This window comes from Lepus europaeus, chromosome 3 (genome assembly GCF_033115175.1).
Source record: "Lepus europaeus isolate LE1 chromosome 3, mLepTim1.pri, whole genome shotgun sequence".
Taxonomy (NCBI): domain Eukaryota; kingdom Metazoa; phylum Chordata; class Mammalia; order Lagomorpha; family Leporidae; genus Lepus; species Lepus europaeus.
In genome coordinates, this window is record NC_084829.1 from 121552805 (window position 1) to 121805933 (window position 253129).

General features: G+C 39.0%; 1 protein-coding gene and 2 pseudogenes across 7 annotated transcripts; 2 read left to right on the forward strand and 1 right to left on the reverse strand.

Moving 5' to 3' along the window:
* Positions 1–42833: 42833 nt before the first annotated feature.
* LOC133757086 (microtubule-associated protein RP/EB family member 1-like) lies at positions 42834–89736 on the reverse strand (annotated as a pseudogene).
* A 421-nt stretch (positions 89737–90157) lies between these two features.
* Positions 90158–223958, forward strand: PKIB (cAMP-dependent protein kinase inhibitor beta). 7 transcript variants are annotated; one of them, XM_062187701.1, is made up of 7 exons: positions 90158–90257; positions 126729–126827; positions 169830–169956; positions 171508–171577; positions 189371–189535; positions 216098–216274; positions 223344–223958. In XM_062187701.1, the coding sequence occupies exons 5-7, from the start codon at positions 189391–189393 to the stop codon at positions 223409–223411; spliced, it is 390 nt and encodes a 129-aa protein (XP_062043685.1). In that variant the 5' UTR covers positions 90158–90257; positions 126729–126827; positions 169830–169956; positions 171508–171577; positions 189371–189390; the 3' UTR covers positions 223412–223958. The 7 variants fall into 7 exon arrangements, with proteins under 7 accessions (XP_062043685.1, XP_062043680.1, XP_062043683.1 ...); XM_062187700.1 differs by lacking the exon at positions 169830–169956 and adding an exon at positions 92354–92433 and having other exon boundaries at positions 90181–90257; XM_062187696.1 differs by lacking the exon at positions 189371–189535.
* LOC133757196 (small nucleolar RNA U3) lies at positions 154990–155084 on the forward strand (annotated as a pseudogene).
* Positions 223959–253129: the final 29171 nt, after the last annotated feature.

The following is a 253129-nucleotide window of genomic DNA, read 5'->3' on the forward strand; positions in this document are numbered from 1 at the left end:
ATTAGATCCTGGAGCACAAATGATATACTGATGGTTAGTGTTACTGCTATAGTAGAGTCTATGAATTACACAGTAGTATCATATTAATGTTGATTATCTTTCTTTTTTTAAAGAATTATTTATTCACTTATTTGAAAGGATGTGTGTATGTGTATGAGAGAGAGAGAGAGACAGAGACAGAGAGTGAGAGAGAGAGATTGATTTTTCATCTGCTGGTTTACTCCCCAAATGGCGACAACAGGCAGAGCTGGGCCACTCTAAAACCAGGAGCTAAGAAAACCATTTGGATCTCCCACATGGATGGCGGGAAGCAAAGCACTTTCTTGAGATAATCATCTGCTGCTTACCCAAGAGCACTTGTAGGAAGGATTGGAAGCAGAGCTGCTGAGGTTCAAACCAGCACTCTGATATGGGATACCAGCATCACAGGCTGCAGCTTAACCTGCTGTGCCACATCACTAGCTCTTCAATGTCGATTTTCTGATTTTGTAGAAAAGTGTTACTATGTTGGGAATTTAATCTTAAATAGTTTATAAAGCAGTTTGCATAAATGTATTCTGTATATGCACACACAAACACATTATATGAAGCAAACAAGATGAAATGTTTACATTTGGTGAATAAACACTAAAGATATATAGAAAGTATGGAATTTTCAATTTTCTGATTTTTGAAATTAGTTTTTAAAAAATTTTAAAAATTATTACTTCAGCTTCCTATTGTAACTACAGTTAACTGGATGACATAATGTGATAATGAAATGAATTTGTTTAAAATATTCTCAGTAGGCCGGCGCCGTGGCTTCACAGGCTAATCCTCCACCTTGCGGCACCAGCACACTGGGTTCTAGTCCTGGTTGGGGCACCGGATTCTATCCCGGTTGCCCCTCTTCCAGGCCAGCTCTCTGCTATGGCCCGGGAGTGCAGTGGAGGATGGCCCAAGTCCTTGGGCCCTGCACCCGCATGGGAGACCAGGAGAAGCACCTGGCTCCTGGCTTCAGATCAGCGCGATGCGCCGGCCGCAGCGGCCATTGGAGGGTGAACCAATGGCAAAAAGGAAGACCTTTCTCTCTGTCTCTCTCTCTCTCTATCCACTCTGCCTGTCAAAAAAAAAAATATTCTCAGTAAATCAGAATTTAGATACTTTTCTTTCTAAAATTGTTCACTGAAGTATTAAATTTTCAGTTAGTGAACTCTTTTTGGTGTATAATGTTCTCATTTTTAAATCTAAGCCAGACAGAAAAGTTTGAGTATATATAATTTTTTATTATCTAACTAATAAGTTATTATGATTATGCTCAGTTCTCAAATAGCAAATAATTTTAAGGATCATTTTAAAGAACACTTAAAGAATATTTGTTAGATGAAAAAAGTTTGAATAGCTGTAAATTTATTATTTATCAACTATTTAGTTGTGAGGATAAATAATCCTTAATAATTAACACACTGAAAATCCTCTGAACACATTAGAAGCAATTTGACTGAAAAGAAAAAAAATAATTTTTCTAACTATCTGCCAAATATCCTAATGCTTCAGGAGAATTTTGAATATGCTCTGTAGGGGAGGAAAATGTTTTTCTTTCTTCTCTTGTAGGTTCTCTGGCTGGGTAGGGCCCCCTAAATTGGAGTGACAAAAGACGAATTTTAACAAGAGATAAACAGAAAAGAGTTTATTAATGTGTACATGGCATGTAACACATGGAAGTACCCAGAGATGAGTAAATAAAAAGTTCTTATAATGGGCTTACTTAGTAACTTAGCAAAGGAACAATACATTGTAAGAGAAATGCTGTGGTTTGGATATGGTATCCCTGCAGAGGTTTGTGTAATGAAGGTTTGATCCACAGAGTGGCAGTATTGGGAGGTGGTAGAACCTTTACGAGGTGGATCTAGAGAAAGTATACTCTCCAAAATTAGTTCTCAGGAAACCCCACAGTTGGTCATTCTCATGAGAGGGAGCAAGATTGGCCCCACCCAGATCTTTTTGCTTCCTGTTTGTGATATGGCTGCTTGTTCTTACTCATGCTCTCACCATGATGCAACACCATCTATTGCCCTCACCAAAGATCCAAACCAATAGAACCCACCTGATCTTGGACTTTGAACCTTTATAGGGTGAACTAAATAAACCTTTTTATTTTATAAAGTTAGCCTGTGTCAGGTATTTTGTCATAGCAATGAAGAGCTAACACAATAAATGACAAGACAAAGGAAAAGAACACTGAGTCTCTCTCTGGATGGGGAGAGGGCAGCAAATTGTGGGAAGGCAGATACGTGAGAAACTCATGGTAACCAAAGGCTAATAATATTTGTTATGTGGAGTCTCCTGAAACTGTCTAGGCTGATAAGGGTCTAAGTTGTCTCTGGTAATTAATTTTTGTCCTTCATGGTAGAGAAGGGAGAGAGGACACTTTGTGTAAAATTCTGTCCTGCTTTTAGACAAGAGGGGAAGGTAGAGGGCTTTACTCGTAGACACTTCCGCTCAAAATAAACATTATGCCAAAGTGGCATATGTTGCGTGGCGTATTCTGCTACACTAAAGCATCCAGGATACAACATGTCTGTACATTAAGGTCTGTGAGTAGAAGGCCAGATTAATTCATACAGGTTTACTTACTATCATTATCTTGCCTAGCATCTGGGACTAAATTTATGCATTTGCTTGTGCCTTACATATTCTCCACATGATACTCTTGTAGCAGTAAATATATTTATATACATTTAAATAGTTTTCTAAGGACAAAAATGTTGTAAAATATCTAGAAGCTAATGTAGAGAAAACTGTCCTAACATAGACTAAATCAGGGGCAGGTGTTCAGCTCAGCAATTAAGATGGTGCTTGGGATGCCCACGTTTCATACTAGAGTACCTAGGTCCAAACCTGGATGCTCTGCTTCCTATCCAACTTCCCATTAACGTGCACCCCAGGAGGCAGCAAAAGGTGACCTGTGTACTTGAATCCAGGCCACCCATGTGGGAACCTTAGTTTGAATCCCTGGCTCCTGGCTTAGACCTAGCCCAGCCCTGGATGTTGGGGCATTTCAGGAGTGAAATGGTGGATCTCTCTTTCTCTGTCCCTGTCACTTCTCTATGTCTCTCTGCCTTTTAATTAAAATGTTTTAAAAGACAGACTAAATCATATAAAATTGATTTATATGTCAATAAGGAAGTGGAAGTTTGCCTTAGAAATCAGATCCCACTTTAAATCTTGAGAATCATTCTCATTAATTCTTCAGATATGTACAGTTGCAAAAAATAAATATATAAATTTTGGAAGATATATTATGTGAAGAACTGTTTCAGGAAGACAGATTATTTTCCTGTTAAAGAGGAAGAAACTTAAAAGGGGGCAGTCCCAAGTGTATCATTCCATGTAGGAATGATTGTTTTCCTATGTGAAATTCACAACACAGTTTTTTTTTTAAATTTTGATTTTTTAGAAAGTTTATTGGGACAGATATCCCTGCATAGCAGATTAAGGTGCCACCTGTGATGCCGGCATCCCATATCTGAGTGCTAGTGTGAGTTTGGCAGTTCTGCTTTACATCCAGCTTCCTGCTAATACATCCTGGGAGGCAGTGGATGATGGCTCAAGTGCTTAGGCTCCTGTCACCTATATGTGAGACTTAGATGTAGTTCTGGGCTGCTGACTTTGGCCTGGTCCAGCTCTGGCTGTTATGGACATTTGGGCAGTGACCCAGCAGATGAAAGATTCACTCTCTTCCTCTCTGTCACCTTGCCTATCAAGCAGATGAAAATAATAAATAAACATTTTAAAAAGTTACTCATTTGAAGGGCAGAAAGAGACAGAGATTTTCCATCCTGAGGTTCACTCCAGCTGCGGCTGGACCAGGCCAAAGCCAGGAACCCTGAGCTCCACCTGGTTCTCCCACATGAGTTGCATGGACTTAAGTACTTGAGCCATCATCTTCTACCTCCCAGGACATCCATTAGCAGGAAGCTGGATTGGAAGCAGAGGTGGAACTCTATCCCAGGCACTCTAATATAGGAAGTAGCCATCCCAAGCAGTGGCCTAACTCTCTGAGCCACAATGCCTGCCCACACACAAGGCTTTTTCAAGGCTTTGAGGAATTGTGGCACAATTAAACCTCTTGAACATTGTTTAATCCAGTGTTTCTAAAATTAATATGACATCAGGACTCTCTATTTCCTGAAATTAAACAATTACCATACATCACATCCCATGGGTCACAATTTTGGAAAACATGGTAAAAATGTACTTTTTTTTTCTTTCAGAATATGGTAGCCAGAAGTCTGTATTTCTATTGAGAATAACATTAGATAAAACAGGAAAACTGAGTTAATGTTATTATGTGGGCTCTAAATAAGATATCTAAGTAAGAATTTATTAACTAATAGTATTTCCCAAAGGAAAATTAGAATCTCACTTTAGAATAGTCATCTATAAAATATTTGTTTGGGGTGTTCAGGCTACAAAATAAAACAAACTAATGTGTCAAAATGGTAGTATTCTTTAGAGAAAAGGCAGATGTATTAGCAATAAAACAACATTAAATTCTCTGCAATAATTAGGCATCAAGATAAAATAAGAAGTATGTGACAGGAAAATAAAAATTAGGATGTAATATAAATTAATCTAGCAATGAGACAAATTAAGTAGCAAAGGAAAATGGTTAATGTACTTCAAAGTCAAAGCTAGAAGAACATAGAGTCTGATAAGGATGGATAGTTTAACAGCAGAAACATCAAAGGTAGAAGATTAAGTTCAAGTTTATGACCTGAAGGATTATGATGGAATCATAAGCATTGAAAAGTGCCTGAAGATGGGATGCTGCACCTGCTGTTACCTTTTTCATGAATTAACAATGAGCACATTGGAGTAGCACGGTTTGCATCACTGTAACTTTTGGATGAATGCCTGGTAGTAATTGTTGGTTAGCCAAAATTAAGTATCTCTTCTATTTTTTATTTCCCAAATTTCCAACAAAATACTCTCCCAGGAAGCAACTTCTGGTGCAAGTTTATTGTTTCGCTCTAGAGATAACAAATTCATAGACACACTTTACAATACAGCTGATAGAGACAAGTGTTTGGCATTGCAGTTGAGATACTGCATGAAACTCCCACGTTCCATATTAGAGTACCTGAGTTTGAGTCCCAGCTCAACTCTTAATTAATTACAGCTTCTTACTAATGTACACCCTGGAGGGCACCATGTGATTGCGCAGGTAGTTAGGTCCCTGCCACCCATATGAGAGACCTGGATGGAGTTCCTGGCTTCAGTATGACCCAACCCTGACTGTGTGTGCATTTGGGGAGTGAACCAGCAGATGCTTGATCTCTCTGTCTCCCTGCATTTCAATTGAAATAAATAAAAAATTTTAAAAATTAAAAAATTCAGGTGATAAATTGACAGCTAAACTCAAAAGCTAAAGAAAAACTGTATCTGTGTCTACCTCTTTCCTTATATGCCTGCTTTATTCAGGCATGTTCATAATGGCACTATATTGGGTTCTCTAGGAAGGAGACTCTGGGATGAAGTTTACATGAGGATGTTTATGAAGGAGTGACCTTGGGAAAGAAAGAAAGGAGTGGGCAGAGGGAGAAATACTGTGATTCAGACCCAACTGTAGCATCAACAAACTTCATGGGAAGCTTTGGAACTAGAATGACCCTTAAGAGTTGCTTGAGTAGGGCTAAGATGTCCAGATCTTCATTCCCTGACATTGATCAGTCATGTATGTAAACCTCCAGAAGGAGCATGGTGACTTTGTGCAGCTAAGACGTTCTGAAAGGGCTGGAGGATTTAAGACTGTCTTTATAGCACTTCCCACAGCCGGTTCAACAAATCCTTTAAAACTGGATCACAGGAGCACACCCCCGTGTCCTGGTAGATGCCTTCTGAATACACACTCTTCAGAGCTGTAGTTTTCATTTTATTTCAGAGCTGTTGATGACTCAAAAATGCCAGGAATCATGGAATTAAGGCTGGTGTTGTGGTGCAGTAGATTAAGCTGCCACTTGCCATGCCGGTATCCCATATCGGGTGCTGGTTTGAGTCCCAACTGCTCCATTATGATCCATATTCCTACTAATGTTCCTGGGATTATTTTGACGCCTGCTACCTGTGTGGTAGACACAGATGGAAGTTCTGGCTCCTGACTTTGACCTAGCCCTAACCTGATTTTTGTGGCCATTTGAGGAGCGAATCAGTGGATAGAAGATTCTCCCTCCCTCTCCCTTCTCCACTCGCCCTCCCCCTCCTCCTCCCTCTCCCTCTCACATTCTTTGGTTTCCTTTCTCTCTTTCTTTCTTTCCTTGTTTCTTTCTTTCTTTCTTTCTTAAAGAATTATTTTATTTATTTGAAAGAGTTACAGAGAGAGGTAGAGTCAGAGAGAGAGAGGTCTTCCATTCCTCTGGTTCATTCCCCAAATGACCGCAATGGCCAAAGCTGTGCCAATCTGAAGCCAGGAGCCAGGAGCCTCGTCCAGGTCTCCCACACAGGTGCAGGGGCCCAAGGACCTGGCATTGTTTACTGCTTTCCCAGGCCATTAGCAGAGAGCTGGATCGGAAGAGGAGCCACTGGGACACGAACCGGCACCCATATGGGATGCCGGCGCTGCAGGCTGGGGCTCTAACCCACTGCACCACAGCACCGGCCCCCATTTTTTGGTTTTCAAATAAATAAATCTTGAAAAACAAAATCACTCTATTAATGGAAAAATTCATTAAGTCAGTACCCTAACTGTTGTTATCTAGTAAGTTTTGAACTGAAGTGAATTGTTTAAAGTATTTGGTAAAAATAAATATGCTGTTTTTTTTACTGTTAGCAAATTTTCTTTATGTGTGGGGATTGTGAGTACTGAAAATCCTTGCTAATTCTATTACAGTACTAAAAGATAAGATCTTGAACCCTGTGTCTCAGTGCCTAAGAAAGTACTGCCTATAGCCAAGAGGGGGCAGCAGAGGGCCACCAGAGCAGTGCACCAGAGGTGTGAGAACATGTCAAAAGAATGTTTATTGCGGCTTGTGTTTGGAGACCCAGATAGATGTATTTATCTATGTACACGAAATGCAGAAAAGAAGCTTGGTCTAAGAATCAGTTATATGCATAGAATACAATGAATACTGGGGGAATCACTAGTTGTTCAAGGGTGGTATCCATAGGACAAAGCTTTGAATAGAAGACAAGCAAATCAAATCTGAATTGGAGGGAAGTCCTGAAATTGCCAGTATGTGAGCCTCTGGATCTATGAGCTATGGTTATTTCTGGACTCTGAATCTGTGTCACTATTGATACTCAGGGAACAGTTTGTTTATATGGTACCCAGTTTATGATATCTCGCTGTAACAGCTTGAACAGACTAGGACACACTAATGTTGATTATTTCTATGAATAGACTTTTTATACATATCAAGAAGCTGTGCTTTTCAGCACATAAACTTTCATTGTTCCATAACTTTGATATAGATAGTATATCATAAATAGGACCTTTTGTATGAGATTTTATTTGTTTTTCTCCCATGAGGTTGAGAACTTGAAGAAGTTTGATAAAAATGCTTCTCAGCTTCAGTAGCATGCAAAATTCACATGCCTATTCATTCTCTCACTCTTCAAGTTTATGTTTCCTTCCCCTTGTCCTTGGGTACCTTTGCCTAGGCCCTAAATGTCCATAATCATCTTAAATGATGGGCAGGCTAGCCAGTCCTGTGTTGCCAACCTGACTTGACCTTCCTCTCTAGATATATAGAATTTTTTTTGGTTCCACAGCCATAGAACAGGCTGTTCCCACTAACCCTGTTCTTAGAATTGTAGTGTGTCTCTGCTGGAAAGAAATAGCATGTTTTCCCACTCCCACTGCTTTACTTTCTTGCTTTCCTTAAATCTTTCACTGTTTTCTTAAGTTGACCAGAAGAGTAGTGAGATCTATGTTCATGATAATAGAGAATGGAACAAAAAACTCATTAGTAATTTAAGGCAATAACTTAATACAAGTTAATATTTGGCCAAGTTAATTCAATGCAGACCTTGAACTTTCTTGTTTGCAAATTGGGTTTATTAAATTCACATTAATTCCAAATACCAAAAAGTCAGAAAACTTGAAAGAAGTTCTGTAACATTAAAGGATTTATATATCTTTGGAATATTAATTAATAAAAGCTTCTCTCTGGGTTGGGCATTGTATTTTAGCAGGCAAAGCTGCCACCTGTAATGCTGGAATCCCATATAGGTGACATTTTGAGTCCCAGCTGCTCCACTTCCCATCCAGCTCCCTGTTAATGGACTTGGAAAAGCAGCAGACTATGGCCCAAGTGTCTGTATCCCTACCACCTCTGTGGGAGACTCAGATGAAGCTCCTGGATCCTGGCTTCAGCCTGGCCCAGTACTGGCTGTTGTGGCCATCTAGGGAGTGAACCAGAGGATGGAAGATCTCTCTCTCTCTCTCTCTCTCTCTCTCTCTCTCTCTCTCTCCCTGTAACTATGACTTTCAAGATAAATAAATCTTTTTTAAAAAATTAAAAGCCTGTTTGCTGGCTTGAGCCTTTCTACCTTTGTGATTGTAATCAAGCCATTTTGTTTCCCTGGTCAGTGGTACCAGATGGTATCTCCTCCCAGCAGATGTTTGGAAATTTGTAGGACAGTTTTTGTTGTTAGGATAACTAAAGAGTGCTCTGGGCCAAAGGCCAGAATATTAGTTATCCTTTAATAAGTGGGCTGAGAAAATTGTCTTAACAAAGTGCCAATGAGGCCCCGTTGGGAAACCTGGAAGATGATGGTTAAGATTCACTAAGCTTCTTTAAAATATTTTGGTTCTTATGGTTCCAGAACATGTGTTGAAAGGTAGTGGGAAAATCTAGGAAAATCTCAGTTCTGCTTTCATATGAAGAAATGTAATACATAGGACAATTGTATCTAGTTTCCAAAATTGCTTAAATACTTTCGTCAGGGTGATGGTGGTAGAGGGTAAGTGGGGTGAAATAATAGAACTAAGAGAATGGACTAAGTCTTTTGCCAGTTGAACTACACAAAGCCAATACTTTCAACTATGCTACTACAAATGTAACAATTTTATGATTTTTATTGAGATACTTCCCAGTTTAGCCCACTAGAGAAAGATCTTTCATAAAAACTTCCAGTATGGTAGGCACTGGCTATCAAATGAGATCAGAAATAATGGAAGAAGGGGCTGGCACTGTGGTATAGTAGGCTACGCCTCAGCTTCCAGTGCCGGCATCCCATATGGGCACCGGTTAGTGTCCCAAATGCTTCTTTTCTGATCCAGCTCTCTGATTATGGCCTGGAAATGTAGTGGAAGATGGCCCAAGTGCTTGGGCCTCTGCACCCATGTGGGAGACCTGGAAGAAGCTCCTGGCTCCTGGCTTCAGATTGACACAGCTCCGGCCATTGTAGCCATTTGGGGAGTGAATCGGTGGACAGAAGATCTTTCTCTCTGTCTCTCCCTCTCCTGTAACTCTACCTCTCAAATAAATAAATAAAATCTTTTTTTTAAAAAAAAGAAAGAAAGAATGGAAGATTTCTCAACAGATCTTAAATTCTTAAGTGGCATGCTATGTCATAGTCACATCATCCACGGTATACTAGGTGCTCAGTTAATATTGATAAAACTGAATTATAATATTCAGAAAAGTAAGAGAAAATTTCCTCTCTTCTAAAATTTCTCTGCAGATACATATTTATTTGCAGTACATTTACAAGTTAATTCAGGAAGTAATTTTAAATGTTTTTTTCTACATTATAGAAGTAACTAACTACTTTATTAATTGTAAACCTTAATGCTGAGGAGCTGGGAGGGTCACACAAAAAATAATGTCTATGATTTTTTCATAAATTTTGCCAGCTGATCCAGAAACTGAAGAATTACTCCTTGTCACATGCCTGGAATATTAGATTTGGGCAATTTTTATAAAATAGATAATGCATTTTCTTAGACTTAGGGAAATTCATTATGAGATATATGCCAAGCATGTTTTCATTATATGCTGAATATAATAGTTTTTGGATTTTTGGAGTTGAATTCTCAACTCATAAATTATATGCAAGGAGATACAGTTTCTGAACATGCTCAATTTTAAATATTTTTAAGTTGCAAATTATATATTTGCTTCAAAGTAATCAGGCAAGGGTGGTCTTAGCTCAGGCTGCTATAAATGCATACTGCAAATGGGATGGCTTAAACAGCAAACATTTATTTCTCACATTTATGAAGACTTAGGGAGTCTAGGATCCAGTAGATGCAGTATCTTGCAAGGGCCTGACTCCTGGTCTATAGACAGCAGACTTCTTGCTGAGTCTTCACTTGGTAGAAAAAGTAGGCAGTTACTCTCAAGATTCTTCCAGGAATACTAATCTCATTCATGAGGGATCCAACCTAATGACTTAATTAAGTCCCAATTAATTCCCCAAAAGATCCCACCTCCTAATATCATCACATTAAAGAGAATATAAGCATTCAGTCCATAATGGCTAGTGAGTCTCTGAGATTTTCATACAGCAACTCTTAGATATTTAAAAGCCACTGAGGAAGTAAAACTTTTGCCTTATAATGGGCTTATGAATTATTTATAAGTTTATCAAAATGCTACCGTTATTATGGATTATTGATGTTAATAATTTATATAAACACTCCCATTTCTAAAAGCCCAATTCAAATTGGCTTCAAGAAATGCAGGAATTCATTTTGTATTTCAGGATGACTGGATCTAAGAACTGAAATAAGATTTGTAGAATTTTTCCATCTTTTATCTCTTTTATGATAGTAATCTCACTCTCTTCATTTTAAGTCTTTCTTTATGGATGGCTTGTGTTATCCCAGTTAATATCCCAAAAGAAAGGAAAGATTTGTTTATTTTTGGATATTCCAAGTGGACTGCACACTTGAGCTTTGGTCCAGTCCACTGGTCAGGCCTTTGTCCTGTGTCCATCTCAGGGACTCTGTGAATTTTAGCACCTTAATCTCCAGGCTAGGATGGAAAACAAACACTTTTCCAGGGAAGGTTGAGACTCTGACATCAAACAAATATAAGTGAGGAAAAATGAAAGCTGAAGAGCAAAATAAAAGGAATTTTTAATTATTTAGCCCAACACGGTCAACTACATTATAGTTTCTGGGAAAAATAATGAGTTGATTCCAAAGCATGAGAGTTTTTCCAAATATTTTATAGGGACTAAAACAGATAACTACTCGTATTTTTGGAGATGGGTTATAATTGGATATATTCATAAACATTTTTCATTCCTTGTTCAGTACAGTGGGCCTACCATTTATTGCCTTTTATGCTGACTTTGCAATAATGAATAAAGAAGTTCTTTTCTGAGGATTTACTCCTGTATGCAAACTTTTTAATCTGGAAGATCATGGCTAAAATGATTTTTAGTAATCTGAATTAATTCCATAAACAAGCTTTTGCTCCATTCATTTTTATTCTTATTCTTTCTCTCCTCCCATTCTCTTATTTGATATTTCCTTCTTTTGGAATCTTTACCACCAATGAAGTGCATTTTCCTTTTGATAAAATAATTTATTTAACAAAAAATTTCACCCTGTATTGAGGAATCAGGGCCTTAACTACCTGGAGTAAATATTAAATTATTGAGGAATTGCTTTATTTACATGGTTGAAATAACATTTACACCATTAAGTGATGAGTTTGCAGAAGCTGAGTTTAGGTGCTCAAAACATATTACCTTTTTTCTAAGATTCCATGAAAGTTTCTATCAGTCTGTCTAAATGCATTTTCTGCCTAATTTTAGTGTGTTTTTAGAAATGATTGGATGCAGGCCGGCACCATGGCTTAACAGGCTAATCCTCTGCCTTGCGGCGCCGGCACACCGGGTTCTAGTCCCGGTCGGGGCACCGGATTCTATCCCGGTTGCCCCTCTTCCAGGCCAGCTCTCTGCTATGGCCCGGGAGTGCAGTGGAGGATGGCCCAAGTGCTTGGGCCCTGCACCCGCATGGGAGACCAGGAGAAGCACCTGGCTCCTGGCTTCCAATCAGTGCGATGCGCCGGCCACAGCGCGCTGACCACAGCGGCCATTGGGGAGTGAACCAATGGTAAAGGAAGACCTTTCTCTCTGTCTCTCTCTCTCACTATCCACTCTGCCTGTCCAAAAAAAAAAAAAAAAAAAAGAAAAGAAAAAAAGAAATGGTTGGATGCTCAGAAATAGTACTTCCAAAGCTTCTGAAATGATTCAGCAGAATTGTGTTGTACTTTTAGCTTCAAAATATTACTTTAAAAATAAAATTTTACCATGTTTTATAACAGTTTCTACATTTTTGTGTTTTGTTATAGATATTATTATTTATTTCATCCACTGAAGAGCAAACATTTTACATAACTTTAGTAAGCAAAATATACTGATTTAGAAATATCTAAATATTTGCAAAAATAGACACTTTTCAGATCATGTTATAACCTGTTTTTTTAAGAATTTTTATTTATTTGAGAGGTAGACTTACAGAGAGAGAGGGAGAGAAAGAGAGGAAGGTCTTCCATCTGCTGTTTCACTCCCCAAATGGCTGCAATGACCAGAGCTGAGCCAATCCAAAGCCAAGAACCAGGGTCTTCCACACGAGGGCAGGGGCCCAAGCACTTAGACCATATTAGACCATATTCTACTGTTTTCCCAGGCCTTAAGCAGAGAGCTGGATTGAAAGAGGAGCAGCCAGGACACAAACTAGAGCCCATATGGTATGCTGGTGCCACAGGCGGAGGCTTAGCCTACTATGCCACAGCACTGGCCTCCAACCTCTTTAAAATTATAGTGGTATCTTAACAGTACCCTGGAAGACTTTCTTTTTAAAATGTTTTAAATTTGTCTGTTTTATTTATATATTTGAGAGACAAATCGATAGAGAATGAAATGGAGATGGAGAAAGAGAAAGATATCCTAACTGCTAGTTCATTCCCCAAACATTGGGAGTTGGGAAATCAATCCAGACCTGTCACTTAGGTGGCAAAGACCCATCTACTTGAGCCATTACTGGCTGCTTCCCTGGGTGTACTTTAGCAGGAAGCTGAAGTTGGGACAGGACCTGGGATTGAACCCAGGCTTTCTGATATGAGATGTGAGGGTCCCAAATTACATCTTAACCACTAGGCCAAGCACACACCTCATTTACTTCTCTAATGCCTAAAATAAGCAGGGCTGGACAAAGCCAAAGCTGGGGTTCTGTTACTCAATCAAGGTCTCCCATATGATGGCAGGCACCTAAGTACTTGAGCCATTATTGGCTGTCTTCAGGGATGTACATTAGCAGAAAACTGGAATCAGACGCAGAAGAGCTAAGACTCAAACCAGGGATTCTGCCATGAGATGTGGGTGTTCTATGTGATGATAACCACTGTACAAAATGCCTGCCCCATGATTCTCTCTCTCTCTCTCTCTTTTTTTTTTTTTTTGGCAGGCAGAGTGGACAGAGAGAGGGACAGAGAGAAAGGTCTTCCTTTACCATTGGTTCACTCCCCAATGGCCGCTGTGGTCAGCGCGCTGTGGCCGGCGCACCGCACTGATTGGAAGCCAGGAACCAGGTGCTTCTGGTCTCCCATGCGGGGACTTGGGCCATCCTCCACTGCACTCCCGGGCCATAGCTGAGAGCTGGCCTGGAAGAGGGGCAACCGGAACAGAATCCGGTGCCCCGACTGGGACTAGAACCCGGTATGCCGGCGCCACAGGTGGAGAATTAGCCTATTGAGCCACAGTGCTGGCCATGATTCTCTTTTTAATTCAACAAATGCAACATGCATTTCATTTTGTACATGCCTGAAAACTAGGAAAGCATCAATGCTTTAAAATAACCAGCTCATATTCTTCTCAAGGTTTTCTTTCTTCCTGTGATCTCTGACTCCTGTCTTCTTATGCAAAGGGTCTTGAAAAAAGTTCAGGGAAAAATAGAATTAAAAATTTAAAATATGAAAAAAGAAAAACAAAAATATAAACTTTGTTTTTCAACATAGTCTCCAACAAGTTCAAAGTACTTTAGTATGCAGTGACATTAGCCATTTAGTCCCTAAATAAAGAACTGATGGTCCTGAGAGGTTAACCACATCAGTGTAGTCTTTTATACATTATTAATTCAAGAAAAACAGATGCCTGTTAAATATTTTTTAGGATTAGGAAACAAAAAGATGTCATAAGGAATAAAAGGTAGATATCTAGTAATTTCCCATCAGAATGTTGCACAATTGCCCTTGTTTGGTGAGAAGAAGGAGCAGAATTGTTGTGACAACGGACTCTCTGCTAAAGTTCTTTTGAGTGTTTTTCTGCTAAAGCTTTGAGTAACTTTCTCAAAACAATTTAAAATAACCAGATGTTATTTTTCTTTGGACTTCTGGAAGGTCAGCAAGAAAAAATATCTTAAGCATCCCCCCAAAACTGTTGCTATGACCTTGGTTCCTGACTGGTCCATTTTTAAAAAAAGATTTATTTATTTATTTATTTGAAGTCAGAGTTACACAGAGAGAGTAGGCGAGGCAAAGAGAGAGAGAGAGGTCTTCCATCCTCTGATTGACTCCCTAATTGGCCACAATGGCTGGAGCTGTGCCGATCCGAAGCCAGGAGCCAGGAGCTTCCTCTGGGTCTTCCCAAGGGGCCCAAGGACTTGGGCTATCTTCTACTGCTTTCCCAGGCCATAGTAGAAAGCTGAATTGGAAGTGAAGGAGCCAGGACTTAAACCAGCACACATATGGAATGCTGGCACTGCAGACAGCGGCTTTACCTGCTATGCCATAGCACCAGCCCCTTGTCCATTTTTTCTTTTATTGGACCACTTGTACCTCAAATGCTTTGATTGTGTTGTCTTCTTCAGGATCACACTGGTAAAGCCGTTTTTCACCTCTTGTTACAACTCTTCAAAGAAACATTTCAAAAGCTTTGTCCTACTTATTTAAAATTTCCTTTGAAAGTTCTGCTCTTGTATGTAGCTCATTTGTTTTGGCACCCATCAAACAAAATGTTTGCTCCACTTTCATTTTTCAGCTAGAATTGTCAAAATAAAACTGTGGGAATAGTAATAGTGATAGTATTGACTATCATCTCTGCTGTTAATCTTCATTCTTTTCCAAATAGGACATGAACAAGATGAATTTTTTTCTTATAAATTTATGTGGTTTATCTGCCACTGCAGGCTTCCTCTTAAACATTATCTCATCATTTCCTAAAATGAGTTATCTCTTTGTAAACTTCTGATTTATTTGGCTATTGTCTCTATAAACTTTCCAAAAGCACCACTGATTTCACCATCCTATCACACAATCTTCATCAGAAATTTGATGTTTATTCTTGTTTCAATTTTAGCAGAATTCATGTTGTTCTGATAAGGATTATATACAAACTGATGTCATATCCTTCTTTTTTTAAAAAAAATGTTTCTTTATTTGAAAGACAGAGTTACAGAGAGAGATAGAGACAGAGAGAGAGGACTTCCATCCGCTGGTTCACTCCCCAGATGGCCGCAACGGCCGGAGCTGTGCCCATCCGAAGCCAGGAGCCAGGAGCTTATTTTGGGTCTCCCATGTGGGTGCAGAGAGCTGGATTGGAAGAGGAGCAGCCAGGGCTAGAACCGGTTCCCATATGGGATGCTGGTGCTTCAGGCCAGGGCTTTTACCCGCTGCGCCACAGCGCCAGCCCTGTCATATCCTTCTTAGTGCCTCAAACTAAATCCTATTAATATATATTATAACAAGTTAATATTGGGGTTTTTTGGTGCACAAGATTGAAGTCCGTGCATTGTTTTTCCATAATATGTATATTCCATAAAATTTTTGAGGCTGCTTTCATAACCATTCTTCTTAGAGGATTTCTATGCTTACTATTAATTACATTAACATTTTCAAGTTTCTCCTTTTGTGTTCTGATGTATATTAAAGACTGGAAACTGGTGACTTGACAGAGCAAATCTGGTCTATACCTAGTTTATAATAATAATAATAGCAATAATAATTGTTGGTCATTGAATTATCTTGAAACTAATTGATTCAGTATTTAACAATGTAGACATTACACATGCTATCTTTTTTCAACTTTTTCTGAAAACTGGATCTTCTGGACAACCTAAGCTGGCATTTCCACCTGATAATAGTTATCTGGGGCTATTTATAAACTGATCCTTTGAACATGCCACGCTCTACGTCTTCCATCTACCACTCTAAAGTCTCTAAAGTATCTTTCACATAAATTCACACATTCTGTCTAATCCTCAATTATCACTTCTTTTTTTTTGTTTGTTTGTTTTTTGTTTTGTTTTGTTTTTTTTGACAGGCAGAGTGGATAGTGAGAGAGAGAGAGAGATAGAGAGAAAGGTCTTCCTTTTTGCCATTGGTTCACCCTCCAATGGCCACTGCGGCCAGCGCACCGCGCTGATTGGAAGCCAGGAGCCAGGTGCTTCTCCTGGTCTCCCATGTGGGTGCAGGGCCCAAGGACTTGGGCCATCCTCCACTGCACTCCTGGGCCATAGCAGAGAGCTGGCCTGGAAGAGGGGCAACCGGGATAGAATCTGGTGCCCCAACCGGGACTAGAACCCGGTGTGCCGGCGCCGCAAAGTGGAGGATTAGCCTGTTAAGCCATGGCGCCAGCCCTCAATTATCACTTCTAACTTGATCTGTTTCTTTTTAATTAGTAGAGAGACATTTCTTGATATTTATATCGGCATTAAATATTAGAAAATGAAAGACTTGAACAAATATGTATTTTCAGCAAAATTGGAATGGCAGGTCTATCCTCCTGTCCCTGAAAGATTTTATTTACTTCCAAAAAAATTTCAACTGCTATTTTAAAGTTAATATTTCCTATATATATGTATATATATATATTTCATATTTTTGTCCTGGGCTTTTGAGCTATGTTACTGAATAGTTTACTCAGCATTTGTGCTTGAATGACTTCCAGAAACTTCAAGCATAATATACTTCATATAAACACGTCATCTTACATCCTGTGATGGTTAATTTTAGGTGTCAAGTTGATTGAATTAATAAATAGCCAGAAATCTGGAAAAGCATTATTCTGGGTTTGTCTGTAAGGGTGTTTTCAACGGAGATTAAGTTGTGGATCTTAGTGGAATAAGTGGGAAATCTACATAGTCATTATGAGCAGTTATCACCAATGAGCTGGGGGCTCAGAATAAAGAAGGTAAATTGGTCTCTGAGACCTGGGACATACTTGTATCCTACCTTAGACATCAGAACTCCACACTTGATGATGCTTGGATTCCAGGACTTACATCAACAGTCAGTACTTAAGCTTCTGGCCTTGAACTGGTAGTTACATCATTGGCTTCTCTGACTCTCAGGCCTTCAGTATTAAAATGAGCCATGCCACTGGCATCCTAGGATCTCCAGCCCGCAGATGACCTGACATTGGATAATCATGTGCACAAATTTCCCCCAATTAATCCCCTTTCATATATTATATACATAGTCTGTTGATTCTCTCTACAGAACCCTAATACACTCCCCAGATTTATTCTTCCACCTATGATTTCTCTGTGGATGATTATATTATTCCCAATTATTATCATGTAAGATGATTAAATATCTCCACCTACTACCATTTAGATTAGGTTCAGTCATTTGACTTATCTTGGCCAATGATATATGATCAGAAGTGAATAGATACCAGCCTAAGCAGAAGCTTTTACATTTGCATTATTTCACCAGCTTTTTTACTCTTACTGTCTACATTAAGAATAACAAATCACAGAGGAATTGTTTTCCTCATATCTGCATCTTGAAATGAAACAATAAATTGCTGGATAAAGCATTTAAATCATGTATGTGTATATATATATATGTATATATATATATATATACACACACACACACACACACATATATGGCAAGAGAGAGATCATCTCAAAGACCAGAAACAAAAAGAATTTATGAATCTCTAAGTCAGCATTTGCACTCAGTGCATTGGGTGATTCTTGAAGGTTTAAAGTTTTTATTTTATTTTATTTTATATTTACTTTATGGTAAAAATATTAGCATCTGGAACACTTGGATTAATGTTCAAGATTGGAAAATGGAACAAGACAAATCCAGGAATCCTCAAGGGAATATAGTAAGGGGTGAAACATTTATTCAAGTGAGAGAATTAATAAGAATACTTGCCTTCTGTGACCCTGGTTATGGGGAGGAAACAAAAACATGTTCCCTTTAGAATTTGCAGCAAGCCTACTCTCCAGTTTGGGCCCATAATCCACATGCCACATATGCCTAGAAAAACCTACGCCATAAATTTATATGGAAGTGGTGTTGGTCTGTGGTATACAGAAGGTCCTGTCATTTTAGCAATTTCAAATCCTCCAACTTTCAAATAAATAACTAAAATGTTTTTTGACAGTCACACATGAAATTTATTGAAAATGAGAAGCAAATGAGAGAAAAATGAGAGGTAAGGTAACTTATTGGGACCAGCCACCAATCGGGACCAACACTCCTTACCAGAGTGTGGCCCCCAACAGCAAGTTACATAGCTTTTTATAGTATTCTGTCCACTAGGGCTCACAATTTCGAACCAGACCCTGGTATGCAGTGAACAATAAAGAAGAAAACCAGAATATGGTTGTAAGATAACAGTTAACAATAACAAACCCAGTAACAGATCCAAGATATGGTGGTAAGATCGCAGTGAAGGACACATTTCGGTCAACCTAGTTCCTGGGAATTTGGGCCCACACAGTCTCACAAGATACACCCTTAGACATTAGCAATCAAAGCTAATATGTACAGAAGCAAGAGGTCTGCAATTAGCTTTTAGCCACACTCCATTTTGATTCTGATTTTACGTTTCCCCCTGTTCTAGACACTAATCAAACCTTTGAATTATTGTCTTCAGCACTTTTTAAGTATTCATAATTTGCTTTCAGGACCATTAACTTCACTGTGCTAATTCTTTCTCTAACACATCTAGTAACACAGTTTATAATGAACAGTCCTATATGCAGGGCTAGGAAAATAAGAATTACAGGGCCAGGCAGTGCCAATGGTAGAGTAGGAAGACATGGAAAGCTGGCAAACCAACCCTGGAACCATCCATGTGTTTCTTGTCTAGTTACAGTTGCTTTTAATAATTATTTACCCTAAGAATATCTTTTTTTTAATTAAACTTTTATTTAATGAATATAAATTTCCAAAGTACAGCTTATGGGTTACAATGGCTTCCCCCTCCCAAAACTTCCCTCCCACCCACAACCCTCTCCTTTCCCGCTCCCTCTCCCCTTCCAATCACATCATGATTCATTTTCAATTCTCTTTATATACAGAAGATACAGAAGATCTTTATATACAGTTTAGTATATATTAACGATTTCAACAGTTTGCCCCCATATAGCAACACAAAGTGAAAAAAAATACTGTTGGAGTACTAGTTATATCATTAAATAAGAGTGTACAGCACATTAAAGACAGAGATCCTACATAATATTTTTTTTTAAAATTAATTAATTTTCTATGCCATTTCCAATTTAACACCAGGTTGTTTTTTTTTTTTCATTTCCAATTATCTTTATATACAGAAGATCAATTCTGCATAAACTTAGTAAAGATCACATCAGTTTGTACCCACGCAGAAACACAAAGTGTAAATATACTGTTTCAGTACTAGTTATAGCATCACTTCACATTAGACAACACATTAAGGACAGATCCCACATGGGATGTAAGCACACAGTGACTCCTGTTGCTGACTTAACAATTTGACACTCCAGTTCATGGCGTCAGTAATCTCCCTAGGCTCTAGTCATGAGTTGCCAGGGCTATGGAAGCCTTTAGAGTTCACCGACTTCGATCTTATTCCGATAGGGTCATAGTCAAAGTGGAAGTTCTCTCCTCCCTTCAGAGAAAGGTACCTCCTTCTTTGATGGCCCCGTTCTTTCCACTGGGATCTCACTCACAGAGATCTTTCATTTAGGTCTTCTTTTTTTTTTTTTTTCTTTTCCATGGTATCTTGGCTTTCCATGCCTACAATACTCTCATGGGCTCTTCAGCCAGGTCCGAATGCCTTAAGGGCTGATTCTGAGGCCAGAGTGTTGTTTAGGACATCTGCCATTCTATGAGTCTGCTGTGTATCCCACTTCCCATGTTGGATCTTTCTCCCCCTTTTTGATTCTATCAGTTAGTATTAGCAGACACTTGTCTTGTTTGTGTGATCCCTTTGATTCTTAGACCTATCAGAGCCATCGGTTGTGAACTGGAATTGATCACTTTGACTAGTGAGATGGCATTGGTACATGCCACCTTGATGGGATTATATTGGAATCCCCTGGCATATTTCTAACTCCATCATTTGGGGCAAGTCTGATTGAGCATGTCCCAAATTGTACATCTCCTCCCTCTCTTTTTCCACTCTTAAATTTAACAGGGATCAGGACAAGAGCTGATCAGTTCATTATTTCTTATAGTGTCCATTTCACTTAACAGGTTTCCCCTTTGGTGCTCAGTTGTTGCCGATCAGGGAAAACAAATGAAATTTGTCTCTTTGGGACTGGCTTAATTCACTCAGCATGACGTTTTCCAGATTCCTACATCTTGTTGCAAATGACTGGGTTTCATTGTTCCTTACTGCTGTATAATATTCTATGGAGTACATGTCCCATAATTTCTTTATCCAGTCTACTGTTGATGGGCATTTGGGTTGGTTCCAGGTCTTAGCTATTGTGAATTGAGCTGCAATAAACATTAAGGTGCAGATGGCTTTTTTATTTGCCAAATTAATATCCTTTGGGTAAATTCCAAGGAGTGGGATGGCTGGGTTGTATGGTAGGGTTATGTTCAGGTTTCTGAGGAATCTCCAGACAGACTTCCATAGTGGCTTAACCAGTTTGCATTCCCACCAACAGTGGGTTAGTGTCCCTTTTTCCCCACATCCTCTCCAGCATCTATTGTTGGTAGATTTCTAAATGTGAGCCATTCTCACCGGGGTGAGGTGAAACCTCATTGTGGTTTTGATTTGCATTTCTCTGATTGCTAGTGATCTTGAACATTTTTTCATGTGTCTGTTGGCCATTTGGATTTCCTCTTTTGAAAAATGTCTATTGAGGTCCTTGGCCCATCTCTTAAGTGGGTTGTTTGTTCTGTTGTTTTGGATTTTCTTGATTTCTTTGTAGATTCTGGTTATCAACCCTTTATCTGTAGTATAGTTTGCAAATATTTTTTCCCACTCTGTCGGTTGCCTCTTCACTTTCCTGACTGTTTCTTTTGAAGTATAGAAACTTCTCAATTTGATGCAATCCCAAATGTTAATTTTGGTTTTGACTGCCTGTGCTCCTGGGGTCTTTTCCAAGAAGTCTTTGCCTGTACCTATATCTTGCAGGGTTTCTCCAATGTTCTCTAATAATTTGATGGTTTTGGGTGGTAGATTTAAGTCTTTAATCCATGTTGAGTGAATTTTTGTGTAAGGTGAAAGGTATGGGTCTTGCTTCAGGCTTCCGCACATGGAAATCCAATTTTCCCAGCACCATTTATTGAATAGGCTGTCCTTATTCCAGGGATTAGTTTTGGATCCTTGATCAAATATAAGTTGGCTGTAGATGTTTGGATTGATTTCTGGTGTTTCTATTCTGTTCCATTGGTCTATCCATCTGTTTCTGTACCAGTACCATGCTGTTTTGATAACAACTGCCCTATAGTATGTCCTGAAATCTGGTATTGTGATGCCTCCAGCTTTGTTTTTGTTGTACAAGATTGCTTTGGGGGCCGGTGCCGTGGCTTAACAGGCTAATCCTCCGCCTTGCGGCGCCGGCACACCAGGTTCTAGTCCCTGTCGGGGCACCGATCCTGTCCCGGTTGCCCCTCTTCCAGGCCAGCTCTCTGCTGTGGCCAGGGAGTGCAGTGGAGGATGGCCCAAGTGCCTGGGCCCTGCACCCCATGGGAGACCAGGAGAAGCACCTGGATCCTGCCATTGGATCAGCGCGGTGCGCAGGCCGCAGCACGCTACCGTGGCGGCCATTGGAGGGTGAACCAATGGCAAAAAGGAAGACCTTTCTCTCTGTCTCTCTCTCACTGTCCACTCTGCCTGTCAAAAAAAAAAAAAAAAAAAAAAAAAAGATTGCTTTGGCTATTCGAGGTCTTCTGTGTCTCCATATGAATTTCAGCATCATTTTTTCCAGATCTGAGAAGAAGGTCTTTGGTATCTTGATTGGTATTGCATTGAATGTATAAATTGCTTTTGGGAGAATAGACATTTTGATGATATTGATTCTTCCAATCCATGAGCATGGAAGATTTCTCCATTTTTTGCTATCCTCTTCTATTTCCTTCTTTAAGGTTTTGTAGTTTTCATCGTACAGATCTTTAACGTCCTTGGTTAAGTTTATTCCAAGGTATTTGATTGTTTTTGTAGCTATTGTGAATGGGATTGTTCTTAGAAGTTCTTCCTCAGCCATGGCATTGCCTGTGTATACAAAGGCTGTTGATTTTTGTGCATTGATTTTATATCCTGCTACTTTGCCAAACTCTTCTATGAGTTGCAATAGTCTCTTAGTAGAGTTCTTTGGGTCCCCTAAATAAAGAATCATATCATCCGCAAAGAGGGATAGTTTGAGTTCTTCCTTCCCAAATTGTATCCCTTTAATTTCTTTTTCTTGCCTAATAGCTCTGGCTAAAACCTCCAGAACTATGTTGAATAGCAGTGGTGAGAGTGGGCATCCCTGTCTGGTAGCAGATCTCAGCGGAAATGCTTCCAACTTTTCCCCATTCAATAGGATGTTGGCCGTGGGTTTTTCATATATTGCTTTGATTGTATTGAGGAATGTTCCTTCCATACCCAGTTTGCTTAGAGTTTTCATCATGAAAGGGTGTTGTATTTTATCAAATGCTTTCTCTGCGTCTATTGAGAGAATCATATGGTTTTTCTTCTGCAGTCTGTTAATGTAGTGTATTACGTTGATTGTTTTGCGAACGTTGAACCATCCCTGCATACCAGGGATAAATCCCACTTGGTCTGGGTGGATGATCTTTCTGATGTGTTGTTGCATTCTATTGGCCAGAATTTTATTGAGTATTTTTGCATCTATGTTCATCAGGGATATTAGTCTGTAATTCTCTTTCAATGCTGCATCTTTTTCTGGCTTAGGAATTAAGGTGATGCTGGCTTCATAGAAAGAATTTGGGAGGATTCCCTCTTTTTCGATTGTTTTGAATAGTTTGTCTGGTAGAACTCAGCAGTGAATCCATCTGGCCCTGGGCTTTTCTTTGTTGGGAGGGCCTTTATTACCGTTTCAATTTCTGTGTCAGTTATGGGTCTGTTTAGGTTTTCTATGTCTTTCTGGCTCAATTTAGGTAGGTTGTGTGTGTCCAAGAATCTGTCCATTTCTGATAGATTTCCCTGTTTGCTGGCATACAAGTCCTTGTAGTAATTTCTGATGATTCTTTTTATTTCTGTGGTGTCTGTTGTTATGTTTCCTTTTTCATCTCTGATCCTATTGATTTGGGTCTTTTCTTTTTTTAGTTAGTTGGGCCAATGGGGTGTCAATTTTGCTTATTTTTTCAAAAAACCAGCTCCTTGTTTGGCTGATTTTTTGTAATTTTTTTTTTTTTTGGATTCAAGCCTGTTGATTTCTTCTTTGATTTTAATTATTTCTCTTCTCCTACTGGGTTTGGGTTTGGTTTGCTGCAGATTTTCTAGATCCTTGAGATGACTTGAAAGCTCATCTGTTTGGTGCCTTTCCAATTTCTTGATGTATGCACCTATTGATATAAACTTTCCTCTTAACACTGCTTTTGTTGTATCCCATAGGTTTTGGTATGTTGTGCTGTTATCCTCATTTACTTCCAGAAAATTTTTGATCTCTCTTTTAATTTCTTCTATGACCCATTGTTCATTCAGGAGCATGTTGTTCAATCTCCATGTGTTTGCACATGTTCTAGGGATTCCCGAGTTGCTAATTTCCAATTTCTTTCCTTTGTTATTTACCCTAAGAATATCTTAGACCAATAATGTCCTAGTCTACAGTCAGCCACTTAGGACTCCTTCTGAAACAAAAGTTCAGGCAGCTGCCAGACAGTTCCCAAAGATAACTATGGACACTAATCCAAGGACAAGAAGCCCACTGGAGTGGAGGTCAGAAGACCTGATTTTCCTATCTGGCTTGCTCATGATAAAACAAAAGAGGCCTCAGAGGGTCAGATACCTAATTTGTTTATCAGTAAACAAGGAGCTGTTCTTATGGTAAAATTGGAACTGGAGATAGAGGGGTAAATACCAGTTGGAGGACAAGAACTGGAAGGTGAAAGCCTGGAGATGGCCATTCCCAAACTTGAGAGAGGATTATTGATAAGACAGGGGGAGTAGAGCCATCAATGTAAGAGTAGAGCCTATGATTACAAAGGAATGAGGCCCCAAGTAGGCTAGACAGGGTCTAGAACAAAGGACAGAGTCATTATTAGAGGACCTAAGAAAGGTGCTGCGTAAGCCAAATAGAAACTGACAGAAGGGGCCTGATAATAATCTGGTGGGCCTTAAGACCAGTTATGAGGCTCAGACCTATCTGTCTCTTCACATGGGGTACATCTTCAGGGAGGTGTGAAACTCCTTGGGGAAGGCACCCTGTTGACTTCCATTATGTAGCTGGCCTGAGAGGAGAGCTGGCCAGGTAAAGGCAGATGGCATCTCTAACAGGACAGCCAAGTAGGGTCAGCAACATTGCAGGCAGAACTATAAATTTCCTGTTAGAGGTGCCACCTGTTAGAAATAACTGAAATATTAAAAATCTTCTATGGAGGTACATACTTTAAAGTTAGACTTCAAAGAAGTCACACTGATAAGGTCTCAAGGAACCTGAGTTCAGAAAAATCATTTAAAAAGCACTTTGGAAAACAAGCTACCTTTAACAAAATTCAGCAGGACAACAAAATGAAACACCAGATTTACAAGTGACCTATATTTGAATTTCTCAAGACAATATTAAACAAATCATTGATTGATTTACTGAAATAAAAGAAAGTAGTTCAGTGTCTTGACTAATCTGCTTTCAGTAGACACCAAGCTCAGAAACACTGCTTTAGAGAGTAGTCTCTAAATTCAGACTTTGTATCACACTTATTCTTCATTTCTGTAACTGAGGTCTCTGCAAGGGTGAATGGTACAGTTTTGACACAATTCTTTCTCTCATGGTATGTTTATATAGATGACAGTAAAATCATTTTAATATTGTAGTTAGTGTTAGCACAGTTTTTTATAAATTTAGTTTCTTGATGGAGGACAAGCAGAATATTGAAGTAGAGGTTAACAAGTTGATCAAAAATTTAACCCTTATCCACAATGTTAAATAGTGTTCAATTGTCAAAACTGTTATTTCATGACAGACCTCTGGTTTTGAAGCATTTGTTCCAGGAATAATGGCATTTTTATTCATGGGAGGTCAAGTTGGTCTAAATAAGATAAATTTGGAGTTAAATAATACTTGATAAAAAGGCAAGGTCTTTCAAATACAATACAAAAAATTGATGAGCAAAGTATTTCTTAATAGGTACTCTTGAGAAGTTGACTTAAGAACAAGTAAAATAGGTTACTAATTACCAGATATGAAAGAAAGCCTCAATAGTTTGTTTACTTAAATAAGTAAAAAATGCCCACTTGAGATCTTGTTTATTAATTAAAATTTCAGCAAACTCTTTTTGAATTTTTGTGATTCCTGGCTTATATTTGGTATCAGTGTTAGCTAAAGGAACTAAAATAACTCATGGACTCCCTGCAGAACCTAATAAGATATAATTAAATGTCCTACAATAGAAAAGATAAATCTCAAAAAGCACAAACATAACTTACAGCTGAGGAGCAAGCCTGATTTTGTTTTCCTGAAGGACTGTGGTATGCACATGGAGTTGTCCTTTCCCCTGGGCATTTGCTCCTCATACCCTCCAGGTGAGACCAAATATTCCCCACCTTCTGGTTTCAAACAAGCCTCTTTGGTGAATGATTTTATTTTAACAAAACATCATAGGAGATCTCAAGATGAACCTGTACATGTTTATCTTTTATAATTCTGATGACTAACGCTTAGTCGTGTGCCTGAGTTCTTGTCGTCAATTTCCTAGACTCTGCTGTGTTTTGAGATAGACTTCTTAGATTATGAAAATGTTGTTTTAGTTTTTAGTATTTATAAACATCACCTGAATTCTCAGTGCTGATTACTCTGCTGCAAAACTCCGGCCTGACCTGCTTCTGTGTTTGTACTCTACATCTAGTTTTCCTGCATTCCAGACTACTCCTTTGGCTAGAAGGCTCAAGGCCTGTCCAACTGCCAAGTGTCATTATATTATCCTCTCTCAGTCAGACCTAGCTTGCAACAGGACCCAAGTTGCCTGAAAACTGAGGTGATACTAACATTTTACAATCAAGTGGGACAGATGACTACCATAAGACAGAAGAGGTCACTGCTAAACAAGTAGTAAGAATGGCAACAGCCAAGGAACGAATTAGGAAGAAGACACAGTGAGTGTTGAAAGGGGAGAGAATCAAGTTAAATATTGGACAGGGGAGACTGTTGCCTGATCTGTCTTTTAGTTCTTCCAGAAAGATCTGAATCATGTGCCATGGAAAGACTGGAGTGGGTAGATACTTGGTTATAATTGTGTTGGTGAACTATTCCCTCTCAGGCTATGGATGGTTCATCTGAATGTATATTTAGTCAATTTTGTCTTAGAATCTCAGAATTTTTAGAGGTCAAAGGATCATTAGAAATATTTCTAATATTCAAGAAGTTTGTGGTTTTTTGGTTGAATTTTTATTGAATCATAACCTACATTCATAACATACATTCAGAAAAGCACCCAAATAAGCATAAAACTCTTGGGATTTTTACTGTGAACACATGAACTCATCTTAATCACCACCCAAGTCAAGTTATAGAATATTTCTAGTACCCCAAAAGATTCTCTTATACTAATTCACAGGTATTATTCAGCCCCCTAGAAAACTATTATTCTGACTTCTGTTAAAATGATTCTAAAAATATGTTTCTCTCTTAATTGTAACATTTCTACTAAATTTTAAATATTACACAGTTCTTCACTAAACACTTAATGTGCACTAAGTAATAGGGATTTTAAAAAGGATAGAATAGGGGCTGGCACCATGGCGCAGTAGGTTAATCCTCCACCTGTGGCACCGGTATCCCATATGGGCACTAGTTCTTGTCCCAGCTGTTCCTCTTCCAATCCATCTCTCTGCTATGACCTGGGAAAGCAGTAGAAGATGGCCCAAGACCTTGGACCCCTGCACCCACATGGGACACCTGGAAGAAGCACCTGGCTCCTGGTTTTGGATCGGCGCAGCTCCGACTGTTGTGGCCATTGGGGATTGAACCAACAGAAGAAAGACCTTTCTCTCTGTCTCTCCCTCTCACTTCCTGTGACTCTACCTCTCAAATAAATAAATAAAATCTTTAAAAAAAAAGAATAGAATATTTTCTTTGCTTTGTAAATGAGGAGTTTAAAAACTTTTTCTATAAAGGTCAGAAAATAAATGTTTTAGACTCTGGACACATAGTCTCTTTTGCAAATACTTGACTCTTGTCATTGTGCAAAAACAAAGAAAAGAATGTGACTGTGTCCCAGTAAAAGTCCACTTGTGGATACTGCTATTAGAATTGTATACAGTTCCCACATGCCATTAAGTATTTTTTGAGTTTATTTTCCCAAATATTAAAAATTATAAAAGCCAGAGAATGGACATTTGGTGAAGACTCTGCATGGGACACGTGCATCTCAAGTTGGATTCCACCATCCTGCTAATGCACCCTCTGGGAGGCAGCAGGTTATGGCTCAAGTACTTTGATCTCTATAACCCACTTGAGAGACCCAGACTGAGCTCTGAGCTACCAGCTTCAGCACAGCTGAGCCTGGTTCTTGTGGGCATTTGAGGAGTGAGCCACTGGTAGGAGATATCTCTCCCTCACTCTCTCCCTCTATGTCTCTATGCTTTTCAAATAAAAAAAAATTTAAAAATATATGAAAGCTATTCTTAGCTTGTTGACTGTACTAAAGCAAGCAGTGACCTAGATTTGACCTCCAGGCCAAAAGGCAATCCAAAAGAGTATGGAAGAAAATGAAAAGATGTTCTAGTTTTCATTTTTATGATTTATGTATTTTATTTGAAAGGCAGGGCTACAGAGAGAGGGGCGGAGAGAGAGATACCTTCCATCGCTGGTCTGTTCCTTATATGGTCACAATGGCAGGAAGTGGACCAGACCAAAGTCAAGTGCCAAGGAGCTTCATCCAGGTCTCCCACGTGGGTGGTGGGGGCACAAACCTCGGACTGTCTTCCACTGCTTTCCCAGGTGTATTAGCAGGGAGCTGGGCTGGAAGTAGAGCAGCCAGGACATGAACCAGCACCTAAATGGGATGCTGGCATGTTTCAGGTGGTAGTTCAATCCGCTATGCCAAAATACTGGCCTCTTGATATTTCCAGTTTTAATACAGTATTTTAAGCTTTTAGAGTTTGCCAGAGAGAGGGACTAATAGTGAAAGGGCAGATTTAATGGAATAAAACGAGACAACAGGTTGCTGCTTCAGCTGGGGACTCTCAGGACTCCTCTGAGAACTGAAGCTAGAGTGCAATGGGAGAACTGGATGTCAAAACAATGAAGCAGAGGGAAAAAGCACAAGAGAGGTGCTGGCAAGGTCTTTGTCACATCTGTAGAAAGGGAGGAGGGCTTAGTGGATATCGGACATCCATTAAATGCACCTATTGCATTTAATTACCATGATTTTTTCTTTTTTTAAGAACTGGAGCAGTGAAAAATTAAGTGTATGAGGCATAACTGTTAGCACATTAATTATATGAACAAATATAGTCTGTGTTAAAATATAATTTTTCTGTTTTTCTTTTAAGTTTTATTTTTATTTTATTCAAAAGGTAGAGTTAAAGAGAGAGAGGGAGAGACAAAAAGAGAAAGAGATCTTCCATCCTTTGATTTGCTACCAAAATGGCTGTAATGGCCAGGGCTGGGTCAGACTGAAGCCAGGAGCCAGGACTTCCTCTGGGTCTCCCTCATGAGTTGCAAAAGCCCAAACACCTGGACCATTCTACACTGCCTGTCCAGGGACATTAGCAGGGAGTTGGATTGGAAGTGGAGCAGCTGGTACTCGAACTGGTGCCCATATTGAAAGCTGACACTGCAGGCAACAGCTTTACCCACCATTCCACAGCACTGGTCCCCTATTTTTCTTATAGTATCTGCCAAATTGGGTATAAACTTTACTTTCTCCTCAAATAACCTTTGAAATGGAAATAATTTGTTTTTTTGTTCTTTTCAATGAACAGTTTTTGCTATATTTTGTATGTTTGTCTTTCTTAAAATATTTAGTTCATCATGACATGATTATTACTTTGAAAATTAAAAAACAGAAGCTACTGCTGTGGCATAGTGGGTAAAGCCATTGCCTACAGTCCCGGCATGAGTCCTGGCTGCTCCACTTCTGATCCAACTCCCTGCTGATGTGCCTAGGGAAGCAGTGTAAGATGGCCCAAGTGCTTGGGCCCCTGCACCCACATGGGAATTCCAGAAGAAGCTCCAGGCTCCTGGCTTCAGATCTTCCCAGCTCTGGCCATTGCAGCCATTTAGATAGTGAACCAGCAGATGGAAGACCTCTCTCTCTCTCTCTCTCTCTCTACCTCTCCCTCTCTCTCCCTGTAACTCTGCCTTTGTTCCCTGTTCCTCTGTGCCCCATCTGCCAATGTATATGAATTTCACCTGTGATCTAATTATTTCTTTTAAATGAATCAAATTTTTTTAACAACAAAAGCAAGTACAATAATATTCACTGATAATCTATGCTCAGGTTGTGGTGAAATTTACATACATGCAGACACTTCTTTAAGTTAAGTGGAAAATGGAAGCAAAAGTTAAATCTATTTTGGTGCAAAAATACATTAATATCCACACATATGAGGGGTTTTCAAAAAACTCATGAAAAATGTATGTTATAAGAAAAGTTTCACGTGGATTTCAAAATATATTTCACCAAAGTAAACTCATCTTTTAAGTTTATTTTCCACAATTTTTAAAAATACTGCTGCATGAACTCTTACTGCTAGTCCCTGCAGAAACCTCGCTTGAACACCAACAGAAATTCTCACTTTAAAATCAAGTAATTTGGAGGCTGGCTCAGTGGCTTAGTAGGTTAATCCTCCACCTGCAGCGCTGGCATCCCATGTGGGCACTAATTTAGTGTTCTGGTTGCTCCTCTTCCGATCCAGCTCTCTGTTATGGCCTGGGAAAGCAGTAAAGGATGGCCCTAGTGCTTGGGCCCCTGCACCCATATCGGAGACCCAAAAGAAGCTCCTGGCTTCAGATTGGTCCAGCTCCAGCCATCGTAGACATTTGGGGAGTGAACCAGGGGATAGAAGACCTTTCTGTCTCTCCCTCTCACTGTCTGTAACTCTACCTCTCAAATAAATAAATAAAATCCTTTTAAAAAATGAAGTAATTCAGAAAGTAGAACATATAATTTAAAAGACCAGCATTATTTTTACATATTTATGCTTTGTAGAAAAGAAGACCACAGAAAGGGTTCCAGTGAACATTCAGTCATATGTTTTCCAGATTAGTGATTGCCTCTTCCTTCAACACACATAATATTACTGCAGACATTTTATAATTGCTGTAATGCATTCATTTTTATTTTATTTTTTATTTTCATTTATTTTTAAAATAATTATTAATTTATTTGAAGGCAGAGTTACAGAGAGGCAGAGAGAGAGTTCTTCCATCCGCTAGTTCACTCCCCAGATGGCCCCAATGACCAGAGCTGTGCTGATCTGAAGCCAAGAGCCAGGAGCTTCCTCCTGGTCTTCCACACGGATGCAGGAGCTCAAGGACGTAGGCCATCTTGTACTGCTTTCCCAGGCCATACAGAGAGCTGGAATTGAAGTGGAGCAGTCGAGACTGGAACCAGTGCCCATATGGGATCCCGCACTGTAGGGTGGCAGCTTTAACCGCTATGCCACAGTGCCAGACTCCATAATGCATTCATAACAGTCAACTCAGCTCTTAGTGAAAGCAGATACATCTTTAATATCAGGGGGAACTTATGGACTATCCCCAACCAGTTCTCTTCTTTTCCCCACTAAATGTCAGAGCCTCAATCTCTTTATTTGATTTTTCACAATGAATAATTTAGTACTTTTTTGTTTGTTGTGGAGATTTATTTTATTCCATCTAATTATGTCTGCATGATAAGATTGGTCTTTGTAAAATGAATTGTTAGTTAAACACTGTCTGTCTTCAGAAAGTTTATAATCTGGGTCACTGGATCATTCATCAGAGTAAGTACTAACTCTGAGTTGAGTTGTTTTGAATATGGCTATACAATTTAAAATCCAATTTTTTTAAAACTGTAATTTAATAAATATAAATTTCCAAAGTACAGCTTTTGGATTACAGTGGCTCCCCCCCCGCCATAACTTCCCTCCCACCCTCAACCCTCCCATCTCCCACTCCTTCTCCCATCCCATTCACATCAAGATTCATTTTCAATTATCTTTATATGCAGAAGATCAATTTAATTTATATTAAGATTTCAACAGTTTGCACTCAGACAGAAACACAAAGTGTAAAGTACTGTTTGATTACTAGTTATACCATTGATTCACATAGTACAACACATTAAGGACAGAGATCCTACATGGGGAGAAAGTACACAGTGATTCCTGTAAAATCCAAATTTTTAAGCATTTTTTGTAAATCACTGGCTACTCCCTTTTGCTTTCTTCCCAACCAAGTGTTCAATTATGATTTATTTTATATAATCACTCTTCACTCAATAATTATTTTTGTTCTTTACTAGTTCTTTGTTTGGAAAATGTGATTTTTTTATTTTTTAAAGATTATTTATTTGAAATGAAATCCAGTCATTTGCAACAACATGGAGGAATCTGGAAAACATCATCCTGAGTGAAATAAGCCAGTCCCAAAGGGACAGATATCATATGTTATCCCTGATCTGTGACAACTGACTGAGCACCTAAAAGAAAACCTGCAGAAGTGAAACTGACACTATGAGAAACAATGACTTGATCAGCCCTTGTCCTGACTGTCGAGGAACAGCTTGCTATTTTATTCTTTTTAGTATTTTGTTGTTCTACTTAATACCATTGGCTGAACTCTTTAATTAACACACAATTATTCTTAGGTGTTTAAATTCAACTTAAAATTGATCCCTGTTAAAAATAAGAGTGGGAATAAGAGAAGGAGGAGATGTACAGTTTGGCACATGCTCACTTGGACTTACCCCAATGGCAAAGCTAGAAACATGCCATGGGACTCCAAATCCCATTAAGTTGGCAGGTACCAAAGCCATCTTACTAGTTAAAGTGGTCAGTTTAAGTTCATAATTGATCATAAAGATAGGATTAAGTATCAAAGGGATCACATAAATAAGACCAGTGTCTGCTAATAATAACCGATAGAATTAAAAAGGAGAGAACAATCCAACATGGGAAGCTGGATACACAGAAAACTGTAGAATGGCAAATGCCCTAAACAGCACTCTGGTCTCAGAATCAGCCCTTAAAGCATTCAGATCTGGCTGAAAGGCCCATGAGAGTTTCTCAGGCATGGAAAGCCAAGATACTGTGGCAAAAAAAAAAAACAAAAAAAAACAAAAAAAAACAAAAAAAAACAAACAAACCCTAAATGAAAGATCTCTGTGAGTGAACTCACAGTGGAACAGTAGAAAGAATGGGCCATCAAAAAAGGAGGTACCTTCCTCTGAAGGGAGGAGAGAACTTTCACTTTGACCATGGCCTTGTCTAAAAAAGGTCGGAGTTTGTGAAATCAAGAGGCTTCCATAGCCTTGGCTTCTCATGACAAGAGAGAGCCTCAGGTGATTACTGACCTCATAAATAGGTGTGTCAATTGTTAAATCAACAATTGGAGTTACTGTGCACTTAATCCCCATGTAGTCCTTAATGTGTTGTACTATGTGATTTAATGGTAAAACTAGTCTTCAAACAGTACTTTATACTTTGTGTGTTTGTGTGGGTGCAAGCTGTTGAAGTCTTTACTTAGTATACACTAAGTTGATATTCTGTAAATAAAAATAATTAAAAATTAATCTTAATGAAGAATGGGATGGGAGAGGGAGTAGGAGATGATATTGTTTGTGGGTGGGAGGGTGGTTATGGGGGAAAAACTGCTATAATCCAAAAGTTGTACTTTTAAAATTTATATTTATTAAATAAAAGTTTTCTAAAAAATTTAAAAAATAAAGATTATTTATTTGATAATCAGAGTTACACACAGAAGGAGAGGCAGAGAGAGAGAAGTCTCCCATCTGCTGGTTCACTCTCCAATTGACCACAATGGCCAGAGCTGTGCTAATCTGAAGCAGGAGCCAGGAGCTTCCTCTGGGTTTTTCCACATGGGTGAAGGGGCCCTAGAATTTGTACTCCTTCTTCTACTGCTTTCTCGGGCCATAGCAGAGAGCTGGATGAGAAGTGGAGCAGCCGGGACTGGAACCTGTGCTGGCACTGCAGGCAGCGGCTTTACCCACCATGCCCAGCACCACCCCAGTGATATGTTGTTTTGATCATTGTTGTTTTCATTACTAAAATGAGACCTATCAAATGTTGATAACATGATCTCATGTTATTTACTCCTGTTCATATATCTAATGATAGCAGAACCAGGATTTCAACCACAGGTAAAAAAAAAAAAATCAACAAATTTTCTATCATCATGCCTCCTTCCCCCTTTTTGACTCAGTTCTACTTGCATCTGTTGGTTCTTTTCAAGATAGCTATATTGGTTATGAGAGAAGCAAAAAGAAAGGTGAGATGTTAAGCACATAGGATTGAGAATTGGAATCTCTAAGTTTAACTCCTAGCCCTACCTCTCATTAGTGGTGCCACTTTCAGAAAGTTTTGTAACTAACCTGTCTTCTTTTCTTCTTCTTCAGTATATGTATTGTGAAATCAGTCGTGTTTTTAATCTGAGGACTAACAAACTAATATCTATAAAGCTCTAGTGTTATACCTGGCACTTTTAAAAAGTCAGTGGGTCTGTGAATAGGATGCCCTAATATTTTGAACTGCCATTTCCATATTTTGAGCTGCCATTTTTCTTTTTATCACCTTTAAATTTTCTTGTGGAAGAATTTATAATTAAGTAAAGCATTGCTTTACTAATAAAAAATATGTAAAATACTTCTACTTTAAATATCAGATACAATTGATAATCAGGTTAGGTATACATTCTATAAAATACTATCTTTAATACTAATTTTAAGAAAATCATCCTAACAATTTGTCTATAATCAGATTAGCTTAAATGAGAGAATGCTAAGAAATTTCAAGTGCAAAGAAACCTGCCTATTCTTTCAATAAATGTGAGAAACCTTAAAACTTTTAAACCACGTGGCAATGTTCTTTTGAATAAGTGAAATAATTCCTGAAAGATCCCTTATTTCTCTCGATTCTGAAAATACTTTGGGTATATGGTTCTGAAATTTCTCCTCAATGTAAGCATGAAAAACCCAAAGGTTGTCTACATTAAGCCAGCATTCTGGAAGCCATTAAAGAAAAACACAGGGCTCTCAACACTCAGTTATTGGCATTCAACATGTCTATGTTCACTTATTCACTCAGTTTTTATGCTGTGCCTGGCATTTTACAGTTCAAAACCTGTTTCCTCTTCAAAGGGTAAGACTCCACTATTTCTGTTGGCTTGAAGGAGAACAGTTCTCCAGCCATAGAGAGGGATGGAAAGAACCTTTAGATCTTACTGTCTTGAACTTCCCACCAGTCTTCTTGTTCTGCCTCTGCCTTCCCTGCCAATTCTAGAGGCAGAACCAGTTCCTAAGCCTTTTTTCTATTCTTGAAGGTTCTCTTGGTTCTCTCCTCACTCTACTGCTGCCGTTCAGCTCTAAATTCACCCTTTTTACCTACTCTGTGAAAACGGAGATGGACCAATTGGAGCTGGTCCAATGCTAGGTTTTGTCACTAGGGGGTGTTGGAGAGATGCTGCAAGAGGAAAAGCTTTGATTCTCAGTTACAGTGGCTCCTGCAGCAAGATGTGGCTTTGTTGTTCATGCCAGGGGCAAAACCCAGGAGGCAGCAACTTCTTTAGCATATTTCCCTTCTGGCAGTTTCATTAGTGTACCTTCAGTAAGCCATCTCCCTAGGAACAATTTACCCTGGCGTCCTAGAGGGCACCTCTCCAGTAAGTTCCACGGTGTAGCATTGGAGCACATTACTCACTTCCTGAATCCAGTGAGCCACTTCCATTGCATTTCCAACAAGATCTGTGTCTCAGCCTATGGAACAGGGCAACTGAAGAGTGAATGGAAGTAGTTTGATCCTTGGATTCTTTTTTCATTTGAAGGGACGTGGATACTACTTGTACCTGCCATAACCACATATTTTATTGTGTTTTGCTTCTCTCTAGCTAGGCCCAATCCCTTGCTACAGTTAGTATGTAATGCTTTCTATCCATCTCTTCTTATTCAGATTACTCTGATTTGTCTCTGACTGATTCTGTTATTTAAAATCCATGAGAGATTGCTGTCAGTCCAGGATGAGAGCCGTGTTCTTCTTATGTGCCCCTGACCATCTATCCACTTATCTTCCTTAAATAACATCTTTAGGGTACCCTAAATGCCCTGAACTCTGCTCTCCATCTCTCACCACTCATTTTAAAAACCATCCTTAGAGGGCTAAATTACTTGTGTTTAGAATCTAGAAAGAAAATTGATGTTCTGAGCCTTGTGTGTATGAATTTCCTAACTCTAGAAATGCCAAATTTCTGCTGGTCTCAGCTTGTCATAATGGAGTACCAACTGACCTCTGCTGGGTTGGTGGCTGGCTCCAGGAATGGAGTGGCTCTCTTCAGGGCTGGAGAGGCTCATAGTGCAGAGAGTTGATCCCCTATGACTGTGGGAATCCTGTGATTTTGCGATAGGGCATGGGGGTGTTGCTGTGTCTTTGGGCAATCATTGGGTCTGGCTCCAGAATCTCAGAATTCCCTGAGTGCTGTGGAAGATCACTGTGCAGGACTTTCCACTAACTAGTACTAAGTAGCAGAGAGACCTTTTGTGTGGTTCTGGTGCCTAGGTTGGCGGGGGGTGCTCATGCACTGTGTGCTCACTTTGGGCAGTTGGCTCACCTTGGCAGGGGGCTAGCACTGTGAACACATAAGCCAGCACAACCATACACTCCCTTATGCTGATGACAGAGGAGATATACCATGCCTATCTTTGGTGTCTCTGTGGACTCTTGTTCTACCCTCAAGCACTGGCCAGAGCTGTCTGGCCCTACCCAGCACAAACCACTGGATGTTTGCTGAAGGAGCAGGCATTCCACTAAGCCATAGAGGCATATTTCAAAGAACAAAGCCCTCAGTGGATAAAATCAAGTGTTTCCACAGATGTGGAGGGAAGTAAAAGTAGGAATACAAGAAATATGAACGGGGAAGATGATATGACTCCCCAAAAGGAACAGAACACTTAAATATTATAATATAAAGATGAAGAGACTGATGAAATGCCTGAAAAGGAATTAAAAAGAATGTTCATAAGATTATTCAAAAACACAAGGGAGAAAATACATGAGTTAAAGAAATCCATGCATGACATGGATAAGAAATTCTACCATGAGATAGAGATATTGAAGAAAAATCAAACTTAAATATTAGTAATGAAGAATTCAGTGTGTCCAGAAATATAGCGGAGAGCCTTAATGACAGACTCAGTGAGGCATAAGAGTGAATATTTGAGTTAGAAGACAAATCTCTGGAAATTTTGCAGTCAGACAAAAAAGAAAAAAGAGAAATAAGAAAAACCAAAAGCATTATTTGAGGTTTATGGGATACCATCAAAACAAGTATGTTTCTTAGGAGTTCTGGAGGTATAGAAGTATAAAATATCTTAGAAGACTTAGTTCAATAATAGCAGAAAATTTCTCTAATTTGGAAGAAAAATATGGGTATCTAAGTACAAGAAGTACATGGACTCCCTGATAGAAATGATCAGAAAAGATCTTCAATATGACACATTGTAGTCAAACTTTTAAAAGTAAAACGTAAGGAAAAGATCCCAAAATGTGCAAAAGAGAAATGCTGGATTACCTTCAAAGGATCTCTAATAAGATTGACAGCTAATTTCTCATCAGAAAACCTAACAGGCTAGGAGAGAATGGAGAGATATAGTCCAAGTCCTAAAAGGAAAAACAGCCAGAATACTGTACCAAGCAAGTGAATCTCTTATTTATAAATGAAGATTAAATAAAGACATTCCAGCAGGCCACACAGCAGACTCATAGAATGACAAATGCCCTAAATAGCACTCTGACCTCAGAATCAGCCCTTCAGGCATGTTTTTCAGTCTCCATGTGTTTGTATATGTTCTAGAGATTCTTGTGATGTTGACTTCCAGCTTCATTTCATTGTGATCTGAGAAGATGCATGTTATAATTATATATTTTTTTAACTTGATGAGACTTGCTTTATGGCCTAGCTTATGGTCTACCCTAGAGAAATTTTCATGCACTGGTGAGAAGAATGTGTATTCTGGAACTGTAAGATAAAAAGTTCAGTAGATATCCACTACATCCATTTGGTCTATAGTGTCGATTAGCTCTGTTATTTCTTTGCTGATTTTCTGTCTGGTTGGTTTGTACATTGCTGATAGTGGCATATTGAATATTCTCATTACTATTGTATTGCAATCTATCTATGTTTTCCTCTAGATACATTAACATTTCTTTTAAATAGTCATGTGCCCTGTAAATGGGTGCAAAACTTTATTTTAGTCACATCTTCCTGTTGAACTGATCTTTTAATCATTACATAGTGGCCTTCTTTGTCTCTTTCAACAGTTTTTGTGTTAAAATCTACTTGCTCTGATATTATCATGGCTATACCATCTCCTTTTTGGTTTCTGAAAGCATGGAATATATTTTTCCACTGTTTCACTTTCTGTCTGCATGTATCATTGTTGGTGAGGTATGTTTCTTGTAGGCAACAATTAGATGCGTCTTGTTTTTAATCCATTCAGCCAGTCTATATCTTTTAATTGGAGAGTTGAGGACATTTCCATTCAATGTGACTATAGATAAGTAACAACTTGGCCCTACAATTTTCCCATAAATATTTCTATTGTTTATTTCAGATTTATTTTGTGCCTTTACTGGGAGATTTTCTGCCTTCACATTCTTTCATAGTGATGACTATCTTTCTCTGTTGTTGTGTTTAGAACATCCTTAAGCATCTTTTGTAATGCTGGATGAGTGGTAATAAATTCTTTCAATTTCTGTTTGTTATAGAAGGTCTTTATTTCATCTTCATTTATAAATGAGAGCTTCCAAGGTACAGTATTCTGGATTCAGTTTTTTTCTCTTAAGACTTGTAATATATCTTACCATTCTAGCCTATAGGGTTTCTGATGAGAAGTCAGCTGTGAGTCTAATTTGCGATCCTCTGAAAGTAATCTAGTGTTTCTCTTGTGCACATTTTAGAATCTTTATGTTTCACTGTGGAATGTTTGACTACAATGTGTGGTGGTGAATATCTTTTCTTGTCATGTCTGTTAGGAGTTCTGTGTGCTTCCTGTACTTGGGTTTCCCTTTATTTCTTCAAATGGGAAAATTTTCTGTAATTATTTCACTAAAAGGACATCAATTCCATTCTCTCTTTCCACACCTTCAGGAACTCCTAAGACCCATATATTGGGTTGTTTAATAGTATCCCATAATTCGTCAACACTTTTTAATTTTTAAAGTTTTTCTTCTTTTTCTATTTTTTTCTTTTTGGTCTGACTGTAAAGTTTCCAGAGATTCATCTTCTAACTCTGCTATTCTTTCTTCTGCCTCACTGAGTCTGTTGTTAAGGCTTTCCACCACATTTTTTATTTGATCCATTGAATTCTTCATTTCTAGTATTTCATTTTGATTTCTTTTGAAAATCTCATTCATGTCATATATGGATTTCTTTAATCCATAAAATTGCTTCTGATTACTTCTAGGTATTCCTACAATCACTTCCTTAAATTCCATTTCTGACATTTCTTTAATCTCTTCATCTTCACATTTTAGTATTGAGGTATTGTTGTATTCCTTTGGGAGCACTGCGCTGTCTTCCTTATTCTTGTTATTTGAATTTCTGTGTTTATTTTTAGACATTTGTAGAGATTCTTGTTGGGATATTTTTTTTCCTTCTAATGGCTTTTATCTTTAGACTGTGCTTCTGTGGTTTAGTGAAGTTTTTTCTCTTTCAGTGAATACCCAGAGGCATGTTCTGCGTGTGGCCAGGGAGCTCAGTTTGGTGCTCCAATGTGAGGGGAGTGTCCAAGGTAACACCTAAATTGGGCATGGTAAGTCTCCCCCCCCCTTTTTTTTTTAGAGGGGAGGGTTTGTTCAGCTCTGTTGAAGTAGTCTCAAGTTCACCTCCTCTCCTCTAAGGTAACCAATGCCTCGGTGCTAGCCTCAGTGGTTGCAGTATTCATCTGTAGCCACACAAATGATCTGTGCAGTCCTCAGTGTGAGCACTGGTCCTGCAGCAATGATCCTCCCAGGCAATCAGTGAGCCCCAAGCATGTGGAGCTGCCCACAGTGACTGCCCAGAGAACCAACCACACCCTGCTCCCTCCCACACAGCCACATAGTTTTTACAGTCTATCCCAGCACACAAGGCTTCCAGTCACGAGCGTCCAGCCACCTGTCAATTCTCCCAGCCAGATTCAGGCATCTCCTCTCAGCTAGTTGCTGGCGCAGACCTGAGCTCTCTCCGCTAGATACAGGTCTTTGGTTCCGGTGGCTGGAATCTGTCCCCTTTTTCCCCCTCTAGGCTGGCAGGTACACTGTCCCCCACAGGCCTCCAAGCTAGACTTACACCAGGTTCTTCCTACAGCTTTATTGCCAGTAGTATGGGATGCTGCAGTCTGGTCTTACCTCACTCTCTAAAGCTGGTGCTAAGGCTCTTGGCTACTGGGGTCCTGTGTTGTGTTCATGTTCATGCTGTGCATCCACATACTCCACGTAGATCCACAGCATCCCTCTAACTTGAGTGGAGTTTCCACTGTAGTTTTCTCCCTGACTTTTCCTTTAGATTGCACTCTCTCTGAAATCTATATTAGTTAGATAAACAAATAAATTTGTTTTTAAAATTTGTTTTTTTTTTTTTTTTCTTTTTGACAGGTAGAGTTAGACAGTGAGAGAGAGACAGAGAGAAAGGTCTTCCATTTCCATTAGTTCACCCCCCAAATGGCCGCTACGGCTGGAGCACTGCACCAATTCAAAGCCAGGAGCCAGGTGCTTCCTCCTGGTCTCCCATGTGGGAGCAGGGCCAAAGCACTTGGGCCATCCTCCACTGCTTTCCCGAGCCACAGCAGAGAGCTGGACTGGAAGAGGAGCAACCGGGACAGAATCTGGCGCCCCGATCAGGACTAGAACCCGGGGTGCAAATGCCGCAGATGGAAGATTAGCCAAGTGAGCCGCAGTGCCGGCCAAAATTTGTTTTTAAAATTTGTTTTTAAAAATGTCTGATTTCATCAACTTGGTACACTCTTCTCCAATGATTGATCACATGCCACATTCTTTGAAAAGTCTTTGCTATCCTCTTTGTCTTGTGCAATTAGTTGGTTTTACTTTTTGCTTCAGTCTGCTATTCTGGTATAGTTTAAGTGTATTATCCATATGTTACAATTTAGTCCCCTTGTGGGGTATCATTAGGGTAGAAATTTAATTCAACTGTGATGTGTTGCAATGAGGTCTCTGGGAAATGGTCAGGATTAGACAAGATCATTATAGTAGAGTATGAATAAATCCTTGTGGCTTTATGAGAAGAGGGAGAGAGATCAGAAGAGACATGTAAACACACTTATACTCCCTGTCTCTAGTCATGTAATGACTTGTACCTCTTTGAGACTCTACCAGAAAAAACGACATCACCAGATGCAACTTTTTGATCTTGGACTTCCATAACTTTGATCCAAAATATACCTCTTTCCTTAGGACTTACTCAGCCTGTGATATTGTGTTATTAGCAACAGAAAACAGACAAAACAGTCCTTTAGGACACAAGATATAGTTGTGTTTTGTTGAGCATACAGTGAGTCTTTTATCCTGCTTTTATTACCAGTCTTCTCATTTTGCCTTTTTGTTCCATATTAAAAACTCAGTAAATCTTTGTGAAATGAAAGAACATGTCTGTTTTTCAGGAATCTAATTTATAGTTTCCTCCATAGAGAATTGAGTTATGAATATAAAAAACAAGACAAAGGTGAATATTCAGAGGAGGGAGAAGTGTGACATAGTGAGGTGATTCTTGCTTGATGTGTAGTCCTATTTCCACTGCTGTCATGATGATCACAGCTGCAGTAGCCTGCTCTTTCAAAGCAGCTGTCATGCATGCTTGAGCTTGGAGCAGTTCACAACTCACATGATGGGGAAAATGACACAGGTGCTTCTAATTTAGGGCAAATGTGCTATCAGTGTATCCAGTATTCTGGTTGATATTTATTTGTATTTATGTGTCAACAACAATAGCTTAGAATTTGTAGTTCTACAAAAAAAAAAAATTTAAAAAACCCCCAAAATTAGCATCTCCTAGATCCCTTAAATCTGCCAGTTATAAACTCTATCTTACAGGTTTGGAATTTATGTGGGGAGGAACTTGTCTGACACTATCACTGCGAGTTACTTGCTCCTGGCAAAAATATAAAATACAAGTCTTCAATAATTAGAAAAAATAATTAATTCTAACCATGAAGCAAAAACTTCCTGAACTTTCCAGTTGATATCTTAATGATCTTATATGAAATGTAGATACTTAAATATATGTTAATTAAGTTTCTGTTTTGTCCAAACATGTGCAGTTCAGTAGAGATATAATGTGAAATAAATCTTAGGACATAGAGATTATCCATGGAATGTTTCACTATATATACTGATATGTTTATTGGCAGATAATACTGTTAATACATGTATTTGCATAGCACTAATACTACAAAAATTGACATAGTAAACCTGCAAGATGGGCAGGAATTATTATTTTCATTTTACAACAGAAAGATGACTGAACAGAGATGGGGTTATATATCAAAGCACACATAGCTTACATGTTTAGAAACATGATTTTTTTTTTTTTTGACAGGCAGAGTGGATAGTGAGAGAGAGAGACAGAGAGAAAGGTCTTCCTTTTTGCCGTTGGTTCACCCTCCAATGGCCGCCGCGGTAGCGCGCTGCGGCCGGCGCACCGCGCTGTTCTGATGGCAGGAGCCAGGTGCTTCTCCTGGTCTCCCATGGGGTGCAGGGCCCAAGCACTGGGGCCATCCTCCACTGCACTCCCTGGCCACAGCAGAGAGCTGGCCTGGAAGAGGGGCAACCGGGACAGGATCGGTGCCCCGACCGGGACTAGAACCCGGGGTGCCGGCGCCGCAGGTGGAGGATGAGCCAAGTGAGCCGCGGCGCCGGCCATAGAAACATGATTTTAATAGAGGGCTCTATTTACTATTGTTGGATAAGTTCATGATTTTTTTTTTCACTCTTAAGGCATTTATTTATTAAAATGTTCTCTGCCAGGGCTGGCGCTGTGGCATAGTGGGTTAAAGCCATGTCCTGAAGCACCAGCATCCCATATGGGCGCCGGTTCTAGTCCCGGCTGCTCCACTTCCGACCCAGCCCTCTGCTATGGCCTGGGAAAGCAGTAGAAGATGGCCCAAGTCCTTGGGCTCCTGCACCTGCTTGAGAGACCTGGAATAAGTTCCTGGCTCCTGGCTTCAGATGGGCACAGCTCCGGCCATTGCGGCCATCTGGGGAGTGAACCATCAGATGGAAGACCTTTCTCTCTGTCTCTACCTCTCTGTAACTCTGTCTTTCAAGTAAATAAAATAAATCTTTTAAAAAAATGTTCTCTGCCAAGATTTCACATTAGCTTAAAATTCAATTCAGTCTTTACATTTCTTTACTGAGGTCCCCCGTTCACCATATTACATAAAAACACCTTCTCCAGCAATCAGTGTTTCCAGCATCCACATGGTGAGAGCCCCACGGTCAGCCTCTTTGTTCCCCAGCGAACCAACTAGATGTTAATACTGCTCTGTTATAAGGTAAAAGCCCCTAGCTAAAGCTTATTGGAAAAGGAGTGAAACTTCTGCAAAGTGCACTTTTAAGAAGAGGTATTTTTTGCTTATAAAAAGAAACCAGTGAGTCCTCTAAGGAAAATAAAGGGGAGTTATTTTACAGTTAAGCACATGATTTGCAGTGAAGAATTCGGATGTTGCTCTGCTGGCCACGCTATTAATACTCTTCTTCCTGGGGGCTCCCTTCATCAGGTATCACAAAACCTTCGTCTGTAGCATACAGAATGTCCGTAATCCTCTGCAAAACAGGGTCATTTTCCCTTCATTCTCTTGGCAAATCAATTTAATGTTCCTTAGCTTTCCAAAGTAGAAATTCTCTTTCTCCAAGTCTTCAACAGTAAGTTTCAATACGTTGACCTGCTGCCATCAATTCAGCTGCTTCGTCATCGCCATAGCCCACACCGGGATACTTTCGTACCACCCCTGGACCAGCCGTAGGAGTTGCAGTAGTTCTCTATGTTGAAATAGGTCTGCACCGCTAGAGAGAAGAGGTTTCTTGGGTTTATTCAGAGTTGGAGCAACTAGGGAGGGAGCCACAGCAGTTTCTTGACCTTGTCTGGCAGCTACAGCGTCATAGTCTTTTCCATCATAGTTCACATCAAAAAACTGCTTGAACCACTGAACAAATTCAAAATTGTCCTGAAACTTTCCTTTTACTAATTTATCCACAGGAATTATTTTGTCAACACCCATTCTCTTAAAACCTGCTGAAGTTCTGGATGTATTCGTGTTCTAGTTTAGCCTGGAATTTCACTTTCTTCAAGGCAATTGAGCCAAGGAACAACATGTCCATAAACTGACAATATGCAGCCCCTGAGCACAATTGCTCGATCTTCGTCAGATTCAACTGCAGAGACTCGTTGATGCAGGCCAGCATGTCATGTCGACTGAGGTTATCACTGGTGACTGATGTGGAGTATATGTTCACTGCCATCTTCGGCTCTCAGCAGAACCACGTCCATTGCCTGTGCCCAGGTCCAGTTCCATCTTCATCTTGTTCAAACCGCCCGACCTGGGTAAGTTCATGATTTAACAGAGTAAGTTATAAAAATAAGATCAATATTTTAATTAAATGGTCAATTCTTTCTTTTCCTGATATACAGATTCGTGTAAAGCTTGCCAACAAAATATCAACTCATTAAACACTAAATATCAGACTTCAAATGACCACTAAACAAATGAATCAAAGTAGCATTCTTGTTCACTGCTTTAGTAACTACTTACACAATTATTTGGGAAAAATAAATTTTATCCTAAAGAGTTTGACAAACTCAACAGCAAATTACAGGTGAATAGATAAGAAGCTACAGTGAAGGATCTAGGAAACCAGAATGTTTGTTATGCTTCGCCTTTGTTCTAGTCGGTGAAATAGGCATATAAAGCTAGAAAAACATATCTTGTGTTAACGTTGTTAGCAATCCAACTACCTATTTGGAGGAACCCCAAGATGGGTCTTATTCACTTGTTTCAGAGAATCAAGGAAGTTTGATAGGAAATACATTTGATTTGAGTCATGAGGATGAAATGAAAAATCCAAGAGAGGAAGAGAAGGTTAGTTCAAGCAGAGAAACCAGGATGTGCAAAAACTGGAAGTTGGATAAACACACAATATGCTCTGGAGAAATGAGGAATTCAGCATTACTTGAAAATGCTCCATATGAGGTGCAGTCTTAGAGCCAAGTCTGTAAGGGTAGGTGGAGATCGTATTGGAAGCAGCCTTTTGTTTATGAGGTTGCTTTTTATCTTGGAGAGAATGGGGAGGAATTGGAATTTGATATATTGTGTCGGGGACATTGGATAGAAATTAGTATTTAGATTGAAAGTAAAAGAGATACCAAGTGCTAAAAGCAGGAGCATAATATAAGGAAGATAAAGGTCCTAAGGAAATTATACTGAAAGTAGAATTCTCTCTTTGATGTGAGTAGATAATTTCATATCCTAATTGTGTGGTTTCCTACTTTCCAGATCTTCTTTTGCTTTCAAATTGCCATTAGTACTTTAGCTTTTGGTTCTATCTCTTATTTTAGTATCTGGTTTCTTGCAGAACATTACTTGATGGGTCATTTGAAGATCCTGTTCAGCATCATTTAGTTCTTTTTTATTAGTGTTGATATTTCTGAAGAGGCTTGTCTCATTATAACTTGTAAGAGAAAAACCCACCACTTGGAAATACAAGAAGGTGTATCATGCAGGATTATCAAATGGAAATTTTAGGTCTTATCACATTGTTGAAACTTCTCCAGTGGTCTGGGGAACATAATATTCCCTTGAACATAAGGGATAAGTTATGGCATCTAGCCTTTTCAGTGAGAAAGGAGTACAGAGCCTTGTTGTCCTTTTGGAGTTTTGGAGGCATTGTGTATCTCATTTGGACATACTATACTGACACATTTACTAAGTATCTCTAAAAAGTGCCACTTTAAAGTAGGAACACAGCAAGTGAAACTCTATATAAAGTCCAGACAGTCATACAAACTGCCCCACAACTTGGGCCATATGAATGAGCAGATCACATGGTACTTGAAGTGTCAAGGGTAGGTAGTGGTGATATATAGAACCTTTGGAAGGTCCCTACAAATGAGTGAGAGAATAGAGCTTGCACAATTTTGGAGCAAAATGAATCCTCCATAGAAAAGTTTACTTCTTATGAAAAATATTCTTCTTATTGGGAAAGACACGAGTAATTGAAAGCTTGACTATCTCACTAAGATACCAAGTTGCATAAGCTGCTTATCACCAGGTGTGTGGTGACAAATCAAAATATTTAGTATGTACACTAGCACTTCATCATCAAATTAGTGTATACAAGATCAGCCTCAAACAAATTTTGACAGCACATCTTAGTGCATAAGCAAGTGTCAGAGATGTTCATGGCCCAAATACCACCTTATTTTTCCCTATCTCAGCCTGTACCTACAATTTCAAGGGGAGCTCCCAATGACCAACCAAGAAAGAACAAAATTTGAGGTGTATTTTTAAAGATTTATTTATTTATTTGAGAGGTAAAGTTATAGATAGTGAGAGGGAGAGACAGAGAGAAAGGTCTTCCATCTGACAGTTCACTCCCCAAATGGGCACAATGGCTGGAGCTGAGCCAATCTGGGTCTATCACGTAAGTGCAGGGGCCCAAGTGCTTGGGCCATCTTCTGCTTTCCCAGGCCATAGCTGAGAGCTGGATTGGAAATGGAGCTGCCAGGACTAGAACTGGTGCCCATATAGGATGCCAGTGCCACAGGCGGAGGATTAACCTACTGGGCCACAGTGCCATCCCCCTAGGTGTATTTTTGAGTGGTTCTGTACAACATGGTGATGCCCATCTGAAATGGAAACCTGTATATAGGACTATACATCTACTCAGATATAACCCTATATGACAATGGTAATAGGAACCCTTAAAACAGAGTACACTGTTGTATACTGTTTTTCTCAGAAGAAAATAGGGCCAAAGACCTGAATCTATCCTGGTCCCTAAGAAATCATTAATGTTTTGGGGCCAGTGCTGTGGCACAGCGGTAGCAGCATCTGATATGGGTGCTGGTTCTAGTCCCAGATGCTCCACTTCTGGTCCAGCTCACTGATAATGTACCCAGGAAAGTAGCTGTGGATGGCTCAAGTCTTTAGGCTCTGTCAGCCATGTCAGAGACCCCAAAGAAGAACCTAGTTCCTGGTTTCAGCATGGCTAACCTCTGGTAGATGTGGCCATTTGGGAAGTGAATCAGCAGGTGGAAAATTCTCTCTCTCTCTCTCTCTCTCTCTCCTTTTCTTTCTTTGTAACTCTGCCTTTCAAATAAATAAAAATAAATATTTTAAAAAAATAAATAGTTAATGTTTGAGTGAATATTAGAAACTTGAAAAGAACATAATCAGAACATTGGTTATGATGTGGTTTGAATAAGAGACACATGAATAGATCTCTCTATGCAGAGAGTATAAGCATATTTGTGCCATGTGAGCACACACTGGAGTGATATCAACAAGGAAGGATTTTAATCTCCTTGTGAGAAGTTGCTAGTCTGTGTATGTCAGCCAGAATCTTTCACAGGGCACACTGTGCTAGTCAAATGAACACAGAAAATGTCAGTATAAGAAAGGGTGGAGGGTGTGCATGGGCTCAACAACACAAAACTGGCCTGTTCATAACTTCTGCTGAATGTCCGTCCAACCTGCCAGATTAGTATCTGAGACACTTATATGGTGCCATTTTTCTGGGAATATTGCCAGGTACCTGCTGGCAGGGTGATTATACTGTACCATTTTTATCATAGAAGAGTTGGTGCTTTATTTTTACTGGAATAGATACTTCTTTGAGTATGGATTTGTCCTTCCTACCTGTAGTGCTCCTGCCCAAACTGTCCTTCCTGGTTGATTTGGATCCAAGAAAACTGTACCAAATGTCTTACTCAATATTGTGAGAGTTTATACAACATTATTTCTGACCAATGAACTTATTTCATAATGAATACAGTGCAACAATGGTATCACTGGCATTAGTGTACTACTTATCATCCTGAACTATCCTGATAGAACGAGGAATGATCTTTTGAAATTTCTGTTGTGGTTCCAGCTGGATAGCAACAAATTTGGGAATTGAGTAATATCATCTAGGATTAGGCATACCTGTGTGATCTGGTTCTGAAAACAAAATGTGTGTACTGTTTCTCCCATATTTAAGACTAAGACTAAAAGGAAGACTCAAAGGAAGAATATATAGGAATATATATTTTTGCTTCTTATTCCTGCAGCCTTTAATTATGCTGCTTTAGAGATGTTCATCCCCAAGGGAGTTATATGTTCACCATGAGGCACAGTAATAGTTACATTAAACTGGTTGGTAAGACTGATTGTGGGCCACCATGGACTCCTTATGCCACCTAATTAATTGGCTAAAAAAAGGGAGTTATTATATGCCTATCAAGGGGAAACTTAGTTGTCACTCTACATTGGAGAAAGAGGAGCAAGTCTGAAATGGGGGACAAATTCACATGTCCTTTGACAAAATTTAGCAAACTGCAACTTACTAATAAAATTGGGATTGGTAAAAGTATAGACCTTAAAGAACTGAGGTTTTGATTATCCAACTAGGACAGACAGCACCACAACCTGAGGGACTATGGAATGGCTAGTAGAGGAAGGTGATAAATACCAGTATTATCATATTACCAGTTGCACAAATGAAGATTGCTATAGATATAAGTATTTTTTCCTTATGAAATATATTTGCTTGTGTCAATAGTAACTATTCATTTTTCTTTCTTCTTTCCTTCTCCCATTTCCCTACTTTCTAAATAAGATGTGTTTACAGTGGTTAAATTGATAGCTTAGTATTTAGTTACAGGATATCTAACGAAGAGTGTAACTCAGAATCAGAAATAACGCTATGGGGAGGTAGCTGGTATAGTCTCAGTTATACGAGAGTGTCCAATCATGTTAGGCAGAAACATGGATTTCCTTTTATCTTATATGAACTCAGATAAACTGCTGTATATTAATGCCAAGTTGACCAGGAGATGTTTCAAATTATTCTGTGTCAATTTAGCTAAATTCAGAGCAACTCCCAGAATCCTCTCCCCTGTAATATTGTAAGTTAAAGTTGACCAGAAGAGAACTTTGTGAGCTTTGGGAGAAACAAGTGGAAGCAACCTTTACTCTCCGGAAGTCTTTGTGGTCAAAGTGAAAGAAAAGTTCTTCTTCCCATTTGTTGGCCCAGGCAGTTAAGGGCTGTCCAGGATCATCAAAACATGCTTGGCAGTAAATGCACAGATCTCTTATGAATTCCCCCCTACACTATCAACCTGATGGCTAGATGTGCTCCTTTCCTGATATTTCTCTGTTATTATTATCTTTCTGATTTGTACCAACATTTCAGGAGGACTCTACTGCTTTTTTGATCCTCCTGTCTCTCTCTGAAATATCAGTTATGCAATTTCTCCCACAGTTGGGTAAGTTCTGCCTTTTAGAACATATCTGTTTTGCTGTATCACTCATAGTGACTTAACTTCTCTGATTGGATCAAACATGCCTTCCAAATTCTTGGTTTTCTTGGAAATTTTCATAATATTAAGACAACATGTGGATCACTAAGTACATTTTTAAGGAATTGGAAGTTTTCCTGTGCAAGCATTCTTTTTCTGAGAAATTTAATAAATTTGGTAACGGAAATTCTTGAAATTAAGTTTAAAATATTGTAACAGACAGTAAGACTGGAAGTATATTTCTATTTATTAGGACTCTAAGTTTCAGAAACACATCTTGAGCTTGCTGAAGGAGAAACATGAATTTATTTGTCCAAATAGCTGGTAAGTATAGGTTGCAATGATGGGCTTTGGGCATGGCTAGATTTAGCTGCTCACATGCTATCAGGAATTTCCCAGTGCCTCTCAGCTCTACTTTCTTGGCTGGCTTCATTCTCAGAAATTCTCACTGTGTTATCAAAGATGAGTTTTGGCAGTTCCAGGCTAATATGAGGATACATTAAAAAGTATAGGGCCAGAACTGTGGCATAGCAGGTAAACCCGCCTGCAGTGCTGGCATCCCATATGGGCTCTGTTTTGAGTCCTGGCTGCTCCACTTCTGATCCAGGTCTCTGCTATGGCCTTGGAAAGCAGTAGAAGATGGCTCAAGTTCTTGGGCCCCTGCACCCATGTGGGAGACCCGGAAGAAGCTCCTGGCTCCTGGCTTCAGACTGGCACAGCTCCGGCCATTGCAACCATCTGGGGAGTGAACCAGCAGATGGAAGATCTCTCTCTCTGCCTCTCCTTCTCTCTCTGTGTAACTCTGACTTTCAAATAAATAAATAAATAAATCTTTCAAAAAAAGTTTGGGGTTGGCCGGCGCCGTGGCTTAACAGGCTAATCCTCTGCCTTGCGGCGCCGGCACACCGGGTTCTAGTCCCGGTTGGGGCGCCGGATTCTGTCACGGTTGCCCCTCTTCCAGGCCAGCTCTCTGCTATGGCCCGGGAAGGCAGTGGAGGATGGCCCAAGTCCTTGGGCCCTGCACCCACATGGGAGACCAGGAGAAGCACCTGGCTCCTGGCTTCGGATCAGCGCGATGTGCCGGCCGCAGTGGCCATTGGAGGGTGAACCAACAGCAAAAAGGAAGACCTTTCTCTCTGTCTCTCTCTCTCTCTTACTATCCACTCTGCCTGTCAAAAAAAAAAAAATGTTTGTGGAAGGTAGAATTATAAGAGAAGGTTATTTTGATGCATTTAAAAATTCATTCATAACATTTTCAAAATACACATTTTTTTCTTGAACTTTTTGAAGTATCCTGGCAGTCTATCAGCTTAGTAATTCCAGTGGAATAACAGTGCTATACTTTTAGCAAAAGGCTCGCCAGTCAATTTGAATGATGTACCTTAGGTCATATGCCCACCTCTGAAGCGGCAATTATGAACTCTGCCTGTGAAGGGTAAGATCAGAGTAGATTCAAATAACTTGGGCTACTCACCCAAACCTTATATTCTTGGTAGACAAAATCCAATGTGTACAAAAAAACATCCTATTTTAATTCATATCTCTCCACATTTCTTTTTTTTTCCTTAAGATTTATTTTATTTATTTGAAAGGCAAAGTTAGAGAGAGAGAGAGAGAGAGAATTTTCCATCTGCTGGTTTACTCCCCAGATGGCTGCAACTGTCGGAGCTGCATGGATCCGAAGCCAGGAGCCAGGAGATCCCTCTGGGTCTCCCATGGGGGTGCATGGGCCCAAGGACTTGGGCCATTTTCTACTGCTTTCCAAGGCCATAGCAGAGAATGGGATCAGAAGTGGAGTAGCCGGGACTCAAACCAGCACCTATATGGGATGCCAACACTGCAGACTGGCGCTTCAACCCATTATGCCACAGTGCCAGCCCCTCCACATTTCTTTCAATACATCATTTCCCTTATGTAGTAGGATCATGTAACTATTTCATACACACAAAAATCCCATTCACTTCCTCTCTTAAAAGGTACAGGTGTGCTCTACAGTTGCTCTTTCTAACTCTAGATCAGGATCTTTGCATTGTGCTTTTCTGTTGGTGTCAGATGTAGCTTCTCATGGCCCATCTGCCAATAAGAAGTGGTATATTTACTTAATCACCTACAGCAAATATAATAGACAATGGTGGAGAAAATAAAATGTAAATCAATGAAATCTGCAAATACAAAGGAAAATAATATAACAGACCATAGTGAAGTAAATAAAATATAAATTTGATAAGATTTGGAAATGGGAAGAGAGGAAAATTAATAAACAGTTGTTCTACTTAACCAGAGATTGTAAGTTCTCCCTGTTCTGAAAAAAAAAAGTGATCTCCTTGGTTAGTCAATCTGCATTATGGAGAATTTTACTTGAGAATTACCTCCTTACAGCCATATTTGATATTGACATTGAGAATGACTCTCTTTTTGGTGGCTGCCGTATTTTAACAACCCATTTCCTGGTGGCGAAATTTCATTGGTGTATGGAATTCTTTGGGATTGTGTAATACTAAGCATTTACTTGCCAGGTTTGAGGTTTCTCTGAAAGTAAAATTTCATTAAAACCTTGGTAAGCATCCAGTTAATTTGCATTTGATTAATGCTATAGACTAGAAACTGGAACCTGAGAAGATGTTAAGTAATCAAGTCTTTAGCTTATGGTTATTTTATTTTATTATTTTATTTTATTGTATTTATTTTAGCTGGGCCTTAATGTTCTACCAATATTTCAACTGTTAGCTTAAAGGTTATTGTGGTGCAGAACAATTGGTTGGGACTGGGGGTGATAATTAATCCTCTCTGTGTCTTTAGCTTGAAAAGTCTTCCCATTGTCTTTTAATTAAAATTGGAGTTTCTCTCATTTGCACCTAAAACATCCTAGTAAATGGCTTCTTTAGGCGTGCAATAACACTCAAGTTTTTGGTAAGAATTGTATGGTAGCTTCTCCTAGAACATATTCTTACTTGTAATATGGTTAGCCTTGATGATCAACTTTCCTTGTACTCGCTTTTTTCTTTCAGCAGTGGATTTTCCTTTTTCGAGGTTTAAGGATCATGGCTATTTGTATCTCAACTGTCTTCAGTTATTAAATGCAGATATAAAGCAAGTTTATATTTTCTTCTTTCTTTGGCTTGAAAAGGCAAATGAGAGAATTGACCTTAGTCAATATTCCAGCATCCTTACATTTTTCTATGAAGTTTTCTGAAGTTCTAGCCTGAATATACACATGATCTGCATTTGAAAATGTCACCAGGGAACAGTTTAAATATCTGCTTTCTTATGTAAAGCACATATGAGCTAATTTCTGGCTAGCACAAAGGGGATAACCACCGTATGTGGCCCTCCTCAACTCAGCCAACTCAGTATTTTAAGACTTTCTAGTAACAACTGTCACATATATGTATATATATAAGTTTATTTATTTACTTGAAAGTCAGAATTTCACAGACAGAGAAGGAGAGGCAGAAAGAGAGAGGTCTTCCATCCGATTGGTTCACTCCCCAATTGGCTACAAAGGGTGGAGCTGTGTCAATTCAAAGCAAGGAGCCAGGAGCTTCTTCCGGGTCTCCCATGAGGGTACAGGGGCAAGAACTTGGGCCATCTTCTACTGCTTTCCTAGGCCATAGCAGAGAGCTGGATCTGAAGTAGAGCAGCTGGGACTCGAACCGGCACCAATATGGGATGCCAGCACTGCACGGCTTTACCAGCTACACCACAGCTCCAGCCACCTGTCTTTTATATTAACTTGGGTTTTTTAGTGAAAATAATGCAACAGCAATCTAGTTATCTATTTAAAAATGTTCTTTTTAATTTGTAAGGGAGGGTGGGAGAGAGAGAGCTTGATTTGAGGTCAAACCTCGGAACTAGGAATACAATCTAGGCCCAGTTATTTGAGCTATCACTATTGTCTTCCAGGGTCTGCCTTAGTAGGAAGCTGGAATCAGGAGCTAGAGCCAAAATTCAAATCCAGTTATTCTGATACAGGAGGCCAGAATTCTTAACTGCTAGGCTGAATGTGTGTTCCCAGAGCACTTATATCAATCAAAAGAAAGTGGTGTTAATTTGTTCACAAATCTTAAGAGGTTTTGCTTAAGGCATGACAAGATCAGAATATCTCAGTGTTTTAACATTGTCATAAATCTCTCTCTCCATTTTCACCCCTTTTCCTCTCATATCTTTTCTTTACTTCCAGGCAGGATCTTTCAGGAGCTCACAAGCATGCCCAGTGTTCCCACCTCCTAACAGTTTATTACCTTCAATGGAAGAAGCTGTATCTGCTATTATTTGCATATATTTAAGTGTCTCCCAAAGCTTCATTCCTTAATGCTGCAATGTTGATAAGCCGTGGAAGTTTTAAGAGATGGACCCTGCTAGGAGATTATTAGGTTACTGGAGGGATTATCCTCCAAGCAGATTAAAGTAGTTCTCATGGAATCCTGATAAGTTCCTGCAAGAATGGGCTGCTATAAAAAGAGCAAGCCTGACCCCTGAATCTCTGTGGCTTCTGTCTCACCATGTGATCTCTCCTTTGAATGCACTCCCACCCTGACGCCATCTGCCGTGTGGTGATGTAACTGTGAGGGTCTCACTAGAGCTGAGCAGATACTGGCACCATGCTGCTGCTGAATCTTCAGAACTTTAAACCAAATAAACCTCTCTGGCTTTTGAAGTACCAACATTCAGCTACTTTGTTATAGCAACAGAAAACAGACAAAGATCCCATCTCTTTTCCAAAATTCCCAGCAAAAGTCCTGGGTGGATGCTGATTGGCCAAACTTGGATGACATGACTGGCCCTGAACCAATCACTATGCATTTGACTCTTACTAGCTAGGCTTGAATCTATTACCTACCCTTGAAGATAAGGAGATGAGGATTTTCTTGTAAAAAAAAAAAGAAATCCAGACATTAAAGAAGTGGTACTGGACCAGCAAACATAATAGATGTTCACCACTGAGCCAGGAATCAGAAGAATTACAGTACAATCACTGTCCTGCTAGTTTCTAGCCATTTGGCCCCTTCTGAAGCTAGTTACCTTATCTGAAAATAAGGAGACTTATAAAAAATTCAGCTTTTTCACAAGATTTTTTGATGAATAGGTGAAATGTTATATACAATCTCAAAAGTTATTTTCAGATGTCAGAAATTATTACTAAACTATTTTTTTTCATTTATTAAACTTTTATTTAATGAATATAAATTTCCAAAGTACAGCTTTTGGGTTACAATGGCTTCCCCCCTCCCATAATTTCCCTCCCACCCGCAACCCTCCCCTTTCCCGCTCCCTCTCCCCTTCCATTCACATAGATTCATTTTCAATTCTCTTTATATACAGAAGATCAGTTTAGTATATATTAGGTAAAGATTTCAACAGTTTGCCCCATATAGCAACATAAAGTGAAAAAACTACCATTGGAGTACTAATTATAGCATTAAATAACAATGTACAGCACATTAAAGACAGAGATCCTACATAATATTTTTTTAAAATTAATTAATTTTCTATGCCATTTCCAATTTAACACCAGGTTGGTTTTTTTTCATTTCCAATTCTCTTTATATACAGAAGATCAATTCAGTATATAATTAGTAAAGACCTCATCAGTTTGTACCCACACAGAAACACAAAGTATAAAAATACTGTTTCAGTACTAGTTATAGCATCACTGCACATTAGACAACACATTAAGGACAGATCCCACATGGGGTGTAAGTACACAGTGACTCCTGTTGCTGACTTAACAATTTGACACTCCAGTTCATGGCGTCAGTAATCTCCCTAGGCTCTAGTCATGAGTTGCCAGGGCTATGGAAGCCTTTAGAGTTCGCTGACTTTGATCTTATTCCGATAGGGTCATAGTCAAAGTGGAAATTCTCTCTTCCCTTCAGAGAAAGGTACCTCCTTCTTTGATGGCCCCGTTCTTTCCACTGGGATCTCACTCACAGAGATCTTTCATTTAGGTCTTTTTTTTTTTTTCCATGATATCTTGGCTTTCCATGCCTACAATACTCTCATGGGCTCTTCAGCCAGATCCGAATGCCTTGAGGGCTGATTCTGAGGCCAGAGTGTTGTTTAGGACATCTGCCATTCTATGAGTCTGCTGTGTATCCCGCTTCCCATGTTGGATCCTTCTCTCCCTTTTTGATTCTATCAGTTAGTATTAGCAGACACTTGTCTTGTTTGTGTTATCCCTTTGACTCTTAGACCTATCAGAGCCATCAATTGTGAACTGAAATTGATCACTTGGACTAGTGAGATGGCATTGGTACATGCCACCTTGATGGGATTGTGTTGGAATCCCCTGGCACATTTCTAACTCCACCATTTGCGGCAAGTCTGATTGAGCATGTCCCAAATTGTACATCTCCTCCCTCTCTTTTTCCACTCTTAAATTTAACAGGGATCACTTTTCAGTTAAAATTTAAATACCTAAGAATAATTATGTGTTAATTACAGAGTTCAACCAATAGTACTAGAACAACAACAACAACAACAAATACTAAAAAGGATAAAGTATTACATTGTACATCTAAAGTCAGGACAAATATCATTTGTTTTCCCTGATCGGTGACAACTGAGCACCAAAGGGGAAACCTGTTAAGTGAAATGGACACTATAAGAAACAATGAACTGATCAGCTCTTGTCCTTACTAAACTATTTTTGGGTGACCTTTATACAAGCATGTCCATTACTTTAAAAAAGCATAATTTTCAAAATAAAAGTAACTCCGTGATCCCATTCCCAGCACAATCATGTTATTATGATTTTGAAATATATTCTTTCCTCCTTTCCTGCCTCTTTTCTTCTCCCTCTTCTTTTTGTACATTTTCTAATATAGTTATATAACATTCATAATTCTCAACTTTAATGGAAATATTTCATGCAGTTGACATTTATCATTTGTCTAACTAGTCTTACATTATTGGAATTTCAACACTTTTAACTTTTTTTCCTATTATTTACTTGACAGGTAGAGTTACAGACAGTGAGAGAGAGAGACAGAGAGAAAGGTCTTCCTTCTGTTGGTTTACTCCCCAAATGGCCGCTACAGGTGGCGCTGCACCGATCCGGAAACCAGGAGCCAGGTGCCTCTTCCTGTTCTCCCATGCAGGTGCAGGAGCTCAAGCACTTGGGCCATCCTCCACTGCCCTCCCAGGCCACAGCAGAGAGCTGGACTAGAAGAGGAGCAACCAGGACTAGAACCTGGCGCCCACAAGGGATGCCAGTGCCGCAGGCGGAGGATTAACCAAGTGAGCCACAGTGCCGGCCCCAACACTTTTAACTTTTTAACATTATAAATAACATTGTAATGAATATACATATGATGGTTTTCACAGAGTTGCCCAAAGTACAAATCTTTAAAAGCTTTTGATTTATAGTGCCATATAGCTATCCACTATAATTGTGACAACATACAGTGTCCTTAACAATGTAGAGAGGTACAAGTTTCACTATGCTCTCCAAGGCTGAAGCTGATGCTACCATTGTCTTGCCCATATTGCTCAGAGTATACCATTTTGCTGTATGCACGTGACTTCCAATGGCTGGTATCTGAATCTCTGTGGAGGGATTCACCTAGGATGCAGAAGGCACTTCTGTCTAAGTATGTCCTACTGATCAGAAATGCTACAGTTAACACATCTCAGGAGCAGTCCCAAAATAACAACTGATGGAAGTTGGTGAATAAATATCTGCTAAAGGGTGTGTTTTATACCAATCCACAGGATTATGCTCCTGTCACGCATTAGTGTAGCTGGCTTCATAGCTCTTTTAATTGGCTATTTTCCCTTCTATGTCTTCATTCCAATTCCTTTGCCAAGCTTCCTAATATTATGGAGCTAAACTTCTTTACTCTGTAAGTTTTATCTCAGGGTCTGCGTCTGGGGTAACCTAAGACAAGACAACAGAATTAGATGTCTTCACTTAAGTGAGCCATGGCGCCGGCCCCTAATAAAACTTATTAAAGAATAAAATGTATTCTTAGGACTGGTTAGGATACAGCCAGAAATTTTTAAATGCGCTTATAGCATTGTAGAAAATTAATCCCTTTGATTCAGTAATTTGTTTTTTTGAATTTCTTTGTAAAGATCCAATCAGAACAATAGTTTTCCTGGTCAGAGAGCAGATGGGGCATCAGGAGAGTCTTGGTCTAAATACCTCCTCTACTTGTTACTAGCTGTGTGACTCAGAATATGTTACTTTTTCTTTCTCATTGAACCTATTTTGTTATCTGTCAAAAATGGACAACTATGTAGCAAAAATCAAATAATGCAATTAATAACTTGGCGTAGGGTTAAACATTCAAAGTTATTTATCTCATAAACATTTTATTAGAGTTTTTTTTGTAACACTATATATAATCTTAAAAATTTAGACTTCTTCCAAACGCTCAATACATAGAGGGATAGGAAATATATATATGTATTTATATGTATAATGTTTTCAAAAGAAACAGTACACAACTGTGAAGATATTTTAAAACATTTTTAATCGTAAAGAACATATTCATAGTGTTAAGTGAAATAGTAAATTAAGAGCCAATGCCTGGGGCCAGTGCTGTGGCATAGCAGCTAAAGCCACCGCCTGCAGTGCCAGCATGATTACAATCTAACTTATATATGGGGTTACATAAAAATTGCTTTGTGTACATAAAAACTGGAGTGATCCATGGGTGACTGTGGCATTTAGCCAAAAAATAATATAATCAGGTAGCATATTCTGGAATTCTAGACAGTAAAATGAGACTAAATCCTGACCAGTGTTACTTTTAAATAAATAAAGCTATGACAGAATAGGTTTGTTTCTTGGATGAGGAGGGCCAAGGTGGAGAAACATCAAAAAACCAGTATGTGCCAGTACCCTCACTGCAGACACTGAATTTGAATTCATTCTATTTATATGAATTTTTTGTTTGTTTTTCCCCTAGGGATTCATAGAAATCAGTTATAGTGTTTTGTGACAAGGTTGGAGGGACTTAAGTAATAAAGATGTTCAGGTTTGTGAGGTCATCCAATCAAACCTAGATCAGTCTTGGAAAAGCAGCACCTATTTGCTCTCATACATCATGAAAAAAACAAATGCAGAAACCAGCACCAATGGAAAATGCAGTGGTTTCTACTCTTTTAAATGGGGAAGACATAAAATGATTTAAAACACATTAACTGGAGAGAAACAGAGAAGAACATTTAGGGGGAAAAAGAAAATTTCTTCATGAAATTTAAGATAAAAGGATAAAATTTATGATTGGATTGTGTTAAAAGAAGAAATCAGGTTGCTGAGAAATTAATACTGTTTGAGTTAGAAGGAAATGTGGATAGAAACAATATAAGCTAGAAATATGGATTCTACTTTAAATGAGAATGAAATGAGACTGGAATACAAGTCGGTATTCAACCAAGACATTTTCACAGGATTTGGCAAATGAGTTAACATCATGTATAGATTGATCAAGGCAGTGAGTTTACTCCTTGTATGGAAAAAAAGTGATAGAGTTTTATGAATTATCTTGGCTATCTTTCTAGCATTTTGAATTGTTCAAAATGGAGTTCATGAATTTCCCTTGATGTATCTATTGTGATGAATTTTAGCACAATTTTTTTCTAGTCACCTAGATCCAAATTGTTATTTTGTCTTCTTTGTTTCCTTCATTAAGTTATTGGTATGGTTGTCTAGATTTCCTTTGTCAAATCAGTCTTTTCCTTCTCATTTCTATGATCATTACTGTAATTTTGGTTTCTCTTGCTTATTGCATGGGATCACAGAACTGCCAACTTATATCTTACACTTACAAAGTTGATGATATTAATCTTCTGATGGCCAGATCTTATCATATCATTCCATCCATTCAAAACCTTTTCCATGACTACTCATTATTTGACAACAGAGTCAGAAGTTCCAGGCTCTGATAATATACCTACAGCCTACTTTCCCAGGTTTCTTTCCAATTACATTATTTTTAAAATATTCATCTATATGTTTATTTATTTTATTTTCACATATTTGGATGGGGGAGGGAGAGAGAGATAGAGAGAGAGAAAGAGAGAAAGAGAGAGAGAGAGAGAGAGAGAGAGAGAGAGAGAGAGATTGATTTTCTATTCAGTAGTTCACTCTCCAAATGCCTGCAACAGCCAGAACTGGGCCAGGCAAAAGCCAGAAGCCCATAACTCCATCAGAATCTCCTACATGGGTGGCAGGAGCACAAGCACCTGACCCATTACCTGCTGCCCCTTAGGATGTATAAGCAGGAAACTGGGTTGAAAAGTGGAATTAACTGGGACTACAATTGGCACTCTCATGTAGGATGCAGGTGTCCCATGCTGGGGTTACCCCTCCATTGTGCTGATACATGAGAATCAAATGCTTGATCCTTCAATTACTTTCTTAAGCTATTTTTATATTTTAATAAAATTGGACTTTTCTCTGATGCCTTGATATAACCTACACTTTCCCATCTTCATATTTCAGTGTTTGAGTTCTCTCTGCATGGAATATCTTCCCATTTTCCCTGTATCCACATGCCTATTCTTCAGGATATATATTTAAATCCTTCTGTGCAGAACTTTCCTGGTACATCAAATTCTTGGTGCATTTCCTTTATTTGAATTCTCACCATTTTTCTTTTTTTTATTTAAGATTTTATTTATTTACTTGACATATGAGTTACAGAGAGAGTGGGAGTGACAGAGAGAAAGGTCTTCCATCTACTGGTTCATTCCCCCAGATGGCTGCAATGGTCAGAGCTACACCAATCCAAAGCCAGGAGCCAGAAACCTCTTCTGGGTCTCCCATGCAGTGCAGGGGCCCAAGCACTTGCACCATCTTCTACTGCTTTCCCAGGCCATAGCAGAGAGCTGGATCAAAAGAGGAGCAGCCGGGACTTGAACCAGTGTCCATACGGGATGCAGGCGGTGGCTTAGTTTACTACTCCACAGCATCTGCCCCACCCTTTTTCTGTATTTCTATGCAGAGGGTAACTCTATTACAAGAGCACATGCAGTAATCTTATCCTCCCTATTGCACTGTGGTCTTTTTCAGAGCAGACATTTGTGTATTACTCACCTTTATGGATTTTCGTATCATATTGGGTACTCAGTAAATATTTGCTAAATTGAATGAGCATGGATCAATAATCAACAAAACAAAGTACTATTTACAGAAATATGATGTACTTGATCATTCATTTGAATTTCCAAATTTGAAATCTGTCAATTCCTAATGAAAACTACTATACAACAAAATAAAAATCACCCTCTAGTATCATCTCCAGGCTGCATGTATCAACACCACATAGTAGATGACAAATATAATTACAAATAATGAAGTGCCAACCTATTCATGATTCAGCTTGGGATATTATCCTCATGAAAGTAGCCACATCAAATAAATGACGTATGTTAAACACAACCAGCTGCTACTAATTTATAGAGATTAAGTACAGAGAAAAGAAGACATTATGTACTGACAGATAATGCAGTTAGCTTTGTTCTCAGATTTTTAAAATAGATTTTAAAGTACTTTCTTATCAGTAAAGTTAACATATCTTTTAATTTAAAAATAATTTTAGTGCATTTATAATGAAATTATTTATTTATTTATTCATTTATTTATATTTAACCTATTTTGCTAGTTCAATTATGCTAAAAATTTAAAAATTTGTCTTATAGTCCTCAAAAATTAAGATTTCAGTGAATGCAACTCAGTTCAAATACCAAAATCCTTCACTTGAAGAATTTTTGGTGGAAGTTGTTCAAATGGAATCTAAGCATGGAAATGTGTTCTCTTGCTATCTATATTACATTATTAATTGAAGAAAATCAGGCTCTAGAAATCAGCAATCGGTTGATTTTGATAGAAAATTCGGAGCTCTGGAAAATCATTTGGCCCTGTAGTGATGTTATTTGTTTTCATCTATTCTGTTAAAGGTAGTTGCTAAGCCTAATATGTTATTCAGTAATATAGCACATTTTTATCCCTTCTCATCCTCTTCTTTAACAATGCATTGGCTCTCTCTTTGCTTGACATCCAAGTGAATAGTTTGCCTGGGCAGGGATGGCCCAGTTTCATACTGACAGGCCTCCCTGACCACAGGCTAACAACACTGGGACTGGCATTTTTCTCTATTGTTATCCATGAGCGTACTTCAAAAACTCATAAAAATGTGTATTATGAAGGAACTATGCACAGATGCCATTTAGTTTTGCCACAAAATATGCATATTTAATTCCATTTTACAAAACTGTTATATACAATGAGCAGCAGAGATTATTTGGTTTTCTATCTTCTTTGTTCCTGGCACATGAAATTTATTGTGTGCCTTTTTAAAGCTTGTATCTGTTTTCATGGTTCTCTAAAATGAAAAGGTAATTGATGTGCTTGTTTATTTTTCCTCAGACATGCTGGTATCTTGTCTCACAGAACTTGGGGTGAATCTGCTGTCATATTTCCTCTAGAAAGCTTGAGAGTCACGGCTAAAGGAGAAACAATCATTATCCTCAGTTTTTGTCTGGGTTACCACTTGATGGAGTATACTGACTCTGTGTTACAGTTTGTAGCCTGCCAAATGCCCGATATCTTCCATAAATCATAGGCTCATATATACCTCAAGACCCACCAGAGCCAGGGACCTGGCATTATTGCACAACCAGGAGATCAACTCACTCGTAAAATAGCCATTGTAATTTTGTGGAAATAAAAGTTTAACTACTGCATCCCTCTGTGATTTGGAAGAGTTTAACCATTATAATCCTTTCATTGCTCTGCTACATAGAGACTTTTCAGGTTTGAAGCAGTTTCTTTGTATTGAAATTCAAGATCTCCTGGGAAATGCTGGTCTCTAGAGAGTTTCCTCCCCCTATACCAGTCATTTCAATTTTTGTTATGACCTTTCTTTTACTATGTAAGATTTTTCTTCCCTATTGACTAATGATTGCTAGCTATAATTAAAATTAGGCATTGTTAGACATGAAAAGTTAAAAGGAATTAACCTGAATTCTGTGGTCAGAAAGCCTCACAAAGGATTTAAGTCAATTCGGAATGGAAGATAACAATCACTGTGTTAAATTTAAATAATTTACCATGAAAATGTTGAAAGACAATTACCAAGTCTTTGAAATTTCAAGAATCAAGATTAAAGTTTAACATCAATTCATTTTCCCTCTAACACAAACATAATCCTCCTTTTGACATGCTTTGTTCTTTTAATTTCATAAATTGCCTATATGCATTTTTATTGAGTTCCTTTCCTGTTTTTCTTCCTTATTATATCTTAATCTGTTTTGTGGGCAGGTACCATCACATATCTTTAATTGTACAACGTGTCTCTGACTGCTGAGTAAATACTGGTTGAGCTATGGAAATATTGTCTTTGTGATTGCCATTTTTCTAAATTTTCTTCAGTAAGAAGTTTTTCTGTAACTTTCTGTTTTCAGGAGTAGGAGTGGTGTGAATGGAGGGTGAGCAGTGAGTATAAGAGTGGAATATAATATCATTCTGTGTTTTTAATGTTTATGCCATTATCTCTTCATTTATTTTAATTTTTATTAATTTTAAACCAATTCAATATGATTTGTAGATACAAAGCTAAGAACATAATATCAATCCCCTCTTCCCTCCCTCTCTCCCACTCTCCTTCCTTCTACCAGTCTTTCTTTTTTTAGTTTTTGAAATTGCATATTTTAAATTTACATTGCAGTAAAAAGGCCTAATACTTTACCGAATAAGAAGTTTAACAAGTAAAAAGCAAAAAGAGCCTAGTTTAGTAGGAATATACACAGTAGCTTTAAACAATAATTGAATGCATAAATGATTATTTCACCAATATACATTTTTTGTCTATTAGTTATTCATAATTTCTTTCAATGAAATACAACCAATGACAATGTAGCACCTAAATATTTCCTGTGTGGTTATGAGATAGTAATTAAGTTCATTTAGACTTTAAGCCATTCATCTCCACAGCTTATGTACAGGAATAATTTTATGCAAATTGCAATGAAAATAATTATAAATTACAGTTTTTGTTCTCTATACCACAGATTAGGGAAAACATATACTTCTCTTTTTGGTACTGGCTTATTTCACTAAGTATAATGGCTTCCAGTTGCATCTGTTTTGTTGCAAGAGACAAGATTTCATTTTTTATGGCTGAGTAACATTCCATAGTGTATACATATCAAATTTTCTTAATCCAGTCATTGGTTGATGAGCATCTGCATTGATTCCATGTCTTAGCTATTCTGAGTTGAGCTGCAATGATCAGGGTGGTACAGATAGCTTTTTCATATGTTAATTTCAAACCTTTTTGGTTAATTCCAAGGAGTGGAATGCCTGGGTCATATTTAAGTTCTATTTTCAAATTTCTGAAAACTTTCCATACTGTCTTCCACAATAGCTGTACTAGCTTGCATTCCCACCAGCAGTGAATTAGGGAACCTTTTCCCTTACAACCATGCCAGCATTTAATGTTTGTTGATTTCTGTATGATAGCCATTCTAATGGGTGTGGTGAAGCTTCATTGTGGTTTTGATTTTCGTTTCCCTGATGGCTAGTGATCCTGAGCATTTTTTCATCTGTCTGTTGGCCATTTAGATTTCCTATTTTAAAAATGTCTGTTCAAGTCCTTTGCCCATTTCTTAACTGAACTCTTTGTTTTGTTGTTGAGATTCTTGAACTGTTTATAGTTTCTACATATTAATTCTTTATCATTTGCATAGCTTGCAGATATTTTCTCCCATTCTATCAGTTGCTTCTTTTTTTTTTTTTTGACAGGCAGAGTGGACAGTGAGAGAGAGACAGAGAGAAAGGTCTTCCTTTTTGCCGTTGGTTCACCCTCCAATGGCCGCTGCGGTAGGCACGCTGCGGCCAGCGCACCGCACTGATCCGATGGCAGGAGCCAGGTGCTTCTCCTGGTCTCCCATGGGGTGCAGGGCCCAAGCACTTGGGCCATCCTCCACTGCACTCCCTGGCCACAGCAGAGAGCTGGCCTGGAAGAGGGGCAACCGGGACAGGATCGGTGCCCCGACCGGGACTAGAACCTGGTGTGCCGGCGCCGCAAGGCGGAGGATTAGCCTAGTGAGCCGCGGCACCGGCCAGTTGCTTCTTGACTTTGGTGTTTCCTTTGCAGTGCAGAAGCTTCTTAGCTTGATGTAATCCCATTTGTCTTTGTTTGCTTTGATTGCCTTGTCTTGCATACCCACACCACACATCTTTTGAGTGCAGAAATAACCTTTTACCACTATCAATATTGCAACAAGTGGCATATATAGTAGTTACTTGAAAAACGTTGATGCCTCTTGATGATAGATGACAGGATTCTAGTTTTCGTTTGTTTGTTCAATTGTTTTTGCCATCTTCATGGAACTAACATGGTAACAATTACATCCCAATTAGACAAAGTCCTAGAATCATCTCCTTGATCCTTGAGCAGCCTTTAACATGTCTTCCTAGGATTTGGTGGTTATTCATCATCAAGCAGAACACAGTCACATCACTAGGTTTCCCTTTATTTTTCCCACTTGCAACCAAGAAAAAGAAGTAGTAAGATACTTTGATAGATAGTGCAGAGGAATTTCATGTGGCTACTATTCAACAACCTACCCAGTTGTTGGCTTGTGGCTGTCATCCAGATGAGAATTATTGTGAATGGTTCCAAAGGGCAAATGATGTTTTCACACTAGAATATATTACTATTAAATAATTCTGAATATAAAGTCTGTGTTTTTGTCCTTCAAAAGACACTCATGCTAATGTTTGTATGAATGTCTTTCAAAGAGATTGAATAGGATATTTGACCAGTCATCTTTGCTATCTTATGTAGTGTGATGATAACTGCTTTCTATATGGCTATGGATGATATTTGTGGACAGTGCAATTTTCTTGTATTATCTATAATAAAGGAATTTTAGCCATATTAAAATATCAATATATAGAAACATCTTTTAAATAGAGATGGAAATAGAGGCTCCACAAATCCACTTATTTGAAAAATCTTCCATCCACTGGTTGTCTCCCAAATGCCTGTAATAGCCAAGGCTGGTCCAGACCAAAGCCAGGAGCCTGGAGCTCCATCTGGGTCTCCCCTGTAGGTGACAGGGACTCATGTACTTAAGCCATCATCTGCTACTGCTATTTCCTGGAGTGTGTATTAGTAAGAAGTTGGATTGGAGGCAGAGTTGGAACTTGAACCTGAACTCTCAGATATGGGATTCAGGAATCCCAAGTGTTGGCTTAACAAGCTGTGCCACAACATCCACTCCTAATTTTACTTTATAGGCTATGTTAACCCCACACAATTTCCCATCACTTACTCTAAGGGAATATACTCAAAGTTCGCACAAAAATTTGGATTTATAGTTTATCCTTATATATTTTCAGTTTTATTTTAGGCATAAATACCAATTATAATGTTTATCATTGATGATAATGATAATGAAATTAATAAAAATAACAATAACTCATTCTGCATTAGCTTTTTATTCTCATAGACTTAAATTACTATTTCTTAACTTTAGAAGTAAGTCATTCTTTAGGGATCTTTGTAGTAGGTTATAGCCCTTTTGGTAGTTTCACTTAGATGAACCTGGAGGGTTAATAATTAGTGTCTTTGCAGTATGAGAGATTTCAACTTGGGAATTCACAGAGTAATGAGGAGTGGTTGTACTTATTGATTTCTCTGATAGGTTTCTGATGGCTGAATACCTAAGTTTAACTATCAGAGATTATATGTCCCTAATGATTGTGCATGCTGCAAATGGCTATTCAAAGATTGATAGAAACTATAAAAGGTAAAATATGCACAGTCTAATCAGAAAGAAAATAGGAAGAAAATTGTAAGAATAGTTAAATTATTGAGAATACACAAAATTTTAGGGTAATATTCCTATTATATTGTTAAATATTTTTCCAAATAATAATTTTTTCTTATCTCATAGAAACATTAAATGAGTGAACTAAATTAAAATTTACATCTACAAACCAGAGGTTAAAGTTAAATGTCAATACAGACCTGGAATTATGGTATAGTGGGTTATGAGCATCCATATAAGTACCAGTTGCAGTCCAGTCTGTTCCACTTCCAATCCAGCTCCCTGCTAAGGTACCTGGGAAATCAGTGGAAGATGGAAGATGGTCCCTGCCATGCACTCGGAAGTCCCAGATAGAGTTCCAGGCTCTTGGCTTTGGCTTGGCCCAGCCCTTGCCATTGTGGCCATTTGGAGAGTGAATCCAGGCATGGATGCTCTCTCTCTTTTTTACTCTGTGTTTCAAATAAATAAATAAATCTTAAAAAAATGTTAGTGCAAAAGCAAAAATATAATTAGATATTATAATAAACCCTAGATTAATTCAATTACAAATAATATTCTAACAAGGTATTTTATTTTTGGACAAGTGAATTCATTAAATAAATTGCACATCAGCAAGTGGGGATTTTTTTGCTATATTCTGCATTTATAACAAAGTTAGAAAAATTAAGTTAAAAATAAATCTCAGATATTGTTAACTTTACCATCATAGAGACAAATAAAGTTGTTTTTTTTTTTTTTTGACAGGCAGAGTGGACAGTGAGAGAGAGAGACAGAGAGAAAGGTCTTCCTTTGCCCTTGGTTCACCCTCCAATGGCTGCCGCTGCCGGCGCGCTGCTTTCGGTGCACTGTGCTTATCCGAAGGCAGGAGCCAGGTGCTTCTCCTGGTCTCCCATGGGGTGCAGGGCCCAAGGACTTGGGCCATCCTCCACTGCACTCCTGGGCCACAGCAGAAAGCTGGCCTGGAAGAGGGGCAACCGGGACAGAATCTGGCGCCCCGACTGGGACTAGAACCCGCTGTGCTGGCGCCGCAGGCAGAGGATTAGCCTATTGAGCCACAGCGCCGGCCCTTTTTTTTTTTTTTTTTGACAGGCAGAGTTAGACAGTGAGAGAGAGAGAGAGAAAGGTCTTCCTTTTCTGTTGGTTCACCCCCCAGATGGCCACTACTGCTGGCACGCTGCGCTGATCTGAAGCCATGAGCCAGGTGCTTATCCTGGCAAATAAAGTTTTTAATAATGAACAGAATTTTTAAAATTATATTGTTTTTATTGTCTTATTATGGTCTCGAAAATGACCTCATTCTATTACAATTTAATTTTAAAATGGAAGATTGAAACTAAGGAAACCTTGTTCATTTATTTATTGCTACCTCCAAATATTAAATTTATTAAATACCCTATTCACTAAGTATTATGATCAATAGAAGAGTACTTATCCCATTCAGTGAGATAGGATATATGAAAAGCAGTAGATGTTCTACTGAATAACTGAACAGCTTTCAACTTCACTTGGCCTGTGTGAAATCGGACACGACCCCCTAAAATTTACCCACAGGTGTGGCCCCTTAAGTTTCCCAGAAGTGCTATCTGGGGTGCCACATGTTCTACTGGAATTTGGGGTGCCATACGATTTCACCACAAGCTTATTAATAAATCCCCATTATTAATAAGCCCGAGAGGGTTCTTGCCTAATATTTAGAGAAGAATTCTAAATACCGGTACAGATAAATGAGGCAGCATGGTACATTTTAAGCTTTTATTTAGTGTGAAAGGTATCTAGGAAAGTGAGGGTTTAGTTCAGGTTGCAGAGAGGGGAAAGTCTGGAAACTAGGGTAGCGTCCATACCACTCAGAGAGCAGGCCAAAACCCACGTGCAGCAAGCACCTCGAGCTGCTATCAACTTCTCATCACCAGCAGCAAAGCAGAGGCAGAGAGCCTTTTGTGACACTCCATGCCTTTTTATATATTTTCCACAGGGGAGTGGCTTGTGGCCAGGTGGGCACTCAGGTATGGTCAGGTAGAGCCTGATGTCACATGGGGGCGTAGCGGGGGTATCAGATAGGGTGTAAGGTCACACAGGGGCGTGGCAAAGGTATCAGGTAGGGCATGAAGTCACACTGGGGCATGGTGAAGGCGTGGTCTTCCAGCTCACAAATCTAATCAATTTAGCCTGTATGCCTGCCTACTTCATTTGTAGAACTCACTTATTTGGGCTAAGTTTGCTGATTACTTTTCTAGTAGTTGCCTCAGTTGTTGGACTAAAGTGAAAGGAGCCAAAGATTGCTTATTTCACAACTAGAGAATGTTAAGCCTATAAAATTGAAATTGAATTACCTAACTGAGCACTGCTAGTTAAAGAACAATAGCTAATAGCCAGTCTCTTGACTTTCAACCCACTGTTTTTCCATACTACTATTCTGCTTCCTCTAAACAGTTTGTTACAAAATTATTAATATTGGAAAATTTTTTTAAATTCTCTAGACCAGTGATTCCCAATGTCTGTGGTACTGTTATTTCCTTCACACATTAATCATGCTGAGTTTTTGGAAAATGACTGTGTAACTAGTTTTCCTCTCTTGCTTTTGACTTTTGTTTAAGGATGACATACTCTAAAATTTATTTGGCTTTGAGATTTCTGAACTTAGAAATATTCCCAGTGGAGGGAAATCCCTTTTTGGTATCCATCACATTTTGTTATGGTTATGTACCTGGCACCTAACAGAATGTTTGTTGCATAATAAATGTTCTTTGAACTGAATTGGGCTTAACTAAATTGATACAACAATTGATCTGTATAGGTTTCATGAAATCATACTCTGAAATAACCTATTAAGAGAGAGAGAGCTTCAGTTTTCCACTTTGTATGGGTAGACATTGTCAAAACTGAAAGTAAACCATGATCTGTTGAACCAAGCATAGCATTAGCAGACAGAAACTTACTTATGATTCTGTCCTGGTTATAGTTTTCAGAATTTGTGTTGTAATTATTAAATGTAGACTTGACCCTATCAAATATTTTTCTCATTTTATATGACTATATAATTTTTTTGAGCTCACCTTTAATCTGACTGATAATTCAGTGTTATGGATTACTTTACATTGTCTATGCTAGATTCATCTTTTTGTGTCTTTATATAGTCCATCTGCATTTGATGTTACTATAACTTCAAATAAAGTTTAAATAAATGAAGAGATGCATAGGCTCTTTTAAGAGAGAAATCTTAAAAACCTAGATAAAATTGGTTGCAAATTTCTTCTTTATTTTTAGTAGGCATTTAATTCAAAAGTCTCCTCTTGTAAAAAGTCTTTTCTCTGTACTTCTTCTTGGGTGGCCACTTTTTAGGAAGTGTGTGTACTGCCTAACAAGCAATGATGCAACTGATAAGTGGGCTTTGAGATGGAATTTGGGGATCTAGGAAGCTGGAGGGCATGAGAAACAATTTCAAGAGCTCCAAGTCTCAGTTCAGAGCACAGCTGTTTCACACAGTTACCACTTTGGGGCCACAGGAAACATACAACCACCTGGTAGAACAATTTTCCCTCTGCCTCTTTTGAATGGAGGGTGGGAGGGAACAGTATCTTCACTTCAGCGGCCCTCCCCCATCTAAATGGGTGCCAAGCAGCTTCTTTATTCAGACAAATAAAACAACTAAATAAGTGATGAGCTTATCTTGTTGTGAGGAGTCAAATGGGTCAACAGGCAATCAGGGTGGTGCCCTCTTAGAAAACTGGGGTTGCAAGATGCTTGCTTCCTGTAAACAGGTTATCTTTAGCAAGATCAAAAACTGCCTGCCTGCTCACTCCTTGAAAGCTTCCAGTTTTACCTTAAGAATAAGTAAGGGAGTAGTGATTCCATCCTCCTGAGCTCACAGTTTACTATAAAAATGTTAGCTATCATGATGGCTTTTTTTTTTATCATCAGCAAGCCATTTAGAATAAACGATTGCAAATCAGGTCTTTTGATGAGTTTTGTCTCCATCTTGTAAATGGATGTCAACCTGATTTTCAAGTTTTTTTCTTCCTCAAATTGTGGTTTAAAACCCCACTGCCGGAGCGGCAAGATGGCGGAATAGGAAGGGAGCACACTATTAGTCCGGAGGAGAGACAGGTTAATAAAAGTGGAGATACTGCAGGGTCAAGGAAGAGTAGGGGATGAAACAGCAGAGGAAACTCTTCCAGAACTAGTGATTCACAGTGGACCTGCGTGGTGAGCGTGGGAGCCCCAGTTCGGGACACCAGCGGCAGACTCAACACACCAGCACTGGAACGCGAGGTGAGCCGAACCTCAATAGCCCGAAACACCAGCGGGCAAACAGAAAGAGGAGACTAGAGGGAACGAAGCTTGAAACTCCGTGGGGAAAAGTTCACCAGGCTAACTAGAAGAGAGAGAGGAAAAAAAAAAAAGTGACCGATACAGACACGAGTTTCTCTCTCTCCGTTCACCCCTCAAAGGCGAGCAAGACAAAGAGCAGGTGCCATTTTGGACATACGTCATAAGCAGGGCGACTTCAGGTCTGCACCGGCCCTGAGCCTAGCAGAAAAACCTGACTCTGGGGGGAGGGGTGAAATAACAGGAGATTAGCATCTAACTTGGCAACCCAGTGGGAGACTGCAGGAGAATTGGAGCCCACACTGAGGGCAGCACAGATTCCCTGTGTGGTCCTTGGGAAAGAGCTTCCAATCTCTGGCTCCTGTGGGTATATCATTTGCCTGCTAACTACCTCCAATTACGTTCAGCTGTGTGGAATTACTTCCCTTTTGAATCAAAGAAAGAAAGAAAGAAAGAAAGAAAGAAAGAAAGAAAGAAAGAGAGATTTACCACACCTAACCTGGGAGTGTCATCTTTGACACACCCTCAACCCTGAGGAACCAAACACAGCTCTCAGTCCACACTCATCTCAAGCCTCTAAGGCTCCACCAAAAGCAGACAGTCCACTTAATATAGAGCCATAATGCAACAAGAAAAAACACCACAGTGAAGAAACCAAATATCTCCAACATGCCAAACAACAAACGCAAAAACTGAGGTAACAAGAACAAGGAAGAAACTATGACGCCCCCAAATGAAAAAGACACCCCAATTCAAGATTATGAAGATGATGAGATCGAAGAAATGCAAGAAGCGGATCTCAAACAATTGATAAGAACATTAAGAAGTTCTCAAAAACAAATTCTTGAACTACAGAAATCCTTAATGGACAAAATAGAAAATCTCTCTCGTAAAAATGAAATATTATGAGGAATCAAAATGAAATGAAACAACTAGTGGAACAAGAAACTGTGATAGTGATGAGAAATCATAATGAAATGAAGAATTCCTTAGATCAAATGACAAACACATTAGAGAGCCTTAAAAACAGAATGGGCGAAGCAGAAGAGAGAATATCAGACTTAGAAGACAAAGAACAGGAAAGGAAACAGGCAAACCAAAGAAAAGAAGAAGAAATTAGAAATCTAAAAAATATTGTCGGGAATCTACAGGATACTATTAAAAAAACCAACATTCGGGTTCTAGGAGTTCCTGAAGGCATGGAGAGGGAGAAAGGATTAGAAGGCATTTTCAGTGAGATACTAGCAGAAAATTTCCCAGGTTTGGAGAAGGACAGAGGGACCTTAGTACAGGAAGCTTATAGAACCCCTAATAAACATGACCAAAAGAGATCCTCATCACGACATGTTGTAATCAAACTTACCACAGTGAAACATAAAGAAAAGATCCTAAAATGTGCAAGAGAGAAACGTCAGATTACTCTAGGAGGATCTCCAATTAGACTCACAGCAGACTTCTCATCAGAAACCCTACAAGCTAGAAGGGAATGGCAAAACATAGCCCAGGTACTAAGAGAGAAAAACTGCCAGCCCAGAATATTATATCCTGCAAAGCTCTCATTTGTGAATGAAGGTGAAATTAAGACTTTTCATAGCAAACAGAAACTGAAAGAATTTGTAGCCACTCATCCTGCCCTGCAAAAGATGCTTAAAGATGTGTTACAAACAGAAACACAGAAACACGGTCAGCAATATGAAAGAAGGTAAAGGAAGGAAACCTCATAGCAAAAGATCACAGGAAGCTCAATTTCTCTTTGACATAGAATTAAACTCTGATGCTCTGTTAAAGCAATGTGTTAAAGTAATCTATTATGTTCTCTTGATGTCTGCTAAATTCTAATTGTTCAAAAACAGCTGAATTTTTATTAAGAGCTAAGGGTTATTTAAATATGTGCTTATTTTCAAAGATTTGAATAATCACCTTATAACAATGATCAAATTTGGTCTATGTTATGTCATGATTTTAAGGAATCTTATTTCAACCAGATATTTTGGATTTTGAGCCTTCTTGGCATTCTTGACAGGCATTCAAAAAATCAAAGTTTCAAACAATCTGGACTCTAAAATTTCCAGTAAATCCTGGACTTTGGTTTTTCCAGTTTGGGCCCAACTGAAAAAATCGAAGGACCTATGTCTCTCATCTTATAGAGACACCAACTAATCAGGCTATTTGGATTATATTAGAAGGACTGTAAAGATGTGATGTGGTACCAAACTTTAAGTTTCTATAATGGAAAATGCTATTAATACAAATGTTTGAGAATTAAAAAGTCTAATGATCTTGTGTTACTAGATATGATAGTTATCTTAATGAGAAAGCCCCAGAGGCCTAAAGGGTTAAATACTTGTAAAATCCTACAGGTGCTTTCAAAAATACTGTGAAGTAAGCAAGTGCCTCTTGTTGGTTGATGAGTTTATAATTTTAAACATGGCAACTTAAAGTCTTGTCATCCACAGTTATATATGATTTGCTGCTCATAAAACTAAAGCGTTGTTGGTTCTGTGTTTAGCTGTCCTCCTATAGGTTCCTATGGACTTTTTCCAGCCACTTTTATTGTACTCAGTACTTTGGGATGGCTCTGTAAACAGATGAAGCCAATAATGTATTAACAGTACCAACCTAGAGAAAGTATGGTTAACTGAGGTTACTAAAAACAAAAAGCAATTCAAATCAATTGGCAATCTACAAAAAGAGTTAAAGATTTTAAAAGCTATTATTAAAATTGCTATATTGGTCTATTATGCTATGTTATAGGTGTGTACATATTGTATGTCCACATGGGGAAATTTTATTAAGAGTTTTATTTTAAATGGCTTATAGATAAGATTGTCCATAAATTTAAGCTGCTAAAATTAATCAAAGATACATTTTAATTTGTGTGACCTGAATCTGTGTATCATATGTTTTAAATGTGTTGGTAGAACGAAACTAAAAACATTTTATATGGTTGTACTTAAGTTTACTGGTTAAACCAACTACACCATGTTAGATATTTAAGAGGTGTTTTCAAATCCATGATTCTTAAAATTTATAGAAGGCATTGGACCTTCTGGTAAATGTTTTCTTAAGTTGTTATCTAATGGTTGAAACTATTTGCTAAGTATTCATGTGATATTGCTACTGTCAGCAAGCAATCTAGGACTTGCTCCCTCATTTCTCTATTCTAAGCCCAACTTGTTCTTTCATTTCTCTATTCTCTTCAAGGTAGGAAACTAATTCTATTATAAAGGAATCTGTAGGACGCACAATTTAATCTTTAGACCTTATAAAAGAGATGGCTAACATTTTTCTGTAATAACATAGCCAAAATAAGAACTTAACTAATAATCTCATAGCTAGATTCACTTTGCCATCAGCGAAGTATACAGTAAGTAGATAAAACCTCCCTTTCAGACCAAAGGGAAAGAAAGTTTTAAAGTGAGAATATGATTTTCCTCATGGGCATTGTCTACCTTAGAAAAACTACTACAGAACATGCCTGTGACTATAGACTTACAAGTTCAAGCCACCGAAGATTAGATATGGGACTTGGGCACTCCCTTGTCTTGCATCCTCTGGTCTGCTTTAACACAAACCAGGAGGAAAAGAAAGCCAGGCATCAGAAGCAATAGGTGGCAGGCCTATTAATGGCTGATCTGTACAGTGATCTGCCCTCAAGGAGACCCAACAGGCCAGTCCACTGCAGTGGCTTTCAAAGTGGTAAGCCTGGGCTTCAGCAGAAGTCAGCTTGTGAAGAGCCCTGGCAGCTCTGCCAAGAGTTGGATCACTGGAAATGGACCTGCCCTGGAGTCGAAGGATGCCCAGGTCAGAGCCACAGATCTTATTGGCTCTAAGCTGAAAAGCCCTTCACTCAGCCCAACTTCCAAAGTGACCACTGCAGCTGAGGGGATGGTCAAGTAGGGTCAGCAACATTGCAGGCAGAACTGTAAATTTCTTGTTAGAGATGCCCCCTGCCTTTACCTGGCCAGCTCTCCTCCCAGGCCAGCCAAGTAATGAAAGTCAACAGAGTGCCTTCCCCTAGGAGGTTCACACCTCCCTTAGGATATACCCCATGTGAAGAGATAGATAGGTCTGGGCCTCTTAACTTACAAGGCCTAAACCCCTTTGATTATTATCAAGCCCCTTCTATCAGGTTCTAATTGCCTCTCAATCAGAAAACTTAATTGTAGCTTAGACAGCACCTTTCTTAGCTCCTCTAATAATGACTCCGTCCTTGGGCCTCATTCCTTTGTAATCATAACCTGTACTCTACCACCAATGGCTCTACTCCCAACCTGTGTGTACTGATGGTCCTCTTCCCCACTTAATGCTGTATAATTGTTCAAACCTGGTAAATGCCACTCTTAGGATCATTGGTTACTATCCTCACTCTGTCTTTTATGACCTTGTCTAAATATGATCAGAGTCGGCAAACTCGGAAGGCTTCCACAGGCTTGGCAACTCATGACGACAGACTAGGGTGGTTACTGGCGCCATAAACTAGAGTGTCAATTTGTTGGGTCAACAACAGGAGCCACTGTGCAATTGCTCCTCATGTGGGATCTCTGTCCTTAATGTGCTGTACATTTTGATTTAATGCTATAACTATTACTCAAATAGTATGTTTCACTTTGTGTTTCTATGTGGGTGCAAACTGTTTAAATCTTTATACTAAATTGATCTTCTGTATATAAAGAGAATTGAAAATGAAAACAAAACAAAACAAAACAAAACCCACTGCCACCAGCCATTTTGGGTTTTTCCTCCATTACACCCTGGTTGGCAGTCTCTGACCCTAACAATTAATCTTGCTTTAAAATCTCTCCGCTTGTGTGCTTGGAAATTCTTGCATGAGAGACAAAGAACCGAGGTAATAATATTCTTTCTGCCATTGTTTCACCATAACACTGTTTGTTTGGAAAAAATACATTTTGTAGCCTACATATATTTGTCTAAATGACACCTATTTGTTTACATATTTTTTTCATTTTTTGTCATTATTTCTTGTTAAGTCATTATGGAAACATTATAGATTCTTATATATGCTTTGTATGTGAGTGGGTTTCCAAAAGTTATGGAAAATGGAATTGAAAGATAATGCACATTTTCCATGAATGTTTTGGAGCACCCTTCCAGATGTGTTAAGTGACTAAATATCTGAAGAACAAAAATATACCATGATTGGAAAATTACTGAGAAATGATGTTGCCCTTTCTCCTAATATGCAGGTTAGAAAATGGAACTCTGGAGAGGCTGCAAAGCATTGCCATCAGTTTATTTTGACTCCCACTAGAGTGTTTTCCATCAGAAAAATGCCGCTGCTGCTAAACTGTTAGACTTTTAATAATAACTTTTTTTGAGATTTAAAAACAAGATTTATTTATTTATTTTTTGCAGAAGCTTTTATTTAATAAATATAAATTTCATACTTACAATTTTTGAATTATAGAGATTCTTCCCCCCATACCTGCCCTCCCACTCCCAAACCATCCCACCTCCTACTCCCTCTCCCATCCCATTCTTCATTAAGATTCATTTTTAATTAATTTTATTTATAGACGATCAACTCTATACTAAGTAAAGATTTCAACAGTTTGCACCCACACAGACACACAAAGTATAAAGTACTATTTGAAGGCTAGTTTTACTGTTAATTCTCATTGTATAACTCATTAAGGACAGAAGTCCTTAATGGGGAGCAAGTGCACAGTGACTCCTGTTGTTGATTTAACAACTGACACTCATATTTATGACATCAGTGATCACCTGAGGCTCTTGTCATGAGCTGCCAAGGCTGTGGAAGCCTCTTGAGATCACATTCTCTGACCTTATTTAGACAGGGCCATATTCAAAGTGGAAGTTCTCTCCTCCCTTCAGAGAAAGGTACCTCCTTCTTTGATGGCCCCTTCTTTCCACTGGGATCTCACTCACAGAGATCTTTCATGTAGGTCATTTTTTTTTTTTTTTTTTTGCCACAGTGTCTTGACTTTCTATACCTGAAATGCTCTCATGGGCTTTTTAGGCAGATCTGAATGCCTTAAGGGCTGATTCTGAGGCTAGAGTGCAAAATAAGATTTATTAGAGTCAGAGAACTCCAGCCAGAATGGCATGGAGGGGGGCTACAAGAGAAGCAAAACCCAAAGGGGCTGGTGGTAATAGGCTTTTTAAACACAATTTTGAGGAAGAAAAGAGCTTATCAGCTTGATATTCAGTTACTAGGTGGGGACAAAACCCATCAAAAGTCCTGATTTGTAATCTTATTTGCTGGGTCTGGCTTGCTCATAAAACAAAAAGTCATCCAGAAGAGCTAAGAAGGATGCTATTCTCATGGTAAAATTTGGAATTCTTAAGGAATGGGGCATGCACTTTTGACCTTATTAAAGGTAACTTTTGGGGAAAGCAAACTTTTTGCACCCTAAATTTCCACTGGGACCACCCTGACTGCCTGTTAACTCACTCCTCACATTCTCTCCCCTAGAAGAATGGACCCTAACTTCTGTTAGGGGAAATGGGCGATGACCATTCTGCTGCTTCATGCTGAAAAGGGGTGGATTAGGGAATGTCCGTCAACACCGGGTTCCAGCAGGTGGCTTCTTGAAGGGGATGCAGTGCCAGCTTACAGAAACTGCTTCCTTGCAAGGTTTCATGTCCATGTCATCTAGAATTTCACTGCTTCAAGTCTGGAGAATGATTAATTACACGGAGTCTAAAACAATGGACAGAGTCATTAGAGGACCTAAGAAAGGTGCTGTCTAAACCACAGGGAAGTTTTCCCATTGAGAGGCAAATAGAAACTAACAGAAGGGGGCTCGATAATAATCAGGTGGGCTTTAAGGCCTGGTCAGGTATGAGGCCCAGACCTACATATCTCTTCACATGGAGCTCTGGTAGAGGCAAACAAGGGAGGCATGAAACTCCTTAGGGAAGGCACCCTGTTGACTTCCATCACCTGGCTGGCCTGGGAGTAGAGCTGGCCTGTATAGAAGGCAGGTGGCAACTCTAAAAGAAAATTTACAGTTCTTCCTGCAATGCTACTGACCCTACTTGGCCATCCCCTCAGCAGTGGTGGTTACTTTAGAAGCTGGGCCAAGTGAAGGACCTTTTTTAGCTTAGAGCCAACAGGGTCTGTGGCTCTGACCAGAGAGTCCTTTAATCCCTGAGGCAATTCTGTTTCCAGTAACCCAGTTCATGGCTGGTAGAGCTGCCAGAGCTCTTCATAAGCTGACTTCTGCTTTAAACCTTGGCTTTCAACATTGAAAACTAATGCTGTTTGTGGTAGACTGGCCTATTGGGTCTCCTTGAAGGCAGATCACTGTGTAAAGCATCCATTAATTGCTCATGCTACCTAGCTTGCTCTTTTTCCTCCTGGTTTCTGGTAAGGTAGACCAGAGAAAACCTTTAAGAGAACACAACTCTTGATCCAGATCCAGAAGTGAGGAATTTATTGCTCTAGTAACTACATTTTTACAATCCCAATATAACTTCCCAGCACAGAAGTATCTCTCATACTAAAAGTGGTGACAGAACCCGGAAATTCTACTTTATAATTCCACCTCAAGTAATATATGTATATAAGGATTCATAAAAAGAGTTTTTATTACAGAAAAATTTGTAATAATGATATCATGGAAAGAACCTAAGTGTTTCTTTATCTGTATAAAAATGAAGTATTTTTATTCTATGAAATACTATGTGACAGAAAAAGAATGACATTAAATGAAATTAAAAGAATGAATCATACTTATGTTTGGCAGTAATAGCAGAATTCCAAGATGTTGTATAACAATAGAAAGTTACAGAATATCTATAGTGTATACAACATATGGTCATATAAAGCAGTATTTTATAATATTTCTAGATCTATGTGATGTGGATGTAAAAGCATTACAGAGGGTGAGAAATATGTTAAATTTTCATGGACATAGTTACCCATGGGATGCTGAGACTAAAAGTTGAAGGTGACTTTCAAAAGTCGTTTGAATGCATCTCAACATTTTAAAATTGTAAAAAAAATTAGAATGCATTCATAAACTTGTTTGTGTAATATAGAAAGTTTTAAAAACACAACGTCCAGGCCGATGCCGCAATAAAAACTTCATATGCCCCAACTTTGACATTACCTTCTACCAGAGGAGAGAATGCATAATTGTATAAGAGGAGGTTGTCATTCTGAGGCAGCTCCTGTCCTTCGAAGTAGAAAACATAAGTAAATTATTGACAATTAGTTGTTGTAGGAAAAAGAAAATAACAAAGAATTAGGAAGATATAATGAAAGAAGACAGTAAAAGTGATCACATTCTTATCAATGAAGAGTTTATTCAGTTTATAATATAAAACCAAAATTTTTAAGTGCAAATATGTGATCCTCAGATACTTGCTATATATATGTGAAAAAGCACAGAATTTTTCATCTTTGGCTATTCTTAAATATTTTACCTTTTATTGATTATATAGTTAACATATATATGCTTTGATATCCATGGAAATCAGGAAAATAATGGCTCAAAATTAAGATGAAAAAACCGAGATATTAAAGCTGTGAAGTATCCAGAAAGGCTAAATTACTGGCAAAGACAGTATATCTGATTAAAATGTTTACCCTCTGAGCTCTGATTCTGCCACTAGCAAACATGTCTTGAACTGAAGCCTTCTTTATAGGAAAAAAACTCTCATAAATCACTATTTATGAATTATCAAATATGACTTACCATGAAATAATCACCAAGTATGACTTACTTATGAAATTTTGTCAGGTTTGTTTATGGGAAGCTATGTAGCATGGAAGTTAAGACAGGATAATGGATGCCAAAATGCAGTTAGAATAAGTATAATAAGTATGTATAATAAGTATTCTAGTATTTCCTTTAAGATTTATTTTATTTATTTGAAAGACAGAGTTATAGAGAGAGGTAGAGACAGAGAGAGAGGTCTTCAATCTGCTGGCTCACTCCCCAGATGGCCTCAACGGCCAGAGCTGCACCGATCGAAGCCAGGAGCCAGGAGCTTCCTCTGGGTCTCCCATGTGGCAGCAGGGGAATAGACATTTTCTACTGCTTTCCCAGGCCATAGCAGAGAGCTGGATCAGACAAGGAATAGCTGGGATTAGAACTAGCGCCGATGTGGTATGCCGGTGCTTCAGGCTCGGGCTTTAAACTGTTGCACCACAGCACCGGCCCCAGTATTCTAGTATTCTGCAGCACAATTGGGTTATTACAGTCAATAATTTATTATATATTTTATAAGGAAGTAGAAGAGAGGAGTTTAAATTTTCCCTAAACAATAAATGTTTAAAGAGTTGAAAATGCTAATTATTCTGATTTAATTAACAGTATATATATATGTGTATATATATATATATATATATATACTGAGTGTGATCACTGTGTAATTACAAGATTTTTTTTTTAAAGATCACAGGCTTAGGAACCAGACATAAGTAAACTTAGAGTTCTGGTTACACCATTTATAGATTTTAAGTTCTTGGGGAAGTTAGTTAATGTATCTCGGCTTCAGTTTACTCTTCCGTTAAAGGCCAAAATCTTGCATAGCTCATAGATTGTTTGAAGGACAGAATAAATGAGGTACTGAAAGAAAAGCACTTAGTTCAGTAAGTGCTCAGGAAGCTGGAGGAGAGTTACTTTCTTCTCCCTTGAGTGTGTAAGTGTAGGCGCCCCACAAAATGAGAGCCTTTTATTAGTGCTCTACAAAGACAAAGTGTAGATTAGTGAAATGGTGACTATATACACCAGAGATGAGAGCTGCATTTCCACAGTGAGTTTTTCAAGTTTCAGATAATGGCAGAACAATCAGGTATTTTTCTTGGTCTAGCATGGCCAGGGAGGAAGGGAGAGAAGTGAAAAAAGAAGGCTAGAGAAAGACTGGAGTAAAGGTAACAGTGGAGGTGAAACATGTGCAGTGTGCTGTCCACTGCGCTGTTCTCTGCTCACATGTAACCATTAACTGATATTGACAAGAGGGTAGAGGAATTAAAATAGATAAAATCATGGAGGGGCCAGCGCTGTGGTGCTGTGGGTTAAAGCCCCAGCCTGCAGCACCGGCATCCCATACAGGTGCTGGTTCAGGTCCCAGCTGCTCCACTTCCCATCCAGCTCTCTGTTATGGCCCGGGAAAGCAGTAGAAGATGGCCCAAGTCCTTGGGCCCCAGCGCCCGTGTGGGAGACCTGAGGAAGCTCCTGGCTCCTGGCTTCAGATCAATGCAGCTCTGGCCATTGCAGCCATCTGGGGAGTGAACCAGCAGATGGAGGACCTCTCTCTCTCTCTCTCTGCCTCTCTGTAATTCTGACTTTCAAATAAATACATAAATCTTAAAAATAAAATCATGGAAGGAATCTGCCAGTGTTAAATTATTCCATAGTTGTGTGGTTCTTCTGCAATTGTTCTTGCCTGTCATGAGCACATTTTTCACAAGTTTTACTTACAAGAAATGGATCTCAGCCATTTGGCAGATTGTATTTTATCTACCATATTAGATAATAATGTTATCTCTAGGGTAGGAAGTTTCACAAGCTCTAGTTTCTCCCTATTTAAATAATTCTGTAGTTAAATAATTCTGTTTTATCTGATTCCCATTTCTCAACATACACTACCACCCCCCCACACACACAAACACATGTACATACAAACACAGATGCCACATATACATACAGTTGCCTGTTTGGAAAAAGCTTTTATGATTACACACTTTTCCTCTGAATAAACGAAGGACTACTGGAAGTGATTCCTTTTCAGTAGTTTTGTTTTATTTTTTTTTCACTGATAGACTGATTTCTACTGGTTTCTTAACCAGAAATTTAAAATACATATTTACCATCATTTGTGTAATAATTACACATAGATTTTAACTTATTAAAGCAAATTAGCAATATGGTAGTTTAAATTCAACTTAAGAATCTAGTGTCAGGACAGCTTTGTGGAGCAGCAGGTAATGCTGCTGCTTACAGTGCCTACATCCAATATGGGCACCAGTCAAGTCCTGGCTGCTTCACTTCTGATCCAGCTCTCTGCTAATGTTCCTGAGAAAGTAGTGGAAATGGCCCAAGTGCTTGGGCCCCTGCATCCATGTGGGAAACTTATAAGAAGTTCCTGGCTCCTGGCTTTGACCTAACCCGCCCCAGCCATTGCAGCCATTTAGGGTATGAACCAGTGCATGGCAGATTTCTCTCTCACTCCGTTTTTCTCTGCCTATCTGTAACTCTGCCTTTCAAATAAATTAGTAAATCCTATAAAAAATAAAAAGGACCCATTTTCTGTATTGCATTTTTTGTAAAACAAACAAAACCCTCTATCTTTACTTTTACCAGAATCATTTATTTAAACAATAGAACTTTTCTTGTACTGTTAAGTTAGAATGACATTGAATTAATTTTAAGCATTGTGCATTTACTGTAGATCTATAATCCTTCATGTTAAAGTCTGGTTCAAATTGATCATCTGTTGATCAAAATGAACTATTATTAATGTCTTCAACTAGGATCCTATACATGGTATTAAAAATGTTAACATCCTATATAATCTACTTTGCTTTCTCTTTTTGCCTTAGTTTTTCTTTTTTGTATTTAGTGAAGAACCAGATTTAACATTTTGCCTCAGTAAGCACAGATTAGTGATTCATACACTTATTTCATTCCTTTTGCATATTAAAAATCCAATATAATAATATTATTTATATATGTATTTTTATTATAATAAATTTATATTGGAAGCTGGCATGGTATGACTTGTTGAGAGGAAAAATAATTAGTTCTGCATTTTTTTCAAGTCATTTCCCCTTAATGCAACAGGAGGTAGTTTGAATAAATCATCTCTAGCACTCTTTCTTGCTCTAAATGTCTATTATTATGACTGAGATTTTGACCAACTATATACAGCCTTTCCATAAGAACAATGAGAACTGGTTTTATTTTAAATTACAGATTTAAGTAAATTCTTGAAAATTCTAATCATTAAAGGAATTACAAAAGAATAAACTCTCTGATGGTGCCACCTCTACTGTTTTGGGGATATCATGTAACAATAGCATTCATGACTCTAATATCTAATATTTGGGGTCAGATAATATTAACATTCTTGATTTGAAATCTGAGTGTTTGGAAGTCATTTTCTCTTCTGAACCTCACATACTAAAATATAATGGTAAAGGAATGTGGTACCTAACTAATATTTCCAAGCATAAATTGTCCCTTTCTCAAGAGAATATGTTAACTGGAAAAAACTTAATTTTCAAACATACCAGGTTAACTGTGTCTACAGATCTGTGCATGCAGATTTTGAGTAAATACAGAATTCTTTCATATATCCTTGCTATTTAATCTTCTTTTATTTTTGGATGTCTCAGACATCTTGATAAGAACCATGGGCAGGGTGGGGAAAGAGTTGACTACAGCAAGTTTATACGATTTTTATATGAATAATTTGCATAGGCTTAAAATGTCATTTATTTATTTACTTGAAAGACAGAGAGAGAGAGATGTTCCATCTGCTGGTTCATTCCCCAAATGGTCACAACAGCTAAATCTGGGCCATCTGATTTCTTATGGGGGTACAGGGACCCAAGTAACTAGGCCATCATCCACTCCTTTCCCTTGCACATCAGTAGGGAAGCTAGATCAGAAGTCAAGGAGCCAGGACTTCAACCAGCACTCCGATATGGGAAGCTGGCAATCTCAAATAGCAGCTTAATCTGCTATGTCAAAATGCCCATCCCTTGGAAATGTATTGTGGGATATTGGAAATATTTATTAGTAAGTACCCATTAATCATTAAGTTAATGTAAAAATGGAGAAGATTATCACCATTAAATGAAGAAAAAAATTTTATTTGGACCCCTTCTTGAAATGTAGCCTCAGTATTACTATTGATCATAATGTTCAGATGAATTCCAGCATATGAATTGGAATCAGTTCCCTTACTGGTAATGACTAATTTGCAGACAGATTATAATCACACTTATTAAAGTTTTCAAAGACAATACTAATAGAATTTCAGTATAATACCAGTTAAGATTGTTTTTGTTCAAAACTAAGGTAAAAACCTTACTAAAATTTAGAGAGAAATGTCAATATCCTTTACCATTTTATACAAAAAGCCAGACATAAACAGTTAAGAACACACAAGTTTTCAGAAACAGATCTGAGTATAGATTTTATTTGGGAATTGTGTCCTCCACAAAATTGTCTAAGTAAGCTTTCCTTTGAGAAAAATGTAATTAAATTCCTCTTTTTGTTTAAGATTTATTATACTCAGTCTAGAGTATTTATCAAGAGTCTATTTGTGAATTATTAATTAAGTATTTTTAGAGGATTTATAGGAAAACATCCAAATCTAAAGAAAAATATATCATGTGGACTTTTGCTCTAGTCGAGATGAAATAACAAAGATGAGATTTACCCTCTTGCCTGAAACAATTATGAAAGCAGATAAAATATATGGTACTATGGTTTTCTGATATTGAACACCAACCAGGTAGCAGAGGTAAGTGATCCCTGAGAAAGAGAAACAAATAGGTGAGCACTGTGATTGCCTCAGTTCAGTGTCTGAAGGAAGATTTCAGGTGTTAGTGCAGGCATGGAAAATCCATGGTAAGCCTGGTAATCTCCAGAGTAGAAGAGATGGAGCTGATGGAACTGGTTGTCTGAGGATCCAGAGCACCTAGAATTTGCAGGACAGGTTCTCTAGACAGAGATAGCTATATACAGAAAGAGCTCTGGAAATCTTCAGGAGGTCCTCTCAAGTCTTCAGGTGGTACAGATCAGTTTATGCATATGAAAATACTACTTATAACTGGGAAAGAACCACAGGGGGAAATCAGCAACAATTGCACAGAGCTGGGAAAAGTTCTTCTTATTTTCAATCATGGTGGAAACCCTCAGACTTCAAAAGCCATTAGATAAAGTACACAAAAATTCATTACCTCAGTGGGAGCAAAAAATAAGCCCTGCCCTGATGATACCTCTCTCTCAGCCAAAGTGGAAAACCCCATAACTCATGAGACATTAGAGTATTCAAAAGGCTGTTACTTCGATAGAGGAGGAAAATAAACCCAAGTGACATCTTATTGCACAGAACTTAACAGAAAGCCACGAAAGGATGGACTCTCTCCAAGTACCTATGAATAAGACTCATATTCAAGAATACTGATAGAGAAAATATCCATTGCCCACTCAACAAGGTAAGGTCACAGTATCTGGCATCCAATACAAAACTATCAAGCATGCAAGGAAGCAGGAAAATAGAAATAATAATTAAGAGAAAAAATTCATACAAACACATCCTAAATAGAAATTGGTAATAGAAATAGTAGATGAGGACATTATGAAAGTTATTGTAAGATATGCTAAGAAAGTAGAAGAAAGATTGAATACATTAAGTAGAGAAATGAAAAAGACCAAAAGAAAAGAAAAAGGATGCCATGGGTCTGTGTGGAAGGTATGGATGCGCAGCATGAACATGGACACAGCACATGACCCCAGCAGTTAAGAGCCAGAGAAAGCACCAGCTTTGGAGAGTGCAGTGAGATCAGACTGCAGCAACCCATGGCACTAGTGATATACCTGGAGGGAGAGCTTGGCTTGAATCTGAGTTGGAGCCTTAAGGGAGATAGGATACTCTCTAACCCAGTAAAAAAAAAAAAATGGGGCACATTTCTCTCTCCCCATTCCCCCAACAACAGCCCCTGGCAACCAGCTAAGAGAGGGTGAGTGCCATTCTGGTCATAAGCAGCAGCTGTGGAAGCTCTTGTGCACATGCCCAGCAACTGGCTGGGACACGACTCCATATTGTCAGCAGTAGGGGCAGCAGCAGCTAGGATGCATGCACCCAACAGGTAGCTGGTTAGCTGGCTCTGGGAACCTCTCTGCCTTTCTGTGGACAGGACAGGCTATCAGGGCAGAGCAGATCTTCTGTACCTGTGACTGTGGGTGGATTGTGTGCTGAGACTGTGGGAACACTTTGCATAAGAGAGTGCAGGATGTGGCTGGGTCTTTGGGCAATTAATGTCATTGCAATTGGATCTGTGCTGCCACTGAATACTGCACAGATCCTTTGTGTGGTTCATAAAGCAACATGGATGAGTATTGCACCCGCTGTGGGCTAGCACCTATAGGCAGTCATCACCTTGGAAGAGAGGAGGTGAGGGTATGATTATGCCGAAAATTATTATACCTTTATTTCTGCTAAAAATAAGAGATCTAACACGCCCAGCTTGAGTGTCACCCTGGGTAATTACCCCACCCTAGAGCACTGACCAGAGCTGCTTGGCCATATTCAGGTATAGTTCAAACATAAAAGCCATCAGAAGAAAAAAAAGAAAGAAAGAAAAGCAACAAGTATCTCCACAAATGCCTAAAAATAAGCATAGAAATTCAAGAAAAAAGAAAATAAAGAAGACAACATAACTCCCTAAAGAAACACAATAACACTTCAATATTAGAATGTGAAGATGAAGAGATTGATGAAATGCCTGAAAAGGAATTCAAAAGATTAATCACAAGATTACTCAGAAGCAATGAGAAGAAAATTCATGAATTAAAGAAATAAATACATGACATGAATGAAAAATTTTCCCATGAAATTGAGATTTTGAAGAGAAATCTAACCAAATTATTAGAAATGAATAATTTCATATATCAAATAAAAATACAGTGGAAAGCCTTAACAGATTTGGGGAAGCAGAAGAAAGAATATCTGAACTAGAAGACAAACCTTTGGAAATTTTTCAGTCAGACCAAAAAACAGAATAAATTAGAAAAATTAAAAATAGTGTTGGAGATTTACAGTGTTTTTTAATTTTCTTCATACTATTTGTTGAACTCTTTACTTAATGTGAGATTAATCATAAGAGTGTAAAGTTAACTGAAAATAGATATTTGTAAAAATAATTATGGAAATATGAGAGGGAGGGGGAAGAATTATGGGAGTTTGGATGTGAGGGAGGATATGGTGGGAAGAATAATTTTGTTCCTAAATTTATATATATGAAATCCATGAAGTTTGTATTCCCTGAATAAAATTTTAAAAAATATTCAGGAAAATGTAAGAACATGTATTCAAGACAATTTAAGAATATAAATAATATATAAAAGATAACTAAAAGGCAAATTAGGAATCTATTTCTTCAGAGATGATAAAAATATATGGAATTATTTGTGCTTATAACTATTGCTGTAGCTATAGTAACTAACATATGGAAAAAATGGATAAGAAGAATTCTCCCTTTGAGTCACTAGAGGCAAGTTTGGCCTCCAACACCTTGATTGCAGACCTCACGTTTCCAGAATTGTGAGAATAAAATCCTGCTCCTTAGGAAACCAAAAACATATAGAAATACTGTCCATCTCTCCTGCTCAGATCTCAGCTAGCCAGGCCTCTTTGTGAAAATTTGATCTCACTTGAAATTTTGCAGCCACGTGATTCTCACTGCAATTCTTGATTTCCCTTCCCAAAAACAATCTTCAGAGTTAAGTCACTCCTAAAGTTTAATCCCCAGAGGGTTCATGCAGCTTTTTGCTTGGCCCATGCTCCCCTTGCTCCCATTTCTCTACTCTTCCAAGTTTTTGTTACATGATTTGCAGAGACTAATGCAAGATAAAAATGCTGCTCCCCTTGTTAAAAAACACTTGTTAAGCACCTCAAGACAGGGCAACAAAGTGCTAATGAAAGCATGGGTCCTTCTTAGAAGTAGGGTCTTATTTAACTGAACAGGTTGCATATCCTGCATCTCACTGTTCTTATCGTACACAATTCTCTTTCAGTATTGAAAACTCTCATTACTTTTTATAAACAATACACACAATGCTTTCTCCATATTCTGACTTCAAATGAAAATTAACTTTCTTTGAATACGGTTTTTCCTGGATATTCCTGCCACTGAGATTACTAATTGTTTCACACCCTAAGGTCATAGAAGTAGTACTGGCATCTTGGTAGTTTTTCAATATTTCTTCTGAACTATTAACCACCTCTTATACCAACTCTTGATCCACTTAGCCTCTTCCTCCCTGGATATGTACCTAATTTGTATGATCACCCACTCTGTTTCATGTCATTCTGTCACATTTATAAAAATCTTTGGTATTGGAGTCCCTCCTTTCCTACCCAATGACATCATTGATGGTGTTGTCAATGCCCATGTGAATTTCTTCAGTCCTTAATCCCCGGTTTCTCGATCAAATTCCACTCACAGTTCTTCTATAGTCCAAGTCATCATTATATTACTAAAACTTCAAAGAAAATGGTCATAACTCTTGAATATAACATCTTTTTATATCACTTATTTGATTGAGATTTGTAGTTCCTTCACTTATTCTTTTTCTATCCCCTTTGTCCTCATTTATTTTCCCAAGTCTTAAATTAGCCTCATAACCCAGTCCTTCTATCACTCTCTTAAAAGTAACCACAGACTTTTTCCTTGTCTTTCCATCAGCTTTAATTGTCATAGCCACAAAGTTGAGTTGGCTGAACTTTCTGCACCTCGAGTTACACATTTGACATAGATTCACACAATTTTATGAAACTACTGTTACCATGATTTCTTGGACTCAAAATCACTTCTTTGGACCTATGTTGAAGCTCTGACTGCCACTCAGCAGTAGCTACAGATAAATCTTCAGGGTATCTACCTTACTGCATCACCTCCTTACTTTCCTAGTAGGAATGAGAGGCCACCAAAAACCTTCCTAAGTCAACATATTGTCTTAAGTAGAGAAAATGATTTTAATATTAATATTAATTCATTTAAAAACTACTATTCAACATCTGTTTTATACAAGTAATATATTCTAAGTATTAAGGACATACCTCTCAACAGTGGTCTTAATTCAAATACATGCCTTAAAATCATATCAATGAGGACTCATGGCTGTATCAAATTTATCTAAACATATAGATTATACTAAACAAATTTTGTGATTATAAGGATTACAAGTGCAGAATCATAAAAATCCAGTCATGGTAGTGTAACTCATAAGTTCAAACATTTTAGCATCACTCTTTGTCATAATATCCCTAAAATAAATAGGTCTTAAAATAATTTGCCTTGGATACTAATATTATATAATATAATTCCTTAGGAATATGCTAAGTAATAGTTTTTAAGTTATACACTAAAGATAAATTAATTCTCATTATTTTATTAATAATTCTATGATCACTAAGTAACTGTTTTTGGGAAGCAAAATATACAGCCATTTAGAAAACTCACAAAATTTATTAACAGAATTGTAACTTAAAAGAGTGTCAATCAGGAACTGGTGCTGTGGTGTAGTAGGCTAAGCCTCTGCCCTGGGCCTCTGCACCTGTGTGGGAGACCTGAAGAAGCTCCTGGCTCCTGGCTTTGGATTGGCCTAGCTCCAGCCCTTGCAGCCTCCTGGGGAGTGAACCAGTGGGTGGAAGACCTTTCTGTTTCTCTTTCTCTCTCTCTCTCTCTCTCTCTCTCTCTCAAAGAAATAAATAAAATATTTTTAAAAGATATTTTATTTTTTAAGAAAGATTTTATTCATTTGTTTGAAAGGCAGAGATACAGAGAGGCAGATATACAGAGAGGAAGACACAGAGAGAGCAAGAGAGGTCCTCCATTCCCTGGTTCACTCCCCCAGATGGCCACAATTGCCAGAGCTGCACTGATCAGAAGCCAGGAGCCAGGAGCTTCCTCCAGGTCTCCCACGTGGGTACTGGGGCCCAAGAACCTGGGCCATCTTCTACTGTTTTCCCAGGCCATAGCAGATTACTGGATTGGAAGTGGAGCAGCCGGGACCCAAGCCAGTGCACATATAGGATGCAGGCACTGCAGGTGGTGGCTTTACCTGCTATGCCACAGCGACAGGCCCCATAAATAAATCTTAAAAAAAAAAAAAAAAAAAAAAAAGAATGTCAATCAATCTTTAAGGCAGAAAGATCTGAGTCCAAAACTGGTTTGGACTCATCCTAGCTGTTTAACCTTATTGTGATAGTCTAACCTTGCTGATACTCAGTGTATTGTCTGAAAATACAAATAATTGCACTGCATTGTGAGGATATGAATATTAGCTAATTTAAAGCAACAGATTGTAGTATTATGAGCAAACACCAAGTGGTTATATTTTCATATCTCACATAGATTTTGCCTAAAAAAGGGAATGTGGAAATAGCAATGAAGTGGGAGGTGTCACAGAGCACAGTGAGAATGAGCAGAGAAGTGTTGAGACGATTTGGAACATTAATTACCACTTTTAGTAAAGCAGAGGAGACCTCAGGGCTTCAGCGAAAAACCACCTTTGCGGGAAGCAAAGAAGAGATCCTTAATTTTATCAGTAGCATCATCATCCATTTAATATGGCTTTGAAAGGGCACAATGAAACCTTAGCAGGAAGGACTTCCTTTTCCTTAGAACTTAACAGTGAAACTTGGTATACACTGCTTTCAGCTTTTCTTTTCACAAAAAGTTTTCTGCTTTGCACATTTCTTCCCTATCAGCTTAAATAATCTGTTCATAAATGCGAAGACCCAGATTCCCCGCGCAGACAAGAAAACCTGTGTACCTTCCTACGTTTTCCACACACCTGGAGCTGGAGCCATCAGGTGCACACAAGCCCTCAGGGCGGACAATGCGCTGCCGCGTCAGGGAGTAGGGCGCGGAGCGAAATTCACGCAATCACATCAAGCGAATTCTTCACCTCAGCAGTCACCTAGGGGAACTGGGAGCGGCCGGCCAGAGGGACACGGGTTCTGTGACGCTCACCGAGGACTAGGTGTCTGTTATCACGCACGCAGGAAAAAGCTGTCCCCGCGGCACGAGCAGGGAAGTGCCGCCGCGGCGCCCCCCTCCTCAGCTGCCCTCGGCGGGGGCCGGGTTTACACCGACCGCCCGAGGCCTCCAGCGAAGCTCGGCTCCTTCCCGGCGGAGGAGGGGGCGGGACCCGGGGGCCGCTCCCTCAGCCCTCGGGATTGCTGCCACCCCCTGGCTGCGCTCCAACCCAGCCGCTCAGACGCGGCCGCAGCCCCGCAGACCGTGGAGGCGTCAGCGAGCGACAGCCGCGTCGCAGCTCCGGGCCTCGGGCTGGGCGAGCCCGCGCGGGAGGGCACCCGGCCCCAGCACAGGGGGCAGCTCGGCGCGCCTCAGGTAAGTGCCTGACGGGCTCGAGCTGGCGTGAATGTGGCGCATGGAGGCAAGACTTGTGGGGTCGGGAGAGACTGAGCGAGCGAAGATGTACTAAGTGTAACTTTCCCATTTTCCGCTCTGCTTGTGCGCACAAGCACCGGAGAATTCAAAGGTGATGCCGCTCTGGCTAGGGCGACCACACCATTCCACATGCAAACCGGGATGCCTCTGGAGGGAGAGGGGAAGCTCCGCTAACAGGCGAAACCGCGAGGTTGCCCGCCTGCTTTTGGCCAACTCTGCCCCGGTGACCTGTCCCAAGTTGCCGAGCCCTTTGCCCTCGCGCCAGCAATGCCGTGTCGTTTTCATTGGGTGGCGCCTCCGAACCCCAAACAGCAAGCTGGCCGCCACGGGGTCAACAAGGACCCGAGTTCTAACCCGCTCTAGGCCGGCGTCGGGCTTTGTCACTTCACCTCACCGGTCTGGGTACATTTGATAAAATAAGGGAGAAGGTAGGAAGGCACACTTTTTTTTTTTTTCCGGTCCGCACCGGGAATCTGAGCCTTCCCATTTATGAACAGAGTATTTAAACAGAAAGAGAAGAAACGCAGCCGCTTGTTTTATCAAATTGGGATTTCCCTTGCTCCTAGACCCCAGCAGGCAATAGCGGTGGGCTCAGGGACAAGGTGGTGGCAGGGGCTGAGGGAGCCAAGAGCCAGGGTCTCAGCTGCTGGCTGCCGCTGAAGCTGCAACAACCCCTTGGGAAAGCTTGTGATGGAGCTCCCCCCGGGGTGAGGGAGGAGGTGACTCTGCCTTACCCACTACCCCGGGGCAAATGCCTTTCCGTGTGAACCTGAGTCTTTCGGATCCGTCCCGTCCCTTCTTTATGGCGTTCCTCTCAGGGAGTGTAGCCTGAAAATCAGGTCCTTCAGAAAAGCTGCTGGCAAAAGGTAGACACCTGGGAAGCACTGAGACAAACACCCCGCAGGTGGTGTTATCAGCTGGAGTCTGTGCAGGACGTCAAGGTGGATTCGAGGTCGATGACCGCTGCTTACACATTCAGCTAGAAAAATGCAAAAGCTACACTTACCATGGTTTGGTATTGCACTGGTATTGCTCTGAGTACTGCATTTCTCTTTGCGTACCTATAGATTCGAAATCCATCTGTCCACTGTATCTCTTCACAAAATGCATTCTTTCTTACTGACATTGCCACATATTTTTAAAAAACTGTCTATAATTTACTATTCAGAAAGTGCAGAATTTGGATTGTAAGATGAAAAGTGATGACCACAAAGCCCACAGCAGGCACTAAAATGAAGGAGGTTTTGAATTAAGGTTGGTTAGACCTTTTAAAAAACCTTTGTTTACTGTTAGTGTAAACAGTAGTGCCCTCCCACGGACAATAACTTAAGAGAGTTCACTTCTAAAAAGGTGTTTTAGATGCTAAAATGATTAGTAATTGACCTTTTAATCTTTACTGCAACTTCCTTCTACAAATTATCAAAAGCTAATAGACTGCCTTATACCTTATGCAGAATATTTAAAATGTGTCAAATTTCATTTCTGTTAAAGATTTTTTTCCTCTTCTTTAGTCAATTTTAATCTTATGTTTAGATTAATGTTGGATGATTTGAATTTTTTAATATTTTTTCTAATTACTTAAACTCCTAGGCAAGTTCAATTAAAGAATGTGGTTTTACAAATTTATTGAGACAATATACATATCATAAAATCCACCCCTTTTGAGGGTGAATGATTTTTAGTAACTTACTCCTTTCGATGACTTTTCAATAGCTTTTAGAAAGTTTACCAAGTTGTAAAACTACTATCGTAGTCTAGTTGTAGAATATTTGTAGAATCCCTCATGCCCATTTGTAATTAATCTTTGCTACCACTTTACCTCCAGGCAACCATTAATCAATGTCTGTATTTGGCCTTTTCTGATCATTTCATATAACTGGAAAGTCATACTATATTTTTTTATTTATGCCTTCTTTTAGCTTCATGATTTTGAGATTCATTAATGTTGTGGTATACCAGTACATTTCACTTATTTTTCTTGCTTTATATTTGATTTTTCCATTATATGTATATACCATATTTTATTCATTCAACAGTTGATGGACATTTGGGTTGTTTCCAATTTGAATCTATTATTAACCATGGTGCTGCTAAGAACATTCACATGTGGGTCTTTGTAAGTACATTTCATTTTCATTTCTCTAGGGTAGATACTTAGCAGAAGAGGTTTTGTTATTGTTCTTTTGATAAATTTGTGTCTAACTTTTAAAGAATATTATGAAATTTTAATTATATTTATAAAATGCAGAAAATTCTGGAGAAATAAATGTTTACTTCCAGATCATATATGACTTAATATGTATGAAGAGAAAGTAAGTACTTTGGCTTCCTTATAAATTTTAAATTTAGAGCTCAAATACATCCAACAATTTTAGGAAAATGTAGTATTTCTTAGAAATAAGATATTGCCCACATGAGACACAGTGACTCCTGTTGTTGATTTAACAATTTGACACTCTTGTTTATGGCGTCAGTAATCTCCCTAGGCTCTAGTCATGAGTTGCCAAGGCTATGGAAGCCTTTAGAGTTGGCCGACTTTGATCTTATTCCGATAGGGTCATAGTTAAAGTGGAAGTTCTCTCCTCCCTTCAGAGAAAGGTACCTCCTTCTTTGATGGCCCCATTCTTTCCACTAGGATCTCACTCGCAGAGATCTTTCATTTAGGTCTTCTTTTTTCTTCCAGAGTGTCTTGGCTTTCCATGCCTACAATACTCTCATGGGCTCTTGAGCCAGATCTGAATGCCTTATATGTCTCATGTGGGATCTGTCCTTAATGTGTTGTTCAATGTGAAGTGATGCTATAAATAGTACTAAAACAGTATTTTTACACTTTGTGTGTCTGTGTGGGTGCAAACTGATGAAATCTTTACTTAGCATATACTGAATCGATCTTCTGTATATAAAGACAATTGAAAATGAAAAAAAAAATTGGAAATTGCATAGAAAATTAATCAATTTTTAAAAAATATCATGTAGGATCTCTGTCTTTAATGTGCTGTACACTGTTATTTAATGCTATAACTAGTACTCCAACAGTATTTTTTCACTTTGTGTTGCTATGTGGGGGCAAACTGTTGAAATCTTTACTTAATATATACTAAACTTATCTTCTGTATATAAAGAGAATTGAAAATTTATCTTGATGTGAATGGAAGGGGAGAGGGAGCGGGAAAGGAGAGGGTTGCGGGTGGGAGGGAAGTTATGGGGGGGGGGAGCCATTGTAATCCATAAGCTGTACTTTGGAAATTTATATTCATTAAATAAAAGTTTAAAAAAAAGAAATAAGATATTGCTTTTTAAAATCTTAAATGAGAGTGAATAGGGCCTCATCAAGGATAAATGACTATCAATGTACATTGAAAATGAAAATTAAAGCAGCTTGAAAATTATATTTTAGGGTATTGATGAGATTCAGCCCCGAATGGCTTGTCAGTGAAGTCAGTGATTTCTCACTCCTTCTATTACTGACTTTATAAAGCAGGATGAATTTGTATTCTCTGACACGTAGGCTGTTAAAAATGTGATGATGTCCAAAAGTTGGCTGTTTAGTTGGAGAACAGGGTTCAGAGATGTCTAGAGAAGAATGAAATGTTCCAGATTTGCATATATTCCTGAACAGGAAGAATTAATCTCACCTAGAATTGATTAACTGAACCTTGAATTGATTAGAAACAGGATTTCTCAGCCTGCAAATGTGCCAAAGAAATGCATATGCTTTCAGACATATAGTCTTTTTAAAAGAAGATTTATGTATGTATTTGAAAGTCAGTTACACAGGGAGAGGAGAAGCAGAGAGAGAGAGGTCTTCCATCCGATGGTTCACTCCCCAATTCCAGCAACAGCTGGAACTGCGCCAATCCGAAGCCAGGAGCCAGGAGCTTCTTCCGGGTCTCACACGCGGGCGTGGGGGCCCAACGACTTGGGTCATCTTCTTACTGCTTTCTCAGACCGTAGCAGAGAGCTGGATTGGAAGTGGAGCAGCCGGGTCTCGAATCGGCGCCCATATGGGATGCCAGTGCTTTAGATCAGGGCATAAACCTGCTGCGCCACAGCACCGGCCCCAGACATGTAGTCTTTAGTCCAGAAAGATTTCACACTTGTCTCAGAGAATAGCAACAGAAACATTAATAGCAATGTAGATGGAGTTAGACAGTGTCCTGTACCTCCTATACCTCCTAGATTCTCCCTTCTTCCAGCCCTGTTTCCTTCTAAGCTCCAAGAGCTGCAAGCATGATGAATGAGAATTCCCATCCTCATGACAATATAGGAACCAGCATGGTTAACTGTAGATTTTCATTTTTTGGGTGAAATAAAGGGAGAAACTGAGAACCAGTTTCAGGAATGAAACCATAGAAGATAGGAAAGAATTAAGTAGTTTTCCCAAGGATGCTTATATTTTAATTATCATAAACTTATTTGCTTCTAGACTAATTTTTTTTATTTATTTGACAGGTAGAGTTATAGACAGAAAGAGAGAGACAGAGAGAAAGGTCTTCCTTCCATTGGTTCACTCCCCAAATGGCCACTATGGCCAGAGCTGTGCCAATCCAAAGCCAGGATCCAGGTGCTTCCTCCTGGTTTCCCATGTGGGTGCAGGGGCCCAAGCACTTGGGCCATCCTCCACTGCCCTCCTGGGCCACAACAGAGAGCTGGACTGAAAGAGGAGCAACCGGGATTAGAACCGGCTCCCATATGGAATGCTGGCATGTATGTGTGTAAATAAGGATGGCTTACAACCCATGTAATTACATTACTTTATTTCTTAAGAATAAGTTTTTCTTTCTTTTTTTAAGGATTTATTTATTTAGTTGAAAGAGTTAGAGAGAGAGGGACACACACACATACACACACACACAGAGGAGAGCGAGAGAGGAGAGAAATCTTCCATCCTCTGGTTTCCTCCCCAGATGGCTGCAATGGCCAACTATAGGTCAGTTCAAAGTCAGGAGCCCAAGACCAAACACTTGGGCCATCTTCTGCTGCTTTCCCTAGGCCATTAGCAGGGAACTGGATTGGAAGTGGAGCAGCTGGGACTCAATCTGGGTCCCATATGGAATGCTGGCATTGCAGGTGGAGGCTTTATCAGCTACATCACAATGCCAGCCCTAGAATAAGTTTTCTAGTCATGGGACTTCTAGGACCAGTTACCATAACTCAAAATTCTGAAATCGGGGCAGGCCATTTGTCCCATATTGAAGTGCCTGGGTTTGATTCCTGGCTCCAGCTCCCAATTCCAGCTTCCTGACAACGTAGAACCTAGGAGGCAGTAAGTGATGCCTCTGATAGTTCGATCCCTGCCGACCATGTGGGAAACTTGAGTTGAGTTCCTAGCTCTCAGCTTTAACCCAACCTAACCCTGACCACTGTGGGCATTTGGGGAATGAACCTGTGGATGGGACCTTGCTGTCTTGTGTATCTGCCTGTCTCTCTGTGTGTGTGTCTCTATCACTCTTTCTCCCTCTCTCACTCTGTATCCCAAATATATAAAATCCTTAAAAATGCTGAAATAAACACCTCTTGTGTTTATTTATTTAAACACCTTTCCCAAAGAGGTCTTGATAGCAATAAAAAGTCAGGTAAATGTTATGATGGATTTTGTCATACTCTAAAGGCTTATAAAGGTCAAAGGAAGCTACAAAGGCCAGGGCTTCTACAGAAATCACTCTGCCTCTCAGTTCTTCCAATCCAAAAAAGCCTATTTATTGCAGCAAAGAAGCAGGAATTTTCACAGTAGGGAACAGTTAGAACAACAAACCATGCCTCTGTGTCTTTTTAACATGCCATGAAGTTGTAAATACCTATTTATCTATCTGTATTAGCCCTGAGGATGTTGGATTTAATGGATATTATATAAACTGTTAACAGTTGTCTAAGCAAGACATGCCAAAGAGTGAATCAAATCAAGGCAGCAGAATTAGAAATGAAGAAGAGTATTCAGGGGCCCATGCCGTGGCACAGAAGGTTAATCCTTCACCTGCAGTGTCGGTTTCCCATATGGATGCCGGTTCTAGTCCCTGCTGCTCCTTTTCAGATCCAGCTCTCTGCTATTGCCTGGGAAAACAGGAGAAGATGGCTCAAGTCCTTGGGCCCCTGCACCCGCATGGGAGACCAGGAAGAAGCACCTGGCTCCTGGCTTCGGATCAGCACAGCTCCGACCGTTGTGGCCATTTGGGGAGTGAACCAATGGAAGGAAGACCTTTCTTTCTGTCTCTCTCTCTCAACTGTCTGTAACTCTACCTCTCAAATAAATAAAATATTAAAAAAAGAAGAGTATTCAGATTCGAGAAATATTAGGAGCTGAAACTGATTAACTCTTAGGAGAGCTGGTATACAACATTATGGGTAGATGGGAATGAAAGGTGCTTCTCAGATTCTTGGTTTGAGGTTGAGGGATGGCACTATTTATAAACATGAGAAGGTAGGAGTGCAGATAGTTTTGTGGGTGTACTGGGTTAGATAGTGTCTCTCCAAATTCATGTCATCCCCAGAACCTCAGAATATGACCTTATTTGGAAATAGAGTCATTGTACATAAGATTAGGCAGAATGAGGTCATACTGGAGTAACATGGACTCATAAACAAATATTACTGATTTCCTTATAAGAAGAGGAGAAGAGACACAGAGACAGAAACACATAAAGAGGAGATGAGTATGTAACAATGGAGGTGGACATGGAAGGTATGTGATTGCAAGTCAAGATGCCAAGGTTTGCTAGCAACCACCAGAAGCTGAGAGAATGGCATGGATCAGATTGTCTCTGTGAGCCCCCAAGAAGGAACCAAACTTGCTGAAACCTTGCTTTTGGACTGCTAGCCTCCTGAACTGTGTGAGGATAAATTCCTGTGCATGAAGGCACTGTGTTTTAATTTGTTATATATAAGAGCTCCAAGAGGAGAATACAGTGAATATCAAGGAAGATAATGAACAAAAGATATATCAGAGGTGAAGATATCCAAGAAGCTGTTGTATAACAAACCCAGGAGATGTTGAAACAATTGACATTGGCATGCAGGAGGTAAGTCTAATGATGAGACTTCATATAACAATAACATAGAATGAGAAGGGAAACAGGAAGCCTGGAAAATGAGTTCCCTTGGGAGTTGAAGAGAAGCAGCTGGAAAGGGCACTGCCATAACAAGAGTATGTGGAACTTACAAATGTGTAACATCATTGGAACAAGTTATAGTCCTAAAAGGGCCTAGCATTTTTGACAAATAGAAAGTAAGAGCAATGGCATTGTGATTAGGAGGTGGAAAAAGGAAGTAGGAAGTAAGAAAATGGGGTCATCCAATGTTGGGTACTCATCCTAGGATAATAGGTGAAAAATAAAGAAAGTTGGGTAGGTGGATTGACTCAGGACACAGGGTCAAATTTTCAGTTGCCATAGGAATCATCAGTGTGGGAGAGGCTAAAGGTATAGAAAGATAATTCATGGGGCTGTTTACCAAACGACAAAGTTTGATTAAGGGCAAAAATGATGACCTTAAACATAAGTATGTTTGCCAATCTGTAATAGAAGCTTAAACTTTTTCTAAGGGAGAAAAATTTGTATTTTTATTTCCATGGAAATAGCAATGTCTGTCAAGAGAAGGGAAACTACTGTGTATTGAGCAACCTGCCAGGCCTCAGATGAGGTACTTACATGTGTTTCATTAATTCACCAACCTGTGGAGTTGGTGTTATGGCTCTGCGTTCCAGATAGGTAGGTGATGAGTATCTATCCAAAGTCATTTAATAGAAAGTGGCAAAGCTGAAATTAAAAGTCAGATTAGAATGGTCCTTAAATCTGCAATATTCTACTATTCTAACTCAAACTGAACAAAATTCCCAACACATTCACTCTTACTGGATATTCTTCATAGTCACCACTGAGCATGGGATGCACAAAACTCTTGTCCTCTGGTCATTTTTAAAAGTGGTTGCAATAAAGGCAACATGATAAATTTGGCAGTGCATTTACTGTATCCTGATATAGTCAAATTCCTATATCACTGTGGTAAACCAGGCTGTTTCAGGTTTTCCATTCATGTGTACCATATAGATTTGATAATGTGGAAATGAGACCTGCAACAATAGGGGAACAAGTTTTATTCATTTGCCTCAAGAAAGGTAAAGAGAGAGTTTTCAGAGGAAGTGAGGAGTATTCTCCTTGTAGGGTAGATCTGGATCAACTCTCTGAGATCTTTGTGGATTTTTTGCCAAAGTAAACTTCAAATAAAATCCAGGATGGTTCATTCCAGCTCTCAGAAGTCCATGTTTTCAGTAACAAGTTTGAGTGCTTTGAAAGGAAAAATTTTTATTTTTATCAACACTTGTTTTTAAAAGATTTTTATTTATTTGAGAGAGTTACAGACACAATGAGAGACAGAGAGATAGGTCTTCCATCTGCTGGTTCAATCCCCAAATGGCCAGCACTGGCCAGAGCTGGGCTGATCCAAAGCCAGGAGCTAGGAGTTTCTTCCCATCTCTCATGTGGGTGCAGGGGCCCAAGCACTTGGGTCATTTTCCATTACTTTCCCAGGCAGTAAGCAGAGAGTTAGATCAGAAGAGGAGCAGCTGGGACATGAACCGGCATCCAAATGGGATACTGGTGCCACAGGCGGAGGTTTAGCCTACTATTCCACAGCACTGGACCCCTTATTTTTACCAACTCTTAAAAAAATGTATTTTATTCCAACTTGTTGAAAACTTCTCCTTTATGTCAATAATTATTTTTAAAAATATTAATTTATTTATTTGAAAGGCAGAGTGACAGAAAGTCACACATACACACACACACACACACAGATTTCCTATCTGTTGGCTCACTCCCCAAATGCCAAAATGGCTGCAACAGCCAGGGCTGTGGTATGCTGAAGTCAGCAGCCAAGTTTTCCATCTGGGTCTCCCACATGGGTGACCCTGTCCAAAGCACTTAAGCCATCCTTTGCTGCTTTTCTAGGTGTATTAGAGGGAGATGGATGGGAAGCTGAGCAGCCAGGACTAAAACTGGCACTCTGTTTTGAGATGTGGGTGCCACAAACCTCTGTGCCACAATGCTGGCCCCTGTCAATGATCGTTACTGATCTTAACTGTCAATTGATTTGTTTCTTTTATGTAGATTTTATTTCAATATGATCCACCTAAAATATGGATTAAGTCTAATGAAAACAGTTTAAATTCTATCTTAGGATACCTTGAATTGTTTTATGTAGGTGTTGTTAAAAAACTTATCTGCTTATTACCATAGAACTATATTTTATAAAATATTTTTATTTAAATTCTATGTTTTCATAATTATTTCAATAATAAGTATCTTCTAGTCATTATATCTTTGTAATGATTTAGTTTTACATTATTGTAATAACGGTTTGCAGTTTAATACTACTTTTTCCCTCTTAAAATTATTCTTACGAGAATAAAAATAAATATAAACATAAAATTAAAAAGAAAACGAATGAGATTGTTCATTATTATACGACGTGCCATATTAAAGAGGTTTTGGTTAGGTAACATTTCACATCTTAAGGATATAAATTATAGCATTTTCCACTTTGCTGAAAGGCCACCTTCCAATTTCATTGTTCTCCATGATGATTATTAATTTAACAGATAAAAAGAAAAGCAAAATAAAGAAATGAACATGTCCAAACCATTAAAACACTTTGCTTTAACTATTAGTAATATTTAAATGTAGAATTCAGTTTTTCCAAGGACAACATTTGCTTAGTATTGTAAATTCTTTACTGAGTTGCAGATGTGAAAATACCAATTTTTCTTCTTTCATACTCATACTTTTGTCAGCTTTTCATCATTACATTATAAGGAGTTATTCCACATGCTATTTCTGAACAAGTAATATTTGCATTTAATATTATTTATAATTTAATATTATTTGTTTTAGGTTTAATATACATTGCAATGAAAATTGAAAGCCAGAAATTTGTTTTTTAGAAAACAAAAGTGATATCATATCATATGCCTTCTTTCCCCTGTAATGAATCATCTTTCCCAGGAAAAAAAATTACAATTTTTTAATGGCTACACAATGTTTCTTTGAAATATTTAAATAATCCCCGATTGGTAGTTTACAGAATGTTGATAAATTTTGTGTTATAAATGTAGATAACTTTTTTTATACTGTATACACCTGTCTGATTAATTCTTTTAACAATTCTTTAGACAGAATTACTGGGGCAAAGGTTATTGTTTTTAAAATTTTTTTATATATTTAGCAAATTATTTTTCAGAAAGCTTATGCAATTGCAATCAAAAAATCTTATTTACATACCAATTCAGTTTCCAAATTTTTGGGTTTAGAAATCAGTGTGTAAATATACATCATATTTATAATTCTTTGGTAGCAAGGCTAAAGATTTTTAGCTAGCCAATATGTTTATTAGATTTCTTTACGAATTATTATTTTAATTATTTGTCCATTTGTTCAATTCCATTGTTTACCATAGCAAACAAAGAACGAAGGCCATTAACTCTGCATGTGTCTTATGCTGCAATCTTAAAATCTGTTTTCTTTTTTCCCTTGTTAGGGCACATTGCTTTGTAGAATCAATAATTTTCTTTGATGACAAATTTATCAATTTATTCTAACATAGTCTGACTATGTTAAGTTTAAGAAGGTCATTCCCATTTACAAAGTTATTCACCCACATTTGCTCATTGTTCTTTTGATGCCTATTGTTTCTAAACAAAATTTTAAATCCTTTGTTAGTTATTTTAGTAAGGAGTCAAGTAGAAATATAATTTTATTATTTTTTAATGTCTAGTCTTGTCTTAAATCCATTTGTTCTGTAAGTGGTTTCTTTCCTATCGATTTGAAATAGCATTCAATGCTCCCTCACTCTTGCACTGTTTTGGAGCTCACCCTCCTCAAAATTGTTCTCATCATTGCCAGGCAATCCACCCATGTGCTTTCTTGCTACCATTCCTGCCCTTGACTGCAGACTCAATTGCTTCCCTAAGCAAACTTAATCCACATCTGTCATTCACCACCTGAGCCCCCAAAGGAAAAGAAAGGTCCATGCCCTATCTCATAGCCATTAGTGTTCCTAAATTCCCCTATTACCAGATTTGGAGCATATAATTTTGTTAGTTTTGTGAAGCAGCTAATTTCTAAAGCTTCAAATCTCTGTTTTTATCATTTGCTCATTTTTCCCTTCTCTTTGTCTTGAAAATTGGTTATACTGTTTGCTGCCTCTTCCCTGACCCAATTTCTTCTTTTAATTCTTTAAAAACTATTCTGTCAGACCCTCCAGAATACCTATTCAATCATAATAAATTCCTCTGTATTATTAAGTTCCACTTTTCCCACTGACTCTGAAACTTGATAACCTGTATATTCATTCCACTTCCCCTTTACCCAGTAGAAATATCAGAGATAGATTATTCCATATTTAATGAATATCAGGGCATGGAAGGGAGCATTTGCCCTCCATACAACATGTACCACCTCTAGACCAGTATTACCCCATTGTCTTGTACTCACACCTGCTCCTTTGAGCCATAAGCCTATACCATTCTCTAATATTTTTCATTTTTAAAAATTTTTTAAAATTAAAAAAAAATTTTTTTTGACAGGCAGAGTGGACAGTGAGAGAGAGAGAGACAGAGAGAAAGGTTTTCCTTTTCCATTGGTTCACCCCCCAATGGCGGCTGCAGCCGGCGCACCACCGCGATCTGAAGCCAGGAGCCAGGTGCTTCTCCTGGTCTCCCATGAGGGTGCAGGGCCCAAGCACTTGGGCCATCCTCCACTGCACTCCCTGGCCACAGCAGAGAGCTGGCCTGGAAGAGGAGCAACTGGGACAGAATCCGGCACCCCAACCGGGGCTAGAACCCGGTGTGCTGGCGCCGCAGGTGGAGGATTAGCCTATTGAGCTGCAGCGCCGGCCACTATTTTTCATTTTTAACATTTACTTACTACCTGAACAAGCCTCTTCTTCACTGAATGTTCCACCAACAGGTGTACAGTCATGTTCTCTCACACTTCTGTTTTCAATCTGGTGCTGTCGTATAGATATCCAATACCACAGACTCATTCTTCTGAATTTCCCAACTCCAGTGACATTCTATTTCTGTAGCCATACCTTTGACTTGTTATCATATGAAACTTTTTATTTCCTAAAATCTCAAATTCAGAAAGTCCATATCTTGGACTTGTTATTATATGAAACTTTTCCTTTCCTAAAAATTTCAAATTCAGGAAGCTCTGGACATGGCATCCTATATTCATCTTGTACACCAGTCCTAGGATTCGTGCTGACATTTTTCCTTAGCACCACTGGGGTGACTAATTCCTTGGCCCATCTCTTTTCACTCTGTGCTCTCAGTGCTTAGGGTTTCTTATATGTTTCATGTTTGCAACAGCGTACATCACAGGAGAATTTAAGATTTCTGTGTGCTTCTGACAAGTCCCTTACCATCCTCTTAACCTACAACCATAACTTCCTCAGAGCATCATCACCACCTGCTTGAGTTCTCCATGATGGAACAACTGCCCCCTTCTCATTTATGCGAATCACTGAGATGATCTTTATACTTTCAAGTAGCCTGACTAACTCTGCTGGTTATCTTGGTACTTAGGTGTTTCCTAGGATTCTACCTGGAGTAAACTAGTTATTAAACACTATGTACTTATGAAATTTTTGAACTGTTGTTTGAAGTCACCCGTTTTTATATTCAGCTTTAGAATATAAGCTATTATTTTGCCTAGAGTATTTGCCAGCTTTTTATATTTCTTCTCTTTATATATAATCCTTTTAATCTGTTGTGGATTGAAAAACTCAAATAATTAAACTAATTCATTGGGAATATTACAGTTATCCATGACTAAAGCACCATGTTAAATTAGTATAAGAAGAAAGGAGGAATCTATTATATTTATGTGACTTAAAAACCCAAACTTCAGTAAATGCTTGATCTGGAGTGCGACTTAGTTTATAAGGACCAGGTTTCTTGCCAGTTCTTGAATCTACTCTCCTACAACCTGGTTTCATTCTAAGGGTCTGCTTGGTGACAAAACAGCTATTAACAGGTCCAGGACTAACTTTTCAAGCATATATCACTGGGTGAAAACTGATGTCTCTATTCATTATCTCTGGAATCAACCTTATATTGGAGCAACTTACATCATAATCCCATTCTTGAACCAGTTGCTATGGCTGTGGAAATATAATAAGCCTGTTGGGCAGATTTGACTTACAACATTTCTGAGACTAAGGGCATTTGGAGATTTGTATTTTTAGGTCTTAGTCTTCACTCTTAGAAGCAACTGAATCATATGGAGATTAGAGGAGTGAAGGCTATTTAAAAGGGAGAATAGATGGTGGGCAGCCAGAATATCAACTACTATTCTCTAAACTAGTGGCAAATAGGTTGAAAGGGAAAAAAAAACATAAATAGGCTCTGTTTAAGTCTGTAGGATTGCCTTAATTATAAAAGCTGTTAATGCTATTAGTGTATAATGCTTTATGACATTTATTTTGACTGAACATCAGTTTTTAATACCTTTATTCTTTGCTTTTTGTAATATACTTTGTATAAATAATGTTCAGTGTAATCCTATTTAATAATCACTGATGGATTTTATTTTAAATTCTCCACATTCAAAGAATGTTTTCAAGAGAAAAAAAAGGTAATAAAGAAGAGAGTCATTCTTTCCTGTGTATTATTATTGTAGGTAACTGATGTATAATTTGAGAGATAATAGTGCAAAAAAAAATCACTAAACTAGAAATTATAAAGCTTTTTTGTGCCATCAAAACAGCTTTTAACTATGCATGTGACCCTAGAGAAGTCTCTTTGCTTCTTGAGACTTTAAGTTTTATGAATATGATTATATCAATATGAATAATAAAATTTTGGTTCTTCATTATGACTTCCATATGTTAAAAAGCACATATATTTTTCTAACTAGGATCTAAAATTCCATATTTTTATTATACATGTGACCATTATTATTCAGGTTCATGTCTGAGGATGGTTATACAGGTATTCTACTTAAATATTCAGTGAATTCTGGAATTCAGTACATACACCTTTAAGATGAGTAGTTATCTAAATCCAGATAAATGAGTGCTTATTAGAAAGCATTTTCCTGAATGCAGTTTTTTTTTTTAATTATCTAATTGAAGCAGGAGAGAGAGAGGGAAAGAGAGAAAAATCTGATTTATACACTGGTTCACTCCTCGCATGCCTGCAAATGGCTGGGGCTAGACCAAGGTTGAAGCTGGGAGCCAGTGACTCCCTCCAGTTCTCCCTAATGTGTGGCAGGGATCCGACTGCTTGAGCTGTCTGCATTGATAGGAAGTTGGAGTCAGGAGACAGAACTGAGAAACAAAACCAGTTACTACAATGTGGGACACAGGCATCTTAACTGCTGAGCTAAACCACTAGGTTAAACGCCCAGTTCCCAGGTATTTGTTTTTAGTGATGTAGTGCATATATAAAGGAATGAATGAGACTGCATCTTTTTAACAAAAAGCATAGCATTCTGTTTGGTGAGGTTAGGGAGGATGATACACACAACCGTCCTTTGAGTCATGGTGTAATAGGTGTTATGAAAGAAAGAAGTGTTAAGGTGTTTCAAAGATGAGAAAAATAAATTTTGAGGTTAATCAGAAATACTTCATAGAGGATGTAGTAATTGAAGTGGCCCTTGTAGGAGTAATGGAATTTCAATGAATGGGAGGAACATTCTTAATTTAGCAAACACCATGAGAAAAATACAAATATAGCAAAGAATCAGACAGAGATGTATAGAATTTTAGGGAAAGGGAGAAGATAAAGGTAGAAAAATAGATTGGGTATTTAGTAAAGAACTCTAAGTGCTTGAATGAAAACTTTGTATTGGTAGCTAATGGGCATTTTTGGAAGTTTTTCAGTAACAAGTCATATAATCGATCAAAAATTATTTTGACAAGTTGTTTACATCTGAATATAGGAGTCATATACTTTTTTTTTAGTCTTTTTTTTTTTTTTTTGACAGGCAGAGTTAGACAGTGAGAGAGAGAGACAGAGAGAAATGTCTTCCTTCCGTTGGTTCACCCCCAATATGGCCGCCACAGCCGGTGCGCTGCGCTGATCCGAAGCCAGGAACCAGGTGCTTCCTCCTGGTCTCCCATGCGGGTGCAGGGCCCAAGCACTTGGGCCATCCTCCACTGCCCTCCCGGGCCACAGCAGAGAGCTGGACTGGAAGAGGAGCAACCGGGACAGAATCCAACGCCCCAACCGGGTCTAGAACTTGGAATGCTGGCGTCGCAGTTGGAGGATTAGCCTAGTGAGCCACGGCGCCAGCCAAGAGTCATATACTTTTAAAAACAGAATAGAAATGGTTATTAATAGAAACTGTAAAAAAAAAAAAAAAAGATTTGGCCAGCGCCGCGGCTCACTAGGCTAATCCTCCGCCTTGCGGCGCCGGCACACCGGGTTCTAGTCCTGGTCGGGGCACCGGTCCTGTCCCGGTTGCCCCTCTTCCAGGCCAGCTCTCTGCTGTGGCCCGGGAGTGCAGTGGAGGATGGCCCAAGTGCTTGGGCCCTGCACCCCATGGGAGACCAGGAGAAGCACCTGGCTCCTGCCATCGGATCAGCGCTGTGCGCCGGCCACAGCGCGCCTACCGCGGCGGCCATTGGAGGGTGAACCAACGGCAAAAGGAAGACCTTTCTCTCTCTTTCTCTCTTTCACTGTCCACGCTGCCTGTCAAAAAAAAAAAAAAAAGATTTTGGCCACTGAAGATTCCATATAAATGTGTAATGTCAAGTGGTTATCCAACCAAGGTAGTATATAAAGAGAGAACAACAGTGTACAAGCTTTGAAATTATGTCTAGATGTAAATCTCAGCTGCGCTCCTTTACCAGCTGTATTATTTTGAGTAAATTGCTTATTCTTTGCATTCTTAGTTTCTTTTTTTTGGAACATGGAATGAAGTTTTACTGTGGTGATTAATGATTGTCAAGTGGCCAGAGCATTTCCTAGCATCCGGTCCACCTCCCTCGCTCAAGACCATTCTTTTTACTGGAGGGGACTTTGTTACTTATGTAGAAGTTTATGGGACTCTATATAATGGTATGGTGAGTTATCTGCAGATGTAGGACTAATATTGGCGATAGGAAGATTTTTACATAAAATATTTAAAGAAACATCATAAAATTTAAGATGAATTTAAAAAAACAGTACGTCTAAGTGGAGTAGCACTCTCTGAGTGGCAGTGAGCAGGAGCCAAGACTAGTATACATCTTATACATGAAAATGAAGAAATCTCTTTAATATAACTTAGGAGGGATTTCCAAAGAAAAGGGATTCTCACTCTTTTCTAACAAATAATTCCCAGAAATATAGAGATGTAACTCAAAGTGCTTCTTAAAAAATACAATTTATTTAAATTTGCAATTCATCTTACAAATCTATAAAAATCTTACATTCTACTTTATTTTTTTATTTTATTTTATTTTTTTGACAGGCAGAGTGGACAGTGAGAGAGAGAGACAGTTGGTTCACCCTCCAATGGCTGCTGCGGCCGGTGCGCTGCAGCTGGCGCACCACACTGATCTGAAGGCAGGAGCCAGGTGCTTCTCCTGGTCTCCCATGGGGTGCAGGGCCCAAGCACTTGGGCCATCCTCCACTGCACTCCCTGGCCACAGCAGAGAGCTGGCCTGGAAGAGGGGCAACCTGGACAGAATCCGGCGCCCCGACCGGGACTAGAACCCGGTGTGCTGGCGCTGCAAGGTGGAGGATTAGCCTGTTGAGCCAGGGCGCCGGCTGCATTCTACTTTATGATATATTTTAATGTATAAGCAATGTTGTAAGATGTATTATATCAAGAAAAATTTCCTAGTTATATAAAATTTATCATGTGGTTGTGAATACTTTCTGTCATATACCCAAAGATTCCCAAAGGTACTGGTTTCCTCATTGAAGAAATACAGTCCAAGTAGTATGTAGAACCCACAAACACATAATAAATGAAGAATTTCCTCTTAATTTCTCAACACAGAGGCAAATAATTCCAGTTTTCATTGATTAGAATTTGTGTTTCCTGGTTTAATGTAGATAATACCAGTATCAAAATATTTGATAACACTTCAGTGGTTGCACAAGTATATACATAAAATTAGAAGTTTTGAAAATGCATAAAAATTGAGTATTATATGTATCTGTAGCGCCTGAATTTGTGACATAAGAGGTTGAGTGACTTTGTAATATTATACTTGGCTGCTGCATTCATGGGCTTTTGTGTATTGTTTGCTCATGTTTGTATTTAATTTTTTAATTAGTACTTTGAGGGAGGCAGATGTTGAATAAACACTGCTTTTGAATTTTTAGGAGGTTTTAAAATTAGGATAATTTTTCCTGTTTTTTACCAAGCTCTAAACTCATTTTTAATTTAATTTAAATTTTAAAATACTAATGTAACTATTTTCCTACTTTAATTGCACTAAGCATTACTGCATTAATACTTTAAGAGTTGCTGTTCTGAATCAGAAAATATTTTCCCTGAGACAAGACCCAGCTCAATTTTTGGTGATTTGTTTACCAATGTAGCTCCTCTGAGTTTATTGCTATGATTGTAGTGTAAGGGGAACAGGGTATCTGATTATTGTAGCCATATTAGTAGGTGGATTAGATAACTGCTGGAGTATCTGATTATACATTCCATGATGATTCATCGTAGTTTAGGAGAAGACTGACCCAGAAGTCAGGAGATGTAGTATTTTATTTATTTATTTATTTATTTATTTGAATTACTTTAAGACCCGTTCCTGATATAGGTTGGTGGACTCTTGGGACACTGGAGGTTAAAAATGGAAAAATGCCCAATCCTCATATACTTTATTATTTTTCCTACGAGAATTGTTCTGTTACCATAATAAATCATAGTATAAATACCTCCTTAATGCTAAGGAATATGCCTGGTATGTAGGAGGCCAGGTTGAAGAGAGCAAGATCTTAGCCCTTAAAGAGCACAAGATTAATGTTGGGTAGATAAGTAATTGCAAAACAGTGTGACTGAAGTTACTATCTCAGTATGAATTATGTATAAACTTGCTAAGACATTGTTATACATAATTCTAGAATCTAGAAAGGTTTCCTCAGAGGAGGTGATGCTGTTACTAGATCTTGAAAGATAACCAAAAGTTTTCCAGGTAAAAGTTGATGGATCCTAGGAAGAAGAAAGAGACTTAAAATGCATGATGTGTTCAGTGAAGTATAATGAATCCAACATCATTGAGTGTACAGTTTGGGACAGCAGCAGATGTGGCTAGAAGTTGGACAGGAAATAGATTCAAAAGTGCCTTAAATATCATGCTAAATATGAGAAGCTTGGCCGTGACCAAAAGATTTCTGTTTGGGGAGTAATGGAATCACCCTTGTATTGTGGATACAAGCTGGAAACCCATGTATTTTGCAGCATATGTTTCTTTTACAGTAGAGATAAGGGGCATTAGGGTAAATGCAGGTGGGGCTGGACTCCCGTTTTGAGTAAATTTTTAGATTGGTTGCCTGGGTGGTTACCTTCTAAGAGATAGATCAGATAAGGATGGGAAAATATGACTAATTTAATTTGTTGACATTTAGGTTTTAGAACTAAGGAGACACTGAGACCGAAGATGTAAATGTGGTTTCACTGTAGATAACAATTGAAGGCCCTACCTAGAAATTGCTGTATTTAAATAGAGTTGTCTGTTCAAATATTGTAGGAAAACATTTGCCATAAGAGTAATGTGATTTAACTCTTAAACTCTTAAGTTCACTGTTTTCATCTATGAAAATATTTAAATAGCAAAATTCTTTGAAATTGTGAAAGAACTTTGAAATTCATACTGTAAGTATGGTTTAAAATAGAATGGCCTTCTTCATTTTATTTTATTTTGTTAGTACTTAGGGTTCTTTTTCTCACAGATTTTGGTTCTGATGTTTTAGTTTTTGTGTCAGCCTCTCTAAAGCTCCATAGATAGAGTTTAAATCAAGGATTTATTCAAGGGTATCCTTCAAGGTAGGAACTAGCTTTGCTCTGATTTTTATTTAGTGACAATTGGAGAGCATTTTGAGCAGTGTGTATATAGATTATATAAGTAGTCAGTTAGGGCTCCTCACCTCCTGTTAACCTGGCTTCCTGAGAGGCATTGAACTGGGAGTATGCAGGGAACGCTGGGTCAGACTCAGCCCTGTTGCCTAGCAGTCCACCGGAGCAGTCATAAAGGGCTGTTGCTGAGCAACCAGGGGCTCTGTGGTGGTGCATCCTCCCCTAGGAGTTTTACAGTAGTGATGGATCCACCCCCATGGGAGAAGCAGTACAGTTTGGCAGGGGGGCCAAGCCTCCCTCAGAGGCACCAGGTTGTTAGCAGTAAGTATTTGACCTTAGAATCAAAGAAGATAACTATGTTCTATGAACATGCAAGTCATTTACAGAATTATTGATGTAATTTTAATTAAACATGGATTTGAGAAAAGGACAGGTAGCTGTGGCAGCCAGGGTTTTCATTTCAAAGACTTTCATTCCATTTTCTTTCTCCTTCAGGCTCAGTTGCAAGGGACATTTTCTGGGTCAATGAGAAGTAATTTTTCTCTGTGCTGCATGGAATATGTAATGTTCCCTATTAACATTATTTAGCCAAAGCAAATATTGACATTTGAGAAAAACCAATAAGCTAATTCCATTTTAGTCAAGTGAACATGGATGGTAAAGTATTTGATTCAATATCAACACAAGAATTTGCCACTAATATTTGAGATAAACCCTGGAGTTTTCTTTCTGTATAGAAAGGTCAGAAAATAACAATTCATTAGGACAAGATCTTGTTCTATTTTTAATATTCCACAAAGTACATAAGTAATGATTTAAAGGAGTTGATAAAATGCTAAAAAAAAAAAAGTCAGCTCTTCCAAGAAGGCTGAATTCTACTTTTAGAATCTGAAGTTGTCCATGTTGAGCAAAGGTTTCTCCTACATATCCAGACACATATTTCCAGGCCAAAATATAATGTTTTCAATATCTTGGAATAGCATACAATTACATCGAAGGCTAACATGTGAAGTAGAGGAACTGTCAGGTTTGGGAAATAACACTGACCAGGTTGAGAAAATTGAAAAAGCTTTTTTTTTATCTCCCTCTATCCCACTAATTTTCTACCCATTGCTCTTGGCCTTGGGCTGGCACTGTTTGCTCACTGAACCACGGGGTTAAGGAGGCAGGGCTTTCTCCAGGAAGGGGATCCCTTTTGTTGATTTTGGAGTCTATACCCTCTGAGATACCTATATTGTTTAAGCACACAAACTTAAAACTTAAGTAACTTAAAAGTTTTTCACAAGTCTTACACACTTATACATGTGTATGTGTACATTCAGTTAGAGCACTACTGAGGTATTCTATTAATAGTAATAAGAAAATTTTTTAATTTTTAAAATTTTATTAATATAAAAAGAACAGATTTCATGTATTTCATAGGTATAATTCTATAATGATAATCATACTTCTCTCCCTTCCACTTTTCCTCCCTGAATCCCTCTCCTTATTGCTTTCTTATTTTTCTTTAATTTTTGCAAAGGCATAATTTCAGTCTCCTCTATAATCATAGGCTTAATTTTCCACTAACCATAATATTCAACAAGTAAAAAATAGGAAGACTACTGTTCCACAGGAGTACAACAAGGGTTGAAAACAACAATCATATCACAAAATGTCTGTTTCATTCTTACATGAGTAAGATGCTTTTTTATTCTGTATTAACTATCATATATCGGAGAAACTATATGTTGTTTGTCTTTTTGGGACTGGCTCATTTCTGAAAGCATAATCGTTTACAGTTGCATCCATTCTGTTACAGGAGACAGGATAGCATTCTTTTTTTATGGATCAGTGGTATTCCACAATGCATATATATCACATTTTCTTTATCCAGGCATCAGTTGGTGGACATTTGGGTTGATTCCACATCTTAGTTATTGTGAATTGAGCTGCAGTGAGCATGGGGGTAAAGAGAACTCTTTAATGTGCTGATTTCATTTAATTTGGGTAAATTCCCAGGAGTGGGATGGCTGGATCATAAGGTAGATCTATTTTCAGATTTCTGAGGAATCTCGATATTGTCTTTCATACTGGTTATACTAGTTTACATTCACACCAACAGTGGATTAGCATACCGTTTCCCCCACATCCTTGCCAGGATTTATTTACTTATTTATCTATCTATCTATTTATTTATTTATTTTGATTTTGGGATGATAGTCATTCTAATTGGGATAAGGTGAAGCCTCATTGTACTTTTTATTTGCAGTTCCCTGATAACTGGTAATCCTGATATTTCTACATGTGTTTTGGGGCCATTTGATATTCATCCTTTGGGAAATAACTGTTCATGTCGTTTGCCCACTTGTTAACTGGCTTGTTTTGTTGTTGAGCTTGTTGAGCTCTTTGTAGATCCTGGATATTAATCTTTGTAAGTTACATAGTTGCAAATATTTTCTCTCATTCTGTTGATTGCCTCTTTGGATTTGTTAAGTGTTTCCTTTGCAGTGCAGAAGCTTCTTAGCTTTATGTAATCCCATGGTCCATGTTTGCTTTTATTACCTGTGCTTCTGGGGTTTTATCTAAGAAGCCTTTGCCTATGCCAATGTGCTGCAGAGTTTCCAAATGATTTCCTCTAGTAATTTGATGGTATCAGGTTGTGGATTTAAATCACTGATTCATTTTGAGATGAATTTTGTATAAGGTGTAAGTTAGGGATCTTATTTCATACTTTTTCATGTGAAGATCCAATTTTTCAGCACCGTTCATTGGATTCATTGCCCCTTCTCCAGGCATTGATTTTAGCTCATTTGCCAAAAATTAGTTGGTTGTAGATGTTTGAATTAATTTCTAGGGTTTCTATTGTGTTCTATTGGAATATATGTCTATTTTTGTGCCAGTACCAAGCTGTTTTGTTTAACTGCATTGTAGTATGTCTTAAAATCTGATATTGTGTTGCCTCCTGCTTTTTGTTGTTGTTTCAGATGGCTTTATCTATTCGGAGCCTCTTGAGTTTCCATATTAATTTTACCATCATTTTTTTTAGATATAAGAAGAATGTCCTTAGTATTTGAGGAAGGGTGGATTTGAAGCCAAGTGGTGAGTTACTCCAATGACAGAGTGTTTCAGGATGGGCCAGTAGAGTTCAAATGAGAAGAAGCTGTAACATGAGAGAGGAACTTCTCAGTCCTCAGCAAGAACTCTGAGGCTGAGCACAGGCTGAGAGGCCTTGAAGGTTTTACTTAAGAGTGTGAGTTTCAGGTTCCAGACAGTTGGCCCCTGGTGATGATATAAACTTGTCCTTTTGTATCTCAGTCTTATATACATCCTTTTTTCCCTCAGTAGATCAGGGCTCTCCAACGTCGGTTTCTCTTTCCGCTGCATCTCCCTCATTGCAGTCAGGTCAGGAACTGCACTAAGGAAACACTCCCTTGCAGGTGCACATCCAGGCTTTCCAACAGATAACTGGAAAGTGGTGAAGATGAAGGCATAGTAGCGTGTCTCCAACAGCAGCAGATATCATGTTTTCCCTGATCTAACTATTTAATAGAGTACCTGAAATATAATTTATTGGAGTGAAATAGACATTTTGAGAAACGATGATTGCTTAAAGCCCTTGTCTCTTCCATTGAGGAACAGTGCTTTGTTTTGTTTTGTTTTCTTTCTTTCCATATTGTTTGTTGAACTCTTTTACTTAGAATAGGGTTAACTATATGATCATTCAGTGTACTGAAAATACATCATTGTAAAAATTAAGAGTGAGAATTCAAGAGGGAGTAGGAGGAAGGATTGGAGCATGGGCAGGAGGGATGGGAGAGAGGAAGTGCCATTATGTTACTAAACCTGTATATATGAAATATATAAAACTTGCATAACTCAAATAAAATTTTTTAAAAAGGGAAAAAAAGTAAGAGAACTATAGACCAATATCCCTGATGAGCATAAATGCAGAAGTCCTCAAAAATACTATGTAATCCAATACAACACCACATCAGAAAGATCATTCACCTGTCTTTTTTTATCTCACTTGTACCAACTGGGATTTATCCTTGTTGAGCAGGGATGGTTCAACATACAGAAATCAATAAGTGTTATAAAATAATAAAAGCCACATGATTATATCAATGGATGAGAGGAAGCATTTAATAAAATACAACACCCCTTCATGATAAAAAAAAAACTTTAAGAAAATTGGGTATAGAAGGAATATTCTTCAACTCAATCGAGGCAATATATGGCAAACCCACAGCTAGCTATTTACTGAATGGGAAAAAGTTGTCTTCTTCTATTTATTTCTTCAGTGTTTTGTACTTATCATCATAGAGATTTTTATATCCTTGGTTAAATTTATTCCAAGGTATTTGATTCTTTTTGGAGCTATTGTGAATGGGACTGATCTTAAACGTTCTTTCCCAGCCATGACATTGTCTGCTTATACGAAGGCTATTGATTTTTCTATGTTGATTTCACATCCTTCCATTTTAACAAACTCTTTTTTTATTTTTTTGACAGGCAGAGTGGACAGTGAGAGAGAGAGAGAGAGAGAGAGAGAGAGAAAGGTCTTCCTTTACTGTTGGTTCACCCTCCAATGGCTGCTCCGGCCAGCGCACTGCAGCCAGCGCACCGTGCTGATCCAAAGCCAGGAGCCAGGTGCCTCTCCTGGTCTCCCATGCGGGTGCAGGGCCCAAGGACCTGGGCCATCTTCCATTGCACTCCCGGGCCAGAGCAGAGAGCTGGACTGGAAGAGGGACAACTGGGACAGAATCTGGCGCCCCTACTGGGACTAGAACCTGGTGTGCCGGTGCCGCAGGCAGAGAGTTAGTCTGTTGAGCCACGGCACCAGCCTTAACAAAGTCTTTTATGAGTTCCAGTAGGTTCTCAGTGGGAGTCTTTTGAATCCCCCATATATAGGATCATGTCATCTGCAAATAGGGTTAGTTTGACTTCTTTCTTCCCAATTTGTATCCATTTGATTTTTTTTTTTTTCCTAATGGCTCTGGCTTAAAACTTCCAGGACTAGATCAAATAGCAATGATGAAAGTGAGCATCTTTGTTGTGCTCTGAATCTTAGGGAGAATGGTTCCAGCTTTTCACCATTCAGTAGGATACTGGCCATGGGTTTTTCATATATTGCCCTGATTATATTGAGGAATGTTCCTTCTATAACAAGCTTGCTTAAGGTTTTAATCATGAAAGGATGTTGTATTCTATCAAATGCTTTCTATGCCTCTATTGAGATAACTCTATGGTTTTTGCTCTTCAATTTGTTAATGTGGTGTATCACATTGATGGATTTGCTTATGTTGAAACATTCCTGCACACCAGTGATAAATCCTACTTGGTCCCAGTGAATAAACCTTCTGATGTGTTGCTGGATTTGATTAGCTAAGATTTTGTTGAGGATTTTTGCATCTATGTTCATCAGGGATGGCCTATAGTTCTCTTTCTCTGTTGTATCTTTTTCAGCTTTTGGTAATAAGATGATGCAGGCTTCACAGAAGGATTTTGGGAGGATTCCCTCCCTTTGAATTGTTTTGAGTAGATTAAGAATCATCAGAATTAGTTCTTTAAATGCCTGATAGAATTCAGTAGTGAAGCCATCTTCCCTGGGCTTTTCTTTATTGGCAGGGTCTTTATTACTGATTTAGTTTCCATCTTGGCTATTCACCTGTATAGGTTCTCTCTATATTCATGACTCAATTTTGGTAGATTGTATGTTTCTAGGAATTTGTCCATTTCTTATGGTTTCCCAATTTGTTGGCATATAGCTCTTTGTAGTAATTTCTAATGATTCTTTTTTATTTCTGTTTTACTTGTTGTTACATTCCTTTTTCATCTCTGATTTTATTGATTTGGGTTTTTTCCCTCTTTTTTGGGTAGTTTCACCAGTGGTGTATCAATTTTGTTTATTTTTTTCAAAAAAATCAACCCTTCATTTCACTGATTTGTATTTTTTTAAAATTTTATTTTCTAATTTTAATTATTTCTTTCCCCCTACTAATTTGGGGTTTGGTTTGTTATTTTGCTAGGTCCTTGAGATGCATTGAATGTTCATTTATTTGGTACTTTTCCAATTTATCATATAGCCACCAATTGCTATAAACTTCCCTCTTAATAATGCTTTTGCTGTATCTGATCAGTTTTGATATGATGATTTGTCATCTTCATTTGTTTCCATAAATTTTTTTATTTCTCTTTTGATTTCTTCTATGACCCACTGTTCATTCAGGAGAATGTTTTTCAGTCTCCATGAGTTTACATATGATCTAGAGATTCTTGAGTTGTTGATTTCCAGTTTTATTCCATTATGGTCAGAGAAGATGCATGGTATGATTATGATATTTTTGAACTTGTTGAGACTTGATTTATGGCCTAGCATGTGGTCTATCCTAGAGAAAGTTTCATGCACTGAGAAGAATGTATATCCTGCAACTATGTGGTGAAAGTTTCTATACATATCCATTAGATCCATTTGGTGTATAGTGTAGATTAGCTCTGTTGTTTCCTTGCTGTTTTTCTGTCTGGTTGATCTGTCAGTTGCTGAAAGTGGGGTATTTTTTTTAAATGCTTATTTATTTATTTGAAAGTCAGAGTTACAAAGAGAGAAGGAGAGGCAGAGAGAGAGAGAGAGAGAGAGAGGTCCTCCATCTGCTGGCTCACTCCCCAGTTGGCTTCAACAGTCAGAGCTATGCCGATCCGAAGCCAGGAGCCATGAGCCTGGAGCCTCCCCCGGGTCTCCCACACAGGTGCATGGGCCCAAGTCCTCCATTGCCTTTGCAGGCCACAGCAGAGAGCTGGATTGGAAATGTAGCAGCCAGGACTCAAACTGGTGCCTACATGGGATGCCGGCACCACAGGCGGTGGCCCCACCTGCTATGCCACAGTGCCGGCCCCAAAAGTAGGGTATTGAAGTAACCCATTACTATTGTATTGGAGCCTATATGTCCTTTTAGATACATTAACATTTCTTTTAAATAGTCCAACAATCTGTAATTGAGTGTGTATACATTATTATAGTCCCATCTTCCTGTTGAATCGATCCCTTAATCATTGCATAGTACCTTTCTTTGTCTCTTTTAACAGTTTTTATTTTGCCTGATTTTAGGATGGCAACACTAGCTCTTTTTTTGGTTTCTGTTGGCATGGAATTTCTTTTTCCATACTTTCACTTTCAGTCTGTGTATACCTTTGTTGGTAAGATTTGTTTCTTGTAGGCAGCAAATATATGTTTTTTAATCCATTCAGCTAGTCCATATCTTTTAAGTGGAGAATTGAGGCCATCTACTTTCAAGGTGACTATTGATAAGTAATTACTTCGCCTTGCCAGTTTTTCAGAAATATTCCTATTGTTTACTTTGAATTTCTTTTGTACTTCTACTGGGGGATTTTCTGCCTTATCTTTCTTTCTTTTTTTTTAACTTTTATTTAATAAATATAAATTTCCAAAGTATAACTTTTAGATTATAGCAGCTTTTCCCCCCATAACCTCCCTCCCACCCGCAAACATCCCATCTCCCACTCCCTCTCCCATCCCATTCTTCATCAAGATTCATTTTAAATTATCTTTATATACAGAAGATCTACTTAGTATTTACTGCAGTATCATAGCCAATGAGATTTATCATTCTTTCTTTCTTTCTTTTTTTTTTTTCTTTGACAGGCAGAGTGGACAGTGAGAGAGAGAGAGAGACAGAGGAAAGGTCTTCCTTTACCGTTGATTCACCCTCCAATGGCTGCTGAGGCCAGCGCACTGCAGCCGGCGCACCGTGCTGATCATTCTTTCTTAATGATTGCTATCTTTCTATGTTTCTTTGTGTAGCACATCCTTATGCATCTTTTGTAAGGCTGGATGAGTGGTGACAAATTCAATTTCTGTTTGTAATGGGAGATTTTTATTTCACTTTCATTCATAAATGAGAGTTTTGTAGGCCTCAGTATTCTGGGTTGACAGGCTTTTTTCTTTTAAGGCTTGGACTGTATCTCACCATTCCCTTCTAGCCTGTAGGGTTTCTGATGAGGATTCAACTGCGAGTCTAATTGGAGATCTTCTGAAAGTCATATGGCATTTCTCTTGTGAACATTTTAGAATCTTTTCTTTATGTTTTACTATGGAAAGTTTGACTTCAATGTATTATAGTGAAGATCTTTTCTGTTCTTATCTGTAAGGAATTCTTATGTGCTTTGGACATCCAAATTGGGGAGTTTTCTGTAAGTATTTCACTAAATAGGCTTTCTAGTCATTCTTTCTTTCCCTGCCTTCAGGAACTCCTAAGACCCATATGTTGGGTCATTTGATAGTACCCCATAGATCTCCAAAACCTTTTTTAAGTTTTCTGTTTTCTTGTTGTTATTGTTGTTGTTTTGGATCTGACTGTAAGATTTCCAAAGATTTGGCTTCTAGTTTGTATATTCTTTCTTTAAGAATCATCTTTCATTATTTCTACCATATATATTGACAGGAACATTCTTTCTTTCTTATAGATTAATAATTCTAAAATATATTAAACACAAATATGGGCCAGGCATTGGTCTATGTGATTTAAATTTAGTATGTCATTTAAGCCTCCTAACAACTCTTGTGTGGTCTTGTTACCAAAGATATTTGATTTACAGGGAGGCCTACAACTACCCAGAAATGTTAAGTAACTTGTACAAATATTCTCAGATAGAAAGCCCATGTTCAGAAAGTATGCTCTCAGACATTACCATATACCATAAGTACCATATTTCATGAGAGCCATTCAGCTGTATTTCTCAACAAACTTGTTTTTAGGTTATAATTATATAATGAGAGAATGCAAGAGAGTGAAAACTACAAAATTTAGGCAATTCAAATTTAGGTAATTTGATTTGCTTATTTTATTCTTTGAGTTTATATTCCATAGTAGGAAGTCTTTTATTCATTTAAACTCTATAACAAGAAAAGTAAATTCAGCAGACATTTCAAATTTTTAAGTTGTTTCTATTCAGAATGATATGTGAAGGACTATTTTCTCTGCTGTGATACATGAAAGAAGCGGAAATAGTTAAGAGAAAAATTAGAGGAAATAAATGAGTTTGTGAATTGTTTCTGAGACAATTCTCCAAAAAATTTCTATTCTTAGTGCTTGGAGATGTCATGCTCACTTCGGCAGCACATATACTTAGTGCTTTGAGATGTGAAGCAAAATCGTAACCATCAAGGAGCAAACATTTAGTGATAATGGAAAAATCATATATGGGAAAAGTTGTAATTGTGTGTAAAAGCTAGGCCAAAAGTCCAATAGCATCATGAGACATCATGGTACATAGTGGATGAGTTTCAAGCTTTAGATTCAAAGCTGAACTTAAATCCTTGCCCTAGAACTTGGTGGCTATGTAACTTTACGAAAGTATCTCATTATCCCTAACCTTTGAAAAGGTCTTCCGTGTGGCAGATTGTGATAATTAAATGCAGTCAAATGTAAAGTTTATATACCAAGAGTCATGACATTGAGCAAGTGTCTATTAAGTGTTAAAATCTCTTTATATCCTTTTCAAATCAACAGTAACAATAACAAAAGTAAAGAGAGGTTTTTCCTGGAGAACTGACAGTTTAAAGGAGTTTCACAGTGGAATGCTGTGTCAAAGTTTGTCAGCATTTCTAAGTCTCTGGGTCAACTTTGCCAAATCACTCTGTAAAAGCGATTGTATAATAAAGGTGTTACATTTTTATTAGAAAACCTGATTTTACTTTGGTTGCTATAAATATAGTTTTGACTCGAATCTGAGAGGATAATTAGGCTGGGTGTTTAACTACTTGTACTAATTGATAACTGAAACAAATATATCTCAGATTCTTAGTCATTGTTATCACTTCCTCTTAATTCATGTTTTAAGTGCTTTGGCTTTTAGTACTTGAATAAAAAATTTCAGGCAACTTAGAGGTATGGAACTTAGACAAAAGTTTGATTTTTTTCATCTGTTTATTTTTTTGTCAACCAGTCTAGTTATGATACTTTTTTCTCCTAAAACAGGTTCTGCATTTCCTCCATGAAATCTACCACATGGCAGATACTATTTGCAGTAAATGGATAAAGGAAGTATTTTGTAATTTTCTTTAAATAGCTATGAAACTTTTGGAAATTGTAGTAGTTGCTGTAGTTTAAAACTGTAACAGTTGTGAAATCAAGTATATATAGTTAGAAAAATTGAAGAGAGATGAGAGGAAAACGTAAGGAAATCTGAATAGAATAACACTAGTATTGTTGTCAACTTATATAAATGAATAAACTTGAATTTTCCATATATTTACAATTATAAATTCATCCTTTTGGAACTACGTGGAGCAGGAGTCAGCACTAAACATATTTTGCATGAATTATTTACTTTAATGTTGGAATACACTTTTTGCTAATGTAAGTAAAGATATATGAATTTCCCATTCATTACTTGCTATTGAATATCTAGTATTTTCCTAAGTTCTGGAGGTAAATGAATAAAATCTTGCCATTCAAGATATTCACAGGTTACCAGGGAAGACTGTCACAAATGCAGTCATAATACAGAACATCAGAAAGTTATGGGAAAGTGACTTAGGAACAGGGAAATAAACTGGGACAAAACAATGCACAAGATTCACAGAAGAGGCAACTTTTGATTTGGGAATAACCTAGATCCTGAGAGGCAGAGCAAAAGGAAATGTGCATTTTAAACAGATGATGCAGGATTTTTTTGTGGGGCCTATTTGTGCTATTCTTTACATAATTGTTGCAAGCTTCATGTGGTCAAGGGATCCAGACCAGCACATCTTGTCCAAGGTCTCAAGCACAGCAGGTACTCAGCTTTGAATACAAGAATGAATCTGTGAAGAAACTTACAGATCCTTCTTTCTATGGCACAGCAATTTTCAAATACAAAATTATACTGCCTTGAGGGTTTTTTTTTTTCTTTACCTGATTGCACCTATGGAATTAAAAAAATGAAAATTGTAAACTCTTAACATTCACCTCACCATAACTTAATATCTCTGAGCATCATTTCTAGCACTCTGCTATTAACTTTCTGTACTTTATGTCTACACTTCGGTAGGCTTTTTAAATGCATAGGTTCAGATATTCTAATTTTTATGTTACTGTTGCATTTACTTCCCTGGATTTGACCAATCAGTTTTTTTTACTATTAATATTACTTTTCATTTGCATGCTAAAAAAGCTTTTTATGATTGAACCACACTCATTGATTTCTGAATTATATTCTTAATTTGATCACATCATAATTTCTTTCAACTTTCCTTGTCAATTATTCCTTTTCTGGATTATTTGTTTTCAAATAATTCCTGGGATATATTTGACTCTTTCTGGTGTAGTATTTTTCTTAAGATTTATTTATTTCTTTTAAAAAGAGTTTCAGAGAGAGAGAGAGAGAGAGAGAGAGATTGATCTTTAGTATCCTGGTTTACTCCCCAAAATGGCACAATGCCAGGGCTGGACTAGGCTGAAGTCGGAAGCCTGGAGCTTCATCTGGTTCTCCCACATGTGTGAAGGAGCCCAAGCACTTGGACCATCTTCCTCTCCTTTTTTTAAAAAAATAAAGATTATTTACTTGAAAGGCAGAGTTACAGAGAGGCAGAGTCAGAGAGAAAGGTCCTCCATATGCTGATTTACTTCCCAGTTGGCTGCAATGGCCAGAGTTGTGCCAGTTTGAAGCCAGGAGCCAGGAGCTTCCTTCCGGTTGCCTATGCAGGTGCAGGGGCCCAAGGGCTTGAACCATCTTCCACTGCTTTCCCAGGCCATAGCAGAGAGCTGTCTTGGAAGTGGAGCTGCCGGACTCCAACTGGCACCCATGTGGGATGCTGACATTGCAGACTTCAGTTAGCCTGCTGCACTACAGCACTAATCTCTTGGAGTAGTATTCTTTTAACATCTTTCTCATTTGTCAAACTTATGTTACAAATTATAGGATATGGCTATTATCCCAAATGTTATTCATTAATTATTCTTTAATCTTGAAAAGCTGTCCTACATTCTAAGACATTATTATGATGATAATCCTTTACTGACCAAGAAACTAAAGAACATTTTCACAAAATGTCATTAATTTCTTCCTTATTAGAAAAGAAGACAATTTAATTTACAAACATAAAAATAGTGAATATCATAAATAAACTTAGCTAGAAATAATTTCTTAGTATTTTGTTATGTATGGGATTAGCATATACATTTAAAAATGAAATTGTGATATTTTCTATTTAAAGTAGAGTTCTTTCATTAAAAATTTCATGAAAAAATGTTCCATGTATTCCTTAAGACTTATTCTCAATGAATTGAATAGCATAGAATTTAAGAGTAATTCTGGGGGCTGGTGCCGTGACACAGTAGTTTAATCCTCCGCCTGTGGCGATGGCATCCCATATGGGTGCTGGTTCTAGTTCTGGCTGCCCCTCTTCCAATCCAGCTTTCTGCTATGGCCTGGGAAAGCAGTAGAAGATGGCCCAAGTCCTTGGGCCCCTGCACCCATACGGGAGACCTGGAGGAAGCTGCTGGCTCCTGGCTTCGGACCAGCGCAGTCCGGCTGGCCATTTGGGGAGTGAACCAACAGAAAGAAGACCTTTCTCTCTGTCTCTACCTCTCACTGTTTGTAACTCTACCTCTCAAATAAATAAATAAAATCTTAAAAAAAAGAGTAATTCTGAATGATAGTTGAATCCCTCCAGTGGTTCACTAGCTAGCTGTGTGATCTTGGACAAGTTATTGAAGATTTCCAAGCTTAACTTCTTTTCTCCATTTGTAAAATGGAGAATTTAACAGTTATAGTAAAGATTTAATGACATAGGCCGGCGCCACAGCTCAATAGGCTAATCCTCTGCCTGTGGCGCCGGCACCCAGGTTCTAGTCTCGGTTGGGGCACCGAATTCTGTCCTGGTTGCTCCTCTTCCAGTCCAGCTCTCTGCTATGGCCCGGGAGGGCAGTGGAGGATGGCCCAAGTGCTTGGGCCCTGCACCTGCATGGGAGACCAGGAGAAGCACCTGGCTCCTGGCTTTGGATCAGCATGGTGCGCTGACCACAGTGGCCATTGGGGAGTGAACCAACGGAAAAGGAAGATCTTTCTCTCAGTTTCTCACTGTCCACTCTGCCTATCAAAAAAAAAAAAAAAAGATTTAATGACATAAAGTATTTAACATATGCCTTATAAATTAATAGCTAGTATAAATGTTAGCTACTGAATTTTTTCTGGTTTCTTATGGCTAAATTACGGTTTTTTTGTGAGGATACACCATACTTTATTGGACCACATTCCAATGTAGATTCATTGTTTACCAAAATCGGTCTTAACCCTTTCTGCTTAGCTTTCTGGATTCCTTATAACCCGCTCTGACCTGCTCAGCCCCATTTTTCTCAATCTAAATTCTCTCCTCTCTGTAATCAGTTCTGTCATGCTTGTGTACAGTATCTTTTCGCCTTGCCTCTCTTCCTTGAGGCTACCTGGTGGTAGCCGTGTGTGAGGAAACAGTCCTGGGTAGAGAAACCGGATTCCAAGGGGAAGTCAGCAGCCAGGTTGCGTCTTCAGAATTGGTCAAAATGGTAACTGACACAGAAAAGTTCTGTACAAGCCGATGACTTGTGAGTGTGATCTTGGGTCTGTAGGCAATTCTTGGAGCAAGACCCAGCTGAGGACCTTCAGCCACTAATATTCCCAACAACCTGGGGAATGAGTACCTCAGTCCTGATGGGATCACAATGCTTATTATACCTGCCACATAATTCTCTCTTCCTTCCATTGTACCCAAGTAATCCTTTCTTCTCCTGTATTACCCACATGGAGCCATATACCAGTCTCTGTCAAGGGTGAAATATTGAGTGATGATATATAGTGCATTATGTATTGTCTTAAAAGAAAAAATGGAAAAGTACTACAGGAGCCAAATGAAAGAGTTCCTTATGGTCAAATCTGGAACAGTTTGAAAAATATAATAAAGTACTCTTGGATTATAAACCAAAGTATAAAATATTTGAGTCAATACTATTATTAAGAAAGAAATGTAATCTCTTGTGCAGAAGAATTCTAGATAATTAATACAGATAATACACTCTTATGAAAGTAGAGATACCACCCTACTCCTTAATTGTGGGCTATACACAGTGACTTTTCTCCAAAATGTATGGTAGAAAGCAGAGGAACTAGGGTGAGAGGAGAAGAGCAAATTCACAGTGGAGAAATAGGACAAACATTACCTCAGCAAGGTCAATAGTGATGTCATATTCATGCTATGTACCCTTGATACTATGTGATAAACATGTCATTTTACATCTTTGCTCTTTCTCCCCAAATCCCATACCCCCAGTCTAATCATGAGAAAAACATCAGACAAATCCTACCTAATAAAAGAAGATTCTTTGCAATATCTGATAAATATTTTTCAAAACTGTCAAGGTCATCTGAAACGTGAGACCCAATATCCCCATTACATTGTTTGAAGGATAATTATCCAGTATATAAAACAATACAAGTTAAAAGAATGGAACAATCAGTATCTTCCAAAACCACTTGCCACCAATGGTCATTTAAAAGTCTAGAAAAAAAATTAATATAAAATAAAAACTTCCTTGAGCTAGGCCTACAGTGCTAATTGTATATCAGGTGATATTTGGGTTGTTGTCTTTTATTTCCTTTTTAGAAGAGAAATAAACACCAAATTACACAATTCTGCATTTATTTGATTAAAAACTTACAATGCAATGACAGAATAAGAATATATTTTCTATTTGAAAGTTTTAAGTAATGTCTGGAGTTATTAGTGGGATTTTAAGGAAATGACATTAATATTTGTGCCACAAATGACAGTTGGATTTTTAAAAATTAAATGGTAGTTTCAGTCAATTATGTCACTGTTTTGAGCCCTTTTTCCTTTTATTTCCTTTTTATCTTTAATTGACATAATACATGTGCATATTTATGGGGTGCAATATAATGTTTTAAAAGATGTATACATAATGTACACATAATGATTAAATCAGGCTTATTAGTATATCCACCATCTCAAATATTTATCAATTCTTTGGGATAAATACACTTTAGCTATTTTGAAATAAATGGTTCATTATTGTTAATTAGAGACACTTTTCTATGCAATATAATAGCAAATTTATTCCTTCTATCTAACTGTAACCTTGTATCTGTCGATCAACTTCTCCCCAGTCCCCTTTCCCATACAAGTCCAACCTCTGATAATCACTATTGTGCTCTCAAATTCAATAAGATCAATTCTTTGAGATTCCACATCAGTATGATCATGTGGTGCTGTCTTTTCTCATTTAGATTCAACGTGTCATTGAAGTCCAAATATATTAGAAAATAATTTCTTTGGTGTTCATTTTTTTTAGAAGCCAAAGCACATCACATTCCCAAAAGGAAGATGTTAAGACTTATGGATTTGATAACAGATATCTTTCTAAGTTCCCAATCTGAATCTATGTTAAACAAAAGAAGTAAGTTTTACTTTTGCAGGGAAAGCAGCAACTCCGTATTCAGAACTTACTGTACAGTCATGGCTCTGTCATTTATTTACTTGAAGGAAAGGAGATGACTCATTTTGACAACTGATAAAGGAATGAGTTGGAACTAGAACTAAGTTCAGTACTTTTGCTCTACAATACCCTGAGGGCTTGCGTGCTTACTTGCTTTCAAAGATTTACTTATTTTGAAAGTTAGAGTTACTGACAGAGACAAAGAGAGAGATCTTCCATCCACCAGTTTACTCCCAAGATGGATGCAACAGCCAGTGCTGGGCTAAGCAAAAGCCAGGAGCTTCATCCGGATCTCCCACATAAGTAGCAGGGACCCAAACACTTGGGCCATCTTCCACCGCTTTTCTGAATCCACTAGTAAGAACCTGGATTGGAAGTGGACCAGACTGACCATAAACTGACACCCACAAGGGGTGCTGGCATCACAGGCATAGGTTTACCCATTACACCACAACACTGGCTCCCACTTAAAACTTTTTTAAATGGCTAATTTGTAAGCTATGAGAAAATGTAAGACACATAGGAGATGAAAATTAATTTGAAAGCTTAAAGAGTGGTTCGCATAATTTTGTTGAGCTTTTAGGGGAAAACATACATTATTTCAAGTATATGTAATTTGTGGGTTTTATAAAAATTGAAACTTCATTTACTACACCAGTGTGAATGGTCAGTGGAGGCTAGAGTGGAAGGGGATTCCTCAGGCCTGGCAGACTAGTGAGGGATGTTATAATCTTTGTAGGAATGTATGGAATAGAAGACAGTGTCACTGGATGGTGCCTGTGCAAATGTAGTTGGCAGAATGAAGTGAGGAACATTATGAGCCTGGAGAAACATGATTTATTAGAAGAGGAGTGTGGAGACAGCAGACAGTACTGACTCCTGATACATAATACAAAAGTAGACTCTTTCTTACTATGAATAACCTGAGGAAAGTTAGACAATACATGCAAGAAGAGGAATATTGACATTACTGGTCTCACATTTAAGAGGAAAAAGAAAACCTTGTTTCTATACAAAGAACGAAATATAGCTCTTTCATTTTCATTTTCATCATCTGAGCATTTACTATATGTCACTCCAGTACATAGACTACTTGCCTGAAAATGGGACTGCTTTACCCAGAAATCAGCTGTGACTGTCTCTGGCAAAAATGGAAGATGGAAATGAAAATAATGAAGTTGTTTTCTGTATTTTTGGTTTTTAAATGGGGGCTTTTAATATATAAATATTTAAAAGAATAGGAGTAGGAAAAAACGTGTAAGTGGATTGGCTACCTATTTATGGCAAATTTTCAGGTTACTTTCTTGATGCTGAGGCATTATGTGTGAACTAGGTTTTATTGGGTTCATTTTCACTTCAAGAATTCCAGCCACCATCATGTAATTGAGGAAAACCCTATGTTGCTCCTTGGCATTTGAATTCAAGATGAACTACTACAGAGTTATATTGCTTTTTATACCACACATTTGAAAATGAATGTCAGTCACCTTGTAAATTTGTTTTTAATGGAATGTTAAAAATTTGAAGAGAAAATGTAAGTTTATTGCCATATTGTTCATTTTACTGCCTAGTGAGAATGTCCTTGACTGTTCTTGTTGCACAATTTTAGAACAAAATATGAGGAAGGTTGATCAGGATACAATTGATGGCTTTGAATGGTGAACAAACTAATGAAAGGAAACACATTCGTCATTTATAAAGGCAAAGGGAGATGCTTACATAAGAAAATGTGTCCTACTCTTGCTATCAGGGAAGTATGAAAGAAAAAAAAAGGATAAGGAATGAAATAATAGCCATGAGCATTTCTTAAAACTTGTGGAGGATTTGGTCACTAAATTAGATGTTTTGGTCCAAGAAACCACTTGTTCTTTTCTGCAAGAGACTAGAGATGTCTATCATAATAAATTTTTTTCTCTTGTTTCCTTCAGGGGTCATGGTATGCTGAACAGGCATTCAATCAACAGAAATCTGGGGGAAGCGGGAAACTGAACGGTTTTGAGGTCACGCAGTGGGAGAAAAAGATAGAGGTAGGTTCACTATTTATTCCATTAATCCTGGTATTGAGGATGTCCTTGAAAATATTTTTGTTGCTGCAAAGCCAGAAGATAGCAAAGAAAAAGTAGACTGGGATGTCTTTATTTTAGCAAATAAATCAAGATAGTTTAATCAAGGGTTGGCAGGATCTATGGCTAATATCAAATTAATAGAAATAATACTTTTTAAAAATATTTATTTATTTGAGTGCCAGAGTTACAGAGAGTCAGAAGCAGAGAGAAAGAGGTCTTTCATCTGCTGGTTCATTCCCCAATTGGCTGCAACAATTGGAGCTGAGATGATCTGAAGCCAGAAGTCAGGAGCTTCTTCCAGGTCTCCCATACGGGTGCAGGGGCTCAAGGGCTTGGGCCATCTTCTGCTGCTTTTCCAGGCCATAACAGTTAGCTAGATATGAAGTGGAGCAGCCAGGACTCGAACCGGTGCAGGTAGCAGCTTTACTGCTACACCACAGCACTGGCCCCGAAAAACAACATTCTGATTACTTGAGCTATACAGTTCTGTTCTCTACTAGGGACGGGGGGTTATTAGAGACTGAGCTCTTTTTGTTTTTCCATCTTTATCTGTGCCAATTTAAATTGTTTTCAATAGAGATAGCTCAGCTCTCCGAAGAATATCTTAAAATGTATTGCGTTTAAAACAGGTGAGATCATAATATTGACTATCGGTTCTTTTTTTTTTTAACTTTTATTTAATGAATATAAATGTCCAGTGTACAGCTTATGGATTACAATGGCTTCCCCCTCCCATAACTTCCCTCCCACCCACAACCCTCCCCTCTCCCACTCCCTCTCCCCTTCCATTCACATCAAGATTCATTTTCAATTCTCTTTATATACAGAAGATCAATTTAGTATAAAGATTTCAACAGTTTGCCCCCACATAGAAACACAAAGTGAAACATACTGTTTGAGTACTAGTTAGAGCATTAAATCAAAATGTATAGTACATTAAGGACAGAGATCCCACATGAGGAGCAAGTGCACAGTGGCTCTTGTTGTTGACCCAACAAATTGACATTCTAGTTTATGGCGCCAGTAACCACCCTAGGCTGTAGTCATGAGTTGCCAAGGCTGTGGAAGCCTTCCAAGTTTGCCGACTCGATCATATTTAGACAAGGTCATAAAAGACAGAGTGAGGATAGTAACCAATGATGCTAAGAGTGGCATTTACCAGGTTTGAACAATTATACAGCATTAAGTGGGGAAGAGGACCATCAGTACACACAGGTTGGGAGCAGAGCCATTGGTGGTAGAGTAGAGGTTATGATTACAAAGGAATGAGGCCCAAGTGCACTAGACAGGGTCTAGTGCAAAGGACAGAGTCATTATTAGATGTGCTAAGAAAGGTGCTGTCTAAGCTACAATTAAGTTTTCTGATTGAGAGGCAAATAGAACCTGATAGAAGGGGCTTGATAATAATCTGTTGGGCTTTAGGCCTTGTAAGTTAAGAGGCCCAGACCTATCTATCTCTTCACATTGGGTATATCCTAAGGGAGGTGTGAACCTCCTAGGGGAAGGCACTCTGTTGACTTTCATTACTTGGCTGGCCTGGGAGGAGAGCTGGCCAGGTAAAGGCAGGTGGCATCTCTAACAAGAAATTTACAGTTCTGCCTGCAATGTTGCTGACCCTACTTGACCATCCCCTCAGCTGCAGTGGTCACTTTGGAAGTTGGGCTGAGTGAAGGGCTTTTCAGCTTAGAGCCAATAAGATCTGTGGCTCTGACCTGGGCATCCTTCGACTCCAGGGCAGGTCCATTTCCAGTGATCCAACTCTTGGCAGAGCTGCCAGGGCTCTTCACAAGCTGACTTCTGCTGAAGCCCAGGCTTACCACATTGAAAGCCACTGCAGTGGACTGGCCTGTTGGGTCTCCTTGAGGGCAGATCACTGTACAGATCAGCCATTAATAGGCCTGCCACCCATTGCTTCTGATGCCAAGCTTTCTTTTCCTCCTGGTTTGTGTTAAAGCAGACCAGAGGATGCAAGTCAAGGGAGTGCCCGTGTCCCATCTCTAATCTTCGGTGGCCTGAACGACAAGTCTATAGTCACAGGCATGTTCTGTAGTAGTTTTTCTAAGGTAGACAATGCCCATGAGGAAAATTATATTCTCACTTTAAAACTTTCTTTCCCTTTGGTCTGAAAGGGAGGTTTTTTCTACTTACTGTATACTTCGCTGATGGCGAAGTGAATCTAGCTATGAGATTATTAGTTAAGTTCTTATTTTGGCTATGCTATTACAGAAAATTGTTAGCCATCTCTTTTATAAGGTCTAAAGATTAAATTGTGCATCCTACAGATTCCTTCATAATAGAATTAGTTTCCTACCTTGAAGAGAATAGAGAAATGAAAGAATAAGTTGGGCTTAGAATAGAGAAATGAGGGAGCAAGTCCTAGATCACTTGCTGACAATAGCAATATTACATAAATACTTAGCAAACCGTTTCAACCATTAGATAACAACTTAAGAAAACATTTACCAGAAGGTCCAATGCCTTCTATAAATTTTAAGAATCATGTATTTGAAAATACCTCTTAAATATCTAACATGGTGTAGTTTGTTTAACCAGTAAACTTAAGCACAACCATCTAAAATGTTTTTAGTTTCTTTCTACCAACACGTTTAAAACATATGATACACAGATTCAGGTCACACAAATTAAAATGTATCTTTGATTGATTTTAGCAGCTTAAATTTATGGACAATCTTATCTATAAGCCATTTAAAATAAAACTCTTAATAGACTATCAGTTCTTATAAACAAACTACTCTTCTCATAACTATTATTCAGACAACAGTAATAGATTTATAATCAGTATATATAAGAAAATATCTTGATGACATTGATCGGTGGACATGAACTCCAAATTATGACTAAAAATTGCTTTACTTATTATTTGTGGGAGGGAGGGAGAGAGGGAGGAGATAGAGGGAGAGAGGGAGAGAGAGAGAATGAACCCATCTGCTGCTCCTCTACTCAAGAACCTGCAATGGCCAGCATTCATCCTTAGGTTATTCACTGTATTTCATACCTTCCTGCCAACAGTCTCTCAGCTGACCACAAACTCTACTGGTGTTAACCCTTTTGTTTCCAGGCTCACATTTGATCCAGGGTAGAAACAAGATTCACTAAATCCAGTCCCACCTTGACCTTACAGGTATCCATTTCACAACTTTTGTATGCTTCTCTAGCGCCAAACCAACCAGCAGCAAGCATTACACAGAACCTAACAGAAAAAGATGACCTACTGCCCTTCACAAAATGCATGCATGCCAGAATAGCCCGATTTGACTGATATGTGGCCTTCTTGTGGTGGCAGTGGTGAGCAAAACCAACGTTTTGTGCAAAAAATATACCGAAGGCCCCTGCAAAATACCAAGCATGGTGCTAACCAAAGTGTTGAGGGCTGAGTACGATGAGCCAGAACTCTGGGATAGGTACAGATTTAAGCGCCAGTGTGCCTAGAAGGTAGCACTATGCTTCCCCAATTCCATAAAAGCAGCTGTTCAGGGGCCTGCGCTGTGGCATGATAGGCTAAGCTTCCGCCTGCAGCACTGGCATACCATATGGGTGCCAGTTGAAGTCCTGGCTGCTCCTCTTCTGATCCAGCTCTCTGCTATGGCCTGAGAAAGCAGCAGAAGATAGCCCAAGTGCTTGGGTCCCTGCACTCAGGTGGGAGACCTGGAAGAAGCTCCTGGCTCAAGGCTTTGGATAGGCCCAGCTCTGGCCTTTGAGACCATCTGGGGAGTGAACCAGTGAATGGAAAACCTTTCTTTTTGTCTCTCCCTCTGTCTGTAACTCTACCTCTCAAATAAGTAAATACAATTCTTAAGAAAAAAAAAAAAAGCACCCATTTAGCACCTGTCAGAGAGGCATTCAACAGAACCTTTTTGTTATGCTCTTCTACTTGTATTTGAGGATAAGCCCCCAGTAAGCATTGACAGGGTTGCACCATTGACCTCTTGTCAATTTTTATTTGCTAGAGAGCCAAAGAACCACAAGTCAGTAATATTGCCCAAGGTTCTGCTTTCAATTATCCTTCTCTTCCTTTCTAACCCTTGACCAGTGCCTTTGAATCTAGTTTGTTATGTTAGTTCTATTCATCAACCCCAAAGAATTTCTACTTTACCTGAAACAAAGACCAAGAATACTAAAATGGCTTTTTCCTCAGTGGGTTTTGGGCCTGAGGTTTGGCCAACAGCCATCCTCAGTGTCTTTCCTGTAATGAGTTGGAGGTACTCATGAAATTATATTCCTGGCAGATCCATCTTGTGGCTCATGAGACATGCCTGGCAATGAGTGAATCTAAAAAAGAAATACAATACAAACTTTATTTCTAATACCCTGCTAAAAAAAACACTGGTTTTCAAACATACATATTGTTCATTTGTTCATGGATATACACTTAGTATATATATTTTTCATCACCCTAAGGAAAAGGCCTGAAGTAACCAGAAGAACTATATAAAAAGTTCTCTTCTTCTACTGGATATAATGGAATCTCAAAAAATTCATGGAAAATGAAATTAAAAGATAAGTTAATTGTGGTGCATAAAATTTGAAGTTCATACATAGTTTTTTTTTCAAAATATATTTTCCATTAACATTTGAAAGACACCCTCATAAAAGCAAAAGAGTAGCATTTTGTCTTAAACAAGTCCATTTTGCTAGCATTTGTTTATTACTTTTCTGTTCTAAGTTACTGGGAAGATTTCATTTTTAACTCAACCTTCACCTCTTTGTATCATGCTAAGGGACCTATATTGTCAACCATAAGTTGTTAGATCAAAAGAGATCATAGACAATGTGTTAGGATCTGTTCAAAGAGAACCTTCTCCTACATGTTGGATGAGTTTGAAAGTTAATATGGTTTGATTATAAGTAAGTATCTGTGTCACAATCAATTACTGTTTTGCAGTCATGTTGTTGGTACTAACCACTGACTAAATTAGCCATTAAGAAATCCAAAAGGGAGGAAAGTGCATGATGTAGTGATTAAAATCACCCCATAGAACATCCACCTCCCGTGTTGGAATGCCTGATTTGAGTGCTGGTTACTCTCCTTCTGCTCCAGCTTCCTGCTAATTCACATCCTGGGAAGTAGCAGATGATGGAACAAGTACTTGGGTCTGGCCATACATGTGGGAGACCCAGATGGAGTTCCAGGTTCCTGAATTCAGCCTGGTCCAGCCCTGGATCTTGTTGGCGTTTGAGGAGTGAATCAGTGAATAGAAGATCTCTCTCCATCTGTCTCTCTGCTTTTCAAATAAAATGAAAATCAATAATAAGAATAGCAATAATGATGAAGAAATACAAAAGGAAGAGCAGATGGGGAGCCTGGTTGTTAGAATACTCTGTCTCACATCAGAGTATCTGGGTTTATTTTCCCACCCTGGCTCCTGACTCCAGTTTTCTGCCAGTGTGCATCCTGGGAGACAGTGGTGATGGCTCAAGTAGTTAGGTTCCTGCCACCAGGTGGGAGAACTGTATTGCATTCCTGGATCCTGGCTCTAGCCCTGGCCCAGCCCCAGTGTTGTGGCCATCTGGGGAAAGAACAAATGAACAATCTGTCTTTTCTTCTTCTTCTCAAATAAAAAAATTTAAAAACCAAAATGATCAAGGTGGTTGATCTACAGCTAGATTATTCAAAGATAAGCCAAATAAAGCAATTAGCGATTGTTCATAACAACTTTAATTCAGTGGACTGTAGTTGACATTGAACATGCTTACCAGCTACCATAAATGAGCTAATTAAATACTCTGTGTTCACTGTTTTAAGTCTATTTTGGATAAGCTCCACCCTCTCTTTGTATTCCACTTTTTAATTAGTATTCAGTCTTTGACTTGTGGTAGTTCCATTTATAGTCTTTTTCTTTACTTTATATGACATGAAAGTTATATACATTCAGTAGATACTGTACTTTGAATTTTTCCTTTCTCAGTTTAGCTATATATAAATAATACTTTCCTGTGTCACTAGGCAGCAGTGAACCACAGCTCCCAGCCAGTCATGTGATCACAAGAGTAAACAACTGATACTTTACAGTGTGCTGTGATGCTAGCTATGATATGAGGTAGATAGAATAAATTAAATTCATTTTTTTAAAAAAATTTGAGATTTGAAAGACAGAATCACACACACACACACACACACATACACACAGAAAGAGAAAGAGAGAGTGAATCTTCCACCCACTGGTTCACTCCTCAAATGCCCACAACAGCCGAGGCTGAACCAGGCTGAAACCAGAAGCCGGGAAATCCACCTTTTTTCCCGCATCGGTGTCAGGAAACCAAGTACCTGGACCATCATCTGCTGCCTCCCAGGTACGTTAACAAGAAGTTGGATTATAAGCAGAGGTGAGACTCCATCTCAGGCGCTCTGATACAGTATGCAGGCATCCCAATCAGTGGCTCAACCCACTGTACCAGAATGCCTACCCCTTAAATGAATTTTTCATTTATGATTTTTTAATTTACAATGGCTTTAGGGGGGATATTATGTCATCAAGATACATCCATTATTTATATATGGAGGCATTTAAACAATGTAAAGAACAAAGAATAAAATTAATTTACACCTCTTAAAATTGATTCCCTTCATTTTGTAATATTTATGTCTTTTTATTTCTTAATTTAAATTTTAAAAATGTTTATTATTTAAGAGTGAACTCTCATCTAATGGTCCATTCTCCAAATGCATGTAAGAGTTATGTATGTATGTATGTATTTGAAACACAGATTTACAGAGAGTGAGGAAGAAACAGATATCTTCTATCCATTTGGTTCACTCTCCAAACGGCTGTAACACCCAGGTCTGGGCCAGCTGGGTTTTCCACATGGATGGCAGAGACCCAAGTATTCTGGCCATCATCCACTGTGTTTCCACGTGCATTATCAGGAAGTTGTATTGGAAGCAGAGTAGCAAATACTGAACATGCATTATGATATGGAATGCTGGGCATTGCATGCAGCTTCTTAAGTCGCTGCACCACAATGCTGGTCCCCAAATGCCCATAATGGCAAGGGCTGGGCTGAGGCCAAAACCGAGAGCAAGGAATTCAGTCCAGGTACTCCAAGTGAGTGGTAGAGACCCAATTACTTGAGCCACCACCACTACTGCTTCCCTGGGCTGCATTAACAGGAAGCTGGAGTCAGAAGGTAGAGCCAGGCATCAAAGCCAGTTACTCTGATATAGCATGCAGACATCTTATCCAGTATGCTAAATGTCCACCCCCAACATCTTCCTTTTTAAGGAAATAAATGCTATGGTTAGTCAAGTCTATTCCTTTGAAGACTTTATGAATTAGTGTACATTATTCCAATCCACTTTATATTTTCACTAATGTATTAATGGAACCATTCCAATATTTAGTCTTGTTTTTGATATTTAAACAGGTTTATATAATTCCATCTCTGTTTTCCCTTGCATAATTTGTGTTTCATTCAATAAATTAAAGACTTCAGTTGCTATTCACATCTTTAGGTCTTTCTTGCTCTTAAATGGAATCTATGGATGACATAATATAATTGCTGGAAGAGTTAAGAGGAAGCATCATTCTAACTTGTGTCTTTCTATATGATTAATATTGGCCCCATTTGAAAATGACAAGCAAAACAATATGGAAACTCAAGAAAATGTAAATAAGTTGTGACTACATATGAACAAAATAAGGCTAGAGAGAGGTGAAGAAACTTAACGGTGGTAAAGAAAAAATAAGGGGCTGGCATGGTGGCGCAGTAGGTTAATCCTCTCCCTGCGGCGTCGGCATCCCGTATGGGCGCCAGTTCTGGTCCCGGCTACTCCTCTTCCAATCCAGCTCTCTGCTATGGCCTGGGAAAGCAGTAGAAGATGGCCCAAGTCCTTGGGCCCCTGCACCGTTGTGAGAGACTGGAAGAAGCTCCTGGCTCCTGGCTTCGGATCGGTGCAGCTCCCACTATTGTGGCCATTTGGGGAGTGAACCAATGGATGGAAGACCTTTCTCTCTCTCTCTCCCTCTCACTGTCTGTAACTCTATATCTCAAATAAATAAAATAATCTTTTTAAAAAAAAGAAAAAAATAAGGAGCAGGCTATCCACCTAGGGTTGTTCCTGAACCAGGAACAACTATGCAAGCAAACTGGAAGTTTACTTATGGGTATTACTTATAACCGATTAATTTTGAATTGAACTTCAGCTAATCAGAAAGAGCCAACTAGCTGATTGGTTATATAAGTAGGTACCACCCATTAACCACACCAAAATAAGACAAATCCTGAGCTGTAGTGAATGAATTAATTTTTTTATTGGCTTCCATGTTCATTGTTCATTCTTTGAAAGCCCACTGCTCAGGCTATTTGAGTCTCTTCTGGATTTAAATGCCACTTGATTCATGAATTATTTGCTCAAATAAACTCTGTTAAATATATTTTGTTTAAAGTTTTTCTTTTAAAATTGGTTTACATGGCTGATTTATTTATTATTTATTTGACAGACAGAAAGTTCCCATGGACTGGTTCACTCTTTAAATACAGAATTAGCCAGGGCTGGGTCAGGCCAAGGCTGGGAGCCAGGAATTCAATCTGGGTCTTCCATGTGGGTGGCAAGGACCCAACTACTCGATCTATGACCTGTTGCCTCCCAGAGTGGGCATTAGCAGAAATCTCTATCAAGCAGATTTAGTAGAAGGAGCACTATACATTGAAATTCAAATCTCCCTTCTATACTCTGTTTTGCAATTGTCTGACAGCATGAGTCTCAGAAACCATTCAGAGATGCAGCTTATGACAGTGAATCAAATCACTGATTGCTGAATTTGATTATCACTTGTTCCATTTATTAGCTGTTAACCTCAGGCAAATTGCCTAACTTCCCTGTCCCAGTGTTTTTGTTTGTAAAACAGACCTGGTGTTAGTACATTTAGAAAGAAAGAAATTGAAAAATAGGATTCTCAGAGGATTATTAAGAAGATAAAGAAAGTGCTGTTTGTATACTTAGAATACTGCCTATACAACCAATTGTTTAATAAAAATTAGTGTGATTCAAAGTCATTTAATTTGATTTCTTTAAAGAATATTCTTTTTTAAGTTTGCTTATTTCCTTTGCTTTAATATATCTTAGACATTAAAATAATGCTGGCAAAAACATTGTTTATGCAGAGCATTATTAGTTATATAGTCTAACACTGATGATTCCATTTTTTGTCATTTGTGTATTTTTCCCAAGAAACTTTTTATTTAAGTTATACAAACTTCATGCATTTCATAAAATCAACTTTAGGAATGTAATGATTATTCCCACTCACACTCCTCACCCTTCTTCCTCCTCCCTCTCCTATTCCAATTCTTATTTTTTACAAAGATCTATTTTCAATTAACTTTAAATACATAAGATTAACTCTATACTAAGTAAAGAGTTCAACAAATAGTATGAAAAAAACTGTTCCTTTTGTTTTCAATCAAGGCTCATTTGCAGAACTAAGGAACTATCTTAGAAGCTAGGTAAAATATTCATATCTCACAGCTGTACCTACTGTGACAACTCCGGTAACTAGGTTGGAACTTGTGTCTGCATTGCCATATTGTTTCCTCCTAAAGGGCTAATGTCATTTTATTTTTCAATTTCTTTCTAAATGTGCTTTTAGAAGGCAAGCTGTTTGGAAACTGAATTTGATGATTGCCTTTAACCTCTATGTTGTTGATGAAAATATTCCACTGTTTATCAGGTTTCTTTAAACACTTTGGTGCATGGCTTTTATCATTTTTATGCTTAGCACATACCCTTAACTCTTTGTTAGATGATCCACAGTCTGGTTTTTTTTTTATTATTATTTTTTATTTTTTAAAAGGCAGAGTGGACAGTGAGAGAGAAAGGTCTTCCTTTACTGTTGGTTCACCCTCCAATGGCCACTGCGGCCAGCGTGCTGTGGCTGGCACACCGCGCTGATCCGTAGCCAGGAGCCAGGTATTTCTCCTGGTCTCTCTTGTGGGTGCAGGGCCCAAGCACTTGGGCCATCCTCCACTGCACTCCCGGGCCACAGCAGAGAGCTGGCCTGGAAGAGGAGCAACCGGGACAGAATCCGGCACCCAGACCGGGACTAGAACCTGGGGTGCCAGCGCCGCAGGCAGAGTATTAGCTTATTGAGCCGCGGCGCTGGCCCACAGTCTGTTTTAATTTTGTTTGAAACATATTAAATTAGAATATTTTGTAGAGCAAAGTGCAACTTATTATTGTCACAATTAAGAGCTGGGTAGAGGGATGAATTAGTTTGTTTTTTAAAGGCACATTCACCGCAGTGAAAGAGGTGGCTAGAATTGGAATATGTGTCAACCAATGGGCAAAAGTCCAACCAAGTCAGTGGGCTCATGATCTAGAGAGAAAGATGATGGCAACAGAAGTCATGAGGACGAGCACGGTGTAGCAGATGGTGTGCCGGCAGGTGGGCGGGTTGAGGTGATGCATAGTCTGGAGGGAGGTGATCTCCAGGCAAATAGGCAGAGATGTCTGATAACAGAGAGTGAATCTCCTGGGCTGAAGCTGTAAGTGAGGCCTGAAATTCAGGCTCTGGGAAAACTGGATAGATATAGTGGTCTTCTCTGGAGTGAGTAATGATTAAAGCAGACACTGCCATATGAGTCTACAAGTTAACGGGGACTTGTGACACCCTCTGATTGGGGCTTGTGTGAATTGGAGCGATGCTAAAGCAGGGAGCGATGCAGGTTTTTATAGATGTTAACTCTGATATTCCTTAGTATAGACTCATTTGACTACCTTTTGAAAATTGAAAAACTATGCTTTATCACTAATGGTGAGCATTAAAAACTGATGTAAGCACCCTTGCCTTTTTTTTTTTCTCCCTTTCTGATAAAACTTTCAGTATCCTTCAGATCAAACTGAAATTTCTACAGCTGGAAGTGCTCACATGAGGCCCAGGATGAGTGAAGCATACAATGAGGAAGTATTATTGTTTCCCATTCTTCTTGCATTTTTCCTTAGGAAGAGGTCCTCTGTCAGAGAAGGGATAAATTAAGAGGACTAAGTATAAGATTGTATCTGGCTGAGGCTTACTTGGAACAGAAAATAGTATAGAAATCACTGGAATTAATTTCCTTTCAATTACATAAATATTAATTGCCTCATTTCCTGGCAATCATTATTTGGATTCTGAGACCAATTATGATTCTAAAAATATATTTTTAATTTTGAATTGACACATAGAAATTATACGTATTTATGGGGTACTATGTGACATTCCAATAAATGTATACAGTATGTAATGATCAGGTCAGAGTTAACTGGCACAGCTGTCAATCACTTCAGACATTTATCATTTCTTTGTCTTAGAAAGATTCAAAATTCTCCCTTCTAGCTACTTTGAAAAAATCAGTTAACTATGGCCAATCATAGTTATTCTATGAACTACAGAACATTAGAAGTAATTCCTCCTATCCAACTGCACCCCTGTACCATTCTTCCGTCCTCCCTCCCACAGGCCTAACTACGTAACTTGGAAATACTCAAATCAGGGCCTCCACCTCTCAGGACTTAGAGAATATTGAACATTGATTCTTTTGCCTGAATCTTTATCTTTTAATACTCTTCCGTTGTTGGTCATAGACCTTACATACACAGGCTTATTTATAATCAAAGAAAAAATTTCCAAACAAAATACAAGCATTCCCATATTTGAGAATTTTAATGAAATCTTAGGTCTGTAGCCACTTACATTTTTTCTAGGTTACTATGAAGTTTGAAAACTTCATAATTGTCTTCAAGTAATATTTTTCAGTAAAGGGAAATCCCATAGTTCTTTCTAACAGATTGTCTTTATAATAGTGAGTTTTGTCTAGAGAAACTATGCATTCATTTATCAAATGACAGTTAATGCAGGTAATTAAGATTGGATAAACTTGGTCTTCATCAAATCTGCTTTCAAATTCTGACCTTCCATGTGGCTTTGGCCAAGTAATTTATCATACTAGATAACAGTGTTTTATCTCAATTTTCACCTTTTTCACAGAAATACTCTATTTCTGGAATACATTTGGGAATCACAATAGATGGCAAAGCTTTTCTTCTTTTTAGTGGAATTTTTTATTGAAAATCATTTGTATATTTTCTACTCCTTATGTTCTCACATGAACATAATTGAATCAGTCAGGTTCACCAGAGAGAAAAGAAACAGAGAAACAGAACCAAGAGAAGGTATGTATTAAGAAGCTTATCATGGGACCAGTGTTATGGCACAGCAATGTAAGCCACTGCCTGCAATGATGCATTCCATATGGGTGCCAGTTCAAGTCCTAGCTGCTCCACTCCAGCTTCCTGCTGATGTGCCTGGGAAAGCACTGGAAGATGGCCAAGTGCTTGGAACATTACCACCCATGTGGGAGATTCTGAATGGAGTTCCAGACTCCTGACTTTTGCCTGGTCCAGCCCTGGTGGTTGCAGCCTCTGGGGAGTGAAACAAAGAATAGAAGATTCTCTCTCTCTCTCTCTCTCTCTCTCTAACTCTGCCTTTCAAACAAATAAATCCTTTTTTTAAAGAAGATACCACCAGTAATTGGCTGGCAGAAGATAGGCCGCAAACTCTGGGATAAGAGTTGAAGCTTCAGTCCACAAGTAGAATTTCATTCTCTGTTCTACTCTTAAGGTCTACCCAAACTGTTGGGGATAACCTTTACTTCAAGTTAGCTAATGGCAGAAATTAATGCATCTACAAAATTCCTTCACTGTAGAGCCTCCATCAGTGTTTGACTAACTGGGCCTTGTCAAATTGATCCATAGAGCTTACATCACAGTCCACCCTTGGTCAACTTTGCATCTATACATGTCATTAACCGTATGTAATCTCAAAATAATAACTATAAAATAATTTTTCTGCCTGACACAATACAGCTATCATGAAACACGTTTTATAGCCAACAACATGCTTAGCCCTTCCTCCAAAGAGGATTCAGTTTCAACAATTTTTATTATTCTCCTTGACATCTTAAATATTGTGCTGTAAAGGGTTTAAAGGAGGGAAGAAAATAAAAATATTTTATACTTATGTGTGTGTCAAAATATGGAATATCCCTAATTAAAGTACTTGTCCTGGAACTGGTCATGTGGTCAGAGCTGGTATTTATAACTCCCTTCTTCCACCAATTTCATATCCCCTGTACTCTTAAGTACACAGTTCAGCTCTTCATGGTTTTTTGCCTGCCCTGGTGACCTAAGAGGTTGTTCCCAAAGGAGCTGGGGCATTAGCAATCCTCTCTGAATTGAATGATTGTGGTTTTTCCATTGAATTAACTCACAGAATGTGGTGAGAATAAAAGATGTTGTCTTAGCCTGTTTTCTGTTTCTAATAACGCAGTGCCACAGCCTGGGTAAGTTATAAAGAAAGAGGTTTATTTTGGCTCACAGTTCTGGTCCAAGGTCATGGGGTTACAACTGCTGATGGCTCTTTTTGCTGTCAGAGCCTCAGAGTAGTAAGGCAAGAAATGGTGAATGCATTTATGTCCTGATATCTCCTCCTCATCTTTTTTTTTTTTTTTTTTTTTTTGACAGGCAGAGTGGATAGTGAGAGAGAGAGACAGAGAGAAAGGTCTTCCTTTTTGCCATTGGTTCACCCTCCAATGGCCGCTGCAGCCGGCGCATCGCGCTGATCGGAAGCCAGGAGCCAGGTGCTTCTCCTGGTCTCCCATGCGGGTGCAGGGCCCAAGGACTTGGGCCATCCTCCGCTGTCTTCCCAGGCCATAGCAGAGAGCTGGTCTGGAAGAGGGGCAACCGGGATAGAATCTGGTGCCCCAGCCGGGACTAGAACCCCGTGTGCCGGTGCCGCAAGGCGGAGGATTAGCCTGTTGAGCCATGGCGCCGGCCCTCTTCATCTTATAAATAATATATTCAGTCACTTGGGCTCCACTCTAATGACCTTGTCAAATACAAATACCCTTCCAAAGGCCACACCTCTAAATACCATAGACCAATTAAATTTTTATTCACTTAATACCTCAAAATGTGAATTAAATTCCAACATGGGTTTAGGAGGGAACAAAGAATATTCAAACTCAAGAGGATGTCCTAAAGGATCTCCTTTATTCCAGACATATTCTTTGCTTCCATTGTGGGAGACATCCCAATTTCTCCTTGGTTAAGAGGATCAGTCTTCCCAGTCAGTATCTTTGCTTCTTTGCCTGCTGATTCAGAGGGACCGAGAATACAAAGTGGCTGGTGATAGTTTTAACTCTGAGCTCAATAAAATAGTTACTGTTTTTCCTAGTGAAAGCATTCCTCCTTTGGAAGCAAAGACCTCTCAGCCAGCAAAATGTAAGATTGCAGGGACATGAAGCAATTTTTTTTCCCAGCAGATTGTGAAAGGTATTAGTGAATGGTGTCACTACTGTATTAAACATATACAGATTTAGGTTTAGAACATACAAGCCTCCTGGAGAACAATGCCTGAGCCCAGCAGAGTCCTACCAGCGACTTGGCACTGCAACTGAGTCTTCAAATGTCACTGAACTGTTCTACTACGCTATTTACTTCAGGAGGATGAACTGTAAGACCAGTGAATGAGAATTTCTGTGCTTCATTTGCTCTAAAGTAAGCTCTTCATCAGAAATAATACAGTGTAGGTAAAATATTCTGAAATTAATGGAGTAGTTTTGGCAGAAACATTGCTTGCAGGGAGAGAAAATTCATATTTAGAGCAAGTGTCTATTTCAGTAGTTACAAAGTGTCATCCCTTGTATGATGGATATAGTCATACAGTGCCATATCTGAACTCAGTGATGGTCTCTGATACTGGCAGGTTGGGCAATGGCTGTAGCTAGGTTGTCCTTTGTGAGTGGAAGCCCCTATTACTGAGCCTGTGAATAATCACCTTTTCTGCCACCGTAGCCACTGTTCATGAGCCACTTAGGGTTCAGACAGGAGTCACTGGAAAAAGAGCTATATTATATGCAGAAAACATCATCCTATCCTTTTTTTTTTTTTTTTGACAGGCAGAGTTAGACACAGAGAGAGAGACAGAGAGAAAGGTCTTACTTCCATTGGTTCACCCCCCAAATGCCCTCTGCAGCCGGTGCACTGCGCCAATCCGAAGCCAGGAGCCAGGTGCTTCTTCCTGGTCTCCCAAGCGGGTGCAGGGGCCAAGCACTTGGGCCATCCTCCACTGCCCTCCCGAGCCACAGCAGAAAGCTGGACTCCAAGAGTAACAATCATGACAGAATCTGGTGCCCCAACAGGGACTAGAACCCGGGGTGCCGGTGCTGTAGGCAGAAGATTAGCCTAGTGAGCTGAGGCGCCGGCCCATCCTATCCTCTTTATTATTAATATTCCTCTCTGCTGGGGTCACCTTTTGGTGAGCATTAGCATGGAAAATGAATATCTTCATTTCTTTGTCTGTTAATAGATGTCTATTTATGTATCCCTTTTCCAGACATTCTTGTTATCAATTTTCCAGTCATGGTGCTTCCAAGTTGATGACCATGCAAACTGCTGACCACAGTCCACAAGTCAATATAGCACTGTCCCTCTGGCTATTTCTCCTTTCAAGTGAATTGAACACCTGTCTTAGCTGCTCAAAGTTATGCCATATTGGGGGATTTCTCTTTACCATTGTTCTTTACAGATTTTTTTTTTTTTTTAAATTTTTGACAGGCAGAGTGGACAGTGAGAGAGAGACAGAGAGAAAGGTCTTCCTTTTGCCGTTGGTTCACCCTCCAATGGCCGCCGCGGTAGCGCGCTGCAGCCGGCGCACCGCGCTGTTCCGATGGCAGGAGCCAGGTGCTTATCCTGGTCTCCCATGGGGTGCAGAGCCCAAGCACCTGGGCCATCCTCCACTGCACTCCCTGGCCACAGCAGAGAGCTGGCCTGGAAGAGGGGCAACCGGGACAGGATCGGTGCCCCAACCGGGACTAGAACCCGGTGTGCCGGCGCCGCAAGGCGGAGGATTAGCCTGTTGAGCCACGGCGCCGGCCTTTTACAGATGTATTTTAAAGCAGCTGTAGTGCCATAACTGTTTGCTTTCATGCAGTATTTGCATTTGTGTGTTACCATCTGTAAACCAAACTCAAATTTCTCTTCTAAGTCGACTGGTTATAGGGAACTCACTGTAAGGCAGAGTTATTCACTAGTGGAGATAAAATAATGCAGGAGTGGAGACCATGGCTATTTTGGTCCACTTCCTTATATAAATTTCTTATACCTTCAAGGTCTACTTGATCTCAGGCTTGTATATAATACTTCCATTTGATTTTGGAGTGCTTCCGGACATGCCCAACTGTGGGACTTGGTGGTTTACCATAGGCAGCACAGATTTCATGGTAGGTTGGTGGTCCACAGTGAGATGTCCAGTTTCTGTTAAGACCTAGTAACAAGCCAAAGGCTCTTTACAAATATAAGATTAGTTATCTACATGGGGTGGCAGTTTTGTCCCCAAATCCTCAGGGTTTATGCTGTGATTCACCTAAAGGGGCCTGCCAGGACTTCAAACAACATCTCTGCACAGGCAGTTGCTCTGATGAATCATATGCCCCAAATGACAGAGCAGCTTGCACTGCAGCCTGTGCTTGTTGTAAAGCCTTCTATTATTCAGGGCCTTGCTCAAACTCTTCGCTTTTTAGGCCACTTAGTAAATGGGGAAGAATATCACCCCCAAGTGAAGAATATGTTGCTTCCAACATGCAAAGAGGCCCCCTAGAAGTTGTGCTTGTAGAAGGGGGCAAATACAGCTTTTCCTTCATCTTAGAATGTGTAGTACATGCTGCCGGCGCCGCGACTCACTAGGCTAATCCTCCGCCTTGCGGCGCCGGCACACCGGGTTCTAGTCCCGGTCGGGCACCGGATTCTGTCCCGGTTGCCCCTCTTCCAGGCCAGCTCTCTGCTGTGGCCAGGGAGTGCAGTGGAGAATGGCCCAGGTGCTTGGGCTCCTGCCATCGGATCAGCGTGGTGCGCCGGCCATAGCGCGCCAGCCGCGGCGGCCATTGGAGGGTGAACCAATGGCAAAGGAAGACCTTTCTCTCTGTCTCTCTCTCTCTCACTATCCACTCTGCCTGTCAAAAAAAAAATAAATAAATAAATAAAAAATAAAAAAATTTTTAAAAAATTAAAAAAAAAAAAGAATGTGTAGTACATGCTGATGGATCCCTAGGATGTTTACAGATGTGGAACATCCTATACAGGCCAAATATGTGAGTTAAATGAGGATGAGGGTGGAAATGATCACCCCTGCATCCTTCAAGTTCTTGGTCGTGGTATAACCTCTGCAGTCCCTCTAAGAATACAGTTTAGATTTTTGGTTTAAACGAGTTTTCTAAGTAGAGACAGTCTTAGTGATTATCATTTGATGGTTCCTGCCATAATAGTCCTCACTTCATTAGGCAGAGAACCAGAGTGAGGATTCTACCATTTGCTGAGTATATCCATTTTATTTATGTATTCTGACACTAGAAAAGTAGTTGGGATATACTGAACCCATTGTGAGACTAGCTTGAGCTAAAACTTTGTTGATCACATGACCGCAAGAAGTCCCTTCTCTGGTTGGTACCAGTGTCACTTTAGAGCCAATGTCCAGTAATTTATGAAGGTTCCAATTATTTTCCTGCACAGTCAGCCTAGTAAATTGCTATAGGAAGTAAATGGCTCTGGGGAATGCTGGAAGAAAGATCAGCAATATAATGTTTGGCAGTATTGCAAGATTCTTTCAAGGGGACCCAGACTCCTCTCCATCCAGGGGATTCTGGGTCTGTAAATGGACTCAAGTCTTGGAATTGATTGATGACCTGTGAATGTATTTTGTGATTCAAGATAGACCAGTTTCTTAGTTCTAGAAATCTTATGTTTATTTATATTAAATTAAAATTTAGGTGATTACCTATCTTTATTTTCTAAGGACTCCATGAGCAATTAGCTGATGCTATAGGTCTCTGTAAGTCAGATTATTTTGATTACTGTTTTTACTTTCCTAACAACCTTGTCTTTGGTGATTAAGTGCTACTACATGCCTTGCCAACCTGGAATACAATTATCCCTATTTAGAGATTCCAGTTTAGTTTAGTTCCACTATATCTTCTGAACTAAAGAGAAGAGTGACCACAGTGCTCTTAAAGGATGGCAGGGCCCTCCTCACAAAATTATTTCTTATAATCACCATGAAAGATATGTTGTCTGGCCCTCCTAGAGTAGGTAATCAGGTCTCTCTCTCTCTCTCTCTCTCTCTCTCTCTCTCTCTCTTTTTAAGATATATTCTATCCACTTGAAAGAGTTACAGAGAGAAGAGACAAAGAGAGAGAGAGAGAGAGAGAGAGAGAGATCTTCCATCCACAGGTTTACTCACCAAATGAATGCAACTGTTGGAGCTGAGCCAATCTGAAGCCAGGAGCCAGGAGCTTCTTCTGGGGTTCCCACACCCACGTGTGGGAACCCAAGCACTTGGGCCATTCTCTGTTGCTTTCCCAGGCGCATTAATAGGGACCTGGATCGGAAGTGGAGCAGCCGGGACTTGAGACGGCATCCATATGGTGCACCCTGGGTGCTCTGCAGACCAGGGCTTTAACCCACTGCACCACAGCACTGGCCCCAGGTGGTCAAGTCTTATGTGATATATCTATTCTAGCATTTCAATCTTCTCAAATGGTTGTATGCTTTCCTCTCAAGTATGTAAAAGCCGTCTAGTTTACCAGTTTGATTTCATTTAATATAGGCCACTTTGGGTTTATATTCCAAGTAGCCAAACAAAATGAGACTTTTATAACCTCTTGAACTCAAACATTAACATAGAAAATATTATGACAAGAAAACCTACAAAATTAAAAATTAACGTAGATTTAATCTACTGAATCTGGACTCTCTGCTTAGAGGAATCATATAACAAATTTATCCTTATCCAATTGTGTTTCTTTGATAATGATCCAATATGCTTAATGTCCAATCACACATGTTACCCAGATTTATATCTGTATAAACTGAAAAAATCATAGAGTTCTTTCAGTGTGTAGCACACTTCCTCTTGGTCCACAGTTTTTACCTTACTCTTGGGGATTGCTGGAACTCAAGTCTGTTGCAAATATCAAAGCAAAATGAGGTTTGGGGTTATGGTCCTGAGGAGAATCAGGATTGTTTTGTAAAGCATGCCTCTCAGGGGAGGCCATTACAAGTGCTTCAGGCAAAACAGGGTTAACCACCTCAAAAGGGATTGCAAGGGATGTTTCCACTGGCAAAAAAAGACTCATCAGAATGTATGGGTTTAATGTCCCAAGCTTCTTCAGGATTTCCTATAATCTCTACTCTAATATTCAATATCTCATGCCTTCCCAATCAATACCCCAGGTTAACAGGAAAAATTCTGTGAGGTTGGAAATTCAATTTGTGCTGTAATTCAGCAACTAATAGGATGAGAGTCTGGGTTTGAAATCTTAGCCCTTAAGCTACAAAAGATAAGGTTTGGTTTGAGGCAGACATGGAAGTTTTCATGTTATTTATTCAGAGCTTGAACTGAGAACTTCAAACCTTGAGCTTATTTTTTTCTTTCCTTTTTTTTTATAACACATTTAGCAGCAAGCAGCCAATCTCATTATGTTCTTTAGTTTGAGTAAATGTTCTCATTTATCAAATTTATGGTCACTCAGGACCTTTCTGTTTTCAGGTATCTGATTAGGAGTATCCATTGGTGATATCTGTATATCTCTATTGCCACATCATGCCAAGAATACTAGAACTCTTTTAATCCCTGGAGACAGTCATTTGTGCCTTTAAATCAAATCATATTGAAGAATTTATCCCAGAAATTCCAAAATCAATTTAAGATAACTCCTTAAAATTCTGTTCTTCTAGAACCACTATTAGTGCAAACATTTGTTCCAGTTAGGGATCAATCAGCAAAATGAAGTTACTCTCACAGGATTTTAAGTACAATCTAGTTATATACATACATACATATGTGTGTGTGATAAGCTCAGGATAAATTGAAAGCATCATACGTCAAAATGCATTTTATACATATAACCTAGAAAAGCATCATAGCTTAACAATACAGCACTCTGTAGAGTATGGATTGTTTGCCTTTGTGATCACATGGCTGACTAGGAACTGCACAGCATCATGAGAGAGTATTGTATCCCATATCACTAGCTTGGGAAAAGGTCAAAATTCAAAATAGAGGAGTAGAGTCTATTGAGAGTGTATCCCTGTCCTATCATCATAAAGTCAAAAAGTTGAAAGTTGAACCATTGTAAGTCAAGGATGGGAATGGGGAAAGATGGCAATGAATTGATTTATGTGATTATGGAGGCTAGCCAGTCAAATCCAAACCCTTAAGGCAACTATATATCAGAAGCTAATGCCAATTGCAGTCCATAGGTAGAATTTCTTCTTCAGGGAAGCCACCAATCTGTTCTTTCAACTGACTGAGTCCAGCCCTAAAAGATTATTGACAGTAATTTCCTTTAAGTAAATCAACTGAGGTATTGATCACATCTACAAAATTCCTTTACCACACCACCTAGAGTAGTGTTTAATTAAATACCTGGTGACTACAGCCCATGGGCATAAGGTTGACCATCTCAGTAGTTTAACTTTGTTCTTGGTGATTGAGTCATCACAGATATTGGAAGATGTTGATTATGTATCCACAAAGATATGGTCTAAATATACACACAACCTCTAGAACTTGTTTTCTTGAAGGAGTTCTAGATAACAATTAGCTTTTTATTTGTTTCTTTTTCTCTAAAAGTAGAATAAAGTATTGCAGCTACACTACACTTTTTGGTAATGTGATACAGCTTTTGTTTTTATTTTGCAAAAAGAGTTAACTGAAGTGGCCTTTTCTCAGCAGATTTTCTTGCTCTCCAAAAAAAAAAAAAAAAAAAAAAATCACCTTATCTTGTATGTTGCTATTAGAGTGTTTGAATTGACACACTGTTAAAAATTCCATAATGAAGTGAGTCAGTAATGGTCTGTGGGTCCAAGAGTCTTCTCTACTGTTCTCTTTATGGCTGCCTACAGAGGGGCTGATTCTACTCACGGATTTGGAATGTAATTTCATTTGGTTAGGAAGAATTCTAGAGTTTGAAAATTACAGAAATCTGGTCCTTGGATAACTGAACTTTCCTGGCATGTTTAAAATGTGCTATCAAAAAAGAAATTAGGTTAACATGTGACTACAGGGATATGTCCACTGAGTGGAAGGGGCATATTTTGAGTGCATATTTGATTAGTCATCACAAAGCAAGGCAACAGGGCTTCTTGGACGGTTGTTTTGCAGTAGACTTCAGCAGAGCTCAGGTGACTTGCTTATGTGGAACAACTTACTAAATAAATTAATAATGATCAAAGATTTAAATTAGTTGCTCTTCGATGTTCCCTTATATCTAATAGAATTTCAGTCTAAAATTGCTTCTTGTGGCTACATAGTTAATGAGAGCTCTCATGAACATCACCAAAATGCTCGGAAATGTGTATGTTCTTTTCAGAGTTGGTTATTCAGTTGATTTGCAATAGATGTAGAAGATCAGCTACCCCCATCCTAAGTTATTAAAACTGGTGATTTAATTATTCTTTACTGATACCAGTGACTATTGTTAGGATGATATTTTAGAGTTAATTTTTCTCCAGTATTTAGTGTATTATGTAGAACTTGATGGTGAGACATTTTAAGAGTGAATGACTACAGATGTATGTGGATTGCCTCTTGTTCATTGGGAATATTTTCCAAGCCCCCAGAGGATATCTAAAACCATGACTAATACTGAATCCTACATATGCTATGTTTTTCCTAGACAGTTAATGTAATGCTTGGTTAGTTTGTTTGGATTTGACTCAAGAACTGACCCTGGCACTTATCAGCTTGTAGCTTGGGTAATCTCTCCCAGTCTTAATTTTCTAATTAATGAATTGGAAATGAATTGAAATAGTTAGGACAAGAATGATAATGATGCATGTAGTGTGTTTTAATAGCTAGATGGAAACTATATTATTATTATTATTTTTGTTTTTTTGACAGGCAGAGTGGATAGTGAGAGAGAGAGACAGAGAGAAAGGTCTTCCTTTTTGCCATTGGTTCACTCTCCAATGGCCGCTGCGGCCAGCACATCGCACTGATCTGAAGCCAGGAGCCAGGTGCTTCTCCTGGTCTCCCATGCGGGTGCAGGGCCCAAGCACTTGGGCCATCCTCCACTGCCTTCCCGGGCCACAACAGAGAGCTGGCCTGGAAGAGGGGCAACCGGGACAGAACCGGCACCCCAACCGGGACTAGAACCCGGTGTGCCGGTGCCGCAAGGCGGAGGATTAGCCTGTTAAGCCAGGGCGCCGGCCTATTATTTGTTTATACTTTAGCCAGGTTTCTAACAAAAGCAGAGCTTGGAGCAGTTTAGTGGGAAGTCTCTGTGGTCTACTTTTCTTCTTGGCTTAATACTCATGAAGGACAATCATAAAAACAAACCTAATGATCAGAAATGATTGTAAAGGGAAACCAGAAAACATATTCTGAGTGCTCATCTGTAAGTTGGGGACAATAGTATCTGGTTTATAAGGTTGTTGTAAGGATTAGATTAATATTATATGAAGGTTTAAAACCATGTGTAGCACATAGGCATTGCCCAGCACAATGATTATTTATATCATTGCTAGTATTTTTAATACTATTGCTGCTACTTGGAGTGAGGATTAACCTAAGGCTCTGCAGTCAGGGAGAACTAAGTACTGAATCCTACATATACTATGTTTTTAAACATAGGTTTAAATTTCTAAACTTTATAAATGGAGATCCTTGTGTATTTTTTACCTGTCTGATCTTAGTTCTCATGTATAAAATGAAATGACAGTCCTTCCTGTCCAATAGGGCTGCCTGAGGATGAAAAGCAGCAAAGAACATATACAATGCAGCATAACTCTTGGCAGATTCAAAACACTTGATAATATTAGATGTTTCTATTAATAATGACAATTGAGGCAAGCATTTTCAGCAGCAGTTAAAATACCACTTGGGACACCCACATTCCGTATCAGAGTGCTTGGGTAGGAGTCCCAGCTTCTTGCTAATGTGTACCCTGGGAGATACCACATGATGGGTCAGGTACCAGGTCCTTGCCACTCATGTGGGAGATGCGATAGAATTTCAGATTTCTGGCTTCCACCTATTTTATCCCTGCCTAACCCTTGCAGCCATTTGGAGAGTAAACCACGAAGTAGAGGTTCTCTGTGTGTCTGTTTCTCCATCTCTCTGCCTTTCAGTTCAAATGAAAATAAGCAATCTTTAGAAAAAAGTGAATGAAAAAATAATTATATTTATCAATTTATTTAGCAAAATTCATTTAACAATTTTTTATATACTGATGACATAGTGATATATATTGTGAACGGAGAACCATAGTCTAATGGAGCTTTTCTTTTGTAATTGTATTAAACACTTGGTTTGAGTTTTTTAATATTTTTAATCAAAGTGAAGTAGGCAGGCTAAAACTGATTACGTTTATGAGCTGGAAGACCACGCCTTCGCTACGTCCCTGTGTGACCTCACGCCCTACCTGATACCCTCACCACGCCCCCATGTGACATCATGCCTGACCATACCTGAGCTCCCACCTGCCCACAAGCCACTCCCCTGTGGAAAATATATAAAAGGCAAGAAGCATCCCAAAAGGCTCTCTGCCTCTACTTTGCTGCCGGTGATAAGCAGTGGATAACTGCTCAAGGCACTTGCTGCACGTGGCTTTCAGCCTGCTCTCTGCTTGGTATGGATGCTACCCTAGTTAACAGATTTTTTCCTCTCTTTAAACTGAACTAAAGCACTCACTTTCCTGTGCACCTTTCACACTAAATAAAAACCTAAAATGTACCATGCTGCCTCATTTTTGGATGCCAGTATTTAGAATTCTTTAAATATTAGGCAAGAACCCTCACGGGCTTATTAATATTGGGGATTTATTAATAAGCATATGGTGATATCATATGGCACCCCAAATTCCGATAGCATATGTGGCACCCCAGATGGCACTTCTGAGGAACTTTAAAGGGCCACATTTTTGTATAAACTTTAGGGGGTCATTCTGATATCAAAAGGAATATTTTTTTCATAAGGAATAAGAATTTGAAATCGGACATGACCCCCTAAAATTTACATGAAAATGTGGCCCTTTAGAGTTCCCCAAAAGTGCTATCTGAGGTGCCACATGTTATCGGAATTTGGGGTGCCATATGATTTCACCATATGCTTATTTATAAATCCCCCAATATTAATAAGCCCAACAGGCTTCTTGCCTAATATTTAGAGAAGAATTCTAAATACCGGCACAGATAAATGAGGCAGCATGGTACATTTTAAGCTTTTATTTAGTGCGAAAGATGCATAGGAGAGTGAGAGCTTTATTAAAAGATAGGTAAATCTGGGTTCATACCGAGCACCAGGAACCAGCCACATAGAGGAGCATCTAGGCCAGGAAGCCTAGAGCACGTGGCCGAAAGCCACACACCCTGGTGGCGCGGGGCTACCGCAAGCCCCCTCTTGGCAAGAGGCCAGAGAAGAAGAGAAGGCCAGACACACCATATCCCAGGCTTTTAAGCCACTTCTAGGCCGGCGCCGCGGCTCAATAGGTTAATCCTCTGCCTGCGGTGCCGGCACACCGGGTTCTACTCCTGGTTGCCCCTCTTCCAAGCCAGCTCTCTACTGTGGCCCAGGAGTGCAGTGGAGGATGGCCCAAGTGCTTGGGCCCTGCACCCCAGGGGAGACCAGGAGAAGCACCTGGCTCCTGCCATCGGATCAGCGCGGTCCACCAGCCGCAGCGCACCAGCCGCGGCGGCCATTGGAGGGTGAACCAACGGCAAAGGAAGACCTTTCTCTGTCTCTCTCACTGTCCACTCTGCCTGTCCCCCCCCCCCCCCAAAAAAAAAAAAACCACTTTCAAAGGGGATTGGTTAATTAACCTGATTGGCTAGGCACCCAGGTGTGGCCAGGTAGGGGGATGAGATCACACAGGGGCGTAGCGAAGGCATGGTCTTCCAGCTCACAAACCTAATCAATTTTAACCTCTATGCCTGCCTACTTCAAATTGACTTTGCCAAATGGAAGTCATATGTGATTTCTAAGTGAATAAAGATGTTTTGTTTGCCCATTATTTACATGGAAATAGATGGTTCCTTTTGGGGAGGGGGGAGGATTTAAAAGCAAGATCCACTAGAGACAAAGACCTCCAGCCAGAGCGGCATATAGTGGGGCTCCAAGAGAGGCAAAACCCAAAGGCAGCTGGTGGTAACGGGAATTTTAAGCACAATTTTGGAGAAAAAAACTTGACAATCAGATTGGCATTCAGGTGGGGACAAAACCCATCAAATGACCCGATTTGCAATCTTTTACCCTGTCTGGCTTGCTCTTGATAAAACAAAAAGAGCCATTAGAAGGGTGGTTTTACAGTAAATTGTGTGCTCAAAAGGAATTGCCACTCCCTTGCGATTCTCCTGATAAGATTGAAGCTTTCCAGGAATGGGCAGGCATGCACTTTTGACCTTGCTAAAGATTTTGCACCCTCAGTTTCCACTGAGACCACCTGACTGTGTATTAACCATCTGACTCCTCACCTTCTGTTAGGGGAACTGGTTGAAGACTGCTCTGGCTGCTTCGTTTAAAAAAGGGGGTATCAAGACAGGATTCCAGCAGGGGGTGGCTTCTCAAGGGGGACTCAGTACCAGCTTGCAGAAACTGCTTCCATCTCAGGTTTCATATGCATGGCCATCTAGAATTTCACTGTTCTAAATCTGGAGAAAATAAATCCAACAAGCAATTTAAACTCACAGGGTCTAAAACAAAGAATGGAGCCATTATTAGAGGACCTAAGAAAGGTGCCTTCTAAACTACGAGCAAGTTTTCCCATAGAGAGGCAAATAGAAACTGACAGGAGGGACCTGATAGCAATCAGGTGGACTAAGGCCTGGCCAGATATATGAGGTTCAGACCTATCTCTTCACATTGGGTACTGGAAGAGACATCATAAGGGAGGTGTGAAGCTCCTTAGGGAATGATCAATCTACTAATAAAACTAAATATTAAATCATTCTGCAGACCATTTGGCTCTTTTTATGATTTAGCTAAAGATACTTTTTTTCCCCTCCACACAGCATTGAGTAAGCTTAACTTAGTAAAAGAGAATATAATTATCTTTTTTGGGTAAAGTTGCTTGTGTGCATCACTAGAATTGATTTAATAAACTAGCAAAAGAGTAATCTGCAAATGCAAAAATTAAATAATTTGAAAATCTATTAGCTAAGAGGTTACTCATGCTATCTTTAAGGAACAGAAATAAAGAAAAGAAACTTCTGTGTGAACATACACAGAAAATGACAGTCAACAAACTGCACAGAAGGAAAAGAAAAAAATGGAAACATTTATTTTGTGCTACATGATATTAAAATATTCTGAAAGAGTATGAAAATTAATTACTTCAGTTTTCCTTTACAAATGAGTTGGGAAATGTCAAACAAATTTTGGGAAGAATGAGAAAGCACTGAATCAGTTGCAGGTGTTTTCTGAACACAACAGAGCCTGGAGGATTTTGATTTGCATAACAGCCCCCATAAAACATGGTGGGTTTATTAAACTCCTATGCACTTTAATTGTTGTTGGTGACATGGTCAGAACTAAGAAGCCTAAGTTGTCTTCTGTCCTGAAAGACTTGATGTTTGGAAAGAAAAATGGGCTGGATCAAAGAGACCAGTGCTCTAATTCTGCCTTTACTTTGTCTCAGAAACTGATTCAGAGATGGCTGGCGCCACGGCTCACTTGGCTAATCCTCCACCTGCAGTGCTGGCACCCGGGTTCTAGTCCCGGTTGGGGCACTGGATTCTGTCCTGGTTGCTTCTCTTCCAGTCCAGCTCTCTGCTATGGCCCGGGAAGGCAGTGGAGGATGTCCCAAGTGCTTAGGCCCTGCACTCACATGGGAGACCAGGAGGAAGCACCTGACTCCTGGTTTCGGATTGGCTCAGTGCACTGGCTGTAGTAGCCAACTGGGGAGTGAACCAACAGAAAAGGAAAACCTTTCTCTCTGTCTCTCTCTCTGTCCAACTCTGCCTGTCAAAAATCAAAAAAATAATAAAAAATAAAACTCATTCAGAGAGACCATGGCATACAGGACCTCAACTCTTGAGTTAGAAGAAGATTGAAATTAGTTAAATACATTTTTCTCTAGAGTCTCTCCCAATTTCCAATACTCAATTTCCAATACTCTAACACAGGATATGTTGCTGCTGTAAGCTAAACCACAGATAGTTATGTTCACCTTGCTTAGATGTCAGAGCTTCTAAAAATATGCAGGGCATGAATAACTTGAAATTAAATAAGCACATGATTATTTACACTAAAAAAGTTCCTTTTCCATTAAGCACAGAGCCTTTATATGAATAAGAAGAGACAGTTCCAGGGCTGGCGCTATGGCGCAGTAGATTAATCCTCTGCCTGCGTCACTGGCATCCCATATGGGCACTGGTTCTAGTCCTGGCTACTCCTCTTCCCATCCAGCTCTCTGCTGTGGCCTAGGAAAGCAGTAGAAGATGGCCCAAGTGCTAGGGCCCCTACACCTGTGTGAGAGACTCAGAAGAAGATCCCGGCTTCTGGCTTCAGATTGGCACAGCTCTGGTTATTGCAGCCATTTAAGGAGTGAACCAGCAGATGGAAAACCTTTCTCTGTCTCTCTCTCACTGTCTATAACTACCTCTCAAATAAATAAATAAATAAATCTAAAAAAAGGGACAGTTCCTTCTTCATGCCATTTTATAGTCTAAAGATGATTGTGTCTGTCTTTAGAAGCTAATGGGAGTACATTCTCATATGAAAATTTCTGGTTTCTTCAAGAATTCTTATTGGATACTGAGTTGTAGATAGAAAACCCCATAGCTATTATGCCAGATTTCTTTTAAATATAAATAAAATATACATTATTTAATATGCTTGAAAACTCTTACAAATGGTTTGTTAGCAAGTTATTTTTTAAAAATTACTTTTAAGGTTGATGAGTTTCATATTGTTTCATCAATCTAGTCTGAGATAAGCATAAAGTTACCATAACTTACCCTTCTAAGCCACATATCATGAAGATGAAACAAAAGAATATATGATATTATAAGAAGGTTGAATCAGCACTATGAGCATGCCTCTTCTATGCCAGTATCACACTATATTGATAACTAAAGACTATACTTTCAGGGATCATTTCTATAGTTCGCTACTAGAGAAGTTTCTCTGAAAGTGTAGAGCACTATATTGATAACTATAGTTTTGTAGTAAGTTTTGCAATTGGAAAGCATTAGTTTCCCAATTTTGTTCTTTTTCAAGGTTGTTCTACATGTTTTATGTTTATATTTTGCTTCACATATTACAATAAAATTACACTGTAAGAAGTCATTATTTTATATTTAGTGTTTTGAAGTATAATGTAAAATAACATCTTAAAATTAGTTGATATTATAATGACCATCAACACTTCAAGAAGTTTAATGAACAAAAAAATTACCTCATTCAATACCTTCTGTTTACTAAACAAGAGAAAGTAATTAGATCGTTTTAGATAGATTCTTTTTTTTTTTTTTTAAACTTTTATTTAATGAATATAAATTTCCAAAGTATAGCTTGTGGGTTACAATGGCTTCCCCCCTCCCATAACTTCCCTCCCGCCCGCAACCCTCCCCCCTCCCGCTCCCTTTCCCCTTCCATTCATGTAAAGATTCATTTTCAATTCTCTTTGTATACAGAAGATCAATTTAGTATATATTAGGTAAAGGTTTCAACATTTTGCCCATATAGCAACATCGAGTGAAAAAACTACCATTGGATTACTAATTATAGCATTAAATAGCAATGTACAGCACATTAAAGACAGAGATCCTACATAATTTTTTTTTTTCAAAATAATTAATTTTCTATGCCATTTCCATTTTAACACCAGGTTGTTTTTTTTTTTTTTTCATTTCCAATTCTCTTTATATACAGAAGATCACTTCAGTATATAATTAAAGACCTCATCAGTCTGCGCCCACACAGAAACGCAAAGTATAAAAATACTGTTTCAGTACCAGTCATTGCATCACTTGGCTTTAGACGACACATTAGGGACAGATCCCGCATGGGGGTGTAAGTACACAGTGACTCCTGTTGCTGACTTAACAATTTGACACTCCTGTTCATGGCGTCAGTAATCTCCCTAGGCTCTAGTCATGAGTTGCCAGGGCTATGGAAGCCTTTAGAGTTCGCTGACTTTTGGTCTTATTCCGATAGGGTCATAGTCAAAGTGGAGGTTCTCTCCTCCCTTCGGAGAAGGGTATCTCCTTCTTTGATGGCCCGTTCTTTCCACTGGATCTCACTCACAGAGATCATTCATTTAGGTCTTTTTTTTTTTTTCCCATGATATCTTGGCTTTCCATGCCTGCTATACTCTCATGGCTCTTCAGCCAGATCTGAATGCCTTGAGGGCTGATTCTGAGGCGGAGTGTTGTTTAGGACATCTGCCATCCTATGAGTCTGCTGTGTATCCCACTTCCCATGTTGGATCTTTCTCTCCCTTTCTGATTCTATCAGTTAGTATTAGCAGATACTTGTCTTGTTTGTGTGATCTCTTTGACTCTTAGACCTATCAGAGCTTAGATAGATTCTTAACAATAAAGTTCACAAAGCTTCACTCTTTGGAGTATAGTAAAATAGTCCAATTGCATATAGTCCAAGTGAGGTTATGAATTATGGCAATATGGATATTTTTCAATGCCAACCCATTTTGTCAGTTGGCCTTATTCTGGTTTCAAAATAGAAAGCAGAGGCATAGAAGAACATCTCTTCCTTTCATGAATGAAATAGCCACTTAATCAATTGTTGAGATAAGTATAATATTGCTTATAATTACTGAATGCTTCCTTTATGAGGTTGGTGCAATTACTGAGTTTCATTTTATCTAGTGAGTAAACTGAAGTTTAGAAATGGGAGAGATAACTTGCTCAAAGATCAATGCTATTCATTGATGGAGCTAGCACGACTCTAGTGTGTCATAGATGTACGTTATGCTGCCTTCCAAGAGGGACAATTGAACAAAAGTTTATGAATGTTTAGTTAAATGTTCCAATTCCTTAAGCCTATTTCTGTTGTTTCCTTATCCTTCTTGGAGTCATTTCTTCTGCATTTTCTTCACTTGAAAAATTTCATGGAAATTGTTCCCTTGAGATTCTAATGCAGCTCTGCAGCTCTGTACTTCTGTGTGTGTTGGGACTTCTGGGCAAGAATAACTGGGGAGAACGCTTGACATTTGTTAATACCCATAGGTTCTGAGATGACACCTGAAAGCACCAAAAATGCAAGACATTGTAGAATACATGGCTCATTTTCAGCCATGTTTATGTATTCTTTATTCTAAGACCTATTTATCTGATCTTGATTTTGCTTGTCATAGGAATTAGTTATATATCAACCAATGTCCCAATTTGAGAAATGTCTCTCATCTGAGAAAACATGGCTTTAAAGAATGGTCTATTAATATCACTGTAGCTCCCTGGTTCAACACTGTTTATACTTATACCCTCTTGTAGCTGCTGATAGTCCATCACCATCCCCAAATGGAGACCCACAAAGGGCTGCTGCAACAAAATAACACCAGTTGGTGGCTGACGACAAGAAGAATTTATTTGCTAAACAGTTGTGGAACCCAGAAGCTGAAATCAAAGTGTTGGCAAGGCTATGCTTCTTTCAAAGACTATATGGAAGGGGTGTGTGTGTGGTGGGGGGGCCGTTTCCTTGCTTCTTCCAGCTTCAGGTAGCTCCTGGCATTCCTTGGCTTATAGATGCATCTCTCTCTCTCTTCACATGATGTTCTCTTTCTGTGTTTTGTGTATCCACCTTTGTATATAAAGACGCCAGTCATATTGGATTAACAGCATACCATACTCCAGTGTGACATCATCTTAACTTGGTCACATCTGCAAAGACCCTATTTCAAAATAAGATCACATTTACAGGTTCAGGGGATGCCAAATCTGGTGTTCGTGGTAATACTGTGCATAGTTACTGGGACCAAGCCCTTAGAGAAACCTGGATGTAGCTGGAATCATCCTGCTGAATATTGATGTGTCCTTTAATATTTGGGATGTTCCTCCCACTACCGATTTACAAAGTGGGTATATTTTCATGACTATATATTCTGGTATTTGAAGGGCCACAATAATGATGTAATTTGAACTAGAGCAGTATCTTCTAACGAATACTGCATGGCAATGAAAATATCAGCAAACAACAAAATCAATAGACTGGGCTGCTGGTGTCAGCTAGCTGTGACAATCAGAGAATGATTGATGTTTGAAGCACGGTTTTTCAGCAGCAGCAGCAGCTGCTTCAAAATTGCTTTTAATGAATCACCACTGCAGCTGCCATTTTCCCCTAAGCCAGATAAATCCTGACATGTACCAGGTGCTGTTACAGGACGTGTAAATTCAGCCCTTTTGATCACTGGCCTAACTATGAGGATTGTCGTCATTCTGAAATTAGAGGAAGAAGATAAATTTGATTTGTTCAAGTTTTTCTTTTTTGACTTGTCCATAATTCAGCTCTTTAAATGTAATTGAATTGAATGTTTTAAAGTGAAGATATCTAAGTTAATCTTCTGAAAACAAGTGCATTTAATGTAATATTTAACATTTAGTGTGCCTAAACACCACTATAGGGAAAAAAAAAATCCACCACTGTAAAAAGCATAGTAAGACATTTTTAAAGTTTAAATTTGTGCTTTAATGACAGTTTTCAGAATTAGCTGTGAGTGTTCCTTGGACTATAGAAAGTGGAAGCTATAGAGTGCATAAATTTTTTTCCAGTGGCTGGTGTTAAATGCCCTCTCTAGTTTTTTTTCTTAATTTGGCCCATATACCTGAGTTAAAAAACTAGTCAAACTGGTCAGAACAGTGATGAAAAAATGTGATACAAGGTTGTGTAAAGAAGTAGGATTACCAGAAATGAATATTTCAGTCAAAATCTCCTTCTTGATAAGGTCAACATGAAATCTTAATATCATCAATTTATTTTTCAGAGGTTAGTCTTACAAATAGGACCCACACTTCAAAAGAGCTTTCAAAAGTATTCATTGCAAAATTATACTTGAGATTATTGTTATTCTAAAATCTAAAACTAACAATCTATAGCTTATTTAGATAGAAGCATCTGGATCTGCAACATGCTAAACAGAAAGAAATGTGCCTCTGAATAAGATTGCTCAGTGCATTTCTCTGCTTCTGTGCTTTCACTGGACTAGAGGAAAATGAAATACTTGTAGCAATGACTGAGACTACAGGGCAAACTAGATTCAAGAGGGAGACCTTCAGCAAGAAATAATGTAATCATAATCTGATAGGAATTAGAGTTAGTTTTGAACGCAATGGACTTCAGGGAGAAACAAAAAATTCTGGTTTTAGAGTCAGTTTTTATTCATGAAAAAGTAGATAAAATGCAATTGAAATTTTTCAGAGACATTTCTGCTCCTGTGTTACTAATTGCTTAGTATTTAGTATTGTCTCTAATCAAGCTGAATTTATACTCCCTCCACCCCATAAAGAAATGGCCCGTGGGTGCAGGTGTTGTGACATAATGGGTTAAACTGCCACTTGGGATATCTGAATTCCATATTTAATAACCTGGATAGAGTCCCAGCTATTTGCTTCTGATCCAGCTTCCTGCTAATGCAGTTCTAGAATGTAGCAGGTGACGGCTCAAGTTATTGAGTCCCTGTCATCCACTTGTGACACCAGGATGGAGTTCCAGACTCAGCTTCTGCTTGGCCGAGCCTTGGGCAGCTGCAGGCATTTGAGGAGTGAACCAGTGAATAGAATCTTTTCCTCTTTCCTACCCTCACTCTCACTCTCACTCTTGTCTTGCCTTTCAAATTAGTAAAAGTAAATGACTTTTTTTTAAAAGGGTACTTTAAAAAAAGAATGCCCTGGGGCTGGCATTGTGATGTATGGGGTATATGCTGCCGCCTGCAATGCCAGCAAGCTGCTCCACTTCCGACCGATCTCCCTGCTAATATGCCTGGGAAAGCGGTGGACAACGGCCCAAGTGCTTGTGCCCCTGAACCCATGTGGGAGAACTGGTAGAAGCTCCTGGCTCCTGGCTTTGGCCTGGCCCAGCCCCAGCTTTTGCAACCACTTGAAGACTGAACCAGCAGATGGAAGATCCCCTCCCCTCACCCTCACCCCAGGCTCTCCCTCTCACTCTATAACTCTTTCAAATAAATAAATAAATAAATAACTTTTTAAAGAAAGTCCTTAATTAACAAGTCATTGGTTCTATCTGTTTAATCCTTAAAAACAAAAAAAAGAATGCCCTATTACTTTGGGCTAGACATTTGATTTCCTAATTTGTGCTTTTTGGTACAAAGAACGGTGATAAAAATGACTTCTGTTTATTAAGTACTTTCTATGTGTTAAGCAGGATATTTAAAAAATCTTATTTATCTGAAAGGGAGAGAGAGACAGAGACAGAGAGTGAGAGTGAGAAATTCCCCCATCTGTTGATTTACTCCTCAAATGTCCATTATAGCCAGGGTAGGCCAGGCTGAAGCCAGGATCCAGAAACAACCTTGGTCTCCCATGTTGGTAACAGGGACTCAGTTACTTGAACTATCATCTGCTGCCTCCCAGAGTATGCATTATCAAGAAGCTGGAATTGGAAGTGGGGAAGGACTCAAACTCAGGCATCCCCATATTGAACGCAGACATCCCAAGTGGTGTCTCATGCCAAATGCCAACCCAGGCATATTATGATAATTACATACCAGAAGTTGTTTCATTTAATATTCCATAGTATCCTGTGAGGGAGATGTTTTATTTCTACATTTTAGATGAGAAATTTGGGCTGAAGTTGTCCAAGTATCATAGCTGTTTATGATTTAGAGCTAGCTTGACTCCAAAGCACATGGGCATCACATTGTATTGTCATTGTACTTTCTTTAATGTTAAATCTTTTCTATCCTTTCATGACCAAGGCTTTATGATTATCTGGCTTCCTTTGCCCAGTGTTCTCCCAGTGACTCTGCTTCTCAACCAGACTCATGAAGGTTAATCTTGCAAAAGACTGTAAAGTTCCAATAGGTACTTATGCAGATAAGAAACTAAAGTCTGAAGGGTTCTTTGCTCACTAAAATTATATCCATTTCCCAAGAGCATCTCGACTTACCCAAAAGGGCATCAAATTAGAATATTTATTTCAAAAACAATTTTAAACATTTGGAATATGTTCTGGTTTGCTGTACACCTCTCCCTCCTCCTATCCCTAGGAATCTGGTTAAATCACCTTCTGTAGATGTGCCAAATGTCAACACATTTGCTGGTAGTCTTGAGTTTCCTTCGTGAACACACTTCTGAACTCTCTTAAAACAGATCAAGCTTCCTTGAACAGGTTACCAATCATATCAAGTAAATATGGAGCATCTGGTGTTAAGATATAATGCCAATAGAATGTCTTAGTAAAAATCACTTTGAAATAATGAGAAATATCCAAAGTGTTCTCTAAACTAGAATTCAAGAACTCTACCTTCCCAGGTATTTACTTATCTCTGTGCCTGTGGGTTGACCTTGTCAATCACCACTGCTATTATTAAGTCAGGCAGACTTGGGTTCAAATCTTAGCTCTGTTTGGCACTTGCTCAGGTTCTCTGGGGTCATTTAATGGTTTTAATATTTGTTTCTGAGTTCTCTTGAAAGGATTCCATGAGAGAATGTTTCAAGCATCTATAAAATCATAGACACTCAACAATTGCTCCTTTCTCTCCCAAGAAGTTGAAATATTTACTTTTACTCTAACATAGTTTTCGTTGGCTTTCTTTCATGAGCATAAATGTTTGCATGTGAGTTATGAACCTGTGTGGATCTAACATTGTGGGCACTAGATTTTAAATTTATTTCAATTTATTTGTCACAACCTATGACACCTAACAATTTCCTCTTTAACCCCCCGATATACCACTAGGCTAATCCTCTGCAAGCGGCGCCAGCACCCAGGGTTCTAGTCCTGGTTGGGGCACCGGATTCTGTCCCGGTTCCTCCTTTTCCAGTCCAGCTCTCTGCTGTGGCCCGGGAGGGCAGATGGAGGATGGCCCAAGTGCTTTGGCTCCTGTACCCGCATGGGAGATGGGGAGGAAGCACCTGGCTCCTGGCTTCAGATCGGAGCAGTGTGCCGGCCTCAGCGCGCCAGCCATGGCGGCCATTTGGGGGGTGAACCAACGGAAGACCTTTCTCTCTGTCTCTCTCTCTCTCTCACACTGTCTAACTCTGCCTGTCAAAAAAAAAAAAAAATGTTATAATTTATATGGGTCACGTAACAGACTAGTGAACTGATTTCCTAGATTTTGAGGGTTATAATTTTTTGGTACAAAAGTAATACATGCTTAGTTTAATGTTGGTGGATATTTTAAAAACTTTTTTTGAAGTGTTGCAGGCAAACATTAAGAAGCAGTGAATAGTTTATAATAAATGTGAATCTGTGGCTTTAGTGCTGTGGGTTTTTTTGTGTAGTACATGGAAAAAAGAGTAGGAGGGGGGCTTTCCTGAATGACCTATGATCTGAATGGATTTCAGGTTCTATTCCAATACAAGGAATTCTAGAACCACATAAGTCATACTTGAGGAGATATACAGATAGATTGGAGTGAAGAAATGGTAATTCTGCCTGTTGAATGCTAAATATCATGAAAACACAACACTCCCACTATCTCAACCCACTTACACTCCTGATGTACACTGCTCCCTTATACCAACTCAAATAAAAAAAAGAGATATTTTCTCATTTTCTTCTTTTTTTTCCTCTAAGTTAATTCGATGGTGTACAGCAATCTTTGTTCAAGTATCCTGTATCAATTTTAAAAAGAAAGGTTATTTTGGGACAGGCCTTTCCACCATGATCATCTTGGAGGAATAAAAAGCAATGTCTGGTCATTATGAGAAAAAATGAGGGAGTGTCGAATGCCAAAATGTCATGCTTAGTTTTTTTGTTTTATTTTTTGTGTTTTTGTTGTTTGTTTTGTTAAACCTTGTTAAGCCTCTGTTCGGTAGCACACAGCATAAAGTCTGTCTTTCAAAGCTCTTTATAATCTGTTCCTGCTCTACCTGTTTCCAGCCTTTTTTTCCCCCATGTTTAGCCATGCATTCACCTCCTTATTTACTCAGTAGCTGTATTGTGAGTGCCTACTACGTGTCAGATATAGTGTCATGCATTTTCAAAGCTAGAGCATTTGGATTCGCTGGCTAGAAGACATGAGTGTGCATGTTCTGATGTTACCATGATTCACTTCTTTGATAGTATTTTTACTGTTGCAAATAATTGAGAGGTTAAATGTATCTTTTTAAGACTAACATCTTAAAACTAGGTCTTGTGAGACAGGAATTTGGCACTGTGGTTAAGATCCTGCTTGGGTGGCTGGCCCTGTGGCACAATGGGTTAAAGCCCTTGCCTGCAGCGTCGGCATCCCATTTGGGAACTAGTATGAGTCCCCGGGTGCTCTGCTTCCGATCTAGCTTTTCTCCTAATGTGCCTGAGAAGGCAGTGGAGGATGGCCCTGCACCCAGTGGGAGACCCAGGAAAAGCTCCTGGCTTCTGGCTTCAGAAAAGTTCAGCTCTGGTCATTGCGGCCACTTGGGGAGTGAACCAGCCGATGGAAGCCTGTCTGTCTCTAACTCTGTCTTTCAATAAATAAAATAAATCCTAAAAAAAAAAAAAAAAATCCTGCTTGGTGTGCCCATATCCCATATAAAGAATATCAAGATTTGAGTCCTGGCTCTGCTCCTGATTCCAGCTTCTCTGTTAGTGTGTATCTGGGAGGTAGCAGGTGATGGCTCAGGTAGTTGATTCCCTGAGAGATCTGGATAGAACCTGGGGCTCTTGGCTTTGAATTGGCTCAGCTCTGGCTGTTGTTTGGCATTTGAAAAGTGAACCAGTGGATGGAAACTCTGTGTCTCTGCCTTTGAAATAAGCAAAATAAAAAAATATATAAAATTAAAAACAAAGACAAACCTGAACCTACAGTGGAAGTGGTTAATTTGCTTTACAAAGTCAGATTCTTTTCTTTTTTTTTTTTTTTAAGATTTATTTATGTATTTGAAAGACAGAGTTAGAGAGGCAGAGGCGAGATTGAGAGAGAGAAAGAGATCTTCCATCCATTGATTCACTCCCCAAATGGCTGCAAGCAAAGGCTGGAGCTATGCCGATCCAAAGCCAGGAGCCAGGAGCTTTCTTCTGGGTCTCCCACACTGGTGCAGGGGCCCAAGGACGTGGGCCATTTTCTACTGCTTTCCCAGGCCATAGCAGAGACCTCGACTGAAGTAGAACAGCCGGGTCTTGAACCAGTGCCCATATGGGATGATGGCACTGCAGGCGGCAGCTTTACTTGCTATGCCACAGTGCTGGCCCCGAGTCAGATTATTTTCACTGATGCATTTTGACTTTCAGTTTTCTTTTTTATATATTTCAGAACTTTGATTTGTTTAAAAAGAAAAAAACAAAGGTAGAATATTTGTTGAAGCACGGAATTAGATTTCTTAGCTCAATGAAATAGTAAATTATCTCATATGTAAACACATAATGCATGTATTGTAGTGGGCTAGTGGCTCATTTTTTCCCCAAACAACCTAATCCCTGGTCCTACAGACTGAAATGTGAAGGTCTTTATATCAGAACATGCCACTGGGGCCGGTAGCACACATCCAGTATGGGCAGATGTTTGAGTCTGGCTGTTCCTCTTCCTATCCAGCTCTCTGCAATGGCCTGAAAAAGCAGTGGAAGATGGCCCAAGTGCTTGGGCCCCTGCATCCATGTGAGAGACCTGGAAGAATCTCCTGGTTCCTGGCTTTGGATCAGACAGCTCCAACCATTGTGGCCATTTGGGGAGTGAATCAGCAGATGGAAGACCTCTCTATCTGTCTGCCTTTGCCTTTCTAGCTCTGCCTTTCAAATAAATAAATAATTAAAAAAAAAAAAAAAAAGAGAACAGGCTATTGACTGGGCTTTGTCCTCCACACTATACTTCCCTCTCTCTCATCAATCCTAGGTGTCATGAAGCAAAAACGTAATCAGCTTAGTTTTTGTATTTGTACTTCCATTTGCAGAAGATTCAATGAACTAAGTGAGATATGCAAGATTTTGTTATATAAGTTCAGGGTTAAAATTTAGCATTTTGATATTTTGTTTATAATGGAGTTTTTGCACAAATTTCAATTTTTAAAACACTGTACTATAAGACTAATATTATTTGCCTTGATTTTTGAGGTTTTGGGCTTCCCCTAAAATTCTGTTTGAAGCCCATTGGATCCTTCTCCATTATGTATATTATTTTATTTATATTTATTTATATATATATATGTATATATATACTATATTGACATGGTTGACTACTTGCATAAGAAAAAACATTCAAGTTCAAAAAATATTTGGAAGAGAAAAGTATTGATTATTTTCATCAAACCCATAGAAGTTCATGTTTTGAGTGTTTACATACAACTTAGATCAGATGGGGCTGTTCTGGGAAGCCAGTCCATGAAAATAAGTCAGGAGCACCAAAAGGCAAGAGGCACAAATACCCAGGCTGTATGCTTTCAGCTACTTTACTGCATCTTGTCTTGAAATGGCTGTTCTTGTTTCACCTCCAACTCTGTGGCTGCATCCCTGAACTGCATTGTGGCCATGTCATTCTCAAACTCCATCCTTGGAGGGAGGCAGGAGGGGAGGACAGTGGGAAGATTCTCAGATTTTTTTTTTTTTTTTTGACATGCAGAGTGGACAGTGAGAGAGAGAGACAGAGAGAAAGGTCTTCCTTTGCCGTTGGTTCACCCTCCAATGGCCACCGCGGCTGGCGCGCTGCGGCTGGCGCGCTGCGGCTGGCGCACTGCGCTGATCTGAAGGCAGGAGCCAGGTGCTTATCCTGGTCTCTCATGGGGTGCAGGGCCCAAGGACCTAGGCCATCCTCCACTGCACTCCCGGGCCACTGCAGAGAGCTGGCCTGGAAGAGGGGCAACCGGGACAGAATCCGGCGCCCTGACCGGGACTAGAACCTGGTGTGCCGGCGCTGCTAGGCGGAGGATTAGCCTGTTGAGCCACGGCGCCGGCTGATCCTCAGATTTTGAAGCCCTTGGTAACCAGAGCAGTACTACCATATCCATCCTGCATATTGGCAATCTGCTAATGAGTCTATTTGAGAACAAAATATTCCTCAGCTAAAAATTACAGTTTGAAAATCACTGGACTACATGATATTAAAGATCTCTGCTAACTCACAATTTTGAGTTTTCCTATTCTAATGAGTTGATTTCTGCTGATTGACCCACATCTTGACCTGCCTCCTTGCAACGGGTGCTGTATGCCTTGGGGAGACCACTGGCTTTGTGGGCTTTGGTGTATCTTAGCTGTAATAAATATCACTAGATTTTCTTTGGATATAATTACAGTTCCAGAGTGATAATAGAGAGAGAATAGTAGCTGTGTGGTAGTAATGCCTTATAAATTTTTCACCCTATATTGAAGTTCAGGAAGAATATGTTAGAGCACCAAGTTCTATTTATTTTTATTTTATTTTAAATTTCTGTTAATGTATTTAACATACATAAAATTAACTTAGCCAATATCTTTTTATTTATTTATTTATTTATTAGACAGGTAGAGTTATAGACAGTGAGAGAGAGAGAGAGAGACAGACAGAGAGAAAGATCTTCCTTCCCTTGGTTCACTCCCCAAATGGCTGGTACAATCAGCGCTGCGCTGATCCGAAGCCAGGAGCCAGGTGCAGGGGCCCAAGCACTTGGGCCATCCTCCACTGCCCTCCTGGGCCACAGCAGAGAGCTGGACTGGAAGAGGAGCAACAGGGACTAGTACCCGCCATCCATATGGGATGCCGGCGCTGCCGCAGGTGGAGGATTAGCCAAGTGAGCCATGGCACCGGCCCGCCAATATCTTATATTAGTCTGTTAGTATCATACTAGTTATAATTTATAAAAATAAATATTCAGATGTAGGGGATGTATGCAGAGTTTTTGTATTTGGTGCATGTAATTTCTTTTAAAATTATTTAAAATTATTTTATTTTTACTTTATTTGAAAGACATAGAGACAGAGATGGACGGATAGAGAGAGGGATCTTTCATCTGCTGGTTCACTTCCCAAATGCCTGTAGCAGTCAAGGCCTGGGCCAAGTAAAACCAGTACCCAGGAGCCAGGAGCCAGCTGGAATTCAACCTAATCTCTGATATGGGTAGCATATGCTGCCTCTCATATAATCACCACAAAGCTGAATCAGAAGTCGGTGAATCAGGACCCCAACTAGACACTCCAATATGGAATACAGGCACCCCAAGTGGTGTACTAACTGCTGCTCCAAATACTTCCCCCTTGCCACTGTTCTTGAAACTGTTTAAGGAATTACTGCATTTTTGTTAGTAAATTTTTTTTCAAATATTTATTTATTTATTTGAAAGGTAGGATTACAGAGACAGAGAGGGAGAGAGGTAGAGTTGAGGAGAGGAAGAGAGAGAAAGAGGGAAAGAGAGAGATCAATCTTTCATCTGCTGGTTTACTCCCCAAATGACTGCAACAGCTCAGGGCTGGGTCAGCAGACGCCAGGAGCCTGGAGCTCTATTTCAGGTCTCCCATGTAGGTGTAGAGGCCCAAGCACTTGGAACATGTTGCACTGCCCTCCTAGGTGCATTAGTGGGGAGCCGGATCAGAAGTGGAGGAACCAGGGACTCAAACCAATGTCCACCTGCCAGCCCCAGTAAAATATTTTGATAATTAATAAATAGTAGGGATTCTCTCAGTCTCTTAACTTCAGTACATTTGTGTTTAATATATCCCTGGTAGATCTAAAACTTGCAGTTTATGAATAATCAAAAGTTGGGATAGAAATACTATTTTCAAAGTCTGTTGCTTAATAATATAAAATTCAAATGTAATAATTGCAAAGAAGTGGATAGGAAAAAATACCTATTTCATTTTTCTTTTCCTTTTTTGGTTCTATTGCAAATGAGCAGGGATAAGTGGAAATTCATGAAGGAAAAAATTAATCATGGAAAGGGTACAAAAATTAAAAATATTTTTTTAAAAAATTCATTTTAAAGATGCAAATAGCAATTTTTAGTTTTATTAACTGACTATACTAGATTATCATTTGTAATTTCTACTAGATCTTTGTTAGGAGTTGTAAGCAAAGGATTGAAAGAATTAGAACTATGAAACTTTTTCTTAATATTTGTTTTTAGAAGTGAAAAGTCAATTTTAAGCTTACTGACTATAGGTACAAGGTTAAAAGTTGTCTGCTTTGATCTTAAAATTCTTCTAAGGTGATCAAGCATGCACCCAGACAACTGTAAGTCTGCAAAGCACCTCATGCACCTTGGCATTCAACAGATATTTATCACATTCCTCCTACCATCTGTGAAACACTGTGCTAGGGACAAGATGAGTGAGTCATATGCCCTCAAAAAGTTTTTTTTTTTTTTAAAGGTGAGGCAGGAAGGCAGACACTAATGAGAAATTTATAATTCACTTGATAATTGCAATCAGGGAGATATATCAGTGTTTTAGAATGCAGAGAAAGGTATCTACTTAGCCCAAGATGGGTAGAGAAGGATTCTGTGAAAGGACTACCCAAGTTGACCCAGAGTACCTGAATGGATGTTACTGAGGTGATGCGGAGGGTGTTGAACAGGGCAAAGAACTTCAGCCACATGGATGATACAAAGCATAAGGATTTCATTGCCTACGTGTGACCATGGGGCACTAGGATTTTTACAGGTGAGACATGAGTCAAAAGAAAGGTAGAATGTGGTCAGCTCCTGGAGGGCACCATGTAACACATGAAAGGACTTGGACTTGACCTGTAGTTGATGCATATGCTGAAGATTAATCTCCTAAGGAGATTTATATTGAAATAATTCCAGGTCTAGCACTGTGGCATAGTGAGTATAAGCCGCCACCTGCAGTGTCAGCATCCCATATGGGAGCATGTTCGAGTCCTGGTTGCTCCACTTCCGATCCAGCTCTCTGCTGTGGCCTGGGAAAACAGCAGAAGGTGGCCGAAGTGCTTGGGCCCCTGTGCCTGCGTGGGAGACCCAGAAGAAGCTCCTGGCTCCTGGCTTCAGATCAGCTCAGCTCCAGCTGTTGCCGCCTTCTGGCTGGAGAGTGAACCAGCGGATAGAAGACCTCTCTTTCTCTACCTCTGCCTCTCTGTAACTATGCCTTTCAAGTAAATAGACAACTTTTTTTTTTTAAAGAAAATTCCAACTGACATCTCCGTAAAGAATGTATTTGTAAGAAGCAAGAATGTGTGCAAGAAAGTCATTTAGGAAAATGTTGCAGTAGTAGAATGACTAGCAGGCTGAACTAGTGCAGTTGGAATCTGGTGGAGTGAATTTGAAAAGTGCCTTAACCACTATGAGTGCTTAATGTGAATACTGATGACTCATACTCCTGTTATTTTCCACTTTTCTTTTTATTTGAAGATTTATTTTTTATTTTTGTAAAAGATTTTACTTATTTATTTGAGAGATAGAGTTACAGACAGTGAGAGGGAAAGACAGAGAGAAAGGTCTTCCATCTGCGGTTTCACTTCCCAAATGGTCGCAATGGCTGGAGCTGTGCCAATCCAAAGCCAGGAGCCAGGAGCTTCTTCTGGGTCTCCAACGAGGGTGCAGGGGTCCAAGGACTTAGAGCATCCTCCACTTCTTTCTCAGGCCACAGCAGAGAGCTGGATCAGAAAAAGAGAAGCTGGGACTAGAAATGGCACCTATATGGTATGCTGGCATGACAAGATTTGGATTAACCCACTGGGCCACAGCACCAGCCCTGAAGATTTATTTTTAATTCATCTGAAAAGCAGAGTGACAGAGAGAGGAGGGGAGATCTTCCATCCATTGGTTCACTCCCCAAATGGCCACAACAGCCAGGTCTGGGCCAAAACAAGGCCAAGAATCAGGAACTCTATTCTAATCTCCATGTGGGTAACAGGGGACTATTTCTGCTACCTTCCCAGGAGCATTAACAAGAAGCTGGATCGGGGGATTGGAATTGGCACTCCCATACCAGATGCTGTTGTTGCAAGCAGTGGCTTAACCTACTGAGCCACAACGCCAGCCCTATGTTCACTCAAGAAATGTCAGGTACTAAGCTCCAAGATAATAGGGCTCATTCTGTGGACAGGAATTATACTTATGTAGTTTATTTTGATTTCTTAGAGCACATTGGTGAGATTCCTTCCACATGGTCCCCAAGTGGATGCCAGGACATTTAATGAAAGTGGAAAAGATTCTCTGCTTGTAAAGTCACAGCTTAAACATGATGTTTTTACAGTCCCCTAAAGGTACAGTCATGCCAAGTTCTTTCTTTCTTCCTTTCTTTCTTTTTTTTTTTTTTTTTTGACAGGCAGAATGGACAGTGAGAGAGAGAGAGAGAGAGAGACAAGAGAAAGGTTTTCCTTTACCATTGGTTCATCCTCCAATGGCTGCTGTGGTCGGTGCGCTGCGGTCGGCGCACCACGCTGATCCGAAGCCAGGAGCCAAGTGCTTCTCCTGGTCTCCCATGAGGGTGCAGGGCCCAAGGGCTTGGGCCATCCTCCACTGCCCTCCTGGGCCACAGCAGAGAGCTGGACTGGAAGAGGAGCAACCTGGACAGAATCGGTGCCCTGACCGGGATTAGAACCTGGTGTGCCAGCACCGCAGGTGGAGGATTAGCCTATTGAGCCGCGGCACCGGCCAACCAAGTACTTTCTTACTGACATTTTTTTGTGCCCACAAATGTTAGCTGTATGGTCTTTTTCTCAATTTACCATTTATCCCTAATAGCACTTATGCAATGATCATCCAACTGTATATTATGGCTGATAATCTTAGGCACTAATGTCTGATTTTTTAAAGATTTATTTATTTACTTGAAAGTCAGAGTTACACAGAGAGAGAAGGAAGAGACAGAGACAGAGAGAGATCTTCCATCCGCTGGTTCACTCCCCAGGTGGCTGTAATGGCCGGAGCTGCGCCAGTCTGAAGCCAGAAGCCAGGAGCTTCTTCCGGGTCTCCCACATGGGTGCAGGGGCCCAAGGACTTGGGCCCTATTCTACTGCTTTCTCAGGCCATAGCAGAGAGCTGGATCAGAAGTGGAGCAGCTGGGACTCGAACCGGTGCTCACATGGGATGCCAGCACTGCAGGCAGTGGCTTTACCTGCTACACAACAGCGCCAGCCCCTGATTTTTTTTTAAGACTTATTTATTTATTTGAGAGGCAGAGGCAGAGATGGAGACAAGAGAGAGAGGTTTTCCATCTGCCAGTTCACTCCCCAGATGGTTGCAATGTCAGAACTGTGCCAATCTGAAGCCAGGAGCCAGGAGCTTCTTCTGGGTCTCCTATGTGAGTGCAGGGACCCAAGCACCTGGGCCATCCTCCACTGCTTTCCCAGGCCATAGAAGAGAGCTGGATTGGAAGTGAAGAAGCCAATACTCAAACCGGCGCCCATAGAGGATGCTGGCACTGAAAGCAATGGCTTTACCCACTACACCACAGAGTGAACCCCCTATATCTGATGTTTTTTATGAAGAAAGTCGGTTAAATTGTGGTATTTACCAATATTAGCTTAATTTTAAAAAGCAAAAATATGTAAAATTTGATGGTCTAACTGGATTGTAACCTTTTCTGATTCTTCACTTTTTTTTAATTTGCAGGAAAGAGAGCTTATTAGAGTTTCTTCATAAACTCGTGTTAGAAATAACATCGTACTTTAATCAGAGATTTGTAAGTATCCTTATTGTTTTTATTTATTTTATGAAAGAAATAGCTCTCAGTAAAATACTTCACAGGATATCTCTGTGCAATCCCAGCTGGCATGGAATATTTGAAAATTCTGCATTTCTCAATAAATCAAACAAGAAACCACAACTTCAATCAGAAAACCTTCATCAAGTCCATCTATAGCTAGTAAATATTTATTTGACAGATTCTCTTTCATGTCATTTTCATTATCTTTTTTCCTTTGCGAAAATAGGTGCATCTACTTATTTCAGAATATTTGTATCATCAAAGGGAAGGAAGAGACAAAGGGTAGGGCATGAACACAGGAGTGTTAGGAATATGTTCTGATAAAGGTTTTTATGGCTTTGTACTGCTTTGTTTAGTATTTTCCACTTATACTTCTAGTGATTTAAAAAAAAATCAGAACTAAGGTTATATGCCTAAGATCAATTCAGTTTCATCGTATTTAGGAAATGTCTTTTATCAGAGGCTGGAAATACTGATACAATGCCTCAGAACACTTAACAAATACATACTTTATTGAGTGAATTTAGAGGAATCAGTAAGGGAATAAACAAAAACAAAAATCTTGTATTAAAAATGTGTTTCCAGTGGTAACATTTTATATTTAATTCCCTGAAAGAAAACTTCCAGGTCTATTGAAGTTCCATTAGAGCGCTAAAGCAGATTAGCAGCATGTTGAGTTTAAGAGCACTGAGTTAAGGTCCCGGGTTTAAAGGCAGATCAGGAAAGCAAATTCAAGTAACTAAAGTCTGGAGCTGAGTGGGCTCTTCACTTGCTGTATGAGCCCTTGGGCTGCATTCTTCTAGGTTTCTCAACTGTAAATATTTTTGTTTAAAGCTTGTTGACTAGAAATGATGACTAGCTTAGGTCATTTTATGATTCTGGGAGATTCCTGAAACATTATTGCTTGGTAGTTCAGTCATTTTTTCTTGGTTAATCTATGATGATTATAATGACGTTATTAACATTTGTGTAGTAGCTAATAAAATCAGCTAACAGGAACTGATATATATATTTCCAATTTGCTCCATCAGATAAGATCTCTCAACAAATTATTTAATTAGAAGATGTGCTAAACTCTTAACTACATATTTTATGTCAATATAGCTTATTTATTAGGTATATGAAATTAGTTTTCAGTTCCAGGGCATGCAATTATTAATCTTATGATTGTGGACAAGTTACCTGAAGTCTTAAATACCTTATTTGTTAATTAAATGAGGATAATAATTCTTTTATCATAGACTTGTTATGGAAATTAAATAAAATGATAAAAGAATGCAATGTAAGTAATTAATGGAATAAGCCTATCTTTATTGTTTTGTAGACCTGGAGGTTTTATCCACATAAAGATTTTGTTTGTCAGTTTATATAAGCTATTTTATGGATGAAGTCAGTATTTATAAAAATCACTAAAAGAACTGTTAAAATGTAGATTCTACTCCATAATTCCAGTTGTTTTTAACAAGCATCTTAAATAATTCACACAAAAGGCATTTATTTGGGACACATACATTTTCCTCTAAAAATGGTCTCCAAACTAGATGATTATCAAAACCAAGTGCACCTTTGAAAAAAAATAATAAGTATTCTGATTTGGCAGATCTAGAGCAAAGCCTTGCAACTTGAGTTTTCAAAGAATTGCCTTGCTGAGTTTGGTGTTTGAAAACCACTGCTTACAGCTTCTCTGTGCCCTTAACATTTTACTGATGAAGTGATTTGGCTGTGCTTTGCATATGTGGATGAGGGCATTGAGTTATGCATATGTGCTTTAGCTAGTCCAGATCAAGTTGTGGGATGAGTTTGGGCATCTATATCACATACATTAACATTGACCTTCTTCTCACTCTTGGTTGTATAGCTGCTAACTAAATTCATGTGTCAACCCCTTAAGAGGCAGATTTTCTCAGCCAGAAAAGAATATTGTAGGTTTTCTAGTTCAAACCTGTTATTTCAAAGAGGATTGTAGACTTAGAAATTTGTCCAAGACCACAAGATAAAACAAGGAATAACAATTGGATTGTTGCTCCATGCTCAGTTCCATTTCCATCATAATTAGATGACATTCTTCCATTTCAGTTACACATAACACCTTGAAACCAACCCCTCTCTAGCTGACTGTAGGCTTCAGAGCCTGAAGTACTCTGTGAGTCATCTTACCTGTCTAGCTGCTTGAAAGGGCAAGTGTCTTCCTTTCCAACTCTAGTTTTTCATCCTGAAGAAAAAGAAGCAGGCAAGCAGGCAGTTTACTGAGGGGTTAGCAGTACCAGCAGCGGCAGCTGTTCTAGTTTTCTGTCTTCTGCATTGCCTTCTTGACTCTTTACCTTGGTCAGAGCCATGCCTGGTCTCAAATTCCATACCTTTATCTTGCAGAGTCATTATCATTTTAGTCTGTCTTATGTTTGCATCATTTTTTTCCTGGGCATTCATTACATCACTTCAGTTGCCCTTATTTGGACACTTTTTGGCTCTGTTGTGACATAAAATATTGCTTTTGGCTCTGTTGTGCCAATAAATATTACTTTATCCCAAGGACAATCCTAAGTACACACAATGTAAAATGAATCCAGTATAGTCTTAGTTGCAGAAGAATTCACAGTATCATGAGGAAGGAGACTGGTGTGATAATGTTGAGGAATGCATTAGTGAGTTTCACAAGAGCACAGGAGCTGTAGCATCCACTTGCTAGGAAAGTCAAAGAACACTGTGGAGAGTAGGTCTTACTGGTTTGTTTTAGGGACAAAAACGATAGCCCATTGTATAAATGTGCAACATATTGAAAACACCTGAAGACAATAATGTTAATAAGACTTAGCACAGCAAACTCAAATTAATGAGATAGTTGTTGGTGTCATGGCGGGTGGCACCACAACACATGGCAAGAGACCTGCACCATCTTTTCTCATACCACCACCTCCATCCTGTGTGAACCTAGGCAATCTTAGGATATAGGTCTGACCATTCCCCCTTTCAGTTCACTGAGATAATAAAATAAAAGGCTACTTTAATTTTTCATGAGAAATAGAATTCAAATATGTTTATTTTAGAGTAAACATTTTTGAAATTCATGCATTTAAGGGGTCTTCAAAAACTTCATGAAAAATGTATATTCTAAAAACAAAACTGTGCATGGATTTCAATTTTTTTTTGCACCAAAATAAACTTACCTTTAAATTCCATACACTTTAAAAACATTTAATGAATTTATTTGAGAGACAGAGAAAGAAACAGACAGAGAGAGCTTTCATTTGCTTGTTCATTCCCCAAATGCACACAATAGCTAGGACAAGAACCAGGAGCCAGGAACTCCATTGAGGTCGCCCATACAAGTGGAAGGAACCTAATTACATGAGCCATTACCATTGCTTCCCACTGTCTGCACTGGCAAGAAACTGGAGTCAGAAAGCCAGAGCTGAGAATTTAACCAAGGTATTCCAGTGTGAGATGTGGGCATCTTAACCACTCTGCTAAATGCCTACTCCTTTTCCAGGGACTTTTTAAATGACCTTTGTGCATGTTGTAGGCTGTTATACACACTTGACATACAGTCAGATGAAGGAATGAAGAACTCATAATTCACAGGTAAAGAGCTAAGGCCTCAGCTTGAGTAGTGGTTGACTCGGTGGAGGAGCCGTATATATCAGTGGCCTAAATTTGGAGGTGAAAGGAAACAGACTATGAGTTACAAATCCTTAATGGGGAGCAGTTTCTTTCAACTGCTGGACCAGAAGGCAGGGAGGGCAACAAGAAATAAAAAAATGAAGGGAAGTAAGGAGAAGATAGATCATGAAGGGTATTGTCAGCCACCCTTAGAATGGGGCGAGTTTGTCCTGGTGTAAAGGATGATGATAGCTGAGGTGGCTAAGATTTGCTCGATTAGTGTCAAGAATGGACTGAAGGGCAACACAACAGAAAAGAGATAATCAGTGAAGAGAGTAATCCAAGCCAGAGAGATTGGTGATCTTCACTAGAGTAATTTTTTTTTTTAATTTTAAGACTATGCAAATTTATTTTATAGGCCTATAAGTCAGAAACCTTGCATGGTTGTTATGAGGCTAAAATAAGGTTATCTGCAGTGCTGTCAGCCTCTATAAATTGGAAAAGTGAAGGAAATAAATTATCCACTGGAGCCTCCAGAAAGGAAGCAAACTAGGGTGTTGAAAGAGGATGAAGAGAACAGTCTGTTGGTTAAAGATCTGTTTAGAGACTAGAGTTTATATGACTTGATGTATGTGAAGGAGTGTGAGGAAGAATGTGAGGGAGGGGGATGCCTCCTGGATTTTTGGATTTATGCAACAGGGTGGATTACACATACACTGTCTTGCTTACTCTTCTAATCTGTTCTACATATTATTTTGTGAACTCTAAAGATGTGGAAGTTGAGGTTCAGAGAACGTAGAGTGCCTTGCATAAGGTCTCTTAGTTAATGAGTAATCACTGAAGCCAAAAATTCACACCAGAGTTCTAATCCATGTATGTTTCATTCCGAAGCACATGTACCTTACATATAGTGCTGTGAAAATAGGTCAATTGCAGAACACAAAGAACTTGAGATTTATATATTTCTAAATATAATTCATAAAGTCATATAATTCTAAGTCTCCATCATCTCCCACTTTGAATTCTACTTTTCTTGTTTTCTAATATATTGCAGCCAAAGTGACCTTTCTAAAATTTGATTTTTTATTATCAATTAAATCTTTCAGTTACTTCTCATTTCTACTAGGACAGATTAAATCCCTATTATCTGTGAATGATGTGGCCCTGTTAACTGACCCTCTTCATCTTGTGCCATTCTCTCCCTTCTTCACTGTGCTCTGGCCACATTGGCCTTACTTCAGTTGGTGAAAAGGGTTCAGTTTTTCTTTTTGGCATGAAATACTTCTTTTCCAATTTCTATGCCAGCTAGCAACTTTCCTTCCTACGTATCTCTCTGTCTTGAGAACACCTTATAATTTTTCATGGAAGATTTATCAGTTAGGAATCATATGAGTTTTTATTGATTGTTCTTATAATATTTTTATTAATCACTAGATTCCATAAAACAATTATAAAACTGTTTAGCCAGACATATCATTGGCACATAGTAGATATTTTTTAAGAAATTAATAAATTCATAAATGAATGGAAATGATTCTGGATTAACCAATTTATATTTGATAATTTTTGGTAGATTACTATTTGAAATTAAAAATAAAAAGAACATCTTGTTTACTACTATAAATTGGATTTCAGTCATATGCAATATTGTTTTTTAATACCCAAGTGATATAAGATTTCCCCTGGTATTATATTATAATTGCTTTTCCCTTTCTGAAGTCAATTTTCTTTTGCTCAATAAATGAAACTGAATGAAACAGCATAGGGATAATTACAAAATGACATTTTTGGATTAGGCCAATTAAACCAAAGCAATTAAAACTTGGAAATGGCAACTATAAAACAACAATATATTACCATTCAGTGTACTAGTGAAGGATGGGAATGTATCATAATTTGTTTTTAAAATGTCACATCTTTATTGCATTTGCTAATTAAATGAGGCTTTCCCATCCCTGTCCCACTGAAAATAATTCAGAATTTTAGAAGCAGTGTATCAGTCAGGGTTCTCTAGAGGGTAGATTCAATAGAACACATAGAGATATACAAGAGGGGATTTATTAGGGGAATTGACTCACCTGATTATGCAGACTGAGCAGTCCCTGGCAGGCAGTCTACCAGCTGGGACTCTGGGATGCCAGCAGCATGACTCAGTCCAAAGTCTAAAGGCCCCACAATGGAGGAAACGAATGGAGTAATTCTCAGTCTGAGACCAAAGGCCTTAGAAACAGAGGCTGTTTGTGTAACACCTGGAGTTCCAAGGTTGGGGAAAGTGGGGTTCTGTTGACCAAGGAAAGGCAAGAAAGAGTGTATTCTGGATCTAGGAGATCAATTAATACATTCAACTCTTCTCTCTTTTTTGCTGTCTCTGGACTCCCAGCCAATTCGACGGTACCCACCCACATTGAGGTTGACTCTTCCCCACCTGCTCCCTTCAGACTCACTGTCTCCTCTGGAAGCACCCTCACAGTCACACTCAAAGTGATGCTTTACCTGGTTTTTACCTGGTTTTTATTCAGTCATAGTGACACCTAAAACTAACCATCACAAAGGATATTTTATTTCTTCTCTCAAGAATGACTCTCTATCATTTTTCCTTACAAGAGAACACAAGAGGCTTTGATAAGTCCTGGGAAAGAATGCCACTAATGTGTTAGACTGTAGTTCTCAAGTGGTGGCAGGCTCTCAGTGCTCAGAATGGACTCCCAGCACTCTGACCTTAACAACTGATAGGACTGCAGGATGGACGCCAGTTCGAGAGGTGTGTTGCTGAGACTACCTAGAGTTGTGTGCTGAATGTTGACAATATTTAAGAGCCAAATGTGAGGAATAAAAAGCTAATAAACAATTCTTTAAGCTTGAATAGTTTATAATTCTAACAGAAAGAAATGGGAATTAAAGCTACATGGAGGAAAGCATGTGAGTTAGACCTTAAAGTTATGGCTCTTGTAAGCGACACGATACTGGCCAATAGAATAGTGATTTATGATACAGGCCAGTGTTTGCCAACATGAGCATCCTGATGTCTTAAAATTCTACAGAATTATTAGAGGGGTCCACAAAACCATGTATTTATGTCTAGATATTTTCAACCTTATATAGTACCCTTTTCCAACTATATGCATTATTATAAAAATATGAATTTCTTTAAAGCTTTTAATGTATAAAAGTACTTTTTCTTCTGTTACTTATTTTCTCAGTCATCAGATCATCTAAAAATTTTGGATTGTTCAAATTTAAGGGGTCATCTTGCTATTACAGATAAATAAACATAATTGTAGCTCCTGTATTCCAGTATGTACAATCTTATTTTTTTTTAAATTACCCACATTGGGTATTTCTGAAAGTCCTCAGTTCCATGAATCTGTCCGGGGGGCAGTCCATTGCTTTTTTTTTAAGATACATTTATTTATCTAAAAGTCAGAGTTACAGAGAGGCAGAGGCAGAGAGAAGAGAGTTAGAGGTCTTCCATCCGCTGGTTCACTCTCCAATTGGCAGCAATAGCCAGAGTTGCACCGATCTGAAGCCAGGAGCCAGGAGCTTCCACTGGGTCTCCCATGTGGGTGCAGGGGTTCAAGGACTTGGACCATCTTCTACTGCTTTGCCATAGCAGAGACCCGGATCAGAAGTGGAGCAGTCGGGACTTGAACTGGTGCCCATGTGGGATGCCAGCACTGCAGGGGCAGCTTTATCTGCTATGCCACTGTGTCGGCCCCAGCCCATTACTTTTGATTTGCTGCTCTGGTCTCTGTTCACCACATCCTAACTGCCTTATGAAGCTTTTTGATGCTGGTGCATCAAGTTTACATCATTTTAGGATTGTCTTAGTGTTCTCATTTTATGGCCCAAAGCATAGATATCACTTGGACCTTTATGGTTCATCATAGACTTTACCAAAGCCTTGAAGATAACATGACAGAATTAAAGTGCAGAAAATATAGAATTGGATACTTGGCATCATTACTACCAGAGTTTATTAGTTGTGCCTGTTCTCAGTTATCTCCACTGGTTGGCCTTTTTCTAAGCTTTTCACCAGTTTCAGGTGTCTGCCCGCATTCCATAATCAAGAGTCCTTCAATCATGACCTGCCTCTCTGGAATCTAGTCTGGAATTCCTCTCTGCACATACTGTTATGTTCTGGCAGCTCTGCAACTCAGATTCGAATGAACATAAATTTTCTTTAAACGATTTTATTTATTTATTTGAGAGAGAGAGAGAGTTACAGAGAGAGAGAGGGAGAAGCAGAAAGGTCTTCCATCTGCTGGTTAACCCAGATGGCCTCAATGGCCAGAGCTGGACTAATCTGAAGCCAGGAGCCAGGAGCTTCTTCTGGGTCTCCTGTGTGGGTGCAGGGGCCCAAGCACTTGGCCCATCTTCTACTGCTTTCCCAGGCCACTTCAAAGAGCTGGATTGGAACAAGAGCAGCCAGCACAAGAACTGGCTCCCTTATAGGATGCTGGCACTGCAAGTGGAGGCTTAGCCTACTTCACCACACACACAGGCCCCATGAACATAACTTCTAATCACATCAAGCAACAGGTTTTGTTGTTCTGAACTTCATTGTTCCAGAGTGCCATTCTCATTTAATTGAGTCTCTTCCACTCCAACAAAGCAAGAAGGCTTTGCTAATCAGAAGTGGTGAGGTGGGTAAGTTTTTTTTTCATACAGCTTTAGAAGAAAGCAGATTGAATTCTAGGCAAGAATCAAGGTCAAGAAAGTGACATATCTCTCTCTCTAACAGACATTACAGTAGAAAAATTTATCCTAAATTAAAAATAGAACTACTATATGATCCAGTCATCCTCTCCCACATATTTATTCTAAAGAACTGAAACCAGGGCATCAAAGAAGTATTAGCACTCCCTGGCTTATTGTAGTATTATTCATAATAGCCAACATATTGTCCTAATTGTCCATTGACATTGCAAATGGATAAAGAAAATAAAATGTTTAAAATGTGGAATGGAATGCTATTCAGCCTTCAAAAAAGAGGGCAACTATGCAATATGGGACAACACGGATAAACCTTGAAAACGTTATGTTAAGTGAAACGAGATAGTCAACAAGAGACAAATGCTATATAACTTTACTTATATGAGGTATCTAAAATACATTCCTAGAAGCAAAGAGCGGAATGGTAGTTGTCAGAGTCTAGGGAGAAAGGGGAATGGGGAGTTAACAATAATCTGACATAAAGTGTCAGTCAAGCAATGTAAGTTCTAGAAATGTGCTGTGCAATGTTTTAACTGTGATCAACAATGCTGTTTTGCACTTAAAAATTTAAGAGCATAGGTCTTATATTGTGTTTTTATCACAATAAAGTAAAATTTGAAAAAAAAAAAAAAAAAAAAAAAGGAAAGGAAGTTGTTCCCCTGAGCATATAAGGACCTGTTTTTCACAGAAGAGTTGTAGAAATGTCCTCTCTAGCCCCCACCCCCCGCCTCCAACTCCCATTCCAGAGGCAGAACCTTTTCCCTTTGTAATTCCACCCACCACATGCACTGGTGATCAGATATTAAAAGGTGGTTCAAAATTTTCTTTTTCTTTTGGTCATTGTTCTTTAAAAAATTAGAAAGTACTGCTAATCTATGGGATAAATCTGGCACAAACATCTCATGACCTGAAGTTTAGACTAGATTGTGAAATTAACCAGCCGTTCGATCATAACAGCCATCTGCTCTCCTTTCCCTATTATTGCAATCAGGGTTGCAGTTTTCATGGGCTTCTTGTTTTGTTTTTATTTTTAATGAGTAAAATCCTTCTTAGGTCCAAAACTCTCAGATATTTACAAGTTAGTCATAGATTCTCCTTTTGTTTTATTTTGCTGTTTAACAGCATTGATTGGTTTGGCTTTGCATCAATTCCATAAATTGTAAAACAGAAAACTAAATGTGATCAAAATTAGATATACTTGTGAGTCTTTTTTTACAGAATGTACATGTCAATCCCCAAAATTAGCCTATTAAAACATTTCTATTTATTTCCTAGTTAAGAAAACACACTACATTAATCTTCCCTCAGCTGCTGAACATCACAGGTCATTAACAATGTGTTATGAAAAGGTAGCCACTTGCCATCAGTCACAGACAGTGACAAATTAGGAGCTGGAGCATATGTTTCCATCTCTCTCCTTTATTTAAGAAATGGGAGTCAGTCACATTGAAATAAATTAAAGGGAGAGATTGTGCAAAGGTGAAGGTCATACAAAAAAACTACAGTTTCATAAAGACTAAAAATTATATTTACACTTGTGATTACTACTGTAAATGTGAGAAACAGAGATAAGATGAATCTGGAGGCAGATTTTGAAAAAATTAACAGGAAGAGTTTCAAAAGAGTTTACATCACACATAAACACAACAAATACCACTCCTACTTGGCCTCTTTTGAGAATATGCCTTGTAAAAAACCTCAGTGAGAGTTCCTGGTATGAAAGGGCTACCTTGTTTTAGATTCAAAATACATCAAAGAAACAGGCTTTGAATTTCCACCTTGCAATTAACAATATTTTAAATTACAATGACTATTCAAAATAACAGAAGGCAGATACCTCTGCTTACTTTATGGAAGGTTTACTAGTGAAAGTTACACATCCAAGTATGTAAAACAAAACAAAAACCATGAAAATTTACATTGATTTTCATTATTTCCGCACCTGCAACATACGCTTCTGAAAAATGCCAGAATATTCCTCTCTCTGCACCCTGTGATGTAGGATTATTGTCAGAGACTGGCAGATCCCAGCATGCAAAGCTTCAAGCTTCTCCAAAACCTTTATACCCTAGGGTGGAGTTTGTAGCTTGGAACTCTGAGCTCAAAATACCTAGAGACTGCTGACTGGTGGCACAAGGGTAACTTGGACCGGATCACGGATCACTCTTCTTTGAAATGAAACAACAGCTGCAATATGCATACTGATTTGGACTGACTTTAAACACACTATTTTGTGCAAGCCAAAAAAAAAATTTTAGTAAATTTCATCCCTTAAAGAAAATTATAAATTTTCAGGTTACTGCAATGACTATACCTTATCTCTGGGTCTTAAAAATGAAACAAATTAGTTTCCAAATGCTTAGAAGTGAATTAGAATATACTTTAATCACTACTTCTCTAAAAGTTTTAGGTATTTTGGATGAATTGTCAGGATGTTTAGGTCAGTTTGACTGAACCAAGTTTGTGGGTAAAATAAGAGGAGTCAGTGACCTGACAGCTAATACTTAATTACTAGAAACAAAACAAAACAAAAGAATTAGATTCTCCTGTCTATAGTGCAAATAGAAAATAAAGGGATACTGTAATTACTGAGGGAATGTCACATGACAGGGCCTAGGGAGACTGAGGTTTAGAGAGATTAAGAAGCCTGCTTAATGGCCGGCGCCGCGGCTCACTAGGCTAATCCTCCGCCTTGCGGCGCCGGCACACCGGGTTCTAGTCCCGGTCGGGGCACCGGTCCTGTCCCGGATGTTCCTCTTCCAGGCCAGCTCTCTGCTGTGGCCAGGGAGTGCAGTGGAGGATGGCCCAAGTCCTTGGGCCCTGCACCCCATGGGAGACCAGGAGAAGCACCTGGCTCCTGCCATCGGATCAGCGCGGTGCGCCACCCGCAGCGCGCCAACCGCGGCGGCCATTGGAGGGTGAACCAACGGCAAAAGGAAGACCTTTTTGTCTGTCTCTCTCTCTCACTGTCCACTCTGCCTGTCAAAAAAAAAAAAAAAAAAAAAGAAGCCTGCTTAACGTTAAGCAATTGATGGTGATGAGAACACAGTTGACTAGAAAACCCTCACCAACCTTATATATAGGCAGAGGATAAAATGCTGGTAATTCAGGGAAGTTCTTTCCTCCCTGTTTCCCAAAAACAATACTCCTTTTCCATTAGCTAACCTGTGGCAGTGCTACAATTAATGATTTGGTTCTTTGGTCTAAGGCTTTGTTGGGGTTTCCCTTGTTGGGAACCACACTTCGAACCACACACTACTTCCCAAGAGCTGATTTGAGTTAGGATGAAGAGAACATTGTGGCACTCTGTTAGGATCCGGCACTATGGAAGGCCAGAGGAGATTAATAAAGGAAGATCATGAAGGGGGGCAAAGCAGTTGTTTGGTGACTGGTAAAGCATGATGATCATGATGGATCGGGATGAGACTGTGTTCTAACATGTCCTAAAATGATCATCCAGCACCTTGCTTACTTCACCCACTGTACCTATCTCTTCTCGTTGCTTATCCTGTGGCAAACGGTTGTTCACATTCACCACATTTCCACAGATTGCTTCTGACAATTTTTTTAATTATTAAGAAGGTTGAATTAAGGGAAATCTTCCTCAAGATGCAGAGGAATCTTAGTCAATAGCATCCAGAGTGTTCAGGCTGACCCTTCAGGGCAAAATGTATTCATTGAGCAATTCTTATTGCTGTTTTCAGTCTATCCTGTTTTCTTTCCTCTCCTTTTCCCTAGCCAGTGAGAACTGTTTGTAATTACACTGATTTTCAGATTACTACAAATTGAGATAATTTTTCGATATTTTCTTCTTAATTATTATGGATTTGAGGGATTTTCTTGTGCTAAAGTTCTTCAGGACCCTTAATCAAATGCCAAATGATAGCAATGAAAATATGATGTAAAATGAGTGGAATGGTAGGATGACTTGAAAAGAGTTTCTTGGCTCAAGCATGCTGTGTATGATATAAATGTGGCAATGTTTAAAATAACTAAGTTCTCTAACATACTATCCACACAGACGGGATCTGAAAATGATATAATGTAAATGAAACAGCATCAGGGCATGGTGAAGTTCATCAGAAAGCATCTGCTGAACACTAACTATCCATTGTATACTCCTTGTTCTTTCCTCTCATCATGATATGGTTTTCTGGGGGAAAACCAAGTCACTCACACAGAATGTTTAATTTGCACATCATATTAAGCTAATTTAGTGGTGAACTTCAGGGTTAGTCATCAGAGTAGAAGATGGAAGAGCTAAGGGGATAACCAATATATCCAAGGTCATTGTGTCTGTCTAGAGCAGGTCTAGAGAAAGGTAATTTTGTGATGTCATTTAGTTTTTAATTTACTCCAAGGAAATTTTTAATAAGGTATGGAATTTGATACATAAGTCTTCAAGGCTATATGTATACAATATACATAGAATAAAGTAAATATAGTCTCATGGGTGATACACACACTGTTAGCCCCTAAGGCAACATAATCTATGGATTTACTTATTTTTCCAATGTATTACCAGAGAAATTTGGAGCAGAATGTGATCTAACCTTTATTCCAATTCAGCTATTCTCAAACTTGCATGACCACAGTCTCCCAGGGTGCTTGCAGTGCGTATGAAGTCAGACATTGGATCGAAAGCTCTAGGGAAGGCACTGGGAACCTGAATAGTTAACAGACTTCTCAGCTGAGTTTTGTGGACACATAAGTTTGAGAAACAGTACCTTGGTTCATCTGGTATAAGACTAATTTTTGATAAATAGATTTTTTAGCCATCCTTACTCCTCCTTTTATCCTGTATTTCTCATTGTCTCCTCCATTAAGTTTTTAAGACAATCCTGAGAAGAGCTAATTTTCTTTAAATTCACTCTATCAGTCTCCAGGCTGGCACAGGTGAGATGAAATTTTCCCAGACACCTCATTTGTTATGTCTTTGCCTTTCCACAATTTAATCAGGTGTTAAAGTGAAAATCTGGTTCTTTGTGGAATGATGAGTGAGAAAGAAGAGGAATTAATTCACACTGCCTGGTATCAGGATGTAATATGATTTTGTTGGCAAAGCTATAAAAAGTAAATATCCTAAGCTTAAAAAAGAACCAGCAGAGTACCTAATCTTTAGCAGCTTTTGAGCCAAAAGAATATGCAGACTGAGGTGTTCATTTCTTGGAGAAGGTCATCAAAGTTTAATATAGCTTTCAAGGGGAAATGTCAGGGTTTTACATAAGATGCATATTGACTTGTCTTACTGTATAGAAATTACTAAAATGGACTGGTAAATAGAGTGCAGTCAATTGTCATTACCCTCAGTGAATCTAATAGGAGTTTCCTTTGCTTCATTCTTTTGGGCCTTCTCTCCTTTGTAACAAGAAAATATTTCTCCAAAAGATGTGAACTCTTTTTTCATATTTTACCAAAAAATTGTACAGATGACATGTCAAATTAAAAATTTTTTTAAAAATCTTAGGATTGTTTTTAAAAGCTCTTTGACCTCTTATTTTCAGTTAAGTCTGCCAGTTGTTCTGGTGTCATGGAAGATAAATTGGAAGGTAAAACTTAGCACAATTGAGAACAACAGAACAATTAAATCATAGATAAAATTATACAACCAGAAATAAGAATTTACTTCCATTTTATTCTGAAAAGAATATTAAGACATCTGAATGTGTGTTCTCAGATTATCTATAATCTATCTACACTATATATATTTCCATATATAATTATATATGTAATTTTGCAATATATTATATTGTATATATTATGTAGTAATTAATGAGTAATTAATAGAGAACTAAAGTAATTTTTACTCAAAATTATATATATTTCTCAAACACATGACCTAAGTTTCTAAGGTTCAAAAATAAACTAAAGTTTTCAAATCAGATCAGTTGCTTTCACAATATTCAATATTTTGGGTCTGGTAAAATAGTATGGAGGATATGTGGTTCAGAACAAGAAATAGTCCTGTTGAAGTGATTCATGTATGTGGTGGTAGATCGCTGTACTCAGTGAGTTTTGCTTCTCAGAAAGGCAGTTTCTTTATAACTTGAGGTATTTCTTTTTTTTTTTTTCATCTTTTCTAAGTTTATAAGGATATGGGACTTTTGAAGAGAGGGACTTCAGCACTGTGATGTACAGAAAGGGATGAGGATATAGGAGGCCATTCCTTTCTGCTGACGAAGTATGCCAGAAGGTCCAGGTTTAACTCCATCCTTCAGTGAGAGGATCTCATAGCTGTGCCAAGGTCAGGGGTGTGATGCTTTGGTGGCCCAACACATAATGGGCAGCTGGATACAGAGAGCATCACAGGCTCAAGATCTGCGGAACCCCATATTTCTGGAAGAGCCCATTATGTAGGTAGTGATTGCTGCTATAACGATGTGTAGTGCAAGGCCAAGAGAGGCAATTTCTTGAAGCAGAAGCCCATAGACAACTTATAACCATCATTGGTGGCCCAGAGATTTCAGGAAGCATCAAGTAAGGTAACTGAAGCCTTTGAGGGCATTATCTGGGGTGCCTCTTGCTTTCAATTTTGACAGAATCTATTGCCTTGTGTTGGAGGGATTCTGTTTGAAAATGAGCCCATTTGTAACTGATGGCATTAGTAAAATTCAGTAAAATTTGCAGATGAATATGTTGCCCCTAGTGCCCTAAAGTGACTAAAAGATATTGGATTTGCATTAGCCCTGTGGATGCTGAGAGAGTCAATATCTATTTCTTGAGTGTCAGGGATGGAGCAGCCCTTGGTTTACTAAGTAGTATTCAAGAATTTAATAGAGGTGGCATAATTTTGTACTATGGATGAGGTAATGGCCCATTCATTTCCTTTTTGTAGCTGTTTTGTGACTATTCGTATGAGGGCATTTGAAAAAGTTTGTTAAAAACTGGAATTCAAATATAAGTTTATTTTGGTGCAAAACTTTTTAAATCTATGCAAAATTTTTTCATAATATGCATTTTTGATGGACTTTCTGAAGATCATTCATATGCATGGATTTCAAAAAAAATTTTGGTGGCAGCATATAATTGTCTTTTAATCATATTTTCCATGAATTTTTTGAAGTGTGCCTTCCTATATCCTTAATAAATGTGCCAGATAGATCTCCCTAAAGGAGGATATCATCAAATGTCAAGCCTATACTCCAAGAGAAGCTGAAGTAGTGAAAGTCTTACCTGTAAAGAATGTGTGATGTCAAAGCTGCTGAGATATTCCACAGGTAGCCTGGGAAACCAGGAGGTAAGAGCACACTGTGACTGAGAGTCCGTTAAAATGGGCACTGAGCAGATCATATTAGCCAAATTTGTCATAGAAAACTACCAGTTGCTGATTGGATCAAGCCTTTAATTTCAATAATCAGTTTGTTGGGTAAAGGACCTTTATAGTGGAGGACCATGATATTAAAATTGCAGCAATCTACTATGGAACACTATTCTTTTGCTTCAGGTTTAAGAGCCAGCTAAACAGGCCAAACTGGGCTATTTAGTGAAGAAGCAGTGGGGATAATCATCTCATTCACTCATAAACTATTGTATAACAAGTTTTAATCCTTGAAGGCTCTGTTTTAAATAACATTGAACCATATTAATTATTCTAACTTGGAGTGGGAGGAGAGAAATCATGGATTTCCATTTTGTCAAATCATTTGTAAGTGTCAAAGAGTTAATTTAATTTTCATTTATTTTTCATTGAGTCAGAATATCTAGGCACACCATGGGATATTTTAGGACAAGATGTGTTATGATCATGGGAAATTTAGGTAAGACAGTTGTTCTGATGGTCAAGCTCAGACATATAAATCTATTCCTTTTCTAAGATTATGGGGGGATTCCATGATTTACTTTAGGATAATCTCCAGGTATAATTGTAATTTGAGCCTTAATATTGGCTAAAGCCTTGAAGGTTTGCCAATTGGTATATTTCAGTAGATCTCAAATTTAATCCAGGACCTATGTTATAGAAGCACAAAAGCCAATCAGAGCCCTCTTATCTACTATGTAAATTCTTTAAGTAAATTCTGGATTTCTAGTGGTATCAAATTTTGAACCTTGTTATTTTTTTTAAATTGATTTCCTTTTTTTAAAAAAATATTTATTTATTTAAAAGGGAGAGGAGAGGGGAGGGGAGGGGAGGAGGGGAGAGGAGAGGAGGAGATTTTTTTTCATTCACTGGTTCACTCCCCAAATGGCCATAATAGCTAGGGCTTAGCCATACCACAGCCAGAAGCCAGGAGCTTCTTTCAAATCTCCCACATGGGTACAGGGGCCCAAGTACTTGGACCATCTTCTGTTGCTTTTCCAGATACGTCAATAGGGAGCTAGATAGGAACTAGAGCAGCTGGGACTCAAACCAGTGCCCATATGGGATGCTTGTGTCACCGACAGCAGCTTAATCCACTATGCCAACAAAGCTGGCCCTGGTTTCCTTTCTTTTTATTCAGGTTTTTTTCTTTCCTGTTTTTTTTTTCTTCATTTACTTTTTAAAGCATTGAAAAAGCTTTGTGGTTAACAGTAATTGTAAATGTTTATGGAATACAGTATGATATTTCAGTATATGTATACTGATCAAATCAGGGTAATTAACATTTTCCTCTCTTTTCCTATTTTTTTACTCAGAAAATGTTAATAGATTATTGTGGACAAAAATCACCCTCTTTTCTGTTTATTTTATTGTTGTTGTTGGTGGTCACTAAACATGTTTGGTGGTAGTAGTGGAGGGTTCTCTTTACCCTGATAATGTCTGTTTTTTCTTTTTGAGATTCTCTAATCATTCATCAAGGTCAGGGGGTCACCCCTGTGGCAATGATTGATTTATGTTGTTACAGACCCTGGGCGTAGGTTGGCTTTGAACTAACCTCCTCACTGTGTCACAAGGGTGCCATGGGTGTTTCACTAAAACTGTGGGGATTAAAATCTCTCTTGCATCACAGACGCAGTCAGCAGACTGATGCAGGAGAAGAATGCCAGGCCAACAACCGAGACTCCGTGGGTCATGGCAGATCATCCTCTGCCATTGCGCCATTTTTTTAGTTACACTATCTCTCTTTAGCTTCTTTCTTTTCATTGTTCTTTCTTCCTTTCTTTTTTTTTTTTTTTTCTGTACAAATTCCATAAGAATGTTTTGAGTTTCTAGCCATGTAAAGGTACAGCTTTTGGTTTGTGTCTCTACGTAATCTCTTGTGCTTCATACTTTTGGGGTGGTTCCAGGGAAATGTTTGGGAGCTTGATGACCTTCCTTGTAAGTGGCTGCCAATTCCTCCAGCGAATACCAGATAGTGAGTGTCCTTGGGGTGGAAGTCTACGTCCTATAACATCGTTTCTCTATGGCTCAGAGAGGGGTTGATGATTTGAGATTAGCCCTTTGGTATGTTGATACACAGCAGTGCTGTGGGATTTGTATTGGGAGATCAGTTGAGTACCAAATAGTCCTTCCTCTTCCATCCTCTTTTTTTTTTTTGTCAGCACCTGGGCCACGGGCCACGATGGATGTGCATCCTGATACCCTTGGGGGTAAGGAGAGCGCAAGCAGCAACTGCAAGGCAAGCAGCAACACAGGAAACCAGCAAGGTCACTACCCTTGCATGAACAAAAATGACAACCAGGATGCCATGCTTAATTCTCCACAGGGTAGTGATTTATTTCCTTTCTAAATTCTGCAAAGCGCTATCCTTAGGCCTGTGCTGTAGATGCATGATTACATTGTATGGATAGTTGCCCCAAACAGTCAGTAATGCTCACCAGAATAGACACAGAGGCCAGAGAGCTATAGCCTTACTTTTGGTAAGCAGGACGGAAGTACTGGCTGGTTAACGCACTGTTTCATCACCACCTTTATAGGCAAGAGTATCAGAGACCACTGGCCAAACAGGCTGAACCTGCTAACCTGACAGAATGTCACCCCAGGGTATAGTTATCAATTTTCATTTTGGAGCAAGAGTATTATAGGATGGCAAGAGATGGCAGTGCCTGACAAAGACAACACAGTACTGCACTGATCTTAGCTCAAGCTGCTTAACATTGAACTGCTGTTTCCCAGGTAACCATTCATCATTCTCAGAACCAGTTACCAAAGACTGGTTAATTTTACCTGACCAGGTGTCCTCAGTTATGGTTGGGCATTTCATATAGTTTATGACACCATTGGTTGTTATTGCTCCTTACTTACCCTATTGGTGAAGGAGAGATTCCTGCCCTAGGGATTCAGATACGGCTAAACAGACAACACTCAACACTGGACAGGTGAGACCTACAGCAGTTTGTCACATATGCTCAGAGCCCAAGGAGAATATTGCAGCCCGTGCACGGTTATGTGTGGTTTGTAATCAAGAACAGAACAACCAACCAAGGAGTGTGAGGTTATTAACAAGAAGGTATGGAGCTCCTGGGTGATTGACTTGTTTGAAATCTGCTATGCAGGGATAAGTAGGAACTGTGCCTGCTCCCTTTGATAATAGGAGTTGCTTGACAGGAAACCTTATTTACTGAGGCCAAGTGAGGGATGTGATTAGACCAATCGAGACTCTCCCTATTTTAATAGATGCCAGGGTAGCACTTACTATTGAGCATTAATTTTAGGCCTTATACTACATGAGGGGATGGATCCTGAGGATGATCACAAATTGCTTGAAAATTTGTCCCAGAGTAAACAAATTTTAATGTAGAATGATGTTACTTTGAATTACAACATCTTTTTCTACTATGAAGGAAAAATGGGAACATGTGAGTTAAAATAAGTTCTGTTAAATGTGCAGTTACATTAGCACATCTGCTATTTTGTGACCTAACAGAATGAATGCATTGCCATTAGTTGGATAAGAAAAAATTGAAACTTAAGCAGTATAGGAGTCTTAATATCCAAACAAATGAACACTCCCCTTATATACAACCTTATAAAATGTGGGATAAATACTTCAAAATTATTTTTAAATTAATATCTGTATTAGCAAATAAGTAAGAGAATTTTTTACAAGCCCAAAACAATGAGAAATCCAAAGTAGGAGGGGCAGGTTAGTGCTACATCTCAAGGCTGACCTAGGTTCCATGATGACTCAGAACTTCCATTCTAATGAACAATGTTCTAGAAACAAGGAAAAAATTTAGAGCTCACTCAAATTGGGAAACTAGATTGTGTCCCCTGAATAAGCTCAGACTGGAAAAGGGTGACATGATCAGTAGAAAGTAATATGGTAAAACCCTAACCTGCAAAGGAAGACAGGGAGGAACATTTCCTCTCTTGGCTGACTTCCCTTGGATGGAAAGAGGTAGAAAGGTATCTTGTTAATTTATCAACAAAGGCACAAGATCACACAGACTTACAGATTTGCAACTGTGTAGTCTCAAAAAAGCCAAGCTGAGAATATAAAGCCAACCAATTTGGTAGTGTCCTTAGACACTCAGCAGAGGCAAATTCAGAATCTATGTAGAAGAGAACAGTTTAACCTGGGTATGAAGTAATTTGAAATAAAATTTTAAAACGTGTGATCTCAGAACTCTAAATTACAGTGCATGCAGAGAAATAAGCCACCACAAGAGATGCCATAAAAACAATAAACAAGAGAAACTATAAAGAATTTAGATAATGGAATTATTAACAGAATTTTTCAAGAGGCTTAATATAAAGGAATAAATTTGGGCTTTTTTGGGAAAAAGAAATCTCTTGGGGTCGGTGCTGTGGCACAGCAGGTTAAAGCCCTTGCCTGAAGCGCTGGCATCCCATATGGGCGCCGGTTCTAGTCCTGGCTGCCTCTCTTCTATATGGGTGCCAGTTGGAGCCCTGGCAGCTTTACTTCTGATCCAGCTCTCTGCTGTGGCCTGGGATAACAGTAGAAGATGGCCCTAGTCCTTGGGCCCCTGCACCCACGTGGGAGACCTGGAAGAAACTCCTGGCTCGGACAGGAGCTCCTGCTGTTGCAGCCATCTGGGCAGTGAACCAGCAGATGGAAGACCTCTCTGTCTCTACCTCTCTCTGTAACTCTTTCAAATAAATAAAAAATAAATCTTTAAAAAATAAAAATAAATAAATAAATAGTATAAAAATCTCTTTTCAGTGCACAGAATTTTAGTGAGAAAAATTCTGTCATATGTTGAGCAAATAGCAGATAACACTATAGTATGATGAAAATAAAAATACCACAGAAAAACCTGGAAATAGACAATTTCTTTTATAAGATGGGATTATAGCTTTGTATTAATTAGGGCTACATTCCCTTTTTTTAAAAAAGATTTATTTATTTATTTGAAAGGCAGAGTTACATAGAGGCAGATGCAGAAAGAGAGAGAGGTCTTCCATCAATTGGTTCACTCCCCAAAAGGCTGCAACGGCCAGAGCTGCGCCAATCCGAGCCAGGAGCTTCTTCCAGGTCTCCCACGTGGATACAGGGGCCCAAGGACTTGGATCATCTTCTGCTGCTTTCCCAGGCCATAGCAGAGAGCTAAGTAAAGCTGCCAGGGCTCCAACTGGCACCCATATAGGGTGCTAGCACTTCAGTCAGTGGCTTTACCTGCTTTGCCACAGCACTAGTCCAGGTACTTTTTTTTTTTTGCTAAGAGAAAAAAGTAATACATAAGTGTAAATTACTAATAAGATTATAATACAATCAAACAAAACTGAAAAAGATCCAAGTAGAATGTTTACAAATGAAAACAATCATTGGAAAAAAAATTCAGTAAATATTTTATGCACCAGGTTAAACACAGCTGAAGAGAGAATTAAAGAATAGGAAGATAGATTTTAAGGTATTATCCAGCATGTAGCAAAGAAACACAGAGATAGAAAATATGAAGGAAAGGCTGAAAGGTATGAGTGTGTCTGTCTCCATGTGTTATTGGACTTCAAGGAAATGATAAAGGATGAAAAGCAATATTGAAAGATATAATATGTGATCTTTTTCCAGAACTGATGAAAATTTGAAAAGAATCCTAATAAATCCTAAATCCTAAGAATAAACAAAATTTACCCAAGCCATTTATATGACACAACATTAAACACGTAAATCTCAAAGTAAGCCAGGAGAAAAGAAAAGCCTTTCCTCAAAGAATAACAGTTTCACCACAATATATTGGTCAGAATCAATAAGGATGTATATGGACATAATATATCTATCTATCTATATATATATATTTGTACACATATAAATATATAAATTTTACAGTTACAGAAGACAAGAAGTCCTAAGACTGAGAGCCCAGGAGAACCAATAGTATGACGGCAGCCCCAGTCCACGTCCAAGAATCAAAAGAGGCAATATTTGAAGTTTCATTTCAAGTCTGAATCCAAATGCAGAGAAAAAATTGATGTCAGATCTGAAAGGCAGAGAGAAGGAATTCTCCCTTATTCCATCTTTTCATTCTAGTGAAACCTTCACTGAATTGTCTGAAGCCCTCCAACATCAGGGAAGACCATGTGCTTTACTCAGTCTGCTAATTCAGATGTTAATCTCATCTAGAAACATTTACACATACACTTCCAGAGTAATTTTTAACCAAATACCTGGTCACTTTGTGACTCAGTCAAATTGACAAATATCAAAATTATCAAAGTTAGCTTCTTTTTTTTTTGGACAGGCAGAGTGGATAGTGAGAGAGAGAGAGACAGAGAGGAAGGTCTTCCTTTTTGCCATTGGTTCACCCTCCAATGGCCGCTGTGGCCGGCGCATTGCGCTGATCCGAAGCCAGGAGCCAGGTGCTTCTGGTCTCCCATGCGGGTGCAGGGCCCAAGGACTTGGGCCATCCTCCACTGCCTTCCCGGGCCATAGCAGAGAGCTGGCCTGGAAGAGGGGCAACCAGGATAGAATCCAGCGCCCCAACTGGGACTAGAACCTGGTGTGCCGGCACCACAAGGCAGAGGATTAGCCTGTTGAGCCATGGCACCGGCTCAAAGTTAGATTCTTAACAGCAAAAAAGGACTAAAGTGGGTTAATATGTAAGGTACTTGCAGAAAATAATTTCAGCCAAGAAGGATTTTTCTTGTAAGGATGAAGATAAAAATAGGTCTTTTCCAAAAACCAGTAGTCATCAAAGAAATTCCCAAAGGCTGTATATCTGGGAAATAGATGATTTATCTCAGAGAAATTTCAACATGCAAAAAAGAGTGTTGTAGAAATACAATGGTATTATGAATATGTATAATATAATCCTTAAATACTTAGATCTGTGCTTAAGTATTTAGATATGCAATGTCATGGTACAGACACCTTGTTTTCAAATAGTGGAACGAAAAGTGAGTGTGTGTGTGTTAGATTAAACATAGCAAACAGTTAATTGTTGAAACATGTAAAGTTATACATTCTTCTTTCAACCTCTCTATGAAAATAATGATAAAAACCTACCACAAAACAGTAAAACTAGAAGTTATCTGCTCAATAATCATAGAATTTTGTCATAAATTTTTATAAGCACCATCTATTTTTATTTATTTATTTATTCGAAATTCAGAGTTACACAGAGAGAAGAGAGGCAGAGAGAGAGAGAGATCTTCATCCATTGGTTCACCCCCCTTTTGGCCACAACGGCCAGAGCTGTGCTGATCCGAAGCCAGAAGCTTCCTCTGGATCTACCACTTGGGTGCAGGGACCCAAGCACTTGGGCTATCTTCCACTGCTTTCCCAGGCCATAGCAGAGAGCTGGATCAGAAGTGGAGCAGCCAGGTCTCGAACCGGCACCCACATGGGATGGCAGAGCTTCAGGCCAGGACGTTAACCTGCTGGCCCCACCATCTATTGTTTCCATGAAAAACAATTTTTCTATTCATTTCTTCTTTTCTGTCATTTCCTTTTTGTGAACTTTGCTAACTGCAAAATGGATGAACTCTTAAAAAATACCCATAATGAATACCATAAAAATTACTTTCATATCTTCATATGGACCATATATAATAGGACAGTTTTGCTCTAGTGCAAAGAGTAAAACCATTGCAAACTTTGCTTTTAAGAATATATCTAAATGTTTTCTTTAACTTGCTTGGTAAGTAGAAGATATTGTATCTTTTATCATTAAGCCTTTTTCCATTTTTACATCATCTTTAAATATCAAATAGTAAGATATTATTTTAGTATACTTTAACAAGTATATCATACTAGTCTTTTACAAGGTATATGGCATGCTTATAGTACTAAATCTATCTTGTTATAACATCTTCCTATTCTTTTTTAATTAAAACTGTTTAACCTCCCTCCCACCTGCAGCAATCCCATCTCCCGCTCCCTCTGCCATTCCATTCACATCAAGATTCATTTTCAATTCTCTTTATATACAGGAGATCAATTTCGTATATATTAAGTAAAGATTCCAACAGTTTGCACCCACACAGACATACAAAGTGTAAAGTACTGTTTGATTACTAGTTATTCCATTGATTCATATAGTACAACACATTAAGGACAGAGATCCTACATGGGGATAAAGTGCACAGTGACTCCTGTTGTTGATTTAACAATTGCCACTCATATTTATGACGTCAGTAATCACCTGAGGCTCTTGTGATGAGCTGCCAAGGCTATGGAATCCTCTTGAGTTCGACAACTCCAATCTTATTTAGACAAGGTCATAGTCAAAGTGGAAGTTCTCTCCTCCCTTCAGAGAAAGGTACCTCCTTCTTTGATGGCCCGTTCTTTCCACTGGATTCTCACTCATTTAGGTTTTGTTTTTTTTTTTTTTTTTTGCCACAGTGTCTTGGCTTTCCATGCCTGAAATACTCTCATGGGCTTTTTAGGCAGATCCGAATGCCTTAAGGGCTGATTCTGAGGCCAGAGTGCAGTTTAGGACATCTGCCATTCTATGAGTCTGCTGTGTATCCCGTTTCCCATGTTGGATCTTTCCTTTTTAATTCTATCACTTAGTATTAGCAGACACTAGTCTTGTTTATGTGATCCCTTTGACTCTTAATCCTATCATTATGATCAATTATGAACTGAAACTGATCACTTTGACTAGTGAGATGGCATTGGTACATGCCACTTTGATAGGATTTAATTGGAATCCCCTGGCACGTTTCTAGCTCTACTGTTAGGGGTAAGTCCGAGTGAGCATGTGCTGAACTGTACATCTCCTCCCTTTCTTATTCCCACTCTTATATTTATCAATTTTCAGTTAAATTTACTACTACTTTATTCCTTTTAGTAGTTTTTTGTTCTACTTAATACTATTGGTTGAACTCTTTAATTAATGCACAATTATTCTTAGATGTTTAAATTTAACTGAAAAGTGATCCCTGTTAAATATTTATTTATTTAAAAGCAGTGTAACAGAGATGGAGTAACAGAGAGAGAAGGAGAGAGAGAGAGAGAGAGAGAGAGAGAGAGAGAGAGAGAGATTGAGAGAGGCATCTTCCATCTACTACATTCCCCAAATGGCTGCTACAGCCAGGTCTGGGTCAGGTTGAAACCAGGAACTGAGAACTCCATCTGGATGTCCGACATGGGAGGCTGGGATCCAAGTACTTGGGCCACCATCCACAGTTTCCCCAGGTTCATAAACAAAGAACTGAATTGTAATGGAGCAGCTGGGACTCAAAGCAGCATTCCAATATGGGAATGTGGCAGCCCCAACATCTTCCTATTGTATTGATTCATTTTGCTTTATCAACCATAGGTGAATTTTCAAATATTTATAACACTGGCCATCATGCCCTATTTCTTTCCTTCTAGAGATAAAATAAGTATCGACTATAGATGATTTGGTAATTTTGACAACTCCTTAAGGAAAGTATTCTAGAACAGCTAAACTTTTTAACCTAAAATTACCTTTAAGGCTGACAAATTTCATATTGTTTTCATTGCTGACAAATTTCATATTGTTTTCATTTCATCCATCTGGTCTGAGATAAGTATCAAGTCTACCATATGTTATCCTTCCCAGCCTTGTGTCATTAGCACAGTTGACAGAAATGCTTTCTGGTATTAAAGAGATCTCCACTAAAAAGAGTGCTAGAAGAACATCACTAGAGTTTTTCCTTCAATTTAAAATAGATTCATTCAAGAATGGAAGATGGGGTTATTAATAGATATTGGATCTGAAGACTTAATATAGTTAAGATGCTTGCTTTTTTGAGAAATTGACATATATATACTAAAATTCAGTTGGGATTGTAGAATCACAAAGCAATCACAACAATCTTGAGAAAGAATAATGTTGGGAGACTCACACTTTCTGATTGAAAAGCTTACTACAAAAATGTAGTTGTTAAGATGGTGTGACATTAGCTAAGGATCGATTAGAAGATCAGTGGAATAGAATTGAGTGTCTAGAAATTAACCCATATTTATGTTTATGTGCAGTACAACTAAAAGAGAAATGAATGAGGTGTCAGATGGAATAGGTTCTGGTCTTTTATTAGTAACTTGCCTGCTATGTTTAGACAACTCATTTCATGTATATGATCCTCATTTTTCATACCTTTGAGATGCAAATAGTGATGACTACCTCACAGCAAGAATCACATAGGAGAACTCTCAATGAAGTGTTCTAAAACAGTGTGTGTGCTTAACACAAGTTTATGCCTGTTTTCATATTAAAAATATTCATTATGGAAAATTTAGAAAACAATAAGCTTCAAAGTAGAACATAGAATTCATTCACCATCCAGATGAACTATTGTAATAATAGTTACAGTGTTTTTTGTACATATGTTTTAATTAATATTTATATATAATGGTTTTGAGCTTTCTTATTCTTTGTTACACGTTTTGAGTAAATTTTAGGTATCATTTTTATGGAGTCTTATTTGCTTCTATTATACCCTATAATATTAAGAACATAGAGTAATTGATTTTGGTTTTACCAACAGTTTTTTAACAAGTTAAATACATTCATTTTAGTAATTTTGGTTCTATTATTTTATTTTTTTAATTAATACAAACGTTTATAATTTGATGAATTTCAGTGGGATGATTTTTCATTCTGAAGTTATTTACTGTTTAGTTGGGGATTTTCTTATGCTTCTGTGACCTAGAAAATCTTCAAAACAACTTTTAAATTTTTGCTACTGTGATTTTGATTGGATTTTTTGCTTGAGGAAACACTAAAGTGGTTTCTTCTGCTATAAAGAAAAGCAAAGTATTGAAAAGAACTTAGAAAACAAATCAGAACTTGAAAAGGTCCAATCATTTTTATGCTTTTCTCAGTTGGAAGAAATATAAAGAAAAAAACATATTTATTCAAAAAGGTGCTAGGAGACATCTCAAAATATTTTTCTTGAATTAATGAAATTGAAGAAAGCATCACTATTAGAACTTCTAAAGTTTTTACATTTAAAAAATCATCTTTCAAAAAGTTCATTTAAAATGGAATTAAAAGAGAAATTTATTTGTGGTATAAAATTTTTAGAAACTATAATGGAAAAATCTTTAAAAGTTTATGGAGGGGCCAGTGCTGTGGCGCAGTGGGTTAAAACCCTGGCCTGAAGCACCAGCATCCCATATGGGTGCCGGTTCTAGTCCCGGCTGCTCCTCTTCTGATCCAGCTCTCTGCTATTGTCTGGGAAAGCAGTACAAGATGGCCCAAGTCCTTGGGCCCCTGCACTCACGTGGGAGACCTGGAAGAAGCTCCTGGCTTCTGGCTTCGGATTGGCACAGCTCCGGCAGTTGCGGCCATCTGGGGAGTGAATCAGCAGATGGAAGATCTCTCTCTCTCTCTCTGTCACTGCCTCTCTCTGTAACTCTGTGTTTCAAATAAATAAAATGAATCTTTAAAAAAAAAGCTCATGGAAATGAGTATTATGAAAAAATGTGCATTGATTTCAGTATTTTTGTACTAAAAAAACCTAATCTCTTCATACTATTTTTCCATGAACATTTAAAAAAAAAAATCTTAAAGTTGGGGCCAGAGCCATGGCTCACTTGGTTAATCCTCCGCCTGCGGCACTGGCATCCCATGTGGGCACTGGGTTCTAGTCCCGGTTGCTCCTCTTCCAGTCCAGCTCTCTGCTGTGGCCCAGAAGGGCAGTGGAGGATGGCCCAAGTGCTTGGGCCCCTGCTCCCGCATAGGAGACCCAGAAGAAGCACCTGGCTCCTGGCTTTGGATCAGCGCAGCGCTGGCCATAGCAGCCATTTGGGTAGTGAAGAGTGAACCAACAGAAGGAAGACCTTTCTCTTTGACTCTCTCTTACTGTCTATAACTCCACCTGTCAAATAAATTAAAAAAAAAACAAAAAACAAAACTTAAAGTCATTTTAATTTTTGTTAGTTTGAAAGGAAGGTATACAAAGACACACACACATACACACACAGATTACCCATGTGCTGATCCACTCCCCAAATGCCCACAACAGCAGGGGCTGTGCCAGGTTGAGGCCAAGGGCACAGAACTCATTCTTGGTCCAAAGTGGGTGGCAGGCACTCAACTAGTTGAGCTATCACCTGTTAACATCCCATAGTGTGTGTATTAATGGGAAGCTGGAATCAGGTGTGGAGCCAGGACTCTAACCCAGATACTTATACATGGAATACAGTATCTCAGGGAGTGAGTTAGCCACTAGGCCAAATACTCTCCCTTCCACAAATTTTTTGAAGTACCCTTATATATCACCATTATCCAGTTTAACTAAGGAAAGGTTTGTGAATAATTTCAATCCTCAGCCATGTCTCCTACTTTTGATATTACATGCCAGTTTGGGGATATGTTTATTTTACATAATTGGCATATGCCCTGAAATGTTAATGTCAAAGAAAACTTTCTTTTTTCAAAACTTTTTGTCAAAAATTTAGAATTATGTTTGGCTGATATAATAAGATGATATCTGATTCATATAATCTAGCCTTAAACCAAATGGTATGTAACATATATAAGTGATATGCTTGTGATGGTGAGTACTTAAAAAATGCTGGAAGATTATACACTAAAATTACAGTAGGGCTATTACTTGATAATGAGTATAAGGCAATCTAGTTTAATCCTTCTTTATGCCATTCAGAATTGTCTTTTTCCCATTAATGAACATATACTGAACATATTTTTGTGATATACAAAAATTATTTTGGAAAAGCAAAATAAATCATTCTTTAATAAACAAATATTTATGTACTTATTGTTAGGCATGGCCTTTAGTGCTATGAGTACAGCAGTGAAACAAACTATAAAACCCTCTGCTTTGTATAGCTTTGCATTCTAGTGGCAAGAGATAGACAATAAACAACAAATGCAATCATAAGTAGACTAGAAAATATGTTGGAAGCTAATAAGTGCTAAAAGGAAATAGAGCGAGTTAAGGGGTACCAGGAGCTGCAGAGAAAAGATACAGTTTTAAATGCATGAACAGAACAAGCTCACTGAGAAAGCAGTGCTCTCTCACATACTCATGTTTTTGAACCCTCTTCTTCCACGGTATTATGTTAGAATAGGAATTATTTTTCAGGCATCATAAGGAAATTGAACATTTTGATTTTATTTTAGCTATTGAGAATATAGAAGCCAAATTTGTTGCTTAAAGTATGTCAAAATTTCACCTTGAGTGAAAAAAACCTCCTCATGGACAGTGTAAGAGAGAGGTGGTTTTCTGTGACAGGTGTTTTACTCATTCAAATGATGCAGAAATGTAGCCAAGTTTGAGGAAATTGTGTGTATGTTTGGTAGGGGTAGGGACAGACATAAATTATTTTTAATGCCTATTATTAAACACCAAGTTTCTGGAAACATCTCATAATTGATCTTATTTTGTCTTTATACCCACAAAATCAGAGGCTCTCTCTAAAGTCACATCAACACATGGTTTTAACAGGTCAGTTGATATAATGGATACTCTATTATAGCACCTATAAATTCATATTACTGATAACAAAACAAATTTCACTTGTGTAGTTCCTAACCAAACATATTTGTAGCCATTCAGTTGTCTGGATTGAAGGTAGTAAAATAGGTAATATTAATATCACTTTTGGTAAGTGTACAAAGTTAATTAACAGTGAAATTAAATGCCTAGGTGGAAACCAAAAGTCTTTTAGAAGGATGCAGTATTCAACTTCAGGAATGTTCACTTTTAGGCAACCAAACTTTCCATTGCTCTGTATGTACTGCTTAGCAAACAAAAATATTATTTAAACTGCAGTCTCCCAAGGCTTTGCTAAGGTAGTTAAGAAATTCTGTCATTGATCAAAGCTTTGCTTTGAAATTTTCATTTGACATGTGTATTTTTTGATTATGTGCAAATTTAAATTACCAAAGGAAGATTTGTAAAGAATTTGGAGTCATTCATAATACAAAGACATGAGTGATAAGTGGAATCATTTGAGTCATCACTGCTGCCTCCCAGGGTTCACATCAGCAGGAAGCTTGGACTGAGAATGGAGACAGGATTAAAATCCAGGCACCCATATCTGGGATGCAGGAGTTCCATTTGGTATTGTAAATTTTCCTCTTAACACTGCTTTTGCTGTGTCCCATAAGTTTTTATATGTTGTATTATTGTCTTCATTTGTTTCTGGACATTTTTTGATTTCTCTTTTGATTTCTTCTATGACCCACTGCTCATTCAGAAGCATGTTGTTCAGTCTCCATGTATTTGCATATGTTCTAGAGATTCCTGAGTTGCTGATTTCCAGCTTCATTCCATTGTGGTCTGAGAAGATTCCTGGTATGATTTCGATACTTTTGAATTTGCTGAGACTTGCTTTACTGCCTAGCTTGTGGTCAATCCTAGAGAAAGTTCCATGCCTTGGTGAGAAGAATGTATATTCTGCAATTATAGGATGAAAAGTTCTGTAGATATGTTAGGTCCATTTGGTTTATAGTGTAGGTTAACTCTGCTGTTTCCTTTCTGATTTCTGTTTGGTTGATCTGTCCATTGCTGAAAGTGGGGTATTGAAGGCCCGCATTACTATTGTATTGGAGTCTCCCTTTAAGTTCAGTAACATATCTTTTAAATAGCTCAGTGCCCTATAATTAGGTGCATTTATGTTTATAATAGTCATATCTTCCTGTTGAATTGATCCCTTAATCATCACATAGCGTCCTTCTTTGTCTCTCTTAGGAGTTTTTGTGCTAAAGTCTATTTTTTCTGATGATAGGATGGCTACACCAGCTCTATTAACATGGAATATCTTTTTCCATCCTTTCACTTTCAGTTTGCATGCATCTTTGTTGGTGAGATGTGTTTCTTATAGGCAGCAAATATATGGGTTTTGTTTTTTAATCCATTTAGGCATTCTGTGTCTTTTCACTGGAGAGTCAAGGCCATTTACATTCAAGGTGACTATTGATAAGAAATGGCTTTGTGCTGCCATTTTTCTGACAGTATTTCTATTTTTTACTTTGGATTTCCTTTGTACTTCTACTGGGATATTTTCTTCCTTTACCTTCTTTCATAGTGATGACCATGTTTCTGTGTTTCTGTGTGCAGCACATCATTAAGCATCTTTTGCAGGGCTGGATGGATGGTGACAAATTCTTTCCATTTCTGTTTGTTATGGAAGATCTTTATTTCACCTTCATTCATAAATGAGAGTTTTATAGGGTATAATATTCTTGGTTGACAGTTTTTTTCTGTTAAGACTTGGGCTTCATCTCACCATTCTCTCCTAGCCTGTAGGATTTCTGATAAGAAGTCTGCTGTGAGTCTAATTGGATATCCTCTGAAAATAATCTGGCATTTCTCTTCTGCACATTTTAGAATATTTTCATTATGTTTTACTGTGGTGAGTCTGATTACAATGTGTCATGGTGAAGATCTTTTCTGGTCATGCCTATTATGAGTTCTATGTGCTTCCTGTGCTTGGATGTCCCTTTCTTTCTCCAAATTAAGGAAGTTTTCTTTTATTGTTTCACTAAAAAGACCTTCTAATCTTTTCTCTCTTTCACACCTTTAGGTACTTCTAGAACACATATGTTGGGTCGTTTGATAGTATCCTGTAGATTCCCATCAGTGTTTTTTAGTTTTCTAATTTCCTCTTCTTGTTTTTGGTTTGACTGTATAATTTCCTGTGCTTTGTCTTCTTAATCAGATATTTCTTCTTCTGTTTCACCAATTCTGTTGTTAAAGCTTTCCACTGCATTTTTATTTGTTTTATTGAATTTTTCTTTTTCATTGAGTTCCATGAATTCCTCATTTCATTTCAGTTTGATTTCTCTTTAAGATCTCAATTTTGTGGGAGGAATTTTCTTTCATGTCATTTATGGATTTCATTAGTTAATGCATTTGCTTCTGATTACTTCTATGTTATTATCAGGTTTTTTTTAAATTCCATTTCTGGCATTTCTTCAATCTCATCATCTTTACAATCTAGTATTGATGTGTTTTGTTCTTTTGGGGATGCCATGTTGTCTTCCTTATTCTTGTTTCTTGAATTGGTGCATTTGTTGTTTGGCATTTGTGGAGATACTTATTGGTTTCTTTGCTTTTTCTTTGTGGCAGCTTTTATCTTTGTGCTATGCCTCTGTAGATTAGTGGAGTGTCTGCTTTAAGTGTTTTGGGTGTGGCTAGGGAGCTCTGTTCAGTTCTCCAGGGTGAATTTCATGTCTAATGTGACACACCCAGGTTTGGTGTGGTAAATCTCCTCTCTCTCTCTCTCTTTTTTTTTTTTTATCAGAAGGGAGGTTTATTCTGCTCAGCTGAGCTCCTCTCCTCAAAGGAGACCAGTGCCTGAACGCTAGTCCCAGTGGGTATAATATTCATCTGCTCTGCCCCAAAGACCACACAAAGGATCTGTGCAGTCTTCAGGGTAAGCTCTGATTCCCAGCAATGTCCCTTACCAAGTAACCAGGAAACCCTGAGGGTGTGGACCCTTCCACTTCCATGGTGTGATTGTCCAAATTCCCAGCCACACCATGAATCCTCCTACACATCCTCAGTTTTTTCACAGTCCCAGCACACAAGCCTCCCACAATCATGAGCACCAAGCCCCTGTTCTCTGTACCAGATTCAGGAGTCTCAACTTGGCACCAACACGAGCTGGCTCAGCTGTATGTATGTCCAAAATGGCACCCATTCTCTATCAGCTTGTTACAGGATGCCATTGCAGGGGAGAGAGAAACATGCCCTGCCTTTTTTTTTTTCCTCTAGTTTGGCAGGTACACTATCCCCCATGGGGCTACAAGCAGGAGTCCCGCTAGGCTCTTCCTGCAGCTTTATAGCCAGTGGCTTGGGCTGCTGCAGTCTGGTCTTACTCAGTTTCCAACACTGGTATGGAGGCTCTTGGCTGCTGAGGTCCTGAGTTGTGGGTGTGCCTACTCTCCACATAGGTCCACTGTGTCCCTCTATTTTGCATAGAGTTTTCTATGCCATTTTCTGTTTAACTCTTCCCTGAAACTTCATTCTCTCCACTTTTTAAAACTATATTCTCCTAGACTAGAGCAGTAAGCTCCCTCCCTACTCTTCCAACTTTCTGATCCCTAGCTAATCAGGAAAAGCTTATTTACTGTGTGTAATTGTCCTAAGGTTGGCATTTTTTTTAGTTTCATATTTATATTCACTTTCACAAAGGTCTTGTTTCAGAATAGTGTAACTATGAGGTACCCTAGATGCTTTTAATATTTGAAGCTCTAACAATTTTGCTCTGTGAATCGTGTTTCCTACCCATACTTGTAAGGCATCATATTTGCCATTAGTTTACAGCCAAAGCTATTTTCATGTTAATGTAACAAAGCCATTTTAAAATTTAATAATTAACCTTTCAGATTTTTTTTAAATTTTTTGTCATGATTACAAACATTAATGAAACTTCACTGATTATATTTGCTTACTCATAATTGTCAGGTATCAGCTATTAATTCACTATTTGTTTACTGAGCTCATTAAGCAACTGTATTCCAGTCCCTGTACTAAGTGGAGGGATATAAAGCCATTTCTATTGTGACCATGTTGATCAGAATTTACTTCCTCTTCTTTCTTTGCTACTGATGTCATCCACAGTCATTTGACATTTTAAAACCACCTATCTCATTAAAAGAGGAACTGGTTTCTCAGTCCTTGCATTTAAACTTCCCTATGCGGACAGGCTACATTCCTTCTGAGAAGGCAAGAGTGCATGCAGACCACAAGAACTTTAAAAACTGTATTGTTTTCTCATTAGTGCAAACTTAATTCTGGGTCTTTTATGTGCTCAGAATGTCTTTTTGCACTCTCTCTCTTTTTTTTTTTTTTTAAGTCTAGGAATACTTTCTGTCCAAAAGCAATTGCAAAAGGGAAAAAATGAGAAATGGACAGTTGAGTGAGGGTAGCCTCTCACTGGAATTTGTTTATTCATTTTCTGGGACCCCGCTCTTGTGCTATGCTTCCTGTGAAGGTAGACTCCTTTTCCTTTGCCCACCAGATGGAGCCACTTTGTATGCAGCCTTTATATCTCCAGTTGGAAAGTCCTTACCCATTGCTCCAAATCCCTAAGCTCATTGCATACACTTAGTGGTAAATAAACACATCTTGAACTGAATCCAGATCCTACTTTATGTAAAGGTTTATTCATTTATGTGAAAGGCAGGGTGACAGAGAGAGGTTGAGAGGGAGAGATAAAGAGAATGAATTCATTTTCCGAATGCCTTCAACAACCACGGCTAGGCCAGACCAAAGTTAGGAGCCAGAACCTCTATCTAGGTCTCCCATATGGGTGGCAGGGACCCAGAGCCATCATTTGCTTCTTTCCCAAGCACGTTAGCAGGGAAGAAGATAGGAAGCAGAGCAGCAGAACTCGAAGTGGCACTCTGATATGGGATGCTGGCATTGCAAGACATGGATGACTCTGCTGTGCCACAACGCCGCACACCCATGCTTCTTTAAGCAGGCTCCAGTCCCTTCAAAAAGTAGGAACACAATAATATTTAATCTTAATAATTCATCTTAATAATATTTAATCTGGTTAGAAAGGATAATGTAAAATAAATGAAAGTGGAAAATTATGGGAGGGTTTGAGATAAGATGGGGAAAAGGTGAATAAAATCATTTCTTCTAGTCCTCTCAGTTCTGATCACTCAGAAATACAGAAATAAAAAGGTGAGAGGAAGAAGTCCACAACTATGTAAGACATAAGATGGGACAGATGTTCTGCTGTGGTTTATAACCACCCAGAACTACACTTAACTAAAAGAGAAGTGAAAGTATTATTCTTTGTTCTGGATACCACCCACTACGTACTTATGACACACATAAAGAAAATCATGCGCACACACACACGCATACACACACACAAGATAAAGTATTTAAAAAGAAATCTGGGCAATTTTTTGACCCAGAAGTTAAAATTCCCTTTTCCTCCTATCAGAAGCCTGGACTCCTTCCCCTCACTCTGGTGCCTGACGTTTGTTTTCTCACTATTGCACATTTCAGGAAGTAGTGGTGATGCCTCATTTGGGCATCCTGCTACCTATGTAGGAAGCATGGAGTGGATTCCCAGATGCCAGCTTCTGTCCATTCTGGCTGTTTGCAGGCATTTGAGGAGTGAATCAGCTGACAGGAGCTCTGTTTGCCTGTCTCTTTCTGCCTCTGGAGAAACAGATTGTTTTATAAAAGGAGACTTATTTTTTGGTGGGAGGGGGAAGACTTTTATCACACAGTGATTCTCATTCTTATTTTTGCTCCAGTAGGTGATGTTTCTAGGAGGAATTCTGGTAATTGGTACCATGCGTAAAGTAGGAACCAGGGAAGGACTTTGATACAATACAGACTGACTGTATTATGTGGATGCATCACTTAATGCATCTGGGAAGCTGGATCATACTGTCCTTTCTTAAAGCCTGAAGTAACTAAAGAGCTCTCTTAGTCCTTTGGGAAGCTGCAAAGGATTGGGGAAAGTCCCATTGCAAATACCTTCTATAATCCTTTATGGAAGGTGTATGTTGGGCAAATCTTTTTGTAGTAAGAGACTAAGAAGAATAAAATGACCAATTAAATTTTTATATTCCCTACCCCCCATCATACACACACACACACACATACACACAAAGGGTTACATGGTTTATGGCAGTTCATCTTTTTTATCTTAATCCATGCCGGCCTGTATTATTCTCTCAAGCAGCCCTACCTTAATATAGTAAGTATTGCTGTGCTGAAAAAGTATTCAGATGTGTGCATTGTTTCATTTGGAATACTATAGAAAAATCAATTTGATTTTGTATTTTGGATTTTACATGTTTAAACTGTCAAAGATTCTCTGTGGTAAAAATAACTTCTATGTGCTTGCCAGTGTACACTTGAAAGATTGTGTAGTTTTTGTCAACCATGTAAGCATGAAAAAAATCACGTGCACCAACAAGCACGATGTAGAATTCCCTTGGCTTATGGGGGAGGCACAGAAATACTACATGAGGAGTAATTTTGAAAGAAGGAATTTTTCTAACTTAAAAAATTTATATGTGCATATAATTCACATAAGCTCTATTTAGCCTGAAATGGTTTTGATACTTAGGAGAATGGATGTGTTGAAGGATTCACACTTTACATGTGGATGCTTTTAGTTTATTTCCAAATAATAGGGTTTGAAGTAAAAAAAAAAAAAAGGTATCTGGAAGGATGAGTATGCATCTCGTCTCACCAAATAGTGTTCTTTTTTTCTTGCTTGTGGGACAACTCAGGGCCTTAGACTCAATAATTTAAATGTTGACTGGGTAACAATTATGTTTCTGTTGGCATATAAAGAGGTAATTGTTTCAGTTCTTTCACATTGTTTGGAAGAGGTTTACATGTTCCAAAGCAGAAAATTATGGAAAATAATGAGCTGTAAGCAGAGAACTGAGGAATTCTAGCATAAAGTATTAAGATATTGAGAACTAGAGAGAGATAAAGTGTTTGATTATAACCTGGGACCAGAGTCTGTCTATCTCTTTATTTTTAACTAGGAAAAACTCTGACTTTCCAAAGTGTGTATTTTTCCTTCTTTGTTTTGTTATTCTAAGTGTTTTTCCTTTTTAGATAGTCTGACTCATACCCCCAGAGAACTAATTTAGTGAGTAAGAAGTTTATTTAAAGTCTTGCATACAGAATGAGTTGTGGTTTCACTGGGGAAGATGGGGTGAGTGACATGAATCTAGAGATGAGAAAAGAAAGTGTCCATCTTCTAGCAGTCTTTCCTGGAAGGAAGTCTGAAGAAGGGATGTGTGTGAACTAAGAGGTGGCCTGTCATAGGAGGGAAAGAGGTTGCAAAATCCAGTATTTGTTTGCAGTCATGCTTATAACATTCTTTGTTTACAATTAGGCTTATAACATACTAGCATACTGTGTTCTTAGTACGCTCCTTTGAGTCCACTGGGAGCTGATTTAGATAATATTTAGATATTTAGATAATATATATATTTAGATAATATATGTAATATATATTTAAAATATATATATATATATATATATATATATATGTATTTGTCTGAGAGAGAGAAATCCTATCCACTGGTTCCTAAATGCCTTAACAACCATGACTGAGCCAGGCCAAAGCCAGGAACCCCAAATTCAATCCAGACGTTCCACATGGGTGACAGGGACCCAAGAACTTGAACCATCACTGGCTGCTTCCCCAGGTGTGCATTAGCAGGAAACAGGAATCGGGAGCTGAGCGCAAGCTCACATATACCCTTATGGGATGTGGGATATTCCATTTGGCATCTTCACCATTAGGCTAAATGCCTGTCACCTAGGTTGAACATCTTTGTTCTCTTGGGTTACGTGGTCTTGAAACTTCATTATTTTGGATGTTGTACAAATGCTGGGCATTTGTGTATATTCAGCTATATAATAGCCTTCTGTTAAGGCATCCTGAAAACCATCTATTTTCCTGTGTGGATCCTGGGCAATGCCAGTTCCATTACTTTGCTGTGGGAGTGCAAGGACTTCGTGGAATCTCCAATATCCAGATGGTTTCAGCTCCTGCTTAAAACCACAGTTAAAGCAGAACTTATCCAGATTCTGCTGCTAATTCCATATGAAAAAAAAGGGAAGAGTTGATAGTGACTTGGCTACTTTGGTTAGGAAACATAAATATAATTAGTTTTTTAAACATAGATAATTCAAAGAGCCTGACATTATTCTCTTTCATTTTTCTTAATAATGTTTTCTCATCTTTCTATGCTCTCTTTGAGAGAGCAATTGTCTTTGTATATGTGTCACTGCTTTTAAAAAATCAAGCGTACATAATTAGTGTTACATAGAAAAATAACAAGGTGGCTGTTTGGGCAAGAGAGAAATTTTCGCCTAGATGTATGCTATTGTTTGGTTAAATTGTCAAACTGTTACTTTTAGAGCCTCTATGTGCTAGAATAGCTGTTTATTCATAATTTTCCTGGATAAATGTTTCAATTTTTTGAAATTTCAAATTTTTGAAATTACCTTTTTGAAAAGGTAATATGTGCCCATGATTACAAGTCAAGAGATGTAAAAAGGTACTGAAAAAAGGTTAATAGTATCTTTGTTTACTCTACTATTAATAACAGAAATTTCATTCTTTGTCCAAAGTCAAAATCATGTTAGATTTTCCCATTTTCTTCCCCATGCTGTAGATAGTACTTTTCAAACTTGCTTTAAAGGCAAGTATTGTGGCACAGTACGTTAAGCTGCCACTTGCGATGCTCCCATCCCGAGAGTGATGGTTCCAGTCTGCTTCTCATTCAGCTTCCTGCTAGTGCGGCCTGGGAAGGTAGCAGATGATGACCCAAATACTTGGGCCTCTGACACTCATGTAGGAGACCTGGATGTAGTTCTTGGCTCTTGGCTGCAGCACACCTCAGTCCTTGTTGTTGTAGCCATTCTGGGAATGAACCAGAGGAAGATCTCTGTCTCTCCAAATCTGACAGGCTTCCTTTCAAATGAATAATTTTTTTAAAAAAAAAATTAAACTTGTCTGTTTCACAATGTATCATGTACAGACTTTCACATATAGAAATTTTGAAAAAAAAAACTGTAAAATTTCATGCTATGGTATACATATTTGAGTCACTTTCTTTTCCTGATGGAGTTTCAGGTTGTTTTCAATGCTGCAAAAAAGTCTTGCCAGGAAGTTAAAGAGCCCAGTTAGGAAGCACCCCTATGGATTCAAGTGCTCCTGCCAACCATCTGTAAGCCGTAAACACATTCAGTCAGGAAGATAAGATGACTTTTCACTGAGAAAGCACCATCTTCCCACACCCCTGCAGGACTGGGCTGGGTGAGCATCTGGTCTACCGTGGTGGAGCATGCCATCCTGTCTACTCAGTATCAGTAGCAGGTTCTTAAAGGGAGATGGAGCTGAGTGCAATTTGAAAAATGACCAGGAAAGCTTCAGCGTACAGCAGCCTTACTGCTTAATCTCCTTGTATAGCTAATTCTGCTATTTAAGTGGTATGATTATAACCAACAAACTTTAGTTTTGTGATGATTTTATTTTCTAGCACCAGTCTACAAAAGGATTAATTCATAGAATTAATTAATTAATTAATTAATAGAATTTTGTCAACGTATAGAATAATACGTAGACAAAATAAAAAACTTATAAAACAAATCAATTTTGAAATAAAGTTAGGACACAGAATTTTTTTCTTTCATGTTGATGGCCTATTCTGTGAGCCACATTTAATGGATTTTTTTTTTTTTAATTTGAGAGGCAAAGCCAGAAAGAGAGAGGGAGAGAGAAAGAGAGAAAGTCCTATCCACTCTTTCACTCCTTAATACCCTGAGTGGCCAGTGACTAGGCTGGGCCCAGGCCAAAGTGGGGAGCCAGAAACTCATTCCAGATCTCCCCTGTGGGAGGCAGCAACCAAACCACTTGAGCCATCAGTGCTGCCTCCCATAGTCTGCATTAGCAGGAAGCTTGAGTCAGGAGCTGAAGCCAGTAATCAACTAGGAACCAAACCCAAGTGCTCTGATATGGGATGCAGTTATCTGAACTGCTGTGCTTAATTCCTGCTCCTTCAGGTCACCTTTCAAAAGTTCTTTTTCTTTTTTTTAAGATTTTATTTATTTATTTGAGAGGTAAAGTTACAGACAGTGAGAGGGAGAGACAGAGAGAAAGGTCTTCCTTCTGCTGGTTCTGCCTGGCTGGAGCTGCGCCAATCTGAAGCCAGGAGCCAGGAACTTCTTCCTGGTCTCCCACTTGGGTGCAGAGACCCACATACTTGGGCCATCTTCCACTGCCTTCCTAGGCCACAGCAGAGAGCCAGATTGGAAGAGGAGCAGCCAGGACTGCACCCATATGGGATGCCGGTGCTTCAGGCCAGGGCTTCAACCCACTGCTCCACAGCGCTAGCCCCTAGAAGTTCTTTTTCAACATATAAGTATTCTTTTAACATATCCCACCTTGCTGGAGAAATTTATCTTTTAATTTAACATGCATAACACTTACTTAAAATAATATATATTAATATTTTATATGTATTTTTATCTTTGATTTTAAGATTCTGGGTTACCAGGCAAGTATTCGTGAAACTGTTCCTCAAAGCCTAGCGTACTAAATTTGCAGTTACACAGGAAGACATATTCCATACATAACACTTGCTTCTAATGTGATGTTATGATTAATGACAGAATGAAAGCTTGGAAATAAGATGTGGTTCCAAACTGTGTCAGCATTTCCATATCTTTAATTGCAAGTTGTGGGGATGCAAACTGGTAAAGCCACTATGGAAGTCAGTTTGCAGAGTCCTCAGAAACCTGAATATAGACCTACCATACAACCCAGCCATCCCATTCCTTGGAATTTACCCAAAGGAAATTAAATTGCCAAATAAAAGAGCTATCTGCACCTCAATGTTTATTGTGACTCAATTCACAATAGCTGAGATATGGAATCATCCTAAATGCCCATCAACAGAATACTGGATAAAGAAATTTTGAATACTATAGAATACTATACAGCAGAAAAAGAAAGGAAGGAAGGAAGGAAGGAAGGAAGGAAGGAAGGAAGGAAGGAAGGAAGAAAGAAAGAAAAAGAAATCCGGTCATTTGCAACAAAGTGGAGGAATGTGGACGACAGCATGCTGAGTGAAATAAGCCAGTCCCAAATGGACAAATATCGTATGTTTTCCTGATCAGTGACAACTAACTGAGCACCTAAAAGGAAAGCTGTTGAAGTGAAATGGACAATATGAAAAACAACGACTTGATCATCCTTTGTCCTGACTGTCGAGGAACAACTTATTATTTTATTCCTTTTTGTTCTACTTGGTTGAACTCTTTAATTAACACATAGTTATTCTTAGTCATTTAAATTTAACTGAAAAGTGGTCCCTGTTAAATATAAGAGTGGGAATAAGAGAGGGAGGAGATGTACAGTTGAGCACATGCTCACTCGGACTTACCCCAATGGTAGAGCTAGAAACGTGCCAGGGAAGGGGCTGGTGCCTTGGCTCACTTGGTTAATCCTCTGCCTGCAGCGCGGGCATCCCATATGGGTGCTGCGTTCTAGTCCCGGTTGCTCCTCTTCCACTCCAGCCCTCTGCTGTGGCCCAGGAAGGCAATAGAGGATGGCCCAAGTGCTTGGGCCCCTGCACCCACATGGGAGACCAGGAGGAAGCACCTGGCTCCTGGCTTTGGATTGGCGCAGCGCCGGCCATAGCGGCCATTTGGGGAGTGAACCAGAGGAAGGAAGACCTTTCTCTCTCTCTCTCTCTCTCTCTCTCTCTCTCTCTCTCTCTTTTCTCTCTCACTGTCTATAGCTCTACATGTCAAATTAAAAAAAAAAATTAAAAGAAGAAACGTGACAGGGGATTCCAATTCAATCCCATCAAGATGGCAGGTACCAATGCCATCCTACTAGTTAAAGTGATCAGTTTAAGTTCATAATTCATCAAAAAGATAAGATTAAGTGTCAGAGAGATTACATAAAAAAGACCAGTGCCTGTAAATAATTGATAGAATTAAAAAGGAGATCCTACATGGAAAGCAGGATACACAGCTGACACATAGAATGGCAAAAGCCCTCAACAGCGCTCTGGCCTCAGAATTAGCCCTTAAGGCATTTGGATCTGGCTAAAAAGCCCATAAGAGTTTCGCAGGCATGGAAAGCCAAGACATTGTGTCAAAAAAAAATTTTAAAAAGGGCCGGCGCCACAGCTCACTAGGCTAATCCTCTGCCTGCGGCACCGGCACCCTGGGTTCTAGTCCCAGTCAGGGCGCCGGATTCTGTCCCGGTTGCTCCTCTTCCAGTCCAGCTCTCTGCTATGGCCCAGGAGTGCAGTGGAGGATGGCCCAAGTCCTTGGGCCCTGCACCCTCATGGGAGACCAGGAGAAGCACCTGGCTCCTGGCTTTGGATCAGTGTGGTGCGCCGGCCACAGTGCTCCAGCCGCAGCGGTCATTGGAGGGTGAACCAACGGAAAAGGAAGACCTTTCTCTCTGTCTCTCTCACTGTCCACTCTGCCTGTCAAAAAAAAATGACCTAAATGAAAGATCTCTGTGAGTGAGATCCTAGCAGAAAGAATGGGCCATCAAAGAAAGCAATATCTTTCTCTGAAGGGAGGAGAAAACTTCCACTTTGAATATGGCCTTGGTGAACTCAGCGGCTTCCATAGCCTTGGCAGCTCATGATAAGAGCCTGGGGTGATTACTGATGTCATAAATAAGAGTGTCAATTGTTAAAACAACAACAGGAGTTACCTGCTCCCTTGTAGGATCTCTGTCCTTAATGTGTTGTACTGTGCAAATTAACAGTAAAGCTACTACTCAAATAGTACTCTATACTTTGTGTGTCTGTGTGAGTGCAGTCTATTGAAGTCTTTACTTAGTATGTACTAAGTTGATCTTCTGTATATAAAGATAATTTAAAATGAATCGTGATGAAGAATGGGATAAGCAAGAGAGTGGGAAATGGGATGGTTGTGTGTGGGGGGGAGGTTATGGGGAGAAAAGCTGCTATAATTCAAAAGTTGTACTTTTGAAATTTATATTTATTAAATAAAAGTTGAAAAGAAAAAAAAGAAAGTTGCATATCATGGATAGTGGGGTTGCTCACAAAAGAACCAAACATTGGGACTGGCATTATGATGCAGTGGGTTAAGCTAAAACTTGTGCTTTTGGGCCGGCGCCGCGGCTCACTAGGCTAATCCTCCACCTTGCGGCGCCAGCACACCGGGTTCTAGTCCCGGTTGGGGCACCGATCCTGTCCCGGTTGCCTCTCTTCCAGGCCAGCTCTCTGCTATGGCCAGGGAGTGCAGTGGAGGATGGCCCAAGTCCTTGGGCCCTGCACCCCATGGGAGACCAGGAGAAGCACCTGGCTCCTGCCATTGGATCAGCGCGGTGCGCCGGCCGCAGCGGTAGGCCATTAGAGGGTGAACCAACGGCAAAAGGAAGACCTTTCTCTCTCTCTCTCACTGTCCACTCTGCCTGTCAAAAAAAAAACAAAAAACAAAAAACAAAAAAACTTGTGCTTTTGGCATCTCATATTAGAGTTCTCTGCTTCTGACCCAGCTTCTTGCCAGTGCACCTGGAAAAGTACTAGTTGAATGCCCAAGTGCTTGGGCCTCTGCCACCCACATGGGAGACCCAGATAGGGTTCCTGGATCTTGGTTTTTGAGGTTGAGCCCATTTAGGGAGGGAATCAGAAGATGGAGGATCTCTCTCTCTCTCTCTCTCTCTCTCTCTCTTTCACACACACACACACACACACACACACTGTGTACCCCTGGGTGCTAAATTAGTAACTGTGCAACTTTAAATGAGTCACTTAATTTTATGGGTCCCAATTTCCATCCTCATTGACAAAGTGAGGGTCATACCTTACTACCTCACAGAATGTTTTGGAAGTTTAAATGCTCACGTTTCCTGCGACTCTTGAAAAGATGAAAATATCTGGACAAAGAGTGCCTCCTTTCTTGGTCAATTTCAGACTACTCCTGAACTCCCAAGGATGAAAATAAGCTCAACATATATTTCTTGGATGCTATAGACTGAAGGATTTTCTAGAATCAAGTGTGTAACATTTATAATTTCACTTCATTTTTATCATTTTTTAAATTTATTAACTATTTGGAAAGGGCTACATTGTAACAACCATGAAAAATTTGGGTGGCTTTGTGTATAAGCTAGGGTTCACATATTTCTGTACTTATAAGTGTCACAAATTGTTATTTCCATCCCTTGGTGATCCTTAGCATATTCTGTGTTATCTGTATCCTCCTCTTGCATGAATACCTTTATCTCCCCTTTGAGAATACAAGTACCCTAAGTGCATCTTACCACTGTACTTTCAATGCCTGAGAAGCTGACATCTGATAGTTTTTGAATAAATGCTTGCTGCAGCTTCTGCTGCCACCACTGTAGCTTCTTTTATTTTTTTATTTGAGAGGTAGAGACAGAAAGAGGGAGAGACAGAGAGAAAGGTCTTCCATCTGCTGGTTCACTCCCCAAATGGCAGCAACAGTTGGAGCTGGGCCAATCAGAAGCCAAGAGCCAGGAGCTTCTTCCAGATCTCCCACATGGGTGCAGGGGCCCAAGCACTTGGACCATCTTCTGCTGTCCCAGACCATAGCAGAGAGCTGGATCAGATGGGATGCCTGTGCCGCAGATGGAGGCTTAGCCTGCAGTGCCACAGCACTGGCTTCTGCAGCTGCTTTTAAAATACTGAAGCTTTTAAAATACTGAACTTAGGAAAGCTTCATTGGAAAACATCATATGAAGAAGGATCAGCTTTAGAATAAATAACTGCTACCTCTCTCCCAGTACAGTGCTTGATCTCTTGAGAATTCTTTCTTAGAGAGAGACAATTGCTAGGAAAATAACAGATGCTTCAGAAAGCATCATTCTTTACCGTGTCCACTCAAAGGCAAGGAAAGATAAAATGGGTCTTAACTTCCCCTAACATGAACATGTATCTACTGAAAATTGCTTTGGGGACCAGAACAGATCAAAAGACACAGCTTTCCATGGGGAAAAAGCCTTTGAGATAGGTTGAATTTCTCATTTCTAAAGAATAAGAACAGAAATTGATCTGTGTAGTCCCTACGAATTACAGTGATTTGATTGCAGCTTGACCGAGCACCATAAGCAAATTCTGGCAGGCAGAGTCTCTACAGGAGTGGTCAAGCAAGCCAGTTTTCATTTCCTTCCAAGCCCTGGTTTGGCTGATTTATACATAGAAAAGCAGAACAAAAGGCAAGGGACTACTGCCTCCTAAAACATCCAAGTGGCTAGTTCAGCTCAGGGGTTATTTATAACAATCTGGCTCCCGCCTGTTCTATTCAGCAAATGTGAAAATGGAAGCTCCAGGAGCACTGCAGTAGACAGAGATGAAGACGGTAGTCACTGATAGATTCTCATGCCCACTGGTGATTCTTTACCTCTGATGAGGCTCACCCTTTTCTTCATGTGCGCATTCTATTTGTAGATGTTGCTATGAAGACAGATTCAACAAGCATGACTGATGTGGAGTCTATGGTCACTAATTTTGCAACTTCAGCGAGAGCAGGCCGCCGGAATGCCTTACCGGACATCCAGAGTTCAGCTGCTACAGCGGGAAGCTCAGAATTACCCCTCAAACTGGCGGACCTCTCTGTGAAGGAAGGTAATAACTCAAAATCCTCTGAAAATGACCAGTGTTTCTCTCTTAATCAGTCCTTTTCTCTGAAATGGTTTTTCTTTTAACTAAAAGTTAAAGTGCTCTTTTTTTCCTGTTCAGTAAAACCTCTCAGCTTTTGGTTAGGGCTAAGTAGCCTTTTCAGCCTTTCCGAAGTAGATAATTTATCTATCTGTGTCGCAGAGTGGATGTGGAAACTAAAGCTTTATTTATTTCCTAAATGTGTGCGATCATGCACAGGGCGAGTAACTGAGAGTATAAAGGTGACTAAAAATAATCCTTTCCTCAATGAGCTTATGGAATTTTTGAGAAGCACCCAGAAATGAAATAGTTTTCCTACTGCCATCCGCTGACAACTTGCCTTGGAAACTTTCATTTCAGAGTCATATTCTGCCATGCCCTTCCACTTGTATTGAGGAAGAAGATTTTTTACAATTATGGATGAGGTTTTTTAAGTAGCTTATTGTGTAAAATGTGATTCTTCTTCAAGTGGTAGACTGATTCGAAATAAGAAAAAGGATACTTTCCAAACTGATGAAGGCCTTGTGTCTTTCTCACCATTGCCTACATACAATTAGGTGGCTGCCAGAGTGTGGCTTTCTGAGAACAAATACAAGGATGCGTTGAATAAAGTGCTAAAAGAGCTTTTTCCCTTAAAAACACATGAAAAGATAAAGGGGAATTTTAATTCCAAGCCATTACCAAAATGCCCATGCCTTATGCTATGTTTTGTACTCTAGACTTTAGTGTGTGTGTGTGTGTGTGTGTTTGCTTAGAAATTTATTAATGGTGACACTGAGACAAGAGAATGCTAGAAGTTGCTACACATCAATTCTATTCATGGGAACCCTAGTAGAGAGACACTTTGGTTTTTAGCCTCAGAAAGTTATTCACCACCTGGTAAAGTTGCAAATGTTCCTGGTTTGATCTCTATGAAATATTTATATCCTTGTTAGGCCAGAAACTGTGGCCAGATCTTGAAGCTACATGGTTATCTGACATTTTTCCTAAGGTCATTATGTTTCTTATTTGGAACACTGCAAGTAACTAGAAAAGCACACACATACACATAAAGCATTAGGAAAAGAAAGAGAAAAATATAAAAGGAAGAAAAACATATGGGGTTTTTCAACTTTTAAGTTGAAAAATATAATACAATGCTCAGAACACCATACTGTAGTAGAAGGGCCCATATTAGATTAGGGAAGTAGAGAAGATAATCATTCCATTTTTATATAAAAAACCAAGTCTAATTAGCATTTATATAACTTGAAGCACACACACACAACTTTATGCTTACTGTAATAGTCAAAGGAAAAGGAACAAATTTGCTGTGGCAGAGTTAGTAGTCCTCCCCATTTTTTTTTTTTTTTCTCACTAGAGAGATCCTTTCCTGGAAGACTACTGTTCCTTTTGTTTAATCATTTTCTTTACTTAATTTTGAAATAAAGTCAAAGGCATCAATTAAGAAATTCAAAATGTTAAAAAGGAATCTACATATGACAGTAGATGTTAAAGACTAAACAAAGGACTTAGAACTCTGAAAGTAAATGGCATAAGTAGTGCTTTCTTAGCACTTAGTTGTTTTAAGGTCTACTTTCCTTCTTATTAGCTAAGGACAAGCATTTTTTTTTCAAAGATTTATTTATTTGAAAGTCAGAGTTACACGGGGGAAGGGGGTCTTCCATCTGCTGGTTCACTCCCCAAATGGCCACAATGGCCGGAGCTGCACCAATCCAAAGCAAGGAGCCAGGAGCTTCTTCCGGGTCTCCCATGTGGGTGCAGGGGCCCAAAGACTTGGGCCATCTTCTGCTGCTTTCTCAGGCCATTGCAGAGAGCTGGATCAGAAGTGGAGCAGCCGGGACTCGAACCGGTGCCCATATGGGATGCTGGCACTGCAGGCAGCGGCTTTATCCTCTATGTCACAGCACCAGCCCTAAGCACAAGCACTATTTAGAATTTAAAAAGGAATGGTTACCAATTGTTAATTAAAAAGTGAAAGCTGAGGTGTATCTCATAAATTATGGTTTCATTTAAAAACACAAATTCTAGGAGTTGGCATTTGTCTCTGTGATGAAATTGCTGCTTTGGGGTATCCAAAACTGGAATTCAGGACCTTGGTTTGAATCTAGACTTCTTGCTGATGCTCTTCCTGGGAGGCAGCAGATGATGTCTCAAGTACTTAGATCCCTTCCACCCTGTATGGCTTCTATCTGCCCCAGCCATCGCTTTGTGGGCATGTGGAGAGTGAACTAATAATAGATAGAAGATCTTTCTCCTTTTGCCTATAAGTCCCTATGCCTTTCAAATAAAACAAAACATTAAGAAACAAATTATCGCAAATATCTGCAGCTTATCCTCAGGCCTAGCTCTTTTGTTTTTAAGTATAGTTTCTTTAATGATAAGTGTATATACTTCAAAAAGTTAGTGAAAATATGCTTATCCTGGTCCAAAACTTTTTTGAAACTGATTCACAATACACATAGTACACATTTTCCATGAAATGTTTCTACTTAGGTAAAACCAAATGTAGAATCTTAGATAATCTTGTATGCCATGTTGAAATTAACCTGAGTTTTGCCTAGTTCATTGTCTGTATTAATTTGTCCCTTACAAATTGATAACTGTAAAAGGGAGGATCATGATGCCTTATAACATGTATCAGCAAGAGTCAAATAAAATGCATCCCCAAATATTCTGCAGGTCACAAAGTGACTTTTCTTAACTTTATCATTATCACTTACGTGATCTGTCATTCAATTTAGTGCACACCAACTGCTAGGTTCCAGTCTAAAAACTAGCCATATAGTGGCACATAAGGCAGTTGTAAGCTGCTGTTTACATGGATCTCATACACCAGTGGAGGAGTTAGATTCTAAACAAGTAAGTTAATAGTGGTACGTTTTATCAGATAATCTTCCTGGAGACTATTTTAGGTTGTGAAATTAGGGAAACTCTAAGTGAAATCTGAATGACAACCATATATTTTGAATAACTAAATATTCCAGCTATAACTTTTTACTTCAAATATAAGAGCATATGTGCAGAAGGAACAGCTAGTACAAAATTCTTAGGGTAGAACACGAGGGACACAGTCAAGAAGTTTAAATGCTGACACCCATGGCTTAAGACAGTGGGGGGAGATGAAGAGTGACACAAGATAACTTTGGAGATGTAAGCAAGAGCTAGATCTTGTGGGGTTTCAGAAACTGGGGTGAAGAAATAGACTTCTGAGTGGGAGGATTTCCAGCAGGATAGTGTAGTGAGCTATCATTTATATTTAAAACGTTCACAGTCTGTTATGTGGAAAATGCATTTCAGGAGAGCAATAATGGAAGTAGATTAGGAGGCACAACCATCACTAGGAAATCTTTTGGAGCCACATTAAGCATTCAGGCTCAGAAAAATGCATGTGGTTCCAGTCTACTCAGATGTATACACACGATGAAGCAAAGCAGACAAGGAAGGCAGTATCACATAATCTTCTTTGAGAGCCTTATAGAAACTTATATGGCAAACCTGGGGCTTGGTCTCTGTGTTGCTCCTCTTATGCCCACACCACCAATTGAGAACCCAGTTACAAAGAGTCAAGAGTTTTATCAATGAGGGTAATAGGTTAGAAGCCCCATCTCCTAGATGACCTAATACTTTGTGACAAGTCCTTGGACACTGCTCCCTAGCTTCCCTGTGTGAGACGTATTCAGTTACAAGATTCATAGTCTATAAGGAAGTCCAATGCTATGGTTTCCTACAGTGTATTTATAGTTCATATCTAGTTTCTGTCGTAGTGATGTATTTTACCATTTTGGTTGTATTTACCATAAGCTTAGAACTAGGCTAACATTCCATTTTAATGTAGTTTTTTTTTTTTTTTTTTTTTTGGACAGGCAGAGTGGATAGTGAGAGAGAGAGACAGAGAGAAAGGTCTTCGTTTTTGCCATTGGTTCACCCTCCAATGGCCGCTGCGGGCTCATCTCGCTGATCCGAAGCCAGGAACCAGGTGCTTCTCCTGGTCTCCCATGCGGGTGCAGGGCCCAAGGACTTGGGCCATCCTCCACTGCCTTCCCGGGCCATAGCAGAGAGCTGGCCTGGAAGAGGGGTGACCGGGATAGAATCCGGCACCCCAACAGGGACTAGAACCCTGTGTGCCAGTGCCGCAAGGCGGAGGATTAGCCTGTTAAGCCACGGCGCCGGCCTTAATGTAGTTTCTAATAATAGAAAATTAAACCCAAGTCAAATTTGTCTTTATAGAAGGAGAAAGGTATTAGCCTTTGTCAATGCAGAGTGCTGGAGTGAGTAATGGTTTCTTCAAATAAGTAGGTGGATTATGGATATGTTTTGTAGGCAGAGTCAATAGAGCTGGCTGATGAATTGGATGTGGTAAGACAGAAGAGAAATGACTGATTATATCTTTTATATCAAATGGGTGGATGGTGATACCAAAAACCAAGGAAGACCAGTCTTGAAGGAGGGGTAATTTTGAGAGTTAGAGTGAAGGTATCTTTTCTTTTTTAAAAATATTTAGGGGCTGGTGCAGTGGCACAGTAGGGTAATCCTCAGCCTACAGTGCCGGCATCCTGTATGGGCACTGGTTTGAGACCTGGCTGCTCCTCTTCCAATCCAGATTTCTGCTGTGGCCTGGGAAAGCAGTGGAGGATGGCCCAAGTGCTTGGGCCCCTGCACCGGCATGGGAGACCAGGAAGAAGTACCTGGCTCCTGGCTTCGGATTGGTGCAGCTCCAGCCGTTGCAGTCATTTGGGGAGTGAACCAAAGAAGGAAGACTTTCTCTCTGTCTCTCCCTCTCACTGTCTGTAACTCTACCTCTCAAATAAATAAAATCTTTTAAAAATTTATTTATATATTACTTATTATTTATTTATTATAATTTATTTACTTACTTATTTGAGAGGCAGAGTTACAGACAGAGAGAAGGAAAGACAGAAACACAGAAATCTTCCATCCATTGGTTCACTCCCCAAATGGTTGCAAGGACCAGGAATGGACTGATTGAAGCCAAGAGCCAGCAGCTCTGTCTGGGACTCCCACGTGGGTTCAGGGGGGCCCAAGCACTTGGGCCATCTTCCACTGCTTTCCCAGGCCATTAGCAGGAAGCTGGATTGGAAGTGGAGCAGCCGGGACTTGAACCATCACCCATATGGGATGCCGGCACTGCAAGTGAAGGCTTAACCTACTATGTTACAGCACCAGCTTCAAGAGAGAGTGAAGATTTCTGTTTTCTCCATATTCCATTGAGATTCCCACAAAGCATCTAAATGGGCATGTTTTAACTGTTGAATATATAAGTCTGAGGGACCAGAGTGTTGGAAAAACTTCGAGATGTATAATTCTGAATATTTGAATGTATATTTTTCAAAATGTATTTTATATGATAAAGGAGAAACCAGTGCAAATGCAATTGTACCATATCTGACAGCCACAGAAGTAGATTAGCTATTCAGTACACATGGAAGCAGAGATTATGAAGAGGAACCTTAGAAAGTTCGTGCTTTTGATGTATATTTATGATATATCATAACTAAGCCTAAAGCAGGTTACGTGACTTGCCTAAGCTCACGAAATTGATGATAGAACCTCTAGGTCCAACGCTTTCATCTTTCTCACTACAGCAACTTTTGTGGTATGTATATGTGTCTTGCATGTGTCAATACAAAAAGGTCACTGTCATCAAGTAAGTTTGGAGTTAGTGATTTAAATTTAATCAGCCGTTTATGCTTCTTATAATAAGTTTTCTTTTTCAAACCAAGATGGCTCATATCCTTATTACAGAGATGTTAACATGCTTTTGTGCATACAGTCCTCTATGGATGGGACATACAGCATTTCTTTATTTCATTTACTTGATGAAGAAGTATCTTAAAGAATGACTTTCCTGTGAGGCACTCTGAAAATGTTGCACTATACATCATGATTCAACAAAGAAAGAAAAAAAAAAAAACCTGAAGAGTAGAATCCAAGGAGAGATACTTAGGTAGGAGGAATTTTGTGAGACCCATTAATGCTTAAATAGTTTTATTTAAAAGTACAGATATTTAATGATGGTACATTTTAAAGGATGAAATAGGGAATAGTTTTTGGTAGAACTGCTATTGCAAGAGAGTTGTTGTTAGTTTATAAAGGTAGTGATTGAGGAAATGAAGGAGCCAGGAGAAAGGGAAAATCAGATGAAATACAGAAAGAAGGGGGATGATCAGTTGAGATAGCTTCCTGATGTGATATAAATGGATAAGATCTAGGATCATGAAAGCGTTAGACTTGGTTTTAGGAGCAGCAGGAGGTGCAGCTCCAAAGGTGTGCAGCCAGGAAATGTGCACGGGGCTTCCTGCTCAAAGACTCGCACTTAGTGTAATGCTTGATAATAGCCACCCTGAGCTCTTTAAATAATTTATGAACAAAGCGTGCTGCATTTTCATTTTTTTGCTGGTTGCCAACAAATTATGTAGCCAGCGCTGAGGAATACATCTCCCATGGTAATAGGTGGGAGGGCAAAAAGCATAAGCACAGATCACAGGATTTAGACATTTAATGGCAGGAAGTTGTGGGAACTCCGATCTGACAGCTTTGCTTTTTTCCCTGTGAAGTAGAAGGTGAGGTAACTGCCTCCCAGCAAAGGACGTAGAAAGGGTGAAGAATCTGAAGAGAGTGTGACCCAGCATAGGAAATGGTTAAGAAACCCAGACAGCTGGGGTCCAGGCTTGCCTGTCACTGGCGAGCCCTGCGCTTTTGGGCCAGTCACTTACTGGTGTGTGTTTTAGTTTACTCATCTCTAACTGGAGATTGTAACAACACCTCAGAATACCAGGCACTTAGCAACTCTGCAGCATAGGAAAGTTGGTTAGGAGAATGAAGTTTTCTAGAGCTACTCATCTCTCTCTTCTTTGTATAGTTTCCATATTTGAACGGAGGGCTATCTTGTAGTCAGGAAGAAATTGACTGAGTTGGATAAATGAAAAATCCCAAGTGTTTTATTCCAATGTAGTATCAACTATATTTCAATATATTCCACATATGAATGGAATGAAAATTTGTTTTTTTTCAGATGTAAAAAAGAAAGATGAAGAAGCAACACAAGACCAACTGAAAACCCCCCAAAATGAAGAAAAATGAAGATTCATAATTTATCTAGAGTACTGAATGTATGCACAGCAAATGACCTAATGGCTCTGTTTTCCTGAGATGTTTGATTTGGTGGTAACTATGGTAACATTGAAGCCTAAGCAACATGGGTGTTCTGGATAATTTTGTTGCAAAGCCACCTGCTTGGAAGGTAACCACAATGTAACCACAATGTCCAATGTAGACTATTAGAAGGAAGGTTACTCACAAACTGCATCCAAGAGAAAGGTTAAGAATGTGTGGTCACTTAAATGCATATCATTGTGTATACACTCAACAAAATCCACTCTTCTTTTTTAGATTTGTTTAGTTAGATGTATTTGTCATTCCATTTCTATGGAATATGGTGACGGGCAAACCATTTTTTTTTTTTTTGTAAATGTGAACTAAACACCATTAATTTGACACTTTATAGAATTTGTAGGATATTGAGATTTGGCGAGAAGGAATAGTAACATAGTGAAAAATTACATGGGTAACATGTGTTTGTTTTTAACCAAAAATGCATTAGCTTTTTTTTCCCAAGCCCTAAAAATGATTTGAAAAAATTGTAACTTGGACAGCATAAAATCTCTAGGATATTCTGTGTGAAATATTTTGCTTCTGGTCTGTGCATAATGTGATTTTTCATGTGGAATCTTAAATGTGAAATTTATGAAAAAGTGTTTATATGGGACATACCAATTAAATGAATTTCACTATCTTCCTTAACTTTGGTGTGTATATATATGTGTGTATGTTTTACCTTAATATGAATTATACAAAATATTTTACTAGCTGCTCTACACTGTCTTTTCTTATTTTTAGGGCACTTGTGTATGCATAACTTGTTCTTAAAATAATCTCAGGAATGCAGATCTTAATTTTTTTATCTTTCCTACAGTAATAACGTAGCTGTAAGCATTCAAATAGTCAACAAAAATAGCAAAATATATGCTTTTAATCTATATTTAAGTATATATTTTAAAAGGAACAAAAACAGAACCAAAGCTTTAGTACATTTTGTTTTATTAGAAATTTTAGGAAAATAATAGGATTCTAAATTTTTTAAAAAATTGAATCATGAATTTATTTTCATTTTCAGATATATGCATGAAGTTATATTGTACTTAATTGTTGACTTAGGCCACATCTGTATACAGCAGCCAAGTAAAGTCATTCACTATTAAAGAAATTTGTTATCAATACAAGTCTCCTTCATTTTATCTTCTCAAATCTATTAGGTGAGAAATGGTGACATATTTTAAAAGATGAAGGTGGGGCTGGCACCGTGGCTCACTTGGTTAATCCTCCGCCTGTGGCGCCAGTACCCCATATGGGTGCCGGGTTCTAGTCCCGGTTGCTCCTCTTCCACTCCAGCTCTCTGCTGTGGCCCGGGAATACAGCAGAAGGTGGCCCAAGTGCTTGGGCACCTGCACCCGCGTGGGAGACCAGGAGGAAGCACCTGGCTCCTGGCTTCGGGTCAGTGTAGCTCCAATCGTAGCGGCCATTTTGGGGGGTGAACCAACGGAAGGAAGACCTTTCTCTCTGTCTCTCTCTCTCACTCTTCTCTCACTGTCTAACTCTGTCAAATAAAAAAAAAAGAGAGAGAGAGAGAGAGAGAGATGGAGCTTGCTTTGCACAAAGCTAGAACACATAAAAGAAATAAAAATATAAAAGAATTAATTGTGGCATATGTCAGTTTAAAAAAAAAAAAAGATGAAGGTAACAATCTGACACTAGGGATTTTGCTAAGCTCCTAAGCATCCTATAAACCCTATAAAGTAGCCCCACAGCAAAGAATCACCTGACCTGTATGTCAGTAGTGCTGGGGTTAAGAAATCCCAGGTAGGGTTGTGCTGTTGAAGTAACTGAGTTTGGATTCAAGTTAACTGAATCTGTATTCTAGCTCTTCTACTCACTAGCCCTGTAGTCTTGGATAATTTACATCATGTCTGTAATTTTCATTTTCCTACGCTGTAGAATGGTATTAATTATGGTACGTACACACTTTATAAGGATGAGGGGAGGTAATAAATGAGCCAATGCATGTAAGACATTTAAATAAAGCCTGCAAAATAATTACCCAATAAATATAAGCTTTTATCACAATTTTTTATTTTAGATACTCTTACCATTTTTCTCTGGTAGTAGAAGTGGTGGGCAGCTGATTTTATTAATTTGGATGTCTTTTGCCTTCTTCTATGATTGCACAATTATCACTAATTCTGGTTTTTTTGTTTTTTTTTTTTTTGTAAGATTTATTTGAAAAGCAGAGCCAGAGGGGAAGAGAGAGAGAGAGAGAGAGAGAGAGAGAGAGAGAGAGAGAGAGAGAAAGTCTTCCATCCACTGGTTCACTCCCCAAATGGTCGCAATGGTCAGAGCTGTGCCAATCCGAAGGCAGGAGCCAGGAACTTCTTGTGGGTCTCCCACGCAGGTGCAGGGGCCCAAGGACTTGGGCCATCTTCCACTGCTTTCCCAGGCCATAAGAGAGAGCTGGATTGGAAGTAGAGCAGCCAGGACTTGAACTGGTTGCCCATATGGGATGCCAGCACTGCAGGCGGCAGCTTTACCCACTACGCCATAGCACCAGCCCCATCACTAATTCTTAATGCTGAGAAAAGACTGATGGAAAGGGACAATTTTTAGTAATTACAACATTAGCACTAATCCAGTAATGCTAACAAGTGGCTGACAAGTGATGAGTACTACCTTTTAATAATGAGTCATCTCACAGATGTGCCTTATGACAGTTACTGCAACATAACATATTCAGAGTCAGTTGTAATACAGCTCTTGTACAATAGTATTACATGGTATGTTGTCTCATTTAGAAGAACATAAGTGAAGCTGTTTCTCTCCTCTATTGCTGGTAGTGACATACATGCTGAATGAGGTCTATCCTAAATCACTTATCCATCATAATGTACAAAATGATTTATATAATAGAGGTATTCTATATTACACAAAAAATTAAATTTGTTGACTCTTTTTTTAAATGTTAGCTTTATTTCTGGTCAAAGCTAATTTGAAAGATGTACAACCAAGTGGACTTGCTAGCAGTTGTTAAACCAGTCAGATTTACCTCCCCAGACATAACCAGCACTAAACAGGTACAGACATCACCCTCAAGTCTAGAGCATGTTCTTCAAGGTCACAGCATGGCAATGACTGATGACAGGATCCTCTGCACCAACAGGCAGGTCCAAAATCCACAGGCATGGCTAATCCACGTGCCCCCAGTTATTTCTTCCAAATTCTCCAAAGACACTCTTCTTCCTCAGTGGAGGAAGGAGCGAGAAGCTCAGTTGCTCCTCTAATGAAAATTCCTCCCCACATGAACATGAAGACAAATACCTCTTTACCTACCCTTCTTAGTTCGGCTCTAGAAGAATAAAAACAAACAAGAGCAACTAGCTATACACACAAAGAATAACTAACTACACACACAAAGAACAACTAGCTGCACACAGAGTGAACAACTAGCTACACACATAAAGGAATAATTTGGATGCATCCAGAGAGCACATTCATATATACAATTTTAAATTGAGGTACCTCTGGGACAGGGTTTGGCATAGTAGTTAAATCTTTCCTTAGGATATCCCCATCCCCAAAGCCAGGAGCCAGGAAGGCAATCTAGGTCTCCTATGGGAGACCCAGTTGATTGACTGTCACCACTAACTCCCGGTTCTTCACTAACAAGAACATGGAATCAGCAGTAGCAGCCAAATATCAAACACAGGGCATTCCATTGTGTGATGTAGGCATCTTCTCTTCTTTCTCTCTCTTTCTTTCTCCCTTTCTCCCTCCCTCCTTCCCTCTTTCTTTCTTTCTTTCTTTCTTTCTTTCTTTCTTTCTTTCTTTCTTTCTTTCTTTCTTTCTTTTTCTTTTTCTCCTTCCTTCCTTCCTTCCTTCCTTCCTTCCTTCCTTCCTCCCTCCCTCCCTCCCTCCCTCCCTCCCTCCCTCCCTTCCTCCCTCCCTCCCTTCCTCCCTTCCTCCCTTTCTCCCTTTCTCCCTTCCTCTCTCTGTCTCTCTGTCTCTCTCTTTCTTTCTGCTTTTTCCCCCCAGAAACCTTTTATTCGAGATAGACAAACTTAATGCATTTCATAAATACAACTTTAGGAACAGAGTGATTCTTCCCACTGTACCCGCCCTCCCACCAGCACTTCCACCCTTCTTCCTCTTCCCTCTCCTATTCTCACTCTTATTTTTTACTAGGATCTATTTTCCTTTTTTAAATGTTTATTTAATAAATATAAATTTCAAAAGTACAACTTTTGGACTGTAGAGGTTTTTTGCCCCATAACCACCCTCCCACCCGCAAACCATCCCATCTCTTACTCCCTCTCCATCCCATTCTTCATTAAGATTCATTTTTACTAAGATCTATTTTCACTTAACTTTATACACACAAGATTACGCTAAGAGCCAGTACCAAAAAGACAAATACCATATGTTCTTCCTGATCTGTGTCAACTAATTGGGCACCTAAATATTAATGTATAGAAATGAAATTGACACTTTGAAGGCGATGACTTTAAACAGCCATTGTTTCGACTGTTGAGGAACAGTTTTTTTTTTTTTTCATTCTATTTGTTGAACTCTTTACTTAGTATAAACTATTTTCTAGCAAAGTAATTAAAAAGTTATTTCTGAGGAGCCCAAAGGAGAATGAGAGATCAGAATCAGTAGTAAAAGCAGAACCGGATTTGCCTACCGACTTTTTTTAAAAAATCCAGCTATTTTAGGTAACCTATGGCATTTTTGTTATATCAAGCAGACACTTTCAACAAGCTATGTAGTTGGGGCTCATTAAAGAATGTCTCCATGTCCATTTTTGCCATTGTCTTTTATACAGGCTACCTGCTTTAGTCAACAGCTATAAAGTCTTAATTATTACCATGAGACAACCGAGCCACAAAGTGGCTGCATGGAAACTGAACCCTGTGTGAAAGAGGAGAAACAAGAATAAAAAGATTCTGTTTTGTGTCATATGCCCAGAAATATTTCTGTGATCTGAATAGGGAAGACGTGGATCTTTTTAGAATGTGACTATAACGGGAGGCATCCTACTTGCAAAAGGAAATACCTTCAGTTTTGTAGCTCAGGTGGCTTGAGATAGAAGTGTAAGCGAAGTTTACTAACTAGTCCTGCCTATGGAAATCTGACTCCTCCAGTTCCAGTATCAGTTCCAACACCACCATTTGCACTCATGACTTTGCTTATTTTATTCCTTGTGCTTCAATTTCTCCAGTATATAAAGTGTGAATTATTATGAATAAATACTAATGAATATTATTGAATATATAGTTGAATGTAATATACTATTATGAATATTAAGAATACTAATGAACTGCTAAGGTAATGCCTGACACTTAGAAAAAGTTATTATTATTGTTTGCCAGAGCATGAAGTGTGGTAAAGGCTTTAAGGCGAATATCCTAGATTTTTTTTCTGTTATTTGCCAGAACAGATTTCCACCTATTCATTTGCTTCCATTTCTTTCCATCAGCAAATCTTTTTAGCTTCAATGAGGATTGGTTTGTCAGTAGATTCCCTCTTTTCTAGAGTTAATGACAATAACTCACAGAACATAAAAATCTGCAACTACTTTTAAGATAGAAACATTGGCCAAACAAAGGGTTGAGGCATAGGTTGTTGTCACCTGCTAGAATAGGGGCTGGCACTGTGGTGCAACGGGTTAATGCCCTGGCCTGAAGTTCTGGCATCCCATATGGGCGCCGATTCTAGTCCTGGCTTCTCTTCTTCCTATCCAATTCTCTTCTGTGGCTTGGGATAGCCGTGGAAGATGGCCCAAGTTCTTGGGCCCCTGCACCCACGTGGGAGACCTGGAGGAGGCTCCTGGCTCCTGGCTTCAGATCGGTGCAGCTCCGGCTGTTGTGGCCACTTGGGGAGTGAACCAGCGGATGGAAGACCGCTCCCTCTGTCTCTACCTTTCTGTGTAATTCTGACTTTCAAATAAATAATAAAAAAATTCAAGAATAGATTTGTTACTGAGTATATGTCAATAAGAATAACTATTATAGTAGTATTTTCAGTGACTGGTGATTACTAAGCACATAATAGATCCTTTTAAGTTTCATAAAAATCATCAGGGGGCAGGCGCTATAGCATAGCGGGTAAAGCCACTGCCTGCAGTGCCAACAAACCATGTGGGTGCTGGTTCAAGTCTCAGCTGCTCCTCTTCTGATCCAGCCCTCTGCTATGGCCTGGGAAAGTAGTAAAATATGGCCCAAGTCTTTGAGTCCCTGAACCCATGTGGGAGACCTGGAGGAAGCTCCAGGCTCTTGGCTTCCAATCAGCTGTTGCAACTATTTAGGGAGTGAGCCAGTGGATGGAAGACATCTTTTATCTGCCTCTGCCTCTCTGTAACTCTGCTTTTCAAATAAATAAATAAATCTTTTTTAAAAAACAGACAAAATAGTTGCTCATGTCTTGTCATTTTACAGATGCAAAAAACGGATTCAGAGTGCCTTTTGGAATTCACGTGAGAAAACAGAAACAGAGATCCAGTACAGTGATCCAGCCATGATGTGTGCCACCTCTCTTGCACCAGGTGGCCCCTCTGCACCCAAACCAGCTCATCCATGACTCCTATGGAATTTGTCTGAATTCCATTCATTTCTCCTAAAACAATGGCATAGTTATATAGGAATAACAGCCCATGAATCATCATAAGGCATTAATATTTTAGCACAAGCAATTTTATTTATTTGACATTTATTCATTCACCCTCTCATTCATTCATATTTTACCTTACATTAGAAAATAATTCATATGGAAACAAAGTCATCATTTAATTTGCAGTTAACTTGCAGGACCCTGAAGGAATGAAAATCCAGTGAGTAACTCAGGGCTCTTTTGAGTGGGGGTAGTACCTGGAAGAGGCAAAGGGGAGGAAGTCTGGATGTGAAGGAATATGGGCACCACACACTAACTTGACTGTTTCACATGTGGCCTGTAGTTGCCCATAATCATGAAAAGGGCATGCTGACATCCTGAGAGAAGCACAGGAATAATCTGGCACACATTAACAGTGAATATCTTAAAGAAAGGGTGCACAGGCGCAGAGTAATACTTCCATGGGGGTATGTTGAAATGGTTGGATACTTTTTGGCATTACTGAGGGCAGGGCAGCCCCTGAAAGTGCCAGCTCAGATTTCTGCAGGAGTCTCAGAGAACTATTCCTCTGATAGCTAGTAATTAAAAAGCAGGGGCAAGGGTCTGGGGTTTTTTCCACCTTAGAGTCCATGGATTTGACTTTGGAAACTCTGAGAAAGCTCTCATGGTGCTTTTTTAAAACTTTTATTTAATAAATATAAATTTCCAAAGTACAGTTTATGGATTACAATGGCTTTTCCCCCCATAACTTCCCTCCCACCCGCAACCCTCCCATCTCCTGCTCCCTCTCCCATTCCATTCGCATCAAGATTCATTTTCAATTATCTTTATATACAGAAGATCAATTTAGTATACATTAAGTAAAGATTTCAATAGTTGGCACCCACAATGGTGCTTTAAAAATCCTAGACATGGCCTGCGCCACGGCTCACTAGGCTAATCCTCCACCTTGCAGCGCCGGCACACCGGGTTCTAGTCCCAGTCGGGGCGCCGGTTCTGTCCCGGCTGTCCCTCTTCCAGTCCAGCTCTCTGCTGTGGCCCAGGAGTGCAGTGGAGGATGGCTCAAGTGCTTGGGCCCTGCATCCCATGGGAGACCAGGATAGACACCTGGCTCCTGCCATCGGATCAGCGCGGTGCGCCAGCTGCAGCGCGCCAGCCGCGGCGGCCATTGGAGGGTGAACCAAAGGCAAAAGGAAGACCTTTCTCTCTGTCTCTCTCTCACTGTCCACTCTGCCTGTCAAAAAAAAAAAATCCTAGACATGCAAATATTCCTGCTTTATTATATATTTTTCACCTAAATTGGATGTCCATTATTGGGGGGAATATGCTTTTCAAATTTTCTTTTTCTTTGATGTCATAAAATTGTGGAAGACAATGGAAGGAAAAGCATGGGCCATCAATCAATAAATGTGGATTTGGTTCCAAGATTTGACCTAACATTGGCCCAACTGACCATGTAAGGTACTTTATTTTCTTCCCAGACAACTCTCGATTGTGACAAGTATTCATTGATGACACTAGGTGGTGCTCACGCTACATGTCTTGCTGACTTCACAGCTAACCGGATTTCATGAAGGTTGAGGTTTCCCATTTGTTTGCTTTACAAATTCAGCTACATATGTTAGTCAGGATTATTACAGAACAAAACAACAATTGTAAAAATACAGTATTTCAAATTTTTCCAAGACACAGTTTAGAGAGGAAAATGTAATGAAAACTGTGCTAATTTCTGGCTGTTGACTTTTTAGTATATCCTATGTTCTTGGGAACCAAAAGAGGGTGCTGTGATACATCTTAAAATTGCACTTGCTAGGAAGACAAAGGCTGCGACTTTTTTCTCCCAGGCAACAATGAGTTTCTTTTTCTGCATAACAGGGTCAACTGACTTTTTTTTTTTATTTAATTCGATAGTTAAGGACAAATGTTTTATTCATTACAATCTAATTGTAAACAGTTCTGAATTACCTACCAGAATAGATCTTTGATGCTTTTCAATTTAAAAGCACTATTTTCAACTGTGACTTTTAGACTTTGAAAAGCTGCGGGCAGCTTCAACCCAAGTAAATGGTATGTGAATATGCAGCTTTATTCTTGATGTAGGTCAAAATATCTCCCGGGTTTAACATTTTCTTCTTCCACTTAGGGGAAAGGTGGATCTCATCAAAGTAGAATGAGAGTTTAAAAAGTGATTATTCCTGGCCTTCCAAAGGCGACAAGTGGAGAAAACTTTTCCCACAAATGTCTCTCCACGTGCAACGGAAAAATTGAGTGACAAAGGAAATGTTGGCCAAGTAGCACTGGCAAAGTACTGTTGGTGTAACAGTCCCTGCACACAGACTGATATCTCTAGGGTGTGTTCACTGGACAAGAAGTTTTGTCTTCAGTGATAAGCCACATGTGGGTTGGTAGTGAGGGTAGAGGAAAGATAGCAACAGCTAATACTTAATACACCGTTCCCAGTTTTGTGTGTATTTAATTCATATGATAGCTCTAAGCATGAACAAACAGGCCCACAGAAATGCTTGCCACTGTAATAAATGTCAAAGCCAAACTTCAAACCAAAGCGTGGTGATTTCAGACTTTGTGCATTTAACTACTAAGCTGTATTATCTCCCTAAGTGAGAGAAAACACAGTGATTACTGTAAGCCAGACACTGTTCTCAGCATTCTATCCATATTAACTTTAATTCTACTACAATCCCATCATGTACGTATTATCATCCCCATTTGACAGCTGAGGAAGTAGAGCATAAATCACCTAAAAATTTACAACAATGATAAAAGTTGAGGGTGTGCTTAAAGAGAGGACTGACTCTCATTAAAACAAAGCGTGCTTCAAAGTTATTCAGCAGGTACAGACTTCCGCTGTGATTCCATTCCACTCACCTCTTTTTGCTTCTTTCGTTCCCATTGATGTCATCCCTTCCACTCTGTCCCTGAGCAACATCACCTCTCTTTCTAATATATTTATTTTACTTATGTGAAAGGCAGGAAGATGGACATATAGCCAGAGATGATCTATCTGCTGTTTCACTTTCCTCAGATTCCTTTAACAGCTGGGTGTGGGCCAAGCTGAAGCCAGGAGCTGTGAACTCAGTTTGGGCTTCACATATGTGGTTCACAGTCATCACAGTCATCACAGTTAGCTCCTAAGATACACATAAGTAGAAATTTGGAAGTGCAGCCAGAAGTTCATCTCAGGTACTCTGTTATGGGATATGCATGTTCCAAGCTCATCTTAACCACTCAAGCTGAAAGATCATTTCTCTGTTAAGGTTTTTCTCTGAGCATGAGGATGAGTTTCTATTCTTGGTAACTCTTGTCATAAAAAAATAGCACTGACTGTAAAAGAAAAACAAGACACACTTAACTTCTCTGCCTTGAAGTCTATACCCTGAGATAGTGTTGCTTTAGCGACAAGGTTCTGGGCAACTTCACAGACCCACACCTGCTTCCCAGAAAGAACGTGCCCTCCTGGGGTGCCAACTTCTTGCCAGTCTTTCCATTTATTCTCAACAGCCAAAGATGAACTTGGTCTCCTTGGGTGGTAATTAAAACAAATGGCCTGATCTTCTGGAAAGAACACCTGCTTCCCTGCCCTGAGTTAGGTGATTGTCCAGGAGACAGTGAGGGTGGTGGGTTGCTCAGACAGAAATATCTTAATGGCAACTTTGCCTCCTAGCAAAAATGAAGCTCAATGGGTAGATGAATAAGCTACCAAGAGAGACAATATCCAAAAGATAAAGAGAGGGAAACGAAAGTTCTTTTCAATGCACAGGTTCTTTTCATTACAAATGCTCTTTTAATTTCCTGGAATTTCTCTTTTCTTATGGGTAGAAAGTGTTACTGAAAAGTCTTCTAAATCTAGTTTAATGGTCTGATTCATGAGTTCATTTTAGGAGATATTTTAAGGGAATAAAATTGACTATCAGCAAGAGTAACATATGTACTCAGCATACAAATTCATTTTTTTGTTTCTTTCTTTATTTTTTTCTGTGCTACTTACTTCAGCTTCCCAAATGGAAGAAGACAGATTTGGCATTATGTGTGCAGCCTCTACAACTGTACATTTAGACAAATGGGTGATATAATTTTTTGATATTGATTGTAGAAATTATCAAAATTTTTACAGCAAGTAATGCTACATAAAACTCATTCATTCATTTCATTCAATACTTTTCCACTGAGCGCCTTTGTACAATTGTCCTCACACTTTCTTTGTTGCATCTCCAAGATCTGAAAATAGTCTATTCCAAACTGGCACACATGTGACTTACCTTTGTTTCATGTATGTTACTCTGTGTTATACATGGAAAAAAGCCATCCCATCTATGTGGTCAGGGATCATGACATTTCTCTTTTAAGACTTTAACCTGAGGCTGGTACTGTGGCATAGCTGGTAAAGCCACTACCTGCCATGCTGGAATCCCATATGGGCGCTGGTTCAAGTCCTGGCTGCTCTACTTCCAATCCAGCTCTCTGCCATGGCCTGAGAAAGCAGTAGAATATGGCCCAAGTCCTTCCGCCCCTGCACCCATGTGGGAGACCCGGAAGAAGCTCCTGGCTTCAGACTGGGGCAGCTCGGACTGTTGCAGCCATCTAGGGAGTGAACCAGCAGATGGAAGACTTTCTCTCTCTCTCTCTCTCTCTGTCTGTCTCTACCTCTCTGTAACTTTGCTTTTCAAATAAATAAATAAATACATTTTTTAAAAAAGGCCTTAATCCCTGGAAACAGTCTTCCTGTTCCTCATCCCTCCAATCTGCCCTATTCCGAGGCTGCTCTGTAGTCACCCTGTTTGAGATCTGCTGGCAACAACAATAGTCTGGAAGAGAGAGAAGGATCAACCTTTGGTAGCTGCCTCCCGAACACAGGCCCTACCACAGGAGCTGCTCTGTAGTCACCCTATTTGAGATCTGCTGCCAACAACAATAGTCTGAAAGAGAGAGAAGGATCAACCTTTGGTAGCTGCCTCCTGAACACAGACCCTACCACAGGAGCTGGGCAATATGGCACACGACACAAAGCAAGGTACAAAACACACGACAAAAGCAAGGTAAGCTAAGTAGGAGCCATTTCTGGGTTAGTCCGGTGGGATACCAGAGGTTGGATGAACGTGGGTTTTGAGAGTGGATGGGAATGGGGTGGGACTTTAGGGATGCAGAAGGCATATTTGTAGAGAGTGGGTCAGTGTGTTTATAACTGAGAAGGAGAGAGAAGTAGTGCAAGATATGAGAATCAAGGCTAGAAATGAGGTTCAGAACAGATTCTAGGGACCCAAGACACCCAGGCTAATCGAGGCCTTATCTAATAAGAAAATTTAAAGACTTTTTCTTTTTTAGCAGTAAACCAATGACCAATAGGATGAAAGTAATCCAACTCTTCTATTTCTCTTACATTTATAAATGAAAACACTTTCTGCCTTAGATGACAGTTAACAAAAACCAGCTGATTCTGTCAAAAAGATCTTCACATCAGAGAACAAGATCTGCAAGCTTTAAGAAACCTCAGTCTACACAAATGCTTCCTCAGCATTCAGATTCCCCTCCCAGAGCACTGGATGTGCTTCTTGCATAACTAACATCCTAGCTAGTAATCTGTTAACAAAAGCAATCTCCCCCTCGATCAGAGTTTCTTTCCTTGTTTGTTTTTGCTGTTATTTAAGAAGCAGCATTTCAAATCCCCTCAGCCTTGAGAGAGGGGAGGCAGATGTGGAAATTGCACTCTGAAACACTGTTGGCTGTAGCTCTAAGGCTTCTGCATTTTAATAAGCTGGGGATACAGCCATGCCATGGCAGCGTAAGTGAGCAGAATTTCCACATTCATGAAAGGTCTACTGTTGATTTTCTAAAAAGGAACAAAACAGAAATGAGATGGTGGTTCACAGGCCAACTTTAAAGGCAAGTGCTTGTTTTGATCTTCTTCCTAAGGGAAAGAAAGTTAGATGATTAATAGAACAAGAGAGAAAAGCAAAAGAAGGAGAAATACTAAAGATCACATGGAAAGAAAACTGTGACGATGTTTATTTAAAAATAAAGGTGACAATTAACCAGTCCCTGAAAAATAGAAAACAGAAGGAATTAAATATAACCACAATCTTCACCAAATAGTTGCCCAGGAAACTTAACTAGGAGTGGTTCTCTCTCTATTAAATATTTGTTGAGCAATATGATGAATTGTGAATCTCCTGGCTTTACTAATATCAACTGGAACACATTCATTTCAGCTATAGTAGTTATGAGCACCATATTTTCTTTTTAAAAAAGATTTATTAATTTATTTGAAAAAGTTACACAGAGAGAGGAGAGTCAGAGAGAGAGTGAGAGAGAGAGAGTGAGTGAGAGAGAGAGGGGTCTTCCATTCAATGGTTCACGCCCCAGATGTCTGCAACGGCTAGGGCTGCACCAATCAGAAGCCAGGAGCCAGGAGCCAGGAGCTTCTTAGAGTCTCTCACGGTGCAGGGGCCCAAGGACTTGGGCCATCTTCTACTGCTTTCCCAGGCCAAAACAGAGAGCTGGATTGGAAGTGGAGCATCCGGGTCTCAAACTGGCACCCAAATGAGATGCCGGTGCTTCAGGCCAGGGCATTAACTCGCTGCGCCATAGCACCAGCCCCTGAGCACCATATTTTCTATATTATGCTTCTCATAACAAAAGAGGTTGATTTCAAAAATTTTAAAGGACAATAAAAGATTGGAATGTAGAAACACAACCAGGGTGAGACTTTTGAAAATCAAGTTTGTCTAGGATGATCCTTCAGAATATATAACACTAAGCAACAAACTGAGGAAAAGTAAACTAAGAAAGCAGTTCAAAGACCATTTTGCAGTGTAAGATAATTATAACAGTTTGTCCAGTATTCTGTTGAAAACCAACCATTTTGTTCCATGTAACGTGCTTGTTACAATTGAAATCTTGTGGCATAGATGTTACCCAAAGCTTGTTCCCTATCCCTATTGTCAAATCAAAATGAGTACAAGATTTGGGGGTGAGGGAAAGAGAATATTTAATCTGTCGACAGATGAGAGGGTAGCAGGCCTCTGGATATCAAGGACTACTGCTCTGCTGGGTACAGGTGTTTTGGGTGTTATTGAGGGGCTACAAGAAAAGGGGTGCTGGTACAGTGAAATCTCCAAAGGGGTGCAGGTCTCTAGTGTCAAGAGCCACGTCTTCTCACTGGATGGACAGAGCATTCCTTCTGTATTCTGTCATGGTGGTACCTGAGGCCCACAGGTGGTGAGATGAGATCTGGCCTCACCAGGTCCTCCTACTCTGCAAAACAAGGTGAGATAACAGAACAAGAATTTGTGCCTTGGGACATGGGTAAATGGGAAGCCAGCAGTCCACCCCTGAAGCATCACCTTCCCAGCTTTACATCTAAGTAGTAAAAATGGTCTGCTTAGGTTGTTTTATGCATAGTTATTCAGAGACAAGGTTTCACGTTATGAAGCAGTTCTTTATCTTTCATTAGTATATAGTCCCTATGGATCCTAAGATTAGTGCTTTCCTTTCAATCAAAGAAATATAGAGAATAAAAAGATTACAAAGTGCTTCATTTGAATTTATCTTTCCTACAATTTACTGTGTTTTGCAGCAAATTGTAGTATTAAATTATCATTGTTTGTCCCTCTTGTATCTCTTGGGTTGAATTCTTGGTGTGTGTGTGTGTGTGTACAGGACTATGGCTAGCGGAGGAATGGTTGTTTTCCATAACGATGCACACCATTTCTTTCTCCTAAATAAAAATAGGATTTAAAGAAAGTGCGAGTTTTGCTGTTAGTTGGAATCATACTTTGGTGATGTCATCTCATTTTTCCTTCACAGAGGTTTTCTATAACAGTAATTTGCAAAATCATATCCTATCCTGTGGAGCAGAATGCATCCTGAACTGTAAATATTTCTGGCCATAGACAAATTGGAAAAGCATAATATAAAACAAAACAAAACAAAAAACTAATGGCTTTTGGCAGATGTTTGAATTTCCTTTTTTGAATTCACTTTTTCATTTACTCATTATCATATTGAATTGCTTTGTTACTTCCAATTGTTATAACAAAGAGCAAACTCAGAGCCAGCACTATGGCATAGTAGGTTAAGCTTCTGCCTGCGGTGCTGGAATCCCATATGCAAGCAGGTTCAAGTCCTGGCTGCTCTACTTCTGATCCAGCTCCCGGCTAATGTGCCTGGAAAAGCAAGAAAATGGCCCAAGTGCTTAGGCACCTGCACCCACTTGGGAGACCTGGAAAAAGCTCCTGGCTTTGGATCAGCCCAGCTCTGGCAATTGTGGCCATTTGGGGAGTGAGCCAGTAGATGGAAAACCACTCTCTGTCTCTCTTTCTCTGTCTGTAACTCTCTCTCTCTCAAATAAGTAAGCAAGTAAATAAATAAATAAATCTTTGTTTTTTAAAAGAATAAAGTCTGAGTAAAGTCTTGTTCATAACAAGAACCATAGTAAAGTGAATGTAATATGCAGATACTCAGTCGTCTGTCTAGATTAAGGTGAAGATAGTTTCCAAAATAGGAATGTGCCAGAGAGTGCCAAGATAATCCTGGTGCACTTTCACTTTGGTTGTATTTATATATTTTTCTGGGTTTAGGTAAAATTGAGGAAAAAATCCAGGTATTTATACATATCTGTGCATATTTTACATTTAGATACAGTTTATGTATATATATATATACACATATATATACACAGTCTTGAGCATATGTTTTAGTGAGCAAGACATTTATATATTTTAAGTCTAAGTAAATAAATTTCACAAAAGAGCAAAGAATCTAATTCAAAAATAGTGATTGTAAAAAAGCAAGTAATTTTGGAAGCTCCAATAGAAGTTTGACATTGCAATGTTAATACAGTGTATATCTTACGTGCTGTCTCCCAGATTATACTCACAGGTTAACAGTCAGCTCACAGTAAGACCTTGATGCAATCTCCTGAAATTTTACATGAAGAAACTGGTCCGGATGATCTCTTAAAATTATTTTCTAAACAGGCCGGCGCCGCGGCTCACTAGGCTAATCCTCTGCCTGGCGGCGCCGGCACACCGGGTTCTAGTCCCAGTCGGGGCACCGATCCTGTCCCAGTTGCCCCTCTTCCAGGCCAGCTCTCTGCTGTGGCCGGGAGTGCAGTGGAGGATGGCCCAAGTGCTTGGGCCCTGCACCCCATGGGAGACCAGGAGAAGCACCTGGCTCCTGCCATCGGATCAGCGCGGTGCGCTGGCTGCAGCGCGCTACCGCGGCAGCCATTGGAGGGTGAACCACGGGCAAAAAGAAGACCTTTCTCTCTGTCTCTCTCTCACTGTCCACTCTGCCTGTAAAAAAAATATATATATATTTTCTAAACAAAAAAGAGCTACTGGTTTTGCTATGTTAAAAGTCCATAATTAAAAGAAAGGAAAGCGGGTTAGTGTTTGACTCAGCAATGTATAGCTCAGAAGTTAAGACATTGCTTGGGACACCTGCATCCTACATGAGAGATCCTTGTTTAGTCCTGCCACTGCTTCTGATCCAGCTGCCTGCTAACATGTGCCCTGAGAGGCACATGATGGCTCAGGTACTTAGGGCTCTGCCACCTGGATTGAGTTCTGGGCTCCTGGCTTTAGTCTGGCCTGGCCTGGCTGCTGTGAGCATTTGGGAGTGAACCGGTGGACAGAAGATCTCTCTTTTTCTCTCTCAAATAAATATGCAAACATTTAAAAAATTTTAATTTTAATAAATTATCACTCATGCTGGTAAAAATGTGAAATGGCACAGATTTTTAAATAAACAGCTGTATAATATATTGATGAAATCTCAGTCTTTAGCTTGCTTTGCCGGTCCAAAGCCAGGAGCCAGGTGCTTCTCCTGGTTTCCCATGTGGGTGCAGGGCCCAAGCACTTGGGCCATCCTCCACTGCCTTCCCAGGCCACAGCAGAGAGCTGGACTGGAAGAGGGGCAACCAGGGAAGAATCCGGTGCTCCGACCGGGACTAGAACCCAGTGTGCTTTTTAATAACAGGAAAATAAAAGTAGTAACCCTAGTTGGGGAACCACAAGTTAAATACTTTTATATTTTCCCCTAGTAAAGGCTGTTAGCTTCTATGCAATTTTTACTCAACATTTCATTCTAAAAAAGTATATACATACATATGTATATATATAAACAAAAAACCACAAAAATCTAAACAAAGACTGACAAAGGGCATATTTTATCACTGTGACATAGTCAATTTTGTATCTAATTTTGAAACTTTGAGATGTTATATAGGAAGTTAAGAATTTCACTTCAGGAAGCATATTAATTGTTTTTTTTTTTTTTAAATTGTTAACACCTAAGGCTGGCACTGCGGCATACTGGGTTAAGCCGCTGCCTACAATGCTGGCATTCCATATGGCCAAAGGATTCGAGTCTCAACTATTCCACTTCCAATTCAGCTCCTTGTTAATGCACTTGGGAAGGTAGTGGAAGATGGCCCAACTTCTTGGGCCCTTGCACCCATGTGAGAGACCTGAAGGGAACTAGAAACTCCTGGTTTTGACCTGGCCCAACACTGGCCACTGAAGCCATCTGGAGAGTAAACTAGCAGAAGGAGGATCTCTCTATATCTCACCCCCTCTCACTGTAACCCTGACTTTCAAAAATAAGTAACTCTTTTAATGTATCATGTTCTGAGGACGGCATTGTGGCATAGCTGGTAAAGCTGCAGCCTGTGACCATGGCATCCCATATGGTGCTGGTTCAAATCCCAGCTGCTCCACTTCTGATCCAGCTCCCTGATAATGTGCCTGGGAGGGCAGCAGAAAATGGCCCAACTCCTTGGGCCTTTGCACCCATGTGGGAGACCCAGAGGAAGTTCCTGACTCCTGGCTTCTGCTTGGCCCAGTTCTGGGCATTGCAGCCATTTGGGGTGTGAACCAGCTGATGGAAGATCTCTTTCTGCCTGTCTGTCTGTCTGTTTGTCTCTCTCAACTCTTTCAAATAAATAAAATACAGAAACCCTACAGAAAATAATTTTTTTAGATTTTACATTACTTTTAATTTGCTTTTTTAATGAAACTATATTCAAGCTTTGTATATATAGAATATAATTATATAATGTCTTTCATCCTTTGGAAATACAAAACAGATAAAATGTTAATTATCACAATGTAACTATTTCATGAAAGTGAAGGCAAGAAAAAACATTTTATGCAATAAATGCATAATAATCCATAAATTATGCCTGTCTTTCTCATTGATTCATTCATTCATTAATACTCCATCAATGATATAGCCACAGAAGCAATAATAACTGAATACATTTGTCTTCAATATTTTGCTTGTTTTCAGCCTTATGAAATCCTAGTGTTACACATATGATAGTACTTTGTCATCAGGAAGGTGTACTCATCAAAGAAGGGAAATGGGACATGTATTTAGTGGTCTGTGGACTTCCATTTTTACTTTTACTAATGATAATGACTGAACTAAATGTGGAACACGTTAAACTTGGGCTAACTCTGGATGTTGTGTGCGAGTTTAAGGTAGTGACAGAAACAGAATTGAATGATTTACTCCAGGACATGGCATGTAAAGTGAGAAAAATAAAGTCAGGAATTCCCTGATGAGTGGAAATATAAGATTTGGATAATATAAAGATATGTATATATAAAAAACATAATCAAAATTCACAGCATCTTTTTAGCAACTTTAAATCTCTGTGTGAAAATCTCAGCCTTATAAATTCAAATTTTACATATATATATATTTTACATATATATGTATATATGAACCTCCTACTCTAAGAGATATAAAAAATAGATGCCAATCAATTCTACTTAACCTAAGTTAATTCAGGATTTTTATTCTTAACTCTGTGTGCCAGTTTCTTGATGGTTAAAGTTGGTGTTATAATGGTACCTACATTATCGAGTGGTGTGAGGATTAAATGTGTGAATAAATGTAAACTACATGGGATAGTGCCCAGTGCAAAGAAAGCCCCATATACACATTTGCTACTCTTACTGTCGCCTCTGCTCTCGCCCTCACTGCTCTTCCTTTCTTCCAGGTGACAGTGGTGGAGAAGCCAGGTGAAGAAGGGAGTGTGTCTGGTCCTTGATTTCCATCAACTATGCACACAGGCATCCAGGCTGAGAAATCTCCTGCCTGCTAAGACTCCACACAAGCTACTTCCACTTCCTTTCACAAGGCCTTTCCAGTTTCTCTTTACACTTAGCTGCTTTCACACTTCTTTTGAACACATTTAGTACGGAGAAATTCTGTATCAGACACATCTACTTAGCTCAGGTAAATGGCCACCTGTGTGTTATGCTCCTCCCCACTGCTGTCAGTACAAAACTTGTTATCATTCCACCTGAAAACTGAAGCACAACCCTTTCACTTCTCAGATAGTTCCAGACTTAAGAAGGATTTCTGTCTTGCATTCCCACTAGGGACACAGTCTGGGGAAAGAAAGAGGGTGACGAACACTGGGCCTCCTCAGGGAATGCGTGGCTCCCAAGCTCCCTGGCTTCTCTACTATCTCCATTCATTTCCTTTTTTTTTCCGCTCTGCCCCAGCTCAGGTGGATTTTAAACTCCCTGGAGATCTGATAAAAATATGAGCAGGGAACTGACTCTTAGGTCAGCAGACCTTCTCCCAAGACCATTGTTTATGTTCCTGGGTCCCCAAACTCAAATGCTTTGACTTCTGTAATTGAAAAAAAATTTACCACCCACTTCATTTCCACCACCCCTCCGGCTTCCATACCTCACCCTCACCACCTGCTTTTTTATGCTAGCAAACCCCTCCAGGTGACTTTTTCTTTTTAAAAACATTTATTCTCTCTCTCTCTCTCTCACTCTGTGTGTGTGTGTGTGTGTGTGTGAGAGAGAGAGAGAGAGAGAGAGAGAAAGAGAGAGAGCAAGCGAGAGAATTTTCCATCATCTTCCATCTGCTCGTTCACTCCCCAAATGCCCAAATGGATCAGGCTGAAGCCAGGAGCCAGGAACTGAATGGGTCTCCCTCACAGGTGGACCCAACTATTTAAATGGTCATTTGCTGCCTCTCAGTGTGCACCTTAGCAGGAAACTGGATGGGAAGCTGAGGCAGCACTCAATCCCAGGTGCTCCGATAGGGGACCCAGGCATCCCCAAAGAGTAGCTTAGTCTGCTGTGTGACAGCATCTTCCCTGACTTTTCTAACTTAGTAATGTGATTGAAAGACAAAGGAGAAAAACAAAGAACCAATACTGTATACTTCAAATATTGTTTTTGTTCTAGTAACATTGAGAAAGAAATCTGACTTTTCTTTTGGATGTGTTTTCCTTCTCCTCCTCCTTCTGATACTACTACTACTACTAAGATCTATTTATTTATTTGGTAAAGTTACAAAGAGAGAGGAAAAGGCAAAGAGAGACAGGGCTTCCATCTGTTGATTCACTCCTGAAATGGCCACAGTGGGCAGCCCTGGGTCAGTCCAAAGCCCAGAGCCATGAGCTTCATTCAGGTCTCCCATGGGGTGGCAGAGGCCCAAGCACTTGAGCCACCTTCAGGTGCTTTTTCCAGGCCATTAGCAGGGAGCTGGATCAGAAGTGGAACAGCTGCATGTGAACTGGTGCCCACATGAGATGCTGGCATCACAGGCATTGGCTTTATCCATTACGCCACAACGGTGGCCCCAGAATGTGTTCACTTCTATCTGCAGTCTCCAAATGATGTGAAACTGGTTCTGTCGAAATCTCTTTCGCAAGAATGCAAACTCCCTCAGTCATGCATTCAGTCTTTCTGTGGGTGACCTGACTTTTCCTACCTGCTCTATAGGGATAAACTGGAACTGTGGGTTACATCTACAACTCCCATGATTAGGTTTGTCAATCGTTTTACAGGGACTTTCCTTCCTCCAAGGTTTGCCCTAAGCCGGTCTTCCATCCTTACCCTCTCCTGAAGATGCTGGCCTATGTACAAGCTGAAGTTCTCCCTCATGAATAAGCCCTGATGATGGATGACCCCGGATAAGGAGTTGGCTTTCCTTATAGAGTGCCTTGTGCTTTTTGGATAAGCTGGGATACTTTTGAAAATGAAAAAAAGACACTATTCATAATTATGACAGGATAACAGGTGTGAACTGGGATAGTTCTCAGCAAAGCAAGCTTTTTGACACTCAGTTTAGGATTTGCAGATAAAGTAGCCAGTTTCCCAGCCTGCAATATTAGTCTGTCTCTTCCATCTGCACGCTTATTGCTTAGTCTTTTGCCATCAGCTGCCCAGCTCTAGAAAATATTGGTAGAGTTTAGACTTACACAAGGGTCGGTGGTCCCTGATTTGTTGAGTCCTTTAAGCCTATGTGATTTTGATGGTTTTTTTTGCTGTGGTTTATTTTTAAGAGTCCCAGCTGGAAACAAACTGCTGTTTTCATAAAGGCGAAGCAAAAAAAGCTGCTGACTTCAGACTAAATGTTTAGTAGCTGTTTCAAAAAAATCTCTCTCTGGAACTAGCTGATTGCCTTTGGCTTTACCAAGAAGCCCAAATTCCTGTCCAAAGTCAAGGTCTATTTTTTGGCAGGCGCCCAGGCCACTGCTTTAGGTCAGCTCTGCAGGGTGGTGGGATTCTCTGTCTTGCTGTGTTTTTGCAGATACCTTTTTTTGTTTTTGAAATTCAGAACTTAATAGATGCTAAATATAATTTTGACCCATTTTCAGGTGTTTTCTGCTTACTGAGAGAATTGATTCTATGGCAATTCCTAAGGCTCCGTTGACTCTTGTTTCTTTTGTAGATTCCAATACATCATCCCAGAAAATTTAGAGCATTTAGTAATTTGCTCACACTTGGTTTCATCTCTGTCCACTGGCTTATCTGAAATTGGTATTGACTTTAGACTTGCCTCTTCTGCACATGCCAATTCTCTCTCATCCATCACCTCAAGATGACTTGTTTCTCTGGTACACATATTTGTTACAGACAGACTACTACATATTGTGGGTGCCACTGTTAGCTCACAAGGCACAATTATACAAAAGATATAATTTTATTTTTCTAAATATGTGCTTAATTTCAAATAAGAATTGACAAACTGTTGTTCACCTGGTCTCTGTCAATTCTGGACCTCACTTCATTTAAGGTTTGTCTTTAGCTCTGAATGGGTCATATTTCATCGAGGATGTCAGACAAGAATGATCTCTTGTTCTCCCAGATCCACCAGCTTCCCTGCTTCAGGGCCCTGCTTTCCTCTGCGCTGCTTCAAAGGAAGGGATGTCTCTACTGATAAGGCACCATCGCCTCTGTGCTGCAATTCTCAGACCTTTCTCTCCCTCCTAACATTACCACCACCACCCCCATCTTCATTTACCTTGAGACCTATGTCTACACGTTTGTAGTTCTAAAGTTCAACCTTTTCAACTCAAAATCATTAACTTCTAAAACTCTTTTCCCCACTCCTGCTTTTCAGCGGTAGCAGTAGGCGCCTCAAAGTCTAGTTCGAAAGAGTAAATAGTATAGAAGGGAATTTCCAGTGTGAAAACTTTGGCTAAAGAGTAAGTATGAAATAAATTATCCTATCACATTGTGATTTAGGATATCACTATGTTTCCAGTCCATAGAAAGATTTAAGGCAGACTGAGGGAGTTCAGAGCTGCTGCTGAGGCTACCACTTTTGTCCTGATATCCACATTTTTAATACCACAAATGGGCAGTGAAATTATTTCCAAAAAGATGCAGTGGGGACTAAACATTGACTTCCATTCAGAAGACAATCATTAGAAATAATCTTATTCCCCCGGATGTCCAAGCTCCCAGATCATCTTTCCTAACTCATGTTCTCATTCTTTATTGTTCTAACATAACCCCTTAGCTCATTGTACCACCCTGCAGGGCTTCACAGTGCTTCATCAGCAAAATACTCATGTACTTCTTCCTCTTATCCACATTTTTCCTTTATCTTCTTGCTCTAATAGGGTTATGGCTTTCCCTGAGCAATGTTGATGATTCTCCTCCAAAATCTTATGGACCACTGATTCTGCTGGTAGGGAAACTTTCCTTCTTGATCGCTTTACTTCTTCCAGATCTTAATTTCTTTCCCTTCTCTGTGGGCAACCTCTGCAGAAACATAAGCTCTGAGACCTTCCCCTCTGCTGTCCCTGCTTGTTAGCCCAGGAAATCTCCACTACATACCCTTCTACATGAAGATTATGCCAGCTGGGTCACTGCCTATCTCATAAATGCCTCATCATTTTTGTACCCTCAGGATCCACACAGAAAATGTATCCAGCTCCCAGAACTTGTAGTCTTGTGTTGTCCCTTCCATTACATTGTCCTCCATCTTTATTCACCAACTCTTCCTCTGGTCCTTTCCCAGACATCAGCATCACCAATAGCTGTACTACCTCTAGATTTTCATTCTGTAACAAGCACTTATTTTCTTTTCACTACTTCTAATAGGCCTCTTCAGCAAGCCTTTGAACCACTGGGGATCTCTAATCAATTGTACTATTTCTTCCTGTATCTTCTTCCTTTCACTTTCAGCAATATTTCCATTTTGCTCCATGATCCATTATTATACTCCCTTGTATCTGTTGTAAGCCGCATGTTTTTTCTGTCCCTGTTGCTGTTACCTTTTGAACCTCAAGACTCTTAAAATCCATCTTTTCCTACTCTTGGATGAACTAGAATGATTAATAGAAACATATTCATTTAATTATTTTTAAATAATTATTTATTTATAAAATATGTCACTATAACAATATAAACTATTATGTCATAAATATATAATAAAGCAATGACTTCCATTTATAACTGTGATTGTGAAGTAGGACCTCAACATCTTCTGTATGCTTTGACACATTTCCTAAATGAATTTTTCCCTCATGAGTGATCTATTTCAAATATTTCCTCTCCTCAAATACCTTCCTCTCTTCATTCTACGAATGAAATTGTTTTTATTTTCAGTGAGAAAATGGAAGCAATCAGAAAGGACGTCATGTCTAGCGTCATGTCTACATTTTACATATAACTGTAGCGGTGTAATCTGCATTACACTCACACATAACCCAAAACTTGTATTTATATTCTGAGTCTTTTGTTCTCTTGCTCATTGTTATGATTTGAATATAATTTGGTTCCTGAACTCATTCGAGATTTTTGAGTACAAAGTTATAAGTTAATGGCACCAAGACGGTAGAAACTTAATTCAATGAGGGTGATAAAATGTGGGATCTGGTGGAAGTTGTCAGGTCATTGGGAGCATGCCTTAAGAAGGAAGCTCTTCAGAGAGTGTTGGTTATAGAAGGCTGCATTTGAGCACAACCACTCTCTTTCCCTACTGGCTCCCCACATAATTCTTTCTCCACATACATTCCACCATCCACCATGGCTATATCATAATATTTTGACCCTGAACCCCCCAAACTGTGAGCCAAATAAACCCTTTCTCTTTATAGATTAGCAGCCTCAGGTATTCCATTACAGTAATGAAAACTTGCTTGAAAAAACACTCACCTAAGTGCTTTGTTCCTAGGATCATCCCTATTTAGTGTATAGTATGCTCATTAGCATATTTACATGCAGTAATATCCACTTAAAAAGAAAAAAAGCACCAAACTCCACCTAACCTTTCAGTCACTGCCCCGATTTCTGGATCCTTCTTTATGACAAACTCTTTAGAGGACTTGTCTGTACTCATTATCTTCCATTTCTTTCTTCTTAGTTTCTTTCAAACCCACTCTCTCTTAATGGAAATCACTGGTATCAAAGGCATTGACAGCCTCTACGTTACCCAATCTGAAGAGCAATTCTATCTTTGCCTTTCCTACCTCCTCATCACTACTCCTTCATGAAGCACTACTTTCTTTGGCTTCTGATACATGACAGTATCCTCATTTTCCTCTCATCTCACTGGCCTCTTTTTCTCATTACCTTGTCTGGACCTTTCTACTTTTCCTGATTTATTTACACTGGGGAATTTCTGAGGTACAGTCTTTTAATCACTTTTCTGCACTGTCCACATTCACCCTTTAGAACCTAATGGATAGGGACAGTATTGTGGATCAGTGGGTTAAACCATCACCTATGATGCCAGTATCAGAGTGCTGGATCAAGTCCTAGCTGATCCAGCTCCCTGTTAATATGACAGAAGCAAAATATGGGCCAAGTACTTAGGCCCCTTATACCCATGTGGAGACCCTGATGGAGGTCAAGGCTCCTGGCTTCAGCATGGCCTAGCCACAGCCACTGGGGCCATTTGAGGAGTGAACCAGCAAATGGGAGAATGCTCTCTTTTTTTCTCTCTCTTTCTTTCTCTCTCTGTCTACCCCCCAACCCCACCTCTCTTCCTCCCACTTTGTATTATTCTGCTTTTCAGATAAAAAAGTTTTTAAAAAGAACCTAAAGGATGAGTAGTCTAATTTAGTCCCATGACTTTAAAATCAGCTATATGCTTTTGGTTTCTCCCAAGTGTTTACCTTAACCAAAATCACTCTTATGAACTCTAGACTGCTATATTCAAAACTCTATTTGATATTTACCTTGAATATATAATTGACATCTAAAATTTATTTCTGAAAACAAAATACTGATTTAGCTCCCAATCCATTTTTTCTCAATATGCTTCATGAAATCACAAATTAATCAGTAACTCCAGCCAGAAGTCTTGTATTATTTCTTGACACTTTACCATCTCTTATATGGGACAGGATGTCAGTTGCAGATGCACTGAGGGTGAGTACCAACCTTCAGAGAAGGCAATAAAAGACTTGATATTGTGATCCTACCATGATAACTGTAACTTCCTTTCTGGTTCTTAGTCCCCGGCCTTTACATCTCATACTTTGCCTTTAGATATTAAACATAAACAATGGAACAATAAATGATATTGTCACTGTCTAACATCCACTCTATCCTCAGGACTTTTCATGACAATACCATGGAGGAGGGATTTCTTGAATTAATTTACTGAAATCCTCACTTCCCTTTGTAATCACAAATTAGACTATAAGAGTGACTAGAGTTTTTTGCTATTAGATGGAAATAGGGAGCTATGTTAGTAACCCAGCTCAGTTGCAGAAAAACAAAGAAATACATTATTAAGTGTCAATCTCAACTGAAAATCTGTACCCACTATCCCCTGATGTTTCTCTCCTCCTTGTATGGCTTGTGGACCAGCATTCATGAATGGCCCCTTTATGCAGAGTACATGAATCCCAGAGAGTCTGCAAATGGTTTACTAAGGTGCCAGGAGAAAATATTAATATTCCCATTAATTCCTAATTTTATATAAAATGAGATAGAAACTTGTTTTACTAAGATTTATATGTGGATGGTCATTGGCTCTTTGACTTGGGAGTAGGTCAGTCACTTTTTATGAAATGTCCTGAGGACAGAGTGGATGACAGGAAGTGGCAATCTCACTTTTTATCTCATTTCAGTTTAGTGTGATTTACTTCATTGTGTGTGGACTCCATTAAGTGCATTAGTAAATAATGATATCAGGTTTTGTTTAAACTAAACATAAAATGAAGCAAAATGTTTGAAGAAGTATGCATAAAAAATGGAGCATATCAAGTGGTATTATTAGTTTATGATGATAATGTGCATTCAACTGACAAAAAATAAGTGCTGGTAAATGTTTCCAAATTTTTGTCAGTCACAATTTAAGGTATATATTCAGACCATATAACTAGTTTAAAAAAAAAAAGATGCTTAAGAAAGTTCATAGTACAAAATGTCATGAAATGTGAATTGATATCCCTGGTTATTGAAAATAATCCTTGCCCTACAAGTATAATAGGCCTTGAAATAGTACTTAACAGTATTACGAAGCCACTTGCTAATTGGAAGTACATTATATTAAAGGTATTATTTATTTCTTCTTCATTTTTCTCTTCAATTTATATATCATAGTGTTCATATTATTAACAATATCATGTATATATAAATTATGAAAAATTATATATGTATCATATAGATAAGCATTTTAAAATTGATATTGTGAGGAATAAAATATATTTAGAGACTATGGCTCAGTAGGACAGCACTCAGTAGGGTTGTTTTTAAATCTTATAGTGGAAAATGGTAGAACTGTTACCGGAGAAATTGCAGGGTTCTTGTCTTCGCGCAAGAAAGAATTCAGGCGTGAGACAGAGAGTGGTGGGAGGTAAAATAGCAAGGTTTATTAGGGAAGGGACATCTGTAAGGACGGATGGGCACCTCTCCAGACAGAGCCTGAGAGACTGGGGAGGAGGAAGGAGGGAGGTTACATGTTGAGTGGAGAGATTACACCTGACCAGGCCAGGCTGGCGGCTCAGCAAGGATGCAGAAAGCCGAGCGCACAGTCCAGTTGAGGCTGGGGGTTTTTAAGGAGATGGGTCTTGCTTTCCCACCTCTGCTCCTCTTGGAACAAAAGGGCTTTTTGGATGCAAATAGAAAAACTTCTCTTGAAGGTCTGAAACAAAGGACTTTATGGATGCAAATGTTATCAGACAGGAGGAAGGGAGCAGGGTGTTTGAGAGGCAGATACCAGGCTGCACCTGGGAGATTGTGGAAAATTGTCAGGCAGAAGGGGGCAGGGCAGGATGCGAGGGCCAGGCTGCCCCTGAAACATTATCAGGATGACTTTGAGATGCAGATGCATATGCTGGACATAGATGTCTTCTTTTTAGGCCTGTTACACACACATAAGCTCATAACTGACTTCCTACCTAACAGAACTACACAGTGCTCCAAGAAGCTACTTAACAAAATCATCTTTCCTATGAATAACATCATATTATGTTCTCTTTTTGGGTATCTCCTTTGTGAAATTATAAAGCAAGGCTTCTAGCTCTCAAATGCTCAGAATAAGCCCTATGCTGTTCCATTCATTAGTTCATTCAACTATACTTAGGAGGTTTTCTGTGAAGGGTGTACAATCCAGAGCCCAAGAGGTTCCTTCTGGGAGTTTCCAAATCAGGTAACAAGAATTCTTGGCAACAGTTCTAAATAGTTCTGGGTATTTGGCCACAATCTGTCCCCATTGGTATGTGCCAACAATGCAAATCAAATTACAGGAATAGGCTCCTTATTGCTCAAGCTAAGAAATCTAGACATGCAAATTAGTTCTTGTTAATTCCTAGGTTATACACTGATTACCAGTAAAGAGCTATTTTTCTTTCTCCTTCTCATCCTATTGTTCTGCTTTTGATGATAATTTTACAGATTGTCCTAAATGCCTGATATTGATCAAGATTAAGAAGAGGATACAAAGGAATATCTTAACAGCTCACATGCATTGAATACGTGCTATGACACTATTCTAAGCTTTTTACTTGTAATAAGTCATCTAATCCTTACAACATCTCTTTATGACAATAACACCCATTGCAAAGGAAATGAAAGTACAGAGAGGTTAGCCACTTCAATATTTTTTTTTTAAATTGGTAAGAAATATTTAGGGAGGGAGGACTTAGCCTTTTGCAGTCTGGCCAAAAAGTCCATGCTCCAAATCACAGTGCTGCTACTGCTCCAGTCTACGGTTAATTTGGGAATCTCATTTTTTTCTTTTTCTTTTTAAACATTTTAATTTCATACAATTAATGTACCTTTTTAAGTATATACTCTGATAGATATGACAAATGTATATACTTAGGCATCCCCAGAAAGAATTGAGATCAAGGATATTCCCACCACTCTACAAGGTTGCCTCATAAACCTTTCAAGAAGTCATAATTGAGCAATTGACTTTTCCATAATGTATTTTCTATCCTTTTACATACATTTAACAAACATAACTTTATATTTGGATTTCTTATGGAAGCATATACTTGGAACAGTGTTTATTTCTTTGTAATTCTGCTACATTGCTCCGTTTTTTATTTGATCCAACCATCTGCTATTTGTTCTTTTTCCCTCTGTTCCTGCCTTTGTTTATATTAATTGATGTTTTTTAGCATTTCATTTTATAGCTACTTTTGGTTTATTAGTGATACTTCTTTTTATTTCATTTCACTCTGAAAAATATTTCTGAGGAATAATTTACATTCATCTTTCAACTGGTCAGCTATTACAAGTTAGTTGTCTTTGAAAATAACATTTGTCTTAATTCATTGTAACATAATACTAAACTGATTGTACTTAAATTGAATAATGTTATTGCAGTATAATGGCCAAAGTAGGTATAATAAAAACTGTAAAATGCATGACACAGAAAGAAGGACTTTTTGAGTAATGAATCTGCAAATATAGCTTCCTGAGCGTAACACTTGCTTCAAATTGATATGAACATTAAAACTGAGTCTTTCTTGAGCATTTTCTTTGATGTCAACACAGGCTATTTTGTTAGCCAAAAGGTATGAAATAAAATGGTAAATTGAGGATACAGCACTATATAAACTTAAATAAAGGTTTTGAAACTTTGCTCATAATTTGCATATGTTCTTTTTAAATTAAATTTTGATACTTTCATTAAAACTCATATTGAAGGAAGAAATATGAGATTTCCAGGTTAAAGTTAGCCTTGTTAACCTAGGAACTCAAACATAGCTACTTATATCTTCATTCCCCAATTGTAAAAACATTAAAAATATTTTCTATCTCAACGTTTTACTTCAGTAGTATTGTTTTGTTTGCCTTGAATAGAATCAGGAGAGCATCTGGGTGATTGCTTCATGAGATATTGGGTAATGTTTTCCTACAAGGGGACTGTTAATATATACACAGGTCAAAGATCCCTTGTCTGGTAGGCTTTCCATGAAGTTACATTTAAAAATGGACAAAATAATGTGGAAGAACAAAAGAAAACTAGTAAAAGAAAGAACCTAAAAGATGATCCAGATAGCTCTTTTATTTCCCAGCTATGACTCGTGTGCTAAAATGTATAGAAAGATAATTTATCCAGGGCTTAATCCTGTGTTTTCAAGCTGGCCAGTAATCTTTCAAAGTCAAAACAAGAAAATCTTTTCATAATAGGATTTTAATATAGGGCAGTCAAAGATTATTATTTTAATTAATCTAAGTACTGGATTTGTATGGACTTAAGATTAAAAATGGCTAATTCTTGGGTTTGGAGTTTTGCTTCATCTTATTTTTGTTTTAATTATTTTTATTTTTTTGAATATTGAGAACAGACCTGTAGAAAATAAACAAGTTGCAGGAAGAATAATCA

Excerpts from the sequence above, each read along its gene's own strand:
- PKIB (XM_062187701.1), top strand. The coding sequence starts at position 189,391 with ATGGATGTGCATCCTGATACCCTTGGGGGTAAGGAGAGCGCAAGCAGC. Across the intron at positions 189,536-216,097 it reads CATGCTTAATTCTCCACAGG|ATGTTGCTATGAAGACAGAT; the intron begins GTAGTGATTTAT and ends TTCTATTTGTAG. Across the intron at positions 216,275-223,343 it reads GGACCTCTCTGTGAAGGAAG|ATGTAAAAAAGAAAGATGAA; the intron begins GTAATAACTCAA and ends GTTTTTTTTCAG.